Below are 288,358 nucleotides of genomic sequence, written 5' to 3'. Positions count from 1 at the left end.
CATCGACACGAACAGGTTGAAACTTTTAGTACTGTATTCGTGTGGACCAGTGTTACTTTTGTTTCTGACTGTTCAATAACAACTTTTACCAGAACTGTCCTATCATTTAATTATCCTCATCACTAACCTATACAGGGTCCTTTCCACATGTTGTGCAATCCGAGTGTCCCGAAATGAAGATTTAAAATTTATGTTAATAAGAATTACCTGCAGACCTATCTATGCTAGAAGGATGTTTAAAGAACTTTATTGTTAATGAATATACAAGTAAAGAACATAGGTCAGATAAAGTTGGAAGATAATTTTGAAATTGGTTTAGTAATGAAGTTTAGTCAATTTGAGACAAAAATAATGGTAGTTAAATAAGCAAGAAATAAGACAAAAAGAGTAGTAATTCATATATTGGAAACCTTGAGTGCTTAATGAGTTCAATAGTCAAAGAATTTCAATACAGTGACCATAAAAGTTTCAGGGTCCCCCCCTCCCCCCTTTTTTCCTTTCTATTCATTTAAATTCTGAAGTGTACTGAACTGATTTGACCAGCAAAGTTAAAGTCAATATAAAACCAAAATTTATTAGTGTTTTACCTTTTTCAAAATTGATATTGTATGTGTGTTTCGAAAGTGCTATTTCTAGGGTAACCTATGCCCGATTTTAATCAGATCAAGAGACAGTACGAAGTTTGTAGTAAACATTATAGTGTATTGTTGTGTATTTATGGCTTGTCCATATTAGTACAGAAAGTGAAGTCATTAGTTCAGTAAATTTTCTGGTTCTAAAATTTACCATAGTATGCAGTGCTATTACGTGTAGTTTTGTATGAACGTACTTCAACTTGTACTGGGAAGAAACTCAGTTAATGCCTAATTAGGCTGGTGACCGTATTATTAACAATTTGGTAGCATCTGATGTGTTGTTCCTTGTCCGTCCTAACGTGTAGTTGCACTTCAGACTTGCTTGACGTATGATGGTTGTTACTGAGTGGGTGAAAGTCTGATTTTGCTTCCATTCAGGTACACGCGGTCAACATATATACGAAAATCCTTTCTTATAAGGTGAAGCCCGTCAACTTACCATAGTATAAGTTTTAATGACATATTGCATGTGTCACTTGAGGGTTACAGTGTCATATGCCTTTTATAAATCAAAAAAGATGGCAACCAGGTGTTGGAGTCTGGAAAAGGCTGTTCAGATGGCGGACTCTAGGGATACAAGATTATCAGTGGTAGAGCGATCCTGGTGGAAGCAGTCCTGACATGGAGCCGGTAGGCTACTTGATTCCAGGACCCAACCCAACTGCCGACACATCATACGTTCCAGCAGCTTCCATGTCAAGTGGGTTTTTACCAGGTTTGAGTACCAGAATAATGGTGCTTTCCCGCCATTGCGATGGAAAGATGCCAACACACCAGATCTGGTTGAGGATGATGAGGTCGCTTGTAGTCAGATGAGAGATGTGGATCCGATGTGGTCCAGGAGCTGTGTCTGGGCAATGTGCAAGGGCAATGAGGAGATCCCACTCTGTAAATGGAGAGTTATAGGATTCACTGTGGCGTGTAGTGAACGAGAGGACTTTCCCCTCCAGCCGCTGTTTTAGAGTGCGTAAGGCTGGGGGTAATTCTCTGACGCAGAGGACCGAACATAGTGTTCATCAAAGTGCTCCTCAGTTGTGTTTGCGTCGGTAGATATCACGCTATTTATGTTAACACTGGGAACGTCTTTTGGGGTCTGGTACCTGAAGACACGTTTGACCTTTGCTCAGACTTGGGAAGGTGACTTGTCACCCAATGGTCGAAACGTATCTCTCCCAACAATCCTTTTTCCATCTTTTGATAAGCTGGCGAACACGGGCATGGAGCCATTTAAAGGCGATTAGGTGCTCCATGGAAGAGTGCCTCTAATGCCGCTGTAGAGCTCGCCAGCGCTCTTAACTGCTTCAGTGACTTCCAGCGACCACCAAGAGAGATGGTGTTTTCAGCCACAGAAATGATTGTTGTAGTCACTTGCACAACCATCACATCGATGTTCCCATGTGGGGGAGATTCAATGATGACAGAAGAGGTGAAAGTTTCCCAGTCCGCCTTGTCTGAAGCCCATCTGGGCAGACATCTGTGGGCTTGACGCTGGGGCAGTGACAGGAAGATGGGGAAGTGGTCACTATCACACAGGTCGTCATGTGCTTCAAGCGGATAGATGGAAGATGTCCTGGGATGAAAATTGATAAATCAATGACCGAGTAACTACGTCGAACCACACTGAAATGTGTGGCAGCCTCAGTATATAAGAGGCAGAGGTGGAACTGTAAACGTTTCGACATCTCTGCCCCGGCCAGTAAGTATGGGTCCACCACACAAGGGGCGTTAAAAGCTCCTAAAAGTAGGAAAGGTTTAGGGAGTTGATCAATCAGTTCAGTTAATACATGCAGGGATACTACACCATATGGAGGAAGATATACATTGCAGAAAGTTATTTCCTGTGTCATTCCTATTCTGACAGCTACAGCTTCCAGAGAGGTTTGAAGGGGTACAGATTCACTACAGACTGAGTTTAGGACATAAGCACAAACTCCACCTGACACTCGAGTACAGTCGCCACAGTTCCAGTAGTATCCCTTATAGCTGCAGAGGGCAGGGGTCCACATTACCGGGAACCAGGTTTCCTGGAGGGCAATGCAGAAGGCAGGTGTAAAGCTTAACAGTTGCCGTAGCTCAGCCAGGCAGTGGAAAAAACCGCCACAACACTGGAGGATGGCGTCATCTTGAGACTGGGAAGGCATGGAACACTCAATGAGGCAGTTTACACCTCAGGATCACCTGCTGCCACCAACGTTTTGCCTGAGCAGTCTATATCCATTTTGTCTGAGGGTCCGGCGAGATCTAGGCCTTAAGTAGTCGCCAGAATCTCCATCTCATCCACAGACACAGTGGTTGGAGGTAGCGGTGGTGTGGGTGCCTCCACAATTTCCTTGGTCTTTGGAACCTCTTTGGATTTCTCTCGCTGTTCCTTGGGTTTCCATGGCTGGGAGGACTTCACTGATTCAGTTTCAGGGACTGAGGATGAACGTGAAGCCCTGAGACCAGCTGCTTTTGGGGTCTTCAGCCACTGGCAGGTGTCATCTTTTCCACTAGCAAAAACCTGGGAAGGGAGTGAACTGAGGCACCCCTTCCTAGCGAGATCACCCAAAGAAATTGTGCACTTCTCCATCTTATAAGTGGGGATGGACATCCATGATGTTGGGGGGGGGGGGTGTTGATCCCAAAGTGGGTGGTGCAGGAGCAACAGGGGTAGAACTGGCCCCCACCATCTTCTGGCTCTGAGAGGTAGCTGGGGTTGGTGGAGCTGATGGGGCTAGAACTGTTGTAGCAGCAGCATAAGACGATGTCATGTGTATAGAATGTACGCATTCAGATTTCCTCTTATCCTCAGTGTAGGTCAGTTGGTCCAGGGTCTTGATCTCCATGATTTCCCTTTCTTTCTGGAGAATCCTGCAGTCTGGCTAGGAAGGCGAATCGTGCTCTCCACAGTTGACACAGATGGGAGGCGGGGCACATAGAGTATTAGGATGTGATGGGCGTCAGCAATCTCGACATGTTACGCTGGAAGTACAGCGGGAAGACATATGACTCAACTTCCAACATTTAAAGCATCTCTTTGGGAGAGGGATATAGGGTTTTACATCACAGCAGTAGACCATCACCTTGACCTTCTTGGGTAATGTATCACCCCCGAAGGCCAAGATGAAGTCACCAGTGGCAACCTGATTATCCCTTGGACCCCAGGGGCAGCTCCTGCATCCAGTGACCAGCTGGTTGATCAGCTGTCAGCAGTGCATCTCGGCGACACAGAAGAAAGCCAAGAGCGGCTACCGCTGAGTGGTGCTGTAGAAGATACACGCTGTGGCAGAGAAGGAGAGGAACTGTGTTTCTTATGAGCCTTCTTGGAAGCAGGATGTTGAGATGAAGGGGGAGTGGAGGGTTGTGAGGTCTGGGTATGTAAAAAAACTTCATGAGTAAGCTCTTTTTTGGAAGACCAGGCATACGATTTTGGGGCCTGTGATTTAGCAGTAGCTGATGAAGGTTGATCCTTAGAGTGAGTGTGTGATAGTGGGGAGGTTGAACAGGCAATCTTTGGGCTGGCCAAACTGACGAATGTGGCGCTAAAGGTGAGATCACAAGTCTGCGTGGCTACTTCCGTAGTAGGTCGAGGAGAGGTGAGGGCTGTGCTGTATTTACCTGATGCGAGCACAGTGGGCTTTCTACTGGCGAATCAATTACTAGCAGGAAAGGTAGGCACCTTTTCCCTCACTTGGATTTCCTGAATAATTCGTTCATCTTTAAAAGTAGGACAATCTCTAGAGGAAGCAGCGTGGTCAGCCATACAGTTGATACACCAGAGAGATTGGGGTGAACAATCACCATCATGGTCATGCATGCCATAGGTAACGCATTTGGCCGCACTGGAACACGACTGGCTGGTATGATTAAACCTCTGACACTGCTGGCAACATGTAGGATTGGGGATGTAAGTGCGAACTGAAATTTTCTCGTATCTTGCATTAATCTTCGATGGTAGTTGAACTCTGTCAAATGTCAAGAAGAGTGTGTGTCGGTACCAATTCCCTTTCAACCCTTTTCATTACTCGACGTACGGCCGTTACTCCCTGATCAGATAGGTAATTTCGAATGTCCTCATTTGATAATCTGTCGAGCGATCGTGTATAAACCACCCTGTGCGATAAGTATAACGTATGGTGCACTTCCACCTAGAAAGGGAGGGTGTGCAGCACTGTAGTTCGAAGCAATTTGTGTGCCTTGAGGGCACTCTGTTTCTAACAACAAGGTGTCATTTCGTAACTGGGAACAAGACTTTAGAGAACCTGCAATTGCGTTGACACCTTTCTGAATAATGAAAGGTTTTACTGTTGAGAGCTCTTGACCATCAGACTGAGAAACAACTAAGAACTTTGGCACTGAGGGAAGAATTTTCTGTGGCTGAGCCTCATCTAGCTTTCTTTTATGGGCAGAAGTTGAAGAAACGATTGCGGAAGTATCCCTCTTGATTACTCACGTCTCCAATGGCGCGCTCCTTCCTAGTTGGTGCCCTCTCTAAGGGCACTCCCACCTTAGGTGATTGGCCACACCTCAGGTCACACCTCCCGAGAAACGGACAGACGGACCAATCGGTATGTTCGGAAGGTACCAGCTCGGGTAATCTTCCCTCCCTGGGCCTGGCCTTTACCAGAGGGTATGCACATGTCCTACTTGTCTACCCAGGGCAGGGAATTACACATTACCCCGTCACCGGCTACGCATGGCAACGCGTGGGCGGCCTTCAGACATGCACAGGGAGGAAAGAAAAAGAAAGGGAGGAACAAAGTAAAGGACAGAAGAGAAAAATTCTCAAACGCTGCAGCAGAGAAGGTAAAGAGAAGAATCAAGGAAACAAGGAGGACAAATTAATGACAGAGGCTTTCCATTAGAGAGATAAAAGAAGAGAAACCACGTCATACATTCACAAGCGTCCATCTCTGGATGTATGTGCGATACGTACTCCCAAAGAGACAGAGAAACTGAAGGGAGGGGTCGGGGGGGAGAGGGGTAACGGAAAGGATCGGGGACAGGGAGGGACGTGGGAAGGGAAGGTATGCAGCCCAAAAACGAAAGAGCTGCACTAGTTCTGGATCCCATGCTTGCCATGTACGTATCCACAAAAGAGTTGTGGACCCCCTGGGGGGATATCTCGCAAAAGAAGAACAGCTTGACATGTTGTAGTAGGTATAGGCTAGCAGGGCTGCTCTGCACAAAAATTAGGCAGCAGTGTCAAGTGTAGTGCTACAACACTGACGACACTTTTGATAAAAAAGACTCAGACGACCTGGGCGAGCCACTTGCAATATCACTTCTCAAGCAGGTGAGGTGACAGAAGGTATTATTCATAAAGTATTTTGGAGCATTAAGTATCTTTACTAATCATCTTCCTCTATCATAAAATCGATTATCCAGTTACAATTTTGCCGGTTGAAGAACAGCAACTCACTGTTGAGCCTGAACCTCCCACAGCCAAAGACTCCTTACCTAGACCTTCCATTGCCCAAGACCCTCCAACTGGACCCTCTAGTGTCCACGAAACATTGCCTGAGCCACCAACATCAAACGGTAACGAGTAAAAATAATGCGCACATGAGGTGATTTATTGATACATCGACCATTATATAGTTCATATGCCTTTTGTATCCGTATTCTGTCACTAAATGCCTCCTTTCATTTCTAGACAGAGAGTCTACTCGAAGTGATGATCCAATGCTGGGCTCGAAATTTACTCATTCCTTGATGCATGTAAATTACTACGTATAGATTTCATACTCATCTTTTCGTTCAGTGTTATGTACTTAATATGTCGTAAACATAGCTTGTTATCAGTTTTAGCAAACATGCTTCCCGATCAAATCATTCAAGACAACCTTTTTTAAGCATAAGCACGTTCCCTTAGGACGTCTCTTGTAAAAATTTTATTTTCACCTGGTGAAGTGTTCTAGTTGACAACATGTGCATTTCTTTCGTTGTAGTGGGTGGAAGTGGGTGTTCTGACTTCTCCACAGAAGGTCCAAAAAATAAAATCATTGCTTTTCTGCGCAGTCTAGTACCAATACAGCCCGTCAGAAAACAAAACGTGACTAATGATTTTTGAAGGAAAATTTGTCTACTTAAATTTTGTATGAAATGATCATCGTCGAAAAACGCGTAACTTTCGGGATATAAACAAAAAATCGAATGAAGTGCGACAATGATTTTTTTGCGTTTTTCGTTTTGAAGCCGATCTGCTACAATCTAGAAAACACGAAGTTTGAATTCAGCACCCCAAAGAACATTTAGAACCACTGAGAAAAAGTACCTCCGCTATTAGATTTCGCAAATACTGTAACTGCTTTGAGCACCAGATGATTGTCCTGAGAAACCAGTTGACAACTGTATTACTGAAACTGTGTTGTAGGCTATTGCGTTATCGGAAAGTGCTTTCCAAATGTGGATCGCTGCACACGGGCCGTGGACATGTCGTCCACACGTGACAATCACAGTGACGGGGCAACAGATATCGTCGGCATTCAGATGTTCCCTAGATATCACGAATGGGCAGATTACACCGCAGAAACAAACTAACCGGTGATGTCAGCATTACCGCCGTTTCTTCAAACTGTACTTCACTGAATTCCTGGTCTTCTATAGGAGAACATTTACACACAGTGCCGTTCACGAGTTTCATGCAAGATAAGTAAATTCGTTCCTCAAGTCTGGAAAAATAATTTTTGTTCAACGCTGAAAAGCAAAGAAACTGCATTTTGATCCATAAACAGTTGTTTGTTTTTGAACTGGTTTTCAGCATTTAGGTTATCATCAGGTGACAACCGACTAGTATTCACGAGAGATACTACTGCAAAGAGGTAACTAATCAACATAGAAAGGTTGTTCATACGTAAAGACAAAGAGATAAAATAGTGTAGAGAGGCCACGCAAGCGACGACAGCAAAACAAATTGAACTACTCGGCGTCATGTTTTATGTTGTCAAGATACAGGGTGTTTCAAAAATGACCGGTATATTTGAAACGGCAATAAAAACTAAACGAGCAGCGATAGAAATACACCGTTTGTTGCAATATGCTTGGGACAACAGTACATTTTCAGGCAGACAAACTTTCCAAATTACAGTAGTTACAATTTTCAACAACAGATGGCGCTGCGGTCTGGGAAACTCTATAGTACGATATTTTCCACATATCCACCATGCGTAGCAATAATATGGCGTAGTCTCTGAATGAAATTACCAGAAACCTTTGACAACGTGTCTGGCGGAATGGCTTCACATGCAGATGAGATGTACTGCTTCAGCTGTTCAATTGTTTCTGGATTCTGGCGGTACACCTGGTCTTTCAAGTGTCCCCACAGAAAGAAGTCACAGGGGTTCATGTCTGGCGAGTAGGGAGGCCAATCCACGCCGCCTCCTGTATGTTTCGGATAGCCCAAAGCAATCACACGATCATCGAAATATTTATTCAGGAAATTAAAGACGTCGGCCGTGCGATGTGGCCGGGCACCATCTTGCATAAACCACGAGGTGTTCGCAGTGTCGTCTAAGGCAGTTTGTACCGCCACAAATTCACGAAGAATGTCCAGATAGCGTGATGCAGTAATCGTTTCGGATCTGAAAAATGGGCCAATGATTCCTTTGGAAGAAATGGCGGCCCAGACCAGTACTTTTTGAGGATGCAGGGACGATGGGACTGCAACATGGGGCTTTTCGGTTCCCCATATGCGCCAGTTCTGTTTATTGACGAAGCCGTCCAGGTAAAAATAAGCTTCGTCAGTAAACCAAATGCTGCTCACATGCATATCGCCGTCATCAATCCTGTGCACTATATCGTTAGCGAATGTCTCTCGTGCAGCAATGGTAGCGGCGCTGAGGGGTTGCCGCGTTTGAATTTTGTATGGATAGAGGTGTAAACTCTGGCGCATGAGACGATACGTGGACGTTGGCGTCATTTGGACCGCAGCTGCAACACGGCGAACGGAAACCCGAGGCCGCTGTTGGATCACCTGCTGCACTAGCTGCGCGTTGCCCTGTGGTTGCCGTACGTGGTCGCCCTACCTTTCCAGCACGTTCATCCGTCACGTTCCCAGTCCGTTGAAATTTTTCAAACAGATCCTTTATTGTATCGCTTTTCGGTCCTTTGGTTACATTAAACCTCCGTTGAAAACTTCGTCTTGTTGCAACAACACTGTTCTAGGCGGTGGAATTCCAACACCAGAAAAATCCTCTGTTCTAAGGAATAAACCATGTTGTCTACAGCACACTTGCACGTTGTGAACAGGACACGCTTACAGCAGAAAGACGACGTACAGAATGGCGCACCCACAGACGGCGTTGTCTTCTATATCTTTCACATCACTTGCAGCGCCATATGTTGTTGAAAATTGTAACTACTGTAATTTCGAAAGTTTGTCTGCCTGAAAATGTACTGTTGTCCCAAGCATATTGCAACACACGGTGTATTTCTATCGCTGCTCGTTTAGTTTTTATTGCCGTTTCAAATATACCGATCATTTTTGAAACACCCTGTAAATGGACGTGGTGTAGGGTAGTAGATACGATGTCAAGTAACTACAAAATAACATTCGACTGTTTGTGTACGACTGTTTGTTAGGAGCGAAATTACCTGTGGTTATGACGCACTGAGATTTGATATACATGGACTTTCAGCAATGACTGTGACACATACATACAAATACTGAAGTTCTAGACGCTCTATTTCTTGGTATTCAGAACAGAAAGTACGGTTTGGAAAATTCAGTTCACGATTAAACATCGTGCTGATTAGTGCACCCTTTACTACAAATCACGTGCAGTGCAGGAAAAAATAAAAAAATCTGTTGCGGGTGTGTGAAACCCTTAATTTCCGGAGAACATACTGAAGAGGGAAAAATTCTATAAAAAGTTTACATTAACAGAAATTGTATGCAGCGTACTGAAACTAATGACTAAGTTATTCATACTTTATGTTATTCATACCGTGATGCTTTTCTGTTTCGTTTGCCAAGTCTCGCTGACGACTTTCTTGTCATTTGGTTGAGAAGAGGTTAAGTGCTTGGGAAAAGGAAGCAATGGATCGTCTTTCCTCAATTTATATCAAATTCGGTACCATATTTCCTCCTGCCCCATCCCCTGCGTAATTTTTACGAGTAATGGCTGTGTAGATGAACGTTTTTAATGAACCGGTGGAAGTCTGAGATAACTATCCCCTCTAGAAGTAGTACTAACCAACCTTGGTCTCCACCACTGATATTCAGTAGTGAAGCATGCGTCCTTTCAAGGTATCCCTGCTATTTCTGTGTCTGCTACTGCCTAGGTTCAGGAAACGGAAGTTCTTCCCACCATGCGGAAATACTGTTAGAATGCCACGCCCAGGTTCCCGGGTTCGATTCCCGGCGGGGTCAGGGATTTTCTCGGCCTCGTGATGACTGGGTGTTGTGTGATGTCCTTAGGTTAGTTAGGTTTAAGTAGTTCTAAGTTCTAGGGGACTGATGACCATAGATGTTAAGTCCCATAGTGCTCAGAGCCATTTGAACCATTTGAACTGTTAGAATAGCCGGCGCCCAGAAGTTTGCCGGCATTTCCGACACCATCTGTGGGTGCCAACGTGTACCTACAGTTTTTCTCCAGAACATAGGTTGATGTAATCGTGGATGTTCTTTTTAATACACTGTCCCTGATTAGGAAACAAGTTCATTCGTTTCCGTTATGCAGTATGAAATGTTTCCGCTTAATTCCCCGAATAGCTATACTAAAATCTAAGTATACTAGGTGAACTTTTAACTGTGCTTTGTTTCTTGTCAAGGTCTGATCACATGTCTTCAACGCCTCCATTAGTTAACTTTCTTTCCCTATGCTTCAAAGTTGAAGTATCTCATAATACAAATTGTGAAACCGGTGAAATAATTGACTTTTTTATAGTTTCTGAATCTCAGTGAGATACAAGACCAGCGAGTGATGGTCTCCTATGTTCACAGCATTTGAAATTGTGGAAGATCCTGGATATACAGTAGTTCAGTCACCCTCAGCAATTTCCACGTCCTTTTGTTGCGCGATTTATGTTGAACCCGACAGATTTATAGCGATTTGCTTTGTGTGCCACACTTGCACTTCGTGTGAAAGTGCAACCAAGTGTAGGCAGATTAGTAGCTTACCAACAGAGATTACTTCAATTCAACAGAGCACGGTGTTCCGAATAGAACTAATCTTTATACATGTGATGAATTTTCACCCATTCATAATTTCCAGATTTTTATCTATTTTTGTGTAACGCCATTACTGTGTGTGAGCATGTAGGTACCTGTAGTAAAACCAGTAGCATGCAAAATGGACACTAGCTGCATTAAGTAGTACGAAGAACAACGAACAAAACGAAACGCTGTACGTAAGATGAAATTTTCGTAAATAAGAATTGATCAATCTTTACGTACTTTTTTCGAGAGAGATTCAACTGTGAATCCACTCTGAACTAGTAGTTTCATGTAGGGGTGGAATCAAACAGAAATATCCGAGCTTCCCTTGCATGAGTAATTAAACAAGTTTTGAAGCAAAATTACTACATTCTTGGGAATTTTCAAAGTCTGTACTCCAATCCTCTCACGACATGATCACGCTGCCGAAATAGTTTTGATTCTATCCCACACCCATGTATATTAGGTGATTATTAATTAATTTACTAAATATCTGGACTTTTTTGGAATGTCCATTGTGTGATAAACTGTCCCTAAATTTTCATATATAGTAACAAGGACGCTTTCTTACATTCAAATAAATCTCAGATTGATTCCGCAGGCAGATCTATGGAAGAGCATACAACTGAAATTGTTCAGTCATGACTATTGCATGTTAGTCATCAACACTTGGTCGTACGCCAACTAAAATGTTATCCATTGCGTAGTTCAAGGGATGGCTAGAGGACAAATGTAAGGATGTAGAGACTTATCTCATGAGGGGTAAGATAGATACTGCCTACAGGAAAATTAAAGAGACCTTTGGAGAAAGAACCACTTGCATGAATATCAAGAGCTCAGATGGAAACCCTGTTCTAAGCAAAGAAGGGAAAGCAGAAAGGTGGACAGATTATACAGAGGGTCTATACAAGGGCGGTGTACCTGAGGGAAATATTATGGAAATGGAAGAGGATGAAGATGAAATGGGAGATATGATACTGCGTGAAGAATTTGACAGAGCACTGAAAGACCTAAGTCGAAACAAGGCCCCAGGAGTAGACAACATTCCATTAGAACTACTGACAGCCTTGGGAGAGCCAGTCCTGACAAAACTCTACCATCTGGTGAGCAAGATGTATGAGACAGGCGAAATTCCCTCAGACTTCAAGAAGAATATAATAATTCCAATCCCAAAGAAAGCAGGTGTTGACAGATGTGAAAATTACTGAACTATCGGTTTAATAAGTCACAGCTGCAAAATACTAACGCGAATTCTTTACAGATGAATGGAAACACTGGTGGAAGTTGACCTCGGGGAAGATCAGTTTGGATTCCGTAGAGATGTTGGAACACGTGAGGCAATACTGACCCTATGACTTATCTTAGAGGAAAGATTAAGAAAAGGCAAACCTACATTTCTAGCATTTGTAGACTTAGAGACAGCTTTTGACAATGTTGACTGGAATACTCTCTTTCAAATTCTAAAGGTGGCAGGGGTAAAATTCAGGGAGCGAAAGGCTATTTACAATTTTTACTGAAAGCAGATGGCAGTTATAAGAGTCGAAAGACATGAAAGGGAAGCAGTGGTTGGGAAGGGAGTGAGACAGGTTTGTAGCCTCTCCCCGATGTTATTCAATCTGTATATTGAGCAGGCAGTAAAGGAAACGAAAGAAAAGTTCGGAGTAAGTATTAAAAATCCATGGAGAAGAAGTAAAAACTTTGAGGTTCGTCGATGACATTGTAATTCTGTCAGACAGCAAAGGACTTGGAAGAGCAGTAGAACGGAATATACAGTGTCTTGAAAGGAGGGTATAAGATGAACATCAACAAAAGCAAACTGAGGATAGTGGAATGTAGTCAAATTAAATCGGGTGATGCTGAGGGGATTAGATTAGGAAATGAGACAAAGTAGTAAAGGAGTTTTGCTATTTGGGGAGCAAAATAACTGATGATGGTCGAAGTAGAGAGGATATAAAATGTAGACTGGCAATGGCAAGGAAGGTGTTTCTGAAGAAGAGAAATTTGTTAACATCGAGTATTGATTTAAGTGTCAGGAAGTCGTTTCTGAAAGTATTTGTATGGAGTGTAGCCATGTATGGAAGTGAAACATGGACGATAACTAGTTTAGACAAGAAGAGAATAGAAGCTTTCGAAATGTGGTGTTACAGAAGAATGCTGAAGATTAGATGGGTAGATCACATAACTATTGAGGAGGTATTGAATAGAATTGGGGAGAAGAAGAGCTTGTGGCACAACTTGACTAGAAGAAGGGATCGGTTGGTAGTACATGTTCTGAGACATCGAGGGATCACCAATTTAGTATTGGAGGGCAGCGTGGAGGGTAAAAATCGTAGAGGGAGACCAAGAGATGAATACACTAAGCATATTCAGAAGGATGTAAGCTGCAGTAGGTACTGGGAGATGAAGAGGCTTGTACAGGATAGAGTAACATGGAGAGCTGCATCAAACCAGTCTCAGGACTGAAGACCACAACAACAATTCAAAAGTCTTGTTCAATTTTACTGGGCTCAATAAGAAATATTACTTAAGGTTTTCTTAGCATTGCAATTTCAGTGAAAACTGTGAGAAGTCAACTCCGTTGAAAAGATAAGAGCTCGAAATATTCAGATCAGCCAAAAACTGCACAATCAAAAACAAAACACACATCCTTTACCTGGTAAAGTCTGCCTAGGATTCTTGATATCACTGTAATCTCGTGGTAAGTAACTGGATCACGGAGTGAGTACTGTAAATTTTATCTTTTCTTTGGAGGTCATACAACTCTGCAAGTATATTATGCCGTTGACCACTATGTTATTTCCGTAGCGTCGAAAAGATATGTAATTTTGTGATTTTTGAAGGAAAATTTTTTGGTTACTTGTGCATTTGTAATTTTGATGTAAGTCTGCAAAGAAGTTACTTGAGGGAGTGTTAAAATCTTGAGGATCTCAGTTGGAAATGTTTGAAATTAATTCAAATCACATTTTGAGGGAATTAACTTATTTTCAGCATAAGGGATGTTTGTGATGACCCATTCGATTACGATAATTACAATCAGATAAAACGAAGCATTAGAACAAGATTTGCTTGATGGTATCGTCACATTGATGAACGTGAGAGAAATTTACATTCGAGAGAGGTAATTGAGACTGAGTCTGAACTGGTAAGAAACCTGGTTGAAATGAAAACCATTAGTCTGACCGTGAGCAAAGCTGTCACATGCATGTCAGACACACAGCGGTGAGGTCACGACCCCAACCCCTGGACTGACTCAGGCAGACAAGTGTTTATGCAACACAGGCAGTTGAAACGATGTTTGGCGAAACAAGGCCAACTGCTTCCACATTCAATTACAGCGCATTTCAAGCGCTGTTGCTGCAACACAGAAAGCTAGAATTGAGGATAGATTTGCTGAACAGAACAATAAATTCGATGAACAGAAAGTTAGTATTAAGGGTATTACTGATAAATTTGAATTGGGGGGCAAAAGTTAGACACTCAAATTGCAGAAAGTAGAAGCACAACCGAGGAAATTAGGAAGGAAGCACCAAAGGTTAAAACAGGAATAGAAACCGTGTATCAGTGGCGACAAAATATTGCCGAAAGAATGAAGGAGATAAATGAGAAATTGTTTGAATAAGCCGAACGATGTTAAGGCCAAAAAATGGTTTTCGAAAGTGATTTGGCGTTGCGATCAGAAGGAGCACCAACTGACCCCGTGAAATACATGATGTTTTAGGTCAGATGAATAAAGAGCAAACCAAAGTCTTAGAAAGTCTGAGCCAGCATGTGTCAAGGCATGACAAAATTTTATAAAAACGGAAGGAAGAAGTTATTGAAGCCACTGATTTATTTTATTTTACACGTCTAGTTCCGCTGAGGAGCAAATTTACATGGTCATGGTACGTATTAGTACATGAAATTAAAACAGAAACGTAACAAACAATGTGTATGAATCCTAAGACGACAAGCCATAAGTTTTTGTAAACGCAATCAACAGTGTAACACAGGAACTATCTAAATTTTTCAAGTATCTCCTCGACAGAATAGGAGTGACTCACGAGGAAACTCTTCTGTCTGGATTTGAAAGCGTGGATTATTGCTAAGACTTATGAATTGTTGTGGTAGTTTATTGGAAATGGATACAACAAAAGACTGCACGCCTTTCAGTACAACAGTCAAGGGGGTGCGATCCAAATGCAGATTGGATTTCTGCCTAGCGTTAACTGAGTGAAAGCTGCTAATTCTTGGGAATAAGCTGATACTGTTAACAATAAAGAAGACCAATGTCAGTATACCCAGACTAAGGAAGTGAGTCGACGAGATGTTTGCGAACTTACATCACTGACTGCCCGAACCGCCCGTTTCTGATCGAATAGAAGTTTCAACAATGGTAGTTAAACGTTATCTCTCAGAAGTGAAGGTGATTTAAACCACGCATGTCCTATTGCTATTAATGAGTGCGAGGAAGGGCAATTGTTAGTGTGTTTGAAAGAAAACTAAGTTGACACCAATCGCTAGGATCATGGGATATTCAGTTTGCAACAAATAACCACCAATAACTAAGAAACACGATGGCATGAAAATCATGAAACCAAAAGACTTGGCATTGAGCAAAAAAGGAGATAAACTGAATCAAAAGAAGTAAGGGATTTCGAGGAGATATTACGCCACACTCACGGTATGCTGATGTACGTGGACGCAGAGCATTTAATGAACTGGATAACGGTGATAGTAGGAGGCAACTTGTGTCATGGAAGAGGAACACTATGTTTCCTAACTCCACAAGGAAACAACACCCACACATACGTATTTATCAGTTGGAATATGCTTTGCCAATGTTCTGGAGTCCTTTGCTTAAAATATTTGTTTGCATCATCTCCGAGAAAGTGTCAACCCAAAGAAAGACACTGATCTGATAATATGGAAGTTATGCAGAGTTTCGATTTGCTTTCGTAAGTGAATTATGAGCTAAGAGCAGGATGAGGTGAAATTAAGTATCCTAATGTTGGTGGAATATGGTGATTCCCATTACAGTAATCCAATTTTCTGCTAATATAGTGAGCCAGAATCAGTATTTGGGCATGCGATACGACCCTCCTGAGTTTGTGAAAATTTCTCTAACGAAATTATCATTTCGACTGTAGTGGGAGATTGTAAGCACAGGACTTAATATGAATGATATCAGATTCTTTAATTCTTTGCTGCAATAATTAGGGTATGAACACAATGTCGAAGTGTGTGAGGCGAAGTGATAGGTGGGAAGTAACTTTCCATCAGACTGTTGAATTGTGGAACTGAGAAATTAGTGTCCACAATATCTCCCGCGTCAGAATAATTACGAACGGAGCCATAACTTACAGAAAAGCAATTGCATTCTCGAAAGAGCTTTAAAGACAGGCTTGAGATGCTATCAACTCATGATCTGTCACCAAGGATCATAGAAATACAAACAACTGGCCTGAGGAGCAATGAGTGAATTGGAGGAGCGCACGAATATATGAGAAACTGACTATTAAAAAATAAAGACGGTGATGCCAAAATCGATTAATAGGGGTCAGTATGATTGTACATACAGTTTGAGGAAATAATAGACGTTCTCCCAAGAGGATAAAGATGAAACAGCAAGTGTTAACTATTGAGCACTCAATGTGGATATTAACAGTATTTTATTTTATTTACACGTCAAGTTCCGTAGGACCAAATTGAGGAGCAAATCTCCAAGATCATGAAACGTGTCAGTACATGAAATTACAACATAAAAGTAATAACAGACAAAAATAAAATATTATGAACCCGAAAAATGTCAGTCCATTCGTTTAAGAAGACGCAATAAACAATACAATAAGAATCAGCTTAATTTTTGAAGGAACTCCTGGACAGAATAGAAGGAGTAACCCATGAGGAAACTCTTCAGTTTGGATATGAAAGCACGTGGATTACTGCTAAGATTTTTGAATTATAGTGGTAGCTTATTGAAAATGGATGCAGCAGTATACTGCACACCTTTCTGCACAAGAGTTAAGAAAGACCGATCCAAATGCAGGTTTGATTCCTGCCGAGAAATAGTGTACAGGCCTGGAAAGAATTCCAACATGCACTCGGTTTGTCTGCTGGGGGGCCTCATCCAAGATGTGGAACCGGCCTTGCCTGCGGCTATCGAGCGTACGGGGTGCAATCGTCTGCAAGTAGCTGCTCACGTCGGCGCCAGTGATGCCCGTCACTTGGGTTCTGAGGCGGGCGGCTGGCGGATTTGGTGAACACCGCTGGTCTGCAACGCAGGGTGCAAGCAGAGCTCTCTATTTGTAGCATCGTTCCCAGAGTTGATCGGGGTCCTTTGGTTTGGAGCCGAGTGGAGGGTCTCAACCAGAGGCTTCGACGACTCTGTGACGGTCTTGGCTGCACATTTCTAGACTTGCGCAATTGGGTGGGGAATTATAGGACGCCCCTAGATAGGTCAGGGGTGCACTACACAAAGGAAGCGGCTACTCGGGTAGCAGAGTACTTGTGGCGTGCACGTGGGGTTTTTTTAGGCTAGGTAGTAGTGCGAGGCGTCCTGATGAACACTCGCCAGTCGACGTGCAGGCAGAGAAATCAGGAAGCGCTCAGTGTAAAGACACTTCAGCTATCAAGATATTAGCAGTAAATTTTCATAGTGGTCGGAATAAAGTTCCTGAATTTACTGCCCTCCAGGAAGCGTGTGGCGAGCAAATTATTCTCGGGACTGATACCTGGCTGAACCCTGAGGTAGGAAGTTCTGAAATATTTAGTAAGGGTTGGAACGTGTATCGGAAAGACAGATTAGACACCGTACTAGGTGGTGTCTTCATTGCAGTTGACAGAAATATTGTGTCTACTGAGGTCGAAGTAGAGTGTGATTGTGAAGTTATCTGGACACATTTAACAGGGCTAGGAGAAATAAAGTTAATTGTTGGGTGTTATTACCAGCCACCAGGTTCCACCGTGACAGTTCTAGAATTATTCAAAGGGAGTCTACACTCTGTACCGCGGAAGGACCCGGATCATGCTATATTAGCCAAAGGCGACTCCAACCTACCTAGTATAGACTGGGATGTCTATGGATTCATTACAGGTGGTACAGACAAGCCGTCGTGTGAATTACTTTTGAACACATTATCCGAAAACTGTCTTGAGCAGCTAAATCGACAGCCAACGCGTAATGGAAATATTTTAGATCTGGTAGCCACGAACAGACCAGACCTCATCAACAGTGTCAGTGTTGAGACAGGGATTAGTGATCATGATGTCATTACGACTCTGGTTTCGAAAGTTAAAAAGTCGGTCAAGAAGGCTAGGAGAGTATTCTTACTAGAAAGAACAGACAATCAGTTGGTAGCATCCCACTTAGTAAGTGAATCGACTTCTTTTACTTCCCGTACGATGGACGTGGAAGAATAATGGGCAAATTTTAAACACCTTGTAAATCATGCATTGGAGAAGTATGTGCCAAAAAAGTGAGTGTCGGACGGAAAAGACCCACCGTGGTTTAACAGCGCAATTCGGAGAATGCTCAGGAAGCAAAGACAGTTGCACTCGCGGTACAAGAAAGATCGGGAGAATGAGAACAGGCAAAAGTTAGTAGAGATTCGTGCTGCTGTAAAAAGAGCGATGCGCGAAGCATACAACCACTACCACCGTCATACCTTAGCAAAAGATCTTGCTGAAAACACAAGGAAATTCTGGTCTTACGTAAAATCGGTAAGCGGGTCGAAGGCTTCCATCCAGTCACTCACTTATCAGTCTGGCCTGGCAACGGAAGACAGCAAAACGAAATCTGAAATTTTAAATTTAGCATTTGAGAAATCTTTCACGCGGGAGGATCATACAAACATACCTCCGTTTGAGTCTCGTACAGATTCCCGTATGGAGGACATAGTGATAGACATCCCTAGGGTTGTGAAGCAGCTGAATGGGTTGAAAATAAATCGCCAGGCCCTGATGGGATTCCAATTCGGTTTTACAGAGAGTACTCTACTGCACTGGATCCTTACTTAGCTTGCATTTATTGCGAATCTCTTGCCCAACGTAAAGTCCCGAGCGACTGGAAAAAAGCGCAGGTGACGCCTGTATATAAGAAGGATACAAGGACGGATTCTCAAAATTACAGACCAAACATCGGTTTGTTGCAGGATTCTCGAACATATTCTTGGTTCGAATATAACGAATTTCCTTGAGACAGAAGTTGCTGTCCATGTATCAGCATGGCTTTAGAAAGCATCGCTCCTGCTAAACGCAACTCGCCCTTTTTTCACATGCTATCTTGCGAACCATGGATGAAGGGTATCAGGCGGATGCCATATTCCTTGACTTCCGGAAAGCGTTTGACTCGGTGCCCCACTGCAGACTCCTAACTAAGGTACGAGCATATGGGACTGGTTTCCAAATATGTGAGTGGCTCGAAGACTTCTTAAGTAATAGAACCCAGTACGTTGTCCTCGATGGTGAGTGTTCATCAGAGGTGAGGGTATCATCTGGAGTGCCCCAGGGAAGTGTGGTAGGTCCGCTGTTGTTTTCTATCTACATAAATGATCTTTTGAATAGGGTGGATAGCAATGCGCGGCTGTTTGCTGATGATGCTGTGGTGTACGGGAAGGTGTCGTCGTTGAGTGACTGTAGGAGGATACAAGATAACTTGGACAGAATGATAGGTATAATGAATGGCAGCTAACTCTAAATATAGATAAATGTAAATTAATGCAGATGAATAGGAAAAAGAATCCCGTAGTGTTTGAATACTCCATTATTAGTGTAGCGCTTGACACAGTCACGTGGATTAAATATTTGGGCGATATGAAGTGGGACAAGCATGTAATGGCAGTTGTGGGGAAGGCGGATAGTCGTCTACGGTTCATTGGTAGAATTTAGGGAAGATGTGGTTCATCTGTAAAGGAGACCGCACATAAAACACTAATACGACTAATTCTTGAGTACTGCTCGAGTGTTTGGGATCCCTATCAGGTCGGATTGAGGGAGGACATAGAAGCAATTCAGAGGCGGGCTGCTAGATATATTACTGGTAGGTTTTATCATCACGCGAGTGTTACGGAAATGCTTCAGGAACTCGGGTGGGAGTCTCTGGAGGAAAGGAGGCGCTTTTCGTGAATCGCTACTGAGGAAATTTAGAGAACCAGCATTTGAGGCTGACTGCAGTACAATTTTACTACCGCCAATTTATATTTCGCGGAAAGACCACAAAGATAAGATAAGAGAGATTAGGGCTCGTACAGAGGCATATAGGTAGTCATTTTTCCCTCGTTCTGTTTTGGAGTGGAATAGGGAGAGAAGATGCTAGTTGTGGTACGAGGTACCCTCCGCCACGCACCGTATGGTGGATTGCGGAGTATGTATGTAGATGTAGAGTATTAACTGAGAGAAAGCTGCCTGTTCTTGGGAATAAGCTAATACAGTTTACTTTAGACAGAGGTAGTTAGTGTCAGTCATTGGTAGTGGTACCTTTGAAGTTTGCAGGAAGAGGCATGGCCTGTACTTCTCTTTCAGAGAAGTAGATTTAGAGGCTTTATAACAGGAAAAAGCATGGAAGTCAGGAGACGAATGACGACTGAATTTTTATGTCAGTCTCTTATAATGAGATTGATAGACGCGGACGAGTATCCTGTTTCATGTGACCAAATAACCATAGTAAGGACTGGGTCGGTTTTTGTTCATTTGCACATAGTTGGTGGGTAGGTAACAGACTTTATTTACCGTAAAGTTGGCCTTGACAGTACAAGCTCGTGATCTTTAACAATTTATGAGTTATTTGAAAAACACTGGTAACAACTTAGCCAGATAAAATTTTTCACACACAGTGTGAAGGTCTAATATGAAAAACAAACTAAGACGGAAATACAACAATTTCGCAAAGCTAAACGCCAGAAGGGCTGATTTTAAGGAACAGCAAACAACAACCAATAACGCCTGAAGGACTGATTCGAACAACAAATAGCAAACTGCAACCACTAACGCCTGAAGGGCTAATTAAAGAAATGCAATTAGAAGTCAATAACCAGTACTTTAAAAGTAAATTTTGAAACAGGCCTGAAGGGCTATCTTAAAAACATGTCATTTGACAACAAGGTATTTGAATGAATAGTTAACAAGGCACTTTAAACAGAGGCAAAAAGTTTAACAAAGGAATCACCATAATAGATAGGCTTTAAAATTTCCACAAGTGATAATTACAATCGGCGATAAAATAACTGAAGATTTGGTTCTCAACTGTAAATTAGTGCGAGCTGCTTCACATTTCGCTCGTACATGACCGACCCGGTAAGTTAAGCGTGGGAGTGTCCACAAGTCTACAACAGACTAAAAATTTCATTACCAGCCGGTAGTGACAAATACAATAGTAACAGAAATGAGAACTTAAACTGAATGATGCTGGCCCAATTTTAATAAGCTGGCGCCGCAAGGAAACATTTTGTTACTGTAATATAAGTTCGCGGCCCCAGCTGCCAATTAAACACACGTGAGACACCAACAAGCCAGACAAATGGTACGCAACGAACAGTCTCTCCGAGAAGTTGTTAAAGAAAGAGCGTAAAATGTCTTAACATAGGGAGGGGTAGATTGAGCCGACACATATCAGATCAACAGGTACAGTCAGGCAATTCAAACTACTGAACGACTAACTAGAACGGCTAGCGATAGAGGAAGAATCTTGATGAGGTGGCGCAAATTTTCGTAGTAGTCTGCGGGAGGAAATAATAATTATGCTCACCTTAGCAGCAGCCTGCTGATTTCAACGCTGATCTAGCAAATGGATAGCCTCTAAAGAATCCCGCCTGTGCGTCTCACAGCAACACCGAGGCCGTCATTCCATACTTTATTATGGGTTGCAACTAGCACACTGCATCTTGCCAGCAGCCCCTGCTGAAACCTCCATAAGCAGCGGCGTACGGCGTACTCGTTCCTCTCTTCCTCATACAGCCCACTACTTCCCGCTAAAAGCACACACGCCGCAACCTACACGCTATCACGTGCCAGGCCAATCCAGAACTCATTGCATGACCGTTCGCACTGACAGCCAAGGCGCCACTCTCAACTGCACACCCCTCCGAAGACTCTCCCCCTGCGCTCGCTAACCTCTCTGACAAAGATCACTAACCACAAATAGGAAAGATAAACTAGCCTATCGCTCATGGCGATCAGCGATCCGACTCAGAGATCAAACGTCTCGATGGTACCATCCTTGAAAGCAGATGGAATACTAGATTTGGGTTTTTAGCCAGTGTCTAAGTTGAGATTGTGTAACAAAAGGTGGATCATTGGGATTCATAGTCACTTCAGGACCAGAGCTGGTTGACAGTATGATTGAACAAGGTGTAAATTGTAATACTGTCAGGATGGGTACAATGATTAACGATGAAGTGAGCCATTAGAAGCCGGCCGCGGTGGTCTAGCGGTTCTAGGCGCTCAGTCCGGAACCGCGCGACTGCTACGGTCGCAGGTTCGAATCCTGCCTCGGCCATGGATGTGTGTCATGTCCTTAGGTTAGTTAAGTTTAAGTAGTTCTAAGTTCTAGGGGACTGATGACCACAGGTGTTAAGTCCCATAGTGCTCAGAGCCATTTTTTTGAGCCATTACAGGCATCAAAGGAGGAAATTAATTAATAGACAAACTAATACAGAGAGATGTTTTCGGAATTTCGCGTCAAGATTAGGAAGTTTGTTTACCGATTTAGAGGCGTTTAGGAGAATTTAGTAGCACCACAAGCTCTTTGTCAGATCGTATTCAATCCCTTTCATATACGAAAAATCAATAGGAGGCTTTTAGTGGATTCTTACTTAAATCATAATAGAAGCGGCTGTCAGTTCATACAACAGCTTTCTTTTATCGGTGCCCAAGAAGGGGCCGGCCGGAGTGGCCGTGCGGTTCTAGGTGCTACAATCTGGAGCCGAGCGGCCGCTACGGTCGCAGGTTCGAATCCTGCCTCTGGCATGGATGTGTGTGATGTCATTAGATTAGTTAGGTTTAATTAGTTCTAAGTTCTAGGCGACTGGTGACCTCAGAAGTTAAGTCGTATAGTGCTCAGAGCCATTGGAACCATTTGTTACCAAGAAGGGTGCTTCATCCTTATAATTCTTGATTCCAGGAAGATAAACACTATAAACGACATAGAAGCTGATCAGTGAGAAGTGTCTCATGAGCTGTTACAGAGATTTCATGATGTCTTATTACTTACATCAGTCGACCTGAAAGCGAGTTAATAGCAAGTGAGGTTACACCCATAATGGTAAGAACTCACAGCCTACAATACCATGGCAAATGCTGTCAGTTCCAAAAGTTGTCGTTTTGATTATGTGTGCTTGTAGGAATTATGTCACGTTGTACTGGATGATTCGTAATTGTCAAAGACTCAAGGAAGGCCCATAATGTGATATTAGATTGTGCTGTTTAAGACTTTACTAACGTAGAACTGCTTCATTGGATTCGTAATTGTCAAAGACTCAAGGAAGGCCCATAATGTGATATTAGATTGTGCTGTTTAAGACTTTACTAACGTAGAACTGCTTCATTGGATTCGTAATTGTCAAAGACTTAAGGAAGGCCCTTAATGTGATATTAGATTGTGCTGTTTAAGACTTCACTAACGTAGAACTGCTTCATTGGATTCGTAATTGTCAAAGACTCAAGGAAGGCCCATAATGTGATATATAGATTGTGCTGTTTAAGACTTTACTAACGTAGAACTGCTTCATTGGATTCGTAATTGTCAAAGACTCAAGGAAGGCCCATAATGTGATATTAGATTGTGCTGTTTAAGACTTTGCTAACGTAGAACTGCTTCATTGGTTCGGGGTCGTCGCATCAGATAATATTGTGGAAGCTGCACAATATTTGGACGAAACAGCAGCTCATCATCTTCAGGTGCTTACTGAAACGTTGCTGTTTCTCTTCCTTTATGTGATTTCATTCCCGTGCCCGATATGGGCAGGGGAAGGCTGGTAGTGGCACAATCCGTTGCTCTTCAGCTGAGTGATACATTTAACAAAAATATGAAAACCATACATAGTAAATGACGATAAAAGGGGGGACATAAGAACATCATAACAGCGGGGGTTAAAATATACACTTACACAGAGACATTCATGTGGGACAGTTAAAGTCCACATAAGAATAATAAACACAATTGGCGATTTGTGGAGCATGTAATATACACTGAAGTCACACCCACAAGTTAAAAGATGGCCACAGTATTAAAATACTCCAGATCAAAGACACTTTAAAACCACTTCATGGGATGGCGCACACACAACAAACAATAAAACTGCCAGTAGGGACCTGCTGAGGGAGGGGCTGCCTGAGAGGACCAAAAAAGAGGGGAGAGGAAGGAGTAGTGGCTATGGGGGGGGGGAGGGGGCTGGAGGGGGTGGAATGAAAAGAAAGGAGGTCGGAGGGGGGGGGGGGGGCTCACAAAGGGGCAGGAATTGGGCAGGGTGGGGGATGGAGACGGAATGCAAGTCAGGAGGGAGTGCAGAGATGGAGAAGGGCTGCACTGGAAAGGGAGGGGGTGGAGGAGGGAATAAAAAAACGGTCACAGGAAGAGGAGGGGAGAGAGAGCTGTGAGGAGGGGAAGGGGAAAGTGGGGTTAGAGTTGGTAGGAGGTGTAGATATCAGGCTGAAGTTCATTATCTGGGTGGGTTAGGTGTTGGAACTTGCGTTGGGAAAGGAGATGGAGGGTATGCAGATGTAGAGAGGGCAGAACACAACGGTACAGGTGTGACAACAGGCTTGGAGTAGAGAGGATAGAAGATGCCAGGGGGGAGAGGGGGGCATCGACTCTGTGGATGACGTACAGAGTAAGGATGTGTTCGAGGGAAAGGAGAAGATGTGGGAAGGGGATGAGGTCATAGAGTATCCCTGTGGATGACTGGAGGCAGATACAAAAGGTGAGATGGAGTGCATGGGGTTCAAGGATTTGAAGGGCTTTATAGAGTTGGGTGGGGTGGAAATCCAGGTGATGCTGGCATAACAGAGGATGGGGCAGATCAAGGATTTGTAGGTGTGAAGGATGGTGGAAGGATGGAGTCCCCATGTCCAGCTGAACAGGAGTTTCAGGAGGTGGAGTCTATTGTGGGCTTTGTGCTGAATTGTAAGGACATGGCAAGTCCAGGTGAGGTGATGCTCAAGGGCGAGGCCAAGGTATTTCAGGAGATGAGTCAAGTGAATAGCATGTGTTGCTGCAATGGCTTGCCAATATATACACTGACTCCCTAGAAATGCTCAAGTCCCAAGGACTGAGACTAAAACGTCATTGTAGATAAACCATAGAGCACAGCGACATCCAGTGTCCACTGCCATATAAACAGGCCACACGCTTCTCATTCGCGATGCGGGAAAAGCGTGGCCGCAAATAGTGCATGGGAACAAATTGTTGACACCCAGTTTAAGTGTGTGGACTTTGATTCTACGAGTGTGTTGACTCGGAATCGTTCGTCTGCGGCCGACGACGCCATTGTACCGTCAGTGTGGCTTCCCATGCCTTGATGAGTTGAAATCCCATGTCTCTGTTGATCAGGTCTTTACATATATAAATTTCGACTGCTTCTTTAGTGATGGAGTCCCAATACGTAGAAGCAGACGAAAGGATCTTTGTCTCTCCATGGTTCATACTGTGTACTATGTGACGATAGTGCTCAGCCACAGCAGTATTATCTGGCTGACCCAATCTTGTGTGACGTACATGTTCAGCGCATCTATCCTTAGCATTGCAACATGTCTGGCCAATGTACGATTTTCCACACTGGCACGGATTTTATATACCCCTGGTCTCCTTAGACCTTTAACAGAACCCAGCATAGTTTGCACTAGCACTGGAAGGCGGAAGACACATTTTATTTTATATATTTTGAACAGCCTGTCAATCTTAAAGGACATGCCACCAACACAGTTGAAAAACCATCCTCATGGAATTCTCTGTTTGTTCTGGCTGTTCTTGAGCTTTAGTGAATGCAGGTTTAATTGCATTATGGGTCTGTTTATCAAATTAACCGTTTTGTACAAATACCGAGCAAAGATATCTAAGCTCTGCTGATAAGCTCCTCGCATAAAAAATAATTCTAGTCCTATGAACGAGAGTCCACAACACGTCACTGCGTTGAGAGAGGTGATGGCAGCTCGTAGGTCGTAGATATAGGTCAGTGTGAGTCAGTTTGCGAAACCCATTGTGGCCCGAGGAACCGTTATCCTTTCTGCGGACCAAGACACCAAGAAACGGGAGGTATCCTTTTTTCTCCACTTCCATGGTGAATCAAGTGATAGGATGGAAGGAGTTAAGGTGTTCCAGAAATGCAGGAAGCATTGCTGCTCCGTGTGGTCAAACTACAAAAGTGTTGTCCACACATCTCTAGAAATATTTAGGTTTCAACACCACTAACTGAAGTGCTTTTCACTCGAAGTCTTCCATAAAGACAAAGGGCTACCCATAGCAAAACCGTCAGTCTGCTCAAAATATTGTTCGTTAAATAAAAAGTACGTCGAGGTAAGCACATGTTTGAATAGATGTAAGATGTCCTCCTCCAACGTAGTTCCTATAAGTTGTAATGAATCCACCAAGGGTATTCGTGTGAACAAAGAGACCACATCGTTGTGATGTTCACATTTTCCTACAAGTGGGCTTAAAAGAGAAGCCAGATATTTTGCCAGGTAATACGAGGGTTGACTGAAAAGTAATGCCTCCACCTTCGTAACTCTTCAACAGTCGGCAGCATTGGTATGCGGCAGGTATTGGCTTGTTCCGTAGCCTCTTCTCTACAGCTCCAGTTGGCGCGAAGCCTTAGCATTGAACTGTTGTGTTGTTACAGTGTAAAGTATGGAACCCTGCGTAGACGGTCGTTCAATGCGATCTAAGCAACGTGCAGCCATTGAATTCTTGACAGCAGAAGGTGTCACCCCAAAGGAGATTCATCAGAGAATGAAAGCTGTTTATGGTGATTATGTTGATGTCAGTACTGTGCGTCGTTGGGCAAGTAAGTATAAAGATGTTGAGATGGGAACATTCGACCTGCATGACAAACAAAGAGTTGGACAAGAGTCATGTCACTCAGAGAGAAATTGCAAGCACAATTGGCATTTCACAAGAACGTGTGGGTCACATTATTGCTTTGCTTGGCTACCGGAAGATCTGTGCGCGATGAGTACACGGGATGCAGAGTCCCTAAATGAAAGCGCACAAACTTGAAATTTGCCAGGAACTCCTTTCACGTTACGAGAATGAAGGTGATACCTTGATCCATTCAATTGTGAGAGGAGACGAAACGTGGGTACATCATTACGACCTGTGAGGCTGTGGTTGCGGAAACAGAGTGACGGCTTCTTCCGTAACAGCTTCAGAAAACTTATTCATTGTTGGCAGAAATGTATCCAACTGGCTGGTGATTATGTGGAAAAGTGAATATTGGTAATTAAAGATCACATTCTAATGATTATTTCTGTGTTTGATTTATTAAAATATTCCCATCCAAACCCATTTAACGAAGGTGGAGGCATTACTTTTCATTCAAAAAAATGGTTCAAATGGCTCTGAGCACTATGGGACTTAATTTCTGAGGTTATCAGTCCCCTAGAACTTAGAACTACTTAAACATAACTAACCTAAGGACATCACACACATCCATGCCCGAGGCAGGATTCGAACCTGCGACCCTAGCGATCGCGCGGTTCCAGACTGTAACGCCTAGAACCGCTCGGCCACTCCGGCCGGCTTTTCATTCAACCCTCGAATGTTGGGGCTCCTATATTACTACGATGGGGCGAAGATGAACCCCTTCCTTATGGATCTTAGGCAGTCCATGATGTCGTGGTGGAACTGGTGCTTGTAGTCTTCAGCTGGATTTGAGGAGCACGTACGTCTTCCGTCGTACTTCGTCAGTTAGAGACGGCGATACGTTGAGTCCTGCAGTAAATCCGTCGTCTTGCCGAAATAAGATGTTGCAGGCAAAATAACAGTAGCGTTTTCCTTGTCAGCAGGTAAAATCACTATTTCTGTATCTTCTCTTGAGGAACGGAGAGCTTTCCTTTCTTGAGTGTTGATGTTTTACTTCCTGGTTATGGCCCTGCAACTCTCACCTTATTTCTTCAGCAGTCTCACTCCGAAGTTTCAAGACACCTTGCTCAACGGCACTGACAAAATCGTTAATAGGCGAGACCTTTGGAGTTGGTATAAAATTTTTATCCCTTTTCCAACACTGATATCACAGCGTCACTCAGCTGTTTATCTGTGAAATTAAACACACTATGCCTACGTGGTTTACGTTCTTGCGATGATTGGTGTGTAAGGCTATGGAACTTGGAAGTATGACGCACCACGTCCTACTGCCGCGTCGAGTCCGAAAGCGACCACGTAGCAACGTTCACCCACTCCCAGAATGCGCTGACAAACGCGACGAGATATTCAGATGTAGGGAAAGCAAGCTTCTGGAGACTCTCTAATTCTCGCCTGGCATAAAGGATTCTTTTTCTTCCATCAGTGTCATGCTGGCTCGTTGTTTGATCCTCTGGGAGACCACAGAGTCTATGTAATGAGTGAATAATGTAATGGTCCCGACATCTCAGTAAAAAGAGAGAGCACAACAGTCTGCTTTCCTTCTTGAACAGTTTATCGAACTCACGTACTGTGTTGACCATCTCCTCACCGTGGAGGTACCAGATGTTCTGTTTAACAAAAATGTTCAAATGTGTGTGAAATCTTATGGGATTTAACTGCTAAGGTCATCAGTCCCTAATCGTACACACTACTTAACCTAAATTATCCTAAGAACAAACACACACACACATGTCCGAGTAAGGACCCGAACCTCCGCCGGGACCAGCCGTACAGTCCATGACTGCAGCGCCTAAGACCGCTCGTCTAATCCCGCGCGGCGTTCTGTTTAAGGCTTTCCCGTCGTAGTAACTGCTTCTTTGGTTCCACAACATTATCCGAGGAGACGCTCGTGAACCAATGAAACTGATATTAGATTGAAACTTCCTGGCAGATTAAAACTGTGTGCCGGACCGAGACTCGAACTCGGGACCTTTGCCTTTCGCGGGCAAGTGCTCTACCAACTGAGCTACCCAAGCACGACTCACGTCCCGTCCTCACAGCTTTACTTCTGCCAGCACCTCGTCTCCGCGAAAGGCAAAGGTCCCGAGTTCGAGTCTCGGCCCGGCACACAGTTTTAATCTGCCAGGAAGTTTCATATCAGCGCACACTCCGCTGCAGAGTGAAAACCCTCTCTGATATTAGATTGTTTGCTACGAGCATTGAAAACCCATGACAACACAGTAGATTTGGCAAAATCAGAGTGCGGGTGAAAAGGAATAAAATTCTTAGAACATGTGATACCAGTCTATGTAATTCGTCCTGACCTGCATAAACAACAAGTGATCAGAGACTTTCCTGCTGTGCTCACCAGCATGTGACAAGTGTGTGCATTTTTAGGATTAACCAATTTCTGTAAGAGAGTCATTATAGAGACACAAACGAACGCCCGTCTATTTCAGTTGATGGGAAGAGCGTGATTTGAAGCTGTGCAAGGAGTTTTGTCTCTCTTCTGATAGTTAGTGGATTGGCATGGGCGTCCATCTCTTTTCTGAAGTGGCACAAGGTGGTAGAAGAGTTCCCAAAAAGAGTGCTTTTGAGAACGGAATTATGAACAAATCCGACAGAAATTATGCAGTAACTGAGCTGGCAGTCCTTCCTATCGTACAGTGATCATAAAGAGTTACAGTTCTTAATCGACACATAGCCGGTTGAACTGTTGGTTAAATTTATTTTATTGCACATGTCATGCAGAACATTGTAACCAAAGTGCTATCTTGTGTACCTGCTGGACTAACTCAACGAAGTGATCGGGTTTTAAAAGCCATCTCTTGGTATGACTCTGAATGCTGGTCTCTGTCAGGAAGGAAAATATACTACGTGTCCTTCTCGAATATGCCGTCTGGTCTACTGCCTTTAATTGGTGCATGTACCACTTTTAACGTGTAGTAAAAAACTGGTTGAATGTTTACTCTGAGAGAAATAGGCCTATCTAGATGTAGTGGAAACTAACTACTCACTTAAGATTTGCAGTTCATTAGTTCCGTAAGGTACTGAATGCTGAATGGTCACGGCTCATACACACATGAGATTGCCAACCTAGAACCTGCCTCCACTGGATTTAAAAGATACCATACTTTTTAAAGTAATTCTACGGAAAATCAGCAATATAAAAAGGTGCTGAGGTGCCACACTCAAAATTGATAAAGGATTTCTTGGCAGGAAGGACCTAATTGGTATCTTCAATGAAGAATCACTGAAAGAGGTACAGTTAACTACAGGTATGCCCCAGAGCGTTTAAGCCTGTGCTGTTCGTTTTGATTAATAAGGAAAAGGCAGACAGTATTGTTAGTAAACTTTTTCCTGGTGATTTTGGTATCTGTAAGTGAGAAATCTAGGAATGTACTGCATCATTCTGTAACAGGTGGTCAAAAACTGCCTGAGAAGCTTGTAAGGTTGTTGCAGGCTTTTTTGTTGTTGTTGTTTTCATGATTCGAATGTCGTCGTGTAGGGAAACTCACTTTGATTACTTTCACGATACGAATGCCCTTGTATGGAGAAGGTTCCTTGACTGATTCCCGTCCTTTCCCAACATTCACCAAATTATAAATGAACCGGAAGAAAGTAAAGTTCTTTTGTTGCCCACTACACGAGTTGCCGGAGATACTCAGAAGGTTTACTTCGGAACTGAGGAAGTTGTAGATGAAATGAATGCAACAAAGAGCAACCATCACTTTGTTTTTCTCGCCATCCTCTGGATGTAGATCAAGAAAAGTTTCAGTTCCGGTTATTCCACAAGGAAGGAGGTACACAGCTCGTGTTGTCTGTAGTTCAACCACGCCTAGGCAGTTACTACCGCGGTTCGATGGCGTCCGCATTGTTATTTTGTGTCACGAAGGGCTCTCAACAAGAGAAGTATCCAAGCATCTCGGAATGAACCAAAGCGATGTTGTTCGGACGTGGAGGAGATAGAGAGAGACAGGAACTGTCGATGGCATGCGTCGCTCAGGCCACCCAAGGGCTACTACTGCAGCGGATGACAGCTACCTGTGGATTATGGCTCGGAGGAATCCTGACAGCAACGCCACCAATGCTTTTCGTGGAGCCACAGGACGTCGTGGTACGACTCAAACTGTGCGCAATAGGCTGCATGATGCGCAACGTCACTCCCCACGTCCATGGCGAAGTCCATCTTTGCAACCACAACACCATGCAGCGACGTACAGATGGGCCCAACAACATGCTGAATGGACCGCTCAGGATTAGCATCACGTTCTCTTCACCGATGAGTGTCGCATATGCCTTCAACCAGACAATCATCGGAGGCAACCTGGTCAGGCTGAACACCTTAGAGGCACTGTCCAGCGAGTGCAGCAAGGTGGAGGTTCCCTGCTGTTTTGGGGTGGCATTATGTGGGACCTTCTTACGCCGCTACTGGCCATAGAATGCGCCGTAACGGCTGTACGATACGTGATTGCCTTCCTCCGACCGTTAGTGAAACCATATCGGCAGCATATTGGCGAGGCATTCGTCTTCATTGACAATTCGGGCTTCCTTCAGGATAACGACATCGCTGGACTAGAGTGGCTAGCACACCGTATCGAACATACCTCGGATATATTGAAAAGGGTTGTTTATGGACGACGTGACCCACCAACCACTCTGAGAAATCTACGCCGAATCGCCGTTGAGGAGTGGGGCAATCTGGACCAACAGCGCCTTGATGAACCTGTGGATAGTATGCCACGACGAATACACGCAAGTATCAATGCAAAAGGATGTGCTACTGGGTATTAGAGGTACCGGTGTGTACAGCAATCTGGACCACTACCTCTGATGTTCTCGCTGTATGGTGGTACAACATGCAATATGTCGTTTTCATGAGCAATAAAAAGGGCGGAAGTGATGTTTATGTTGATCACTATTTCAATTTTCTGTACAAGTTACGGAACTGAGGTGATGCAAAACATTTTCTGATATGTGTAAATTTGTAAACTGGACTCCACATGGTGATTGAATGCAAATGTTGATACATGACTTTTACAGTAAACGTCGTTAGTAGAGACATTAGGCATTGTGAAATTTTCATCATAATCGAAGCAAATTGCTTCATATTCTCTCAGTTTCCTAGAATAAAATACTCCAGATTTTGTCTTGTGCCAGGTGATGAATAATGTCAGTTTAGTTATCTCACAAACCAATCTTTTAATTTCTTCTTGGGTAAATCTTAATTTCTTCTCTGTTTCTGAGCTTTTCATTTAAGCAATATACTCGTCATACACATTGGAAAACGACCCTGAACTCTCTATAAAATATGCCCCTGTAGGTCTCGTAGCTCACTTTTATGTCAGGATATTTTTCTAGAAACATTTCTGTAAGATTCAGTTCTTCTGACAGATACAGTTTTGAAGAATCAAGCAAGCTGTGGTGGTGTTGAATAACCCTAAAGGGATTTATATGCTGCCGTATATTACTTGTAACCTCAACATTAAGTTTGTGGTGGTGACTGCCATGTTTTCCACACACGTAAACCGGTGCACAGCCTATTCTTTGTAGGCTCTTCAGGAGATATTCAATTTTCTTCGTTTTTATTCCATGAATATTCATACAAGTTTTGCGATGTACCTGAAACTATGTTGCAGGTTCCTCCGTCTTTTTTATTTTGATTTTTTACTGGCACAAGAACGTTGTACAAATAAGATGCACCAAAATGCTGAGAAACTACTTCTTTTGTAGGTCTGTTTAGTGGCAACACAGAAATGAAAGCGGAAGTCAAAATACTGTAGTCGGCCTCTAATTCAAGGCATTGGAACTATTTTAAAATTTTGTGTCTTATTTGTTTTGGTACTGATTCAAAGTACTTCCTCGTACGTTAATAGTCGTCTCCAATTTCATATGACTGTAGATTTCGGTTTTATTCGCTGGAGACAGCTGCACAGTACGTCAGTGCGATTTGCGTTTTCTTTTTTCTTTTGCGCTTCTATGCTGTATTTCATTTACATAAACTATAAAATAATGTAGGCTCTGTAACTCTGGCGAAAGGAATTAGATTAGATTAGTTTTTCGTTCCATAGATCCGTGCTGAGGAGATCCTCATGGATGTGGAACATGTCAATTTTTTTAAGCTGAAATAACAATACTAATAGTATGAGTATATACAATACATCATTTTTTAAAGCTGAAATAACAATACTAATAGAATAAGTATATACATCCTTTGTTTCTATTAAAAAATTCGTCAATGGAGTTGAAGGAGTTGGCCACTAGTAAGTCTTTCAGGCTCCTTTTAAACTGATCTTTATTTGGAACTAAATTTTTTATGTTTACTGGCAAATTATTGAAGATGAGTGTTCCTGAGTAGTGGACCCCTTTTTGAACTAAAGTAAGTGCTTTTAAGTCCTTGTGCGGATCATTTTTGTTCCTGGTATTGTATGTATGAACTGAGCTGTTTGTTGGAAAAAGAGATATATTACTTAGCGCAAATTTCATTAAGGAGTAAATATACTGAGAGGCAGTAGTTGGTATACCCAGTTCTTTGAAGAGGTTTCCACAGGACATCCGTGAATATACTCCACAATTAATACGTATTACACGCCTTTGGACTCTGAAAACTTTTGTTTGACTTCAAGAGTTACCCCAAAATATTATACCATATGACATTATGGAATGAAAGTAAGCAAAGTATGCAAGCTTTTTCATTTTTATGTCGCCCATGTCTGCTAAAACTCGAATTGCAAATATATTTGTTAAGGTGTTTCTGCAGTTCTGTGCTGTGCTCCTCCCAACTGAATTTATTATCAAGTTGTAATCTCAGGAATTTAAGACTGTCAACTTCTTCTATCTGCTCTTCTTCATACTTTATGCATATGCTGGGTGGAAACCTCTTACAGGTTCTGAATTGCATAGAGAGAGTCTTTCCGAAGTTTAATGTCAGTGAGCGGGCTTTAAACCATTTATTAATATCTATGAAAATATCATTAGCAGATCTTTCTAGAGCTACACTCGACATACTATTTATTGCAATACTTGTGTCATCTGCAAACAAAACGAACTCTGCTTCTGGCAGTGTAACTGATGAGAGATCAGTAATGTACACAAGAAAAAGCAGTGGCCCTAAGATGGATACTTGTGGGACACCACATGTAATTTCTTTCCATTCTGATGATGACTGATGACTTAATTTACTAGTCCCTTGCACTGACACCCTTTGTTTCCTGTTAGCGAGGTATGACTTGAACCATTTTGCAGCACTGCCCGTGACACCATAGAATTCTAATTTACTTAGAAGGATGTTGTGGTTCACACAATCAAATGCCTTTGACAAACAACAGAAAATACCTGCCGCTTGTAATTTGTTATTTAATGAATTAAGTACATTTTCACTGTAGGTGTAAATAGCCTTCTCAATATCAGAACCCTTCAGATATCCAAACTGTGTTCTTGATAATATGTTATTTGTGGTCAGATGGTTGAGAAGCTGCCTGTACATTACTTTTTCTAAAATTTTTGAGAATGCTGGCAAAAGTGAAACACTGCACAAAGAACGCAGACAATATCATGTACTGCTAGGAACAGAAACCAACACTGCGCTGTAACCTTACCACATGTTGTAATTTTTAGAAAGAATAATGCAATAATCCAGGTTCATTAAAAAAAAAGTCGATGAGACCCTTCTTTTTCTGTATGGTCCTTTTCCTTACATCATTTTCTCCTCAAGGAACCCCTTTTTTCGCAACAAGGGTAGTAAATGTTGAAATACAGATTGACAGTAACACATAGTATTTAAATTGGAGATTTGTAGAAAACGTCATGAACCGCTTCTTTCCCTGTAACCTTCTTTTGGTTTGTGTTTCTAGTGTTGTCCTTAAATTTCAATGTACTTCCGTATTCGTCTGTGCAGTGAGCTTCGAATTCTCTCAATCACCCACGATTCATCTCCTAAAGATTGGTGGAAGAGTACAGTTTTTCAACCACATTACCGAAAGTGTCCAACTCTCCCACGGCTCTCCTGATGGGGTGACTTTAGACAGAGAAATCCAGAGAACTGAGGTCAGGAGACTAAATCAGGTACAAAACCCGCTCCTTGTATACATCTTCGACACTGTTGGAGCGTTAGATATCACGTTACATCGCCCCATCGGCGTGCTTTTACTATCCACAAGTGAAACAGGTTTCGAGTTGAAACTTACTGGGAGGTTAAAACTGTTTACTGGACCGGGACTCGAACCCAGGATCTTTGCCTTTCTCGGGCAAGTTCTGCGCCAACTGAGCTACACAAGCACGACTCACAACCTGTCCACGAAGCTTTACCTTTGAAAGTTCCTCATCTTCATAATGGAGATTTACAACACGCAGCTTTACTTTTGCAAGGTTCTTATCTTCATTATGGAGATTTAAAATTATTCGCTGCAATTTAATAAAAGAGAATAACATCTATCAGGTAAAGAATTGGTATATTATCGAAGTAGACTGGCATTATTTACACAAAAAACGAGTGAAATAATGTGGAGATGTGTTACAGAGGTAAAATATTTTTTAAAGTGTGTAATCAAATGTTTAAGGGTTTCCCTATTTGCTTAATATGAAGTGACTGTTGTACATTCGTACGGAAAGAAATGAGCATATTTTTGTTGGGTCTGTTTTTCAGGGATTGCGTAATGGAAAAATACATGCGGAATATGGACAGCTGCACACGACACTCCAGTGTGTCTAAGTCGTACACACGACAGAGAGTGACTGTGTAGTATTACTTCAGATAAAGATGCCATTCAGGATTGCACAGATTCTTTGAGATGTCAGATTATGCTTATTTCACAGACTCGCGATGTTATCCTCTGGATCAGTGATAAGCAAGGATCCGGAATAAATCTTTCACTTTCCATCTAGAGTGTTATCACACTGCCTTACAGACTGTTTATTTTATTTGGCCTCCAGAGTTTGTATTCCATGTAGCCATCGAGAACACATGTTTACATAGAGTACACATTTCTATAGGGAAGATACATAAAAGCATATTTACATAATTGAAATATGAATCTCTCAATTATTTTCTTCCACAACAGATGTTTAACAAACAGAATGATGACCAAACCAGACATGTATGTTATCAATTCACACAGCTTCTTAAATTTAATATTAAGTCATACAGATATTTCCCTACAGTCTTGAGAAAATTGACAATCACTTTATACAGGCGAATGTCTTTAGAAACCAAAATACACACACCAAAAAAAGTTTTTCATCACCTCGGTTCCAGGAATTCCGGAACCTATACAGAAAACTGGAATAGAGATCAATATAAAAATCAATTTCAACCTTTTTATTGTTCATGAAAATCACACATTGCATGTTGTACCACCATACAGCGAGAACTTCAGAGGAGGTGTTCCATATTCCTGTACACATCGATACCTCTAATACCCAGTAAGACGTCCTCTTGCATTGATACATACCTGCATTCGTCGTGGCATACTATTCACAGGTTCATCAAGGCACTGTTGGTCCATATTGTCCCTCTCCTCAACGGCGATTCGGCGTAGATTTCTCAGAGTGGTTGGTGGGTCACGCCGTCCATACAATCTATCCCAGGCATGTCCGTTCGCGTTCATGTCTGAAGAACATGCTGGCCACTCTAGTCGAGCGATGTCGTTATCCTGAAGGAAGTGATTCGCATGATGTGCACGATGTGGCCGCGAATTGTCATCCATGAAGACGAATGCCTCGTGTCGTACAGCTGTTATGGTGACTTCCATGACCACCAGCGGCGTACGTCGGCCTCACATAATGTCACCCCGAAACACCAGGGAACCTCCACCTTGCTGCACTCGCTGGACAGTGTGTCTAAGGCGTTCGGCCTGACCGGGTTGCCTCCAAAAACGTCTCCGACGATTGACTAGTTGAAGGCATATGCGACACTCATCGGTGAAGAGAACGTGATGCCAATCCTGAGCGGTCCATTCGGCATTTTGTTGGACCCGTCTGTACAGCGCTGCATGGCGTCGTGGTTGCAAGGATGGATCTCGCCATGGATGTCGGGAGTGAAGTTGAGCATCGTGCAGCCTATTGCGCACTGTTTGAGTCGTAGCCTGACGTCCTGTGGCTGCACGAAAAGCATTATTCAACATGATGGCGTTGCTGTCAGGGTTCCTCCGAGCTATAAAGCGCAGGTAGCGGTCATACGCAGCAGTAGTAGCCCTTTGGTGGCCTGAGCGAGGCATGTCATCGACAGTTCCTGTCTCTCTGCATCTCCTCCTTGTCTGAATAACACCAGTTCTCTCCGAGACGCCTGGACACCTCCCTTGTTGAGAGCCCTTCCTGGCACAAAGTAACAATGCAAACGCTATCGAATTGCGATATTGGCTGTCTACGCATGGTTGAACTACAGACAACACGAGCCGAGTACCTCCTTCCTAGTGGAATGACTGGAACTGATCGGCTGTTGGACCCTCTCCGTCTAATAGGTGTTGCTCATGCATGGTTGTTCGCATCTTTGGGCTCGTTTAGTGACGTCTCTGAACAGTCCAGGGGACTGTGTCAGTGACACAATGTCCATAGTCAAAGTCTGTTCCCAGGAGATCTGGGAACTGTGCTGATGCAAAACTTTATTTCGATGTGTCTAGAAGACGTTACTTTAGGGTGCAGGTAACCCATATACCCGTCAAAGTCTTCAGAAAACCTAACCGTTCATTGCCAGAATTGAAAAAACGAAAACAAGATGTGATTTAAATCAGATTTTGACTCTAAATCACACCCCCAGGCATGGGAATCGTAAACGAGACATGGTTAAAGCGGAGTCGAATGATTGTGGAAATCGTAAATTGGTCTAAATGAGTCTTCATAAAGCATAGTCTTGTAGGAATTTGAGGTTTAAATGCTGTATAATATCCACCTTTCGTTTGCTGGAGCACATTCCATATCTCTCACCATTACTCTTTACCACAGCTCTTGATTTCACACAAGTAGATTGTATACGGTGCTTAAAATTGAGTGACTGAACGGCACTCAGGCACAGCACTTGCCTTTCGCTCTCAAAGCCGTTACCGATGTATTCTGACTATACTGCAGTCCACTTTTTCTGTACTGGTGGGGCAGAACGGTCCAGGTTGGCCCAATTTTTTTCTTGCACTTTTCCAGCCTGTATTTTGTATTTGCACCGATCTTTTTATGTGCAAACATTGGTACATTGTTTTTAAGCACTTTTAAAGTTAAGTAATTATGGCGTCCCACTGATTGTATATTCATAAGAAAATATTTAGTGGCCAACCATCCCACCCACAGGGGTAAGTTGGCCCAGCCGCTGCGGGAAGTTGGCCCTTATGATTTTATCATTTAATCAGTTACGACATAGCTCATTAGATAAATTCCTGCAGCTTTATGACAAAAATTACAATCACAAATGGGGTTACCTTTGTAATAATAACAATCTGACAGGAAAGCATCTCCAGAAATCTTATCTCTCGGGGTCTGATTGCCCGATAGAATCTTCATAGTTCAAAGATTCGTACAAAAGTAATTAAACATGATTTTTTATACATGACAGATGTACCCACCGCTTGCAACTTTTGCACTGAACCCATTCATCACCTGGACTGTTGCGAGAAAATGGCTTAAGACACGGGGAATCCTCATCCTCATCTTCTTCATCTTGAAGAACCTTCTCAAGAGTGCCCTCTTTCTTTCTGAGCTTAATTTGAGGAGCTTTATCGTGATCTCAGTCAGTTTTGCACGGATCATCAGTATTTCTCTTCAAAGTGTTTCTTGTTGCTCACATTGTAACGCATCTTTCCTTGGAGCGTCTGTCTGTACTGCCGAGATTTTCTTTGTTTCTTAGCCGTCTTTTTTCTTAGTTGCAACTTCTCAAACGGCCTGACATCTTCAGACGTTGGTAAACACGATTTTTCACACTATGTGACGTTCAACTTAACAGGCGCTGTTACTGACATGACAGGCCTACCATTGTGTTCTTGAGCAGCTGAAGTACCATTTTCAGCAATCAAACGACAACCAGCAGCACTAGGATCAGGTCTGCCTGTTATGTGCGAAGGCAGAAGACCATCACGTGTGAAAATGTACCTGTTTAAGGAGGAGATGACTGTCACTTTAAATCCAGCCACTATGTTTCGGGACGTAACTACATTTGGTAGCAGAGTTTTCACAATGCTTGGGAGACTGTGTAGGTCACTGGTTATTTGTGTGCTATGATCCATGCATTGCAAGCTGAGTTTACAAACTTCTTGACGGGGCCTTAAACACTTCCATGTAAGGGCTCTAGTTTGTGACTACAGTGGCTTGGGAAAGACAGAATTGTGGCGCCATTTTCATCGGAAAAATCTTAGACTTCAGTTGATAAATGGGAACTGTGGTTGTCTGTTAGTACCAAGTAACGATGATCTTTGGAACATCGAACATGAAATACAAAAAAACAATGTTCAAATGTGTGTGAATTCTAAGGGACCAAACTGCTTAGTTCATCGGTCCCTAGACTTACACACTACTTAAACTAACTTAAGCTAACATACTAAGATCACACCCATGCCCGAGGGAGGACTCGAACCTCCAGCGGGAGGGCCGCGCAGTCCGTGACATGACGCCTAAAACCGCGCGGCCACTCTTCGCGGCATGAAATACAAAATAATGCGCGTATTTCAAGTAAGTAGTTTCTGTCATCCACCCTAAGAGATGGGCATTACCATTGCATCCCACAGGAACGTCTCCGATAAAACTGGTTTTGAAGTTAACGCCAGGGAATATGAAAAATGGAGGCACGCTATTCCTAGCGGCACTAACAGCTAAAACCATAGTGATAAGTGATTTTATTTCAGAAAATATTACGCGCTCTATTTGAAGTCATCTCCTTCGAGTTATTATCCTGTCACGCCTTTTCACTGCAGTGATTCCAGTGACATCTACATTCCAGATGTCACCAGGCGTTACATTCAGTCATGTGAAAGCATTGTTCAGGTTGTCGGTAAACAAGGCTGTGTTGTGCTTGTTGAAGCTACAACATCGTGCCAAACTAGTTATATGTGAAGTTCGAATGAATGTTTGATGTCGTTTCAGCACTCCTAAAAACCAATCAGCTCCCGCCATTCCAAAGCCAGTCCTGATTGGGGTATTTTGTGTTGACTGGCAACTGCATAGGTGTAGACAAACCGCCGAACTCTTTTTCGTGAAAGTCCAAAGTACGCGCCACTAGCGTTAGTAAGACATTTTTCAAGTAAGGTTACCTGTTCAAGTTCAAATACTTAAAAACATGGTTTTTTCTTATGAATGTAGGCCCTATTTAAATAATCGTTGAATAAAAAGTATTTTAGAAAATTATTAGCAAACTCGGTTTTATACATTATTTCATTATACTTAAGGTTATTATTAAAGTAGCTAAAATATTGAGTACTTCACTACAAAACGAAGAAATATGTTGCTGTTTCTTTTTGCAGAGTCAAATCTATACCAGAAGTTTGTTTGCGTTACAAAAGGTTCTAAATCTTTGAATTGGTTACAGAACCTTTCGAAAGTTTTTCTACGTATGTTAGACTCTCTGCTCACTTCCCTAACTGAACTTCCATTTCATTTTATTTTTGTCACTGCTAATCTGTTAGTTGTTGCAGAAACATTGCCTTTTTCTGTTTCTTTTCATAATTTCAAACCACTAAAAGCGAAATGGCAGAATGACGATGAGTAAAAACATGACTACATTCGAAGATACAAGTGGATTTGATACTCCAGAATATATGTCCTGCAATGTCCAATGGGCAATAATTTCAAATTTACATCATTGTATTTGAATACATGAAGACAAGTTATTGGTTTTGGTAGGAAACAAAAGAACAAATGAAATGTCGAATGAAGTTATAAAAGAAAAATCATACATCGAAAAACGTTATCAGTTTAAAATCAGTTCAGGACACAATTTTCTTACTTTCACTACGGTGGGTTTTTAAAGTTAATAAGAGTAAAATGTAGATCAGTCCGAGATCAGACTACTGGAGAATGGAGAAGACGCTTTAACACAGAATTAGAGGAGCTGTACAAGGAGCCTAACATCTTGGGAGTGATGAGAACCAAAAGACTGCCATGGGCTGGACATGTTATAGAATGGAGGCAACAAGGTGTCCCAAAATTGCAATGGTCTGGATCCCGTCGGGGAGGAAACCAGTGGGAAGACCTAGTAAGACGTGGATCGCTGGAGTGACAGAAGACTTGTTGCAGCTGGGAGTCACGGGAAGCTAGAGACAGATAGCAGGAGACAGAAACAGATGGAGAGCTCTAACAGTGGTGGCGAGCGGTCCACTGGGCCTGATCGCATGAATGAATGAATGATTAACAGTAATCACTTAGAGAAAGACAGCGAGGTAGGTTGGCCATGTGGGCCGACGTGCCCTTATTTTAGTGGGCCATTGTGCCCCATCGCCATATCGGAATTATAATAGTTCGCTTACGAAAACGCTTTAAAAATGTATCACCGTACCCAATTTCAAAATAATCCTTAATCTATGGACTTCAATCGTTGTTTCGTGACAGCGTTACCTCGGAGTATACAACATATATCGAGGAAGGAAGATTTACTTTCATTAACAAGAAAACATAAAATGTGTGACCTACCTCGCTCGAGAATCTGTCTGCCCTAGCGCGTTTGTAGAAAGGCGATGGCATTGTTGCCACCAACCTTCTTTATCGGTGGTGCATTGTAACGAGAGTTTAACAAAATAATATCGACTGGCCATCGTGCCTCTATGGCCAACGTGCTCGCGTTTCCCTGAAGTTTGAAAATAGGATAGATAATGGTAATCTGTAATTATGAAAACTGTTCTCACAAATGCATTAGCGCCATTCAAATCATCTTAACTCCACGAAGATGCCTGTCGCAGCGTTTACCGAATCATAGCTGTGGGTGCATTTTTCATCATAAGTAATGAGCTGTCTGGCTCGCCACGTTGTGCAGTTATATGTGACTGTAATCCTGGGAGTTTTCATTGCTGCAACGGCTTAATAGCCTAGAGATTTATTTGACTAATATAGACATCAGCATCAACTCGACGCCCATGCAGCAAAAACGTATTTTTCCAAAATTGCGGAAGTTAGTGTCTCTTGATGACGTCGATTTTATTCATATACTTGTCATCTTATCAGCATTCTGGTTCTAGGAGCATGCCTTAAATCACAGTAGTGGTAGTACAATTGTAGAAAATCATTTTTAATTTGGAAATAAAACGTATCTTTCCCTTACAACTTGAATACTCCATTTCTAAAATTAGATGACAGAAGAAAAAGCTTCGATGACTGCTGTGTATTAGACATCTTTACCAACACATGGTCTAAATGTTTTTTGGGACAGCCTTGTAAAAGGAATGTCTGATACCAGAAAATGGCCGAACAGCGCCAGTGAAGTCGACGACTTGAGCCTCAGCACAGGCTGGGACTCGGCCATTGGGCATCGTGCTGCCGCAAAATCGGGACGAAAGAGTGCCTTTTATGGCTATGGGATGATCACCATTTCAGGAGAACCGCTAACGAGGATGCGTGTGAATGGGACTATCAGTTTATCAGTTCTCTTTTCGCACTTGACATCGATTTGAAGACACGGTGATAGTTCTAGCTAATGGCTGAGTATTACTCACCTGACAGCTCGTAGATGTTTAATCTTTTGATGCGCTGAACGCGAGACATAATGTCCCCTTTCCTTGTTTTATGTAAGAATCGCTCCTGCAGTTATGATTCTAAATTACTTGTCCTTCCAGCATCAGACACTACTGTTTCGTATACACGCTTAACATTGCAGAAACAGGACGACGTAGACTAAAACTATAAAAGAATAATATTATGAGTAAAATTTAATACTCATCTGTATAAAATTTCAAAAGCTCAGACTCAATGTCTTCTTTGTCTAGTGATGGAACAGAGGGCCTGGGTTTTATATTTCGTAGTAAAGAAGCTTTGTCGCTATAACACTGTACTGTGTTTGATGCCATCAGATCAAAAACTTACAGCAATCACTCATTTTATACAACAGAGAGTTTCTCCGTAAGCGCACCTCTTTTGTGAGAATTATATTTTATAGAGTATGTATTTAAAGGCAAAAGAATATTCGCGCAACTACAAATTGAGACAAAGAACGTGCGCTTGGCGCACAAGGTACATGGCAGCTGGCGATTCAATAACCACAACCTAGTGAACTGACATGGATTTAGTTCTATTTATTAGAACATGACCTTCTGTTGTTTTTCAGAAACGGTAATAGTTCAAAGTTGTAATTATATTGTCTTCCTGTTCTCATAGAGAACAATATAAACAAAGCTGCAATTAAAATATATATAATGAAAAAATTAGTTGCATTGATTGTTTCAAGTAATTTTGAAACATAACTTTTGAAATTTAGAAATATGCCAAATGTATAAGACAACAAATAATTAGGTTTTTATACCATATTAATATATTTATGACAAGTTAAGTAGGTTTTAGAAACACGACAACAAATTTTCATTTAGTGAACAAATAAATTTCGTGAACAATTACATAAATAAAATTTTAGAAAATATGTTAAATAGGTAGCGTTTCTTGTAACTCATGTATAATCGAATCTATAGGATAATTAATTATCTTATCACAACATAAATTCTCAGAAACATTCAAGTTTATTATTGCGTTATGGACCAGCTTCGAAAGACACGTATAGCAAGTGCACCAGTGTATAGCGTAACTATTTGGGAAACCTGAAACTCATGATTTGTAGCCAAAAATTAGATTAAATTTTATCGAAATGACAGTGACGCTGCGAATTTCGGTTACCCCAGGAAATTATCGTAAATATTGGTTTGTTATGGAGAGGAACTTTGATTAATATGTTGTTGTGTTAGGCAAGGTAGTAACGTACACCTTGAGCTGTATACAATTCCATCGTAACGGTATGAACCCGCTTCCAAACTTCAACTGATGCTTCATACTGGTGCTTGCATAAAGCACAAAGAGAGTAGAATAACTCAGTGGTTTCATCCTCAAACTATAGTTACTGGGAAGGCCAACCAGAAAATGGCTAAACTGTGCCACTATTCAAATTGAATGATACAACAAGTTTACTATTACCAGTCACTATTTATCCATATCGATAACACAGTTTTAAGGTTTAAACCTCCATCAGCAGGTGGATGTATATGTGTTAGTACGACTTTTGTGTTGTGTTACGACTTTGGGGTAACCTGTGTGCACTGTGTAGTGGAGAAACCAAACACTATTGTATATTATGATTTTGGGGAGGTTTTTGACTCAAAATTAAATGTATATCTAAATGTGAAAACAAACAACTAAAATAGAATACCACAGTGGTCACAGGCTCCTTTCGCTGTCACATATAAACTGTCATACTTTGTAGACAAAGCTGCGGCTCTTGAAGTTTATAAAAATATAAGGATAAAATTAATGACTTAGATTGTTTTAAATAATTATGCAAAATAACTTTTGAAATTTTGAAATGTGCGACGTGTCTGCACATTGGTGTATGAAAACTACTAAGTTCAAGGAATATATAGCAAAACAGAATCATTATATCGAAGTACCAAGTTTATACAGTAAAAAAACAGTGTTATTTCAGAGTAAATTTGAGAGGATTGTGGGGAGCTTCGGCTGAGTTGATGAATACATACGTTACAATAAATATTTTGAGTGGATTTACAAATCATTTTCTGTCAAGTTTATAATTATACATGAATAACGACTTGTTGGGGGTTCAGAAATAGAGGCTGAAAAGATTGCGACAAAGAATTGGATATATATTGGAAAATATCAAAGAAAACCTGCAAACTACTAAATTAATTCATGGAAAGTGTGAAGAGGAGGACAGGCACAGAGTAAATAACTAAATTAATTCATGGAAAACATAAAGGGTAGGACGGAGGCAGAGAGAGAAAGAGAGGGTCGGAAAGAGAGAGAGAGAGAGAGAGAGAGAGAGAGAGAGAGAGAGGGTGGAGGGTGAAAGTAATGATTGGAGGGGAACAAAGTTTTTCAGAGCGGGATGTTCTGAAGACTATATCTGTTACATGTTATAACTAAGTAAAGGTTGGAGTAATGTATTGATTATGCTTTAAAATATGCAGATATATATACAATTTATGTTATTATGCTATTAGTTGATATACATACAGTCTCAAGCAGACACAGGGTACAAGCTGTTGGTCTGCTGGTATTTTTGCAAATGAGGCCATTCCATTGTTCATTTGCGGAATGTCTTGGTATCATAACTAAATATTTATGGTAAATACGAAGGAGAGGGTAGAGGTTGTGTGTGTGTGCGTTCACACTGCAAATTTAATAATGTAGCCCGTTCTTGAAAACAGATTTGATGCTACTGTAAACATTGTCATTTTCGTCTCTTAAGGTGGATATCGTTTGTTTTCTTTAGTGTTTGTATATCTGGACTGTTTCAAGGATGTCCAGTTTATCATTTTTAGGTTAGATACGCAGGATGTTGACACTTGTTTTGTTTCGTGCAGGTGGAAAGCTATTCCTGATATGTGGTATTTTTTGGTTTTAAGTGCTGCCATGCGTTCTTTGAATCTAATTTCAAACGATTTACCTGTCAAGCCTACGTAGAAACAGCCCAAACATTCCATTTTTACACACTCTTATGGTGAAGTGGGTTGTGTTGCTGTTGTGAGGTAACTTCTGCCCAGTCTTGCTGTCCATATATATGTTCATGCCTTCTCCTTTGAAGACATTGGTAATGTGATATGAAATACTACACGGAACTGATTGTGTGGAGGATCGTATTTTCTTTTTGTTTTTTGTGATATGATTGTTCTGGAATTATTGTTGTAGGGTGTATACTATGGTGCTGTTATGGCTATTTGCAATAGCTGTTTGTTTCACTATTTCACTTTCTTGTTTACGTTTATCTTCACAGAGCAGTAGTTTGATAGCCCTGTTAATCATTTTGAATTCTCACAACTCGTGAATAATCAGATCTGAAGATAATCATTAAGTGGTCAAAGTTAGTTTTTATGTTTGATAAATTGCTAATAGGACTGTTACAATAAATTATTTTGAAAATTATACTATTGCAACATCTCTCGTGACGAAGTCTTGAATCTCAGTATCAGAACTGTATGTAAGTGTTATTATGTAGACGAACAGAAATTCAGTGTCGCAAAGATAAAAGAAACATCGGTAATGCTGATACAAGAGATCTGTTTGTTTTTGCAGCGTAATCTGGCCTCTCGCACTATCTGGAGAGCACCTGCAAGGTAGGTGAACGCTGCTGTTATCTTTTGTCCCGTCACTGTGACTGTCACATGTGCACAACATGAGACATATGGGCGACCCACGTGCAGTCATCCACATATGGAAACCACTTCTGCATTACACAATGACTTACAAAATTCGAAAGACATTATTCTCAGTTATCTGTCTGATGGACGAGAAGTCTCGTCAGCCTTATCAAATATGAAGAACAAAAATATACGAGGGCTGTCCAGAAAGTAAGTTACGATCGGTCGCGAAATGGAAACGACTATGAAAATCCGATAAAATTTTGCAAATATATATTGGGCAGTGTCTCTAGTATGACTCTAGGTAGAATTATGTTGCTCTTTTCATTCCTGAACTCTTACTGAACGCGTAAAGATGTTATAGAAAATAGTGTCTCCCGCCAAGTACGAGGGCCTGGTGAGAATTTTCCCCTGAAGCTATGCAACCAACATTACAAAACTGTCGTGCGGTTTCTTCTTCAAGACAATTCTCAGCCTCATTCTGCAGGGGCAAAGAAGATGTTACTGTATCGTTTCAAATGGAAATGTTTGGTTACCCACAATACAGCCCGTAATTGTCTCCCACTGAGTTTCATCTCTGCTCAAACGAACCGCTGGCTATGAAGACAACATTTTGGCACAGACAACGAGCTTTAGGTCAGCGTAGAGAATTGGCGGAATGCACTGGCGGCTGCCATATATGATGAGGGTATTGGAAAGTTGGTACAACGCTACGACGAATGTCTGAGTCAGAACGGTGACTACGTAGAGAAGTAGCTGAAAGGTGTAGCTAACTGTTACAAATGAAACATTTCTGATTGTCACTGTGATTTTCATTTCGCGATCAATCGTAACTTACTTTCTGGACAGCCCCCGTATTTTAAAAACTCAGTTTACTTCTTTCACTAAGTTTCAAACCATTTCACTTATTTTTATGTCCAAGGTGCTTCTGTCGGTAAGAAAACATTTGGTGCGTATGTATGAGTTAGTGACTTGTATTTCATTGAATAAAAAACTGGTATGTCTTTGGATGATAAAAGCAAACTATTACAAATTCAGAGCTAATAACATTGTAAGTTCATTAACTTACTATAGTTTGTTGTGTATGCTGGTGCTTACATTGAGTTTATTATGTTAGGTAGTAGTATTACTTATGCCATAGAGTTGACTGATTAGTATTTTTCTTCACGTTGTTTTCCAAATCGGGAACGGTAGCGGGAGAGCGCTGTTGTCGTTCTATTTTTGCGATGGTAAGAGATCTCTCTCGGTGTCTGGCCTAACAAAAGCCACCGATAGGGTACTATTCTGCTCTTGTGTCATTTCTTTCTTGAAAGGTTCGATAATATAGCTAGCGTAAATGCACCTATATTTTTTTCTTCTTCTAGCTGATTTGTGTTAATTGACGTGAGGAAGGACGAAGATAATATAAAAAATTATCTTCAGTTCTCTAGATCCGGGTGCTGTAACGTTTACAGGACATTTAGGGAACGATAACTCTCAGTGAGCGTATTTGTGTGACCTATTTGATTTTTTTGAGTAGAAGGGAAACGTTTCGCGAGAAACCCCACCTGATATGTACCGAGAATAATATCGAAGTTTCTTGATGAGTATTTTCATGACCACTTTCCTGCGACGAATATTTAATATGCTGTCATGGAGTTACACAGAAAATTATTTAAAGGGGAGTCAAGATTTGTTTTGAGTATGACTTTGATTTCAAATTTACACGTTTGTGTGTTGCAAGCTTATCTTCTACTAAAGTTCAGGTAAATGTGAACCACTGTGGTACATGCAGTTTCTACAGCCTTATACAGTAGCAGAAGACTTTTGTGTCGTAATTTAATACGTCACAATCACTCAAAAATACATGAAATATGCACATTAGCGGTTTTACCAAACAGTTGTTTGTTCCGTACGTGGTGAATACACTAAAATGCTGCGTACAGACGTACAACAAATACAGTTAGGCAGTTTCAACACCATGAAGCCACCTGAAACATTTGAATGAATGTACGCTGATTGACAGTTGCTGAGGAAAAGACACATTATTGGACAGGAATTATCGTAGGCAATGATGGACTACGTGAAACATAATATATATCTAATAGAGGTAGAGTGGTATATTTATAACAGAAAAGGTACAGATTTCACGACATGAGAAAATAGGATAACAGACATAAAAAACGCTCTTGTTTGACACAGTTCAGACTGCCAGTATAACGGTCGACATCGGACTCTCAGTAAGGAATATGCCTTCCTCTGGCATTAATGCGAATTTGGGCATATTACTGAAGGTGACTACTAAATGCTGAGGGGTGTTTGGGGTGCTGTTATCCTACTCCTCTCTCAGAACTGTTTCCAGTTCTTTAATGATTCGGAAAGGAGACGTTCATTCAGAAACATGTCTGCCAAGAGCATCCCAGGCTTGTTCTATAGGGTTTAGGTCTGGGGAGTACGCAGGCTATTCCAAACATTCAATATCTTTGCTTTTCAACGTGTCTGGCATCTAAGCGATCTTGTGTGGGCGGGCACTGTCGTTCGCAAATAAAAAGTCGGGACCTACTGCTCCCCTAAACAGACGTCCATGATCCAGAATACTCTCCCTGCAATACAGTGCAAAGATCTGCAGCGATGTTCGGCCATTGTGGATAATGTCTTCTCACACCATAACACCTATGCCATACAGATGACGTTCATGATCGTTCTGTGGTGTGTAACTGTTCCACCCTCCCTTTACAGTAACTGGAGGCCAGAATTACTTGTCACAGTAAAGCGGGATTCGTCGGAGAACATCATTCTGGACCACATTTGCTGACCCCAACGGACATGCACCCTTCGCCAACGAACTCATTCCTAATGGTGGCGCGGTTAAAGCGGCGCGCATTTCACAGGCTTCTGAGCGTACAAAACAGCCTGATTCAGCTGAAATGGCTCTGAGCCCTATGGGACTTATCATCTGAGGTCATCAGTCTGCTAGAACTTAGAACTACTTAAACATAACTAACCTAAGGACATCACACACATCCATGCCCGAGGCAGGATCGAACTTGCGACAGTAGCGGTCACATGGTTCCATACTGAAGCGCCTAGAACCGCTCGGCCACACCAGCCGGCCCTGATTTAGTTGCCGCGAAGACATCCTGGCAGGGACACGTGTACCGGTAGCAACTGCAAGGTCTACAGCGATCTGCCTAGGCGTGAAATGTCTGTTACTTCCTGCCATTGAGGCTACGTATCGATCCTCATGCGATGTGGTGGTCCATCTACGATCACCGGCAGACATTCGCAAAGAATCTCTACCTTCAGCAGCCTTTCAAATCACGATTTGACGGTTTTGGACATAACCATTAATCTCGCCTCGGCGGTGGCAGTTTGACCGGCTTTCAGCTGTCCAACTCCTCATACACGATCGTAAGTACTAAAATGATGTCTTTCAGACATGTCACCATACCGAATGTCGCATGCATACAGGGTGTTCGTGCACAGTTAACACGTTACACCTTCTACATTTCCTTTTACTATCGTTGGTCCAGTGTTCCGTAACAATTGGCGGTTGTTCCACAGCAATTGGCGGTTGTTTCTTAGCAAGAGTCAGTTCTTCCTTAGCAATTATCAAGTAGTGTACATCGTATAGTCGCAGTGTAAAAGGATCCAGTTGGCAAAATGTTCCCTTTTGAAGAAGAAAGAGCAGAAGGCTCTTTGAGGCAATTCCATGACGTCATAGTCTCTTTCGAATTATCAGATGTCAGAAAATGGTCCATACACACAGGAACTAGTAGCACATTTAAATAAAATTTACATAGCAGCTGATCATGGACACTAATATTTTTTAAAACATTTATCACCTATGGAGCACTAGCTACCAGCAAAAATGCTCTTCTAATCGTAGGGTATGAAAGCAAATAGCTCCCGAATGTGATTTGAATAATTTCATGTAACACCTGAGAGAAAAACAGCGTCAATTCATGAAGACTATCGGCTGCAGGCTGGTGTAAAAGTATACGTTCTCCCGTCACATCTCAGACATGTAATATGTAATATGTAATTATGTACTCTGCTCATGATGATTTTCGTCATATGTAGGCGACTTCTCAGCCTCGCTTCAGCAATTACCAATCTAGCCCCGTTTTCATATCCTATGGCTCCCCACACTATGATTTCAAGAGGTGGAGGGTGTGGGTCTCGCTGTTTTCTGCGTCCTTTTACCTGGCTGTTCACAGACGCATTGGTGCCGATCTGAGCACTACGAACAAAAGCGACATTCATTGCTGACAATCACTCACCTGACGCTCCACTACATCATGCAAGTGTCTATTGCCTGTGCTATGATGTCAGCAGGAAAAACAACGCATTGCAACCCTGCATGCAGCCTGTGCCCAGATTTCACCTATTGTCATCTGTCTCTTAATCAGATTCAGTCTAACAGTCCTACAATCTTCCCTGGCCTAGTTCTTCTGGAACAACTATTACCCACTCTTGGGGCAAGCTTTCCAAGCTCATTGTACGTGACAACACGTCAAGACAAGTCTATCATTCCTCCTACACAGAAATGACAATGAAACAGCAAGAGGAATGCTAGGAAAATTCGACAAGGAAGCACTGAAAACTATTTCAAGGGAATTTAAAAATCCTGTGTGGATACCGTATAACGTGGAATCAACTGATGTTAAAATGGCTGTACTAATGGACAACTTGTCTGGGATTTTACAGCGGCCTTCGTAGAGGACTACTACCTTATGGGCCCGGATATACCACAAGATTTAGATGGAATTTTTAACAAAAATGGAATACGTAATTGCTTAACGTCAGACAATGCCTTCTGTGTGCAAGAACACTAAAAACAATGTGATTGTAAACAACGCTAAGACAGATAAAACTTTCGAGCGTTCAGTAGCCTCAAGTGTTCTAAAATCCGCAAGCTGTCGAACGAATACTGCTCTACCATTGTCAAGTGGTGACTGCCTTTTGGTTGCTGCTACCGTCCTTCTATAGTAGCGCTGCCTTCTGTGACGTCGCTGGTGCTCGCTGTAGCGCCATATAAGGTAATGTTTTCGTTGCGCGCCCGCCGAGCCTGCTTCAACATTCTGAATGCCAGATCCAAGAAGTGATTAGCTGCAGGCCGCCGTCTTCATTGAGAGTGATGTCAAACATTTTCATTTCGATCACTTCTTTTATTACACTACCCCAGTAACTATTAATGCTTGTTTTGCTTTTCGAAAGCAATGCAGTTGGCGTTCTATAGCAAGCTCTGCTACTGATGATTTCTCGGGGTATCGAAACATCTCTCTTGTTCTACCCAGCGCTGTTCAATAGTACGCACAATCTGTCCGACATAAGACTGCCCCCACCCTACACGGTATCTTACATGCTCCATGCGTTCTGAGGGCTACATTGTCTTTCACAGGCCTCGTGAGCTGTCGAACTTTTGTTGGAGCCCTGAAGACCGAATCTATTTCATGCATCTTCAAGAGATGACTAATCCTTCCTGTTATTGAGCCGCAGAACGGCAAAAACGCAAGCTCGCTAGAGTTCTCCTCGGTATCCCTCTGCTTCTGTCTTTTCGGAAAAATGGCTTGTGAAATCTGATGATTGTTGTAGCAGTCTTCCTTGAATGCTTTCTGTAAGTGGCTCAGTTCCTTCGTCAGGTTTTCAGCGTCCGAGACGGCTTCCGTTCGATGCGCCAAGGTCCTCAGAATGGAGTGTTTTGTCGATGGATAGTAATAGCTGTTAGCGGGCAGATATTGGTCCGTGCGGATGGGTTTCTCGGAAATATTGACGTTGAAACACCCATTCGCTTTGCGGCGAACGAGGGCGTCAAGGAGCGGCAAGCTGCCGACTGTCTCTACCCCTGTCGTGACTTTATACGTGAAATACGGCGTGGGTGTGAACAGTTTTATGTCAGACAGACTGCGAGTACTATTGAACACGATTGTGTGGAGATCTTTTCACCTTTGGTATCCTGAGAAATCAGTGGTAGCAGAGAATGCCGTAGAAAGGTGACACCGTATTGCATTCGAAGAGATATCACCTATTAAATTGACTAATTGTTTCTAAGATAGATTAAAAAAAGAAACGTTTGGAGATAAAAACTGGTGACAACACCCTCAATAAAGACGGGAGTGTGCAGCTAAGCACAGCTTGGAACCCGGCCATCGAGAGACTGATGAGGGCGCGGTGTGCCCACGAGGGAAACATTATTTTATATTTCCCTGGAGCGAGAACCAGTGACTCTAGAAACGCAACGCTGCTATATCAGGACGGCAGCAGCAATCAAAAGACTGTCACCAGTTCACAATGGCCGAGGAGTACTCGAACGACAGCTTGTAGATTTTAAACCACTTGGTGCGGTTGGAAGTTAGTGAGAACTTTATCAGTATATATCGCCACTAAACCATGCATTCGTCTACAACGATAACACAGTTGTAATAGACGGTTTTATGCAGACGTGCACCAGTTGTCTAATAGAGATATGTAACAAATATATGTTTCAAATCAAAAGCCCAGGAGTTTATCGATTTTTAAAGTCTCCTATGCGCTATGAGGAACATGAACATGGTATTACCAGCCTGGAACTTACAATTTATGACAACAGATTGGATGATGTGTTTGACAATGTGGGAGACTGTCTGAATGTAGTAAACACTAACGAACAGTATTTACCAAGCGTTCGGCTGTGCTCTGTACCAATAGCTTCTACGTTGTGGCTGTGCTCTGTACCAATAGCTTCTACGTTGTGTTAACTACTGTATAGCTTACTAACAGTGTTCTGCTGTTTTTCTACGACGCCAATAAGAACAGATGAATGCTGACTGGAATACAAGGTAAACCAACTAGATAATCGAGACCGTGCTCATATATTAGTTTCCGTCTGCCTATAAGTTTAATAATTTACCTGTAAACTATGTGGAAACTGTTAACACAGACTCCAACAATGACAAAATAAGTGTTATAGTAAAGCTAGAGGAACACATTTAACGCAAACTAGAACATTGTTCTCCACAATACCATCAGAAAAGCGTTGCTGACTTAGGACTGGTTTCCATAAATAATGCAGTTCCCCAAGTCTTAAGAAAAAGAAATCTATCAAACAGACTTCAACCATTCACAATCACAGAAATTACACGTTTCAATGCACTTAACATGTTATGTGTACACAAACGAAAACTGGGCCTGGAAGAGGTCAAAGTCAACACTGAAAAGCAAACTGAAGTATTTGGTGAAAACATTTCCCATGGAGGAAGACTCTAAACTGCTATTGGAAAAAGAATAAGTCATTTCGGATGTCTAAACATGGCTTACAAACGTCTTTAAATTCACTACATGGAAAACTCAAGACACAACTGATGAATACAAGTTACCAGTGGTCACTGTAAATACTAATTGAAAGCGCCTTACGTTGGAGTAATGGCAGAAAATGATGAAGCCAACGGCGTTTACTACATCTACAACATCAAAAATCTGTTTACAAACCTCAAGTTCCATCTGGGCTGTGACCAATGGTTTCACTTTATCTGAATGTGATGGTTTCGTCATTGCACATCTAGAAATAGAAAAGCCATTTTTAGGGTTTAAAACTGATGGAATAGTACATTTAAAAACCATTCGCTTGTTAAAGTGATAAATGTCAGAAATTCCACTAGAATAAAGTGAAAGAGTGCATAGAGTTTATAAGCTCGTATGACGAAGAAGTGATGTTATCGTGACATCACAAGTCCTTTTCTGTAGCTGGCTCTCAGGAGCAAACAGAGTTGTTAAAATCTTGATGTAAGTGTTTACAAAACTAGTATAACGTATTCGGTGCTTTCTGTACTTATACTTGTGTATTACAAAAATATGGAGTTTAAGTGTTGCACTGAATTAAATAGCTGTCCAAAATGCATAATTTTTAGCATAGTTCATTGTGAAAATGCATCAGCAAATGTAACGTTGGCAGCTACACATGCTATAGATCCTTTCTTAGAGTTAACTCTTGATATCACTTGGTAGTTGTCTATGAAACAAAAAGAAAAAAGAGGAAGAAGAATATACGGTCTGTAAAGTATGTAGTGACGTTTAGCACAATATTTCCACCTGATAAACGTCGCATTCTTCCTCAGCATAGAACAAGCCGCACATGTTCAAACATATAGCTGTGTCGCTACCTTCGCGAACTACAGCAAATATAAAGCAAGTCAATAATGTTAGTAACGTTTTTCTAGTATCGAACATGATGCATTATCTTTTTCCCTCCTAAAATCTTCTTTGGTTACGTCAAGCATTACTTAAAAACTATTAAAAATTGAGAGGTGGATAAAGTCCGTTTATTGAACCACCAGTGGAATATAACATCAGATAGGTCAGAAATCGAAAGGAATAAAAATCTGTATCAGCCAGTTAATAACGTCAATTATATTCTAACTTAGAATACGATGCATTACCTTCTTCCCCCGTAAAACGATGCTTGGTAAAAATATTATTGACGTTGTTGACTGGTTAATATACCTATTTATCATTTTCGATCTTTGACGGTGTAGGAGCATTAAATGAAAAAAGTTCATTTACTGCACCAGTAGTGGAACATAGCGGAATATAACCGCAACTAGGACTAAGAATGAAAGTAATAAAAAGCTATATCATCCAGTCAATAATGTCAAACATATTATTTTTAGTGCCGAACATGGTGCATTATCTCTTTCCCTCCTAAAATCTTTTTTGGTGAGGTGAACCACTACTGAAAAACTTCTAAAACAAGTCAATCGGTGAAAGTTCGTTTATTAAACCACTAGTGGAATATAGCCTCAACTAGGTCAAAGATAGAAAAGGATACAAAGTCTATTAGCCAGTCAACAAAGCCACAGTTACATTTTTCTACTGTAGAACATGATGAATTACCTTCTTTTTCCGTAAAATGATATTTGGTGCCGTGAACAATTACTGTAAAACTTCTAAAAATGTCAGGTGATAACAGTTCATTTATTGTACTTACCGTTCCTTCAACATTATTTGCAATAACACAAGTTGCTCCCATACCACAGCGTTAGCATAAAAAGTAAACTAGTTTTTTCGTCCTATATAGTGACGTAGTATCGAGAAAGTGTGGTATATAGTAAGTAAACAATTTTGTCGACAAATAATTTCAAATAAGGTAAATAAAAAAAGGTTATTAATTTAGCTGTGGAAATGGTAGGAAATTCATTTCTGGTTTTTTTTCGAAAAAAACCTTAAAATACAGAATGAATACATCACTCGTTTGCAACATCTGCAAGGTCAACACACGTGTATTTACGTATATACTATTCGTAGTAGTTATATTGAAAACATAAAATCTAGCAAGGAGGACGATTCAGATCTCCGCATACATTTCTCCTCGGCTAGTGGACTATGACAGATGACGTATTGATTTTAGTCAGTCTGAGACTAGCTAGAAGTGAGCTTGAAAAAAAGACCGAGAATATTACTGCTCCATTTAGCACGTTAGCCTAGATGTTAAATAATGTTGATACATCAAGTTCATAATCAGATCAAACCTACGTACAGATTCCCTATAATGGAATGTAAATTGGCATTATAAGCTAAATACGGTAGACGTTTGAAGCACTTGGAGTCTTGAAGCTTGTAGGGCCGCTACCATGGCAACGGCGTCCATAGTACCTGGACTAGAGGGCTCTGTATATACGATTACAGAAAGGCACACTTAAACTTATTAAGTAACAGAAATAGGATATAAATAAGCACAAAGTAAATAGAATACAGACAGGAAATTGTTTCCTACCCCCATAGTATATTACGAATGAAGATAATGTAACTTACTAACGTTCTTTTAAAAGTTTGACGTTGGAAAGGTTTTTCAAATGCTTTTTATTTTTATTTATATAACAGTGTTTTTCTAAATGAACATGTTTTTTAAAATAGTAATCTTAACACAAATTGTATTTATACTTCAATTTTTAAGCCTAGACGTATACCATTGGTCACCACTGGAGGCGTTGCTTACGCACATGTGCCCATAGCTTGCTATATAAACCCAGGCATAAGGTAAATTCCTTACAGTCTCCTGCCGCACCTTGGTAGACGTGACGCCCCAGCAGTCGACCAGCTTCGTAAAACATTATAGTTACGTAATCCACTTTTATAAGATGGTTGTCATTAGTTTTGTGTGAGATATATATTGTAATATCACAGTATGCTCGCCCTGAAGATGGCTCCTGCGATGGGCTGAAACCGGTCGGCACTAAATAAATAAAAAACGCGATTAAGACCATTTTCTTAATACTACCTTAAATAAATGTCTGACAGGAGATCTTGGGTGGGTACCATCTTTTATTCTGATGAATACTTTTTCTCTTAGTGATGAATTGCCCTAAAATATGACGCCATATGAAAGCTCTGAATGAAAATAGGTATAGTAGGCTAATTTACTGATATGTTTATCACCAAAATTTGCAATAACCCTAATATCATAAGTAGCTGGACGTAACCGTGTCAGCAGATCATCAATGTGTTTCTTCCATTTAAACTTCTCATCAGTGCACTTACCCAGAAATTTTGAAGATTCTGCCTTAGCAACAGACTTCCATCCTTAGTTTATATTTATCAATGGTGTTATGCCATTTATTGTACAGAATTGTATATACTGTGTTTTCTCAAAATTCTGTGAGAGTCGATTTGCCCAGAACCACTTAATAATTTTCTGAAAGACGTTATTTAAAATTTTCTCAGCTGATTCTTGTTTTTTTGGCTGTGATTACTATACTTGTATCATCAGCAAAAAGGACTAGCTTTGCATCTTCTTGAATATAGAGTGGCAAGTCATTAATATATATTAAAAACAATAAGGGATCCAAGACTGAACCCTGTGGGACACCATGAATCCTGTGGTCATTATTTTCCTTCACATTGTTCATAGGTACTTACAGCATACACATACTTGTACAAATGATACATATTTATATCAAACCAAATAATTAAAGAAACGAGAATTTCAAAAATGGCTGTGAGCACAATGGAACTTAACTTCCAAGGTCAGCAGTCCCCTAGAACTTAGAACTACTTAAACCTAACTAACCTAAGGACATCACACTCATCCATGCCCGAGGCAGGATTCGAACCTGCGACAGTAGCGGTCGCGCGGTTCCAGACTGTGGCACCTAGAACCGCTCGGCCACCTCGGCCGGCCGAGAATTTCAGTCAATTATTGGTACACAAAGACCAAATAAGTTTCTCTCAGCAGGAGTCGAAACGCTGTTCAACAAGGAGGCATACCTCAGCAATTGTTCCCCACAGAAATATCCCAAATATTTCCATGACTGATCATCCACTACATCAATCATAACAAGATGATCATGTAAGTCTACTCATAGATGTTCTTCCTCGGAATCATCGCTGTTGAGAAAACTGAAACCTTACGCATTTGCATCTGGGGTGCTTCCAATGCTTTGTGGTAGGTTTGTTAGTTTGAGCACTTGTCGCAGCACAAGCAAATTTTTTAACTGCTCATTGCAAGAACTAAAACTCTCCAACCTCCTCTTTTTGAACTGTTAAATCTCGTTCTGTGTTGGTTCTTGCACTTTTGGTGCTGACCTCACGCCTTGCGATGGAGATCGTATCAGGTAAGGAAGCACGAGAGAGGTCAAAAATTAACACCAAAAGTGAACTAAATCAATTGAAAATATGAAGTGTAAATATCACATTCTTCTTCTGCAAACGCTTATCAGTCAGCAGGACAGCTTGAGTATGAATGTCTGCTCTTATTAAGAACTTGTCTTTCAATAAATTTCACAACATACCGGACGTAAACATTACTACTTTGCTACAATTAACCGGAGAACCATAGACATCCCGATAACAGCTAGATAAGAGTCCAGTGTTTCACAACATACCTTACTGTTACGACGGCATATGACGCTGTACCTCTATACCACACGTAATCAGTACTACTTTGTCCGACGTACCGCAGGTCAATTACGCTAGCGTAAACCAAAGATACGCCGATAACAGCGCGGTAAGGTTCCAGCGAAGTTAAATATAACATTGACGCAAATCGCAGAGATACCGATATCAACTCGACAAGGCCTCGGTGATCGTATTAAAAGCGCAGGTTGCTCACACGTCTGCAGAACAGCAGCAGCCACCATGGTGAAGGCACGCAAAATCGTACTCGTCCGACACTTCCAAGGGCCGCCTCGAACCGAGGACTTCCGCATCGAGGAGGAGGACCTGCCGCCCGTCAAGGAAGGACAGATCTTAGGCGAGGCAGTCTACTTTAGTGTCGACCCCTTCCAGAAGGGTCACACGGCTATGCACAAAGTGGGAGACACCTTCTACGGCGCTCAGGTAAAGTACCTCTCACTTCCCGTCGTTTATAATATGATACAGACGGTTACTCTGTGCCTCGAAGTGGGCATCCACACGCAACGCCACTGGCACCATTCCAGTGACGTCACCGATGTTTCGTGAGCAAAATGGAAACTTTCACTCGTCGCGCTCCAGCGACGTCATTTTTTGACACATCATTGTGAGTTAAATGTTATTTTAACTTTCTGATGCCATTAAGTCTTCCCAAACCACTGATAGCAGTCGTTCACCTGCTACATGGCGATTGCATTTCGAAATAATTTCAATCTCTGTTTAGACTGAGTGTGACAAGAAACGCATGGGAGACTGGTTCATTGAGAACTGATTTGGACACAATCTGAAGCGGTCTGATTTTCTTTTACAACTATGCGCTGATGAACCAAAATATTATGGCCACCTGATTAACAGTTTGTTTGGTCGGTTTTGGAAAAAAAAAAAAAACATTACTGATTCTGCGTATCGGGGTTCAAAACGGTTCAAATGGCTCTGAGCACTATGGGACTTAACATCTGAGGTCATCAGTCCCCTAGAACTTAGAAGTACTTTAACCTAACTAACCTAATGACATCACACACATCCATGCCCGAGGCAGGATTCGAATCTGCGACCGTAGCAGTAGCGCGGTTCCGGACTTCGCGCCTAGAACCGCTCGGCCATCGAGACCGGTGCGTATCGGGGATCCCACCGTTTGTTGTTGGGTTTGTGGAGATATGTGGCATTAGATGTCTACGCACAGGTCATGTAATTCGCATAAATAACAAGCCACTCATTTGCGTACGCGGTGGTGGCGCCTGATAGTGACCCAGCTGAGTTCCGTAGCATTTACATCAGGCGAATTTGGTCGTCGAGACATCACTATATTGCTCCGCAAACCACAGTAGCACGATTCTGGCGTCGAGACATGGACAATTATGCAGCTGGTCCGCAGCCGTCAGCTTGCCTTCGATTACTACCACAAGCCCCATGTGAGAGCAGGAGAATGTCACCCGTGCATAATACGAGGGCCATCCACAAAGTACATTACGTTTTGGAATTAACAATAAATAAATTATTGGAAAAACTTTTTATTATATACAGATGAAAGCCACACTTAAATAGTACTTTTCTACATAGTTGCCATTTAAATTAAGGCACTTATCGTAGCGATGTACGAGCTTGGAAATTCCTTCGTCGTAAAATTCGGCCGCTTGCGCCTTCAACCACGTGGTTACCTCTTCTTGAAGCTGTGCGTCGTCATCCAAACGCTGCACAGCCAACCACTTCTTCATTGCTGGGAATAAGCGGAAGTCGTTCGGTGCCAGGTCGGGACTGTATGGCGGATGAGGAAACAACTCCCACTTAAAAGATTCGAGAACTTCACGAGTGGCATTTGCCCTGTGGGCCCGGGCGTTTTGGTGAATCAGCAAGATCTTTGAGCCCAACTTTTCCTTGCGCTTGTTTTGTATTGCTCTTCTGAGGTTGTGCAGAGTTTGGCAATACCTTTGAGAGTTTATTGTAGTGCCTCGTTCCAGGAAATCCACAAAAATCACACCTTTTCTGTCTCAAAAGACAGTCATTACGTGGTTGAAGGCGCAGGCGACCGAATTTTACGACGAAGGAATTTCCAAGCTCGTCCATCGCTACGATAAGTGCCTTAATTTAAATGGCAACTATGTAGAAAAGTACTATTTAAGTGTGGCTTTCATCTGTATATAATAAAAAATTTCCAATACTTTATTTATTTTAAATTCCAAAACGTAATGTACTTTGTGGACAGCCCTCGTACTACTCCCACCAACTTGCGTCCGTGGCGCGCTGCACGTTTTGAACCGCCGGTCACCCCGATGACGGCGTTTATGAAGACGACCATCGACCTAGTGTAGCAAAGATGTGATTCAGCCGAAGAGCCGACGCGTGACGGCCGAATCCCAATAGTCCCATGCCCACTCCAATCGCAATTGACGATGTCGTAGGGTCAACATATGAACACGTGGGGGTGGTCTGCTGTGAAGCTCCATGTTCTACAATGTACGATGAACGGTATGCTCCGAAACACTTGTGGATGCACCAGCTGTGTGCTCTTTCGAAGAGATGTCACACATCACCACGTATCCTACTTTACAGCGCATACATGCCTCCGAACCCAACGTTCTGTGAAGATTCGTGGACGTCCAACCATTTAGCTCCTAGTGGTAGTTTCACTATCCTTCTACCTCTTTCCGAGGCTTCTCACGAAGGTAGCACGTCCAATTCGACCAACTTCGCCGTTTTCGGGTATTAGTTCACAGGCTCTGCTTAATAATAATCTGCCCTTTGTCAAAGTAGATTATCTCATTGGATTTCCCTGTTTGAACCCAATATACTTTTGTTACCACGTCACGTGTCCTCAATGCCACCAGGCAGTATGCAGCGTCGCGCTGAGAAGTGGTCATAATGTTTTGGCTTATTAGTGTATGCACAGCTGATTACACTATCAGAAATTGTCGTATCACTCCCCGAGATTTTATGATAATTAGCAAATTATCAAACAACAAGTGAGGTAATTTGAGATTTAGATAAACATTTGATTTATTGTCACTTCGTTCTCAGCTAATGCATAATAATGTGAGCTTTTCACATAGTATGGTACGGTCCAGCAATCGCGGCAGTAACTATCAGAATGTACATTAACAAGAGCATTATACTCCCTACCAATATTTAGAAATTTGTTGACAGTTCTATGATGTGTTTTGCCGTTGTGAACACATAATGTGTGTCAGATTAATGTTTTCTGCTGAGTGTGTGTGTGTGTGTGTGTGTGTGTGTGTGTGTGTGTGTGTGTGTGTGTGTGTGTGTCTGTTTGTGTGTCTGTGCGTGTGTGTGTGTGTGGGTGCGTGTTTGATAATTTCAGTGTAGATAAACAATTGATTAGATAATTAATAACTAAGACACTTGTCGGTATCCAACCACTTAGTTCCAAAAGTGGATCAAGTATATCATATACTGCTGCTAACTGGTTCAGATTTTGGTGCCGACACGATAAAAATTAAGTGCTCTTACAGGTTAGAAAATTGGAGTCACGAGAGATATATCTGTAGGCTAGAGTCACAACAGCTCCGACTTGCCATCAGCTCTTATTATAGCGACATAAAATTTTAAATGCCAAATGTTTATACCACATTGTAGTTAACGATATAATTAATAAATGAAGCTCTGTGTTCCTAATTTTGCACGAAGCAAGATTGCTCAAAATTTCGTGCACGATAACGAATGAATTTTCTTCGTGATCAGTGTATTCAGTACCCATATTTTGTTTTTCGACAGCATCCAGTTTTGGGTCCGATATTTGTGTTGTCTATTCGGACGACTTAGTTCCTGTGACAGCTGTCATAACAGCATGATGGTAGCCATACCAGTCCTTCCGATTTCAGTTGAGGCCATCTGACTTATGAATGAAGCAAGTAACATTGCAGCTGACAGTGTCGATACAGTTTGTGATGGCATGTCACTTGCTGTGCCGTCATCGTCGAACTGGGAAAACTGAAATGCACGTAATGACAAGAAAAATACCAACAACAACACATACAAAACATCTTATTTGTCCCTCTCCCTCTCTCTCTCTTTCTCTCTCTCTCTTTCTCTCTCACTTATTTTCTCTTAACTTCAAAATCAGACACTGCTGTATGCTGGGTTGATTTTTTAACATTCAGGGTGACAATTCTTTAACTATATGAAAAAAAACATAAATTAGTTACAAACAACGGCGTGCACACACTTTATTATTGTAAACGTCACTACAGACATTCGAATTTAGGTTATGACATGTTCGCTATGCCTGCCATCATTGGCGGTGATGTGGCGCAGATGAATAGCGAAATTCTGCAAGATCCGCCGAAGCGTCGGAACATCGATGCTGTCGATGACCTCCGGAATGGCTGTTTTAAGCTCAGAAATGGCTTTGCGGTTATTGCTGTACGTCTTGTCTTTAATATACAAAAACGAGTCGCATGTTTTCATACCCGTATAATATGGCGACCAATTGAGGATCATGCCAGTAGCCTGTGGGTACCCGAGAGCCAGAATGCGATCCCCAAAGTGCTCCTCCAGGACATCACTCTGCTGCTTCGATGGGGTCAGCTCCGTCTTGCATGAACCACATTTTATCGAAATCAGGATCACTTTGGATAATGAGGATGAAATCGTCTTCCAAAGACGTTGCGTAGTCACCGTGCCATCAAGGGATATCGCACCGATTATTCCGTGACTGTACATTGCACACCACACAGTCACCCTTTGAGGGTGAAGAGACTTCTCGACTCGAGAATGTAGCTTTTCAGTCCCCCAAGCGCGACAATTTTGCTTATTGACGAAATGAAGCGGGTGGGCAACCACAAGGCGTGTGGGCATGCTTATACTAATCCTCATCACCCCCTGTGGCCAACCGCGGTGTTTAAACGTCCTAACCCAAACCGCGCAGAAGTTATAGCGGTTTTATTTCATATAGTTCAATAACTGTCACCCTGTAGCTAACAAAGGCTGTATGATTGCATGATTTGTAACTTCACTGAATGTTCTTCACTCGTAAGTAATAGTACATCATTAAATTTTGTACGGTCAGTGGTCCTAAGTAGGGACAGTTTAAAAGGAAAAATTAGTCTTAGGCATATCTGTAGTTGTGTGGAAGAATTAGTAGAGGGTGTCGTTCATTCTAATAGAAGGTAAGTCGTCTGCTACAAAAAATGCCGTCAGACAGATTTAACTGATTGATGAACATGTCAACGGAGTTTGAACATGCGACCATAATAACATAAAGAGTTACCGACGAAGTAGGCCTGCCGCGTGACGGCTCTGTTGTGGTGGAATACCGAATGAGCACCTGGATAAGAGTGTAGTGCAGTGGGAATCTGAAAAGTGTGTACACTATTAGTCCAAAAACTTCCGAACCTGGTTTTGTTGTTGGCGTACGAGTGATGTCAGCGCAGTAATTACGGCCGCAAATCCAACTAACAACTGTAAACAACAGATGTGCACTGGACCAGTCAGCTGTGTGCAAGCAATAAGGGGAGATGGAAGGCAATTTTTATCCCTATTCTGCCGATGCTATTATACCCATTGATTAGGTACACTTTTCAAAAGAACTATAAGTGATAAAACAATGAAAGAAGTAAAGCTGTGAGTACCGGGCGTGAGTCGTGCTTCGGTAGCTCAGTTGGTAGAGCACTTTCCCGCGAAAGGCAAAGGTCCCGAGTTCGAGTTTCGGTCGGGCACACAGTTTTAATCTGCCAGGAAGATTCATATCAGCACACACTCCGCTGCAGAGTGAAAATCTCATTAATGAAATTCTTACTGCATATAAATAACATATATGCCTCAATATACAAGTAAAATGAAAATAATACCTCATGGTCTTGAAGAAAAAATTTTTATCTTTCAGTAGTAAAATTTAACTATTTTTGTATATTAATTATTATAAAACAGTTTCTGATTGTTTGGTGGTTCTCACTTTACTTGTCATAACTTATTACCATCTGCAGTACAAATTGACCAAATTTCATGTTTCTAGTCCCATTAGTTTATCAAATAATGGTACCTGAAAATAAAAAAAATGTAGTTTTGAGAAAAATCCATTTAATGTTTAATATTGCAATTCTAGTATAGTCATTGATGAGAATACTTACCATTAACATTTTCTTCCACCATACTGAGCATCATCTGAATCATACTGATCTTCTTTTCTTCTCTTGGTCCCTCTTCTTTTCTGTCTGGCTTCTTTTGTGCATTTAAAATTACCAATATCTGCTTTGCGGATTCTCTCTTTATCTACTTGCAACAAGGATCATGCAGTATTTCCACTATATTTTATGCCCAATAATTCCAATACATCCAGTTTTCTAATTAACCATCAGTGAAGCATAAAATAGCATCATAAACACCAAATTTGAGGGTTGTAAGCTGAATAAATACAGTTTTCGGTAACCGGTTCCAAATGACAGAATTCACACATTTATTTAAATTTTGGGTTTTCCCATGAAGACATTTCTTCAACTAGGTATCTTTACAAAGGTCTATAAATATGGGTTTAATTTAATTTAATTTAATTTAATGCTGTGCATTATCTCTGCATGGCGCAAAAAGGAAGGCGTGGCACAGAGAGTCAGGAAAACCAGAAAACCATCATATCTCACGAAAAAATTGTCCTATTTGTATAAAACAAAAACTGTTTCACGCAGGAAAGACCAGGCATTTCAAATATGCTAAAATCTGAAAATAGAATTTTTGAAGCCTACTTGCCTTCCCTTTCCCCTTTTAGTAGTGGTCGCGCAAACGTCCTGTTTCCAATGTTATTGTGCTAGAAATTGCAGTGGTGCAACAGCTCCAAATGAAGTGTTCCCTGACGTTCTCAACAATGTTTTGAAGAAGATAAGAGGATATACAGAGTCTAAGCCACACTTAGATTCTTAGAGAAGAACAACAATGTGTGGCACCAACTGTGACATGACTGAAATGCAAAACCCAGACAGTCATTTTCTGGAAAAATTCATCACAGGTGATCTATCACAAAACGACAAAGTGCATAAATTCACATCAAGGTTCAATGCTTTGATGATGTAACCGACATTCAAGCCAATGCGTCGATCGAGGTGATATATATATATATATATTCTAACTACTGAAGGCACTGACTACTGATAGGCATAGTTAGCAAATGAAAGATTTTGATAGAGGACAAACAATGAACAATGTATTTACCTTAAGAGTGTTCAAAAATCAATATATACACTACTGGAAATGGAAAAAAGAACACATTGACACCGGTGTGTCAGACCCACCATACTTGCTCCGGACACTGCGAGAGGGCTGTACAAGCAATGATCACACGCACGGCACAGCGGACACACCAGGAACCGCGGTGTTGGCCGTCGAATGGCGCTAGCTGCGCAGCATTTGTGCACCGCCGCCGTCAGTGTCAGCCAGTTTTCCGTGGCATACGGAGCTCCATCGCAGTCTTTAACACTGGTAGCATGCCGCGACAGCGTGGACGTGAACCGTATGTGCAGTTGACGGACTTTGAGCGAGGGCGTATAGTGGGCATGCGGGAGGCCGGGTGGACGTACCGCCGAATTGCTCAACACGTGGGGCGTGAGGTCTCCACAGTACATCGATGTTGTCGCCAGTGGTCGGCGGAAGGCGCACGTGCCCGTCGACCTGGGACCGGACCGCAGCGACGCACGGATGCACGCCAAGACTGTAGGATCCTACGCAGTGCCGTAGGGGACCGCACCGCCACTTCCCAGCAAATTAGGGACACTGTTGCTCCTGGGGTATCGGCGAGGACCATTCGCAACTGTCTCCATGAAGCTGGGCTACGGTCCCGCACACCGTTAGGCCGTCTTCCGCTCACGCCCCAACATCGTGCAGCCCGCCTCCAGTGGTGTCGCGACAGGCGTGAATGGAGGGACGAATGGAGACGTGTCGTCTTCAGCGATGAGAGTCGTTTCTGCCTTGGTGCCAATGATGGTCGTATGCGTGTTTGGCGCCGTGCAGGTGAGCGCCACAATCAGGACTGCATACGTCCGAGGCACACAGGGCCAACACCCGGCATCATGGTGTGGGGAGCGATCTCCTACACTGGCCGTACACCACTGGTGATCGTCGAGGGGACACTGAATAGTGCACGGTACATCCAAACCGTCATCGAACCCATCGTTCTACCATTCCTAGACCGGCTAGGGAACTTGCTGTTCCAACAGGGCAATGCACGTCCGCATGTATCCCGTGCCACCCAACGTGCTCTAGAAGGTGTAAGTCAACTACCCTGGCCAGCAAGATCTCCGGATCTGTCCCCCATTGAGCATGTTTGGGACTGGATGAAGCGTCGTCTCACGCGGTCTGCACGTCCAGCACGAACGCTGGTCCAACTGAGGCGCCAGGTGGAAATGGCATGGCAAGCCGTTCCACAGGACTACATCCAGCATCTCTACGATCGTCTCCATGGGAGAATAGCAGCCTGCATTGCTGCGAAAGGTGGATATACACTGTACTAGTGCCGACATTGTGCATGCTCTGTTGCCTGTGTCTATGTGCCTGTGGTTCTGTCAGTGTGATCATGTGATGTATCTGACCCCAGGAATGTGTCAATAAAGTTTCCCCTTCCTGGGACAATGAATTCACGGTGTTCTTATTTCAATTTCCAGGAGTGTATATATATATATATATATTGATTTTTGAACACTCTTAAGGTAAATACATTGTACATTGTTTGTCCTCTATCAAAATCTTTCATTTGCTAACTATGCCTATCAGTAGTCAGTGCCTTCAGTAGTTAGAATCTTTTATTTAGCTGGCAGTATTGGCGCTGGCTGTATTGCAGTAGTTCGAGTAACGAAGATTTTTGTGAGGTAAGTGATTCATGAAAGGTATAGGTTACTGTTAGTCAGGTCCATTCTTTTGTAGGGATTATTGAAAGTCAGATTGCGTTGCGCTAAAAATATTGTGTGTCAGTTTAGTGTTGATCAGAATAAGTAAAGAGAGAAATGTCTCAGTACGTTCAGTTTTGCTCAGCTGTTGGAAAATCAAATAACATAAGAAGTTTACCACCAGAGTAATTCATAAATTTTTCTAAGGGGATGTTTCAAGTATTTGGGGTTGATTTAACTGTATATTACTGCTACTGTGTGGTAGTGTTGTAAGTGGAAGGGGATTTCAAAATCAGGCAGTCTCTGTAGATGAGATTTCTCTTATTTGTGATGAACTATCTAGAATTGTAGGCCTTACTGTGGCATATTTTGACCCAGGTTCATTTATCGAGAACAAGTGTGTTTGTAAACGCTAACAGTATTACACTGCCAGATGTTGCAGCAAAGGTGCTGAGTATCATGGAGAGATTTACTAACGTATTTCCTGGAAGATCGAAGCACCTTGTTACTTGTACAACTGTCTTGTGTTAGCGCAGCAGTGCGATGGTGTAATGCAGAGGTCTGCCCACAGGTGGCGCGGATCGTGGAGAGCCGTGCTCCCGGCTTTCCAGTGGGGCGGCACGTCGTGGCGTACTGGGGGTGGCGCGACCGCACGGTGGCCGATGTGGGCTCCGGCAGGCCAGAGCCCCCCCTGTACGTAACGCCACCCAGGTTGGTGCCACACCTGGGGGACCTGCCTCTGTCGCTGTCCCTGGGAGTCCTCGGTATGCCAGGCAACAGCGCCTACTTCCCACTGCTGGACATCTGCAAACCCACGCCAGGAGAGGTGGTCGCAGTCACTGGCGCTGCCGGGGCTGTCGGCAGCGTAGTGGGCCAGATAGCGCGCATCAAGGGCTGTACTGTCATCGGCTTCGCCGGATCCGACGCCAAGGTATGTGTTACTTAGCTCTTCAATTGTGTATAGATACAGGTGTTGAGTAGCGAGGACAATATTCCCCATCCTGAAACAGAGGCACCGTTCGCAACTGTCTGACTAGCGGAGAGCTTTAAAGTGGCGCTTTGGAGACACAGGGAGGCGATCTGGCCCAAAATGGAATGTTCCTAATGGATTAACGACGAGGTCCAGTGAGCCAACCAGCCTGGACATGGTTTTCGAGCGAATTCCCCCATTCAACTAGAAGAATACCTGATTGTTAATCACGCCCCGCCTTAGATACACTCTATGCAAACATTTAGGAAACGAGAGAAGAAGAAGAAGAAGTAAAACAAGAAGAAACACGAATGCCGTTTAAATAATCTTATTGATATGTGATTCTAGATTATTCGTGCTGCTAACGTGGTTCAAGTTTCCCTCAGGAGTTATGTCAGGTTGAATCGTTTCTTCTGCACGGTTTTTGGCGACGAGGCTCGCTGCCATCACCTAGCGACAGCTGAGGAATGTTGGGCTGATTTTGGAATATTCTCATCAAGAACCCTTGGCTTTCTCCAGTTATGAGAGGTAGTCCTGTTGATTGTTCTTGAGGACGTTATTGATGATACTACACTAGTTGCTTTTATTTGAAACTAATGGTCACATGGTTTGAATTAATATCTTGGAAGATAGAACGTATTCCAGCAGCAGGTGTGGCCGTATGGTGGCGTTGCAGCCCTGGTTATTGTTCTTCCAGATGCTCTCGATGGTACTGTACTATTGTCTTTTTCCTGGCCCAAAATATACACAAAAGTTACCTTAGTACGCTGGAAGGTAGAACACTAATCCAGCAGCAGGTGTGGGCGTATGGCAGCGTTGTGCAGCAACACCTCAAGTTGCTGATATATCAGTTGCGTGGTGACCTAGAGCTCTTTCAGAAGTCACTGGCCGATCACATGGCCTTCTCTTTGATATAAGGTACTCTTGTTACCAGTTGGAGTTTACCAGATTATAAAGTCTAAACTAGTGGGTGTCTGTGACGTTAACGGATGCGAATTTCCCCACCTACGCTATCAGGTGGAGAGGTATAAGTTTCCCCGTAATAGGTCAGTCAGACAGTAAACGCGGGATGCGGCTACTAAGGTAGCGAAATACATGTGGCCTGCACATGTATCGAAGTTACATCAGCCACGATGAACTCAGAGAATACTCGTCCTTCCAGATCGGATATGGAAAGGGTTAATACATGTTGAGTCAGGAAGTAAGGTACATGCTTTGAGGGATGGTAATATTAGTGATTCTGAACAAAATACTTCATAAGGGCATATGCTCCATTCCGAATGGTTCCCAAGGCAGAACACATTTAATGCACATTGTTATTTATTTTCTGTATTATTCAAAGACTGTCACTGTTTACAACGTGCCATAGTAGCGCAGAGGCAATTGAGACGAACACTTTGATAAAGAACACATGTGGTCTGTCAAGTCGGGAAACTACCTCAAATTGGCCTGCGAGATTTTCAGTATACTCGCGCTAACTATTAGTCCTGGAGAAAAAGCGAATTGGATCTTTTTTGAAGGAAATTTAATGTAATTTAACTTTGTACTGTTACACGTTTTCGCTCGAGGGTATGGTTTTCAAGAACACCGTACAAAAGTGAAACTAAATGTGTTCAGCCTCGGAAACCATTCGGAATATGGCATATGTCCATATGAAGTTTTTGTTCAGAATCACTAGTAAACTGCAGGAGCGCCCAATGAAAGGCTCCAGAATTAGTATCGCTTATTGAAGACTATACTGTCCAGATAGTAGTAGGAACAGAAAGTTCGTTGAAATCGGAAGTGAGCAGACCGAAATCCTAAGTTCAAATTGTAATATTAATCTTAAGGATAGTTGGCAGCTTTTTTATTTCAATAAATAATTCTACAATATCTAGCGATGCTATCACGGAATGTGAATTGATCTTGGTGAAGTTTAGCATCAGTGGTCGGTCTGAAATGGTAATCTAGTGCTTTTATAGACCGCCTGCGTCAGGAGCTGTAGTGATAGAGTGGTTCAGACAGAATTTCTAGAATGTCGTTAGTAATTTTCCTGATCATGCCGTTGTAATAGGGGATGAATTCCATTTGCCAGGTATAGAATGGGAGAGTCGTGCTATCAAACTGGTGCCAGAGACAGGGATTCGTGTGACATTATTCTGAATGTCTTGTCCGAAAATTACTCCTAGCAGATAATAAGAGAACCAACTCGTGAACGTCTAAGACGTCCTACCAACAAACAAACCTGAAACTGAACTTATCGAATCACTTAACGTAGACGAAGGTGTCAGTAATCATAAAGCTGTGATATTAACTATGAACACGAATTTTACAGAGAATGCTAAGAAAAAAGGAAAATATTTTTGCTTAGCGAGAGCGACAGGATACAAGTTGCTAAGTATTTGAGTAGTTAGCATCAAATATTCTTTGCTGAGGACGGAAATCTAGAGCACGAATAGGAAAAATTCAAAAGCTTCGGTCAATATGCCTTAGACAAGTGTGTTCCGAGCAATGTCGTAAGGGATGGGAAAGACCTACCGCGGTTTCATAGCGGTCTTAGAAAACTGCTGTGTGAACAAGATCTTCATCTCAGATTCAAAAGAAGTCAAAACCTAACTGGCAAAATTAAGCCCACGCCCGGGTTCCCGGGTTCGATTCCCGGCGGGGTCAGGGATTTTCTCTGCCTCGTGATGGCTGGGTGTTGTGTGACGTCCTTAGGTTAGTTAGGTTTAAGTAGTTCTAAGTTCTAGGGGACTGATGACCATAGCTGTTAAGTCCCATAGTGCTCAGAGCCATTTGAACCATTTTTAGCAAAATTAAGCTGAACGAAGCGAAAATGAGCGTAAGGAGATCAATGAGCGAAGCGTTCAATGACTTTGAAAGAAACATTTGGTCAACCGATATGAATAAAAACTCTAGGGTTTGGTCTTATGTGAAATCAATAAGAGGTTCAAAATCCTCTTTCCATTCACTCAGTGACCTTTCTGCCACCGAAACGGAAGACAGCAGAGAAAAGGACGACATACTGAATTAGGACGTTTCGGATGTTTCACCGTGGAAGATTGCAACATGGTCTCTCCTTTCAACTATCGTTCGAACGTCTAAATAGCAAATACTGAGGAAACTGATCGCGGAATGGGAAAGAAACTACAATCGTTTGGTAGTGCAAAGGCATCAGGACCAGATGAGATACCTACAAGACTTTAGGAAGATTATGCGGAAGAACTTTCTCACCTTGTAGGAGCTGTTCCGTAGAAGGGTGCCTAGCGATTGGGGTACAGCATTTTCAAGAAGGGTCGTAGGACAGATGCGAGTAATTATAGGCCTACATCGTTGACATCAATGTGCTGTAGAATTATGGAATATATTGTATATTGAAAAATTATTACCTTTTTCGAGAACGAAAATCTCCTTCATAAAAATCAACATGGATTCCGCAAACAGATATCTCGCAAAACTCGGCTTCCTTTGTTCTTCCACGAGATCTATGGCTGTAGACAAGGGTGCTCAGGAAGTCAATCGACAGCGTCCCACACTGCAGTTTAGTGGAAAAAAATAGAAGCTTACCGAGTATCGGACTAGATTTGCGACTGGATTCAACACCTCCGTACAAACAGGGCTCAACACTTCGCTCTTAGCGGAACAAAACCGATGGATATAAAGATAATTTCCGGAGTACCCCAAGCAAGTATGATAGGGCAGTTACTCCTTACAATGATTATAAATGATCTATTAAAAGGCATCGGAAGCTGCTTAAGATTGTTCTCAGATGATATGGTTGTCTACAAGAAAGTAGCAACGCCAGACAACAGTATGGATTTGCAAAAGGGCCTACAGAGGACTAATGAATAGTACGGGTTGTGGCAGTTCACCACGAACGTAAATAAATGTAACATATCGCATATACATAGGAAAAGAAATAGACCGCTGTACAACTACGCTATTGTGGCGAATTGCTGGGAACCGTGTCTATTGTAAAATATTTAGGAGTAATTATCCAGATTGATCTTACGTGGAATGGCCGTATAAAACAAATAGTAGGAGAAGCAGATGCCACACTGAGATTTGTAGGAATAATATTGATGAAATGTGACTCACCCACGAAGCGACCGATTCTTCAGTAGTGTTGGTAAGTAGTGGGGTCCCCACCAGGTAGGACTGATAGAAGAGATAGAGAACATCCACGAAGAGTGGCGGGTTTCGTCACGGGATCGTGTAGTCGGCGCCAGAGCGTCACAGGCGTGCTCAAAAAACTCCAGTGGCACACGCTACAAGAGAGGAGCTGTGCATCACGATGAGGCTTACTATCGAAATTTCGAGAGAGCCTTTCCGGGAAGAGTCAGGCAACATATTACTTCCTTCAACTTACATCTTGCGAAATGACCACGACAAGAAAATTCGAGAAATTAGAACTAATACAGAGTCTTATCGACAACCATTCTTCCCACGCGCCATTCGCGATTGGAACAGAGAAGTGCGGATCTGCCGTGGTACCAGAAGTACCTCCGTCACAAACCGTTAGGTAGCTTACGGAGTATGATGTAAATGTAGATTAAGAAATACTATATGGTAAGTACTAATCTAGCTTCAGAGCTCCATTTAAACTCCCACCCCCCACCCTGCGCGTTAGACAATCAGTACGTGTACTGGCCATGTTTCCCCTGACAACTGTCACATATAAAAACCTGTATGCAGCAGAATTTTATAAAAAACAATCCTAAGGTCCAGTGGGAGTATTGATACCGGATGTACTAGGGGTGGTGCTGGTGTAGCCTTCACATTCTTTGGCCCTCAGTTTGTGATCATCATTGTTGGCGGCGTCATATCTGAATATGTTCCCCACAATGAGTAGTGCGCTTTTTGATTCTTGAAGGTACGAGTTTCCCACCTATCACCCACTGAACTACTACTAAATTAAGAGGTAAGTATGACTGTGTCAACTGGAAACTATCGCCTTTACCCTCTCAAGAAAATTTTTCGTGTGTTTCCGTCTACAGCTCCACAGTCACTTCCTCGTAATAAAAGGTTGACCATGTACCACTACCCACTTTCTCAATAAATATGTCGTTCTTGTGCCTGGCATGCAATCCTCAGTGCTTTATATCTTGAAATCTATTATTCCTTTCTAGTTTTAAAAATTCCCTGGTTAACTTTTCCGATTTTACGAGGGTTGGAACTTAAATAGTGGCAACTAATTATTCACAACAGATACAAAAGAGTTACATGTTTGCACCTGTTACTGTCCTTCAAATTAGTCACCAGTGTTGTGTAGAACCCGTTGCCAGCGATGTGGAAGGCGTACTATACCGTTAGCAGAGCCTGTTCTGTTGATGGGGCGAATGGAGCGGTCAGCTGCCTGTTGAATCTCTGGAACAGTTCTAAAGCGAATGCCACGACATGGTTTCTTCATCTTCGGAATCAAATCAAAGTCACAAGGACTTAATTCCTTGGAGTATGGTGGATGGTACAGTACTTCCCAGTCCCATCGACCAAACAGAGCAGCCACAGCTTTCGCTGCATCAGCCCGCGCATTTTCGCGCAAAATGGTGGGTGGGTTGCGCAGAAAGAGTTGCCTCTTCTTTCGCAAATCTGGTCGCAGCTGATGATCCAAAAACGCACAGTAGTACTGTGAATTGATGGTCTGCCGTGGAGGAACGTAATGCGTTAGGATAACACCATCACAGTCGTACACGAGAATCACCATAACTTTATATCGCCACATTCGCACCATCAACAGAACAGTCTCTGCTAACGGTATATTGCGCCTTCCACATTCTTGGGAACGGGTTCTACATAACGCTGGTGACTACTTTGAGGGACAGTAACAAGTGCAAAAACGTAACTCTTTTGTATCGGTTGTCAATAAATAGTTGCCACTATTTAAGCTCCAAGCCTCGTATATTAATAATTCCTTCGTAGACGTCGGTGTTAAAAAATGCTGGAAGACCATGTAGTGATACATACAACGCTAAAGCTGGAAGTAGAGCACAATCCAATTATTGTTAGTACCAGTTTACTGCTACTGATAAGGTCTCAATGATGTTCTCAATGTTGAACTTTCGGTTTTAAATTACTTTTTCGAAACAGTTACTTAGTTTTCCAACAATACAGTCTAAATAATAAACGAACTATGTGATATGTCTCAAGAAGTATATTAATTATTAAAATGAATCTTTTGTTGGATGTTAATCATAGTTCAAGTACTTAATTTCTGATGGACAACATCATATACACTTCACAATCTTGCATTATTCTTCACGTATGAGCTTTCCAAGTAATTAAGCTTTCACTGACCTGCAACAGTCATTGTCCAGTACACAGTACTCTACGCTTAACTTCTCTCACAATGTTTGAAAATTCTGTAACAGCTGTTAAATTGTAGCTGACTCTAATATCTTTTTGGGAATATTGACAGAAGGGACTGGTTTGTATAAGTATATTTACTGAAACTTTTTAAATCATTAACATGGAAGTAACGGCCAAACAACCTTTTACACTTCTCACAAAACCTCAATGACTATCAACACTCTCTCCACGACTTAAGCGGATTTTGGGCAGATAGACTTCGTGTGATATGGTGCTTTTGGTGGCCATATATGTAGTATTGCGAGGTTATCGGCCCAGTTTCAGTACTTCGATACAGATGTTCATTTGCTTTTGCAAATTCATGGACCTTTTATTAGCCATACCAGAGCAGTAACCACTCATCAAAATAAACCCATATAACGTTAGTTACACACACCTCCATGTATAGTCACTGGCATGTATTATTCATGAACCACCGGGATGGTACTTTCACGCACTGTCGATATAAGTGCCACTGCTGGTATGTAATACAGTAACTTACACTTGTGAGCATCATCGCAGGAAGGAAGGAAAGAAGATTTGACAACATATCATCTTGTTGACAATGACGTCATTAAAAATGGGTGACAGGTACGGGTTGGGGAAGGAAGCCAGCCGTAGCGTTTGATAGCAACTGTACCAGCATTTTCCTTAAGCATTTACGAAAACACGGAAAATATAAATGTGGATGGTCGACGGGGAATTCAGCCGTCATCCCTCTGAAAACGAGTCCAGAGACCTAACACGGTATCAGTCCACTCTATCTGAGCGTCATCCTCACATACATACAACGTTTTAAATTTACTTAAACACTTCTGACGTCGGGAGCAGTTACTCCGTCTCTGACAAAGGGTGCCTACTGTACCCTGCTCAAATGCTTACTGGCTGACAGGTTGTGTTCTAGCCAATGGAAAAAGTTCCAATTGGATGGGTACTTTACCTTCACCTGTTTCAACACGTTTTAAGTAATTCACAATCTCAGGGTTGGTCATGGTCTTATACACGTACATACAGCTGTAGACAGTTGTAAGTGTACTAAACATTTTACAGTATTTTCCTCAATGATGTTTCTGTTGCTTTCAGTACGTCTGATAAAGCAACGCCTGTTATAAATTATCTTCTACTTCCACCGAACTTTCTACCTGCTCTGAAGCTACGTCTGGTTGTGGACTTAGTCTTGCCTCTGTGCATCGTTCCAAGTCCTTACCATACACTGAGGTGACACATCTCATGGGATAGCTCCTAATATCATGTCGCATGTCCTTTCTTCCGACATAGTGCAGCAAAACGCCGTTGAATGGACTCAACAAGTATTGGAAAATCACCTGCAGAAATATTGAGCCCTGTTGCCTCTATAGCCGTCCATATTTACGAAAATGTTGCCTGTTCAGGAGTTTTTGCACCAACTGACCTCTCGATTACCGTCCATAAATGTTCGATGGGATTCTTGTCGGTGATCAGTGTGACCAAATCATTCACTCGAACTGTCCAGAATGTTCTTCAAACCAATCGCGAACAGTTGCGTCCCAGTGACATGGAACATTATCCATAAAAATTTCATCGTTGTTTGGGAAATTGAAGTCCATGAATGACTGCAACTGATCTCCAAGTAGCCGAACGTAACAATTTCCAATCAATAATCGTTTCAGTTGGACTAGACCATAACATGGTAAACACATCCCATATAGTTAAAGCCACCATCAGTTTGGACAGTGTATTTTTTGACGTCCTTGGTCCGTGGCTTCGTGGAATCTGCGCCAGATTCGAACCCTGTCATCAGCTCTTGCCAACTGATATCGGGACTCATCTGACCACTCCGTGGTTTTCCAGTTGTCTAGGGTCTAACCGATATGGTCACGAGCCCAAGAGAGCCGCTGCAGACGAAGTCGTGCTGTTAGCAAAGGCACTTCCGTTGGTCATCTGCTGCCGTAGCCTATTACCACCGAAGTCCTTAATGACACGTTCATCGTACATCCAACATTGATTTTGGCCATTAGTTCATACAGTGTTTTTTGTCTGTTAGCACTGACAACTACACTCCTGGAAATGGAAAAAAGAACACATTGACACCGGTGTGTCAGACCCACCATACTTGCTCCGGACACTGCGAGAGGGCTGTACAAGCAATGATCACACGCACGGCACAGCAGACACACCAGGAACCGCGGTGTTGGCCGTCGAATGGCGCTAGCTGCGCAGCATTTGTGCACCGCCGCCGTCAGTGTCAGCCAGTTTGCCGTGGCATACGGAGCTCCATCGCAGTCTTTAACACTGGTAGCATGCCGCGACAGCGTGGACGTGAACCGTATGTGCAGTTGACGGACTTTGAGCGAGGGCGTATAGTGGGCATGCGGGAGGCCGGGTGGACGTACCGCCGAATTGCTCAACACGTGGGGCGTGAGGTCTCCACAGTACATCGATGTTGTCGCCAGTGGTCGGCGGAAGGTGCACGTGCCCGTCGACCTGGGACCGGACCGCAGCGATGCACGGATGCACGCCAAGACCGTAGGATCCTACGCAGTGCCGTAGGGGACCGCACCGCCACTTCCCAGCAAATTAGGGACACTGTTGCTCCTGGGGTATCGGCGAGGACCATTCGCAACCGTCTCCATGAAGCTGGGCTACGGTCCCGCACACCGTTAGGCCGTCTTCCGCTCACGCCCCAACATCGTGCAGCCCGCCTCCAGTGGTGTCGCGACAGGCGTGAATGGAGGGACGAATGGAGACGTGTCGTCTTCAGCGATGAGAGTCGCTTCTGCCTTGGTGCCAATGATGGTCGTATGCGTGTTTGGCGCCGTGCAGGTGAGCGCCACAATCAGGACTGCATACGACCGAGGCACACAGGGCCAACACCCGGCATCATGGTGTGGGGAGCGATCTCCTACACTGGCCGTACACCACTGGTGATCGTCGAGGGGACACTGAATACTGCACGGTACATCCAAACCGTCATCGAACCCATCGTTCTACCATTCCTAGACCGGCAAGGGAACTTGCTGTTTCAACAGGACAATGCACGTCCGCATGTATCCCGTGCCACCCAACGTGCTCTAGAAGGTGTAAGTCAACTACCCTGGCCAGCAAGATCTCCGGATCTGTCCCCCATTGAGCATGTTTGGGACTGGATGAAGCGTCGTCTCACGCGGTCTGCACGTCCAGCACGAACGCTGGTCCAACTGAGGCGCCAGGTGGAAATGGCATGGCAAGCCGTTCCACAGGACTACATCCAGCATCTCTACGATCGTCTCCATGGGAGAATAGCAGCCTGCATTGCTGCGAAAGGTGGATATACACTGTACTAGTGCCGACATTGTGCATGCTCTGTTGCCTGTGTCTATGTGCCTGTGGTTCTGTCAGTGTGATCATGTGATGTATCTGACCCCAGGAATGTGTCAATAAAGTTTCCCCTTCCTGGGACAACGAATTCACGGTGTTCTTATTTCAATTTCCAGGAGTGTATATGCAAGCGGTGCTATTCTCGGTCGTTAACTAAAGGCAGTCGACCAGTGTTCTCCGTAGCGAGAGGAAGAGCATGAAATCTGGTATTCTCAGCACACTCTTGACACATTGATTTTTGCGGTTTTTTCACGCACTGTTGCTTGTCTGTTAGCACTGACAACTCCACGCAAACGCCGCTGCTCTGGGTTGGTAAGTGAAGGCCTTCGGCACTCCGTTGTTCTAGGTGAAAGGTAATGCCTGAAATTTGGTATTCTCGGCACACTCTTGGCACTGCGGATCTCGGAATATTGAATTCCCTAATGATTTCCGAAATGGGATGTCCCATGCGTCTAGTTCTAACTACCACTCCGCGTTCAAATTCTGTTACCTCCGGTCGTGCGGCCATCATCAAGTCGGAAACATCTTCACGTGAATCACCTGAGTACAAATAACAGCTCTGCCAATGCATTGCCCTTTTATACCTTGTGTAAGCGTTATACGAGGGTAATTCCAAAAGTAAGGTCTCCTATTTTTTCATAAGTACATAGACCTGCTTATTTCTACAATGGTTTACATCTGTTTACAGCTTGAACATTTAGCTATTTTTCGACATAATCACCATTTCTGACGATGCATTTTTGTAGACGCTGTGGCAGTTTTTGTATGCCCATGTCATACAAGCTCGCCGCCATGCTGTTCAGAAAGTTATGAACCTCCTCTTTCACCTCATCGTCGGAGCTGAATCGCTGGGACCACAATTAACGCTTACAGGTACTGCGAGACACTGAAAAAACTCAAACTGGCAATTCAGAACCGGAGAAGATGAATGTTAAGCAAGGGCGTACACATTCTCCATGACAACGCTCGCCCACACATCGCTCGGCAAACCCTTGCTCTCCTGCAACAGTTTCAGCGGAACATAGTCTTGACTTGGCGCCCAGTGACTATCACCTGTTCACTAGGTTAAAAGAACATTTGGCGCCGGCCACAGTGGCCTAGCGGTTCTAGGCACTTCTGTCTGGATCCACGAGACCGTTACGGTCGTAGGTTCGAATCCTGCCTCGGGCATGGATGTGTGTGATTTCCTTAGGCTAGTTAGGTTTAAGTAGTTCTAAGTTCTAGCGGACTGATGACCTCAGATGTTAAGTCCCATAGTGCTCAGAGCCATTTGAACCATTTTTGAACATTTGGCCGGAAACCGATTCAGCTCCGACGCCGAGGTGAAACAAGAGGTTCATAACTTTGTGAACAGCATGGCGGCGACCTGGTATGACATGGGCATACAAAAACTGCAACAGCGTCTACAAAAATGCATCGACAGAAATGGTGATTATGACGAAAAATAGCTACATGTTCAAGCTGTAAACAGATCTAAACCATTGCAGAAATAAACAGGTATATGTACTTATAAAAAAATAGGATACCTTACTTTTGGGATTACCCCTGTATATCCATCTGCATATACGCATATCAGTATCTCACGGTTTTTGTCACCTCAGTGTATTATGGTGACGTTGTGGAGCAGTGGAATTTTCCGCTGCGTGAGTGAGTGGGACGGAGAATAAGCTACGGCGACATGGAACTCTTCCTGGTGTTCTAGTTTGTTTTATCAAAATAGACAGAATTAATTCTTCTTCTTTTATAGTATATGACTGTGCTTTGTAGATAACTAGGCAAATAAGTCGATCCAGCATCTTGTACACCCATGACGAATGTCTCTTATTTTCAGGTGAAATGGCTGAAGGAGGACCTGGGCTTCCATCACGCTTTTAACTACAAGAAGACAGACGTGTCCACCGCCCTGAAGCAGGCTGCCCCAGATGGTGTCGACGTGTACTTCGACAACGTGGGAGGCGACATAAGCACTGCAGTCATGAGCAACATGCGGTACCGCGGCCGCATCGTCGTGATCGGCGCCATCTCTCAGTACAACGACCTCGAGCACCAGAAGTTGGTCAACCTGCCCTTCACATTCCTTGCGCAGCAGCTCCGACTGGAGGGTTGCTCGGTTGCGCGGTATCACGACCGCTGGGAAGAGGGCATCAGCCAGCTAACGAAATGGGTCAGAGAGAGTAAAATCAAGTACAGGGAGACTGTGACCAAAGGCTTTGAAAACACTCCCAGAGCTTTCATCGGTATGCTGCGAGGTGAGAACTTCGGGAAAGCTGTTGTCAAACTGTGAACAATACGGACGTAGCAGACGTGCGTGTCCACAAACAGAGACAAAGACAATTTCTTTCAACGTTTCATACAGGAAGTATGAACTCTACAGTGCATAATTGGGCTCACATATTTCGCTAGAAACTGTCTTCAAAATTTTACTTTCGGAACGTCATCGTTTGTAATTTCGTTAAAATAATTATATGTTGAATATTTTCTACGCTTTTTTGTTTGAATGGAATTGATAAGCCTACACAGAGATGCCTTAAGAGTTTTACTCAACACAACTGAAATTGTTTCAAAAGGACTGTTACGATTTAATGCGACAGGACATCACCTAGTCACTATCAGTAATTGTTTTCAGTCGTACTATTCATAGCTACTTATAACACACACAATATATAACACATATATTTACATCAAATGTATCACTGAAATGTGAATTAAAGCCAGTTACGCAAACAACAATAAATGTTTCTAGCTTTCAGCAGTGTCTGCATTTCAAAATTCACGTTGCCAGTGCAAGCAGGAAGAGTGTGTTACCAATTCCCACCCTCTGTCATTGTCTGAGTACTTTTCGTGCCAAAATACCGAGTTGGTGTTCATTCTCGAGACAATAGCGTCAGTCGAGGAGGAATCTTCGTTGCTGAAGGACTTGGAAAGTAGTCCTAACTAAGACCAGGGTCACCGTCAGAATTCTAGGCGTCTATAATAGACCGCATTTCTTCAGACTAAGTTCTGGGTAATGTTAAAACACATGTATTGAGGTGTAGGAAGAAACTGCATTGCAATAGAGGATACATTTATTAACTACGGCTCCGAAACTTGTCTAATTAGTATCATACATTTCATGCTAATGAAAATTATCTTTACCGTCAGCCCACAATAAGCGAAGTAAAAGATACCATATGAGGACCAAGGCGAAAGGAAAACTAATATAATTCAATAGCAGCACTTTCTTCATTCTAACTTACTTTAACTTCTAAATGTTGTCACAAATATACAGTTTTTGAAATATATTTCAGTAGCTATAAATCAGTAATATCTCGTCTCTCCTCCCTCCGAACACATCCGACCAACCAAAAAAACCGCTGATGTGAGAAATGTGACCAACTGACGGAATGAGTAACACAAAAGTTCCTGGTTCTGATGCGAGTATAACAGATATGTAATTACTAGGTGTCTAATAATGCCTCCTACACCTACATCTTTGTCGATACTCTGCAATCCAGCTTAGGGCGCGTGGCGGAGAATACCTCGTACCACTACCAGTCATTCCCTTTCTTTGTTGTCATTACGCGCAGTGTATATTAGAGGTAACAGAATCGTTCTGGAGTCAGCATCAAAACTCGGTTCTATAAATTTTCTCAGTAGTGTTCCTCGAAAAAAAGTCGCCTTCCGTCCAGAGATTCCGAACTGAGTTCCCGTAGCATCTCCGTAACACTTCCGTATTGTTCGGACCTAACAGTAGCAAATGTAACAGCCCATCTCTGAACTGCTATGGTGTCTTCCTTTAATCCGATCAGGTAGGGATCTCAAACACTCGAGCAGTACTCAAGAATAGGTCGCACTAGCATCCTATATGTGGTCTGCTTTACAGATGAATTATACTTTCTTAGAATTCTCAAAATAAATCAAAGTCAATAATTCGTCTCTCCTACCACAATCCTGACATGCTCTTTCTATTTCACATCTTTTTGTTACGTTACGCCCAGATATTTAAATGATGTGACTGTGTCAAGCAGGACACTACTAACGCTGTATCCGAACATTACGGGTTCATTTCTCCTATCCATCCGCATTAACTTACATCTTTCTACATTGAGAGCTAGCTGCAATTCATCATACCAACAGCAATTTTGTCTAAGTCATCTTATATCCACCTAAAAATCACTCAACTTCAACGCCTTACCGTACACCACAGCGTCATCAGAAAATTACCGCAGGTTCCTGTCCACCCTGTCCTCCATGTTATTTATGTATATAGAGAATAACAGCGGTCCTAACACAGTTTCCTGGGGCACTCCTGAGGATATCCTTGTCTCTGATGAACACTCGCCGTCCAGGGCAACATGCTGGGCTCTATAAGTTAAGACGTCTTCGAGCCACTAACATACCTGTAAATCTACACTACTGGCCATTAAAATTGCTACACCAAGAAGAAATACAGATCATAAACGGGTATTCATTGGACAAACATATTATACTAGAACTGACATGTGATTACATTTTCACGCAATTTGAGTGCATAGGTCCTGAGAAATCAGTACCCAGAACAACCACCTCTGGCCGTAATAGCGGCCTTAAGACGCCTGGGCATTGAGTCAAACAGAGCTTGGATGGCGTGTACAGGTACAGCTGCCCATTCAGCTTCAACACGATACCACTCTTCATCAAGAGTAGTGACTGGCGTATTGTGACGAGCCAGTTGCTCGGCCACCATTGACCAGACGTTTTCAGTTGATGAGAGATCTTGAAAATGTATTGGCCAGGGCAGCAGTCGAACATTTTCTGTGTCCAGAAAGGCCCGTGCAGGATATGCAACATACGGTCGTGCATTATTCTGCTGAAATGTAGGGTTTCGCAGGGATCGAATGAAGGGTAGAGCCACGGGTCGTAACACATCTGATGTGTAACGTCCACTGTTCAAAGTGCCGTCAATGCGAACAAGAGGTGACCGAGACGTGTAACCAATGGCACCCCATACCATCACGCCGGGTGATACGCCAGTATGTCAATGACGAATACACGCTTCCAATGTGCGTTCACCGCGATGTCGCCAAACACGGATGCGACCATCATGACGCTGTAAACAGAACGTGTATTCATCCGAAAAAATAACGTTTTGCCATTCGTGCACCCATGTTCGTCGTTGAGTGCACCATCGCAGGCGCTCCTGTCTGTGATGCAGCGTCAAGGGTAACCGAAGCCGTGGTCTCCGAGCTGATAGTCCATGCTGCTGTAAACGTCGTCGAACTGTTCATGCAGATGGTTGTTGTCTTGAAAACGTCCCCATCTGTTGACTGAGGCATCGAGAGGTGGCTGCACGGTCCGTTACAGCCATGCGGATAAGATGCCTGTAATCTCGGCTGCTAGTGGTACGAGGCCGTTGGGAACCAGCACATCGTTCCGTATTACTCTCCTGAACCCACCGATTCCGTATTCTGCTAACAGTCACTGGATCTCGACCAACGCGAGCAGCAATGTCGCGATACGTAAACCGCAATCGCGATAAGCTACAATCCGACCTTTATCAAAGTCGGAAACGTGATGGTATTCATTTCTCCTCCTTACACGAGGCATCACAACAACGTTTCACCAAGCAACGCCGGTCAACTACTGTTTATGTATGAGAAATCGGTTGGAAATTTTCCTCATGTCAGCACGTTGTAGGTGTCGCCACCGGCGCCAACCTTGTGTGAATGCTCTGAAAAGCTAATCATTTGCATATCACAGCATCATCTTCCTGTCGGTTAAATTTCGCGTCTGTAGCACGTCATCTTCGTGGTTTAGCAATTTTAATGGCCAGTAGTGTAAAACCATGCGCTCAACGGTAGGTTATCAGCCCCTGATTCATGGGCATAAGCTTCTCGGGTGCACCCGTGGTCTACGGGTTGCCAGCATGGTAGCCCAGCGTGTACGGTCAGGGGTTAGCTGCCCTCTGTAATAAAATTTTTTAAAAAAGTGAGTGAATGGATCGACGATGAACTTGAAAGGGTGTAATGTTACGTCTCTCCCGAGCCAATGCAACGAACAGTAATGAACAAAATGAGATAAGAAAGGGGGTAGCGTCCCTGATTATTTATTTATTTAAACGTATGGCTAGGGACCCCGTCGGGCAGACCGTTCGCCGGGTGCCGGTCTTTCAATTTGACGTCACTTCGGCGACCTGCAGTCGATGAGGCTGATAGGATGACGATGAGAACAGCACAACACCCAGTCCCTGGGCGGAGAAAATTCCCCAACCCAGCCGGGAATTTAACCCGGGCCCAGAGGATTGACAATACCCTACGCTGACCATTCAGCTACCGGGGGGCGGACAAGCGTCTCTGATTAGTAATCAAAACGTTTTTGTCCGCGGGCTCGAAACCCGCTTAAATTTTGAACAAAAGTCATCAGCAGAGGCGGCTGAAGACTTCCGGCATAAGAAGTCAGAAGAACAGTTCATTGATAGGGTGGTTCTCATCAGAGTCGACAGCAAACCGACACCATAAGACGAAGATGAAGTGACAGAGAAAGTTTATGAGAATACTGAACGGGTAAGTCAGTACGTAGAGGAAGAAAAAAATCTCATAGTCATGGAGGATTGGAATGCGTTTTCAGAGGAAGGAGTAGAAGAAGGTGTTACGGCAGAATATGGGCTTGGTACTAGGAATGAAGGAGGAGAAAGATTAATTGAATTCTGCAAGAAATTTCAGCTAGTAATAGAGAACACTCTGTTCAAGCAGCATGAAAAAAGGCAGGGAATTACGGGATGATTTCAGTTTGATTACGTCACAGTCCGGTAAATATTCCAATATCAGACACTGGATTGAAAGCCGTTCCCTGGAGCAGATGTAGGCTCAGATCACAATTTAGTAGTGATGAAGAGTAGGCAGAAGTTTAAGAGACAAGTCAGAGAGAATCAATGCGTAAAGAAGTGGGATACGGAAGTACTAAGGAATGAAGAGACACTCTTGAAGTTCTCTGAGGCTGTAGACATTGTGATAAGGAATAGGTTAGTAGGTAGTTTAGTAGAAGAGGAACGGACAACTCTAAAAAGGGCAATTATAGAGGTTGGTACAAAGAAGGTAACTGCGAACAAACCACTGGTAACACAAGAAATACTTCACTTGATCGATGAAAGAAGGAAGTATAAAAATGTTCAAGGAAATGCAGGAACGAAATAAATAGGAAGTGCGGGGAATTTAAGACGAAATGACTACGTGGAAAATGTTAAGAAACCGAAAAAGAAATGATTGTCAGAAGGACCGACTCACCATATAAGAAAGTCAAAACAACTTTTCCTGAAACTTACGCAAGGGCTGAAATATTAATAATGCAGTGGGAATACCACTGTCAAATTTAGAGGATATGGCGGATAGGTGGAAGGAATACGCTGAAGGCCTCTGTGAGGGGGATGACTTGTCTGATGAAGTGATAGAAGGGGAAATAGGAGTCGATATACAAGAGATAGGAGATCCAGTATTAGAATCAGAGCTTAAAAGAGCTCTGGAAGACTTAAAATCAAATAAGGCAGAAGGGATAGACAACATTCCATCAGAATTTCTAAAATCATTGGGGTAAGTGGCAACAAAATGGCTACTCACTTTGGTGTGTAGAATGAATGAGTCTGGGAATATGGCATCTGACTTTTGGATAATACCATCCATACAATTCCGAAGATTGCAAGAGCGGCCAGGTGCGAGAACTATCACACAATTAGTACAACAGTTCATGTACCCAAGTTGCAGACAGGAATAATATACAGAAGAATGGAAAAGAAAGTTGAGGATATGTTAGATGACAATCAGTTTGGCTTTAGGAAAGACAAAGCTACCAGAGAAGCAATTCTGACCTTGCGATTGATAATAGAAGCAAGACTAAAGAAAAATGAAGGCACATTCACAGGATTTGTCGACCTGGAAAAAATGTTCGGCAATGTGAAATGGTGCAAGATGCTTGTAATTCTGAGAAAAATTAGCGGTAAGCTAAAGGGAAAGACGAGTAATATACAATACGTACAAGAACTAAGAGGGAATAATAAGATTGGAACACCAAGTACGAAGACCTCATATTAAAAACGGTGTAAGACAGGGATGTAGCCTTTCGCCCCTACTTTTCAACCTGTTCATCGAAGAAGTAATGACGGAAATAAAAGAATGGTTCAAGAGTGGAATTAAAATGCAAGATGAAAAGGTATAAATGATAAGATTCACTGATGGCATTTCTATTCTCAGTGAAAGTGAGGAAGAATTAGAGGAGCTGCTGAATAGAATGAATAGTTAATGAGTACAAAATATGGATTTAGAGAAAATCGAAGAAAGACGAAAGTAAATAGCGGAAATAAGAACAGTGAAAAACTAACCACCGGGATTGGTACTCATGAAGTAGATTAAGTTGAGGAATTCTGCTACCTAGGCAGCAAAATAATCCAGGACGAACGGGGCAAAGAGGATATAAAAAGCAGACTGGCACCGGTGAAAAGAACATTCCTGGCCAAGAGAAGTCTACTAGAATCAAACGTGCACCTTAAGTTGAGGAAAAAATTTCTCAATGGACTGTGGGAAAACCGGAACAGAAGAGAATACAAGAAACTTGAGATGTCTTGGTACAGAAAAATGTTGAAAATTAGATGGACTGGCAAAGTAAGGAATGAGAAAGTTCTTCGCAGAATCGGTGAGAAAGGAGTACATGGAAAACACTGAAAAGGAGAAGGGACAGGACGGTAGTACATCAGTTAAGACGTCAGGGAATAACTTCCATGATATTAGAGGGAGCTGTAGAGAGTGTAAATTGTAGAGGAAGACAGAAATTGGAACACATCCAGCAAAAAATTGAGGACGTAGACTACAAGTGCTACTGCGAGATAAAATGGTTAAAGATTTGAGGCTTTTCACTCAAAAGTACCACAAAAAAGTTGAAGTTCTCGACATTTGGTGACAGAGAAGATCCCATCCGTGTCACAGTACGGGGGGTACGTTGTCGTTAGGGTAAGGTGGAACAACTTGACGATTTGAAGTGCTTGGCCAAAAATCCAGTGCGTTCTCTGGAGACACAATTGTAGAAAGCGACACAAAACTCAGACTAACCGTCTGTTGTCTTAAGCTTGTTACATCCATCCTTCTTGTGGACTTGGGACAGCGGCTGACAGCATAAGTGATGGAAATGGAACACCGCAGCCAGATTTTCAGACTATGAAAATGACGCAAATGTAGTGACCAAAACTAGTCGTCAGAATAATAATAGTGCTGTGGCGTTCAATTTAAATTACTTATTTGTCATATTGGCCTACCTTCTTGTTTTTGAGTGTCTTAATGTCCAAGAGTTAACGTGACAACGTCTCGCTCTGTGTGCCAATAACCCTGCCAAATGTTTCACCAATCTGTAGGTAAGCACACTGATGATACTAATGATGGACCTAAGGGGTGTGTTTTCGGGAAATTTTGACACCACCTTACCCTTCCAAATAAGTAGCTCACTTTTAGTATTTGTCACAGCAAGATGATTTGTGGCACCTATCATTTGAATTTTCAGGTCTCATCGGGTTGATTAACAACAGAAGCGTTGTGACACAACTAGACTTATTATTTTTATCACTGCATTTTCGTCGCTCGATTCCCTGCCCTGTGCCACCAAACAACTGCTTAAGATCAAAGCGAATTTCCTGCGAATAGTTACAAGAAGCACGTTGCAGAAAGTGATTCTAACATTAAATCGAGGATGTGCGAAGCCAAGACAACAGTTCGCTGAAGTTCACAGAACAGAATGAGAATAGAAGTGCTGCTGACTCACAGTGTCAGAAGCCATCCGTATACTCCCGTCCGATATTACGATTATGAAAATTAAGCTACAGATTTTATAAATTCATAAAAACCAGAGGTGTAGTGGCACGTGGCACTAATTTCATCGTCACTTTATCTGGCATGCGAGAATACTTTGAAAGCTATCTTTCTCACCATGACTTGTGCGGGACCGTAAACAAACCTCCAGTATACATCTACCTCTAATACTGTAACATTTAAGGGTGGTAATCTTCAGTGTTAAGAAGCACAGTAGTATTTCCTTCATTGGCATGAGAGACAACCAGTTTTTCGTTATAATACAACAAGTGTAAGCTCCGTCGTATTTCCTCTCCAGTATTAGATTTCATTGGCTTCACTTTCATCGGATCGGATCAGCAGTTAGCATGACGTCCTCTAACGTGCCATGAGAGAGATCCTATTCCAGCAACGATGTCGCTTATGGCAGACTTCGGAGGGGTGGAGAAAAATTAAGGCCTTTTTTCAGTGCTTCAGCAGAGCCATCGATCACTTCTTAACTGTTGGCGTTACTGGCCTCCATATCTGCTCGTCTCAGAGTAACGTTGTCAGACTCGGTACATTGTTTAGATATCGTCTCCACAAACAAGCCTACTGATGCGCTGCTTATTTCTAATAGAGTGGGAAAAATGCCAGTGACAGCAATAGATTGCATTCAAGCATTTTGGCATCAGCATCAGGTTCATACCCTGACTGTCGTATCCTCTCTCTCACTGTGGCGTGACTAGTTTTCATTAAATTCCTGTTAACAGCAGCACTTAGAAAATGGTGCTTGACTGTAGAAAAGCATAAATACTTACTTGTGCTAGCACCACTGCAAAAATCCTAATGAACTCATCAGATGTCATTGTCTTTTTCGCAATTTTCCCAACACTCTTACACAGCATATACAGGATATTTGTTTCAACTTGAAGACATCTAAATATCTGGAAAATGACGCATCGTTCGAAAAAATGTTTTAGGTGAAAAGTTAACATTAGCAAAGGTGACATCGGTCTGTGCTATACCTGACATCTCTTAACCACCTCTCCTGCTTGGGAAGGTTCAACTTCGTATTTTCAAATGGGAACACCACATTTTTATTGCATATTTCGATTCTATGCCAAAAATACATTCGGTTTACTCAGACCATTGTTTCCAGTTCGGGGTAGATGGTGCTGTAATCGACAAATATCAAGTGTCCCAGTTTCTGCTGTTAAGAATACACATTTGACTGCCCGTTTAATTTACGATGTAAAACTTCTCTGTACTCACGATTGATACTAATGTTCAAACGCTACCTGAGTGTTGCACAATACCAATAATACGGCTAGACGTTGACATTTCTGGCAGATACGTTACTTGTATGGTAACATAGTTTTCTGTTCCCTATGGGTTTGAGTTGCTGAGTCCAAAAATCATAGGAATGCTTCATATCGGTGGCCCCCCTCGAACCACGCCGTCACGGTGACACTTTTGTGTGTGTTTCCATCCACCAACCATAGCTCTCGCAGTGGCCGCTACGTTGCTACCGGCAGAAAACAAACCACAATCGCTGTATTAAAGTAAAATGTCCATGTAGTGCTAATGGCAGCCGCATCCCAATAGTGAGAGGCAAACGAACTAACCGAAATCAAGCATCCCGATGGTATCAGAAAGCTATTAAACCCACGTCGTTCTTCCTGCATCGTGCTAAACGTAGTTTTTCACCACACACTGAAACGGCTAAGCATACTGTTCTGTATAATCAGATTTCCAAAACTAAAGTGAGTTTCGACGAGGAATATCAACCGTTAGAACACAAAGGTTTATATTTTCGTAAATGAATGTAGAATCAAAAGCGTTGCTTCTTAACTTCACAAACAGGAAGAATTGAAATTTGTCGTTTACAGAGCCATCTACCACGAATTGAAAACAATGGTTTGAGTCAATCGTAGGTATTTTTTGAAGTAGGAACCAAATATGGAATAAAATGACGTGTGCCCATTTAAAAGTACTAAGCTGACCACACCGAGTGTCGCAGGAACCTCTTGCGGCGGCATGGCTCAATGAAAACTTCTAAAATTAGTTTTATCCATATTTTGCAGTTGTGGATGTGATTGTACTCAATACACAGGAAGTATGAATAATAACACCTTCAGTCACGCTGCTTTCGTGTCTGAACCTTTGCGTCCATCATCAGTTGCAAATTGTTTTAATACTCTTTACTTTGAGTTGACGCAAAACTTGTCTTACAAGGTTGCATGCTAGGGTTTGCAATTGTCGAATGAAAAAAAAAGAAAATAAACGCGAAACATGATGAGAAACAATGAAAACACTTACTGAAAATCCAGGAGAAACGATTTATTGCTTTTTAATGTTGACAGGTGTTCATTTATCCAGATTGTGACCACACATAACGTCACTTCATGTGCACACATTGAAAGGGTACAGTAGCGCCCGACATTGAAAATAGGTACAACATTCTTCGTTATTCTTGTCAGAACAACATATTTTTTCTAATAATAACTCAATTTCAATTAATACAGCGAAGCCGGATACCAGTGTGGGAAAGAATGAAAATTTATTTATTTAATTGATCGCATGTGCACTCCCACAAAATAAATCCCGACATCCAGTTTGGTGAGATCTGTGAAATGAATGAATGTATGGTCGTCTGCTAACCGCAGATAGTGAATGTGAATATATGATCATGTTTGAGACGATCCTTTGGCCACCTTTGGTGGAACCAAAGAGATGAAACTTACCGGAGCTTTCAGCGCCTGAAAGGTGGCTGACCAATACGGTAGCATGGTCTTCCCCCACCTCGACAGAGGTGCGAGATGACCTGAAGAACGGCCATGTTTCAGCACTCTGCCGCTGGATCTTGTGTTGTTAAGACCTGTCTTAGGTGTGCTCCGTAAAGACAAAAAAGTGGAGACATGGTATGCATGTGGAATATTTAAGAGTAGTTTGAGATAATAATTTCTCTATTTCAGGAACTTTTGTGGGGAGAATTAAATGTTAGGCAGGTAATATTAATGGGATCGTAGTAATGTTCGGAAGTGACCAATGGTCACAATGAAACCACATGTAGCAATAAGTTGAAATACTTCCGTGTGCTTAAGTTAAGCTGAATTACTAGCGTGTGTACTATAAGTTGAAATATTTAAGAAATAGCGTGTGCAGGACTTGAAATTAGAGGCGAGTACTTCCACGTGGTGAGTACTGTGAGAGTCTCAATCTGTGTATGAGACAAAGGAAAAAGAGAAGTACTCGTCCATGGTATCAGTTGAGGACTCGTGTGTGTGATGAATATGTTCTTAATATTACTTTGCGAGATATGTTTCCGTGTGACGCTTGATTCAAACTATAATACTCTGAGAGAGAAACAAGGTGAGTCAGGCGTCTATCCAGCAACGCCACTTGGCTTGAAATGCACAGGAAGACGGGCATATATCTCCAGAGTTCATAGTAGGAAAGTAGAATTACAAAGTGGGGCAGTGTCGTGTGAAACTGGGATAAATATTAACCCTAGCATTACCAACGGGGGGGGGGGGGGGGGGGGGGGCTCGTAGGCCCACTGACTCAGTTTTTCTATGTTGTATCCACACCCTTTGATATATGAACTTGAAAGCAAAGGTAATTGTTCGTTATTGAATGTACTATTGAGTCATTACAGAATTTCGGAATAAAAATGTAATTAAAATTCATTTACTTGATTTAATTCTCTGTGGGCCTTAGAAGCCCACCCGTTGGTAATAGCAAGGAAAGATTTACGAGGTTGAGTCTCTCGTTTCAAATTCTTACCATGAAACGAATTTTGGCATTGTTGCCTTCAGACATATTATTATGAAGCGGACCATTGTTATTTTCAGTGTTTCTGCTGCTGTTGAACCAGCAACATGAGTAGACATCGTTTACGTGATAGTTCCATTGAAAGAGTGCTAGAAGAAGTTTTGAACGAATCAGATTTAGAGGAAAGTGAAGTGGATGATGATGTGGAAGAAATTAGAACTGATTCATCGTCTGAGAATGAAGATGAGGTTGAAGCCAATCCACCAGATGATAATGATACGGAATGTGATAAATTCATTGCAAAAAGTGGACGAGAGTATATTACGAAGCCATCTCGACAATATCGGCGTTCTGTACAAAATATAGTGCGAGAAAGAATGGGGCTAGGACTACAAGGAAGAATTACGTCTCCGAAAGAGGCTATAGAGCCCTTTTTTACACCTCAAATTATGAATCTAATAAAACTACACTCAAATGAAGATGCTTCTCGACTAGGTATTCAGCACACAGATGAAGATGAATTATTTTGTTATATAGGACTCTTGCTAATCATGGGTTCAAATCATGACAATAAGATACCTGTCCAAGATTTATGGTCTTTGCTTCAGGGCCGACAAGTGTACTATGGATCAATGAGTCGGACCCGATTTTTCGAATTGACTAAAATATTGAGGTTTGATGATAAGAACACAAGAGAAATTCGTCGCCAGACTGACAAGTTTGCTCCAATGAGGGAAATTTTTGAAAGCTTCAATTCTTCACTTCCATTGTATTTCATTCCTGGTCTACATACAACAGTGGATGAGATGTTGTCTTTGTTCCGTGGTCGCTGTCCATTCAAGGTGTTTCTAAAAGAAAAACCTGGAAAATACGGCATTCTAATTCGAATGCTGTCTAATTCTGAGACTAGATATGTGATCAGCATGGACATCTATACAGGCAAGTCAGGAAATACACAGCATTCAAATGGACCGATGGAAATTGTAAAGAGACTAATAAAACCTATTGAAAAATCAGGCCGTAATGTTACCACAGATCGGTACTATACTTCAGTGGAGCTTGCTGAGACTCTATGGAATGATTTTCACCTCACACTTGTTGGCACCCTACAGTCTAACAGACGACACATACCTGAAGAGCTGAAGACTACAACTGGCCGCAGTTTACACTCTTCCATCTTTGCTTATACTGACCCTCAGACACAGAGGCCACCAGTTACTCTTGCATCAACGCTAGTCCGCGAGAAGCCTAAACGACTGCTGTTGATGCTTTCAACTTATCACTCAGAAGGGGTGTTGAATGAAGACTCAAAAAAGACTAACATAAATCTTTTTTATAATTCTACAAAGGGAGGCGTGGACACCATAGACCAGATGGCAAGACACTACAGCACAAAGAGAAGAACAAGAAGATGGCCTTTGTCCCTCTTCTACACACTCATTGACATAGCAGCAATAAATGCATATTCACTCTTCCTCCTCAACTTTCCGAATTGGAAAAAGAATTTGCTAAACCGCAGAAGAGTTTTTATCACTAACTTAGGTCTCGAACTAATAAGATCTCAAGTAGATAAACGGGCACAAAATTTGTATGGACTTCAGAAGCCAGTAATAATGGCAATGGAAAGCATCACACAACGGAAGCTCAGCTGCTCTGTAGAACCATCATCCTCAACGGCAGAACCAGGAACACGTGGACGGTGCCACCTATGCTGCCAAGAAGCTGCTTCTAAAAAGATCAAGTACAACAAGCTGGGAAAGTCAACTGTTACCTTCTCTCAGTGCCACAAACACGTCTGTGGGAAACACTGCAGGAAGACAGTGTTGTGTGAAAAATGCGTTGCAGAATGAGACAGTAAATTTTGTTTGCTTCATGTAGTGTATCGAATTAAAAAAGTCGTTTTTATAAGAAAACACTATTTTGAAACATTATTCCAAAAAATATATAAACTGAATCTCGTGATTTGTTCATTTTATTCCTATTATAATAACATCTTTTATTATCCAGTATACAAAAACAATGTCTAAGCATTTTGAATTGTTATTAGAGGTATCAGAAGTAAATGAACTTGATTTATGATAAAATAAATTGTGGTATTCTTTATGGGCCTTTGAGGCCCCCCCGTTGGTATTACATGTAACAAAAAATACGTTGGTAATGCTAGGGTTAATTGAAGTGGGAAAGCTGAAAGTGGTAATGTTGTGACTATTCTCTATGTTGTATTTCATGTTGTGGTGTGGTGTATGTCATGTAATTTGAGTATGTGTGGTTTGCATGGGAGAGTAGCAAGGTAGTTTCAGAGGTAGTGGGTTATGTGTGTTCCTTTTGTACCGCTCGGTCTGGAGGAAAGTTTCGTGGTGATTGTTGTGAGAGTCGAAGTGTGAGATATAGCAAAAGATCCACCATCCTATCCAGAAAGTGCACTGTAGCGTTAAGTAATTACGAGACCATAAGGTAGAGAATCACCAATGTAAAGCTATGCCCACTGGGCGGAATTTCTCATGTGTTATTGTTGTAGGTTAAAGAATTTGTGTGTTTAGGTTATAGAATTTATCGGAATAAATAAGATAGTGAAAAGAAAAAGATTGGCGGCCTTTTCCTTCGAATTGTATGTTGTCATGATATCCAGAATTTATAATGTGTGCGCCACTCATATTCAGTGCGATGACCATGTGTTGATAAAAGCCGTTAAATAAAAAAAAGAAAATGTGGTATTGCCAGTGCGTAGTGAACAGTCAGAGTTCTGTAAATTACTGATAGTCAGATGTGCGTTTCCGTTGTGTATTATTAATACAGGAGGATAATTTCTAAGTTAATTGTGAGTACGAGAGTTCATGTTACTTGATAAATAAGAATGAATCCGCTCGCTTGGCAGACCACTCATCTTGCAGGCCTGACTGCTTGATGCCACAGTATGAGCAAGGCATGAGGGTGCCTCTCATATTTTCGACCCTGCCAGGATATTTTTCCAAGATATTTTTGCTGTTAGGGCTTGCTGTTAAGATTTTTTTATTTGATGGAATATATTGTGATAGCGCTAAGAAGTAAAAATTTTTTTTGTTCGCAATTTCTTTCTGGATTGGTGAGGATCTTCTATTTTTTTTTTTTTGGTAATTAATTGCTATATCGTCCAAGGCTGGAAGATCATTGCATAATTTTTTTTGCGTAATGTCCGTAGTAACTAGGTCACAGTCGAAAAGTGTAGTCACCATGGAGAGTAGTGATTCTGGGGTGAACGTAGAAGTGCAGCAGGAAGTGGGTGTCGACCTTGGGTTAATGAGCGAGAATGGCAAACACTCAGAAGGGGCTGAATTGTTCAGCGGACTGCGGTTAGGTGATCCTTTAAGCGGCGGGCTTTGTCCACAACCGGGGGCTTTTCCCGACGATGCGGGCGAGCCGGGACTTGGTCAGGTATGCAGTGAAAGTGAAGTTACCCTTAGCGAAGCTACGGTTTCTCAGGCGAACGAGGTGAGCGCACCGAAAGTAGCAAATGACAATGTGCTACTGCAGTTTTTACAGAGGATGGATAGAGATAATAAGGAGAGAGATAGGGAGAATAAGGAAAGATTGGAAGTGATGGATAGTGATAATAAGGAAAGATTGGAAGCGATGGATAAAGATAATAAGGAAAGATGGGAAGCGTATGAGGAAAGATTGGAAGCGATGGATAAAGATAATAAGGAAAGATTGGAAGCGATGGGTAAAGATAATAAGGAAAGATTGGCGGCGATGGATAAAGATAGTAAGGAAAGATTGAAGGCAATGGATAAGGGAAATAAAGAGGCAATGAGGAAGCTACTCTCAGTTATCGATGAGCGTCTGTCCGCAGTTAATAATCAGTTAGACGAGGGGGAGAAGAATCTGGGTGTGTTGAAGCAAGTATGTGACGCCGTGAAAGAAAAAGCCAATAATTTGGAGGTACGAATAATTGCAATAGAGAGGGATATCACAAAACGTAGGGACGTGTTGCCAGATGAGCGAATCAAAGAGGTAGTGGAGGACTTACTTGCAGATAAAGAAGGGGCATTAGACAGCGTGGAAGCTCAAGTCACCTGGCAGGAAGTGGCGCTAAATAAATACAGGGATGAAGTTGCGGAGGTAGTGGTCAGAATGAATACAATTAATGCAGATGTAGAAAAGATCAGTATGAGACGCGAGACAGGCTCTGACAGCACGCAGCGAGAGGTTTATGCCGAGCTGGAAGAGATACAATCACTATTATAGTTTAAAGAGGCGCAATTAGAAATAAATAGGAAACATAGGGAAGAACTAGCACAGTTGCAATTAGCATGCAGTAGTGAAGGTGACACACCACCAGGTAGATTGCAGAGGGAGAGTGAGTTAAATTCAAAAAAAGAAAATAGGCAGAAAGACGAAGACGAACTCAGAGAGTTAGAAGAACGGTTGTGTCGGATAAAACAGGTGACAAACCCAACTGGCTATAGCCCAAGGTCGGAAAATATAAATGCGGAAGAAGAATGTAGGAGGCACTTCGTGTCGATACAAAAGTTCACTTGTTTTCCGGATCCTGATAACTACCAACATCCATGTCTGTGGCTGTCTCAATTTCAAGATTCATTACCTGCATCGTGGGGACCGCTCCTCAAAATGAAGTTTGTGTGTAACCATTTGAGGGACGAGGCTAGAGAAAAAATGCAGGAAGTTATTAAAGACTGTAGTAGCTACAAGATATTTTGTGACAACTTTTTAAATGACATCTGGACGAAAAGTAAGCAGGACCAGGTTAAGCAAAGCATACTGATGATGCCAAATTGTAACGAAGGTAGTATAAGAGATCCAGTGGCGTGCTATCAGGAAATGCTGAGACGAAATATATATTTGGATGTGCCATACGAACCTGGAGAGCTCATTAGGATCTGTATAACGAAGTTGCCAGTGAGATTGCGCAGAGATATAGCGATAGCAGGCAGAGGCTTAGACGATTCTGCGTCATTTCAGCTCTTGTTACTGGAACTGGGTAATGAGAGGAACATTGTGAACGGAGACACGACTCATAGGTCAGACAGAGTCGAGGATAGGAATGGCAGAAACTATCAGAATGGCAGGAGAGCATGGAATCAGAGGAATGACGGGAATGGAAGATGGCGAGGAAATAGGGGGCAGAATTCATGGGAATATCGACCGTCAAACCGGGAAAATAGAAGATGGGACAGAGATGGAAGAAGAAGGGAAAATCAAAATGATGGGCGAAGAGAGGATAGGCAGTCATTGCGTTCACGACAGGACAATCATTGTCACAATTGAGACGATCAAGGGAAAACAATCGTGTGGGCTTCGTCACATTTCTAACATCAAATTATGGAAAAGTTAAGGATAGATCGAAAGTAGGCAAGTTATGGTAGATAGTCAGTGTACTTATTTGTGGTGTGTAAAGTTGTGCAGGGTCAAATCGAACATAACAATTTTCAGGCGGGATGTCAGGAAGTATGACGGATTAGACTGGTCATGAGTCATCAACAGGAGTCGACAGAGTGGTGTATGTACGTATTTTTTGTCATATGAATAAGGATCAAGCAGAAACGACGTGATGATTAATGAGTGGATAAAGATGGTAGATAGAGAGAGAAGCGACGTGATAAATAGTAGTGGATAAAGGTGATATTTAAAGAGGGAAGCGACGTGAAGCAGTGTGATTAATAAAGAGAGATTCGACGTGATGAAACAGTGGTAAATAAAGGTGAGTAAAATTAATAATGTGGAGATGTCTTAGATGTATGTTACAGAGAGGCCTGTGTATACTGCAATCGAGATTGATGCCAATGGCGAAGGAAGACCAGGAAATGATGGGGTAATGGACGGACGGAGAGCCGAAATACGAATAAAGAGAGGAGGACAACTGCACAACGTGAAAGGACATAAAGGGAGTATGAGATCCAGATGGTGAACGTTGTGGAATACTGACGTAAAATGTAATATGAGTGTAAATCTAATTCTTACCATAACATTTGCAATATTGCAAAAATAATATTTTTGTTGTTGTTGAAGCCTGGTGCCAGTATAACTATTCAAAACGGTACCAAGAATGTGTACAGTTATTTTGCAGGATGAATAATTTGTGTATTTTTTGTTCTTAGATGAAATGTCGCAATTCTAAGTTGATATTTAGCAGGATGAATAATAGGTAAAGTGAATGCATAGGTAAGCCGATGGAGAGAGGTGCCAGAGTGAAAGGACGAATTCGGAGACTGGAATGCTATCTCCGAAACAGCTTCATGTGTTATGTGGTTGAGTATAAGGGAGCAAAGGTATGGTATGTTGTCGTGAGTGTGGTGGTGTTAAGGTTAGCTGACTTCTAGACCTATTCTGTTAGTGTATTGATGGATTGAATGAGAAGGAAAATGTGATGTCTGGTGAGTGAGAGTTGTAGAGTAATGTGATGAATGCGCACACTCCTGTAAAGGGGATGCTACCGATCCATAACTAAAACATTATTGCTTTATTGTTTAATTTGGAAGAACCTCGATGGCAGGTCAGGATCTGACATCATGTGGATGGTTCATACATGTCCTAGAAATACTGTTTTATATAATAAAAAGGTAAAATATATAAAGAGATACTAATTTCAGTCTGTCACATGCACAAAGGTGCATTGTATGTTGTAGATTTAGAGTCATCAGTTTCTGAAATGTTTATTGTGTTAGGATGTTAAAGTAGTTTACTATTTAATAACATGTGATAGGTAATTGTGAGATGTGTAGATTATTTCTTATTTTTTTTGTTAGAACACTTTCTAGGGGTATTAATTTCAGTCTGTCACAAGCACAAAGGTTCACTGTATATTGTAGTTTTAGAATCAACAGTTTCTAATCTTTTCACTGTGATAGGATGTTAGAGTAGTCTACTATTTGATATTGTAATTATGAGCTGTATAGATTGTTTCTTATTCCTTTTGTTTTTTTTTTACACTTTCATGTTTTGTATGAGGGACGACAGGTACAATCAATAGCACAAGTGTGGGCTGTATATAGAAAAGGGATAAATGTTGATGTTGTATGTGTAGAAAACAAGGGTGTATGATTTTACGTTTTTTGGAACAAAGATTCTTTTATTACCAATGTATCTAATAGATCATACATGTAATCAATGAGTATTTAAATACTGTAAGAATATCCTTTTATCTGTAATGTTGCGAGATGCACGGAAGGGTCTGACTGATTGGGTGTCGTAGCGCTGAGGTGCTCATGCACAACGCGCCTGTACCTGCATAAGAAGGCGGGAGGCCAAGCTGACGTCGCCATGGGAGAAGCGACAGAGCCGCGGCAATCCCCACTCCACTGCCGGTCAGGGTACACTCCACGCGCCCGCTACAGCTGGTCAAAGGCCTGGGGCGACACGCACGTACCACTGGCCATTCATAAGTTCCGCCACCCTTACGACTGGGGAAAGTATCCCGCGGAGGCAACAGCGGGTGGTTTCTTCTGCTCAACAGCTCGCGTGGCGGCGCCACGGCAGAATGAACGACGCGCGGCAGAGTCCGGCGGGCATTTTTTACCAGCAACTATTAACTAGTACTGGACTGTGGAGCCGTGAAACAAGATGACTGCTCGTATGTCTCCATAAGGTGGAAAGTGAAGGACTGGTGTTCCCATGTTGTGAGTGGTGGAAAAGATTTTGTCTTCCGCAGACAGGACGATTGTTTTGTTTTGTCTTGACCACTGAACGGTGGAATCCATAAACTTTTGACAGTGACTTGTTAAGTGTGCTTTGTGAATTGCATGTGGGACGCTTGGTATTCTTAAAGAGGACAGTTGTCGTTTGGTGACTAATTATTGTATGAACGCAAGAGACTAAAGTGGGACATTGACATTTGCATTTGTAGTAGGAGGCAATTCTTTAATTGGTGCCAGAATAAGTGCTGTTTGTTGGAACTTACGACTTTTAATTACACCATGAACTGAAAGGACAGAACCGTGGGTAATGGTAGTTGTAGGGCCATTTCTGGACGACCAGATTCATGTGGATGGTACTCTGTGAGTGACTATGACATTTGTGTTTAATGTGTTCAAAATGCCGATTTGAGTGACTTAAAGACTTTCGTCCGGGTAACCATGGGAGAGCTTTGACACCGAGACAGCGTTTCTAGGGAACCTGTCAGCAACTTTTTTGACCGCAAGAAAATCACAGAATGAAATGATTCCGTGTGACTCGCGAGATAGGGAATAACGTATTTGTACTTGTAATTGTGTAAATTTTTTTATATGTTTCATTCCAGAAGGGACAGCAAGTGTAATTGTATTTCATTAACATTTGTGTTTAGAATAGTTAGTGTTTTTTTGTTTGTTCTGGGTTATCAAGTTCACGTAGCATGTTTATTAGAATATTTGGTACAATGATGCTTTAATTATTAGCCAGTGGCGTAATACTAACGTAGCGGCTCTTGTTGCATTGGTCAGTAAGGTTGTCACAGGGGACAAGAGTTTGCATTGCACGACAAATATCGGAATTAACTGATGCATTTTGATGTTGTGGACAGTAATGATCTTGTTGGTGTGTTGATTGAAGCCACTTATTTTCATTATCACAGTGGTGATATTTCACATTAAATCGTAACGAAGGCTAGTCGAAATGCAAGTTCTTGTCGTCTAAATGTGTAGCAATAGAGAAATGAGCAGTAGAGTAAGATACGAGAGCTACTGGTGGATTCAAGCACTTATTGCAAAACTATTTACTGCATGTATTGATCAAAGTTGATAGACTGACTAGCTCAGCAGCAGGTATTTGCACTGGTGGACAAGGATAAGGTTAAACTCACAGTCGAGTAGTGGTGGCAATTGCTTAAGTGATGATAGTTAATTAGGTATGACATGATGTCTTAGATGAACTATATTATGTAACCAGTATGTAACTTGTGGTATATATCATTGTTTTTCTTCTCAGTTTTATTTCTCTGTAGGTTTGATGTATATTTTAGAGCAATGGTATGGAGCCTGACATTATACATGGAACTAGTGTACGCAATTTTTTTCTTTTGTTGATTTATTTTGTATTTAGACATTGCCGTGTAAAGATTATTACAACGCAATTTATGAATCTCAGATTACTTGTTCTGTGTTTGGACGGTGAGCTATTTCAAATTAGTATTTTTTATTTGTTTTAGGATTATTGAAGTTTGGATTACTCCTAAAAATAACGGAGTTCCCGGTAACTAAGCAAATTTTTATCTCACCATTATTTTTATTTGTATGATGTAACGTTTTATTTGTCATTTGGATTGTTGTAAATTTGTCTGTGTACGTTACTCCGGATTGTGGAGAGTACAATAATACAATAACTGTGTCAATAATTTGGTAAAGTAACAGCATTTGGTCTTTTATTTGAGGTCACCAGGGGCTAAGGTCTCCTCCTGGTTATTTTGATGACTTGCTACGTTTGTTCTAATACAGTTTTCTTGAAAAAAAAATTTTCGGAACTACCCTCATATTGCATGGATAGTAACGTGCCATTTTTTTCTGCATGGGTAGCAGGTGGTGAAAGGGTACAGTACCGCCCCACATTGAAAATAGGTACAACATTCTTCGTTATTCTTGTCAGAACAACATATTTTTTCTAATAATAACTCAATTTCAATTAATACAGCGAAGTCGGGTACCAGCGTGGGAAAGAATGAAAATTTATTAATTTAATTGATCGCATGTGCACTCCCACAAAATAAATCCCGACATCCAGTTTGGTGAGATCTGTGAAATGAATGAATGTATGGTCGTCTGCTAACCGCAGATAGTGAATGTGAATATATGATCATCTTTGAGACGATCCTTTGGCCACCTTTGGTGGAACCAAAGAGATGAAACTTACCGGAGCTTTCAGCGCCTAAAATGTGGCTGACCAATACGGTAGCATGGTCTTCCCCCACCTCGACAGAGGTGCGAGATGACCTGAAGAACGGCCATGTTTCAGCACTCTGCCGCTGGATCTTGTGCTGTTAAGACCTGTCTTAGGTGTGCTCCGTAAAGACAAAAGAGTGGAGACATGGTATGCATGTGGAATATTTAAGAGTGGTTTGAAATAATAATTTCTCTATTTCAGGAGGTTTTGTGGGGAGAATTAAATGTCAGGCAGGTAATATTAATGGGATCGTAGTAATGTTTGGAAGTGACCAATGGTCACAATGAAACCACGTGTAGCAATAAGTTGAAATACTTCCGTGTGCTTAAGTTAAGCTGAATTACTAGCGTGTGTACTATAAGTTGAAATATTTAAGAAATAGCGTGTGCAGGACTTGAAATTAGAGGCGAGTACTTCCACGTGGTGAGTACTGTGTGAGTCCAATCTGTGTATGAGACAAAGGATAAAGAGAAGTACTCGTCCATGGTATCAGTTGAGGACTCGTGTGTGTGATGAATATGTTCTTAATATTACTTTGCGAGATATGTTTCCGTATGACGCTTGATTCAAACTATAATACACTGAGAGAGAAACAAGGTGAGTCAGGCGTCTATCCAGCAACGTCACTTGGCTTGCATTGCACAGGAAGACGGGCATATATCTCCAGAGTTCATAGTAGGAAAGTAGAATTACGAAGTGAGGCAGTGTCGTGTGAAACTGGGATAAATATTAATTGAAGTGGGAAAGCTGAAAGTGATAATGTTGTGACTATTCCCTGTGTTGTATTTCATGTTGTGGTGTGGTGTATGTCATGTAATTCGAGTATGTGTGGTTTGCATGGGAGAGTAGCAAGGTAGTTTCAGAGGTAGTGGGTTATGTGTGTTCCTTTTGTACCGCTCGGTCTGGAGGAAAGTTTCGTGATGATGGTTGTGAGAGTCGAAGTGTGAGATATAGCAAAAGATCCACCATCCTATCCAGAAAGTGCACTGTAGCGTTAAATAATTACGAGACCATAAGGTAGAGAATCACCAATGTAAAGCTATGCCCACTGGGCGGAATTTCTCATGTGTTATTGTTGTAGGTTAAAGAATTTGTGTGTTTAGGTTATAGAATTTATCGGAATAAATAAGATAGTGAAAAGAAAAAGATTGGTGGCCTTTTCCTTCGAACTGTATGTTGTCGTGATATCCAGAATTTATAATGTGTGCGCCACTCATATTCAGTGCGATGGCCATGTGTTGATAAAAGCTGTTAAATAAAAAAAAGAAAATGTGGTATTGCCTGTGCGTAGTGAACAGTCAGAGTTCTGTAAATTACTGATAGTCAGATGTGCGTTTCCGTTGCGTATTATTAATACAGGAGGATAATTTCTAACTTAATTGTGAGTACAAGAGTTCATGTTACTCGATAAATAAGAATGAATCCGCTCGCTTGGCAGACCACTCATCTTGCAGGCCTGACTGCTTGATGCCACAGTATGAGCAAGGCATGTGGGTGCCTCTCAACATGTTTATATATTTCAAACAACTTCTCAGATGCAGTTTGACATGAGACGACCAAAGATGTAAGTTTGCTATTTAGTGTCATACATCGGAGCTATAATGTGACATTTCAAGGAAATAAATGTAAAATAAGTCTTTAAAATGGCTAATGTAACAGTGGCCGGTTGAATCTGTTCATTTAACTTGGTTTCAGGCTTTTTGATTTTGTGGACGTATGTTTACAGTAGTTTCAAACAGGTTTAGGGTCTTACAGTTGGATTGCTTTCTTTAGTACTAAAAAGTTCTTTTCAAATCTGTTCTTGACGTGTTTCATTTGTATCATTCGATGTGTAATAACCGATTTTTTAAGTGGTTAAGTGGTTAAGCATTCAGGTGTGCCAGAAAATGGATTTTGAAATTTATGGCTGTTCTCTTTACATCATAGGCAGAACAGCTGGAGCATGATACTTTGTCTGTTCCACTCTTATTGAATATTTGATACCTGGTCAAGTAAGTGTCCTAACTTATTATTAGTTCGGAAAGCAACTGCTATATTATTTTTAATAGGTGAGCAGTGTTTTGTGAAATGGGACCTGGGTATGGCATCCTGACAATATTTTTTCTTTCTTAGTGTGACAATTTGTTGCCTTTTCGTGAATATATGTGTCTAAATTATCATATTTATTGGCTAGGTAGCCAACGCTTATGACAATACTGTTTATTGTGTCCAGTAATCCTGTAAGATCGATTTCTGCTAAGTGAGTGTGTTCTGTGTAGCATGCCCCTAAATGCTACATGTTTGTATGTTGTTGGATGGCATGGTGAGTTGTCTGTTTTTATGTCTGTGTATTGGTGTTATCTGTGTATATTGGACTTACGTTTTTATTGTAGGTTGGTGACACTAATATCCAAGATTGCAATCGCGGCGGATTCTTTATATTTATTAAATACCCAAGAAATTTTTATATTTTCCTCATGCTCTACTGTGAAATTTACATTTTTGTGAAAAGAATTGAATAATGAATATAGCTTGCAATATCCTCTTTTGCACCATCATAAGAGGAAGCTAGTTTAAAAACTTCACAAGTCGAAAAACAATCGAAGTCAAGGTATCACACATTCCAGAATCATTGTAGCATTATTTGTAATGTTATGAAAGAGTCTTTCCGTAACTTCTCACATCCCGTGGACTTTAAGCATTGAACTTTGCATTCTGTTCCAAAAACTTGTATGTCCTCTGCATGTTGTGTTCCGAAAATTTGCACATCCAATGTGAATTTCAATTACAAAGTTTCTGAAACAATCGTTTATCTGTTATATTTGTCATAATGTATTGAAACCAAATATGCCCAAGTTGTCATATCACATATTGTTAAATGATTCATCATTTTGTTTTAACTCCGAGAAGACTGAAAAGACACATGTTCATTTGAGAGTGTGCTGAAGGACGAAACAGTTTATTGACCACATACCTTTGTGTGTTGCAACTAAGTCTTCAAAACTCAAACACGTTTTGAGCCTGTTAAATACGAAATTTGGTTCCAACTGGGAAACTAATCCAGAGCTTAAGTTTTACAAAGAACTGCTGGAGAATTGAAAGTTTAATTTTAGGCAAAGAGAAGAGGAAGAAGATGATGATGAACCCATGAATGACAAAGTGCTACTTTTTCTCACTCTTCAATGAAGCAATGTTTTGTGTGCAATAATTTGAAATTTTTAAGCTATTTTCAGCCATGGATTATGTTTGTGCTCAATGTATGATACATGAATAATGCACAGTAGACAACATGGGTAACCATGAAGCCATAAAGTTTTCTGAAATTTGGTTCAAAAAAGAAAGCACAAATGCAGCTTTAACCACCTCATTCTCAAATCTGTCACAGCCTGCTCCCTCCCCCCCCCTCCCCCCACCCTCACCCTTCCCCTGTAGTATATTTTTCCATTCATTAAGTAAAGATCTTCTGGAAATACTAAAAGCATTCCAGAATTATGCCAATATGTCACCACTTTCCCACAGCAGAATAAGAGTTCTCTGAATGTCTCACACCCATGGTAATTGTCTCATGCTACTGAAGCCAACTGTCATATCTTATTCACCATATGTTATTGTTGTTTATGAAAACCACTATACTATCTTACTGAAAGAACTGGCAATCCCTCTCCTGAAAAGTCTATGTCCAGCTTACTGAAATGTTGTGGTGACAGTAACTTTTAGTAATTTATTCAGTAACTTCAGATGCTTTCGATGCTAGTTTCATTTGTAAACAGTCAACTTGTTAATGTTTATTAGCCTCATCTTTAATTGCTCGAGATACTTTTGAAATATCTGAACCAAGGTATGAATTTTTTTTAAAGTAACTACAGTCAAATACTCACCACTACACTTCATGCTATGATGTGACGAAGGTAACAGTATGTTTCCTCAGATGCATCTTATGACCAAGTGCCTGTCGGTTTGTATTCGATGAGTGCACGTGAAGGCAACTGAGAGAACTTCCAGCCGAATAAAGCCAGCCCCCGTGAAACTCGACCTTTGGGTAATGAGTGCCACTCAAGTGGCTTCAAGATTTAGATGCAGTGCTCTAAGACACTTAGCTCCAAGTGGTGATCAAAGATGGACATGCTTGCACTTTATTGGGTGGTGGCCTAGAGTAGGTATATTGGTGCTGCTCCATGGGCTCTTCATGACATCACAGCTAATACCAAAGTATTTACATACTGTTTAAGTGAGAGACGTCTTGGTTGTAACCACAGGGTTGGAGGAACCACCTGTTGCTATTTAACAACATTGGAAATGTTGACTAGTCAGCACTCTCTTCTGTACCTTCAATAAAGGTTAGTGTGTTTGTGAACTTCAACTTTATCAATTCTTTCAGTGTGTAGAAACAAAATGCAGGTGACATTTGTATAAAACAATGTCAATCTAAGAACTGTGTTCGTTTTCTATAGTGAATTAGTTAAGAACTGGCAGGGTGTGTCACTTATACAAGCTGTGAAAGTGACGTCTGGAACCATCCAGAGGAGAGCCATAGTGACACAAGGGCATATAGGAAAGTTCAGCAGGTCCTGTCAGGTCTGGCCCACAACGGAACCACAGAGTAACATTAGGAGATGCAAGAGTCTGGCACTGTATTTGAAGCTGCTACTCCCGCCTCCATACATCTACATCTACATCTACATCCATACTCCGCAAGCCACCAGACGGTGTGTAGCGGAGGGTACCTTCAGTACCTCTATCGGTTCTCCCTTCTATTCCAGTCTCGTATTGTTCGTGGAAAGAAGGATTGTCGGTATGCCTCTGTGTGGGCTCTAATCTCTCTGATTTTATCCTCATGGTCTCTTCGCGAGATATACGTAGGAGGGAGCAGTATACTGCTTGACTCTTCGGTGAAGGTATGTTCTCGAAACTTTGACAAAAGCCCGTACCGAGCTACTGAGCGTCTCTCCTGCAGAGTCTTCCACTGGAGTTTATCTATCATCTCCGTAACGCTTTCGCGATTACTAAATGATCCTGTAACGAAGCGCGCTGCTCTCCGTTGGATCTTCTCTATGTCTTGTATCAACCCTATCTGGTATGGATCCCACACTGCTGAGCAGTATTCAAGCAGTGGACGATCAAGCGTACTGTAACCTACTTCCTTTGTTTTCGGATTGCATTTCCTTAGGATTCTTCCAATGAATCTCAGTCTGGCATCTGCTTTACCGACGATCAACATTATATGATCATTCCATTTTAAATCACTCCTAATGCGTACTCCCAGATAATTTATGGTATTAACTGCTTCCAGTTGCTGACCTGCTATTTTGTAGCTAAATGATAAAGGATCTATCTTTCTGTGTATTCGCAGCACATTACACTTGTCTACATTGAGATTCAATTGCCATTCCCTGCACCATGCGTCAATTCGCTGCAGATCCTCCTGCATTTCAGTACAATTTTCCATTGTTACAACCTCTCGATACACCACAGCATCATCTGCAAAAAGCCTCAGTGAACTTCCGATGTCATCCACCAGGTCATTTATGTATATTGTGAATAGCAACGGGCCTATGACACTCCCCTGCGGCACACCTGAAATCACTCTTACTTCGGAAGACTTCTCTCCATTGAGAATAACATGCTGCGTCCTGTTATCTAGGAACTCCTCAATCCAATCACACAATTGGTCTGATAGTCCATATGCTCTTACTTTGTTCATTAAACGACTGTCGTCGATCATCCGCAGTTGTTTCCACTTGGTGTCTAGATCCCGCCCCCCAAGTAAGTGTGTACCTCTGATTTCGTTTGAACTTGTGGCAGTTAGACAGTAGAAATAATGTGCATGGAAACTGAGAAGCAGGAATTATGAAAAATACCGCCATCACTCGCAACTTTTTCGTGTTTTTATAAATCACATGATGCATTGATTGTTTAAATATTTATTGAATTCTGCTCTTAAGTATAATCTGCTGAAAAGTATGTCGATAGTACTGTAAATAAATGCAAACTGAAATCACACACAGACATCAGGAGAAGCTGGAAACTATAAAACATTGTCAGAAACAGTCCAATAAAACACAGTTTTATGAACGAGGTATTAATCAAACTGACACCATCGTTAACGAAAAAGAACATGCATTACTCAGGAAAGGGCCGAAACGCAATGTAAAAGTCAAATTGAGCAATAGTAACCTAAAAACCTTCTCACACAAACTAAGAAAGCAGCTGACTTATCTGATCTAAATAATACAGAATAGACTATCGTAGAACACAATACGAATAAAATAATTCAGAAGGACACAATTAACGATAAAGATACTCGAAAAGCAGTTTATGAAGAGAGGAAACTTGTAAAGAGAATGAACATGAAACTCATCAGAAATAATGCTGTAATCTTCAAAACTGAGAAAGGGTGCTCTGTAGTAATTATGAAAAAAGATGAGTATGTCACTAACATATTGACTTCCTTTTCTGAAAATAAAGTAACTGAGATTAAACAAAAGCCATCAGTAAAATTCCAGAGCAGAATCAGAAACATAGCGAATACAGAACATAAAGCAAGGACATACATTATTATGAACATCACTGTTCTAAGATTGAGAGCTCAATCCAAAATCCATAAATCTCATGTTCAGATAAGATGGATCGTTAATTATAAAAATTCACCTTCCTTTAAAGTCTCTTAATCGCTGAGTGAAATTCTGAAGTAGTACCATACTTTTGATAAGTCATTGCAAAGAACAAAAATAGTTTAGTAACAAAAATTCAATATATATATTTCCGCAGGTGATAGGTTTGCTTCTTTTGATAGAGCTAACCTATTTACATACGTAACAACTGAATAAACAGTAGATACAATTTTTAAAACTTAGTAAAATATAAAAGTCGGTCAATTTTTAAAATATCAGACGTCATTGTCATGTTTCAACTAATATTGTCACATAAGTACTTTATCATTAATGCGAAAGTTTACCAACGGAAACCGGGTGTGACTGTGACCAGCAGTACACCAACTGTCCTCTCAGATATATTTCTGAGTCACTTTCAAAGTAATTCTTTAATATAAAATAAAACAGTGGACTCAAAAGTAAAACAAAATGTTTCTGGAGGAACGTAGATGACTCATTGCTGCTACATACGACGATCAGTTCTAAAACTGAACAAGCCCATGTGAATTGGAACAGAGAGGACCAGAATAGAAACTACTAGATCACTTTATACTGAAATTAAAAATCGGCAAAAAGTAAATTAAATGCAAAATATTATTTCAAAGAGATATGTCGTAATTCACATAACTTATAAAATTTGAAGGTTTCTGGAGATCATGAAATGTTCACAAAAAGTCTAAGACACTTTCTCATTTTTAATATAATTACAAATTAAATAAAGGAAGTGACTACCATATACAATACATGTAACTAAAATCATTTTTATCTTAATGCATTAACGGTTTTGCTTTATTAAAGAACATAATTAACAAGTATGTATTTCATGAGTGGAAATCGTAATTTATTACAACTGGAATGAAAAACAAATTGCCTTTTCTAACAAAATTCAATAAAGTTTTAGCTAGTGACGTGAAATGTTTGGGCTATTAATGGGACATGCTGTTTCAGATATACTTGTTATGAAAATTAATTGTAATTTATAATATAATCTGAAACAAAGAAGAACTTAAAGTAATCTTTACATGGTTGCCCGAAATATCTATACCTCTGTCTTTTATTTCATCCTGTATTTCTTTTTTTCTCATGGCGAGTCATCAGCATAGTCTGCAGTGATCTATAGCGTTTTCTGTTCAACAGTAAATAGCACTCTAGAATTCACTGGTGTATGATCGGCTGGCATTCATACGATGATGGTGGTGACACTGAAAAAACAACCCGCCATGGAATGGAATAAAATTGGGAGAATTACAAGAAAATATCCACTAGTACACGCTTCCAATAAATTACGTCCACCTAGTCACATCCTTGCTGACATATTGACCATCCTGTGTTGCAACAAACAATACCTACTTCCACATTCACCACCGAACTGCACATGTTCTCCCTGAATTTGTATATCACCGTTCTTTTATCTCTTACATACAGTTGATGTCCCAAAGTATTCTCCTCCTGCGTTTGAACTCTATTATTCCGATTGCACTGGCATCCTTTCTGCCTAGCCCAGCCTCCACTCATCCCATAACTGCACCTAAACAGTTTCATATTTAGAAGTAAATGTTAAGAAACTTTCAATTAACCTACACAATAGTTACCATAAGAACCACCAGTAGTCATGAAACCTTAACATACAGATTTTGTACTGCCACACCTGTGCTAAAACATTCAAACCATATATGTTTGAACGAGGGTTTAAGTGGGATGAAGTGGGATTCAAATTAATATATTTGATGTAAATTTTTGAAGTTTTTGATCTTATACTTTCATTTGCGTAATTCTTTAAGTATTATTTTTATGGAACATGCTAATACTATGGCTCCTTTGTGGACACTGAAAAAATTTAATACATTATAGCTTTCGAAATGTGGTGTTACAGAAGAATGCTGAAGATAAGGTGGGTAGATCACGTAACTAATGAGGAGGTATTGAATAGGATTGGTGAGAAGAGAAGTTTGTGGCACAACTTGACTAGAAGAAGGGATCGGTTGGTAGGACATGTTTTGACGCATCAAGGGATCACAAATTTAGCATTGGAGGGCAGCGTGGAGGGTAAAAATCGTAGAGGAAGACCAAGAGATGAATACACTAAGCAGATTCAGAAGGATGTAGGTTGCAGTAGGTACTGGGAGATGAAGAAGCTTGCACAGGATAGAGTAGCATGGAGAGCTGCATCAAACCAGTCTCAGGACTGAAGACCACAACAACAACAACAGCAGCTTATAGACAGTGTGATCAATTGTCAATGCAACCCCTTTCGCAGCGTGTGACCAGCCAGCAGGGCCGGCTGCTGTGCACTCGGTGCATGTGGTAGGAGAACCACAGAAAAAAATAGTACGGTTTGTCGCATAACATATTTCTAACACTCATAACACAAACACTTAGAAAGAAGAGTAAACAGCTTTCGTTGTTCAATCATTTGTGACACCTCCTTAGTAAACTGACCATTACACTCTGCATTTATTCCTGAGGAACGGCCGCAGTTTCTCGAAGAATGTTACTTTTAAGTTCACCTGAAGTGTGTGGATTTGATTTGTGTACTTTTTTGTACAGAGCCCCAGAGATAAAAATCGTAGCAGGGTGAATCCGGGGAATGAGGGGGCAACATGTTGTTAGTGATAACTCTATCTTGAAACAGGTCATGAATTTCCTGTAATGAGACATTGGCTGTACGTGCCATTGTAGAGTCCTGCTGAAAGATTACGAAAGCATATTCTCTCTCTTTGTTAATTGGTCAAATAAAGGCTGCAAAATGTTTCTCATGTATCTATCAATCTTAATTATATCCTGGAAAAAATAGTGCATATCATTCTCTAACGTCTAAGAGTGTACGACACTCCCATTTTTTTATCATACAGTAGTTCCTTGTGTATTACGTTAGGCTTTTCAGAACTCCAAAAAAAGTTATTTTGTGAATTAATATATCCATTTAGATTGAACTATGGTTTGTTCGAAAAGAAATTTCCGTTAGGGTCTGTTTCTCTGCCATACACCCTCTTTAAAAACCGTTCAGAAAACTGCAACCTTTTTTCAGTGTCATAAAGTTTAAGTTCTTGCACTGCAGTTATTTTATAGGGCTGTAATTACAGTAACTTCGTAGCTGTTTGAACAGAACCATAGAAATTCCCACTTGCTGAGAAACAGATCAAACTGATTTTCTAGGAGATCTTTCCAGTATGTGTCCATTGTTATCCGGAGTTTCTTCTGTACTGTACATGCTGTCTATATTTTCTGTCAAGAAGACTGCCCGTTTCATGAGATGTATTTGCTAACCGATAAATCTTACTCTGATTAGGAACTTGAATTTTAGGAAATTCTTATTGTAATAATGTCATTGTTGCACACACTGACTCCCAACACATGTATGAATCATACATTAATACTCTTTTGATGAATAGGATAATTGTGTTATCCTATTGCACTTAAGAAACTTTCATTGCATACTCTGCATTGCGTCCCGTCGCCTAACACAAACGTGCCATACGCGCAGTATCTGAACACAAACAAAGGCTTCGCAGCGGAGGGGAAACGTACTCCCCACCAATGCCGCCGCCGTCCGGCTGCTAGCAGAAGAAAAAATCTCCGCTAGGCACTTACGTTGAGAAATGTCTATTTCTAAGGATGAGTGTTTTATAAGAAAAGGATAGTTTTAGCTCCTTATTGTAATATGCGGTAGAGCTACATTCATTAAACTTGTGCTGCTTTAGTAACAGTGACATATTTATTCACAAGATACAATAAAAACTTTTTATGGATATGTCAGGTGAATTATCAATGATGAATTCTAAATTTTTCACTGCATTTCATATATCACTTTCCAAGACGTGATAGTCTACAGTAATAGATTTAGATCTTATGGGATGCCTTTGCCGTTTGACTGGTAACCCCTTTTCCTTAGCAACTGCAGGGTAATGCTTTCTCCTCTCCTTGAGACATTCAGCTTGTTTTTCACAAATATTCAACTCTGGAGAAAATGTTTTGTTCTTTATTTATCACCAGATAAGTGTGGTGCAGATAATCCCTGATCTTCTAGGTTGGTGTGTCTCACAATTGTAGTAGCACGATCCATATTCTGAGCAGCTTGTAGCTTAATTCTTCTGCCATGCAACTTGTTTTTCGTATTGAGTCATAATTTTGGTCGCTTTTTGTTTTGTTGAATACCAATTCGTGACCTGCAAGGATGAAGAAATCTTGCTGTATTTTCTTCATACAACCTTCCACGTAATTTGGTCCCTCCCTCCCCCCCCCCCCCCCCCCCCCCCCGTGGTGTCAGCGTCTTTATGTGTAATTTCCCTTTAAATTTTAAACAACTGTGTTCTCTCTCTGGTTTACCTGAATTGTGTGGATCATAAATAACATACAATGATTTGTTATATTCAAACCTCACTTACATTTCAAAATCCCTCTACCGTTATAGCTTTTCCATGGCTAGGTGACCTAAAAATAATAAATATAACGTGTAGTATAGTTAAGCTTTTTGTCCTCACTATGAGAGTGTTCTCATTGTGCAAAATGATCAAACAGAAACCAAAACTGTTTGAAGTCAAAGAGAGAGCCATAGACTTTCAACATTTAACCGAAATCAAACCTGCAATAATTTCCGTTTATAAATACTAAGCAGTACGATGCTAACACTTTTAGACGAAACAAAAAAGTAAACAAATAAAGTAAGGCGTAGTTTATCCCATATTCATGGTAAAAAAAATTAATTTTAGCGCGTGGCTTCCATTCTTAGAAACTTTTCACTTTTGAACAGGCAATGCCGCTGAAAACGTGAAACGTATGTAATACGAAATGAACAAGCAGTAATACATTTACTCACTACATAAAGTGAGTACAATTAACTGATAAAACCCGATTACTAACTTGACTTTACGACAGTACTAAATAACTACATCTGACCACTGTACTTCCATTTTGACCTTGTTACATTGAGCCATCGAGCTCAGCATGGACGCAATACTGCATATAAACTCTGGCTACCGTAAAACAGTAAAACAAGAAATTTTCTATAACAGAAAAGAAAATTAAAGGTGATCCGTGTGTGTCAAAAAGCACAATTAATAGAGTGATTCAACATGCGTTGTATAACATACTCATTTTATTACAACATTTCCACAAAAGTGACTATATTGAGCTCAAATGGCTACCACTGTTTGGCTTATTAACAACGATGGCCTCTTTGTGATAAATGAACACCTAATTATCGGTGGGAATAATGCTGATGACGGTATCAGTTACAGAGTTTGCCAACATCCCGTGATTGGCGGTCCAGACGCAGCGGCCACTGGCAGACGCATGCACGTTACGCGTTCTCTAGATGCATGGCATGGCATGGCCGACTCCTCTGCACCGACCTCGCGGTCTGGATGCTAAACGTCTGCTTATACTGACAAGTGGAGGCTACGAAGTTCGGATCACACATTTACTTCACACTTTGTACAACTTTAGTAGTCCATCAGGACAATATAATTTTTTTTTTTTTGTCATCAGTCTACTGACTGGTTTGATGCGGCCCGCCACGAATTCCTGTGCTAACCTCTTCATCTCAGAGTAGCACTTGCAACCTACGTCCTCAATTATTTGCTTGACGTATTCAATCTCTGTCTTCCTCTACAGTTTTTACCCTCTACAGCTCCCTCTAGTACCATGGAAGTCATTCCCTCATGTCTTAGCAGATATCCTATCATCCTGTCCCTTCTGCTTATCAGTGTTTTCCACATATTCCTTTCCTCTCCGGTTCTGCGTAGAACCTCCTCATTCCTTACCTTATCAGTCCTCCTAATTTTCAACATTCGTCTATAGCACCACATCTCAAATGCTTCGATTCTCTTCTGTTCCGGTTTTCCCACAGTCCATGTTTCACTACCATACAATGCTGTACTCCAGACGTACATCCTCAGAAATTTCTTCCTCAAATTAAGGCCGGTATTTGATATTAGTAGACTTCTCTTGGCCAGAAATGCCTTTTTTGCCATAGCGAGTCTGCTTTTGATGCCCTCCTTGCTCCGTCCGTCATTGGTTATTTTACTGCCTAGGTAGCAGAATTCCTTAACTTCATTGACTTCGTGACCATCAATCCTGATGTTAAGTTTCTCACTGTTCTCATTTCTATTACTTCTCATTAACTTGGTCTTTCTCCGATTTACTCTCAAACCATACTGTGTACTCATTAGACTGTTCATTCCGTTCAGCAGATCATTTAATTCTTCTTCACTTTCACTCAGGATAGCAATGTCATCAGCGAATCGTATCATTGATATCCTTTCACCTTGTATTTTAATTCCACTCCTGAACCTTTCTTTTATTTCCATCATTGCTTCCTCGATGTACAGATTGAAGAGTAGGGGCGAAAGGCTACAGCCTTGTCTTACACCCTTCTTAATACGAGCACTTCGTTCTTGATCGTCCACTCTTATTATTCCCTCTTGGTTGTTGTACATATTGTATATGACCCGTCTCTCCCTATAGCTTACCCCTACCTTTTTCAGAATCTCGAACAGCTTGCACCATTTTATATTGTCGAACGCTTTTTCCAGGTCAAATTCTATGAATGTGTCTTCATTTTTCTTTAGCCTTGCTTCCATTATTAGCCGTAACGTCAGAATTGCCTCTCTCGTCCCTTTACTTTTCCTAAAGCCAAACTGATCGTCACCTAGCGCATTCTCAATTTTCTTTTCCATTCTTCTGTATATTATTGTTGTAAGCAGCTTCCATGCATGAGCTGTTAAGCTGATTGTGCGATAATTCTCGCACTTGTCAGCTCTTGCCGTCTTCGGAATTGTGTGGATGATGCTTTTCCGAAAGTCAGATGGTATATCGCCAGACTCATATATTCTACACACCAACGTGAATAGTCGTTTTGTTGCCACTTCCCCCAATGATTTTAGGAATTTTGATGGAATGTTATCTATCCCTTCTGCCTTATTTGACCGTAAGTCCTCTAAAGCTCTTCTAAATTCCGATTCTAATACTGGATCCCCTATCTCTTCTAAATCGACTCCTGTTTATTCTTCTATAACATCAGACAAATCTTCACCCTCATAGAGGCATTCAATGTATTCTTTCCACCTATCTGCTCTCTCCTCTGCATTTAACAGTGGAATTCCCGTTGCACTCTTAATGTTACCACCGTTGCTTTTAATGTCACCAAAGGTTGTTTTGACTGTCTTGTATGCTGAGTCTGTCCTTCCGACAATCATATCTTTATCGATGTCTTCACATTTTTCCTGCAGCCATTTCGTCTTAGCTTCCCTGCACTTCCTATTTATTTCATTTCTCAGCGACTTGTATTTCTGTATTCCTGATTTTCCCGAACATGTTTGTACTTCCTCCTTTCATCAATCAACTGAAGTATTTCTTCTGTTACCCATGGTTTCTTCGCAGCTACCTTCTTTGTACCTATGTTTTCCTTCCCAACTTCTGTGATGGCCCTTTTTAGAGATGTCCATTCCTCTTCAACTGTACTGCCTATTGCGTTATTCCTTATTGCTGTATCTATAGCGTTAGAGAACTTCAAACGTATCTCGTTATTCCTTAGTACTTCCGTATCCCACTTCTTTGCGTATTGATTCTTCCTGACTAAGACTAATGTCTTGAACTTCAGCCTACTCTTCATCACTACTATATTGTGATCTGAGTCTATATCTGCTCCTGGGTACGCCTTGCAATCCAGTATCCGATTTCGGTATCTCTGTCTGACCATTATGTAATCTAATTGAAATCTTCCCGTATCTCCCGGCCTTTTCCAAGTATACCTCCTCCTCTTGTGATTCTTGAACAGGGTATTCGCTATTACTAGCTGAAACTTGTTACAGAACTCAATTAGTCTTTCTCCTCTTTCATTCCTTGTCCCAAGCCCATATTCTCCTGTAACCTTTTCTTCTACGTTTTGATTATGAATCAAAGACGCTACCCATAGACCACGGGTACAATAAAATATAAAATAGTAAGGCCCTACAACTGCATTCCAGTCGCCCATGACTATTAGATTTTCGTCCCCCTTTACATGCTGCATTACCCTTTCAATATCCTCATACACTTTCTCTATCTGTTCATCTTCAGCTTACGACGTCGGCATGTATACCTGAACTATCGTTGTCGGTGTTGGTCTGCTGTCGATTCTGATTAGAACAACCCGGTCACTGAACTGTTCACAGTAACACACCCTCTGCCCTACCTTCCTATTCATAACGATTCCTACACCTGTTATACCATTTTCTGCTGCTGTTGATATTACCCGATACTCATCTGACCAGAAATCCTTGTCTTCCTTCCACTTCACTTCACTGACCCCTACTATATCCAGATTGAGCCTTTGCATTTCCCTTTTCAGATTTTCGAGTTTCCCTACCACGTTCAAGCTTCTGACATTCGACGCCCCGACTCGTAGAACGTTATCCTTTCGTAGATTATTCAATCTTTTTCTCATGGTAACCTCCCCCTTGGCAGTCCCCTCCCGGAGATCCGAATGGGGGACTATTCCGGATTCTTTTGCCAATGGAGAGATCATCATGACACTTCTTCAATTACAGGCCACATGTCCTGTGGATACACGTTACGTGTCTTTAATGCAGTGGTTTCCATTGCCTTCTGCATCCTCATGTCGTTGATCATTGCTGATTCCTCCGCCTTTAGGGGCAATTTCCCACCCCTAGGACAAGAGAGTGCCCTGAACCTCTATCCGCTCCTCCGCCCTCTTTTGACAAGGCCGTTGGCAGAATGAGGCTGACTTCTTATGCCGGAAGTCTTCGGCCGCCAATGCTGATTATTTATCAAAATTTAGGCAGTGGCGGGGATCGAACCCGGGACCGAAGACGTTTTGATTATGAATCAAAGACGCTACCCATAGACCACGGGTACAACAAAATATAAAATAGTAAGGCCTACTACTAAGGAATTTTTAAGAAAATCACTAAAGATTTTTAAGAGTCGAATGTCTTCGTAGCAGCTCTGAGCACGAGATGGAGGCGGCCGAGTGTTGAGCTTTCGAGTTCCATAACCGGTGAATCAATGGATTGAGTCCCGCTCACCTTTACTAATCCTATTTTTAGATGTATAATTTTTTCAACGTTGATCGTATTCTTCATATACATATGGCATTTGAAAGGTAATATAATAAAAAAACACATATACTTGCCTGAACTTTTATTGAATTTCCTGTGGTTTTTGGTTGCTTATTAATTTTAATTATTACGACAAATATTATTGCTGTTGTGGTCTTCAGTCCGAAGACTGGTTTCATGCGGCTCTCCATGATACTCTATCCTCTGCAAGTCCTTCATCTCCCAATAACTACTGCAAGCTACATCCTACTTAATGTGCCTACTCTATTCATCGCTTGGTCTCTCTCTACATTTTTTACTCCACAGAATTCTCACCAGTACTAAACTGCTGATCCGTTGATGTCTCATAGTGTGTTCCACTAACCGATCCCTTCTTTTAGTAAGGTTGTGCCGCAAATTTCTTTTCTGCCTGGCTCTTTTCAGTACATCCTCATTAGTTATGTGATCTAGCTACATAGTCTTCAGCATCCTACTTAAACACAGCATTTCGAAAACTTCTATTCCCTTCTTGTCGCAAGCCAGGGTAGCAGCGCGGTCTAGGCCCCTTGCCACGTTTCACGCGGCTCCTCCCGTCGGAGGTTCGAGTCCTTCCTCGGGCATAGGTGTGTGTGTTGTCCTTAGCGTAAGTTAGTTTAAGATAGATCAGCGTAAGCCTAGGGACCGATGACCTCAGCAGTTTGTCCAACAGGAACTTACCACAAATTTCCAATTTTCTCTTCTTGTCTAAAACTGTTTATCGTCCATGTTTCACTTCCATACACGCCTACGTTCCAGACAAATACCTTCAGAAAAGATTTCCTAACACTTAAGTCTATATTCCATGTCAACAAATTTCTCTTCTTCAAAAACGCTTTTCTTGGCATTGCCATTCTACATTTTATACCCTCTCTTCTTCAGCCATTATCAGCTGCTTTGCTACCCAAATACCAAAACATATCTAATAAATTAAGTATTTCCTAATGTACTTCCCTCAGCAATGCCTGACTTAATTCGACTACATTCCATTATCCTTATTTTGCTTTTGTTGATGTTCATCCTACTTGCTCCTTTCAAGACACTGTCCAATCCGTTCAACAGGTCTTCCAAGTCCTTTGCTGTCTCTGGCAAAGTTACAATGTCGTTGGGAGACGTCAAAGTTTTTATTACTTCTCCTTGAACTTAAATTCTTAATCCAAATTTTTCTTTGGTTTCCATTACTCCTTGCCCAATGTTCAAATCGAATAACATAGCAAAAGGCTACAGCCCTGTTTCACTCTCTTCTCAACCACTGATTCCCTTTGGTCAAATTTACAATAATCGGCAAGTAAACGACCAAACGTATCAAGTTTTTCTGAAACTGTGTACCTATCGTGATTTGCGAAATCCCTTATACATGCAGCCAGGTAAGATATCATAAACTGCTTTGCACCTGGATGCTTCAACCTGCAGATACGGAGGCCGGCCCCATTTTTTAACTTGTGTATCAGTGAGACATTTCTACTGTAGCAAGAACGCATAACACAGGTGCGATGTTTTAAATCAAAAAATTTCCGTTTGTATTGCAAAAATGGATGTGAATCCCTGTTATTCGACTACTGCGGATTATGAATGTCATGATGATTGAATGCACAGTCTAATGCAGTTGACAAAAGTCGGTTAAAATATGCGTTCGTGTACTGCGATATTCTTCTTGAAGAAGCGGACCTCATTGATAGAGAATCATCAGCAACGATTTCTTCAGACGCAGTGGTGATTCCAGAAAAACCTTATACGTCTGTCGTCGAAATATCAGGACGAGAGATAGTTATTACTGACGAGGACCTCATTCATTCCAGGAAGTAGATGAAGGCCTATTCCGAGAAGCCGAAGATCTTTCTGATGAGGAGCATAATGAGCCAACCGAAAAGAAGGCCACAATCTGGATACATTCCGATGGAGACAAAAACTGAAATAGTGGGACTGTCTGAATAACACGGCATGTGGTATCTACGAGCTCCACAGATTTCGTGCAAATGCACGTGCTTGTTTCATTCTTATACCTTTCAGATGTCGTATATGTGAAATAATGTGATCAGTATTGAAAACAAATATGCATTTGAAAAAAACCTAAGTAGGACTCGATCCACCGACCAACGGGTTAGAGAGCGTGAACACTAAAAGCCGCCAGCTCGTGCTGAGTCGTAACGCACCGGTACATATTCTACTTGTAAAACTTCTCTTTCGATTTTCTCGAAATTGCCTAAGTAGTACGTCTTACTACTGTAAGTAGGCTGTTTAGGTTTTTATACTGGTAACGCCACGTAGCGCTCTGTATGAAAATCACTGACTGTGCTGTGTGCAGTGTGTCTGGTTTGCATTGTTGAAAAATTCTCTATTGTAGTGGGCAGTTAGATGTGAACAGCGCGTAGCGTTGCACAGTTGGTGAGCCGCCAGCAGTGGTGGATATGGGGAGAGAGATGGCGGACTTTTGAGAGCGGATGATCTGGACGTGTGTCCATCAGAGACAGTAAATTTGTAAGACTGGATGTCACGAACTAATATATATATTATGACTTTTGAACACTATTAAGGTAATTACATTGTTTGCTTTTTATCAAAATCTTTCATTTGCTAACTATGCCTATTAGTAGTTAGTGACTTCAGTAGTTAGAATCTTTTATTTAGCTGGCAGTATTGGCGTTCGCTGTATTGCAGTAGTTCGAGTAATGAAGATTTTTGTGAGGTAAGTGATTCATGAAAAGTATAGGTTATTGTTAGTCAGGGCCATTCTTTTGTAGGGATTATTAAAAGTCAGATTGCGTTGCGCTGAAAATATTATGTGTCAGTTTAGAGATGATCAGAATAAGTAAAGAGAGAAATGTCTGAGTACGTTTGGTTTTGCTCAGCTATTTGAAAATCAAATAACGTAAGTGGTTTATCAGTACAGTCATTCATAAATTTTTCTAAGGGGATGTTTCACTACTTCCACATTACATTCCTTAAATGGACAACCAAATGTACTCAAAGTTTGAAGTCAATCCGTGATTCGAACGTCGTGACCTCCCTTTGTGAGTCAACAGCGGAACACTTAGTAGACGTTTGCCGTTCGCTGGTGCAGCCGGTCACAAGCCGGCCATCATGCCCAGTATGCGGTCGTAGATGAGTCGCGGCGCCTGCGTGTTCGCGACGTAGTCGAAGTGGTCCCAGTCTTCCGGCGGCATGACGAAGACGCCGAGGTTGAGCGAACTCTTACGGCTCAGCAGTTGCGCGTCCTGTTGACAACAGAGGCGTGTTAGTAGCAGGTCGTCTCAGACCTGCATGGCAGTGTTAAACCTGTCTGTGGGAATCGTAAGCAAACTTCCTTCGTACATGTAAAGAGGGCATGGTTGATGGCGTTTAGAAATACTGGGTGAGCACAAAGTCTTGCCCTGATTATAAAAATTTGTAACAGAATAACCGTTTGACATAATAAGTTACATTTGATGCCGTTACATAGGTTAGTGTTACTAGTTTTTTTAAGACCACCTACGTTAGCACACCTCAGCGTGTGTTCCCTTGGTAGCTCAGAGAATGTCGAGGCGGTATTCTAGTTCCCGCTAGGTGTTTCGTAAAATGTGTTCTGTGGCCGTGAAACGTCACAGGTATACACTTCATTTAACTAACTGATTAATTTCTACATGTGTAATTATTCATTTTACGCCGAGAGCGTTCTTTCAATGTTTCGTCTAGCTAATTAACCTCTGGATTCAAGAATGCTTCCGTGTATATTTTTTCTTCTGTTGGTGTCACACCTCCTCTCTCATCCTTTGATCCCATTATGTATATGGATGGATAAACGTAATTATGCATGGAATATATAATAATCTGGGTTAGTCAAAGATGGTAGCAGTAGGGTAGTTTAGCACCAACATAACAACGTGAGCAGATTCGGCAGAGTGTTCGTGATTCCAAAGATAGTGAGGATGAGCAGGGCAGAGTTTGTGAGGTTGGTTCTCACTGAGGTCCTTCCCCCACCACCAGTTTTTTTGAACGGTTGGCGGTTGGTCCTGGAACGCGCCATGTTAGGACACTTTGGGGCCGCCGATTGAACGAGACGGACGCAGGGATGCGGCGCTCGTCATGGATGGTGAGAAAAATTATTCATAATGTAGGTTTTTTGGGGTAACATTGATTATGAAACATGTTCGGGTGTGAATTAATACCGGGAAACGTTCAGCGATATTTTATTTGTAGAAATTTTTCAGATTAATGTGTTTCAACTAGCGGATTTGGCCGCGAGGTGATTGAGGGCATGAACCATCGGTTCTTGTTCTTAGGTCAATAGCGCATGGGTTCATTAACGTTTCATTTGTTGCATAGTTTAGTTCTGGATACAAGCAATATAAATTTTTCATGATTCAACGGTTTATTTTATTCGTTTCTTTGTTGTCGAACTTGGCCACGTGTTGCTGGCATTCATAACGGTAGTCACTGGATTTGCCTTTCGTTAATCATAGCATGAATAATGTGGAGTCATGAAGCCTGGGCTGGTTTGCATTGCGGTTGCATAATACGCGGTTTCAACATGAACTTATCCGCATGGTACTGCATGTGTAGTAACCCAAGTAATGTGTGAAAGAGTGAAAGGTGATATCCTTCCCTACTCCGTGCGTTAAATAGGTGTGACAAAAAAAATGGCTCTGAGCACTATGGGACTCAACTGCTGAGGTCATTAGTCCCCTAGAACTTAGAACTAGTTAAACCTAACTAACCTAAGGACATCACAAACATCCATGCCGGAGGCAGGATTCGAACCTGCGACCGTAGCGGTCTTGCGGTTCCAGACTGCAGCGCCTTTAACCGCACGGCCACTTCGGCCGGCTAGGTGTGACAATAACTAAATGGTGTTAAATGGCCACCATTCAGTAACATTCATTTTTAAACATTTTAATCATTAGTAGATGTAACTGGCGACGAAGTGTTGTCTATGTTTCCGGTACGACGAGATGCAAGAGGTAGTGAATAGATTTCATGTGTGTACTCCTTACATGAAAATTAATCAGCTTAACAAACAAGGGGTAGACATTCAACAGTACCCGCAGCAGCTTGTATCCTAACCTGCAGTTCGTCGACGTCAGCAACAGGTGTGACGAAGACTCTGTCCTTGATACAGCCCCAGAAAAAAAAGTCAGAGGTGTAATGTCTGGAGAGCGGGGTGGCCAGGGTGTTTGGCCGTTCCTTCCAATCCACCGATCCCGCCATTACGCCCCTTGACTTTTTTTTCTGGGGCTATATCAAGGATAGAGTCTTCGTCGTACCAGTTGCTGAAGTCGATGAACTGAAGGCTAGGATACAAGCTGCTGTGGGTACTGTCACAGAACACATGTTACGAAACACCTGGCGGGAACTGGAATACCGCCTCGACAGTCTCCGAGCTACCAAGGGAGCTCTCGTTGAGGTTCACTAACGTAAGTGGTCTTAAAAAAAGCTAGTAAAACTAACCTATGTAACGGCATCAAATGTAAATTATTATGTCAAACGGTTTTTCTGTTTACTTATTTAATCGTATGGCTAGGGCCCCCCGTCAGGCAGACCGTTGGCCGGGTGCCGGTCTTTCAATTTGACGCCACTTCGGCGACCTGCAGTCGATGAAGATGATAGGATGATGATGAGGACAGCACAACACCCAGTCCCTGGGTGGAGAAAATTCTCCGACGCAGTCGAGAATCGAAGCCGGGGCCAGAGGATTGATAATCCGTCACGTTGACCATTCTGCTACCGGGGGCGAACGGTTATTTTGTAATAAATTGTTATAATCAGGGCAAGACTTTGTGCTCACCCTGTATTGCCGGCCAAACCTAAAGGCAGACGGACGTCACGACAGCCCAGAATCTTCTTCCACGAATTTATTTAATTCACAGACGATGTTGCGTATTCCGGGGGTAGAGCCTTTGACTAATAATCAGACCATTCTTTCTCTCTTGTTGCAACCAGGCATTGCATAAATCCGTACTAATAAAAATGTAAATGTTCGTTTGTCCATAATCATAAATCTCTCAGAGTTCTTCACCGATTGCTTTGAAATTTTGACACAGTGCTGCATTCGATTACGTCACATGGTGTACAAATATATATATTACGTGTATGATAACTGACGCTCCAGCAGGTACACAAAAAGCGCGCGTGAATTCGAATACAGCGTTGATACAAAATTTCAAAGCAATCAGTGAAGAATTTTGGAGATTTAAGATACTGAACAAAGAACACGACATTTTCGCTACTGATGGCAATTCAGTAGGTACATAAGAACACGCGTGTATTCGAATGCAATGTTGTGTCAAAATTTCAAAGGTATCGATTAGGAACTTCAAGAAAATTATGGTTTTGTACAAGCATTTACAGCTACGAGAGGGGAACCAAAAGGGGAAATTCGTCATAACGTCTTTATTTCTTATTATTTCTACACCAAATTTTGATCACCTTCAAAGTATTCTCCATTGACCACAACGCACGTCTTCAAACGATCCTTCAATTGTGATTCTACAGTTTCTCCCGTCGTATTTCTTGCTCGAACAGTCCACGGGTGTACTGCCGGTCCATAGTGTCCAACGGGCACAATATTTCGACGATGACGACATGTCTGATCGCCGAAATATTGTGCCCGTTTGACACTGTGGACCGGCAGTACACCCGTGGACTGTTCGATATCCTTCCATTGTTCAAAACAGTTTTTAAATTCACTTATAGGGATGTTCTTTATGGCTTCCAGCGACTTTTGTTTTACCTCCTCCACAGTGGCAAAACGCTTTCCTTTCATGTCCCTTTTGAGTCTGGGGAACAAAAAGAAATCACAGGGGGCTAGATCCGGTGAATAGGGGAGAGTGGGAGGTGGACAATCGGTGTCACGCTGTTTTTAGTCAAAAACTGCTTTACGGAGACGGCGGTGACGGCCGGCGCATTGTCATGATGGAAGAACCAGTCGCCTGTGCGACAATGATCTGCCTTTTTCTTCCTAATACTCTCTCTCAATCTTTTCAAAACCTTCAAGTAAAACTCCTGGATGACACTTTGACCTGGGGGAACAACACCTCTGCGTGCACAAAACCTCTGTAAGTGAAGAAACATATGAGGATTATCTTGCTGTTTCACTTCATTTGGCGAGCTTTTCTGGGACGAGGAGAGCCACTTGTGTTCCCCTGGCTTCATTGCTGCTTTGTCTCGGGGTCGCATCACCAGTAATCACCTTGGAAAAATATTCAGGGTCCTCTTTGAGCTGATTCTGAAGCTCAAAACATGCCTGAAGTCGACTCCTCGTTTGCTTGTCTGTGAGAAGGCGAGGGACAAATTTGGGTACAGCCCTTCTCATGTGCAAATCTTCGGATAAATTCCTCCCAATTGAACTCCATGATATTCCAGACATCTCATAGAGTTGATCAATGGTTGGGCGACGGTCTTGACGAATGAGGGTCCTGAATGGTGTTGGTCTTCAACTGACATTTCTCCATTTTTAAAACGTGAAAACCACTCGTAGACTCTGGTTTTACTTAGGGTAGCATCCCCATAAGCAATCTTAAGCCTTACAGTAGTTTCCGCGGCCGATTTCCCGAACAGGAAACAAAATTTCACTGCCGCAAGTTGCTCTCGACAATCTACCATCACATTTTCGCCGAAATGGAAAAAGTTGTTCTACAAAAAAAACTCTCACGGGCGAACCGATGCACTCACAGCGACACAACTTCGCGCACTGACTCAGGTGGTTTGACCGTAACGGGCACCTGGTCTAACAATAGATTCCCCCACTCTCCCTTCCCACCGCAGTCTAATTCCCGTTACTTTTGGGTCCCCCCTCGTATTTTAATGAAAATGTAATTGTTCGTATGTTTCAAATCTTCAAATCTCCGAAAATTCTTCATCAACTGCTTTGAAATTTTGACGCGATGCTGTATTCGAATACGCGCACGTTTTTATATATATACCTATTACAGCGTGACAATAATCATAGGGAAAAATCTATACAAAACCGTAATCGTACGTTTGTTCAAAACAGATAAACACAGGTACAGGGAAGATAACTGCGGAAAAGGCTTGGATATCGGTAGAAGCTCTTCAGTTTATGGTCGAAAGAAAGATAAACAAAAATGTTCAGTTAGAGACAAGTATACAACAATAGATGTTACTTAGGAATGTAACAAATAGGAAGTGCAGGGAAGGCAAAATGAAATGGCTACAGGAAAATTATAAAGAAACAGAAAAAGAAATGGTCGTTGGGAGAACTGATTCAACATACACAAAAGTCTTGCGGTCAGCCAGCCACATCCATCTGCTATATTGTTACAGCTCCTTATGCCACTTTTTTCCTGTGTCGTTAATATTTTGCTACTGGCGCAATACTTCGTTCCGTGCTTCTGTGCTGGTACGCAAATAGTTTTCCAGCTTTTGTTACCTGTGTTTTACGTGCTGTTCTATCTTTCTGTTTTGTATATTTTGCTGACACTCGTCTCAGTCTGTTTTCGCGCAGGTGCTAAGGACCTCGCTGTCGTGCGCACATACAAACACCCCCATCCATCCATCACATTTGTTGAAATTAAAAGCAAGGGTGGCAACACTAAACGAGCAATGGGAATTCTACTGTTAAACGTAGATGAGATAGCAGACAGCTGGGTATAGAACACTGAAGGTCTCCGCGAGGAGGAGAGGAGGAAGAGGGGAGGAGGCGGAACACTGTCCGCTGACGTGACAGAATATCAAACCGAAGTCGATGTGTATAAATTGGGGCTGCACTATTACATTCAGGGTTTTTGCAGTGCTCCTGAAGACTTACGATCACATAAAGCGGAGGACATAGATGACAATCTTTCGGAATTTGTAAAATATTTAGGGAAAAACCAACCAAACGACAATTCAGATTGGTTTGTAGAATCTATATCACTAGATATATGTAATCAGACTTCGGGAAAAATGTAATCCACCCAATTCCGAAGATACAGGCTGAAATTATTGAACTATATGAAAAGAAACGTAAATTAGTTACAAACTACCTCGTGCACATACTTTATTCAAGATGTAAACGTCACTGCAGATATTCGGATTCAGGTTATGACATATTCGATATGCCTGCCATCATTGGCGATGATATGGCGCGGACGAATAACGAAATTCTGCTTGACCCGCTGAAGTGTCTTAACATCGATGCTGTCGAAGACCTTCTGAATTGCTGTTTTCAGCTCAGAAATGGTTTTGTTGTTATTTCTGTACACGTTGTCTGTAATATAGTCCCACAAAAGGAGTCGCATGTGTTCAGATCCGGAGAATATGGCGGCCAATCGAGGCCAATGCCAGATGCTTCTCGGCACCCCCAAGACGAAATGTGCACCCCAAAGTGCTCCTCCAGGACATCAAACACTCTCCTGCTTCGATGGGGTCTAGCTCCTTCTTGCATGAGCTATATATTGTCAAAATCAGTGTCACTTCGGATAATGTGGATGAAATAATCTTCAGAAACCTGTATGCACCGTTCGGTAGTCACCGTGAATGGCTCTGAGCACTATGGGACTCAACTGCTGTGGTCATTAGTCCCCTAGAACTACTTAAACCTAACTAACCTAAGGACATCACACACATCCATGCCCGAGGCAGGATTCGAACCTGCGACCGTAGCAGTCGCACGGTTCCGGACTGCGCGCCTAGAACCGCGAGACCACCGCGGCCGGCCGGTAGTCACCGTGGCATATCGCACCAATTATTTCGTGACTGGACATTGCACATCACAGAGTCATCTGTTGAGGATGAAGAGACATCCTGATCGCGAAATGTTGGGTCTCAGTCCCCCATATGCGCCAATTTCGCTTATTAACGAACCCATCCAAATGAAAGACGGCTTCGTCGCTAAATCAAACCATGCAAGCACATACTAATTCCCACCATGCCCCGCGGCCAACCGTGCAGTTTGAACGTCCCAACGCAAACCGTTCAGAATTTACGACGATTTTATTTCATATAGTTCAATAACTGTCACCCTGCAGCAAGGGCAGATAAATACGAGAACTGTCGCACAGTCAGCTTAACGGCTCATGCATTGTAATTGACAACATTACAGAAGAATGGAATAGAAAACTGAGGTCTTCTTAGGTAACGATCAGTTTGCCTTTAGAAAAGGTAAAATCACCAGAGAGGCAGTTCTAGCGTTGCGTTTGATATTGGAAGCAAGATTTTAAAGAAAAGACACTTTAATAGGGTAGTATGGAAGTGAATCATGGGCTCTGGCGAGTTAATCTTTGGCTGTGGGGAGACCGAAAAAGAAAAGAATCGAAGCATTTGAGACGTGGTGCAGTGAAAGAATACTGAAAATTAGATGGAAAGGCAAGGTATGAAATAAGACGCTTTTCTAAAGACGTGGTGAGGAAAGAAATATGTAGAAAACTCTGCCAAGAAGAAGGAACAGCATAGTAGGACATCTGTTAAGACGTCATAGTACACGAGGGACCAGCAGAGCGTAAGAACGGCATGGGAAGACAGAGATTTGAATATACACTCCTGGAAATTGAAATAAGAACACCGTGAATTCATTGTCCCAGGAAGGGGAAACTTTATTGACACATTCCTGGGGTCAGATACATCACATGATCACACTGACAGAACCACAGGCACATAGACACAGGCAACAGAGCATGCACAATGTCGGCACCAGTACAGTGTATATCCACCTTTCCCAGCAATGCAGGCTGCTATTCTCCCATGGAGACGATCGTAGAGATGCAGGATGTAGTCCTGTGGAACGGCTTGCCATGCCATTTCCACCTGGCGCCTCAGTTGGACCAGCGTTCGTGCTGGACGTGCAGACCGCGTGAGACGACGCTTCATCCAGTCCCAAACATGCTCAATGGGGGACAGATCCGGAGATCTTGCTGGCCAGGGTAGTTGACTTACACCTTCTAGAGTACGTTGGGTGGCACGGGATACATGCGGACGTGCATTGTCCTGTTGGAACAGCAAGTTCCCTTGCCGGTCTAGGAATGGTAGAACGATGGGTTCGATGACGGTTTGGATGTACCGTGCACTATTCAGTGTCCCGTCGACGATCACCGGTGGTGTACGGCCAGTGTAGGAGATCGCTCCCCACACCATGATGCCGGGTGTTGGCCCTGTGTGCCTCGGTCGTATGCAGTCCTGATTGTGGCGCTCACCTGCACGGCGCCAAACACGCATACGACCATCATTGGCACCAAGGCAGAAGCGACTCTCATCGCTGAAGACGACACGTCTTCATTCGTCCCTCCATTCACGCCTGTCGCGACACCACTGGAGGCGGGCTGCACGATGTTGGGGCGTGAGCGGAAGACGGCCTAACGGTGTGCGGGACCGTAGCCCAGCTTCATGGAGACGGTTGCGAATGGTCCTCGCCGATACCCCAGGAGCAACAGTGTCCCTAATTTGCTGGGAAGTGGCGGTGCGGTCCCCTACGGCACTGCATAGGATCCTACGGTCTTGGCGTGCATCCGTGCGTCGCTGGGGTCCGGTCCCAGATCGACGGGCACGTGCACCTTCCGCCGACCACTGGCGACAACATCGATGTACTGTGGAGACCTCACGCCCCACGTGTTGAGCAATTCGGCGGTACGTCCACCCGGCCTCCCGCATGCCCACTATACGCCCTCGCTCAAAGTCGGTCAACTGCACATACGGTTCACGTCCACGCTGTCGCGGCATGCTACCAGTGTTGAAGACTGCGATGGAGCTCCGTATGCCACGGCAAACTGGCTGACACTGACGGCGGCGGTGCACAAATGCTGCGCAGCTAGCGCCATTCGACGGCCAACACCGCGGTTCCTGGTGTGTCCGCTGTGCCGTGCGTGTGATCATTGCTTGTACAGCCCTCTCGCAGTGTCCGGAGCAAGTATGGTGGGTCTGACACACCGGTGTCAATGTGTTCTTTTTTCCATTTCCAGGAGTGTATTCAATAAATAATGAAGGACGTTGGGTCCAAGTGCAACTCTGAACTAAAAATGTCACCTCAGTCGAAGGACTGATGGAAAATACATGTTTGCATAAGAAGCGCAATGATTACATAGGTTCAGATGTACTTAAAACAAATTGCAGACTACGTTTCACGTACCAGAATCATCCTAGAATGTAAGTGAAGTCTGTGGGTGACTGACCGAAAAGGACGTAATGGGGGTTGAAACGTTATTCGTATGGAGGCGAGCTATTTGGTCGCCTAGAATTAATATGAAGTAAGGGAAATTTGCCTATATGGCTGAACACTCAGGGCTAAAGGTGTGGCGTGACCAACCGAGCCAAAGCGCTGCGGAGAGGTAATCCTCAATGACCACTCCAGGCGAGCCCAGGGGCAAAGGCGTCAGTGAAGGGCCGGATGTGGGTCAATCCCGGTGTGGAGAATTTGGACAGCAGTCGCACTCTCAGAAGAGATGAGGCATCAGCAATGCCGGAGCGTCAGACAAGCTGAATCATGGCTTCTTACAGTGTTCAGAAATTCAAAATAAATCGCAGTCAAATAATAAAGAAATTCTGAATACATCTGCGATCTCAGAAAAATCAGGTACATCCAGTGACACAGCAATATTTTCAACACCTTTAAAATTACAGAATCTAATATCTTGCAGCGTTAAATATTTTCACAATGAACCTTTGGATTAACTACTTTTAAACGCTTCATGCGATTTCACCAAGAGGATATCTCAGATGATAGCATAGCAGTAAAACTATCATCCTTGAAAGCTACATACCTGTATCAATTTTATTTATTGATTTACAGTGTCTTTCATAATTTTTTCATTATGCGAATACTTAAGTACTATTTTACTATTTTTGCTAGATATTAATGTAACTATTGATTACAATGACTGCAAATACAAAATCATGGTAAGTGGTCTGTTGCTTGTGTTAGCTGGAAACCACTATTGTAAAGAGTACTAAAAATGCTAATATCAAACAGACATAAATAACTCTTTAAATAATATTTAACAATAATTTGCTATCATTGATTGGGTTATTGGTTTGTTTATTTGGGGGAGGGGACCAAACAGTAAGGTCTTTGGTCCATGTTATCACTGGATGTGAGTGCATAGGTGCAAGAATACTGGTTTATTTATTTAGAAGAAACTATTATTCATATTTATTGTAACTTATCTCAGTGTCACCGAATGGCCGGCCGGGTGGCCGAGCGGTTCTAGGCGTTACAGTCTGGAACCGCGCGACCGCTACGGTCACAGGTTCGAATCCTGCCTCGGGCATGGATGTGTGTGATGTCCTTAGGTTAGTTAGGTTTAAGTAGTTCTAAGTTCTAGGGGACTGATGACCTCAGATGTTAAGTCCCATAGTGCTCAGAGCCAATTGAACCATTTTGTGACCGAATGTTTATAACTTTTCTCTTATTTAAATATTGTTGCAGTATATCAATTTAGCCCGGCAAGTGGTCAAGTTGAGTCTAACCATGTCTATAGAACTTAAGAACGATGTATTTTTGGTTGTAATGGCCTTCAGCCAATGGAAAAGCAGTCAGTGGAGCGGAACACTGCTAAAGTTAAGTGGAAAAGGTCACTTTTCGAGTGATGCAGTCAAGGTAACGATTCTAGACACTTTGATGTTCGTTTCGGAAGAAGGCAGACCTGCCTGTGGTGACGTGCATGATCCTCGGTGGTGAACGGTCGCTACAACTTTCTAGCTCAAATGAGCACTATGGGACTTAACATCTGAGGTCATCAGTCCACTAGAACTTAGAACTGCTTAAACCTATCTAACCTAAGGACATCACACACATCCATACCCGAGGAAGGATTCGAACCTGCGACCGTAGCAGTCGTGCGGTTCCGGAAATTCTCTAGCTTTTGCGACAGTTTATGTCGGCTTTCTGAAGAAGGCAGAGCTGCCTAAGGTAATGTGAGATACGCAGTTGTGTGGGTGATTGATACTAGACAGTACTCTAATTTCCCGACTGCGTTATGTAATTGAGAATAGACAGAGTATGAGTTTCTACTCATTACCTCATCTGTATTAATTTGTAAGTCATCGTGATGAACTCTGAAGTATTTTGAGCCGGCCAGTATATCGCGTATTATGATAACGAATTGGACTTAGTTTAGTGCGTCTTGGATGACTGTTGAGCTTTTGGGTTCTGCTACCATTCTCGTAACGGTCTCAACGTAACTTTATTGCTTTTGATAAGTTTATTTTCTGTCTGTATTTTAATTGGATATCGTAGGACTACTTTCCCTTTAATTGATACATACTTTTCTGGTTAAATATTATTCAGTATACTTCTCTGTCATCTACATCAATTCCAGGCGTTAGAATAGAACCCTTTTTATTAAATTATTCATTTACCTTCAGTTTATATTTTTGTGTGTTTTATTACAACAAATTTTTAGCCAGTGCATAGGCTATTTGACTGCAGGATCACAGCTTCCGGTTATTATTTGCAGCTGGTTGGCTACTGGCCATGAATGCAGACGTGCGTGGCTCGAGCCTAAAACAATATCGAGCTCTCCATTTTTAGAAACAGCTGTGCGGAGGCCGATTATCCAAAGCACGAGAACCATCAGGCAAATTCGTAATTGGTCTGCTCCTATGGACCGCTTGTTAGGGAGAGATTACTCAGCAGGCAGCCAATACGTAATGTTGCGGGGCAATGGGCACATACCAAGAAGGTCAGTAAATAAGATCACAGGCTTGTCTCACCCTCAGGAGAACGTCGCAGAAACTGTAAGTGAAACGGATACAGCCGTCCTTATGGTCTTATTTCTTGTGTAGCTGACAGTTTCGGTGTTTCAGTACGCCGCCTTAAGGCATCAATTGATGCTGAAGGGGTTATCACGATTCATATATACGCTGCATCAGCGGTCAACATAACTGGTTTGCGTAAACCAGTTATGTTGGCCACTGATGCAGCGTATATATGGATCGTGGTAACTCCTTCAGCATCAACTAAGGCCTGGAAATGGCGCACTGTAGAGCCAAAACTGGTAGCTACCATTATATAAAATCATAAGGATGACTGAAGGAGTTTCATTTTCTTACAATAGTGAACGGTCGTAGTCCCCAAGACCTCCACTCAAAAGGATGGACATACAAAAAGTCAAGTAAATGGTGGAAACTTGCAACAGCAACCGTTCGAAGATATGTTACTTATAATCCATCTTGATCGCAAGATATTTATATATGACCGGTTTCGGTTCTTCTAGAACCATCTTCAGATCTGCAAATTTCGGTTACAGGAGCAACCGTCCACACTCAGCAACCTTCACATGCTGCGTCAATGAATGTGACGCAGCATGTGAAAGTTTGCTGAGTGTGGACGGGTTACTCCTGTAACTGAAATTTGCAGATCTGAAGATGGTTCTAGAAGAACCTAAACTGGTCATATGAATAATATTTTGCAATCAAGACGGATTATAAGTAACATTGCGTAAAAAGTGATTGCGGTATCCCTGCAGGCATTGAATCTGTTTTTGCAACGTTCGAAGATAGTTAATTGTCACTAACGCTGACTTAAAAAGTTTCAAGAATCAATGTTACGTGGAGAATCTAGGAATATATTTCATCCCCTAAATGTCACTACAGTGTTGATGACGAAGACAAGTTGAGACTAATTACAGCGACCATAGTGGCATTTAAGCATACTGTACTGAGTCACTCCAGTGCCTTCTTACCTCAAGTGAGACGTATCTGTCACTACGGCCGACGAACGATGCTATTGGCAAAGTGATATTCTGCAGCTGGTATTCGGGCGGCTTCTCCGAGCCGTACCTACGAATATTCTCCTTGGGACCCCAATCGAAACCCTCCAACTTTCCTGGAAAACAAACAAAATCAAGCCACTAAGTACACACCGCTACCAGCAGCACTAAACATTCCACTTTTTATCAAATTAAGGAATTGGTTAGTACTGTCAGCCGCTCTTGAATCATATAGTTATGCATGTTATAAATTACACTACTTTCTTATCTTTGAGTCAGGTTCAGTGGTGAAATACACTGTCTGTCTCGCTCATTGTATATCTGCACTATGCTATCTGGGAACGTCTACCGTCAGTATGAATCACTTGGAGATCTCGCATCGAGAGGTGAGTACGGCATTACCTGGCTCGGGGCTCGATCTACATTACAGGTCTCAAGTCAGAAGTTATACAGTAACTCGGGTTTTTGTACGGCCGTGTGAATCATTGGTGTATAACCGGTTGCTTTCTGTATTTATCTACATATATTTTGCTGGTAACCCTCAAACGTTGAACATAAGCATAGCGCAACACGCAGATTGTGGTTCCTTCAACTGCGGAACGGTCGCTTCGGAACTGCCCTATTAACGCACGTGAAAATCGACTGAATGTACAAGGGCGGTAAGCGACCAACACCTGTTGACTGGAATACTTTTGGTGTTTGTCGTGCATTCTCCTGGAATTTGTACTCTGTGCCAGTAATATAGAATTTGAGTCACTTGATATGATGTATGGGTATTGACAACTGAAACTAAATTGTGTTTTTAGATCTCTCTTTCACATTCAAGTCGCTTTTTAATCAATAACTGAAAGACACATTGATGTAATAACCATTGTAACGTACTGAGCTTACTGTTGGAGGGGGGGGGGGGTCGTTTCATTGCATTAAGATGCTTCGTAAGTCCAGAATGCGGCGATGTGCATACAGCTCATTAATTCATTCGTGCTACATCTTACATCAGAGAGAAATGCACGGGTGCGTGCTCTGGGACCCCAAAATATCTAGGACTGACATTTGACAGATCTCTTACTTCCACGAATCACTGCACAAACTGCTAGCGAAAAGTTTCCTCCAGGAACAATCTTCTACGGAAACTGACCGGATCACAATGAGGCAGTAACATGAAACTATACGAACCTCTGCAATGGCAGTATGCTATTGTGTGGCAGTGTATGCGCGTCCTGTTTTGTATAATTCAACACATGGCAAACGGCTGGACGTATCTCTCAATGACTTCTTCAGAATCATAACTTGTTGCCTGAAATCCAGTCAAGTCGAATTGCGCAACCATCTCGCAGGAATGACATCACGTGCTGTACGAACAGAAATAGCTGCCAATGAGGAAGGAAAGAAAGTGGAGTTGAAGAAATCGCATCCTCTGTAAGTGCACAAACTGCTCCCGCAACAACTGAAGTCAAGTAGGCGTTTCCGTGCAACATGACGGCACTTAGATACACTCCTGAAAAAGCTATGGAGGGCTATGACCTACCTTCCACCTCGCTGAAAAGTGTTTCATAAAACATATCTTCTGGCTATGATGAGAAATGGAAGACTTGGGAGTCACTGAATAGACTGAGATCTGGAGTTGGCATGTCAAAGTTTAATTTGGCAAGGTGTGGCTACACTGATCAAGGTGAGTTCAGTGTGACTGTGGAAAAGACCAAACTGTTCATCAAATTCTTCAATTCTGCCTGTGTCCAGCCTCCTGCACAGAATATTATCTTGATAAGGGAACAAAAAATGCGTTGGAAGTGGCCGAGTTTTGGGCAAAATTGATATAGCCATAACATGTGTAATATGTATATATGTATGTGTATGAAGGTAGGAAATGAGGTACTGGCGGAAATAACGCTCTGAGGACCAGTCGTGAGCCGTGCTCGGGTAGCTCAGTTAGCAAAGCACTTGACCGCAATTGGAAAAGGTCCTATGTTCAACTTCTGATCCGAGACACAGTTTTCTTGTGTCAGGATGCTCCGTTCACATTTTGTTCTCTCACGGTACAGTGTGAAGGTAATTCTGAAAAATGCGAACTGGCAGACACTTGAAAGTAAACGGCAATCGTATCTCCAAGATCAGCGTTAAGCGAAATACCGGTACGCATGGGACAGCATCCACTGCGTAATATGTATCAAAACGCCACGCATAAAAACGGTATTTTTACGGGGCTTGTACCTCAGGTTCCACTGATGACGGAAAAGTAAGGTCAAGTGTTGCGTATAGCCCCTGGACTATGACCATTTGTATACACAACGAAAGGATCCTCTTACTGTAACTCTCGTACAGCACAGGGTCAGAGATTCAGTATTACACACTTCCTTCAGCTCAAGCAAATGGAGCAGAGCGGTTGGTTCTTTCTCCATTAGATGTCGGCTAACTGTTTGTCTTAAGGGGAACCACTTATTTCATGAACGGTTTCAGAGAAAACTAGAAAAACATGGTTTTTGGGTACCAAAAACCGAGCCGCGGATTCCAAGGCGACTATGATCAGCAAATGGCCATAATTTTTGCTCTGTGTTGCTAAATCCTGATCTCGAACAACCTTTAAACTTTCTTGATATCCTTATTCGTTTCCGAGTTACCGAAGCTCAAAGTTACCCTATTTCTACATGTAAAATACGCACGTGAAATACGGTGTGACGCGAAAATTTAGTTTATCAAGCGACATAGCACGGAAAAACATGCTGTAAAATACCTCCGTTATTATCAGAAGGGTTCTGGGAACCACATGATGTTCGAGGGCAATTCAAAAAGTAACAGCAAACTACCAGTATCAAATGCAGTTAACATGTCAGGTATTTCAAACCCGCGGAAGTGAAGATGCATGCGTTGAGAAAATTACCGCATATGTCAAAAGATGGAATGACAAGTTGAAGAGGAAAGCCAGTTGAAACAAAATGGCCGCATCTCTAGCTGTGTGCACCGTAGAAGAACAGTGAGCAGTTATACGATTTTTGTGGCCCTAGACCGTAAAACATCGAAAACTCCATAGAAGACGCTCTGGTCGTCCCCGCACGGCCGTTACTGACGAGAGAGTGGGACACGCGGGCGCCGTGATTCGTGAGGACAGGTGTATTTCTGTAGAAGCTTTAGCCAGCGAACTATCAATGTGGGATCAGCGCATACCAATGTTAGTGAGGTCATCAAGTACCATTTCTCGTGTGCACGACGGCTGCCTAGGATGCTCACTGATTAAAACAAGATGATGCGTGTTCAGGCTGCCACGTCATTTCTAGCGTGATATAACGCTGAAGGACACGACTTTCTCACACGTTTCATCACAGGAGACGAAACCTGTGTGCATCACTATGAACGAGAAAGCAAAAGACAATCTTCACAATGGCGACACACATCTTCTCCAGTCTTCAAGTCTCAGCCATCTGTCAGAAAGTTCCTTTTCACCCTCTTCTGAGATATGAGTGGGCGATTTTGGAACACTATCAGCAAAGGGCTGAAAGAGTGAACAGTGCCCGGTACAGCGCCATGTTGGAGAATGAGCTAAAGCAAGGAATACGGAGCCATCGCAGAGGATTTCTGTCCATAGGCGGTCTTACCTTTCACAACAACGCGTGCCCCCACACCACCGCTGCAACTCTTGCCGCCATTCGGAGACTGATTTCTCGTCGTACTGCATTCGCCATACAGCCCTGAGCCCGTTCCTTCGGACTGCCATTTGTTTGAACCCTGAAGGACATTCCACAGGACGACGATATGAAAGTGAGGTTAACACACAACCGAAAATGGCACAACCGAAAATGGCACAGGAAAGTTGGTGCAACGGTATGAGAAGTGTATCGAAAAGGAGGGTAGTTATGTTGGAAAATGACATATTGTTTGTATCTGTAAGTGATATAATGCTTCACAAAAAATAGTTTACTGTTACTTTTGAATCATCCTCGTAGGACTGAATCACACGCAAAATATTTTTGCACATGAAATGTGGTCGGAGACGTAAAATTACATAGTTTTGGTTTATTTCAGTGTCTCATAAGTAACTATCAAAATTTTAGTGACCCATAAAGTTCTTTTAATATGAGTGACATGTACTGCTGTAACAGGGAAGAGGAGGGAATCGGCGGAAAAGTGCTCCGATATGAGCAGCAAAAAGGCGGATATGCTCCTGTTTAAAAGACTGACTGGAAAGTGGGGTGTCAGTAGCCTCATTTTATCTTCGTCGGCACGTTTAAAAATTTTCCCGTAAGTTTTATCTTGGGGACATATTTTCGCTTTTGTGTGCCGAGAGGGAAGGAGGCAGTGGCCTCAGAAAAGACACGGAAAAATAACAAATACTGAAAAATAATTGACAGTGTTGTGATATAGAAAGAGTGAAGGAGACAATGGCAGCGTGAGAGAAATAAAGGGAAACAGAGGCAGTGGAACATAGTTGACAGAGACAGAATAGTGTTGGAAAAGGAATGAAGGAGACAGTGCCAATGGGACAGGCATAAAGAGAATGAGATATTGGAAGTTGGTGAGAACCAGTGATAATGAGAGACAGAGTCTATGACAATGACAACGAAGAAGAGAGAGAGTTAGACAATGAGAAGAGACAGCAGCAGTGGGAAGGAATGAATTAGAGAGTAACAGTAAGAGAGAGCAAGAGGGAGACAGCGACAGTGACGGGACAGTGTAGTAGCAGGACGAAACGAAGGGAACTGTGGCTGTGAGATGGGAGACACGGACAGTTAGTGAGACACATAGAGATAATGACAATGAGGTGGGCCGAATGAGTGGTTAAGAATGGGTAACTGTTAATGGATGGGTATGATTGACGTATAGCGATGGACTAGTGGGTGTCAGCGGGTCACAGTAGGGGGAAATTGTGTGAGTGAGAGGGGGTTGCATATTAAAAAAGGCGCGAATATATTCGCTTGTCAAAATGTTAGGGTAAAAGGTGCTGAGGAAGGCAGAATGAGGCAGCTGGTATCCCACATTTCACTCAGGATCTTTTAACAAACAGAAACATTTTAGTATTATTTGTGCTCCGATAGGACCAATTTTCCTCTCTTCTAGGAATATACTACAGTCCTCTACGAACAGTTCTCATAGTAAAGCTAACAAAAGATCACACTAATTTCAGCGGGCATGGAAGCATTTAAGCAGACGTTCTTACCACGCTATACACGGAAATGGAAAGGGAAGAGTATGTTTTGTAATGGGAAATGTCCGATGCCTTAAACTCCACTGTGTCTAACGAAGTATGGGTGCAAATGTGGATGCAGATTCCAAGCGGTACGGGAAGACTGAGATGCTGATTTAATGGAAGATGGTTCGATAACATATGAAAAAGCCATAATGTAGGCGCCCCGGTGGTCCCGGTCGCCTACGGTGGACTGGATGGCCGAGCGGTGACCTCTTCAGTTGTCAGGATGCTAGGAAATGGCTGTAGAAGCGTCAGAAACGCCAAAGAAACATTATTAATTCATAACAACTTTATTCCTGTCGAGTACAATGTGGCTTGGTCATATCAATGACCTTCCCCGAGTCCTCGCTGACTCGTAGCGATGACACCAGATCCGGGCTGCACAGTCTTGCTAACGCAGCGACGCGTGCTGTGACGTAACGGAGGAATGCCCTTACTTCGGCCGCGCATGGCTGGCGGCGCCCGGCTCGGCTGCGGACAGCAAGCTGCTGCGCGTGGAGGCTCTGGGTTGGAGTCCCGACGCTGTCGGCACGAGAGGCGTTCTCGTACTGCGGAGTGTACTCTATCCCACCCCGTCTTCTTCCCTGCTCCTCCTGATGGCTCGTCCGCGGTGGACGGGCGAAACGGGCTGCAATCTCCCAGCGTCGTCGGCTCACCCAGTTGTCACGGTGGATGCACAGGGCCTAGGCCCCGCACGATCTCGAAGACGGTTCACTGATGTAGTCAGCATTGGCGGCGAGCGAGTCTGCCGCGATGTCTGCTAATCCTGTGTTGATCATTGACAGCGGCAGCAGAGAGGACCAGAGCTGGTACTGTCCCCTCACGCCTGCTGCTGGATGGGCCGCCCTTACTGCAACATCTCCTTAATAAAGATTACCATGTCGATCACCGAGCTGTGCGCTACGCAGCGACCCAGTACACATCTAACTGCAAGTCTAACTGCGAGTGCGAGTGTCTTGTTGCTATCAAAGCTGGCGTATTTATAGGAAGCACGAGCGACGTCCTGACGTCATGCTCGTTTGTAATGAACGCATTCGTTCCAATTTTACTGCTGATTCCCCTGTCGTACTCGCCCCTTAGGCGTTCTTGCAACGTAGGTACGTGTTGTTACGACAGACTTACGCGAAATTGTGAAATGCAGTACAGCTGACGCTATACCTCTGTCTTGCACTCAACGAAAGTCTCCGTCTAACACAAACCCGCGTGCTAAGCAATTCCCTCTCGCCTGTTGTGTGTAACCAGGCCATTGCCCCTGCGTGACGACACATTCCATACATGTGCAATCCTCTTACCTCTTGGCTAACCTACTGCCTCTGACTCTCGGCACAGGCAACGAAACTTTGACAATATTCCACGTTTCCAACTCTTTACTATTCCGCGACACTACAATAAGAGTACACGGAAAACTGTACTGCATAGAAAAGTGTAGACCAATACTTTACCCACCAGTTGTGTGTCAAATAAGTGATGATGTAAATACTCTGACATCTTCAGATGCTGACAATTATTTGTAGTGGCACCATTAGTTTTTGGCGATTCTGGAGAACCATAGCAGCTGGCAGGTGAAGGATATTAGAATTCCATTTACAGCAAAGAGGCTGTTTGCACATTGCAGCACAGACCACGCCTGGCACTGTCAAGCTACCAGCCCGGCAGGAAGACAGGCGTGTAACTGAACGAGCCAGACCGTTTCCCCGCTGGTGGAATGTATAAATATTGTCTGGAACGTGATCAGGAGCGTCACCTAAGAATAACAAATGAGCCGGTATACAAGATACAGGGTGTTGCTAAAACGAGATAGGTGGAGGAGTGGGTCATAACAAGCAACTTTCACATAGCAAAAAAAATGGTTCAAATGGCTATGAGCACTGTGGTCATCAGTCCCCTAGAACTTAGAACTACTTAAACCTAACTAACCTAAGGACATCACACACATCCATGCCCAAGGCAGGATTCGAACCTGCGACCATAGCGGTCGCGCGGTTCCAGACTGTAGCGCCTAGAACCGCTCGGCCACCAAGGCTTGCTTCACATAGCAGCCCATGTCCCCATCCCTTAGCATTCGGCACCAGGCGTCATTTAACAGCGCCGCGCAGCGCCACAAAGTTATGCATACTACTAGCCATCCGAGTCGAAATGGCGGCAGGGATAATGGGCAGGACAATGCCACAGAGTTTCTTCCGACATTTCTTGGGATGCAAACGTGTTGTGTCTGGCAGTGCAAGTGCTTGTTTGACAAATGCCACACCTAGGGTGGCACCAGTGCACACTGCAGATTCTAGATCACCCTACATCATTGTATCAACAAATGGCGACACACTTGTAGTTGGCGGCGTGTGGATCGGACAGGAAATGGATCACTTTTCTTGAGAGGAAAGGGCAGACATGTACTGCACTTATGGGGTAGCGGATGGAAGTGCTCTCGCTTCTCAACGGTCTTCGAATCATCGAGTACCAGATCCATGTGTGTTCACTCACATTTACAGGTCCCTAAGAGAGACCGATGCATCTGAGATGAGTTGTCCAATACCATCTTAATAGCGCATGTGTATTTCCGGCCTACATCGAAACCCGATACGAACATTTTGTGATACAGGTGCGAAGGCCAGACAGATGCAGTCATCAACAGACAACGCGTACACCAGGTTCGAAGAGGAGGCATTAACATTGCTGTAAAATATGCCCTCAACATGCTAGTGGAGTTTTGATCGAAAAATAGATGTAAGCTATTCCATGGCCTGGTGTGTATGGAATGAAGATGAACTGCACCTTCACCGTCTTCAGAAAGTTGAAGCCCTTAACCTAGAAGATTTTCCACATCGCTTTGACATCTACTAGTGGTTTTTGCAGAAGTGTGCCATTCAACCCGAATTCCCACGTTTTGTACTTTTTACGGATGAGGCAGTCCTTACAAGGGAAGATGCGTTTAACAGCCACAATCAACACGTGTGGGCATGTGGAAATCTGCCCTCTCCTTTCTTTGTGATCACCAAGAATGCTTTGCCGGCAACGTCTGAGCTGATTTCGTAGGTGATAATTTGACTACACCATACATCATCCCCTGACGACTGAACATAAACAAATATTTAATCTTCTAAAGGGATCTCCTAAAGGGAAACACTGCCAGTGTCATTGGAACATGACGTAGCCAACGTCTGACAGCACGTGTGTTACTAACGATACGGTGCATCTGCGCACGTCGATCATGTGGTGCTAAATTATTTGGACGAGACCATTGGTGAGAAATGGATAGGACGCAGTGAGCTGGTGGCACGGCCTACACGTGCTCCCGACTTCATACCACTTGCTTTATTAGTCTGGGCACCAGAAGTCTGTTGTTGATGAAACACCTGAGACGAATAAAGAGCTGATAGTGCAGCCTCTGATACAATCCCCACTTCGCCAGAGATTTTAGAAATTTTTATCCTGATGTCACAAAGAAATCGAAAACGTTTCCCTGTAGACCTGCTTCCATGTCGATTCGCGTGGTTTGCTGTATGCCTACCTCACTGGCAGTCCACAATGCCGTTATACAGGGTGTTTCAAAAATGACCGGTATATTTGAAACGGCAATACAAACTAAACGAGCAGCGATAGAAATAAACCGTTTGTTGCAATATGCTTGGGACAACAGTACATTTTCAGGCAGACAAACGTTCGAAATTACAGTAGTTACAATTGTCAACAACAGATGGCGCTGCGGTCTGGGAAACTCTATAGTACGATATTTTCCACATATCCACCATGCGTAGCAATAATATGGCGTAGTCTCTGAATGAAATTACCCGAAACCTTTGACAACGTGTCTGGCGGAATGGCTTCACATGCAGATGAGATGTACTGCTTCAGCTGTTCAATTGTTTCTGGATTCTGGCGGTACACCTGGTCTTTCAAGTGTCCCCACAGAAAGAAGTCACAGGGGTTCATGTCTGGCGAATAGGGAGGCCAATCCACGCCGCCTCCTGTATGTTTCGGATAGCCCAAAGCAACCACACGATCATCGAAATATTCATTCAGGAAATTAAAGACGTCGGCCGTGCGATGTGGCCGGGCACCATCTTGCATAAATCACGAGGTGTTCGCAGTGTCGTCTAAGGCAGTTTGTACCGCCACAAATTCACGAAGAATGTCCAGATAGCGTGATGCAGTAATCGTTTCGGATTTGAAAAATGGGCCAATGATTCCTTTGGAAGAAATGGCGGCCCAGACCAGTACTTTTTGAGGATGCAGGGACGATGGGACTGCAACATGGGGCTTTTCGGTTCCCCATATGCGCCAGTTCTGTTTATTGACGAAGCCGTCCAGGTAAAAATAAGCTTCGTCAGTAAACCAAATGCTGCCCACATGCATATCGCCGTCATCAATCCTGTGCACTATATCGTTAGCGAATGTCTCTCGTGCAGCAATGGTAGCGGCGCTGAGGGGTTGCCGCGTTTGAATTTTGTATGGATAGAGGTGTAAACTCTGGCGCATGAGACGATACGTGGACGTTGGCGTCATTTGGACCGCAGCTGCAACACGGCGAACGGAAACCCGAGGCCGCTGTTGGATCACCTGCTGCACTAGCTGCGCGTTGCCCTCTATGGTTGCCGTACGCGGTCGCCCTACCTTTCCAGCACGTTCATCCGTCACGTTCCCAGTCCGTTGAAATTTTGCAAACAGATCCTTTATTGTATCGCTTTTCGGTCCTTTGGTTACATTAAACCTCCGTTGAAAACTTCGTCTTGTTGCAACAACACTGTGTTCTAGGCGGTGGAATTCCAACACCAGAAAAATCCTCTGTTCTAAGGAATAAACCATGTTGTCCACAGCACACTTGCACGTTGTGAACAGCACACGCTTACAGCAGAAAGACGACGTACAGAATGGCGCACCCACAGACTGCGTTATCTTTCACATCACTTACAGCGCCATCTGTTGTTGAAAATTGTAACTACTGTAATTTCGAAAGTTTGTCCGCCTGTAAATGTACTGTTGTCCCAAGCATATTGCAACAAACGGTGTATTTCTATCGCTGCTCGTTTAGTTTTTATTGCCGTTTGAAATATACCGGTCATTTTTGAAACACCCTGTATGACGCCTAGCACCAAAAGCTAAGGATGAAGACATGGGTTGCTATGTAAAAGTTGCTTGTTATGACCCATTACCCCAGCACTCATTTTTTCATTCATTTTAGAAACACTCTGTATATAGCTGTGACTTTTTAGCAGAATTATACAATTGAGGCGACTACAACAGTCGTCACTGCACCACGGATTGGTCAGCAACCACCAAGTCCTGGCCAGTAGCCGCCATAGCAACATCTACTACCACTAATCGCACCTTCTGGGACTTGGTGCCACTACAGTCGTGTGGACCACTACAGGCTCTTCCTGCAACAGCTAGACACCTGCCCATATGGCAGTGGATCATGCCCGGGGCAATGGAGTTGCCCTCTCTTCTACGACGGTATGGGTGCTCTGGGAACATTTGCGGCCACTCACAAAGGCAGGGCTTCCCTCTAGAAGGGTGGTATCCTCTGCAGATGTTCCAGTCGTCTAATGCGGCACTGACACCACTTTCACAACACGGCAAGCCTACCTCGCCATGTGCCACGAGATATGTAGCCAACATGAATTGTAATAAAGAGGTCTACTTATTGGTACTGTTCTAATGAGCTGCCACCAGCCTGCATCTTTGGTATGATCGACCACTGCCGCCCAATCCTGTGTAGAAGTGACCCGCCATCCCTGAATCAGTGGGATTGACAACATGTGCAGCCGCCATTCGTGGATGAAGATGATAACTCGACTACTCCTTAGTTTCATTTTCTTCAGCATATAGTGGGGCGAGTGCAGAATGCTTTTTTTTTTTTTACTGCAGAGACACAATCAATTTTTCCAAGAGTGTAATTACATTAATAACCTCAATATATGGCCAATAGGCTCAGTCAGGCTGTGTAAATTAATGTTAGTTTGCAACATGTATTAACATGAGCATAGGGTGCCTAGGAGTATATAAGGTGATAACGACAAGTAGCGATTCAGTAATGGCGCGTGTGTGGTGTCAAAAAGTAGTCACTGTTCTCAGTGTGTGAGTAGTAGGTACGAACAGCCGCTCATACAGATTACTTAAGTAACAGGGGAGGGTATTGTGATACTATTACAGTTAAATGTCTTTTTCACAATTTGCTCTTTTTCATGAATGAGAATTGTAGGAAATGTGGGTAGGTTAATGCCATTTACAACGGGCATTGGTGTTGAGGAATATTGCTCGACAGATAAGCATGTAGATGGAAGTGAGGTTTTCAAAGCCACAAGGGACTATCATGGAAGAGGAGAAAAAATAATAACAGCTGCAGTTGGTAAGTGGACAATGCAGTGCTGTCTAAGACACTAGAAGCACTTCAAGGTAGATAGCCTTTTACAGATCTCCAGAGTATGCAGAGAAATTGCAGAGAAGACTCGACGAATAGTGGATTATAAACGGTCTCAGGACGTGAAGAATAAGTAGATTTTGGGACTGACGGAAAGAAGGGAAAGACAGGAAGTCTAGTGGCTAGCGTTGCTGCCTCTGGGTCATAGGGCCCCAGGTTTGGTTCCTGGCCAGGTCTGGGATTTTCTCTGCCCAAGGACTGGGTGTTTCTGTTGTCCTCATCATTTCATTGTCATCCTTGAAAGTTGCAAGTCTGGGGTGTGTAGAGATTAGGAATTTGTAAGGGCACTACAAACCACATATCATCATCATCACTAGCTCCAAAATCACTTGTAATGATTAAGTCTGGGGTAGTTGTGTGTGTGTGTGTGTGTGTGTGTGTGTGTGTGTGTGTGTATTTGTATGTGTTTACAGTTTACAGGCACTCAACAGCAAGGTTATCAGTCCATCAGACAGTCAATAGGAATGAATAGGGTTTAAATGCTAAAAAAGTCAGCAAACAAGAGCGAGTATACCTACAGAATTACACTAACTCATTCCCAACCTCACATCCCCTGCGGTGACTTAAAATCTCTGACATGTGCTAAAACCATAATTAAAACTGCCAGTAACACAAGAGAAGAACTAAAATAGCTTTGTATGGAAATATGACTGGCTGTCTACTTGAAAGAACATCTGTGAGGCAGGCACCCTGGGAGCACATTAAAAACTTCTCTCTGAAAGTTTACAGAATAATATGAACAATTCACAAAAACTTGAAAATTGTACCACACTCGTTTGATGGTCAAGTAAAATACATCATAAATCTGTTAGAAAATGAGTTGCTGCACTCTGGTTTGAAAATAAAACACAGTCTAGTAAAGTGTGACGTACTGTGATCCGTACGCCTGGGGCACCACACGTTGGAGGGTCCTCTAGCCCGTACAAGAAGCCGTACGTCACTGGACTGCGGACTATGCAAATAGAAATAAGGAGAACCTCGCCCGCGCGGTTAGCCGAACGGTCTAACGCACGGCTTTCCGGAGTGGGAAGGAGCGCGCGGTCCCTGGCACGAATCCGCCCGGCGGACTTGTGTCGAGGTCCGGTGAGCCGGACAGTCTGTCGATGGTTTTTAGGCGCTTTTCCATCTGCCTCGGTGAGTGCGGGCTGGTTCCCCTTATTCCGACTCAGCTACACTATGTCGGCGATCGCTGTGCAAACAAGTTCTCCACGTACGCATACACCACCGTTATTCTACCACACAAATATAGGGGTTACAGTCGTCTGTTGTGAGACGTTCCGTGGGGGAGAGGGTCCACCAGGGGCCGAACCGCACAATAACCCTAGGTTCGGTGTGGGACGGTGGAGGGGTTGAAGTAGACTGCGGTAGTCGTGGGGTTGTGGACCACTGCGGTTGCGGCGGGTATGGAGCCTCTCCGTCGTTTCTAGGTCCCTGGTTAACATACAACATACAAGGAGAACCTCATACCACGCGGGTGGCAGGAGGGAGGTACGCCACGGCTGTGTTGTGGGCTTTACTAGACATGGATATTGTCTGTCACTTCCAGCCATTCTTCTTCCCACCAAAGTATGACTTTGTACGTCAACAGCATGTGTGCTGATGGTATGCGGAATTATTTGACGATCACAGCATGCCTCCTAAACTGCTACCTCCATCATTTCGTTCCCCCTAATACCCAAGAGCCCTGGTACTGAGCAGAGAAAACCTCCTTGTCCTGCCTTTGTGGGTGGAGGTTGGTGTGCTGGATATTCTGGTCTACTTTCCTGCTGGGTACAAGTGTTGCAGAGAGTGAAGGGCACTCAGGGAGTTGGAACAGACGAGGAATTTACTATCTTTAGTGCCAGAAATTTACTATCTTTAGTGCCAGATGGAGTAAGTGGGGATGTACCAAAGTGAATAAGTTAGCAGATATCAAAATGGGCAGTTTCTGCACTACTGCGTGACAATGGGTGTTGCTTAGAGGCCATGGAGTCTGGGATCCTACATACAGAGAAGTGCATATGCCACTGATTTAGGGGTCATGCAATGCAGAGATGGACTGCAGGCGAAGATGTTGTAGATAACGTGGAATTCCTCAGGAAACAGTTGATAGTTGTGTTTCATATGTTGTGGAAGTCGTGGTACAGGTGCACCTATTTCCTCGGAAGTTGGGTGAACGTAAGATAAGGAGATGTATTCATAAAGTTAGTGATGGAGGTAAACAGACAGAATTGTCGAGGAATGTATGCCTCAGTTTTTGGACTGTAACAGTAACATCTGCAATCTGTTTACAATGCAGCCATAGTCTGATGTGTGCAAACTTGAGAATAAACATTCTGTCCCAACTTCATGCCAGAATTAACCTTAAGCTGACACTGTGGAACATAGAACAAAATTCCAGCTAGGGGAGACTGTAGCCAATGGATTGTTTTCGCAAAATTCATTTCCGTTGAGCAGCAAGCCACTTAAACTGAACAATCTCACTACAGCTTAATTCGTATGATACAATGTCACAAGGCACCAGGAAGTTGCTTTGGATGTGTGGGCTACTAGGAGGGCAAGTACACTCCTGGAAATGGAAAAAAGAACACATTGACACCGGTGTGTCAGACCCACCATACTTGCTCCGGACACTGCGAGAGGGCTGTACAAGCAATGATCACACGCACGGCACAGCGGACACACCAGGAACCGCGGTGTTGGCCGTCGAATGGCGCTAGCTGCGCAGCATTTGTGCACCGCCGCCGTCAGTGTCAGCCAGTTTGCCGTGGCATACGGAGCTCCATCGCAGTCTTTAACACTGGTAGCATGCCGCGACAGCGTGGACGTGAACCGTATGTGCAGTTGACGGACTTTGAGCGAGGGCGTATAGTGAGCATGCGGGCGGCCGGGTGGACGTACCGCCGAATTGCTCAACACGTGGGGCGTGAGGTCTCCACAGTACATCGATGTTGTCGCCAGTGGTCGGCGGAAGGTGCACGTGCCCGTCGACCTGGGACCGGACCGCAGCGACGCACGGATGCACGCCAAGACCGTAGGATCCTATGCAGTGCCGTAGGGGACCGCACCGCCACTTCCCAGCAAATTAGGGACACTGTTGCTCCTGGGATATCGGCGAGGACCATTCGCAACCGTCTCCATGAAGCTGGGCTACGGTCCCGCACACCGTTAGGCCGTCTTCCGCTCACGCCCCAACATCGTGCAGCCCGCCTCCAGTGGTGTCGCGACAGGCGTGAATGGAGTGACGAATGGAGACGTGTCGTCTTCAGCGATGAGAGTCGCTTCTGCCTTGGTGCCAATGATGGTCGTATGCGTGTTTGGCGCCGTGCAGGTGAGCGCCACAATCAGGACTGCATACGACCGAGGCACACAGGGCCAACACCCGGCATCATGGTGTGGGGAGCGATCTCCTACACTGGCCGTACACCACTAGTCATCGTCGAGGGGACACTGAATAGTGCACGGAACATCCAAACCGTCATCGAACCCATCGTTCTACCATTCCTAGACCGGCAAGGGAACATGCTGTTCCAACAGGACAATGCACGTCCGCATGTATCTCGTGCCACCCAACGTGCTCTAGAAGGTGTAAGTCAACTACCCTGGCCAGCAAGATCTCCGGATCTGTCCCCCATTGAGCATGTTTGGGACTGGATGAAGCGTCGTCTCACGCGGTCTGCACGTCCAGCACGAACGCTGGTCCAACTGAGGCGCCAGGTGGAAATGGCATGGCAAGCCGTTCCACAGGACTACTTCCAGCATCTCTACGATCGTCTCCATGGGAGACACTGTACTAGTGCCGACATTGTGCATGCTCTGTTGCCTGTGTCTATGTGCCTGTGGTTCTGTCAGTGTGATCATGTGATGTATCTGACCCCAGGAATGTGTCAATAAAGTTTCCCCTTCCTGGGACAATGAATTCACGGTGTTCTTATTTCAATTTCCAGGAGTGTATTTCTGAAGAATTCATTATATGATTCTGTGATTAACACAACTGTGAAAGAGATAAGTGGCACTACCTGTCGATGATTTGTGAGTGGTAGTAATGTATACGGTTCTAAGGTGAGTATAGATTTTGGAATATGTTGTCTAGGGAAACAAAAGGGGAACTGTTATTGCAGGAACAAAGTTTCGAATGATGGTCCAAAACAATGGGTTACAAAAAGAGATCCTGACTGTAAGAGTTTAATAGAGCCAGACCATGTGCTATTGAAAACGTTTGATCAGGATAATTTACCGAGAGGGAAAGAGCTACCCAGTATAATTATTAGTGCAAAAATGACAATTAAGAGATAATTGTTTTGAATGTGACATTGCAATATAGGTGTAGTAAGAATTCTGTTTCCTAGCACAACATTATCATCGTTGATAAAGAACGACCGTCCTCAGAGACCAAAAACAGGAAAAGTTAACGTAATATTGGTAAACTGCAGGAGTATCCAGGGCAAGGTTCCTGAATTAGTATCTCTTATTGAAGGAAATAGTGCGCATATAGTATTAGGAACGGAAAGTTGGTTAAAACCGGAAGTGAACAGTAACGAAATCCTAGACACAGAATGGAATATATACCGCAAGGATAGGATAAACGCCAATGGTGGAGGAGTATTTATAGCAGTAAAGAATTCAATAATATCCAGTGAAGTTATTAGCGAATGCGAATGTGAAATAATCTGGGTTAAGTTAAGTATCAAAGGTGGGTCAGATATGATAGTCGGATGCTTCTATAGGCCACCTGCATCAGCAACCGTAGTAGTTGAGCGCCTCAGAGAGAACCTGCAGAACGTCGTGAAGAAGTTTCGTGATCATACTATTGTAATAGGGGGAGACTTCAATCTACCAGGTATAGAATGGGATAGTCACACAATCAGAACTGGAGCCAGGGACAGAGACTCTTGTGACATTATCCTGACTGCCTTGTCCGAGAATTACTTCGAGCAGATAGTTAGAGAACCAACTCGTGAAGCTAACGTTTTAGACCTCATAGCAACAAATAGACCGGAACTTTTCGACTCCGTGAATGTAGAAGAGGGTATCAGTGATCATAAGTCAGTGGTTGCATCAATGACTACAAGTGTAATAAGAAATGCCAAGAAAGGAAGGAAAATCTATTTGCTTAACAAGAGTGATAGGGCACAAATCGCAGAATATCTGAGTGACCACCATCAAACGTTCATTTCTGAGGAAGAGGATGTGGAACAAAAATGGAAAAAATTCAGAAACATCGTCCAGTACGCCTTAGATAAGTTCGTACCGACTAAGGTCCAAAGCGAGGGGAAAGATCCACCGTGGTATAACAATCATGTACGAAAGGTACTACGGAAACAAAGAAAGCTTCACCATAGGTTTAAGAGTAGTCGAATCATAGCTGATAAGGAAAAGCTGAACGAAGCGAAAAAGAGCGTAAAGAGAGCAATGAGAGAAGCATTCAACGAATTCGAACATAAAACATTGGCAAATAATCTAAACAAGAACCCTAAAAAGTTTTGGTCATATGTAAAATCGGTAAGCGGATCTAAATCCCCTATTCAGTCACTCGTTGACCACGATGGCACCGAAACAGAGGACGACCGAAGAAAGGCAGAAATACTGAATTCAGTGTTCCGAAACTGTTTCACTGCGGAAAATCGTAACACGGTCCCTGACTTCAGCCGTCGCACGGACGCCAAAATGGAAAATATTGAAATAAACGATATCGGAATTGAAAAACAACTGCTATCACTTAGTAGCGGAAAAGCATCCGGACCAGACGAGATACCCTTAAGATTCTACAGTGATTATGCTAAAGAACTTGCCCCCTTTCTATCAGCAATTTATCGTAGATCTCTGGAAGAACGTAAAGTACCTAGCGACTGGAAGAAAGCACAGGTCGTTCCCATTTTCAAGAAGGGTCATAAATCAGATGCGAATAATTATAGGCCTATTTCACTTACGTCAATCTGTTGTAGAATAATGGAACATGTTTTGTGTTCTCGTATTATGACGTTCTTAGATAATACAAATCTCCTTCATCATAACCAACATGGATTCCGCAAACAGAGATCATGTGAAACCCAGCTCGCCCTATTTGCCCAAGAAATTCACAGTGCCGTAGACACTGGCGAGCAGATTGATGCCGTATTCCTGGACTTCAGGAAGGCATTTGATACGGTTCCGCACTTACGTTTAGTGAAAAAAATACGTGCTTACGGAATATCGGACCAGGTTTGTGATTGGATTCAGGATTTCCTAGAAGAAAGAACACAACATGTCATTCTTAACGGTTCAAAATCTGCAGATGTAGAGGTAATTTCGGGAGTACCGCAAGGAAGCGTGATAGGACCTTTATTGTTTACAATATACATAAATGACTTAGTTGACAACATCGGTAGCTCCGTGAGGCTATTTGCAGATGACACGGTTGTCTACAAGAAAGTAGCAACATCAGAAGACTCGTACGTACTCCAGGAAGACCTGCAGAGGATTAATGAATGGTGCGACAGCTGGCAGCTTTCCCTAAATGTAGATAAATGTAATATAATGCGCATACATAGGGGCAGAAATCCATTCCAGTACGATTATGCCATAGGTGGTAAATCATTGGAAGCGGTAACGACCGTAAAATACTTAGGAGTTACTATCCGGAGCGATCTGAAGTGGAATGATCACATAAAACAAATAGTGGGAAAAGCAGGCGCCAGGTTGAGATTCATAGGAAGAATTCTAAGAAAATGTGACTCATCGACGAAAGAAGTAGCTTACAAAACGCTTGTTCGTCCGATTCTTGAGTATTGCTCATCAGTATGGGACCCTTACCAGGTTGGATTAATAGAAGAGATAGACATGATCCAGCGAAAAGCAGCGCGATTCGTCATGGGGACATTTAGTCAGCGCGAGAGCGTTACGGAGATGCTGAACAAGCTCCAGTGGCAGACACTTCAAGAAAGGCGTTACGCAATACGGAGAGGTTTATTATCGAAATTACGAGAGAGCACATTCCGGGAAGAGATGGGCAACATATTACTACCGCCCACATATATCTCGCGTAATGATCACAACGAAAAGATCCGAGAAATTAGAGCAAATACGGAGACTTACAAGCAGTCGTTCTTCCCACGCACAATTCGTGAATGGAACAGGGAAGGGGGGATCAGATAGTGGTACAATAAGTACCCTCCGCCACACACCGTAAGGTGGCTCGCGGAGTATAGATGTAGATGTAGATGTTAAGAAGTATAAGACTACTGAGCAGGCGATGAGGAGCTTGAAAGTGTGATGAGGAGTTAAGTGGTGTACAGAGAGTTATCAAGATAGCACAGCAATTGGAATACTAGTAGTTGTACATTCCATTGTACAGTATTACGAGAACTAATGGAGTATTAATTAGTGTGAGGAAGATGTAATCTTGTAGTTGTAAAATGTTAACTTCCATGGTCTGAAATATCACAAGTAATAAACTTTTCGAGATGCTATGACCAGGTAAAATGGGTTTTACATTAGAACCTTACGTTTCATCTCTATATGCAGAGGATTTTTTTCAAGTGGGATCCTACCTTCTTTGAGTGTCCGATTCACACTTTGGTTCACTACTGACCACAGCAAAATTCCGTTTATGGGTGCTTCCAAGGAGTGGCATAACGTCACATGCTTTGAACACCTGTGCCCAATTGGTGACTGCCCGTCGAAATACAGGCAGCTACAAGTAGATACCATGAAAGGCTATATAGGTAGGCCATAGAAATTATTCAGAACTCCAAGAATTTCAGTAGGAAGGAGAAGGGTGTGAAACTGAATGTCATCTGCATCATGGTGCTGAAGAAGATGTGTATAAGTTTTCCACCATGGAGTAAAATCAGCGGCAGACTACGATAGCCAAGAACGTCCAATTGTTCTCGCATATTCAATACATGTGACGTCATGCCACAGCCGTATACTTATGCCGATTCTGGCGCAAAGAACATTTTGGATTAAAAAGCCCAGGATACAAACCAAGATTCTAATTTCATGGTATCCCCCAACCAAAAATTTAACTATACCCACAAATGGAAATTTTCATTTAATTAAAAAATAGAAAAGTATAAAAAAATTTACAATTTATTCAAACTGAGTAACATGAATTGGACGATCTTTATTTCTTTCTTAACCACAATAAATCCAATAATTTTCTTTAACTTATCATCATCTTGTAAAAAGATTTTAGTATAAAGCTCTGTAAGAGTAATTTTACATTTATCATCTAAAAGTAATAAAACTTTTTCACCAAAATTAGTTAGAAAAATTTCAGCTTTTGAAATGAAATAAGATTTACGTTTTTTGAGCTCAGATAATTTAGTGAACACTTCTGCACAACCATTACTATGAATGTTAAGTTCAGTTAACAGATTTTCAATGCTGTGTTTCCTGTTTTCTGTATTCATACAGAAAAAATTAAGTTTTAAAAATTTTAAACGTTTTTCCAAATTAGAAATTTTCAGTAAGCATACTACGTTGCAAATAATAAGTCAAATTCTTTTAACATATGTAATAACAGTTGCAACTATATTATTTGGGATATTTTGATTAAAGAATGCACATAATTTCATTGTTGTTTTTTGAGTAGTTACAACATTCTTTCTTCTGGATGTATTAATTACATATATTGCTATAATTTTGAACAAAACTGAAAGGACTTACATTTACATTGCTAGTTAATTAGTTTTTAAAAAAGGTTTCTTAAAGCATTTTAAGCTTTTAAGAAGTTATTTTGTGAATCAAGATTACATAATTCTTGAGGAGAAACTTCATTTCTTCCATTTTTAACACAGATATTTTGTAATTTACATGGTCAAATACAGAAGAATCATTTAACTGATTATTTTTCAATTAGTTTGGAAAACAATGAAAATAAAATAAGTCATATCAAATTCAGTAGAGTTATAATAATTTGTGATACCTAGTTCAAAATTTCCCTGTCCATGTAATCCAGCAAATTCAGTTGTTTGAAGTTCAAAGAAGGATTTTTAAGTTTTTCTTGTTCTAGTTCAAGTGAATATTTTGATTCTATTTAACAACAGAACACGAATTTCCATACTTTTAACAACAATTTTACCTTCTTTAGGAAGAGTACTATTATTATTATCAGTAGTCCAATGAAGAGTAGAATCTTCTCGACCTTTTCTTGAACTAAAAATAAGAACTACAGTTGAATCTCCTCCTCACACAATTTATTTATAATCTTTGAGAAATCCACCAAACAATTCTAGTCTATAAAGAACTTAATTTTTGTTTAGTTTTAATTTTACCATTGTTAAGAATATGTCATACAATACTTAATTCATTTGATAGGGTTGGTTGGTTTAAAATGGGGGGGGGAAGGGACCAAACTGCAAGGTCGTTCGTCCTTTTTATATGGATGGGGTTAATGAAATAGGATTAGAAGAGGAAATAAAAGATGTTCGATTGTGGATAAAATATTGTTTCCTTTTTTAATTGTGATAACATCAAACAATTTTAAAACATAGTTATCAATTAGTTTAATATTCGATTTATGATCATAAGATGAAAAATCTCTTCCATCAGTGTGAATAACATCAAAAGTTATGTAAAGTTGAAAACAATTAGGCTGAATTCAACCATCACCTATATTAATACTAATTTCTGGTTCTGTGTTAGAAACATTTCAATTATTTTTAGTTTTCTTATTAACAGGAAATGAGAGAAAATGATAACTCTTGTTTTGGTTCATGGTTTTGTTATAGGAGTAATCTATTAATTCATTTTAGAAAATCAATTGTTACATAAACACCGTTAAAGTCAATCAAATTATAGTCATTTCTAAATTCTGATTAGTATCAAAAATTGAAATATTTATAGAATGATTTGGTTCATAAATTATTGGACCACCAAGTACAGCATTAGGTTAAATGAAGCAATAATATTAGTTTCTCAAAGAAAATGATCATTATGTTTAACAAACATTCCATCAGCTAGATTAAAGTTTATATATATATTAATTGAAATGGAATAATTTTAGGAACATCTTTAACAACAGTTTTATATTAGCTGCAATAATTTGATTATTAAATCCAAGCACACTTGCAACATTATCTTCTTTTATATCCATGCATAATTTTTTATCACTTTGAATAACAACGAAATTTAAAATTTTATCTGCCTTAATATGAATATTTGGATTTTTTGAATGAACAATTTTTTCTGAATTTTTCGAACTATATTGACCAACAGGAGTTTCTACTGTTTCTCCATCACAGTTAAATTTATTATTTTTCGATGTTTTATTTGGAGTAAAAAAAAGGTAGAATAAAAAACAAGTAGTGAAACTGTTTTATAAGTTTCTATTATCGAAACAGTTAATCTCTTTTTTCAGAACCGATGAATTATCACTCAATCGAAATAACCTACTCTTTTGTATTAATAGAATTTTAGGTAAATAATGAGAGATTGGGAATCAAAAATAAGAATTCCAGAAAAGAAATTAAAAAGCAAACATTGTAAACTTTAACCAAATTCTATTCGATGTGCAATAATGGGATCAATTGGGTGTGGAAATACCAACGATTCCACAATACAAATTATTTGATTATATCCCATTAAGTATGACTACACATTTAGAGAATAAGGAATAAATAATTTATCACAAAGTTTTGAGGAAGTAATAATATTAAAAGAAAAGTTGTTAAAAGAATAACTGTAAGTCAAACAATGTTAGAGTTTGTCAGTCTTAGTGAAGATTTGGTTTAAAATCTATTGACCAATTTAAATATGTTGGTAATTTACCATTAGAATTCGATGATGATAAATTAAAAATCTGTGAGAGAGAATAAGAAGGAACATATGGATTAATGAAACCTGTAACTGGAAAACAAATAACTACAAATGATTTAGGTAGAGAATTTTATTCTCTCGCTTTACAAATTGTGCTACATATTTATCTGACTCAAAAGCTGTATATAATAATAGTAATCCAAACAAAATAAAATCAAGTAAAGTAAATAAACACAATAGTTTCATAAAAACCATTTTTGAAGAATATTTTTCTAGTTTTTTCAAAAAGAAATCTTAATGATTCACTTGAAAAAGTTGGTGAAGATTTAATTAAAACATATTGAGAAAAACCAATCGAATACATTTGGATGGATGATGTTTGTCGATTAACTGATAGTTTTGGAATAATCCATGGAGAAGAATTAGCTATAAATAAAAGTTATCACAATGGAAAAGTTGGAATAAGTCAAATGTTAACTAATAAATTTAGTGGTTTTGCTATTAATGATCAAAAACGATTTCCTTATTTAATTAGTTTTTTGAATAATTTACCATATACATTTTGAAAGAGCGAAAAAGGATTAGTTAATACTTTGATTAACAAACTTCCATTCGAAATGCATCTTCCAGGATATCAGTTTTGTGGTCCAGGAACAAAATTAGAAGAAGGATTAGCTATAGGACATAAAGCAATTAATCGATTAGAGGAAGCTTGTTACGAATGTGATATTTCTTATAGAGATAACAAAGATTTAGAAAAAAGACATGAAGCTGATGAACAACTTCAATTATTTGCAAAAGAGAGAATGTATTCATGTGATTCCTCATTAGGAGAAAAAATTGCTGCAACTGCAATCAGAGGAATAATATATGGAAACCGAAAATTAGGAATGGGTTTAGATGTTGTTAAAATGGATGGGGGCTATAAAAAATTATTTATTAATTTTTAATCTTCATAAATGAATAACATTACAACTGATTTTACTTTGCTGTGTAGTGGAAAAATTAAACCCAAATCAGTTAAACTCAATAATGAACACTAAAACAGTTTTGCACCATCTTTAACTGATGCACAAAAAGGAAAGGTAGAGAAAAAACTGGTAAAAATTTAGTTGTTGTATTAACTATTACTGTTGTGGAAAAGACTGTTGAATATCTAACAAAAGAGAACGATGGTAAGGGATTAACACAACATGAAGGTGGGTTTTTACCAATATTATTGGCTGTATTACGATATTTAACTACTCTTGGTTCACTAGCTGGTGAATCTGCAGCGATTGAAGATGCAGTTATCAATAAGAAAAAGGTGATAATGAATATAAGAAAATAATCTAGCAATGGAAAAGAAAGTAACTGAAAAAAATTCATGGAGATAATCACCCAATTTAATAGTCCTTTATCTAGTAGAATTAGTTAAAAATTAAAATTCGTTTCGTTTTTATGATTGATGAATCACCTAATGAACCAAAAAAATTATAATGTGGAATAATAAATTTAAATAATTCCCCATAAAGGGGAAAAGGTGGCATTTTAGTTGTTTTAGTGTTTATAATGATGCAGCCTAGCGATCAAAATGATTTGATTCAAATTGACATTGGTCATAGAAGCCTTCAAACTTATAACATGTTGTTGGTTCATAATCCGGTTTTCAAAAGAAATACTTTTGAATCCGTAGGTAGAGTGGGCTTTCCATGTAATGACCTATTGGAGAACCAGTGATTTCCCATCAAGTACGAGAACAGCTGCTGTTGGGGGGGACAGTGAATCCCAATTGGGAATATTTGGAGATATTCTGGACAACCCCTCTTTAATGATTTCCAAAAGGAGTTATGAGCTCCACTATATTCATCACATGTGTTTGTTCGCTGAGTCAGAGATTCTTTGAAACATACGAGGATTCGTTTATATTTTAAGTTACCTTTATGTGGTCTTCACCTCAGAGTAGTCTGGGAACCTCCGGGTAATTAAATATTTTTCTTATCTGCAGAATAACTTAGATTTTACTAAAAACGAGGACTTGCTAATTCCGATCTTTTAAGGCTTTTATTGCGTCTTCAAATACTATGCCTATTAGATGATAAGTATCCTATTCCAGGAGACCTACTGTGTAACAAATAACAAACTTTTTTTTGCAATACATACATATGTACTTTATTGATATAAACTTCTTGTCATTGGTATTCCTTGACAGTGTGGTTGATGCAGAAGACTCTTTGCTGTGTTTGACTAATTTGCCTATCAAGACTCCAAAAACATCCTCAACTCACTTATAACAGCACGGACATAAGGCAGAATACGTCATAAAAGTAGTAAAATTCACACTTTCTTAGATAATAATTAAAATTTCATATTCTGAACGATTATCCTGGAAAACAAAAATGCTTCGAATTCTACTAATAAATCTTGTTCATTTATACTCAAAATTAGTACGATATCTCACTTCCACTCAACGAAATTATATATTTCTAAACTTTGGCTACAAAATACCCTTGCAAATACCACAAGGTAGGTGGACCACTGTGCTTAATATTCAGTGTATGATCTCACTGAAATTGCTTTAAAGACTGGTGCCTTGTTTCCTCTTCTGTGTCATTTGTATGCATGTGCCAGTGAACATGGAATGATTCATACTGTAACACAAGGCATTCAGTGTAGCTAATGAACGCACGTGGACGGGGAAAATCAGATGCTAAATAATCGTTGAAATTGACAGTGAAATCCTTCAGCTGTCTTATTTCGCACAATGCAACTAGCTTTTGTTAGTTTATTTTTTATTGACTTTAGATGTGAAAAAGACCTCTGGTGGCAACTGCTGTGTACAATAATTATGCTGCTGACAATTTTATTGGCAATCATTTGATTGCGATAGCATCTTGTAACCGTTTTCATGAAGGTATAGCACGCCTACCATTTATGCCTGCTAAGGTTGAAAATGGTCTATGGCCGAAACTAGTAGCACTGCACAAAATAAAAGTCAGCTGAAGGTTTTCACCATGAATTTCAACGTTCAGTGTAGTCTCTTGTTAATGGAGTGTGGTACTCACTGCTTTTTATCATTTGGATGTAGTGAGCACTTGCCATCGTTGACGTTCCACAGAAGCTGTGGGCCATCGTAAAGGGCACATTTACCTGAAACATGAAGAATCGTAATTAATGTGACGGCCGTTGATCAGACACGTGGATGCTCTTGGAGCATGTTGTAGTAAAACAAGGTTACTATACAGCCTATACAGGACACAATGACGATAGAAAGTCAGGAGAGAAGTGTCCGCTTTCAAAAAAGTGAAAGGAAGGATTCTTTATTCCTCTACTGCACAAAGTGAATACTGAAATAGTGAATAAGGTTCAGAAGTAGCACTAAAATGATAAGCCTCGATGATGACATTGCTATTGTCAATGACAATGAGGAAGAATTAGAGGATCTGCTGAATGGAACAATCTACTGAGCACAGATCACAGATTGAGAGTTAATAAATGAAAGACAAAAGCACTGAATGGCGGTAGAAATTAATCAGTCAACAAACATGACAGCAAAAATAGACACCTCGTGGTAGATGAAGCGAATGAGTGCTGCTACGCCGGCTGTTATGGCCGAGCGGTTCTAGGCGCTTCAGTCCGGAACCACGCGGCTGCTACGGTCGCAGGTCCGAATCCTGCCTCGGGCATGGATGTGTGTGATGTCCTTAGGTTAAGTTATGTATAAGTTGTTCTACGTCTAGCGGACTGATGACCTCCGATGTTAAGTCCCATAGTGCTCAGAGCCATTTGAACCAGTCCTGATACCTTGGAGGTAGAATAACGTAAACGAAAGAAACAAGGAAGACGCAATAAAGAGATTAGCCCAAGCAAAGAGAGATTTACTCGCACCAAAAAGTCTTCTGTATTAAATATAAACCTATGAAACAAATTCCTGCGACTATATGTCTGGAACACAAGGTGGAGTCGCATTAATGTAACGACTGCCTATGTTCGACGACATCATGCATTAACCACTCACGAACGGCAAGTGGCAGCACCAGCAGTGGAGGGTATATAACGAGTGTCGAGAGGAACACGGAAAACAATGCAATCGTTATGGTAAAGAGGAAACTGAGCGATTTATCTGACGTTTAAAGGGCATCATCATTGGCTTTCAGACAGAGGTGGAAGCATTGACGAAACAGCTAAGTTGGTAAAATGCTCGCATGCTGCCGTAGCTTAAGTATAATGTGCATGTGAAAATGGCGCTATCCAAAACCGGTGCCGGCACACTATGTTGTACTATAGGCCATAGAAGACTAGAAGACTGTGGAGATGTTGTGAGCGTGGGGTTGATCTGCTATTCTGTTATTCTGCGCAACGGATTAATGTGAGATGTACCCTTTACCCTGTGGCTCCTGCAAGATGCAATATCCACCCCCACACTACTACAGAAGTCAGACAGACGCTCCTAACGTTCTAAAGAGAAATGCCTGAAAAACTTTCAGCAATAAATATCTTCTGGAGTCGTCCGCTGTAAGGAAATTACGCAAAAATTCACAAAATTTCTTATGTAACTAGTGAGATACTTGGGTACTGGAGTAGTGCTAGTTAGTGTAAGAAAAACATGAAACTAACGAAAACTATTATTTATTTTGCAAAAATTCTGAGAAATCACAATGGCACTTTTAGTTATGAATTGAGCAAGTTATATCCTGGTTCTTTTCGGAATGTGAAGTTACCTCTCAAGGATAGGAGTCGCTAATGAAATTTCTATACAAAGTTTAAGATTGATATTGACTTGGCAGAATGGCTGAGAGGCGCGCCTACTCAACTTGAATAATTATCCTTTAGAATATTGATAGGTACGGTCGAGGCTGTCACTTGTGAAATGCAGTGAAGCGTACTGTTGTGGAGGAAATATGGGGCTCGCATCAGCTGTAGTGCACAATACCGTAAGCTGCGATGACTGCTGTCTGCGCCGGTCGCTGCTGACCAATAAGATAACTCTCGTTCTATCTGGATTGACCTTCGCCAATCAAACTCTCCCTACACCTTGATGAAGTCAAGGATTCCTATTCGCCCCTAGTCTAACTATTGGCGTGGTACATCAGTCAGATAACCAGTCCACCGCGATGCCACTCAAAATTCGCTCGCAGGCGTTTAACTATAAATCTGTCCGTTCACACCACATAATAAGTGTGTCGGCCAACATAGCGAACAACGCTTAATCGCAAGGACTCAATATAGAGTTGCGCTTCGATTCGCTCTCGACAGAGGTGCTCTCCCAGCGAAGTACTGAGGAGAGACTTGTTCCTCGCTCCAAGAGTGACAACGGAATGGGGCCTCTCCACGCCAGATGTGAAGGGGTATATCTTTCGGTCTCTTCCATTACTCCTTCAGCTCAAGGCGTCAGAAATATCGTCTGCCAATCAGCATTGCTCTTCTAAAACGGGAGAATGACGTTTCGTTTAAGGTGACCAATCCGGAAATCTGAAGTATCAGCATTTGGCGTTTGCTGTCTCCCTGTGGAAATCTCTGAAACTGCGTGCTATGTGTAAAGAATGCATAGGTTGGATACTCCCACACAATGTAGCGGAATTTGCTTTTAAGCCAAACACGGGGTCGTTCTCCCTTTCACTCGGGCACACGCTGTCTGCTCCACAGGCGGCCAAGGTTGACTCATCCTCTGAAGGGACCGGACTCCCGGTGTGTGGTCTGCCTCTCTCGAACTATAAGCTCCTGTGACCATCGTGTCTGGAATGTATGTGTGTACGCCAGCCTCGAGAATTTCAACTACGGTGCGCACTTGTTATTTGCATATCGTTTACATGAATTCATACAACATTGACTTTATATTATCGAGTTTGGGTTCGAATGAACCGTCTTGATGTGCGGAATATGATTGTGAGGGTGGAGTATGTAAGCAATGAATGTCAGGAGACAATGACGTCTTAAAATGTGTACAGGCGAATAGACGTGCAACTGGTAAGCAACTGACCACCCAAATAAAACAAGAAGCTACCAACAGAGTCCCTCAACTACCGGGGTTCAGCACACGTTATGCATACTGGCCTCCGCAGCAGGCACCTGGTCCGTGCACCATATTGGCTGCTTTCACCAGCGACAAAGGCTGCAATTTGCACGCCAATGCCGCAACTGGACATCCACTGAGTGGCGATACGTGGCGTTTTCAGATGAATCACGTTTTATGCTACATCGACGTGAAAACACCTGAATGCAGACTCCCTGCAACAGTCGTCGGAAGGGTACGGCCTGATGATTTTGAGCTTTACGGTTTGGAGAACGTTTTCGTGACATTCTCTGAGTGATCTCGTCGTCCTGGAAGGCACCATAGATCAGCATAAGTATGCATCTATCGTTGGGGAACATGTTCAGTTTGTTTTTCCTGGGAAAGATTGCATCTACCAGCAGGACAATGCAATGTGCCACGCAGCTCACATTCAGTGTGCGTGGTTCAAAGAGCATACTTGCGTGTTTCGAACAACACCAGGATGAGTTTATGGTACTCTTCTGGCCACCAAACTCCCCGGATTTAAATTCAATGGAGACTCTGTGGGACCACCTCAGTCGAGCTCTACGCTCCGTGGATCCTCAACCGAGAATCCTAGCGTAGCTGGCAGTGGCCCAACAGTCGGCCTGGCTCCACATCCTTGTCAGTACCGGCCAGAACCTGACTGACTCTCTTCCTGCACGTCTCGCAGCTGTCTGCACTGCAAAAGATGGTTATTCAGGCTTTTGAGAGGTGGGCACATTATTATAACTTGACAGAGTACTGATTTTAAGGGAGTAATTCACTGACAACGAGAAAACTGAAAAATGTTTATAGTAGTAGAATTGGTGAAGTAAGGAAAATGTGGAGTAAAATAAATGGAAGAAGGCGTTAAGGGGGGGGGGGGGTGGTTAGTGTTTAACGTCCCGTCGACAACGAGGTCATTAGAGACGGAGCGCAAGCTCGGGTTAGGGAAGGATTGGGAAGGAAATCGGCCGTGCCCTTTCAAAGGCACCATCCCGGCATTTGCCTGAAACGAAGGCGTTAAGCATCAGGGAATTACTTTATTGTACGAGAAGTGGCCATAGAGGAAGAAATTGTAGCTGAAGATAGATTTAATACATACAGCTGATAATTGGAGGCACTGGGTATAAATGCCATCCTGAGATAATTAGATCAGCGTAGAAAAGAAAATCGTCTCGTGACGGGGAGCGTCAGATCAGTCAAAAAAAAAAAACAAAAAAAAGCGCTGTATAATGATAGATACATATTAACTTATTAGTTCTATAGGTGCTGCGAGCCTCATTTGAGTAATTACAGACGATTTAAGAGTTAGTTATTTTTATTACATCACATTACTGACATTATTTTTCTGTTTTAGATGCAAACCTAAAAACAAAGGAAATACATTTAAGTCTTCACGTATGCCAGTTCATGAGTATGTTTCGGAAATCCGACTCCGATGCACAACAGAGCAATAGCTCCTTTCCCTCTACACTTGATAACGATTTACGAGTCTTTGTGCTTTCGTGATGAGCTTCACTTGCTCACAAAAACATTTAACCTAATCACAGCCCATAAAGACAATTTTTAAATAATAAGGGGATACCTGCTAGTGTGTCTCATCGATTACCACGAAATTACGTACCGGTACAACTATTCGGCAGTGAAAATGTTCAACGTTTAACCTCGGCTGTTGCCACAGAAATTCCCCTTTTTGCCGAAGTCATTAATCGCTGTGACCACATTGCCAGTTGGTCCGCTGGACGAACAGTGAAAGTACCTTATTCCCACCGAGGGAGGTGACGCAGTGGTAGCACACTGGACTCGCATTCGGGAGGACGACGGTTCAATCCCGCGTCCGACTATCCTGATTTAGGTTTTCCGTGATTTCCCTAAATCGCTCCAGGCAAATGCTGGGATGGTTCCTTTCAAAGGGCACGGCCGACTTTCTTCCTCATCCTTCCCTAATCCGATGAGAACGATGACCTCCCTGTTTGGTCTCTTCCCCCAAAACAACCCACACAACCCAACCTTATTCCGGATATGCCGAATCAGCTTCAAATCCGTTCCAGTATCTAACAATTTCTTGTTGCAAGAAATTACTCATACTTAATTTATGTAGCCACGCTCAACAGTTGTGAAGCTAATTAAACGCTGCTCTCACTCCTCGGTAATAAAAGCTCGACTGCAACTTAGATACAATACGCAAGAGAGTGTTTTTGCTCTTGTGGAAAATAGACCACTTTAGAATCCGACAAAATAGGAAGTTACAATTCCTATACATAACATCCTCCGAAGGATAGACAGTTAAATTCTTTTCGTTATACCGACACATTTAAGGCAGATTGATTTTTAACAAAAAACTACTCCACGCTCGGAAATAAAAATTTAGACACGCGAGTCAACAAGTTAAGAATGACAACTTTAGAAAAAGAGACTTTGCGTGCCAAGAAACATTTAAAATTTCAAAAAACTCTGAGACGGTAACATCTGACATACAGCCAGAGTAACAACGACAAAATTCTTCCTTAAAATGAAAGCGTCAAAGATGTCTATTAACATTCAGAATCCACATCTATGGTTAAAAACATTAACAGCAGTTAACACAGTTATTAGTAAGCATAACCCAACCACGGTGTAAGACTAAAGAAAAAACTTAACTCCGTCCGAAGAGATCTTGGAAGATCCAACGGTACCGACCGACCGCCGTGTCATCCTCATGAACAGGCGTCACTGGATGCGGATATGGAGAGGCATGTGGTCAGCACTGACGAACGAGCTCCTGAGGGTGGGCGGCCGTCTTAAATCCACGAGGCAGTTACACCGACGTCACCACAGACGCCAACGCCAGCGTCTCAGCGACCGCCGACGCGCGACCACGGGCGCAGATCCCGGAGAGAGCGCCTCGCAGGGTGAGGGGACTTAAGACGGCCGACCGCCCTCAGGAGTTCAAATGGTTCTAAGCACTATGGGACTTAACATCTGAGGTAATCATTTCCCTAGACTTAGAACTACCTAGATCCACTCGGCCACAGCGGCCGGCTCAGGAGCTCAGTTCGTCATCGCACCTGACGATGGTGACATGTTTGAGCACCGAAATATTGTACCCGTTGGACACTATGGACCAGCAGTACACCCGTGGACGTTATTAGGTGAAGTAAGTGTGCAGTGCTTTTGGGTGACATAGTGTGCCTGATTTTCGACTTTGTTTAGCCAGTTGGTCTGTCTGTTAGTCGGCGGAAATGCGACTGCGGCATTTGACTCAGTTTAGTACGATTTCTTTCTGCTGATTTTTCATAATGACTACTGTTCGAGCACGAAATTCGCAAAAAGAAACTGAAGAATCACAAAACTTAACCTGTTTCTAGAAAAGTGACAAATGGTTGAATACTACAAAATGTCACTCGTATTCCCCTACTGATTCCAATTTTCTGAAACTCTGCCCAAAAATCATGTTGTAATCGAGGATCATACCACTATTTGGGCATTGCGAATGATCAGTGCTTAAGAGTGCAAATCGATGTTGAAGAACTCAAGCTACATTTTTCGCGTTAATTTATCCGTTTTCAAGAGCTAAAAGCAGATAAGGGCATATTGTATAGACACAGCAGCACATCACCTACTTTTGTTTTTATCATAAAGTATGAATGAATTGTAAAGTTTTAAGTTTCCTCCTTATACACTCCTGGAAATTGAAATAAGAACACCGTGAATTCATTGTCCCAGGAAGGGGAAACTTTATTGACACATTCCTGGGGTCAGATACATCACATGATCACACTGACAGAACCACAGGCACATAGACACAGGCAACAGAGCATGCACAATGTCGGCACTAGTACAGTGTATATCCACCTTTCGCAGCAATGCAGGCTGCTATTCTCCCATGGAGACGATCGTAGAGATGCTGGATGTAGTCCTGTGGAACGGCTTGCCATGCCATTTCCACCTGGCGCCTCAGTTGGACCAGCGTTCGTGCTGGACGTGCAGACCGCGTGAGACGACGCTTCATCCAGTCCCAAACATGCTCAATGGGGGACAGATCCGGAGATCTTGCTGGCCAGCGTAGTTGACTTACACCTTTTAGAGCACGTTAGGTGACACGGGATACATGCGGACGTGCATTGTCCTGTTGGAACAGCAAGTTCCCTTGCCGGTCTAGGAATGGTAGAACGATGGGTTCGATGACGGTTTGGATGTACCGTGCACTACTCAGTGTCCCCTCGACGATCACCAGTGGTGTACGGCCAGTGTAGGAGATCGCTCCCCACACCATGATGCCGGGTGTTGGCCCTGTGTGCCTCGGTCGTATGCAGTCCTGATTGTGGCGCTCACCTGCACGGCGCCAAACACGCATACGACCATCATTGGCACCAAGGCAGAAGCGACTCTCATCGCTGAAGACGACACGTCTCCATTCGTCCCTCCATTCACGCCTGTCGCGACACCACTGGAGGCGGGCTGCACGATGTTGGGGCGTGAGCGGAAGACGGCCTAACGGTGTGCGGGACCGTAGCCCAGCTTCATGGAGACGGTTGCGAATGGTCCTCGCCGATACCCCAGGAGCAACAGTGTCCCTAATTTGCTGGGAAGTGGCGGTGCGGTCCCCTACGGCACTGCGTAGGATCCTACGGTCTTGGCGTGCATCCGTGCGTCGCTGCGGTCCGGTCCCAGGTCGACGGGCACGTGCACCTTCCCCCGACCACTGGCGACAACATCGATGTACTGTGGAGACCTCACGCCCCACGTGTTGAGCAATTCGGCGGTACGTCCACCCGGCCTCCCGCGTGCCCACTATACGCCCTCGCTCAAAGTCCGTCAACTGCACATACGGTTCACGTCCACGCTGTCGCGGCATGCTACCAGTGTTAAAGACTGCGATGGAGCTCCGTATGCCACGGCAAACTGGCTGACACTGACGGCGGCGGTGCACAAATGCTGCGCAGCTAGCGCCATTCGACGGCCAACACAGCGGTTCCTGGTGTGTCCGCTGTGCCGTGCGTGTGATCATTGCTTGTACAGCCCTCTCGCAGTGTCCGGAGCAAGTATGGTGGGTCTAACACACCGGTGTCAATGTGTTCTTTTTTCCATTTCCAGGAGTGTATGATAGACGCAAGTTTGTTGTGGCTGCTCCCGCTCTTAATCTTCTAAAACAAATGGAGCATTGTACTTCATTAATACCATACTTTGTAAAATACTTCCAGACTAGGGACGGTGCCATTCTTTTATACAAATGACGTCCGATGACGACAGCGAAAAACTACCATACAGACCAGATGGGGCACGTTTTGCACACTGCATGTATACGAGAATCATCTAACAGGCCACGCCACATTTTAACAGGTCATTTGGTGTCTCAGAAATATTGTACCAGTTCTTACGCCATACGTTTGGATGTGAACAGCACGTAGCGTTGCGCAGTTGCAGATGAACCGCCAGCAGTGGTGAATGTGGGGAGAGATATGGCAGATTTTTAAGGTAAATAAATTGTTTGTTCTCTATCAAAATCTTTCATTTGCTAACTATGCCTATCAGTAGTTAGTGCCTTCAGTAGTTATAATCTTTTATTCAGCTGGCAGTATTGGCGGTCGCTGTATTGCAGTAGTTCGTGTAACGAAGATTTTTGTGAGGTAAGTGATTCGTAAAAGCTATACGTTATTGTTAGTCAGGGCCATTCTTTTGTAGGGATTGTTGAAAGTCAGACCGATTTGCGCTAAAAAAAAAAAAAAAATGTCGGTTTACTGTTGATCAGAAAAAGTAAAGAGAGAAATGTCTGAGTACCTTCACTTTTTCACAGCTGTTTGAAAATCAAAGAACGTAGAGGTTTCCCAGACTTTGCTAATAAACCTCTTACGTTATTTGATTTTCGAACAAAAAAATGGTCCAAATGCCTCTGAGCATTATGGGACTTCTGAGGTCATCACTCCCGTAGAACTCAGAACTACTTAAAGCTAACTAACCTAAGGACATCACACACATCCATGCCCGAGGCAGAATTCGAACCTGCGACCGTAGAAGTAGCGTGGCTCCAGACTGAAGCGCCTAGAACCGCTCGGCCACACCGGCCGGCGATTTTCGAACAGCTCAGCAAAAAGAGCGTACGCAGACAGTTCTCTCTTTACTTATTCTGACCATCACTAAACTGACACACAATATTTTTTTTTAGCGCAACGCAATCTGACTTTCAATAATCCCTACAAAAGAATGGCCCTGACTAGCAATAACCTATACATTTCATGAATCATTTACCTCACAAAAATCTTCGTTACTCGAACTACTGCAATACAGCGAGCGCCAATACTGCCAGCTAAATAAAAGATTCTAACTACTAAAGGGACTAACTACTGAGAGGCATAATTAGCAAATGAAAGATTTTGATGGAGAACAAGCTATGTATTTACCTTAATAGCGTTACGACATCCAGTCTTACAAATTTCCTATTTCTGACGGACACATGTCCAGATCGTCCGCTCTCAAAACTCTGCCATCGCTCTCCCCACATCCACCACTGCTGGCGGCTCACCTCCAACTGCGCAACGCTAAGCGCTGTTAACATCCAACTGCGCAACACTACACAAGCGAATATTCCAACAATGCCAACCAGCCACAGACTGCACACAGCAGTCAGTGATTTTCATGCAGAGCGCTACGTGGCGTTACCAACATAAAAACTTAATCGGCCTACTTACAAAATAGCACTCCACGATTTTTCGATTTTCTATAATAATGCAATATTTCAAAGCCATGGAAATTTTACGAATAAAAATTATTTGTTTTTAAAAAAGTTTAACATGGAAACGAAAAATTTTAACACTGCTGCTACGTATAATTGTATTTCGGTTCTTTTATCTGGTTATTAGTAAAAAATAAACAACCGTTAAATCCAAGAACAAACAAATAGTGAAAATACTGGTTATTCAGAACTAAAATACCGGCATCGGTTTTAATCGGTCGGTTTTTCCCATCCCTAGTAGACAGCGAGATCCTTAAGGGGCTCCGGAAAGGCTCAAAATCATGAAAAGTTCAATTTTTTACTTTTTTGCGTTTTCTGAATCTGCAGACTATTACCTTTTAATAGATATATAATTTATTCAATTCCGAAGACTACAACTATTTTTAATTTTTTTTTTTGAAATGTGTTCTACATGGGCGTGACCCACTGTGGCGCTGTTAAACTGCTGTCAAATGGTGTTATTATTAACGTCCGTGTTCATCAGGTACATTTTAGTGATGTGAGATAAAGTATGTGTTGTGGCTAACCTGTGATGGTTCAATATATATCGCTGGTGTGATTGTCGATTGTTTCATGTTTATTTACTCTGTCGTAATCTCGAAAATATTCGTAATTAATTCTGTTTCTTGAGTCTCTGTTTTGTTGAAATATAATAATGAGTAAAAGTAAAGTTATTAGAAATCCTCTGAAGGCTTTTAAGAAAAGGAGAAATGTTGGAAAGCCAAAGGTATGTGTTATTACTGTAAACAATAAAGACGATAACCAAGTGAGTGAACCTAACCTCTCAAGTACACCTGCCCATATCAGTCAAAGTGGGAAAGAAAATACTTCACAGAAGAAGCTTGGTTCAATGAGTGAAAACTATGAATGTTTTATGGGCGAATTGGATGTGAATGAAATATTTGATATGTCGGTTCTCAAAGGAATTTTTTCAAACTGTGTAAGATGTATTCATTGTAGTGAAGTTGGTCTGGAACTCTCCATAATAAAGCACGTAGGACTTGCTAGTGAAATACAACTGAAATGTGATAAGTGATCATACATGACCACCTTTTGGAACAGTGTTGCAGTAACTGCAACTGAAGAAAATGGGAGCAAAATCTACGAACACAACATTAGATTTGTTTATTCCTTGCGTTCAGTTGGTAAGGGTGCTACTGCAGGTGCAATTTTCTGTGGCATCATGAATCTTCCAAATCCCCCAACCAAGTTTACGACCTATAATAAATTAATAGGGTCTAAAGTAGAAGATGTCTGTATAGAATCTATGAAGAACGCTGTGGAAGAGGCAGTAATGGAAAATAATGGTAACAGAGATTTGACTGCAGCGTTCGATGGTACCTGGCATAAACGGGGACACACATCTCTTCATGGTGTAGTATCTGCCACCAGTATGTATACAGGGAAAGTTTTGGATGTAGCAGTAATATCAAAGTATTGTAGATGTCCACAAAAATATAAAGGTACACATGAAAATAATTGTAAAGCTAACTATAATGGCAGTAGTGGAGGAATGGAAGTGGCTGGTGTTGCCAGTATATTCCAGCGTTCTGAGGCGTGTGATAAAGTGCGATTGTTAATTACCTTGGTGACGGTGATTCTAAAAGTTTCAAACATGTTCAAGGACTGAAGCCCTATGGTGATGATGTTGTAGTGCAGAAATTTGAGTGTATTGGACACGTACAGAAGCGAATGGGAACAAGACTTCGGCGACTGAAAGCTTCGTACAAAAAACAAAAACTCATTGATGGTAAAGGGTTGGATGGGAAGGGAAGGTTAACTGACAGTGTAATTGACAAAATACAGAACTATTATGGAATGGCTATTAGGCAAAATACACAAAGTGTCGACGAAATGAAGAAGGCTGTTTGGGGTCTTTTTTTTCATACTTCTTCAACCGATGAAAATCCCCAACATAGCTTGTGTCCCAAAGAAGAAGACAGTTGGTGTAAATATAACAAAGGATTGCTAACTGGTGAAGTGTACACTCATAAGCATAGTCTGCCTCATGCAATAATGGAGGTGATAAAACCTATTTTCAGAGACTTAGCAGCACCTGAACTGTTGAAAAAGTGTATTCACGGAAAAACTCAAAACCCCAATGAAAGTGTAAATAGTGTTATATGGTCGAGAATCCCCAAGACTGTATTTTTTTGGAATAGAAACACTTCACTTTGGTGTGTGTGATGCTTTTGCGACTTTCAATGATGGCAACATTGTAAGGTGCAAAGTATTTAGAAATATGGGAATGAAGATAGGTTCTAACATGGTACGAGCGATGCTTGCTTTAGACAAGGAACGCCTTCGGGCTGCAGACAGGGCTGTAAAGAGTCTAGAAATACAAGCAAGAGTAAACAGGAGGAGGAACAAGAGGAAGCTGGAGGAGGAGTTTGCAGAGGATGAAGATAATCCATCCTATGGACCTGGAATGCACTAAAAAGTTAATCCGATCTTTGTCGCTCGATTCCCAAAACTTTTATTTTCTCATACTAATTACATGTTTTCTAAGGATCTTCCAAACATATTTGTTTCAAACTTTCAGTAAATGTTACACAGCACCTTCTGCATAATTTAACACAGCCTTTTTCCAAAAAACTGTATATTTTTGAATATATAAATAAAAAATTGCAAAAAAATGTTGTGAATTTTCATTACAATTGAAAAAAATCATCTTTAATAACTGAACTAAAATTTTGTAAAATCCCTGTGTTACGTTGTAGCCCATATTCCAATAAATAATCTGTAAAAATTTCAACTTCCTACCTCAAATACTTTGTGAGGAAAGATGTAATTTATAAGCGTTATTTTAACATTGCAAGTATAGGGCGTTCCGGAGCCCCTTAAACATAACAACTCCTAGCACACTGGACTCGCATTCGGGAGAACGACGGTTCAATCCCGCGTCCGACCATCCTGATTTAGGTTTTCCGTGATTTCCCTAAATCACTCCAGGCAAATGCCGGGATGGTTCCTTTAAAAGGGCACGGCCGACTTCCTTCCCCTTCCTTCCCTAATCCGATGAGACCGATGACCTCGCTGTCTGGTCTCCTCTCCCCCAAAAACAACCAACCAACCATAAGAACTCATAACTGTCAACCTATCCGGCCACTGTGACCGAGCCGTTCTAGGCGCTTCAGTCCGGAACAGCGCTATTGCTACGGTCGCAGGTTCGAATCCTGCCTCGGGCATGGATGTGTGTGGTGTCCTTAGGTTAGTTAGGTTTAAGTAGTTCTCAGTCTACGGGACTGGTGACCTCAGATGTTAAGTCCCATAGTGCTTGTATCCGTTTCAATCTGTCAACTTAAACATCGCTGGCTACAGCACATTCCTAAGACAATGTTATCTTCTTCCTTACTACGCAAGTTGAGTTCCTGAGAACAACTAATTTCATTGCATTACAATTAGCAAGCACATAAGTAGTGACAAAAAAAGTACCACATGCATTTATTAAGTTGTTAGATGAACAGATATCTGTCTTGCAACATGTTAACCCCTGGGAATTCGTTTACTGTCGAGCAGATGCGGCAACGTTTTGTTCAAAACAGCTCAGTCCAGTAATGGGTGGCTATAATTAAAGTTCAGTTACTCACAGAGGTCCAGTGTGGCCTGTAATTATCTTATGGCAGCGCTACTTGGTAGATGTTCTAACCTGTTAACGTGGAACCGATTTACGCTAGAAAAAAAAGGTTCCAGTTTTGGCCAATAGGTGCAAATCTGGCGCAGTGAATTCAAGGAAGATTCATAGAAATGAGAAAGGCATAACGTTTATTTTATTATTAACCGCCGCTTACACAATTTGTTCAATATGAGCACCGGAGACGTCCAGAGATGCTGAATCCGTAAAACAACATGGTAGACACTTGCCTGCAGCAGTTCCCGTGGAATCTGAGCGACTTGTTGCTGTACGCTGGCATTCAGATCAAGTACAGACCGAACGTGTCTCTGGAAGACAGGTTCCTTTAGGTATCCCCAGAGCCAAAAGTCACATGTATCCAGATCAAGCTATCTGTACGCCATGCGTCTGAGAAACCTCGGCAAATAACATGTTCATGGAAGGTTGCGTTAAGCAGACCTTCCACTGGGCGAGCGACTTGAGGTGTTGCCCCGTCCTGCACGAAACAGTGGTCTCCATACAGTTGGGCTCTTCCAAAGAAACCGAGCGAGGTGGCGCAGTGGTTAGCACACTGGACTCGCATTCGGGAGGACGACGGTTCAATCCCGTCTCCGGCCATCCTGATTTAGGTTTTCCGTGATTTCCCTAAATCGTTTCAGGCAAATGCCGGGATGGTTCCTTTGAAAAAGGGCACGGCCGATTTCCTTCCCAATCCTTCCCTAACCCGAGCTTGCGCTCCGTCTCTAATGACCTCGTTGTCGACGGGACGTTAAACACTAACCACCACCACCACCACCTCTTCCAAAGAAGGAATCACGTGGTGTACACGGAGGCCTCGATAGCATTCAGACGTCACGGTACATCTGACAGGCCCTCTGGCTGTATTCTCTTCAAAGAAGAATGGATCCAGAATTAAGGTGCTTGTGAATCCACACCACACAGTCACATGCGGCTAGTGAATACCGGAAATTCAAAAGCTTTATGTATTCATTGCACCCTGTAGTGTAAAATGTACCGCTTCACTCCATAGAATATTTCACGGCTGCATGTCGTCGATTTCTGCCAGAAACCGAAGGGAAAATTCAGATGCTCTGAACACTGATCCATCTTTCTTCCGGCCTGGCTTCAATGCCATTTGCATAAGCTGTGATACGTTGATGGTTGTTAGTAACATAAATAATAAGTCTCTCTTCTTGTTCTGTCTAACCCAGAAGACCAAATTTGCACATGAACTATCTCAGCTGAGAGACGGCGTCGAAGTTCGTCTTCTTGCCGGTTTGTTTTCCAGTTTATTTCGCAGTATCTTGTAAGTCATCCAGTACATCAGATTCTCGAAGTTTCTTTGCTAGGTTGGTATTCTCTTAACTCAGAGCACTCCGCTTGCCGGAAGATCCGTGCTGCTATTTTGGATGTTTCAGGTGGCGATGAGTGTATCGCAGAACAGAAGCAATAAGGATAACCACTTCATCTGGTTAAAAGTAGTTTAGACACATGGAATAAAAAAAATGATAAAAAGTCCGACGTCTTCTGTCGTGAAGATAAAGTTTTCCTCCGAGATTGCTTCAACAATAAATTAGGTTCTATCGAGCTATGCCTTTCAGAGTAGATTCCTGTTTCCTTAAATAAATAAATAAATATATAAGAGAAAAACCGCCGCATGAGGAAAAACAGAGTTTAACGAGAATTCATTCCTTCATTTTTGTGTTTAATTCTTTTTTTATTCACTTTTGACACTATGTTTCACATAATTATGTTAACTGAAAAATTTGTTCAGCTTTTCTTATATTCTTTGGTCTTCGTTAAGTTATGATGCTGAAGGAGAAGGTTCATGCGGAAATCATTTTTCGTTTTATTTTTATCATTTCAGTCAGGAGGTAATTTATTGGTTGGCCTTTTAGCCAGTTGAAGTCATTTCTTTTTTTAAATGGATCTGGCACCTCACAAAGACTCACAAAATCGGCAGGCAAGATAGTGCGGGATACTGTTGGTATTATCAATGCTAACATTTGTCTGATAACTTACAAGACATCCTTCACTTGAGTGCACACGAACCTATGTTCTTCAGTGTTTATTAGGTCGCAATTCTCGCACGCTGGCGAATAACGAGGATGGATGGCATGAAGTTTCACTTTGGCTGCTACTTTTCTGTTTACTGCCATGTAGCAAATAGCTTTTACATTTGTTGGTAGGTTAGAGGTGCTGATATTTTTTAAAATGACCTTCCAGTTGGAGTTCGGGAATTTTTGTTCAGTAACATTCCTGCTTTCGTTTTCTATTTATTTAACGTATATGTTCTTAACTTTGACCACATTTGACGGTCGCACTCTGGTTTACATATAACTGAGTTCGAATAAAAATTGTTGAAAATGATAAAAGCCATTGAGGACATGCCATACATCAATGTGTGGACTCAAGACAGTGAAAATAATTTCGTCCAGTAAGTGGGAGGTGTGGCTCGTAAGTGTCTTCTTCCACAACTTGTATGTGGAACACACAAATGAAGCTTGTGACTTTCCCCCACTGACAGTGAGTTTTTAATGTGTACAGGTTGTCTGGGCAGAGCGGCTCAGACAAGTCGTATTATGTTTAGGTACTCCGAGATGGACAGACGAACTGTGACAGTGCAAACCAATTAGTATCACACGAATATACTCTTTATTGCCCTGCAGTACTTCACTTAATGTATACAGTAACTTGTTGGATGTGTTTGCGGACAGATACAAATGGTTCAAATGGCTCTAAGCACTATGGGACTTAACATCTGAGGTCATCAGTCCCCTAGACTTATAACTACTTAAAACTAACTAATCTAAGGACATCACACACATGCATGCCCGAGGAAGGATTCGAACCTGCGACCGTAGCAGCAGCGCGGTTCCGGACAGATACAAAAAGCAGTGGTCTGTTGAGGAGTGTGTTACTGAATACAGAGTCAATAACACTATGTCCATCCTGGGCGCCACACTGACAATCACTGTAGTAAAAACATGCCCCTGTGTGAATACTATAGGCGACTTCACTTGTAGACTAAGTTTCGTTGGCTGATTTGCTCTACGAACTGTAGCTACGACGTACAACCCTATAACTTCGTACTAGAACTGTCGTACGCCAACACCGAACATGAACCGTTACTGCCTGTGGCTGCCACTTATCACAATGCGGAAGTCCATGCCAATGGCAGCGGTGCAGAGCTGGGCCGCACTTGTTACTGGTAGACACTTCAAAGCGTCGCCCGTGGCGCCTGTCGAAAACTGTCCAATCGCGACAGCTCCGGTGCGTCCATTGGCGAAGAGACAACAGATCTAATACCCCCTTTTCGGCTGAGAGAGTCAACGTGTCAAACTTGACTTCGAAAATGTTACCAAGAGTTACAAAATGGGTTAAAGCTGAGAGACTTCTTGCTGCTGTTTCACACGGTATGTGTAAAACCTGTGCCACACAGTTGATTTTAAAGACCATGTACATAATTGCAAAGGCTGCCTTTGAATGTCGTCAAGTCTTCCCACGCTATACTCTTTGACGCTGGCTCGCACACTGGCAAGGATTTTCCTATAGTTTGCAGCTATTGTATGCTTTATATTAGACCCGCGGTCGATACCTAGAATTCGCGTATGGGTGACCATATTGAGATCTCCCGTGTTTCGTAAAGGTGATGTATGCCCTACGTTGATGATGCCTAATATAGTTCTGCTTAGCTCTGCACCTGATGCAAACTGGTATTTTCCGATGACCTGCAATGCCTTCTCCACATCACTGTCACAGGTCGTCACGAGACTCAAATCATCTGCGTATGTCTTACATACGATATTTGCATCCCTTGGAGTTGCTTTTAAGCCGGCCGCGGTGGCCGAGCGGTTCTAGGCGCTTCAGTCCGAAACCGCGCTGCTGCTACGGTCGCAGGTTCGAATCCTGCCTCGAGCATGGATGTGTGTGATGTCCTTACGTTGGATAGGTTTAAGTAGTTCTAAGTTCTAGGGGATTGATGACCTCAGATATTAAGTCCCCTAGTGCTCAGAGCCATTTGAATCATTTTTTGTAGTTGCTTTTCCATGCGGCTAGCAGGGAATCAATGGCAATGGCAAACAAGGCCGAACTCGTGAACGCAAGCTGCCGTGTTAGCTGACCATTAATCATGATTTTAGCTGTGCTGTTCTTCAAAATTCTACCAATGATGATGACAAAACACGGGGGAAAATTCAATGTGGTCAGCCCGCATCTCGTGGTCGTGCGGTAGCGTTCTCGCTTCCCACGCTCGGGTTCCCGGGTTCGATTCCCGGCGGGGTCAGGGATTTTCTCTGCCTCGTGATGGCTGGTTGTTGTGTGCTGTCCTTAGGTTAGTTAGGTTTAAGTAGTTCTAAGTTCTAGGGGACTGATGACCATAGATGGTAAGTCCCATAGTGCTCAGAGCCATTTGAACCATTTTTTTTCAATGTGGTCATTATTTTGAGAAGGTACTGGTGGCTCACCCTGTCGAAATCAAGCGACATTATAGCGTACTGAAGCCTGGGAACATCTGCCTCCGCTATGACGTCCCTATATTCGCAAACATTTTGGATTATTTATCTGCCTTTACCCACATTAATTTAATGGGGCTGGTTAATCAGAATGTGTGTGAAATCTTGTGGGACTTAACTGCTAAGGTCATCAGTCCCTAAGCTTACACACTACTTAACCTAAAGTATCCTAAGGACAAACACACACACACACCCATGCCCGAGGGAGGACTCGAACCTCCGCCGGGACCAGCAGCACAGTCCATGACTGCACCACCTTAGACCGTTCGGCTAATCCCGTGCGGCTGTGTGCTGGTTACCACATGCGTTATCATGCGGTCAAGAATGCGCACCACAATTTGCAGTCACTATTCAGCAGAGTAATTGGTAGTAGGTTTTTATTGACACGCTTTGTGGGTGTTTCGGAACTAGCACCACAATACCCTCCAAAAATTCCTCTGAGATTTCGCTGTCAGAATTCATTAAGTCATTACATACTAGGACCAATTTACATTTCATTTCAGTATGGACTGTGCGGCTGGTCCCGGCGGAGGTTCGAGTCCTCCCTTGGGCATGGGTGTGTGTGTTTGTCCTTATCATAATTTATGTTAAGTAGTGTGTAAGCTTAGCGATTGATGACCTTAGCAGTTAAGTCCCATAAAATTTCACACACATACACATACACATTTCATTTGCGCCTGAAAATTTGGTAAAAATCTGCTGGAGTGCCTTCAGGTCCCGGCGCTTTGCTTTTAGGACTCTGTGCAATTGCAGTTACCACTTCTTCATCACCAGTATCTACTAGAAGGATTCGAGATTCCACAGCGCTAAGTCTGCTCTGAAGATTTTGTAATAGATCTTTTTGTTCTTCGTAATTAATAGCATTGTTGGACATGAGGTTTGCAAGATGGCCATAGATTTCCTTCCTAATGTCGTTCTGTGTTATGAGAACAGTCCCCTCAGTTTTAAGTTTTGTGGAAACGCTCACGGCATTCGGCGTCTTGCAAGAGTACAACGTTTAGCTACCAGTAACTTCTAGAGCGGTAGGTGCCCTATTTTTTCCGTTTTAACTGTGCATACAAATACAGCGTGGTAAGGCTGGTGGGCCACACTTCTATGTGCAGGATATTAGTCTTTAAGTTATCGGATGCGTATATCCTATCCAAGCGATTTGCCGAGCAATTAGAGATGAAGGTAAAACCAGGCGCGTCACCGTCTTTGTGCTCCGACTTGTCAGTTAAACTGAGCTCTTTAATTATGTATTCTAATTCAGCAGACGAGTTAAAATTAGTGACTTGAACTTTGGCGCGTAGGACACAGTTAAATCGCCCGCTAAAATTATAGTATCACAATGAACTCCAAAGAGGGGGACAGTTTCATATTTATAAAAGCTCTGCTCTGCAACGTCATTTTCTGCTACCATGTGGAGCACAGATATGAGCTGTCCGGGTGTTGTAAATGGTACAAGCGGTCTCTCTATTATTTATGAGTTTTTCAACTTGGTTCTCTATTATACCCTCTTTCGAGAGTATCGCTGTCCGCAGTTCACTTCCAGTTCCATTATTAATTACAACGCTCTATGCAAAGACATTTAGTACAATGTCCGTTACTTCTTGAAGTAGAATAATATCAATATCTGCCGCAAACAGAAAATCTTTCAAGCTATTTAATTTCAGGGGACTGCGTATGTTGTCGATGTTCAAAGTTGCAATCCTGTAGGTTTCAGACGGGTTCATAATGTACTACGTTTTATAGATTCAGCTCTTTCATCACACGCAGTCAGTATGAAAGCTGTCAATAAGTGTCAAGGACATATCTGATTCCTATTACTTGGTCTGGGTGGGGTAACCGCTCATGAGCGGAGACTGACAGTGTTCCTCTGAAAGTTAAAGGAGTTTCCCTCATTTCCTCATCTTCCGCTGTTGTGTGAACAGGATCAAACAGAGTACGATTAGAACATTCCCCCGAACTTTCAATTAATTTCTGGGCTAGTTCAATTATTGGAAAAATTTTCTCAGCAGCTTGACGTGCAATCCTTCGTTTCTTATTTTTTATGGGGGAAGCGGCTTTTCGGTGAGCTTGCAGAATCTTCTGCCGCTATATCCTGTTCACGTCCAGTGACAATTCCGTTAATAGACGGTGCATCCGATTTCGGAATACTATTCGGGAGTGGCTCGGTGAGGACTTCCTCGAAATGTTAGGTCGGCGGCGGTGCGGCTGGAATGACCTCCGCTACTCCAGTGACTTCCACTGGAGTACCGTTAGCAGTAGCGTTATTAGTTTGAGGAGTGACCAGAAGAGGGCAGCGGGTGAGGGTCCAGTGACAGCCACCCATTATGTTATCAGCGTGGAGGACATAGCTGCAGGTCTAACAAACTTCGCCGGCCGGCAGCTGGGCCACGTGCCGTTGTATACCATACATTGGGCCCACACGTGACCCTTCGAGTAACCCGTACATGATGATAGCTCGGTAGCCACAGAAATTAATATAAGACTGGATATGCTTCTGTATTTCCATTTGAAGCTGTCTGATAGCATTCAACACCGGAAACTTACGTGAATTCCAATATTTTTCTGGAACGTTTCTCTTGCATTTATTTGCTCGCCCGGAACTTCGAATGGTTATTCGAAAATGTTTTCTGTTTGTATTCTGAAATTGGCATGATGAACACTAACTTCACTAATTTCTTCATTTGTGCACCCATATTTTCGGTAGTTGCTTTATAATTCTTGAGAGTACTTTCGTTTTGTCGTTGTAACTACAAATAATGTGTGTTTTTTCACAATACGCCTTTCACTTTAATGAGATAAAGCATCATCAGTGCTCTGTAATTAAGTTAGTTACATTTTTATTTGCGAGAAATCAAGCGGAAACCACCGTAAATAAAAACCATTATTCACGAAATGTTTTTTCGATCTTAAAGCAAATCAAAATGTTAATAACTTGATTCAAGACCACTGATGATGCTTTATCTCAAAAAAGCGTGACGTGTCTGTTGAAAGAAACACGCATTTTTTGTAGTTGCAAAGACAGAACTAAAATACCCTCAAGAATATCACTAATGAAATAATGAGTGCTATCCACAGAGGGTATCATTTGATTCCGTATTTTTAGATTTCCGGAAGGCTTTCGACACCGTTCCTCACAAGCGTCTTCTAACCAAACTGCGTGCCTATAGAATATCGCCTCAGTTGCGCAGCTGGATTCGTGATTTCCTGTCAGAAAGGGCCGGCCGGTGTGGCCGAGCGGTTCTACGCGCTTCAGTCTGGAACAGCGCGATCGCTAAGATCGCTGGTTCGAATCCTGCCTCGGGCATGAATGTGTGTGATGTCCTTACGTTAGTTAGGTTTAAGTAGTTCTAAGTTCTAGGGGACTGATGACCTCAGAATTTAAGTCCCATAGTGCTCAGAGCCATTTTTTTGAACTTTTATTGGTTTGGACGTTTTATTGTCATGCCAGTGTGATTCTGCATTCAGATTATGATGGCCTATTTCATACGTTACATAATGTATGTGCTGCATTCTATACGTCTGTGATGTGACTGGAGGAGTAGTGAACAAAACGTCATGTAGTTGAGTAGATATACGACGCCTTTCTGCAAAATATGAGGTCTTATGCTGTTTACTAGCTATATTTTCGTTCTTAAAAGAAAAACGACATATCCGTATGTTAAAAGAGAAAATTAAATAAGCTGTCCTGTAATGTACCGTTTTATATCTCCCAGGGTCCATAAGATACTAAAGAAAAACAAATGGAGTATCACGTTTTAGGTAGTACATATTTTTATGGTATTGCATACGTTCCCTATTATGAAAATTATGTTACAGGTTAATTTAAACGACAGTATTCATAATCATCCAGTGCTGTATTCAGTAGTGTGGCTTTCTGTCCGCTGGCTGCCCTGCTGTTGTAGTGTACAGGGGCAGTCGTGCAGTGTCGGCAGGTTTCCAGTACCGGCCACTACTGTGATTTGCCGTTCCGCCTACAAGTGACAGAAGTGTACACTAAGCAGAAGCAAGCTTGTGTATCCATGTGCACTAGAGTCGGATATCTTCTTCCTCTCTTCAGTGCTTTCTCTATTCTGATTGCATCATGATGGTTGCTGTAGCTCTTAGGGCGCAGGAGATATTATAACGGTTGTGGTACTCTTTTTTAAGATAAGTAATTAATTTCGTTGCCATATTTCGATTGTCTACAACATGTGAGGAATGACATCTAACAAACGTTTCATGGCGATTTATATATATATATATATATATATATATATATATATATATATATATATATATATATATATAAAACAAAGAACAACGTGACTAGATGTTACTGCATGTTGATCGTGCAATACCATTCACCTGATTGTCTCAGTATTGGCCAGAAGTAAACTCAGTCTAAAAAAGTATGTTTTCTTTTTCATAATTCTTTTCAGATTGAAACGGTGAAAACTGAGGAAAAAATAAGAAGAAAATGGAATGAAGAGTGCATAAAATGGCTGTGAACAAGTTTATATTTAACAAGATGACCGTGAAGAAGGCAGCTGAAATGTTTTCAACAATTAGAAAAGAAAAAATATCGTCACCGAAGAGAAGAGATTTAAATCAGAAGCAATGAAGTCTGAAAGAGAGTTGAAGAAAGCCGAACTGAAGTGGAGTATTTCAGAATAAAATAAACACTCGAAGGGTGGTCACGGAAAGTCAGTTATAAAGCGGTGAAGAAAACTGATATTACTGGAAATGATGAGACTGAAAACTGTATTATTTGTCTAGAGACATTTTAAGAAGACTGGATTCTGAACACATATTGGATGTGAATGTGGATCAGGAAAATATTTTGTATGTCAATTTGAGATCTCTGCAAAACAGTGAGCTGAACATTGATGAACTGAAATATAACAGTAACAATAAGTTTCCATGTTTGTGTGTTCTATTATTAGCCAATAACTATCAGTGCAACGTATCATTGACTATCGATATTATCACAGAAAATACGATGGCGGATACTGCAAGATACTTTTGACGAGCTTTCTAATTGTAAATGTTTCACTTTCGATGTAACAGAATACTTTAGATAACAAATTACGACCATAACCGTGCGCTATTCATAGAACATATCTTGAGGTAAGAGAATAGTATATTACTATTTTGATCAACCGCCACAGTAAAGTTAAAAATACCTAAACTGGTCCATACTGCATGACTCTCCTATAACAGAATTGAGCAAGAGGGTCGTGATTGTCCGTCTCAGACTGTGATCGTAGGCTATGAACTGTAGAATATGTGTTGACAACAGAACGTTTGAAAGGATTTTTTTCTAGCGAAATGATAGAGAGCCCTGCTCCACTCACCCGCCATCAGCTTATGCTTTCCCGAAGCCAATCTGAGAGATTATGAGTGCAGCGTAGGGGACAGCCCTGCATTATTGGTCGCCTTAAATTTTTTTTACTTTTCTGTATAACTGTGGTGATTAATCGGAGTATTCACATACTATTCTCTTTCCTCGACGCGGGTTTTATGAATAGCACCGAGTAATGATTTGTATCTTTCATACATAGCACTTAATTACATCGAAAGCAAAAGCGCTACAATTACAAAGCTTGTAGAAACTGTCTTGCAGTATCGGCCATTGTCTTCCCTGCGATAATATCCTTTGCTAACGATACACTGCACTGGTACTTATTGAATAGTAACAAAACACATCGGCATGCAAACTCATTGTTACTGTTTCAGCTCAGTTCACCAACGTTTAGCTCGCTGTTTTGCAGAGGTCGCAAATAACATACAAAATATTGTCGTCTTCCAAACATCCAACATGCGCTCAGCATTCAGTCTTCTTAAAATAGCTCCAAACACATAACATGCTTTTCAGTCTCTCCTACTGACTCATCATTTCCAGTAATACTTTTCTTCGCCGCTTCGTAATTAGCTTCCCATGGCCACCCTCTGGTCGTTTAAGGGGGGACGATGACGAAAAGCACACTTTATTTCAAAAATGCACCAAATCCACAGTTTTGGAGATATGGCAATGAAATTTTGTACGACGCTTTACATGAAACTAACACATTTACATGCAAAATCCTTTGATTATATACATTCAACTTTTTTAAAATCAAATTTGAAATTTTATTTTCAAAAAATAATGTATGTTCCTTTTTCTCAGAAAGTATTCAAGAGATCTCTACAAAAATGTCTCTGTTTCATCTCTTTATAAGTTGTAAGCTTTTCTCACCAGATTTTGGAATAGGTCAAATAGGAGAATTTTCATAATTTTTTAATTATAATTCCACAAGTAAAATTTTAAGTTCATGCAAAATTCCAAGCATTTCGGCCCATATCTCAGCTTCCAATTAGAATTTCAAAATTTTTTCTTTGGAAAACATTTATTAGGTTTACAGAAATATGTGTACAAAATATCATAATTCTAGAATTGATAGAACCTGAGGAAAAGGTACATAAACTTTAAAAAAGAAACTTTTCAGGAAACGCAATTTAAAGTTCCACCTAACGTTTTTCCTTATGTCACATCTTCAGAAGGCACCACATTTGTACCCTGGGTCGTCTTTCCCTTCAAGGCTTTTCTTGTGGTTTCTTTTTGTCTGTCTTCTTTCCTTTACCAGGTCTTCAACTGACTTCTCAGCTGCAGAGACGCGCAGTAAATCTGTTTTTCTCAGGATGTCTTGAGTAAAATTTCCTATCTTAAAGCCCATTCTTTCTAATACCTTCATCCTCCCGACGTTACCATCATTAAATATAATAACTGCATCATAGGTTGCAATTCTGATAACTCTAGCAGATGCAAACGTGTTTTTAGGGCATCGTTTCCATATGAGTGAATTTAGAGGCAAATTTGGATCCTGGGTTTTGCCATGATCACACTTTTTGAGAAGTGCAGGATCGGCCAGAAACCTGTAAGTGAGCTTGAAAAGATCCAGGATACAATTTGGAAGCCTCTCCTTGTGAATGTAGGGGTTGTTACCCCTCTGAGCTAGTAGATATTTACACTAGCTAATGCGCTGCTTCAAAACGTGGGCGTGGCGGGGAGGCCGCGTCACACGTTTAATTAATTTTCAGGCACTTCGGATGCGATTGCAAAATTGAAACTTTGGGAACTTATTGTCAATGAATTGTAATAACAAATAAAAAATAAATCGAAAACTGATTTGGTCAATTTCATCACCATCCCCCCTTAAATTATTTTGGTACCCTCCACTTCAGTTCAAATTTCTTCAATCTCCTTCAGACTTTATTGCTTCTGTTTTCAACCTCTCCTACTCGGTGGTCATCTTTTTCTTTTGTAATTGTTGAAAATTCTTCAGCTGCCTTTCTCGCGGCCAATTTGTTACACATAACTCTGTTCGCAGCCATTATCATGCACTGTTCAATCCATTATCGTCTTATTTTTTGACACTTTACGCCGTTTCAATCTGAAAAGAATTAAGAAGAAGTAAACATAACTTAAGAACTGAGTTTACTTCTTTCTGATACTGAAAGAGATGCGGGTGGCCGTTACTGCACGACAGACACGCAGTAAGGTATATTCATGTACGTTCTTTTACAGAAATCATCATGAATCGCTTGTTAGATGTCATTCCTTACATGACGTAGAGAATCGAAATATGGCTACGAAATTAATCACTTATCTTAAAAACGGGCACCACAACCGTCAAAATATCTTCCACTCACTAAGAGCTACAGCTACATCATCTAGCACTCAGAGTAGACAAAGTACTGAAGAGAGAAAGAGGATATCCGGCTCCAGAGCACATAGATACAAAAGTTTTCCTCTGCTTGCTATACACTTCTGCCACACGGAAGCAGAAAGGGAAATCACAGTATTGGTCAATACAGTAAGCCGGCCGATACTGCACGGCCCTCCCGTGAGTCTGTATCACACAAAGCCTGTATTAATCTGTTGCTGGGAAGTCGTAAGTGGTGGTAACAAACACAGTTGGAAATGTGTGACTCACAAAATCGTTAAACAATCTCCGATTTCTGCTACCGAAGACACAAAACACGAGTTAGGTATAACAATGCCATTGATCTAGGTGTTTCCGGCGGACGTACTTACACCTTTTGTTTTGTTCGCAGTCAGGCCGAAGAACATCTTGGTGAAAGACCGGCAGCCTCTCTTGAGGAGTGGTGGAGAGTCATCCCTACAGGTCTGCCAAACCAGCTGCACGAAACTGCGCGTCCGGCCCATCAGCTCGCCCGCATTCTTCTCCATCTCCCTCTACGGACACAAAGAGAAACCACATGCCTAAATGAAAGCTTCTTTCAGTACGTATAAAAAAAAAAACACAATGTCATTGCCTCATCGCCACGGAGATACTGCTGAAAATTTAATACGGCGAGGAGGTATCAGGTAGGTGCATAACAGAGACTTTAGTCATCACTAATGTATTGTTCTTCACTGTTTATACCAGTGTTCCAAAGTGGAGATAGCTTTTCGATGCCGCGACTGTAGAAATCACGTAGTTTTGAGGCGAAGAACTCGTCGAACAATGTTCGGATCACATTTTCTTCTGGAAAAGAAGTTCATTGTAGATTGTTCGATAGAGAACGGAGAAGGTGAAAATCTGAGGGCGCTAGATCAGATGAATGAGGTGGGTGCGGAATGTCTTCCCAACTTAGCTTTTGTACATTGTTTTTCTATCAGTCTAGCGGAATACGGACGGGCATTATCGTGTAGCAGCATCACTTCATGCTTGTTCTTGGATTGAGTCCGCAAGGATTGTTGACAATAAATGTCATAAGTGATGGTTACACCTCGGGGTAGCAATTCGTAGTACACCACACCGTCACTGTTCCACCAGATGCTTAACGCTACCTTTCTCGGATGCGCACAGGTCTTCGTACGGAGAGTTGCTGGTTTGTTTAGGTCTACAATTCCTTTCTTTTCCTTATGTTAGCGTAAAAACACCGTTTCTCATCACCAGTAAAGTTACAGGCTGGGAACGTTCGGTGTTGTTTACGAGGCAACTGGCGGCGAGCAAGCATAGATGTACATATGCCCACCGCTGATTTTTGTGATTTTGCCTTGGAGCACGCATTACCTATACATCTGATTTATGAACCTGTCCCATTGTATGCAAATGATCACGTTTCATCACATATTTTGCCAGCTCTTCAACACTGACGTGGATCGTTGTGGATCGTTGCGTTACCACTGCCTTAGTGTCTCGTGACGACTAACATGACAAAATATACAGTTAAATGAGTGATAGCACACGCCGTAAGATCAGTAAAGACCCCACCAAACAGGTGGTAAGGAAGGCTCCTTCGCTACTGAATGCCTCCCCCTTTCCATTAGAAGTTATCCGAAGATTGAAACCGAGCGGACTTCCAAAGATCCGCAAGAATGACGTTTCTACGCATCCGACTGTGAATAACATTGGCTCTCCAACCTACGACCTTGCCACACACTAAGCGTCGTTATTAATGCCTATTGTGTGGAAATTTGCTCATCACATCACTCTGCGGATTTCACTGAGAAACTAAAATCGCCGAAACTGAACAGTTCTGATATTATAGTCAGTTTCGATCTAGTGTTGCTATTCACACAGAGTTCCCCTTTCATAATCCTTATATCTTCTTGGCAAAATCTTTGATAAAAAGATTTCAGCTTTATTTAGACATGTCATGACCTCAACATACGTTTTATTTAATAACGAATTTTTTGAACAGACTTACGGTATCGTCATGGTTAGTCCCTTGTCGCCCTTGGCAGCCAACTTGTTTATGGAGGACTTCGAGAAAAAAGCGCTAGAATCTGCTCTCTTCAAACCCACAGTATTTTGGAGGTATGTTGATGCCACATTTGTAGTGTGACCACACGGTGAAGACAAATTACAAGACTTTTTAAACCATCTGAATTTCATCCATACAAAAGTCCATTTTACAGTGGAAATAGAAAAGAGGGATTTCTATTTTTTGGATATACTGGTACGACGTAAATATGATGACACTTCAGAACACGCATTACGTTGGAAACCGACGCGTAAGGACGTTTACTGACGTGCAAATAGGTGCCGTCATCCATCCTAGACGATGAGTGCTGTCAGAACTCTGGTACACAGAACACACACAATTACTGACGAGGGAAATCTTGAGGACTATTTTCTACATTTGGAGAGAGGTTTTGGTGACAACGGGTATTCTCCACAGCAGATGCGTAAGGCGCTACGAATGAAACCAACGGCGGACATAAGGAACGCAGAACAAAACACGGAAAGTTCTAAATCTATGACCTTCCTGCCCAATGTGGGAGGCCCTTTGTCAAAAAGAGGACGGATCCTCAGCAAACAAAAACTAAAAGTCATTCTTCGCCCTCCGCCTTCCGGTACCATGAAAGTCATTCAAAAAGTAAAAGTCATTTTTCGCCCTCCGCCTTCCAGTACCATGAAAGTCATTCCCAGATTCCTTAACAGATGTCCTATCACCCTTTCCCTTCTTCTTGTCAGCGTTTTTCATATTTTCCTTTCCTCTCCAATTCTGCGCAGAACATTCTCATTCCTTACCTTTCCAGTCCACCTAATTTTCAACACTCTTCTGTAGCACCACGCCTCAAAGGCTTCGATTCTCTTCTATTCCGAACTGCCCATGATCCATGTCTCACTACCATAGAATTCTGTGCTCCAAACGTGCATTCTCAGACTTTTCTTCCCGAAATTAACACCTATATTTAATACTATCAAACTTCATTTGGCCAGGAATGCCCTTTTTGCAATGTTAATCTGCTTTTTACGTCCCCCTTCCTCCGACTCTTGCTGCTTTGGTAGCAAGATTCCTTAACTTTGTTTACTTCGTCATCCCCAATTCTGACTCTGAGGTCCTCGCTGTTCTCATTTCTGCTATGTGCCATTATATTATGTTATGTTACGTTAACCGGGGGCCTAGAAAGGCCGCAGTCGCAGTGGTCCACAACCCCACGACGTCTACCGCAGTCCACTTAACCCCTCCACCGCCCCACACCGAACCCAGGGTTATTGTGCGGTTCGGCCCCCCCGGAGGACCCCCCAGGGAACGTCTCACACCAGACGAGTGTAACCCCTATGTTTGCGTGGTAGAGTAATGATGGTGTACGCGTACGTGGAGAACTTGTTGGCGCAGCAATCGCCGACATGTTGTAGCTGAGGCGGAATAAGAGGAACAAGCCCGCATTCGCCGAGGCAGATGGAAAACCTCCTAAAAACCATCCACAAACTGGCCGGTTCACCGGACCTCGACACAAATCCGCCGGGCGGATTCGTGCCGGGGACAGGTGCTCCTTAGCCGGCCGGGGTGGCCGAGCGGTTCTAGGCGCTACAGTCTGAAACCGCGCGACCGCTACGGTCGCAGGTTCGAATCCTGCCTCGAGCATGGATGTGTGTGATGTCCTTAGGTTAGTTAGGTTTAAGTAGTTCTACGTTCTAGGGGACTGATGACCTCAGAAGCTAAGTCCCATAGTGCTCAGAGCGATCTGAACCAACAGGCGCTCCTTCCCGCCCGGAAGCTATGTACCATTACTTTCACCTTTCTCCGATTTACTCTGAATTCATTTTCTGCACTCGATAGGCTGGTCATACTATTCAGCACGTACTGTAAATCTTCTCCACTTTCACTGAGAACAGCAGTGTCATCTATGAATCTTATCATTCATGTTCTTTCACCTTGAATTTTAATCTCACTGTTGAATCTTTCATTTATTTCCCTCATTGCTACTTCAGTGTGTGGATTGAACAGCAGGGGCGAAAGATTACATTCCTGACTTACACTATTTTTAATTCGGTCGCTTTGTTCTTGGTCTTCCAGTCTTATTGTGTATTATCTGTTTCTTCATATATGTCACTCCTTATTTGCTCAGAATTTCGAACATCTTGCACCATTTGACAGTGTCGAACGCTTTTTTCAGGTCGATAAATCCTAGAAACATGTCTCGATTTTTCTGTAGTCTTGCTTCTGTTATCAGCTGCAACGTGAGAACTACCCATCCGCAGCAGCTACTTTTCCCAAAGCCAAACTGGTCGTCATCTAACACTTTCTTAATTTTGCTTTCCATTCTTCTCTGTATTATTCCTGTCAGTAACATGTATGAATGAAATGTTATTCTGATTGTACAATAATTCTTGCAGCTGTTGGCTCTTGCAATCTTCAGAATTCCGTGGATGATGTTTTTCCGAAGGTCAGTTAATATGTCGCTAGTCTCATACATTCTATACACCAACGTAAATAGTCGTTTTGTGCCCATTTCCCACAGTGATCATGGAAATTAAGATGGAATTTTACGTATCTCTTCTGCCTTATCAGCTCTTAAGTCGTCAAAGCTCTTTTAAATTCTGATTCTACTACTGGGTCCCCTGTCTCTTCTATATGGACTCCTATTTCTTGTTCTATCACGTCATCAGGAAAGTCTTCCCCTCGCAGAGGACTTCAGTGTGCTCGTTCCACCTATCCGCTCTCCCCTCTGCATTTAACAATGGAATCCCCATTGGACTCTTAAGGTTACCGTCCTTGTTTTTAATTTCACAGAAAGCGTTTCTGACTATCCTACATGCTGAGTCAATCCTGCTGACAATTATATCTTTTTTGATTTCTTCACATTTTTCATACAGGCCATTTCGTCTTACCTTCCCTGCACTTTTTGTACTTTCTTCTTTCATCGGTCAGCTGAAGTATTTCTTCTGTATCCATGGTTTCTTCTCAGTTACCTTCTTTAAACCTACTTTTTTTTCTTTCCAACCTGTGTGACTGCCCTTTTTAGAGATGTCCTTTCCTCTTCAACTGTACTGCCTACTGAGCTATTCCTTATTGTTGTATCTATATCCTCCGAGACCTTCAAGCGTATCTCATCAGCCTTAATACTTCCGTATTCCACTTCTTTGCGCACTGATTCTTCCTGACTGAACTCTCAAACTTCAGCCTACTCTTCATCACAACTACGTTGTGATCTCAATCTATACCTGCTCCTGGGTATGCCTTACAATCCAGTATCAGATGTCGGAATCTCTGCCTGACCGTGATGTAATGTAATTTAACTGAAATCTCCCCGTATCACCCGGACTTTCCCAAGTATACCTCCCTCTTTTGTGATTCTTGCACAGACTATATGCTATTACTAACTGATATTTGTTGCTGAATTAAGTTAGTCTTTCTCCTCTCTCGTTCCTACTGTTCCTACTGCCAAGCCCATATTCTCCCGCAACTCTTTCTTCCACTCCCTCCACTACAACCACATTCCAGTCCCACATGGTTATTAGATTTTCATCTCCGTTTACGTACTGAATTTACCGTTCAATATCCTTATCTAATTTCTGTGTCTCTTGATCCTCTACTAGCGAAGTCAGCATGTATACCTGAACTATTGTTGTCGGTGTTCGTTTACTGTCGATTTTCATGAGAACAACCCTACCGTTGAACTGCTCTTACAACCTAATAAATCGGCTGTGGCGAGGCATGGTATTGACACTGGGCACTCTATGGTGTACGAAAGCATCGATATTGGTCTCGACATTACCTTCCTGGGACTCAGTAATGAAAGAAGAAGTTGGTGACGACTTTAATTAATAGAGATAGCGGTTTCACCTTGCATAAATCACGGAATCTGGCATTTTCTGTTATAACGATACAAAAACGGTGCCACAGTAAAGCTCATAGTGATACATCGATACCCCAGCTTGAATAGATAGTGCAGCCACATTTCTAATTTATGCATACACTATGTGATTAAAAGTATCCGGACACCCCCAAAACATACGTTTTTCATATTAGGTGCATTGTGCTGCCACCTACTGACAAATACTCCATATCAGCGGCCTCAGTAGTCATTAGACATCGTGAGAGAGCAGAATGGGACGCTCCACGAAACTCACGGACTTCGAACGTGGTCAGGTGCTTGGGTGTCACTTCTGTCATACGTCTAAACGCGAGATTTTCACACTCCTAAACATCCCTAGGTCCACTGTTTCCGATGTGATAGTGAAGTGGAAACGTGAATGACACGTACAGCACAAAAGCGTACAGGTCGAACTCGTCTGTCGACTGACAGAGACGGCCGACAGTTAAAGAGGGTCGTAATGTGTAATAAGCAGACATCTATCCAGACCATCACACAGGAATTCCGAACTGCATCAGGATCCACTGCAAGTACTATGACAGTTAGGTGTGAGGTGATAAAACTTGGATTTCATGGTCGAGCGGCTGCTCATAAGCCAAATATCAGGCCGTTAAATTCCAAACGACACCTCGCTTGTTGTACGGAAATGGTTCAAATGGCTCTGAGTACTATGGTACATTAACATCTGAGATCATCAGTCCCCTACACTTAGAACTACTTAAACCTAACTAACCTAAGGAAAGCAAACACATCCATACCCAAGGCAGGATTCGAACCTGCGACCGTAGCAGCAGCGCGGTTCCGGACTGTACCGCCTAGAACAGCTCGGCCACAACGGCCGGTCAAGGAGCGTAAACATTGGACGATTGAACAGTGGAAAAACACATCTGCCAGGGTGTGTAGTGCCAACAGTAAAATTCAGAGGCGGTGGTGTTATGGTGTGGTCGTGTTTTTCATAGAGAGGGCTTGAAACGCTTGTTATTTTGTGTGGCACTATCACAGCACAGGCCTACATTGACGTTTTAAGCACATTCTTGCTTCTCACTGTTGAAAAGCAATTCATGGATGACGATTGAATCTTACAACACGATCTAGCACCTGTTCATAATGCACGGCGTGTGGCGGAGATGTTAAACGACAATATAGTCCTTGTAATAGACTGGCCTGCACAGAGTCCTGACCTGAATACTATAGAACACCTTTGGGATATTTTGGATCGCTGACTTCGTGAAAGGCCTCACCTTCCGACATCGATACCTCTCCTCAGTGTAGCACTTCGTAAAGAATGGGCTGCCATTCCCCAAGAAACTTTCCAGCACCTGATTGAACGTATGCCTGCGAGTGTGGAAGCTGTCATCACGGCTAATGGTGGGTCAACACCTTACTGAATTCCAGCATTACCGATGGAAGGCACCACGAACTTGGTAGTCATTTTCAGCCAGGTGTCCGGATACTTTTGATCACACAGTGTATGTTGTACCTCTTGTCCGCTTATCAGCGTCTCTGACGTCTGTGGCCTCATGCTCAGTGGTGTGGTCCGTGAGTTTGAAAGAACAAAGCCAATGCTGGAGCACCAGTCACTCGGCTCATTCTGAAGATGCTTGAACGATACACAGCCGAAATACAAGAAGAAAAAGTGGAATGGAAGCGGCTGCACGCCCGAAATTTACGGACCAGTCGTTGCACCACGAAAACACTAAGATGCACATCTGGTATGGTTATGTTACACATCTGTTTGTTATTGTTTTACTTGCCTGTAAGATCAGTAAGTTATTGGCTACACTGATTTGGTCGTGAGTGCGTGTTTTGTCAGGTGCTTGGGAAACCTGAAATGGCTGTTTTGATAATTCCACCTTCTTATATGTCCTTTATACCTATTTTTGAAATTTCTGCCTGTCACTCCCGTATACACCGATTCACTGTCTTGACATTTTAACTGGTATATACTTGACATCTTGGGTTGTCGGGTGTTCTGCCGGATATCAGCGTCGTACTTGCACGATAATTCGGTCACGTAGCTCGTAACCTTCATCAGGTGCGACCTGAGACTGCTCCTCGAGTGGACCTGGTCCAGTATTTATGCCTATGGCCTTCCCCCTCCACCAACGGCTGCAGGCGCTTCCTCTGTGGTCCGCGCCCATTCCCTGCGACATGCTGGAGCGTTGCTGCTCCGTTTTCCGTCCGCTGCGGTTCTAGGTGTTCCCTCTGCGGTCCGCGCCCACCAACCCCGCTCCTGGGGGTTTCATCTACGGTCTGGGGTACCAAGCGTTCCCCCTGCGGTCCGCGCCCGCTCATCACGACCTGTTGGAGCGTTGCCGCTCCGTTTTTCGTCCACTGCGGCTCTGGATGTTCCCTCTGCGGTCCGCGCCCACCAGTCCCACTTCTGGGTGTTCCATCTTCGGTCTGGTGCTCCTGGCAGTCCGTCAGGGGCTCGTTTTCCATCTCCATGTCTCTGGTTCTTCTGTTTGTGCAGTGTTGCAGCTAGCCCCGTTGCTCCTTTAACAATTCCAGAGCCGGATCCCAGGCTCTGCTTAGCTGGTACCCTGTGTCACGGTTCATAAGATCGTCAGCCATTTTAATTTCTATCGATTCTCTTATAACATTGTCCCAAAATCTGGGTGTTTGTGCTAGAATCCTGGTATCCTCATACTTCATGGCATGATCTAGTTCTAGACAGTGTTCAGCAATGGCTGACTTAGTCACCTGTCTTAATCTAGTGTGCCTCTGATGTTCTTTGCACCTGATCTCCACAGTACTTGCTCCCTGGTATTTATATGATTTGTCTGTTGCTGTTTGCGGCTGGTCCCGGCGGAGGTTCGAGTCCATGGGAGTGTGTGTTTGTCCTTAGCATAATTTATGTTAGGTAGTGTGTAATCTTAGGGACTGATGACCTTAGCAGTTAAGGCCCATAAGATTTCACACACATTTGAGAATTTTTTGTTGTTGCTGTTTGTAAATGTCACTGGAGTGCGTTTCTTGTTCTGTAAGCAATGTGTAATCCTGTTTCTTTAGCAAACACACTAAAGACGAAGCATAACTCCACAACGACAGTTGGCAACACTACAAAATGCAAACACGCAAATTCCACACACAGTAAAAAGTGAAAGTGAAGTGCTGAACTAAATGTGGTAGGACAAACGTCGGAAATCGGCCATTTTGTGTATGCGGACCGAGTAAATACATCTCTGGGACGACACACATGGATTAGAAATGTCAGAAGTCGTAAGGAACACCAAATTATAATCTAACATCACGAAACTTGTGCGGTAAAAAGTTGTTTCTAACCTCAAAAGCAAGAAAATAACAAGAGCAAACGTAATATAGCAATATAATACAGCCTCACAATTGGAGCTACTCTATAACTAATTTATTATATTCGAGAAACAAACATGTATTAGAGACCACTGAAAACGCTTCACAAATATAAGAAGCGAAATGCCCATGGCAAAAAAAGAATAAAAAAATAAAAACTGCCTTTCATTCAGTTGCAAAGATGGAATATACCTCCACGAATTTTGAAGTAACTAAGGAACGATCGAAAACGGAAAAAATAATCTTTGGTGTGACGTCATAAGCGAGTGACTGCGTGTGAGATCGCTCTCTAAGTTTTTATATATTTTTAGGTTTCAGATACATATTTTAACGGTTTTTGTGATAATATTTACTATATAAGTGACTTATTAGTGGTTTCTTCATTCACCTCTGCCTTTCTTGTGTTGTGACCTGATATTTGTGAGTGGTTCGTATCGAGCAACGTAACCTCTTACCTATGTTTACATACCGCGCTGACCAGTTGCAGTTGTAGCGGCGCATCGAAAGCTAAGTACTAATTAATTGTTTGTGTATAGTGGTTTATTTAGGAACTTTAGTAGTCTTCAACCGGTGTTTTTTGTCATTTCTGGTGAAATAATTTCAGAAGAACCTTTTGGGAACTGTTTTCAGCTTCGTTACTGTGTCATTAGACGTTTGATTCTCTTTCTGTATTAGTCTTTTGTTATATTCACATTTGTTCTTTATTAATACTGTTAATAATAGTAGTTACTTCCCTTGTAGAGTAAGTTCGTGATTATTGTAGTCAGATTTTTAACATCTTGTTATTGTAGTAGCGGAACTTAGAAAAAGTAAAATTTCACCATGTGTGAGAAGTGTGGGCTTTGCTGTGGATAGTGGATTGTGGTGTGAGACTTGTTCGAAGTATTTTCACTGGGGGGAATGCAGTGGGGAAGCCAGTGGGCATTCTGGTGAGATCCTCTCCTGGAACTGCAGGTTATGTAGCAAGATTAAGTTGATAGAGGAGCAGGAGCGTAAGATGTGTGCCCTTCAGGTGCAGTTGAAAAACGCACAGAAGGAGCTAGATAGGATGAGGAGGGAGAAGGGGGTTGGGGAATGGGAGCTGGCTGTTGGCATGAGATCTGCTAGGAGAAGAAGATTTTCAGATACTTTTACTATTGGTGTTTACAATAGATATGACCAACTGTCTGAGTCTAGTGAAGAGGAATCTCTAGTAGCTGTAGATGTAGGAAGTATGCAGCAGACCAGTAGTTACGGTGGCTAGAACAGTTGCAAAGTCGAAGAGGAAGAAGAAGGTTCTGCTGTTAGGTAGTTCTCATGGCAGAGGTGTAGGCCAGCAGTTGCAGTAAGTGCTGGGGAGTGAGTACCAGGTCACCAGCACTGTGAAGCTTAATGCAGGATTGGCTCAGGTGACTGTTGAAATAGGGGGGTTATGTAGGGATTTTACTAAAGAGGATAAGGTAGTGATTGTGGGTGGGGCTGGTAATAGTATTGATATGGGTGGGGAATATGACATAGATGGTGACCTGGAAAAGATAGCCACTCAGACTGGCAACACGAATGTGCATTTCGTGGAACTGTTTCAGCGTCACGATCGACCTCATCATAATACAGCCGTCAGACGTAATAACATGAGACTTCGGGGTGCGCTGATGACAGAAAGCAGGGGTCACATTTTAGTGGTGTCGGTGGAGTCTATCAGCAGGACGGGTTTCACTAGACATGGCCTGCACCTCAACAGGTATGGGAAAGGGAGGTTGGCAAAGCTTATAGGTGACAGCATAGGTGGGGTTGGTGGGATCGCTCATGGGAAAATTCTTCCTGCAGTAGTGGGTGTTAAAGCTGCACCTTTTTTAGATTGAAGTCAGCTGATAGGTATTCCTGATTAAGGGAAGTATCTCTAACAAAGGAACCACTTTTGACAAAGCTTAGGTATCCGATTAATGAGGGAATTAGTATATTTCATCAAAATATACAAGGTATTAGACATAAAGTTACTGAACTGCTTATAGATGTTGACTCTGAAATTATTGGTATATCTGAACACTTCTTAAATAAGGAGATAATTCAGAGGCTTCCTTTACCTGGATACAGGTTGGCTGGCAGCTTTTCTAGGAGCTCTTTGCGGTGTGGGGAATAGCCATGTATGTGAAAAACGGCATCCCATTTGAGTCAATTGATGTTTCAAAGTACTGCACTGAAAAGGTGTTTGAATGTTGTGCAGGTGTGGTTAAATTTAATGGAGCTAAACTTCTAACTGTTGTTATTTATAGATCCCCAGACTCCGATTTCACAACATTTTTGCTAAAGCTAGAGGAGATCCTTGGTTCACTTTATAGGAAATACAAAAAGGTTGTTATTTGTGGTGACTTCAACATTAATTGTATAAGTGATTGTGCAAGGAAAAGGATGCTGGTAGACCTTCTTTAATTCATATAATCGTATGAAAACCGTATTCTTTCCAACGAGAGTGCAAGGGAACAGTAGAACAACCATAGACAACATTTTTGTTCATTCCTCATTACTAGAAGGGCATTCTGTTAGCAAAAAGGTGAATGGCCTTTCAGATCATGATGCATAAATTTTAACTCTAAAAGATTTTTGTGCTGCAACACATGTTTTATATAGTTATCAACTGTTTAGGAAAGCTGATCCAGTTTCTGTAGAGACCTTTGTAAACCTTATCAAGGAACAAGAGTGGCAAGATGTTTATAGCGCTGATACAGTAGACGATAAATATAATGCCTTTCTCAAGACTTTTCACGTGCTCTTTGAAAGTTGCTTTCCGTTAGAACGTTCAAAACAGGGCACTAGCGCAAACAGGCAGCCTGGGTGGCTGACTACAGGGATAAGAATATCTTGTAGAACAAAGTGGCAATTATATCAAAACGTTAGAAACAGGCAAAATCTAAATGCAGCAGCCCATTACAAACAGTATTGTAAGGTGCTTAAAATGTTGTTAGGAAGGCAAAAAGTATGTGGTATGCATATAGAATAGCTAAGTCTCAGGATAAAATTAAAACCATATGGTCAGTCGTAAAGGAAGTGGCTGGTCTGCAGAGACAGGTCGAGGATATAGAATCGGTATTTAATAATCACTTTCTGAATATAGGAGGTGAACTAAATAGAAACCTAGTCCCAACAGGGAATCATATAGCGCTCTTAGAAAAAAGTGTTCCGAGACTGTTACCTGAAATGCTCCTCCATGATGCTGACAAGAGGGAGATTGAGTTAATAAATCACTAAAGACCAAGAACTCTCATGACGGGGTATCTAGCAGAATACTGAAGTATTGTTCAATGTATGTTAGCCCAGTACTTAGCCATATCTGTAACTTTTCCATTAGGAGTGGTCGGTTTCCTGACCGATTAAAGTACTCGGTAGTGAAGCCACTTTATAAAAAGGGAGACATTGATAATGTTGACAATTTTAGACCTATTTCTATGCCATCGGTGTTTTCTAAAGTTATCGAGAAGGTTGTATATACAAGGTTACTGGAGCATTTAAATTCACATTATTTGGTGTCAAATGTTCAGTTTGGTTTTAGAAATGGTTTAACAACTGAAAATGCTATATTCTCTTTTCTCTGTGAGGTTTTGGACGTATTAAATAAAAGGTTGCGAACACTAGGTGTTTTCTTTGATTTAACGATGGCTTTTGACTGTGTTGACCACAAAATATTACTGCAGAAGTTGGACCATTATCGAGTAAGGGGAGTGGCTTACAATTGGTTCGCCTCTTACTTTAAGAACAGAAAGCAGAAGGTAATTCTCCGCAATATTGAGAGTGGTAGTGATGCTCAGTCCCAATGGGGCATTGTTAAGTGGAGCGTTCCCCAAGGGTCAGTGCTAGGGCCACTGCTGTTTCTTATTTATATAAATGACATGCCTTCTAGTATTACAGGTGATTCAAAAATATTTATGTTTGCTGATGACACCAGCTTGGTAGTGAAGGATCTTGTGTGTAATATTGAAACAGTATCAAATAATGTAATTCATGAAATAAGTTCATGGCTTGTGGAAAATAATTTGATGCTAAATCACAGGAAGACTCAGTTTTTACAGTTTCTAACTCACAATTCGACAAGAGCCGATATTTTGATCAGACGGAATGAGCATATTATAAGCGAGACGGAACAGTTCAAATTCCTAGGCGTCGGATAGATAGTAAGCTGTTGTGGAAAGCCCATGTCCAGGATCTGGTTCAGAAACTAAATGCTACTTTATTTACCATTAGAACAGTATCTGAAATAAGTGACACTTCAACACGAAAAGTAGTCTACTTCGCATATTTTCATACGCTTATGTCATATGGTATTATTTTTTGGGGTAATTCTTCTGATTCAAAAAGGGTATTTTTGGCTCAAAAACGGGACTGTTCGAGCTATATGTGGTGTAAGTTCGAGAACCTCTTGTCGACCACTGTTCAATAGTCTGGGAATTCTGAGATTGCCCTCACAGTATATATTTTATTTAATGTCGTTTGTTGTTAGCAATATTACCCTATTCCCAAGAGTTAGCTGCTTTCACTCAGTTAATACTAGCCAGAAATCCAATCTGCATGTAAAATGCACTTCCTTGACTCTTGTGCAGAAAGGAGTGCAGTATTCTGCTGCATCCATTTTCAATAAGCTACCTCAAGAGCTCAAAAATCTTAGCAGTAGCCCAAACTCTTTTAAGTCTAAACTGAAGAGTTTCCTCATGGCTCACTCCTATTCTGTCGAGGAGCTCCTGGAAGAGCTAAAAAACTAAGCAAATTCCAGTGTTAAATTGTTGATTTCCTTTATTTTAACTTACGACTTGTCACCTGAATATGTTTTTTTATATTTCATTTTATCTGTTTCTAATATCGTGTTATAATTTCATGTATTGACTGGTTCCATGACCATGGAGACTTCTCCTTAATTTGGTCCCACGGAACAATAAATAAATAAATAAAATAATTATTTAATAAGACGTATATCGAAAGTAAATATCGATGGACTTGAAAGAGAAGTTGGCAGCAGTGATTACACTGACTAACTGTTCCGCCGATTCTTGACAGAATATTATGCACATTACTAATGAAAACACACACGACACTGGTGTGACATCGTATTATTATCATCATCACTTTTTTACAAGCCAGTTTTCGGGCTATACGCCTTCTTCACACAAAGTTAAATAAGTGTGGCTGTGAAATTTTTGTGGTTAGCAAGATTTTAAACCAGTAGGTCTACAGAGTATCTCATTTCACAGTGCAGTTTGAGGGTAAACGTATAAATTACCTAAATCTAACCATAGCTATTAATTATCACTTTCAAACTTCCAAGATTTTTATGAAACGTACCAGCAAAGACATTGTAACAGCTGTCAATTCTAAACACCCAGACACACTTAAACATATTGTCTTTCAATCAATGATACACCCCTAATATCCCTCCATGAGTGATGGCAACTTCCACACGGAATTAGAGGTACAATGAGCCAAATAGCAACGCATAGTGGACACACTCCTACCTTGATGGACTCTATAATCCATACAAATCGGAAACAGGTCTCTTCTTTTCTTTACCCCGTTTTCGACCCACCTTATCAAGACCTCAATAAATGCTGCACGATTTCATTTTTAGGGAAAATCTCTCTCAATATGGCAGGAAAGCTCATATCCAGGAACTTTAAATCATCATTTCATGTGCACAACATTAGTTATCATTTTTTCCCAATTTTAAAGACAGCACGTCAGACTTGGAAAAGACTAGTGCATACAAAATTATTGGTAATTTTGGCGAATCCTGTGTAGTCTGGAAAGCATTATCCACTTACTTGAAGGAAAACTGTAGAAGTTGGGAACTTAGAAGAGATGACTATATTCTTGCACACAATCTGCCTAAAGAAGGCCATAGTTGTTAGGTGCAGCATGAAGTCCTACATCAAATCCTCAAAGGGAGGAAATGATCTATCTTGAAATAATGGAATGCCAATTTGCACAAGCTTAGCATTGAATGAGCAGATACAGCTCCCTTCCTCGCCACTTCAAGCTGCAGTTACCACTCATAATCCCTGTCAAACCATGCAGTAAATAACCCCTTCTACTGATAAGCCTCATCTTTTGCTTTATTTCAGCTACTACAGTTTCATGTGGTACATTAAATTTTTGCACTTTGTGTAATCCCAGCCGCTTCACTTACCTGTTTCATCTCACTTGCATATCTTAACTGTTTGTAATGTTGGACCTTTTAAAGAAATATTATTTTGTTCAGTCACCACTCATTTAAGTCTCATCCTCTTCTTTCTCCACCTACTCACAACAGCTGTACACCTTCCACCTGCCTTATTCATCTCGTCCTCCACTCCTCTCTCTGTCCATTTCTTCCTCCCATTCGCTCTGTCCATACCCTCCTTTATCCATCTCATCATCATATGTCGTTCCAGTAGTACAAAGTAAAGGTAGCCAATACTATTTCCACAACATGCCTGTTATGCAGGGCAGGTTACACATCAGGAGCATGAAAATCATTTATTTGCCCTTGACGCACAGGCTGCCATAGAAAGCACTTCGATAAAGCAGGCCATTAATACTCCAACACAACATGCCTATAATGCAGGACAACCTTCATGTTGGAGTCAGAAAACTGTTTCTTGCCCTGACATGTATGTAGACTGCCCCCCAAAGCAGATTGATTTGTCAGGTAGGTACTATTTCCACACAATATCCCTGTCATGTAGGGCTGCCTACATGACAGAGGCTGTTCATACATCTCAGCTCCTATTGGAACTAGTAGGTTATAAAGCACACAGTGCTGATACTTACGAAGGGCTTGCTGTTTCTCCTAAATTTGCTTGAAATCGATGCGCCGGTTTGGGAGAAGTTCCCAGACATACACATATACACATTTCCTTACACATGTCAGATAATATCGAATGTTTTCTAGGACTGCCATGGCGTGGTACTAACAAATTATACTCGTAAGAAGCAATCTGCTGACAAGGTTACAAGAGGCTGTCAAGGCAAAGCGTGGTGGGAAGGTATCCAAAGCAGTTTTTTTGCTGTATGACAACTCCCCAGCTCAAGCTGTACAAGACAGTCAGACATGCTGCTTCTTTGGGTTATCAAATGTTTATTAACGTATCCCCCTCCCCATTTTTTCTTCACAATGCACCTAGTGATTGCTTTCTGTTTTCTGGGATTAAGAGACCGTTGCATCAGAGGAATTTCTAGACTGATGCTGAGGTGATATTGCAAACATGTCCTTAGCAGCCAACTATTGGTTTCTATATCAGAGTCGAGAATGTCATCTGTTGTCAGGTTGAAGTGTCGCATTGAATGGTGAATATGTAGGCAGTGAAACCTTCACCAAGTTTCACAGCCACAACTTGATTTTTCGATTTAATAAATAAAATCTTATAGCACCTCTCCTACATCTACACTGCCTGACAAAAGAAGTGGAGTACCCAAAAGACGTGGTTGGATGCTATTCACATACACTTCGTCAGGAGGTATGTGACCTGTCGGAGCTGCAATTCTCTGCGACAGATAGAAAGACCACCTGAGCGCATTCGTGTTTTGTTAATGTTTACTGCTACTACCAGACCTGATAAAGTATAGACATAGCGCGAGCAGCGTTCGATAACGAGTGATCACAGTGATGAATACGGAAGTGCCACATACTCATATGAGCCAGCGTTATCAGCATTGCTGGAGTTCGAAAGAGGTATCATTGTGGGACTTCTTTTGGGTGGCTGGTAAAATAGTGCAACATACAGATCTGTGAGGCATTCGGATGTAACCGTGTCTTTATGTAGGAATGCAGGGGGTCGTGAGGGCAGCCATGCTCGTCTGACCACACGACAGTGGTTTACAGTATTGTGCACCAAGCACATCGTAAACATTTCACATTTGTGCATCTCATCTGGGAACAAGTAATATACTGCCCATAACTTTCCGAGTCATCTCAGACTGCAGCACTATATACGCATGGCGAATCCGTATGAGTAGCGTTCTTCTACGTCACTAATTTGCACCTTCACGCGGAAGCACGCATTTGGCAGTTCATTCACTCGGTATCACGCGGCGCTCACTCACTGGGTGATGTGCAACAACCGCTTGGCCAGGAATATGCGGCTATGAAACATGGAGCCTACACAGCTTAGACACAACGTAGTGGTAGTAATGGACTCGGAAAGCGTTTGAGTGTATTTAAAGTTAGATTTTTTTTATTTTTTTCGCTGTTGATTTTCCATGTTTCCTATGGAGGAAGTGTGAGCAGTAAACTGAGATTCACAAAGTGCTAGCCCAGCGACTGAGTATGATCATGTACAATGAAAGTTAAAGTGATAATCGAATATTAAAAGTTATTGAAGGTCATTGTTTTACCTGTGAAATTGTAAATTTGAGTGAAAGAATAGCATCGGTGCAGTATAAAAACGGTATTCTTCCGTAACTCATACCTTGGGTTCTATTGGTGATAGAAAGTGTTTTCGGTAGCCCTTGGGCTAGGGACCATTTGTATACCCAACAGAAGTATCGTCTTACGTCACTATCCTGCAGAACAGAGTCCAAGTGTCAATATTACACTCTTCCTCCTGTTAAGGTAAATGTAGAAAATCGATTAGTTATTTTTGCACTTATCTAGTTGACGCTGGGCTTTAAGAGGCTCATAGACGCATCGTTAGTCCATGGATGGTTCCTTAGAAGACGCCAGAAAAAGGTTTTTGCTATTTTTTCGTACCAAAACCGAGCCGCTGATCTCCAGATGGCTATGCAAAGCAAATGGCAGAACATCTTAAGATATCTTCCAAAGATCGTTATCTCGAATAACCTCAAGAGTTCTCTTTGATATCTTTGTCTATTTGGGAGATACAGAGGTTCAAAGTTACCCTATTTGTACGCGTAAAATACTCAGGTAAAATCGAGTGAGAACGTACTTTATAAAATGACGTACCACGGAGCAATGTTCTATAAAATGTCTCCCTTACCATCATATGGGTTCCGGAAACCCCATGTTTAAGTGCTGAAGCACATGTACAACTTTTGTACACATAAAATCTGGTCTGGTATACAAAATTAGTGTTGCGTTACTTCCGAATCGAGGATTAGTTCACCATGAAGTTTTCTTCATTCTTGTTGAATCTGTTGTCCTGTTTGTATATTTCTATAGCTCCCCTGAACAAACACTTGTGTCAACTCTTTTCTACAAGAACTTCCGCGTCGGCCAATTTTGCTATGCGGTCCATCTCATATAGCACACTCTCCGTCACGTCTGACTCCTCTACCTGCACCTATCTACAATTCCGCTTGTGTTCGGTGTTCTTGGTGCTGGTTGATCGTCCACTCATTCCAACATATACTTTTCCTCACACAAACAAATCAAGGTTCACTCATTGTTTCTCTGGACTATATCTGTTCCGTTTCCCCGCCAGACATCACCAGGCTCTTTCATGCATGTCTCACCACGAGCTATTTCATGCGGAATGGCAACTGCTATGAACAGCTGGAAGGCATCGCCATGGGTAATCCACTTAACCTAGTGGTGGCCATCGTCTTCATGGAACATTTCCAAGTACAGGGGCTCGACTTGGACCTTGTAAACGTAAGATGTGGTACAGATACATCGACGATATCTTCATTGTCTGCAGCCATGGTGAGGTACAATTCGGTGACTTACTCAGACACCTGAACAGTTTCCATGCCAACATAAAATTTACTACGGAGGTAGAAGAGGATCATCAATACCCGTTCTAGAAGTGCTAGTCGCAAGAAATGGTGAAAACCTGGGACACAGCGTGTATCTAAACCAAACAGACAAATGGCCAATACCTGCACAAATTGTCAAATCACCATTGGAGCCAGAAAAGAAGCATGATTAATAAGCTAGAGCCGCATCACCTAAAAGCGTTCTGATGAACAATGGGTACGCCACAACCTACAGTCTTAGACATAAAAACAGACCGCCAGCCGGACGCCACGGAGACTAAGTCTGAGTCGTTCACTTAAGATGGCCAATAAAACCGACCACCTCTGACAACGTAAAGTCCGGTCACAATCTGGCAACGCTGTAAGATGAGGAATCGTCAGGAGGAAGTGTTGTGTACTTACGAGATATTGTGGGGTTGCGTTAGCCCGTGGTCTAGTGGTCGAACTGAGCTACGTTACCGAGGATCTACCGACGACAAGAGCGCCGAGCACGAGAGTTTACTACTGCACCTATCAGACACGACAGCCCCGTAACAACGTCGAACAACAACACCCAACCATCCGCTGTACCAGGGTGTGGCGAGCCGTCCACACCCCATACCTGCCCACGTACTCTCGTTCCTTGTGGTATGTAGTGGTGAACGGCAAATTAGCCACACGCCAGCGCCTCCATTCCATCCATCTCACCGATGACCCTTGGTGTCCACACTGTGCAGTCGTCGATTCGGAAGCGCACCGCCTGACATGCGCTGTGACAGGCAGCTGCTGGGATTTTGTTCAACGTATGCTGGCGCTCCTGTTGCGACAACAGCCAGAGTCTATCACGCCGGACAAACTCCTACACCCAGATACCCCCTACTTTCCCACAACCAGAAGGAATGCCGTCAACTGCCTGAAGGGCATTGTGCTATATTACATTTTGCAAAAAAAATGTTCAAATGTGTGCGAAATCTTATAGGACTTAACTGCTAAGGTCATCAGTCCCTAAGCTTACACACTACTTAACCTAAACTATCCTAAGGACAAACACACACACCCATGCCCGAGGGAGGACTCGAACCTCCGGCGGGACCAACCGCACAGTCCGTGACTGCAGCGCCTCTGACCGCCCGGCTAATCCTGTGCGGCTACGTTTTTCCAGCCGCGCCCGAAAACGCTCTGGCCTTGTGGGTCCACCTGCCGACGACGCATGAGGCGTTACGCTACCATGTATTGTACCGCACACGACTATCGAATTATTTAGGCGCATTATTCAAGGATCCTCCTGCCCATTGAGGCGTTCCGAGTACCAGAAGGCACAGTTGAATATATATATATATATATATATATATATATATATATATATATATATATATATATATATATATATATATAAAACCACTCGCTCCACACACAGTTAAAATCTTTCGAGCTGCCTCCTCTGCATTCACCCCTCTGTTATATCAAACGTAAATACTGTGTTGCAGATGTTACACCTTTTTCCATTTGCGACCCAATTATACGACGCTTAACCATAGTTCATGATTTTCAAGTATGCAAAATCCAATGCTTGACTGCAAGATGATAACTAGAACTTCAAATTCGAAAATGACAGTTGATACATACACTGACAGCGTCGTGCCGCGTTCACCTGGGTGGCGCCCGATTTCAGGCGGCGGGTGGCGTCTGGCCGGTGGCCGGTAGACGCTGCATAGCGAGGAAACGGTCGAGCGTATACTGCACTGTTCGCGACTCTACCGAGAGCTGTCCTGCGGAATTGTTTCTGAAAGTATTTGTTATTAGCAGTGGGTAGAACGTGAAGCGAATTATCTTCGATGTTCAATCAGACTCATAACTTTAGACGACGATGAAAATGTGGTAAAGAGAGAGATACTGTTGGACGCGAACACGCGACTAAAGTTTAGAATGCACGACGATTACCACTTTTTTTTAGCACCTGAGAGATCGGTCGGGGGCAAAGATAGCAGGGGTCGTCTTCAATGTCCCATTCCCGCCCTCCCAGAGACAAGGAAGCAAAGGGGTTCGACAGGATCAAGAGAACTTTATTGGATAAATTCAATTATATATATATATATATATATATATATATATATATATATATATATATATATATAGTGTGTGTGTGTGTGTGTGTACTTATAAATAATTGAATTTATCCAATAAACTTCTCTTGATCCTGTCGAATACCTTTCCTTCCTTGTCTCTGGGTGGGCGGGAATGAGACATTGAGGCCGGGCCTCGGGAGACGACCCCTGCTATCTTTGCCCCCGACCGATCTCTCAGGTGCTAAAAAAAAGTATTCTAAACTTTAGTCGCGTGTTCGCGTCCAACAGTATCTCTCTCTTTACCACATTTTCATCGTCGTCTAAAGTTATGAGTCTGATTGAACATCGAAGATAATTCGCTTCACGTTCTACCCACTGCTAATAACAAATACTTTCAGAAACAATTCCGCAGGACAGCTCTCGGTAGAGTCGCGAACAGTGCAGTATACGCTCGACCGTTTCCTCGCTATGCAGCGTCTACCGGCCACCGGCCAGACGCCACCCGCCGCCTGAAATCGGGCGCCACCCAGGTGAACGCAGCACGACGCTGTCAGTGTATGTATCAACTGTCATTTTCGAATTTGAAGTTCTAGTTATCATCTTGCAGTCAAGCATTGGATTTTGCATACTTGAAAATCATGAACTATGGTTAAGCGTCGTATAATTGGGTCGCAAGTGGAAAAAGGTGTAACATCTGCAACACAGTATTTACGTTTGATATAACAGAGGGGTGAATGCGGAGGAGGCAGCTCGAAAGATTTTAACTGTGTGTGGAGCGAGGGGTTTTGGGAAATCTACGTCACAAAAAGATACTCTTGTTTCAACAAAGATCTATCATTAATGATTTTCCACATTAAGAAAGTCTCGACAACGGAAATAAGTGATAGATTACAATTTAACCATCATGCGACATTTGCATTCAATAGGCAAGGTTCAGAAGTCTGGTGTGGGAGCCCTGCATGCTCTAATTCGGAACAACAAAAACCAAAGGAGTGACTATTATTGCAGTTTTGCTTGAACGTCATCAGGTAGCTCATTGAGCATTCCTATACAATACTATTACTGGTGACGAGTTATGGTGCCTTTAACGTTAACTTCCTAACAAGAAATGAAAGGCTGAGCCCCACAAAAGAAGTAACCTCAAGAAAAGAGTAGTGTGAACATTATGTTTTCCATCTGATAGCTCCAAAAGTGTGTTTTGCACTACGAATTCTTCCCCAAGGGTGAGTCCACCACAGCGAATTTGTTGCCAACAACTGAGACACATTTAGGTCGCAGTGTAAGTAAATCGACCGACAAAACTACATCACGTATGCTAATGCATGAAACGCAGTTTGTTGATTTGAGAATCAAAACTATCAAGGAGATTGATAGGGAAGTCATCTCTCGGGCACTTAGATTGATTGGGAATTCATCTCTCAGGCACTTGTCTCTTATATCGTATACTCGGAAAATTTTAGCTTTCCCGTTCGTGATCGATCAACCGTCAAGGTAATTCATTTCTAGACGAAAATTCTCTTTAAACTAAACTTGTTTAATAACTTTCTTAGAACCAGTAGGTTTCTACAGGCGTAGAATTTGTAAACTGCTTTAGCGTTGCCAGATTGTTTTAGATATTGTGAAAGAATATACTGTTCTGATATAATTGCGTTTCCCCTTAGTTTATTGAACACAACTGTAATCATCAAAGATAAATTAAATATTCACTTTAGTAATACAAATTAAATTCGATTTGCTACGGAAACATCACGACGGCAGTCTATCTTAATAAAGCATTAAGTGTCTGTAAGACGACTGTACGTATTTTAACACGAATTAATAGGATATTACCGACTTCTGACGTCGAAAAAGACTATGTACTTCATGTCCTGTATAATACTCAAGTATAATGAAAATGTGGCAGTTCATAGATAAAATTACGTTTCACAGCACAAAAAATAGGTCAGCAGAAAACAAAAGAGCCATTATGAATTTTGCATCATAAGGTTATCGCTCTGACACTAAGAGGTACTGAAAGTAGCAAGACGAATTTTCTCGAGCGTTGTCTTACGATTTCCTTATTGAGTTTCTATTTGCCTGCTTATAGCTGTGCTACAAAAGAATTAAAAATACGGCTTTCAGCGAGTCTCGAAAGGCGAACGAAAGCAACTTGTAACCGGCAGGCAAGCACGTTACCTTTTTTCTTTTTTAATCTCATTTTGTTCGCTTTTGTTCGTTGCATCTGCTCGGGGCGGACGTCGTAAGACATCCGTTTAAGATCGTTGTTGATCGATTAACTTAGTTTTTTATTACAGAGGTCCAGCTAACCCTCTGACCGAACACGCTGAGTTACCGTGCCGGCTTACCTCGAAGCTAGCGAAAAGGTGGGAGGTCTGCGAGTTACTTATCGGCACAGTAGCCACTATGACAGATAAATCGCTGCAAAAGAGACGAGAGTAGTTGTAATATCCCGTGTGGAACGACTTTCGTGAACTCAAAAACATTAACTGATATCCTTATATCACTTCTTAAGAGATAATCACATTATTCAATTGAAATGACACCATAATACCAAGTGAATTTAGCAGGATAGTTCTGTGCCATCAGGGAAGTAATTTAACGTTCACAGAGTTGCCAAATATATTCTGTGTTGTTGAAAAGTTTCAGTTTTACTGCCAGGAAGGATAGCAGCTGATGTGTTCTGTGAGTGACATCGGAAGTGACTATAGCTTCGGCTGGCAAGGGCCGCAATATCGCCATTATATTTCAATGAGTCTTATTCGCATTTCTCTAGCTAGGTTTAGGGGCTAGAGTGTAATTACTTGTAATACATCGATGCACTGAGTGCAAACGGAACGTCATAAATTAATAACTGTGACGAATATTAGTGTTTTACTGTCTTAATCCGACAGAAACCTTGAAAGCGATTCACCAGACGCGATTCACAATTTTGGAGCTTCTCCAATGGTTGAGTTGGTAACGCATCTTTGCTGTGCAATATTGTTATTGAGATCACTGTCATTGGCACACCTGCCAGAAGTCAGGCATGACCTGGCTTCTTCTTGTCAGCTTTTCTGACGGATATTCTGCCCTTGCTCGAAACTTGAAGACTTAAGGTGAATTCGAATATTCCATATCGCGAAAATCTTATGTTTCTATTCTTCCAGCTCTAACATTAAAAAGCAGTTGCAATAATCAGCAGGAAAGCGCCTGTGAACCAACAATTAATAATGCTGTCGTAATTAGTGGAATCTGACAAACTCCATCTATCACATGATAATTGTGAAAAACTAATTTTTTCATCTGTACAGCACCGCAGTATGAACTCACGGTTTTCGTAGGATTCCTATACTTAATTTCGTTGTGATCGTTTTCAACGACAGTAGAGGAGGAGCCAAACCATGTGACTTGAAATATACTTTCCAGCGGCATTGGAATATTGGGCTACAGTTGCAGTAGTACATCCAGAGAACTATCAAGAATGTTAGCAATCACTCATTGCTGTAATGTAGGTTAGGATAGAAAGGAGCAAGTGTTCCACAAAGTAAACGATGAGAGACACTGTCGCTGTCACTTATGAAACACGAATGGTTCAGAAAATTACAGCAAAATCTAGTGAAATGAGTAGGTTGATGCAGCTCCAGTCCGGCGCTATCACTGAGTTGCCAAACATTTTCCGAATAGCACTTGAGATAGAAATGTGTGTGTGTGTGTGTGTGTGTGTGTGTGTGTGTGTGTGTGTGTGTGTGTGTGTGTGTGTGTGGTGTCTATTCTTTCGGACATGTCTGAAAAAACACACACCACACATATATGCATATACAGGGTGTTTCATGAGGAATAGTAGATATTATAACAGGTGGTAATATAGACGAGTGGCATAAAAAATTCCATATAAGTACAGAGATACAGCTGTCAGTACGTAACCTTAACAAACTCAAAGCAAAGGCAAGTGAGGACATTCAAAGTTGATTTTCAAAAATTCCCCCACCAACTTCAATCCACTTTTGAATTCTCTTGATAACATCACCTGTACCTCTTCTGACGTCGTCTTTGCGTTCTTTTATGAGGGCTACACTGTTCATAATCCGAACGATTAAATCGGCTCTTGAGTTTACTTGTTGCTTGTAGATTTCACCTTTCACATCCTCCCAGGCAAAAATCCAAAGTGATAAGGTCCGGGGACCTCGGTGGCCAAAAAAAGTGCCCATATCTCTTGATCCATCACCCAGGAAATGTTAGGTTTGGACGATGTGTCTCCTGACAACTAGAATGTGCAGGAGCCCCGTCATTCTGGATGAACATATGCATTCTTGTAGCAAAAGGAAACTCTTCCAATAATGCTGGAGTCTCGTTTTCAAGGAAGTGTAGACAACAGGGTCCTGAAGAACCATCAAACGAAACGTAAATACATTGAACCCAGCTGTATGTACTCACTAAATATTGGACACATGTTATATGGCATTTTTCTGCAGTTTATTTGTACTACCACCCACTCACAATATTTACTATTCTCCTGAAACATCCTGTATAATTATTCAGATCTCGACGTGCCATCGGAAGTTTTCAGTGCTAGACGCACGTCATCGTCCGAACCCTCACCGGAATACAGTGTGACTATGGGCGGGGGGAGGGGGGTGGGTTCCGCGTATGTGGTATGCGGCAAAGATGGGAATTTTCGTCTGACGAGGAGCGTGTATACAGTAGATAGGTCCTGCAGGCAGTTTGGACGTTGTGTCCTGATAGTCCAATGGTCAGCGTGCCTGCCTCGTCAGCAGGAGGTCCAGTTTCCAACCCCGGGCGGTCACGAATTTTCATCTGCCATCGTTGCTGTATTCCAACGCCCTGTGACAGTGTGGACATCTGTCCTTCGATATTTAAGATGCATTTTTTTAGGCAATATAGGTGATTTGCAAACATTTGTCTTGCCATCAATGTAACGGGACTCCAACGGTATCCATTCCTTAGTCATTGCTTTGTCATGGCGCTAACCCATGTCATATACATGTGAATCAGATTGTAGCGCATATTTAGTCAAGTAATGAATGGTCAGTAGACAAGCATTTATGAACGGTAGAAGCAGGATTGCAGCGAGCTGATCACTTAACCAAGTGCAACATAGAGTACCTGTGTAGTGAGTCGTTTCAGCTGCATAGCTGATGGTAATATTTGTCAAGCAATTCACTGTAGAATTAATGTAATACCTGCACGATTATCTCTGCAGCCATACTGTATCATTAGCAGCTCGTGAATGGCGAACCCTGTTCATTAAATCAGATTACTCAAGCTGACGCCAAATAAAGAGAAGCGACGACGCCACCACACTATCTTTATTTACGTACGTAGTCAGCTCTAGATTATGTACGCCACCATTAACCATACTGTAAGCAGTTTGACAACATAACACCACCACATCCACTGCAACCTGGACCATTATCATCATGTAGTTGTTACTCGCAGTGATTACAAGCTGCTGATGTTTGCCAAGAATAGAGGAAACCGCCTCATAAATGTGAAATTCTATTTGTATTACACCTAGGACAGAGAGACTCCTAAATAACAGTAAGAGGTTACCCAGAGAAGGGAAGAGTCCACGTATTGTCTCACGTTGTTGCACTTTGATATTAAAGTAGTTCCCGATGGTTTCACATTAACCGGTTCTTTTCGCTATCGGAATACTCATATGAGAATTATCAAAGTGTAATTCCTAGAACGCTCAACTACCTTAACAACAACTCATTTTGGATTAAATATGACTAGGAAAGCGACGTAAATTTGACGTTTCCATCCGTCTCCTGACGACTTACGAATTAAGTCTGAAGTGCACTCACAATTTTGTTGTCTGCCTCATGAATACTGTAAAGTATTGTGGCAGCTGGAAGTCATTGCTGAATACAGACATCTGCAAATATCTGCACTGCTCTAGGGGAACTAGTCTTTGTTGCATTTTTTCCATACCGTACCATAAGGCTCATTCTACTGAAGAACTTGATGCCCGCAAGTCCTTATATAATAATCTGCGAGCGGTAGTAATGCATGGAAGAAAACAGACTGTTGGACAAAAGAATGGAGAGCTCCCTGCTTTTACGCTTCCGATAGGGCCTACGATAAGAATCCGTTGTCATATTATGCTTCAGAACCCTTCATTCTAAAACAAAACCTATGATATAAGAAGAGGAAATGACTTATAAGCTTCTCAGAAACTCGAGTTTTTTGTGTTTATTATCTCACTTCATACTAAAACATGGGTCCGCTAGTACTACGTGCATGAAAGCTCTGCAGTTAATTTTTGTATGTTGGGTAAACTTTGATATCACCCCACATTACTTTGTGAGAAGGTTCCTATTTTCTTGGGATCCAGATAGAGTGGATATTTCCTCACTGGTTAATATTATGATAACGACATAATACCCGTTCTAATTGCTCCATGGCACCCGTGAGTAGAGTCCCACGTTGGTTACTGTAAGAACATGCAGACAGTGATGTCCGCTAACTACAGTCAGAGTCAAGGTGATTTCTTTCTGTTTATGGCGAACCGTCTGCTGCAGTGTCCACGCTCAGCAAACATAAACAAATCGCTGTGGCATTGGGCACTGCTAATCGTTGCACTTGTCTCGAGCCGCGACAAGAGCGCACTGTCTCTACTAACGATATTATGGAGTTAATACATCTTACATACTTAATGTAATATGCAAGACATCGGTTGGCTAAAAATTCAGTTTGCAGTAACTAGCCACTGCATTAAAATACTTTACAGTTATATTTGACGCAATTTTTATTGCTGATTGTCTCTCTAATTTTAATAGTATTGATTCAGATTGTGCGTGAACCCGAAAACACACACGCACGCACACACAGTCATTGATTCCAGTGAGAGTGACGACTGCTGTCTGTTGAACAACACATGCGCCAATCAATTCCTCAGTTGGCGTCGAGTGAATGAGATTTTTCAGTTACCTTGCATTGCAAGAATTGTGAGGAGGAGACTGAAAGTAAATGGACTTGTACGCTAAAGAGCTGCGACAAAGCAATGCTTGCCCGATTGTCAGATAATTATCCACATGGGTTTTGTGGACGAGTATACTTTTAGTAAGCAACCCACACACCATCATTACGTAAGATTTCTCGAAAGCGTTGGGACACTGATTTCACTACTAAGGTCCTTGACAGTGTGGCGTGATGGTTTATTTCCCGCCAAAGGTTTTCTATATTCGTCCAAAGGTCGCTTGCATTTGTAGGTCTACATGGCAATGACCTCATTACCTCTGCCCACATATTCCCTATCGGGTTGATCGTGGAACAAATGGCAACAATCCTCTCCGGGCCCTGAAATCAATCTTGCACTGCGCTGCCCTTGATGGATGGGGCTGTGGTCCTGTAAATTAACTTTTATCTTGTTACTTCATACATTTATATTTAAATAAGGTATTTACAATAAGAACATTGTATTAGTATTTTCCACAGTGCTTAAGAATTCAGGCCCTATCATAGATAAGTGATCTAGATTCAACAGTCCGATTAGGAATATGGATTACCGAGTCTATCATATAATGAGAGCCATAATCGGAAATCCACGTTAAGACTGACTGGCTGAATCTGATTAGAACGATCTGGTATCGAACTGAGATTACAGAAATCGGATAATTTGAACGTCTGTATTGCAACAATACTGCGTACATAAATTCCTTTCATGAAGTAACAGGTAGAAAACGTCTAAGAAAAACTGAGGAATATGTCTTCTAGCACCAATGCAACGTAATCATAACCTACATTTATGTGATGCAAATATTGAATAGAACAATACACATCCATTTCAGTGGTAGAAAGATACACCATATCGAATTTGCTGATGACATAATAATAATAATAATCCCGTGTGATGTTGTTAGACCCTCCATCAGGCGCCTCCCAGGTGGCGGATAGGGGAAAAGTCTTCCAGATACGGGTGGTACCGAAGAGATGAAGTACTTGGGGTGCACCAAATACTAACAAAATCCTCAATGGCCATTCAACCCCTTGAACCCAAAATCCAGACATGTCTGAGTGAAAATCACCGGTACTCTGGTCACCGTCTGTTAGCTCAGTGAGTTCGGCTGAAAAAATTTGGTTGCAAAGGCCTCGACACAAGCAAACGTAAACTGTACAAGTAAATTCAACTTTACCCCAGGTGGCGCACAACCTGCCCATCGACAGACAGCAACTGAACTTTCGGATTCTAGGAAGTCCAGGCTAGCACGGCAGAGAATATCGGAGATCTCTGGTAAACTTCCCTACAAGCAGAAAACATTCAGTGGAACACTAGATATCAATACATTGATCCAAACAGGAAAACAAAATAATCTCACATAAGAATCCGACCGACAAAAAAATCTCATCCTTGCTCTTCAAGCAACATGTCTAACTGATAATGAAACCTTGCATTACGGAAACGATCGCATCTTCAAGAGCAACACACAGCAAAAGGTAACAAAAGGCGCACCAACCTTCGGCATGGCATTTCTCGTACACAGATCCATCAGCAACTCTGTCAAAGAAATCACACCCATCAATAATCGACTTATCACTTTGCGCATCCAGAGAGCCAATAACAAATATACACTCATCAATGCACATGCCAGCACCAACATCGAAAATAATAAAAATCCCGAAAATGTAGAAAAATTCTGGAACACACTCGAAAAAACCATGAGCAAAATTCACGAAGAACAACGTGGAAATGCTAATGGGAGACTTCAACTGTCAATTTGAGACACAAAAAACCTATAGAAAAATCATTGGTAAAAGTTCTACACACCGAAGCACTAAAACCAACGGCACACGTATGACTGACATTTACCAACAATTCAAACTCAAAATGATGTCTACCCACTTTAGGAAAAAAACCAGCTCCGAGGTAACATGCTTGCCTACCACTTGCAAGTTGCTTTCGTTCGCATTTCGAGACTTGCTGAAAGTCATATTTTTAATTCTTTTGTACCAGAGTTACAAGCAGCAGTTAGAAACTCAATAAAAGAAGGGGAAAGACAACGCTCCAGCAAAATGTCATTAAACCAGTGTAGTTCAAAGAGCATTTTCGTCTAGAAATGAATTGCCTTGACGGTTGATCGATCAAGAGCGGGAAAGGTAAAATTTTACGACTATACGATGAGAGTGGCGAGTGCCTGAGAGATGACTTCCCTATCAATACAAGTGCCCGAGAGATGACTTCCCTATCAATCTCCTCGATAGTTTTGTTTCTCAAAATGCATTAGCACTCGTAGTTTCGTCGGTCTATTTTCTTAAACTGCGATCGAAAGGTGTCTCAATTTTTGGCAACAAATTCCAGCTGTGATGGACTCACCCTTGGGGGAGAATCAGTAGTGCAAAACACACTTTTTGAGCTATTAGATGGAAAATATTATGTTCACACTATTCTTGTCTCGAGGTTACGTCTTTTTGGGGGCTCAGCGTTTCATTCCTTGCTGGGGAGTTAACGACAAAGGCATCATAACTCGTCGCCAGTATTAGTATCGCATAGGAATGCTCAATTAGCGACCTGATGATGTTCAAGCAAAACTGAAATAATAGTCACTCCGTTGACTTTTGTTGTTTCGAATTAGTGCATGCAGCCGGCCGAAGTGGCCGCGCGGTTCTAGGCGCTTCAGTCTGGAATTGCGCAACCGCTACGGTCGCAGGTTCGAATCCTGCCTCGGGCATGGATGTGTGTGATGTCCTTAGGTTAGTTCGGTTTAAGTAGTTCTAAGTTCTAGGGGACTGATGACCTCAGATGTTAAGTCCCTTAGTGCTCTGAGCCATTTTAAATTAGTGCATGCAGGACTCCTACACCAAACTTCTGAATCTTTCCTGTTGAATGCAAATGTCGCATGATGTTTAAATGGTAATCCATCACTTATATCAGTAGTCGAAACTTTCTTAATGTGGAAAATCATTCATGCCGGAAAGGTCTTGAACCAAGAATATCTTTTTGTATCGTATATTTTCCAAAAGCACTCGTTCCACACACAGTTCAGATCTTTCGAGCTGCCTCCTCTGCATTCAATCAAACTCATAACTTTAGACGAGGGCCGAAATGTGGTAAAAAAAGGAAAGAAGAATACGGTTGGACGTGAACACGCGACTATAAGTTTAGAATGCACACCCGTTACCACTGTTTTCCTTATGTTGTTCTATTTTTTCGCTGTATTTGTTCGTGGCGGACGTACCTTGACACCCGTTCAGGTTCTTCGTTGATACGTCTGACCGAACACACTGAGCCCCCGCCGGCTCCACTAGACCACGGGCTAACACAACACCAGAATATCTCGTAAGTACACAACACTTCCTCCTGACACTTCCGCAACTTACAGCGTCGACATATTGTGTAGATGGCCGGGTTTAGCATTGTCAGAGGCGGTCGGTTTTATTGGCCACATTGAGTGAATGACTCAGACTTAGGCTCTGTGGCGGCCGGCCGGCGATCGGTTTTTAGGTCTAAGACGGTATGTCAGAAGTATTACAGAATCAAGCACTCGGCGAAGTGGCACATTGGGAATAGAAATATCGGGTTTATCCTTTCTGCCACACATTCCCAGAGTTATGTGCAAATTGGAGGCATATTCCGCAAACACGGCGTAAGGACTATTTATAAACCGACAAAGAAGATCAAAGACTGTCCCAGATTGGCAAAGAAGAAAAGGGAGCCACTTGCAGCGTCAGGAATATCCCGCATACTATGTACATGTTCACAAGTCTTTGTTCGAATGATTGGATAATCCAACGGTTCAAATGGCTTTGAGCACTATGGGACTTAACTTCTGAGGTCATCAGTCCCCTAGAACTTAGAACTACTTAAACCTAACAAACCGAACGACATCACACACATCCATGCCCGAGGCAGGATTCGAACCTGCGACCGTAGCGGTAGCGTGGTTCTGGACTGAAGCGCCTAGAACCGCTCGGCCACAGTGGCCGGCTACAATACACTTCAGAGATGACCGTTGAACCCTGAGGGAGGACTTCAAGCAGAAGAAATCCTTCAGGGTCTCAGAACACCGTCACCATGGCTTTATGGGGTGAGGGTATGGCTTCGAACTTTTTTTAGGACGTGTAGTGGTGCAGCGCCACTCCATGGAATGCCCTTTTGTTTCCCATAGTGCTCAGAGCCACTTGAACCATTTGAACCTTGGTTGCGGTATAGAAAGAGTGGAGGAGAAAATGCCGTGTGAGACAAATAGAGGGACGCAGTGGCAGTGGAACATAGTTGACAGTGACAAATCATTTCTTGGAAAAGAGTGGTGAGTGCAGTGGGACAGCAATAAAGAGAAGGAGAAAGGGGAAGTGAGCAAGAGCCAGTGATAGTAAGGGTCAGAATATATGACTATGACAATGAGTAGGAGAGATACAACGACAGCGAGAAGAGGCAGCAGTGGCGGGAAGGAACAAATGAGATAGTAGCAGTAAGGGAGAGCAATATTGAGACAGTGACCGTGAGAGGTGACTGTAGTGGTAGAACAGAACGAGGGAGACTATGCCTGTGAGACAGGAGACATTGACAGAGAGGCTCAAAGGGACAATGACATTGAGTTGGGCTGAATGAGTAAGTGAGGAAGAACAACTGGGGGGACTTGCAGCAATGGACTAAATGGAGTGAGCGAAATACAGTTAGAGGAGCAGTGGGAGTGACAGGTGAGTTGCATGTTAAAAAGAGCGCCAATATATTTCCGTGCCAAATTTTTGGGAAAATTTTTAAAGATGCTGAGGTAGGTAGAATTAATCAGATGTTACCCCATTTTTCTGACAGATTCTTTTAAACAGGAGCATATTGGCCTTCTTTGTGCTCCGATTAAAGCATTTTTCCGCTGCTGAAATAATGCTCGTTTTTAGTGTGTTGCCAAAGTCGCACGGACTCTGAGACGTATTTTGGACGGAACAAATTAAAAATATTTACACCGAGGAGCGTTGCGACTGACTATGACTGTCAAATGTTTTGTGATTAGCAAATAAACTACAATCCAACTACACCGTAGGCTTTCGTGAGTAAATCGAGCAAATGATTTAATAGGATTCGTATAGTTGATAATATGAACTACAATGAATGGAACCATTATTCGATTAAATTTCTATCGGGATAATTGTTTCAATAAGTAGATCATTGAAATACATTTATTTGCCAACAAAAATTTTATAGCTTAAATAACATGTAATGGCACCGTAGTTTCGTTGTTTACTTCTTGTACAGCATTCTGTAACTCGTATTTGTTCCCGTGGCTCGGTGCCGTTTCTGTTTGATAAATAACTTATTAACGCGAAAAAACCATATTTGTGCCATCAGCTATATAATTTTATGTTTATTCTCTACTGGTTTTAATTGTCAGAGTCATATTCAGGGAGAAAAAATAAGTGCATCAATGGATGAAACGTACATTTCCGTCACATATTAACCATATAAATGTAGAACATATACAACTTGCTGTGTTGGCAGAATAGCCAACACCGTGTTGCTAGAGGAGGCCGAAATGCACGCGTTTAATTACACGCAGACTGGCGTGAGGTCTGGAACAGTTAAATGTAATTAATATAGCCAATAAGGTACGCTGTTGCTGGAATACTTAACTTTAATCCAGAATTGGTGTACATCGCTCTTGACTGTACATGCTTCACAATATAAATATCAATTGAATACGGCGCCTTGCTAGGTCGTAGCAAATGACGTAGCTGAAGGCTGTGCTAACTATCGTCTCGGCAAATGAGAGCGTAATTTGTCAGTGTAGCATCGCTAGCGAAGTCGGCTGTACAACTGGGGCGAGTGCTAGGACGTCTCTCTAGACCTGCCGTGTGGCGGCGCTCGGTCTGCAATCACTGACAGTGGCGACACGCGGGTCCGACGTATACTAATGGACCGCGGCCGATTTAAAGGCTACCACCTAGCAAGTGTGGTGTCTGGCGGTGACACCACACAACTCTCATAACAGTCTATCTTAACGCAATCCATGTAACTCCGCTGTACCTTGGCACAATTATACTAGTGCACATCTGGTGATAACTGTACGCTGCAGCCGGCCGAAGTGGCCGTGCGGTTAAAGGCGCTGCAGTCTGGAACCGCAAGACCGCTACGGTCGCAGGTTCGAATCCTGCCTCGGGCATGGATGTTTGTGATGTCCTTAGGTTAGTTAGGTTTAACTAGTTCTAAGTTCTAGGGGACTAATGACCTCAGCAGTTGAGTCCCATAGTGCTCAGAGCCATTTGAACCATTTTTTGTACGCTGCACAACTTTTTCCTCCTTTAAGATGATTGTAACACTCGAAACCGGCAGTGGATAAACATAAATTTGTACAGCTGACAGGAAAAAAACGCTTTTTTTCTTCAAATTATTTAACAGCTCTAGACAACCAATACCCGCCAGGGTAGCCGAGAGCGGTAATGCGCTGCTTCCTGGACTCGGGTAGGCGCGCCGGCCCCGGGTCGAATCCGTCCGGCGGATTAACGACGAGGGCCGGTCTGCCGGCCAGCCTGGATGTGGTTTCTAGGCGGTTTTCCACATCCTGCTAGGTGAATACCGGGATGGTCCCCACGTTCCGCCTCAGTTAGACGACTCACAGACATTTGAAAACGTTCACACTATTTCATGGCTTACAGTAGATGCAGACAGCTGGGGTACACTACTTCCGTCCCGGGGGGTTTGGGGTGGCGTCAGGAAGGGCATCCGGCCGCCCTCTGCAATTAACACTGCCAAATCCGTACTAAAAAGCCGACCCCGCGTTGGAGCGGGACAAAGGCCCGAGAAAGAAAGAAAAGACAACTACTGCGAAAATCTCTGTTTACTTATTTATTTATTTATTTATTTACATGTCAAGTTCCGTAGCACCAAATTGAGGAGCAAATCTCCAAGGTCATGGAACGTGTCAGTACATGAACTTACAACATAAAAGTAATAACAGATAAAAATAAATGTTCATGAACCTGAAAGAAAATCAGTCCATAAGTTTAAGCAAACGCTATCAGCATTACAATGAGAATTAGCTTAATTTTTCAAGGAACTCCTCGACAGAATAGAAGGAGTGACCCATGAGGAAACTCTTCACTTTCGATTTGAAAGCGCGTGGATTACTGCTAAGATTTTTGAATTCGAGTGGCAGCTTATTGAAAATGGATGCAGCAGTATACTGCACACCTTTTTGCACAAGAGTTAAGGAAGTCCGACCCAAATGGAGGTTTGATTTCTGCATAGTATTAACCGAGTGAAAGCTGCTTATTGTGGGAAATAAACTAATATTGGTAACAAGAAACGACAATAAGGAATATACATATTGAGAGGCCAATGTCAAAATACCCAGACTCGTGAACAGAGGCCGACAAGAGGTTCGTGAACTCACACCACTTATTGCCCGAACCGCCCGTTTCTGAGCCAAAAATATCCCTCTAGTATGGGAAGAGTTACCCCAAAACATAGTACCATAAGACATAAGTGAATGAAAATAAGCAAAGTAGACTAATTTACGTATCGAAGTATCGCTCACTTTCGATACTGTTCGAATAGTGAAAATGGTAGTATTAAGTCTTTGAACAAGATCCTGAACGTGGGCTTTCCATGACAGCTTACTATCTATCTGAACACCTAGGAATTTGAACTGTTCAGTTTCACTAATCATATGCCCGTTCTGTGAGATTAAAACGTCAGGTTTTGTTGAATTGTGTGTTAGAAACTGTAAAAATTGAGTCTTACTGTGATTTAACGTTAGTTTATTTTCTACAAGCCATGAACTGAGGTCATGTACTGCACTACTTGAAACCGAGTCAATGTTGCACACAACATCCTTTACTACCAAGCTAGTGTCATCAGCAAACAGAAATATTTTAGAGTCACCCATAATACTAGAGGGCATATCATTTATATAAATAAGGAACAGGAGCGGCCCCAACACTGATCCCTGGGGCACCCCCCACTTGACAGTACCCCACTCAGATCCCACTTCACAGCCGTTATCAACATTGTGTATAATGATCTTTTGCTGCGATAAGAGGTGAACCAATTGTGAGCTACTCCCCTTATTCCGTAATGGTCCAACTTCTGGGGCAATATTGTGAGATCAACACAGTCAAATGCCTTAGTTAAATCAAAAAATATGCCAAGCCTTCGAAACTTTTTGTTTAGCCCATCCAGTACCTCACAGAGAAAAGAGAATATAGCATTTTCAGTTGTCAAACGACTTCTAAAGCCGAACTGTACATTTGACAGCAAATCGTGTGATATAAAATGATCAATTAAACTTACATACACAGCCTTTTCGATAACTTTTGCAAACACTTATGGCATAGAAATAGGTCTAAAATTATCTACATTATACCTTTCTCCCTTTTTATAAAGCGGCTTTACTACTGAGTACTTTAATCCCTCAGGAAACTGACCATTCCTAAAGGAAAAATTACAAATATGGCTAAATACAGGGCTAACATGTGCAGCACAGTACTTTAATATTCTACTAGACACTCCATCATAACCATGAGAGTCCTTAGTCTTCAGTGATTTAATTACTGACTCAATCACCCTCTTTTCTGTATCACAGACGTCAATCTCGGAATGGCATTTGCTAAGAAATTTATGTGATTTCCTGTAGAAACTGAATTTTTTATTTAATTCACCAGCAATGCTAAGAAAATTGTTGTTAAATACTGTAAAAATATCTGATTTATCAGTAACAGAAATATTATTACTGCGAACTGACTTTATATCATCAACCTTGTGCTGCTGACCAGACACTTCCTTCACAACTGACCATATGGCTTTAATTTTATACTGTGAATTGGCTATTCTATTTGCATACCACATACTTTTTGCCTTGCTAATAACATTTTTAACCATCTTACAATACTGTTTGTAATGGGCTACTGTAGCTTGATTGTGACTGCTTCTAACATTTTGATATAATTCCCGCTTTGTTCTACATGATATCCTTATCCCACTAGTCAGCCAACCGGGCTGTCCATTACTGCTAACACCCCGTTTAGAATGTTCTGATGGAAAGCAACTCTCAAAGAGTATGAGAAATGTGTTATGGAAAGCACTGTATTTATCACCTATATTATTCGCACTATAAACATCTTGCCACTCTTGTTCCTTGACAGGTTTTGAAAAACTCTCTATTGCTGTTGGATTAACTTTCCTACGTAGTTTGTAATTAAATACGACGTTGGTTTGAGTACAAAAACCTTTTAATGTTAAAATTTGTGCATCATGATCTGAAAGGCCATTGACCCTTTTACTAACAGAATGCCCATCTAGTAATGAAGAATGAATAAAAATATTGTCTATGACTGTGCTACTGTTCCCCTGCACCCTAGTTGGAAAAAACACAGTTTACATCAGATCCGGTAGTTGTGGGTGTTAGAGCTGTACCTTTTTTAGATTGAAGTCAGCTGATAGGTATTCATGATTAAGGGAAGTCTCTCTAACAAAGGAACCACTTTTGACAAAGCTTAGGTATCCGAGTAATGAGGGAATTAGTATATTTCATCAAAATATACAAGGTATTAGAGATAAAGTTACTGAACTGCTTATAGATGTTGACTCTGAAATTCTTGGTATATCTGAACACTTCTTAAATAAGAAGATACGAGGTGTGGCTAGAAAAAAACCAGACTAGTACTGGTGAAACAATAAAACGAATGCAATAAGGCTGAATGTCGCGTGGCCTGTCACGTGACTCTCGCTCCGCCTACTGCTCGAGTTTCATCTGCCTCCTGCACTCAGTCTGCGCGTGGCGTCTGTTTTAAGTAGTTGACGTTTTGTCTGTGCGTCGGAAAATGTTGAGTGTACAGAAAGAACAGCGTGTTAACATCAAATTTTGTTTCAAACTAGGAAAATCTGCAAGTGAAACGTTTGTAATGTTACAACAAGTGTACGGCGATGATTGTTTATCGCGAACACAAGTGTTTGAGTGGTTTAAACGATTTAAAGATGGCCGCGAAGACACCAGTGATGACACTCGCACTGGCAGACCATTGTCAGCAAAAACTGACATCAAAGGGATTGTGCACATTGATTGGGTACCAGAGGGACAAACAGTGAATCAGCATTACTACATTAGCGTCCTGGCTACCCTACGTGAGCGAGTACGGAGAAAACGGAACGATTTGTGGAGAAAAAAGTCATGGATCCTTCACCAAGACAATGCCCCAGCTCACAGTGCGTTGTCAGTGAAGACGTTTTTGGCAAAACACAACATTCCCATCTTAGATCATCCACCCTTGATTTGGCCCCCTGTGACTTTTTTCTTTTCCCTAAAGTCAAGTCAGCTTTGAAAGGAACTAGATTTGAGACTGTTGAAGCAGTAAAAGAAAAAGCGACGGAAGTAATGTATGGACTTACCGAAAATGACCTGCAGCATTGCTATGAACAGTGGAAAATTCGTATGGAGCGGTGTAGAGACCGAGGAGGAGAGTACATTGAAGGAGATAACATGAAATTGTAAATAATTGTAAATAAATGTTTTTTCCAGCATCAGTCCGGTTTTTTTCTAGCCGCACCTCGTAATTCAGAGGCTTCCTTTACCAGGATACAGGTTGGCTGGCAGCTTTTCTAGGAGCTCTTTGCGGTGTGGGGAATAGCCATGTATGTGAAAAACGGCATCCCATTTGAGTCAATTGATGTTTCAAAGTACTGCACTGAAAAGGTGTTTGAATGTTGTACAGGTGTGGTTAAATTTAATGGAGCTAAACTTCTAACTGTTGTTATTTATAGATCCCCAGACTCCGATTTCACAACATTTTTGCTAAAGCTAGAGGAGATCCTTGGTTCACTTTATAGGAAATACAAAAAGTTTGTTATTTGTGGTGACTTCAACATTAATTGTATAAGTGATTGTGCAAGGAAAAGGATGCTGGTAGACCTTCTTTAATTCATATAATCGTATGCAAACCGTATTCTTTCCAACGAGAGTGCAAGGGAACAGTAGAACAACCATAGACAACATTTTTGTTCATTCCTCATTACTAGAAGGGCATTCTGTTAGCAAAAAGGTGAATGGCCTTTCAGATCATGATGCACAAATTTTAACTCTAAAAGATTTTTGTGCTGCAACACATGTTTTATATAGTTATCAACTGTTTAGGACAGCTGATCCAGTTTCTGTAGAGACCTTTGTAAACCTTATCAAGGAACAAGAGTGGCAAGATGTTTATAGCGCTGATACAGTAGATGATAAATATAATGCCTTTCTCAAGACTTTTCTCGTGCTCTTTGAAAGTTGCTTTCCGTTAGAACGTTCAAAACAGGGTACTTGCACAAACAGGCAGCCTGGGTGGCTGACTAGAGGGATAAGAATATCTTGTAGAACAAAGTGGCAATTATATCAAAACGTTAGAAACAGGCAAAATCTAAATGCAGCAGCCCATTACAAATAGTATTGTAAGGTGCTTAAATATGTTATTAGGAAGGCAAAAAGTATGTGGTATGCAGATAGAATAGCTAAGTCTCAGGATAAAATTAAAACCATATGGTCAGTCGTAAAGGAAGCGGCCGGTCTGCAGAGACAGGTCGAGGATATAGAATCAGTGCGTAGTGGGAATGTCCGTGTTACTCATAAGTCGCATATATGTACGGTATTTAATAATCACTTTCTGAATATAGCAGGCGAACTAAATAGAAACCTAGTCCCAACAGGGAATCATATAGCGCTCTTAGAAGAAAGTGTTCCGAGACTGTTACCTGAAATGCTCCTCCATGATACTGACAAGAGGGAGATTGAGTTAATAATCAAATGACTAAAGACCAAGAACTCTCATGGATATGACGGGGTATCTAGCAGAATACTGAAGTCTTGTTCAATGTATGTTAGCCCAGTACTTAGCCATATCTGTAACTTTTCCTTTAGGAGTGGTCGGTTTCCTGACCGATTGAAGTACTCGGTAGTGAAGCCACTTCATAAAAAGGGAGCCAACGTCTTGCTGCATCAATCCCACGGAGTGCATCCTCCATTGGAGCGAACAGAGATAAGTCGGAAAGTGTAAGATTCGGGCTGTAGCGTGGATGAAACACAACAGTCCATCGAAGTTCTGTGAGCTCCTTTCGCGTGCGCGGACTTATGCGAGGCGCTGCGTTGTCATGATTAAGGAAAACTTCGTTTGCATTTTTTTGTGGCGACAGACACCCTGAGGTCGTTTCTTCAATTTCCTGAGCGTAGCACAATACACTTCAAAACGGTTCAGATGGCTATAAGCACTATGGGACTTAACATCTGAGGTCATTAGTCCCCTAGACTTAGAACTACTTAAACCTACCTAACGTAAGGACATCACACACATCCATGCCCGAGGCAGGATTCGAACCTGCAACCGTAGCAGCAGCGTGGTTCTGGACTGAAGCGCCTAGAACCGCTCGACCACAGTGGCCGGCTACAATACACTTCAGAGATGATCGTTGAACTCTGAGGGAGGACTTCAAACAGAAGAAATCCTTCAGGGTCTCAGAACACCGTCACCATGGCTTTATGGGGTGAGGGTATGGCTTCGAACTTTTTTTTAGGACGTGTAGTGGTGCAGCGCCACTCCATGGAATGCCCTTTTGTTTCTGGTTTCTAACTGATGAACCCATGTTTCACCACCTGTGACGATGTTCGACAAAGAATGGCATGATCTGCCTCATAACGAGCAAGCAGTCCACCCAGATAGTCCTTCATTGCTCTTTATGGTCTTCTGCTAGGCTGCTAGGAACCCAGCAGGCACACATCTTTGAGTACCGCAACTGGTGGATGAGTGTGTCAGCACTACAAACAGAGACGTCCAGTTTAGCAGAAAAGTGGTTGATTGTGATTCGTCGATCACTTCGAATGAGAGTGTCCTGACGTTCCAACACTGCAGAAGTCGCAGCTGTGTGTGGCACACAGTAAATCGGTAAGATTTGCGCGACCTTGTTACGATGCTGAGAGGCGCTTCTCCCTATGAGCCAAGGTGCTTTTGTTCACTGCAGGGTCTCCGCTGACATTCTCCAAGAGCCTATGAGGATCTGCGACGCTCAATGTCAGCTCTGCTTAGAACGCACCTCCGTTGCAGACCCCAATTGGAAAACTACGTACAGCGTCGACTCCTATCGGAACACCATGGAACTACAGGGCTTGAAGCGGGAGTATTCCATGACGTGTACAAACAAATTCCGCATTTCATCAAGTGAAATTGGCCGAGAAAATATGGGGGGGGGGGGGGGAGGGGTGCATTAGTTTCCGAACGCCCTTCATAGGTTCTCGGTGAAAGGTAACTGAACGATAGGTGTGCCACTTACGAGCGTGCGGTCGGGGAATGAGGCGAGCGCCCTGATGAGTGGGTTGTGGTGCCTGGTGAAGAGGACGGCGGGCGCCAGCAGGAAGGCGGCCCTGAGGCTGGGGCGCAGGTCGGGCCGCAGCTGCAGGAAGGCGTACAGCGAGTGCGTGCCGGCGCTGTAGCCCACGTAGAAGAGCCGCCGCTCGCCCGACAGCCGCTGCGCCAGCGACACCAGCGCCGGCATGTCGTACAGCGCCACGTCGTCCAGCCTGCGGCAGGCCGCGGAACAAGCGCTACTTCGTAAACACACCGGCCCACAATGCAAAACGAAAGTGCACTCTGAGGATTCCGTACAGACTTAATTATGTACACTACTGGCCACTAAAATTGCTACACCACCAAGATGACGTGCTACAGACGCGAAATTTAACCGACAGGAAGGAGATGCTGTGATATGCAAATGATTAGCTTTTCAGAGCATTCACACAAGGTTGGTGCCGGTGGCGACACCTACAACGTGCTGACATGAGGAAAGTTTCCAACCGATTTCTCATACACAAACAGCAGTTGACCTGCATTGCCTGGTGAAACGTTGTTGTGATGCCTCGTGTAAGGAGGAGAAATGCGTACCATCACATTTCCGACTTTGATAAAGGTCGTATGGTAGCCTATCGCGATTGCTGTTTATCGTATCGCGACATTGCTGCTCGCGTTGGTCGCGAACCAATGACTGTTATCAGAATATGGAATCGGTTGGTTCAGGAGGGTCTGGATCCCAACGGCCTCGTATCACTAGCAGTCGAGATGACAGGTATATTTTTCGCATGGCTGTAACAGATCGTGCAGCCACGTCTCGATCCCTGAGTCAACAGATGGGGACGTTTGCAAGACAACAACCATCTGCACAAAGAGTTCGACGACGTTTGCAGCAGCATGGACTATCAGCTCGGAGACCATGGTTGTGGTTACCCTTGACGCTGCATCACAGACAGGAGCGCCTGCGATTGTGTACTCAACGACGAACCTGGGTGCACGAATGGCAAAACGTCATTTTTTCGGATGAATCCAGGTTCTGTTTACAGCACCATGATGGTCGCATCCGTGTTTGGCGACATCGCGGTCAACGCACATTTGAAGTGTGTAATCGTCATCGCCATAGTGGCGTATCACCCCGCGTGATGGTATGGGGTGCCATTGGTTACACGTCTCGGTCACCTCTTGTTCGCACTGACGGCACTTTGAACAGTGGACGTTACATTTCAGACGTGTTACGACCCGTGGCTCTACCCTTAATTCGATCCCTGCGAAACCCTACATTTCAGCAGGATAATGCACGACCGAATGTTGCAGGTCCTGTACGGGCCTTTCTGGATACAGAAAATGTTCGAACACTGCCCTGACCAGCACATTCTCCAGACCTCTCACCAACTGAAAACGTCTGGCCAATGGTGGCCGAGGAACTGGCTGCATGGGCAGCTGTACTTGTACACGCCATCCAAGCTCTGTTTGACTCAATGCCCAGGCGTATCAAGGCCGTTATTACGGCCAGAGGTGGTTGTTCTGGGTACTGATTTCTCAGGATCTATGCACCCAAACTGCTTGAAAATGTGATCAGATGTCAGTTCTAGTATAATATATTGGTCCAATGAATACCCGCTCATCATCTGCTTTTCTTCTTTGTGTAGCAATTTTAATGGCCAATAGTGTATATGGATGGTAATAGCAATAATTTCGTGTGGCTCAGTGACTTTGCAACGTGGCCATTTATCGCTGAAATTTTTCAGTAACATGTTTCGGAGGATGACACCCAAATTGCCTTGATCGAGAAGTCCTCAGTGCAATGTTCCTGATAACAGATCTGGATTAGCATGGGTAATGGCTGTTTTCCCTTTCACTGCCTGTTCTTCTGCCTTATTTCTACAGTTTGAGCTGGTTCCAGAGACTGGAAAGCGTACAAGACGGATGAGCAAGATGTGAGTGTCTCTTAAGAGGGATTTTACGCTATAAAACTGTAGCACCTTTGGCAGCGGGCCGTCGGCAGGTAGCGAGCCTGGCGTTCTCATCCCCCTCCGCGCTTTCCAGATGAGATGGGGAGAACACATTCCGTCATGAAAGGAATTCTTTGCAGGTGACCTTTAGCCAGATAAGAAGTGTCTGGACAAGTGTGCTGCTCTTCATGGGTATGAATGTTCGTTACGGTGCCTTGGAGTAATGTCAAGTTTTAACTTCCAGAATACAGCATTCTGATTGGCTCACGCTGTCATTTTTGGCAGTGTCCGCGCTTTTGCGCTGTGCCTACGTGCAGAGCTTCTCATTCCTCCACCTCAGAATCTCGTCGTGGAGTGGGAGGAATCTGGGTCTAATGGCGCGCCTCCGCGGTACAATGTGACAGGAAAGAGTAGGAGATTGTTTAACGCTGATAGGCGTTTTTCATTTGTCGGAACATGAAACCACCTCGCTCGCTGGGCAGCGGTTTCCAGTTCTGGCGGCAAGAGAGCCGGGTTTCAGATGACTATTCGAGAAAACGCTTCAGTTTAGGTCTTCGTTCAGTGATGACTTTGCTTTAGGTGTTGTCGAGGAGAGAGAACTCATGAGACGAGCCTTGCTGCCGCCGGGAAGATGTCGGTACTTCAGCTCTAGCAAGCAGACGTCCACAACGCTGGGATTGTCTTTTTGAAATCATCTATACGTTGAAATCGGTTAAGATCCCAGGTATCACAGTGTGCAGTCATTCACCCTGGTGGGCCCGCGTTTGCGAGTAAATAACGAAAAAAAATTTCGCGATTTTGCGTGACCATTAATGGAGCTTAAAAGAGAGAAATTTGTAGATTGGTTGTGGTATGAGTAGCGAAAGGGAAAGTCGTGGGTTTGATTCTCGCTTTCAATTTTTGTTTTTAAATCTTCACTGAAATGATTTTGCACGTTTGTTTTTTTTTATCAGTGATCTGGCTGAAAAGCAATTTTATATTTCTGTCCCTTTGTCACATCATTTTAATCAACATACGAACAGAATGAGATTTTCACTCTGAAGCGGAGGGCGCGCTGATATGAAACTTCCTGGCAGATTAAAACTGTGTGTCGGACCGAGACTCGAGCTCGTGACCTTTGCCTTTGGGGGGGGGGGGGGGGGGGGGGACCAATCTACCATCTGAGCTACCCAAGCACGACTCACGCCCTGTCCTCACAGCTGTACTTCTGCAGTACCTCGTCTCCTACTTTCCAAACTTTACACAAGCTCTCCTGAAAACCTTGCAGAACTAGCACTCCTGAAAGAAAAGATATTGCGGAGACATGCTTAGCCACAGCCTGGAGGATGTTTCCAGAATGAGATTTTCACTCTGCAGCAGGAGAGCTTCTATGAAGTTTGGAACGTAGGAGACAAGGTACTGGCAGAAGTAAAGCTGTGAGGACGGGGCGTGAGTCGTGCTTGAATAGCCGGCACGGTAGCTTAGCGTGTTCGGTCAGAGAGCTGGTTGGCCTCTGTAATAAAAAACTGAGTGGAAGGATCAACAAAGGAACTTAAACGGATGTAGCTTAGGTGTAATCTGCCAGAAAGTTTAACTTACGAACATTTTTAATTGTTCTCATATTTTCTTTAAATCGTTCTTTTTCTATTAGAATTTTTTGTAAACATGAATTTAATTATATTTATCTATTTTAACATTGACATATTTTAAAATGTCGACCTATCGGTTACAAAACAGACTACGAAATAATCTATTTATATTAAGTGTGCAATGGTATCAAAAATGTATGTTTCCTTATAAGCTTTGCATTTTTCTGGATGGTAATCGTCATGCGAACACTTCAACTCTAGCCTACATTCCTGCTGCACTATGGACAAAATAACGCATCTGAGGACTGAAACGAAAGAAAGGATTACAATTAAAGCTAAATTCAAGCAAAATGACGAATAGAATTAATAAAAAAAATAACATGGACGAAAAGTACGATGATAAAATGAAACAAATTAAATCAAAATAACATATAAAACTGATTAAAAATACATGAACAAATATTCCAAGTGGACAAAGAATGGTAGGAAGAAAAGTGAGAGCAATTTAAAAGATGATATAATGATTAAAATCATATGATAACGGAATAGAAATTAAAAAAACATTTCAACAGATTAATTGAACACAAAGAAATGATCAAAATTATTTCCATAAAGGTTTAAAAATAAAATGCTGACAAGCTTCAAATCAGCGATCTTCTCCATGCGAAGTCCTTACCCTATCCCTTGCACCACACAACTAGTCAGTTCAATGCTAATCATTTAACGCTACTGTCACACAAAGTGCCGATTTTTTTTTCGTCGATTGTCCATAAACGAAGCCCCTCCATGGTGAATGACTGCACTCTGTGATACCTGGGATATTAACCTACATCACCGTATAGATGATTTCAAAAAGTCGATCCCACCCCTGGGGACCTCTCCTCGTAAGTACTAAAGGAGAGCTGAAATCACGTACGCACGGACTGATTAATAAGATGGCAAAGAATCGGTTTAGAAATGAGTCTAACTGGTTCCCTTCAAGAGCCGAGCACTCGATCTTTAAGTCACGCATCCTGATTGTTGGTTTTAACGCTCATTTTTAGGCACTCTCATGGCGGTCATTCCAATCTTTCCGTGTACTTTCTGCATCTAATTAACAACTTCAGTCGCTGGCTGTGTCCCCGAAGTGCTAACGTATCCATGTTTTATCCTCCTAAGGCTATGCTTGAGTTATATTACCTTCTACTATTATTAATGATTCTTTTTAAGACGTCACTGAGTTATTTTCATATTCAAAGCCAATAAATCTACACTATGTGATCAAAAGTATCCGGACATACCCCAAATACATACATTCTTCACATTAGGTGCATTGCGCTGCCACCTACTACTAGGTACTCCATATCAGCGACCTTAGTAGGCATTAGACATAGTGAGAGAGTAGAATGGGACGCTCCGCGAAAGTCGAGGACTTCGAGCATGGTCGGGTGATTGGGTGTCACTTGTGTCATACGAGAGTACGCGAGATTTCCACGATCCTAAACATATCTAGGCCCACTGTTTCCGATGTGATAGTGAAGTGGAAACATGGAAGGACACGTACAACACAAAAGCGTACAGGACGACCTCTTCTGTTGACTGACAGAGACTGCCGACAATTGAAGAGGGTCGTAATGTGTAATAGGCAGACATCTATCCAGACCATCACACACGAATTCCAAACCGCATCAGGATCCACTGCAAGTACTATGACAGTTAGGCAGGAGGTGAAAAAACCTCGATTTTATGGTCGAGCGGCTGCTCATAAACCACACATCACGCCGGTGAACGCCAAATGACGCCTCGCTTGATGTAAGGAGCGTAAACATTGGACTATTGGACAGTGGGAAAACGTTGTGTGGAGTGGCTTATCACGGTACACAATGTGGCGATCTGATGTTAGGGTGTGGGTATGGTGAATGCTCGGTGAACGTCAGCTGCTATGTGTAGTGCCAACAATAAAATTAGGAGGCGGTAGTATTATAGTGTGGTCGTGTTTTCCAAGGAGGGGGTTTGCACCCCTTGTTGTTTTGCGTGGCACTATCACAGCACAGACCTACATTGATGTTTTAAGCACCTTCTTGCTTCCCACTGTTGAAAAGCAATTGGCGGATGCATCTTTCAACACGATCGGCCTGTGGCGGAGTGGTTACACGACAATAACGTTACTGTAATGGACTGGCCTGCACAGAGTCCTGACCTGAATCCTATAGAACACCTTTGGGATGTTTTGGATCGCCGACTTCGTGAAAGGCCTCACCGACCGACACCCATACCTCTTCTCAGTGCAGCACTTCGTAAAGAATGGGCTGCCATTCCCCAAGAAATCTTCCAGCACCTGATTGTACGTATGTCTGCGAGAGTGGAAGCTGTCGTCAATGCAAAGGGTGGGCCAACACCATACTGATTTTCAGCATTACTGATCGAGGGCCCGAAGAACTTGTAAGTCATTTTCAGCCATCCGTCCGGATAGTTTTGATCACATAGTGTATTTGTTATAGTGTCTTTTTGTTTCCATCCATAACTAAAAGATTCCTCCTCCCATTAGCATATCTATGTGAGTGGTGTGGTGCCTATTGGTTTCATGTTTAATTGGGTGTCCTCTATTAATATTTATTTAAATTAGACTTTTTCTGTTGCGAGACAGTATGGTTGTTTTCAATTAATTTGCACGAACATTTGGGATGGTTCCTCGTTCTGGTGGGCACCCGAATATAGTTTTGTGTATGCTCCTACCACAGGCGACACCCCACACTTGGCGCAAGTCCCTCTATTGGACGCAACTTTGCTACTTCACCAGTTATCCAACCTGGGAGACAGCACCTACAGTTTAACGTGGAATTCGGACCAGGCGTTGTTTCTGGTGACGTCTCACGTCGTTCATAGGTGAACGCCAAGGGGTCGTAGATTCAAGTATTTGATGTAAATTTCAGCTTGAAACCTCTACCAGTTCCTGACAAAATGTGGTATTAAACCGGCGGACAGACGGACAACAAATCGCAAAAAAGTAATATATTTTTTATGGGACGTAATCACAACTTTTTAATCACAACTTAACAGTTCTCGGCTTTTTTTCTTTACTTGTACTTGTGAAACCCCGTTTTTTTGGCAAATATCACGATTCTAGGTCAACGGGAAGTACGCTGTAGATTTTCATGATTGAGTTCGCGAGAGTAAAAACATGTGAGATAAATGGCAGCGTCTTTTGATACCACTGACTTATAAGCTTAAATGTTCAACATCGCCAAACGACCACAGACGTTAGTATGTCATATAAATTTCTACTTGATTCCTTCTACTCGTTTCTGTTCTTGAGAAAAAGGAGTCTTAACAGTCAGAGAGACAGACTCACAGACGGGCAACATAGTGATCCTCTAGCGGTTCCATTTTTACCTACTGAGGTGCCGGAACCCTAAAAAACATTGCTGTGCAGTTCTGAAAGTCATCTGACTGACGGAGGAACGCATAGGGTGTTTATAAATTGGTTATCCACTGAAGTACCAAATAAACTGGTACACCTTCCTAATATCGTTTAGGGCTCCGAAAGCATGCAAAAGTGACGCAACACGACGTGGCATGGACTCGACTAATGTCTGAAGTAGTGCTGGAGGAAACTGACGCCATGAATCCTGCAGGACTGTCCATAAATCAGCTAGAATACGAGAGGGAGGAGATCTCTTCTGTACAGCGTGTTGCAAGGCATCGCAGATATGCTCAATAATGTTCATATCTGGGGAGTCTGTTGACCTTCGAAAGTGTTTAAGCTTAGTTCCTGGAGCCGCTCTGTAGCAATTCTGGACGTGTGGGATGTCACATTGCCCTGCTGAAATTGCCCAAGTCTGTCGAAATGAACAATGGGCATGAATGGCTACAGGTGATCAGGCAGGATGCTTACGTACCCGTCACCTGTAAGAGTCGTATCTAGACGTATCAGGTCTCACTCACTCCAACTGCACACGCCCCACCCCTCGCACACGCCACACACCATTACGCCGGCCGGGTGGCCGAGCTGTTCTAGGCGCTGCAGTCTGGAACCGCGCGACCGCTACGGTCACAGGTTAGAATCCTGCCTCGGGCATGTCTGTGTGTGATGCCCTTAGGTTCGCTAGGTTTAAGTAGTTCTAAGTTCTCGGGGCTGATGAGCTCAGAACTTAAGTCCCATTGTGCTCAGAGCCATTTGAACCACTCCCACACCTATACAGAGCCTCCACCAACGTGAATCGTCCCCTGCTGACATGCAGGTTCCATTGATTCATGAAGTTGTCTCCATACCTGTACAAGTCCATCCGCTCGACAGAATTTGAAACGAGACTCGTCTGACCAGGCAACATGTTTCCAGTGATCAACATTCAAATGTCGGTGTTAACGGGCCCAGGTGAGGCGTCAAGCTTTGTGTCGTGCAGTCATCAAGGGTACACGAGTGGGCCTTCTGCTGCGAAAACCCATATCGACGGTGTTTCGTTGAATGGTTCTTACGCTGACACTTACAGAAGACCCAGCATTGAAATCTGCGGCAGTTTTCGGAAGGGTCGCAATTCTGTCACAATGAATGATTCTCGTCAGTAGTCGTTGGTTCCATTCTTGCAGAATCTTTTTCCGCCCGCAGCGATATCGGAGACTTGGTGTTTCACCGGATTTCTGATATTCACGCTACACTCGCGAAATGGTCGTGCGGGAAAATCCCCACTTCATCGCTACCTCGGAGATGCTGTGTCCCATCGCTCGTGCGGCGGCTGTAACACCACGTTCAAACTCTCTTAAATCTTGATAACCTGCCATTGTGGCAGCAGTAACCGATCTAACAGCTGCGCCAGACACTTGTTGTCTATATAGGCGTTGTCGACCGCAGCGCCGTATTCTGCCTGTTTACATATCTCTGTATTTGAATACGCATGCCTATACCAGTTTCTGTGGCGCTTCAGTATAGAAAAGTAACCTCTAATTGTGAAAAAGGTAAATAACTTACTGCAATATTTTATTTATAAATATTTAATGTGGGTACCTTTCATAACACAACAAAAGTACCATCTGTAATCAGTTTCCTGTTATATCCTATGAAGCAAGTTTTGATGTGTGGTGGCAACTGTTCGTGTTATATCTTTAAGGTAACCCCATACACAGAAGTTCATTTGGGTTAAATCACATGATGATGATGACCAGGATATTGTTCCACCATGTGCAATTCAAGTCTACACATTCCTAAGGGCATAAGTGACAACTTCATGTTGATAATGTGGGGGCGCGCCATGTTGCTGGAAAATGAATTATGTCCTGTTGTAATTGAGGCATTAAATAATGTTCAGGCATGTCCAGGTACGAAATTTCACTTACAGTTAACTCGGCAAAATGAAAGGACCGTAAATCCTGCTACAGCTTGGAGCGCTTAAAACACTTACACTGGGCGAGTGCCGTACATATTTGATTACGTGATTCGGTTTCTGCGTGCCCCGTATCCGAACATTATGACGATTCACTTTACCGCAGGTATCGAATGTGGTTTCATCTCTGATCAAAAGTCCATTAAGAAAATCATCTTCAGTCTGTTAAACATTTCTACTCGAAACTCAGCTCGTTTTTCTTTGTCACTTTCTCTTAAATCTTCCGAAAGTTCCAATTTGTAGGATTTGAATGACAGGCGTTTCCGTTATACCTTCTGCACTATAACACTAAATATATTCAATTCCAAGCCGATTTAACCGTACTACGAATGTAAGACTGCCGAACTTTTTCAATCGCTGTGTCAGAGACTGCTGACCGAACCTGACATGGCGACCTATGTGATACACAGCCATTTTCCATGAAACGATTATACCGATTAATAATAGTTTGACGTGGTGGCTTGGGATAATTAGACCTGAATTGTCTCTGAACTGTAGCAGCGCATCTGTATTCATGAAACCACAAACAGCCGTGCGAACGCTCTGCACTGTTATCCGACTCCATAGCGAGTGCTGGAATAACTCATTTTCTCACACCACCACGCGTTATAGTCGGCAACTAACGCTGTTAGGAGGGAATAAAACTTGAAAATATGCTGCATCCAGTGCTGTATCAACATTTCTGTAATTTATTTACCCTTTTCGAAATTAAAAGTTACTTGTATAACTAAGCAGTTGGTGTAACGTTGACTTGGGATGCTTGAGACATCTGATAAAGAGGCACAGAAGTTTGGATAAATGTTTCTGTCTTCTTGCTGTATCAGTTTTGCTGGCGAACTCAGGCATTCAACGATTTCCTCTTGTCGTGACTGCGAGGAGTTCACTGTCGTTCTAATAGGCAGTGAGTGCCTTTCCTATGCGGTATGGCCGAATTACGTGGTCGAGACGTCATGAAATCACAGAACTGCCATTTGCTTCGGGATACTTGTGGTGGAGGGACATTTGCAGCGAAGCTGGTTCCGTTAGATGGAAGGTAACTGCGCTTGTTTCTCTGTAGCTTCTCTGTAACGAGCACGCTTTTTCATCCTTAACTAACAGAGAGACCGCACCTATTCGTCACCACTGGTTTCGTCCTGATTTGTGCTACATACAGGGCTTGCCCAGAAATGAAAGCGACCGAAGTGGGAGATCCAGACGGCCACGCGTTGAAAAAAAAATAGCATTTTCGGCGCGGATCGGGCGATGCATGATGCATTTGTGTTAGCGTAGTTTCCAGGCGCCGGTTTGCGCAGCGCAAAGACTTCACAACGGTAATCCGAGTGCCGCGGGGTCCAGACCCTCTTGGGAGACTTCCTTTTATTTCCAATTTTGACGTTACTTACACTGCAAATGTACCGAGGTAATGGTCAGAATACTGTATTAATTAATATTTTCATAAACGCTGTAAAAAGAAAAGGCAAGTCCACAAAACTCATTCGTCGACGGCAATCGAAATAGTCTTTTTAACGTTATGTGTAGCAAAATATTTAAATTCGTGTATTCTATTTTCAGGTTGCCAGTACCAAAAGACTTATAAACGAACACAGAACCACCGATGGGCAAAAGTAGATCTCATGAACAAAGTAAGCCACTTGTATACAGCGCAATATGTTATGACCCTTTCTGGAAAATTATTACCAACAGTCAACGTACGTCTGCAAAAAATATTCAAAAATGAGGGATGAGTAGGTGAAAAAAAAAGAGGAATATCTTCATCACTTCATCAACCTTATACAAAAACTTTTTGGTTGATATGATAAAGCTCTACTTGCAATAGAATAAATTTCTTCTGTTAATTGAGTCGTAGTGAATACAAACAAATCCGTAATTGTATAACAAGATTTTTCAAGAAGAAGGAATTCCTAATTCCGTCTAAATTATGTTAAAGTGATCCCCCCCCCGACCACCAGTAGTGGAACCCTGCGATGTCTGTCTTTACAGTCAGGTGAAAAATTTGTATACATAGCATGGTAACTGCTCTTATCTCATCGAGAGAGAAAGAGAAATCACATCCTTGGAAGACTGCATCAAAATACATTTCTTATATAGAATGAAGCAGAGCGTGAAAATTTGTACGAAGGTGAGTCAAATGAAAACCTTAAATTTGTAATAACAAATCGGAATTTCGCGCCGTTATCCTGTAAGTTGGTAAGCGTGCTACAAACAGCGTGCAGAATGGCCTATAGGTGGCAGCATAGTGCAGATGCACATATACTGTCGCAGTATCAGTATAAAGATGGCCGCCCCACTTGCGACTTCCACCAGGGAAGAACAGCGTTCTGTTATTCGGTTTTTGCGTAGTGAAGGTGTAAAACCTACTGAAATTCATCGTCGACTGAAGGTTCAGTACGGTGATGCATGTTTGTCACAGCAGCAAGTCTACGAATGGAGTAGAAACTTCGTAAATGGTGTGACTTCAGTGGAACATGCTCCTCGTCCGGTTCAGGCACAACGAGTTGTGACTCCACAGAACATTGCAGCAGTTGAAACCATAGTGAAGGAAAGTCGCCGAGTGAAACTGAATAACATTGCAGCATGTTTACAGATTAGTCATGGGTCAGCAAACCACATTGTGCATGATGTGCTCCAGTTTCACAAAGTGCCTGCAAGGTGGCTGCCACTGCAGCTGACTCCTGAAATGAGAGAACACCGTGTTGATGCTTGTAAAGAACTTCTTCGGCGCTTTCAACGAGAAGGTGATGGCTTCCTTGCAAGAATAGTTACTGGGGACGAAACCTGGGTTCACTTCCACCAACCAGAAACGAAGAGAGCGAGCAAGGAATGCCACCATTCCTCATCACCAAAACCAAAGAAGTTTTGAACAGAACCATCAGCGGGGAAGGTTATGCTGACTCTCTTTTGGGACGAAAAAGGCGTCATTTTGGAGCATTACATGCCTATAGGGACCACTGCCACCAGTGCATCATACACAGATCTCCTAAAAAATCATCTGCGGCCTGCAATCAAATCAAAGCGACGTGGATTGCTGTCAGGAGGTGTCCTTTTGCAACATGACAATGCAAGGCCCCACACTGCTCGTACAACAGTTGCAACAATCACAGATCTGCATTTTGAGTGTCTTCCTCATCCACCATACTGACGAGACCTTGCCCCAAGTGATTTCCATATGTTTGGACCACTCAAAGACGCAATGGGAGGAAAGAAGTTCCGTTCTGATGAAGAGGTACGCCACGCGGACTACCAAAATAATTTTTTTTCTAAAGGAAATTATGACTTTGTAAGCGCGCTGGGGGACTTGCATTGAGCGTGGGAGAGATTATGTTGAAAAGTGATGCACCTTTGTACCACTTCTGCGCAATAAATAATATTTAAAAAAATATTTGAGGTTTTCATTTGACTCACCCTCGTACCAAGACCGGGACTCTAACCCTGGTCTCCTGCTTACTAGGCAGGCGCACTAGCCACTAAGCCATCATGGCACAGCTGTTCGCACAACTGCACGCATTACCCTGGTATGTCTCACTCCTCGATCTCACTGTTGACTGAGAATTTGGATCGAGGAATAGACTGACAATTAGGATCGAGGAGGGAGACGAGCCATGGTAATTCGTACAGCGCTGCGAACCTCAGTGGAAAAAAAAGTGGCTAGTGCAACTGCCTAATAAGCAGGAGACCAGGGTTCGATTCCCGGTCTTGGTACAAATTTTCACTCACCGCTTCAGTCCATGTACACAAAATCATATCTGTATGAGATTAGTAGAGTGTCTGAAATCGTGTCATTTCATTTGTAAAACTACATTGCATCGAACATCACCTATCCTCGACAATATTTGACGAAATAATGCGTTAAGCGTGGTTTTCTGTCAAACTGTGCGACGAGAGAGAGCTTCTATCAATGTAAACCAAATTTCTTTTTGTATAGAAACTTTAAAACAACGATGCAACTGTAAAAATGTGGCATGGTCGACTGTGCAAGAGGCCGATAAAATTGTTGCTCCCCTGTTTTTACGATGAATATCACCCTAGCAGGTGTATATCATCAACTGTAAAATAATAACAATATCTGATTTAAATACGAAGTTCTCCTGAATGCCTTACAATGCCTTCCTGAAACTTTATTTGAAATTGCAGATTACACCTTACCTGTCCTTCTCGTACTTTTTACTAAAATATTAATAAACTCATTATCCTTAACATTATTTCAGTTTGTTTGCAGGGTAAGTTATGTAAAAATTGAAAACAAGAAAAGAAAAAAAGAAAGGTTTTCACACAAGTACTCGGACACACGACGCTACGATTACTGCTCTGAATCTTTCTATGCCAGCCTTTGCCTGCTAGCTAGGATAACATAAACGGCACATGCCTCGCCCGACTCACGCCAAAAATTCCATTTTGTCTAAACACTTGCCCATCTGGAGCTCACACTGCTGTCACATTCATGCTTGTAGCATAAATCTGAACGAAGTTTGTGATTACGAGTTGCAGCGGTAGTCTGGCAAGTGTATAGCCGAAGCCTGACGTTTCCACATTTACGACGCCCAGGGATAAATTTCTCTCGTTTCCACAGAGGTGGCATCTATATCGCAATTTACACTCTGCAAACTATTGTAAAGTGCATGGCAGAGGGTACGTCCCATTGTACCAGACATTTGGGATTCTTTCCGTTTCATTCACGTATGGAACACGGGGTAAAATGCTTAGACGCCTCTAAGGGAACTGTAATGTAATCTTTTCTTCCCGATCCCCATTATAATGATACGAGCATCATCACTTAAAGTTGCAGGATAATGCACGACTGCATGTTGCAGGTCCTGTACGGGCCTTTCTGGATACAGAAAATGTTTGACTGCTGCCCTGGCCAGCACATTCTACAGATCTCTCACCAATTGAAAAAGTCTGGTCAATGGTGGCCGATCAAATGGATCGTCACAATACGCCAGTCACTACTCTTGATGAACTGTCGTATCGTGTTGAAGCTGCATGGGCAGCTGTACCTGTACATGCCATCCAAGCTCTGTTTAACTCAATGCCCAGGCGTATCAAGGCCGTTATTACGGCCAGAGGTGGTTGTTCTGGGTACTGATTTCTTAGGATCTATGCACCCAAATTGCGTGAAAATGTAATCACATGTCAGTTCTAGTATAATATATTTGTCCAATGAATACCCGTTTATCATCTGCATTCCTTCTTGTTGTAGCAATTTTAATGGCCAGTAGTGTATATTGCGTCGAAGCATCTTCCAGTTCAGCTCTTTTAGCATCTTCGTAATACTCTCCTGTGGATCTAACAAACCTGTGACTAATCGTCCTGGCCTTCTTTACATCCTTTCAACGTTCCCTGTTCGTCCTATCCTATTCAGTCATATCGATGTAAATGATGTTTTGATCTGGTTGATCAATACCATGTCATTGTATATAAGCAGTTATATAATATGAAACAAGTGAACATAATTCTAACATAAAGCGAGGATAGTCCCTGTCGTTGACGCTATTCAACATATAGAGGCTGTGTCAGATAAATACGCTGGAAACGATCACTATGTTTTGTGGGACGACAAATCGGTAGTTGTTCATGGCGGAATTCCATTCCGGAAATCCATTTTAATGATGGGTAGACTCAACGTTTATCTGGATGCTGTTCAGTAAGGTAATTAGCTGCGCAGCCCATTAGCCATCAGCCTAAGGCGGACGCTCGGACTGCTTTTAAGGAGCACTTAGTACGTTCAGTAGGATGGCAAACTCATTTCTCATGACGGAGCCCATGTGTGAAAATATTAGATTCAGGAGCTTGGAAACTGTGATGGTTCAGTTTTCGACACATCACTAGGAAACACGCCTGTCGTCACAGAAGGTTTTTTTTTTTTTATTTTGACTAACAATTTCATTTCAGACGCTGTACTATGCCACTGTATACTCTGCAATCACAGTAGAGGTCACAACTAATGACCCTATGGTATCCTAAAACTCTCAACAATTAAAAAATTGTTATTTGGAAAACGCCCTTCCTGATGAATGATTACCTGGCTGATCTAACACAAAAACTTATTATGCGCTGTGATTGTTCCCGCTGTATTTGTCTTATTTTATCTAATTAGACCATTCATGTGGCAAACAAATAGCAGACTAAATACATATCGGACGTTCTGCAAGAGTAAGTAAGGATTTTTCTATCAGCAGCATATAAAGTTGCGTGTCTTTAGTTAGCCAAACAACGGAGATACTGAACTGTGGATGACTACAGCCGCATAGTGTGATCCTATGCGTCACTATTTTACCTCGCTAATGCCCTGTAACACCACCACCTGTAGCCTCAATATGGCGAGGAAATCAGTCCACCAGAGTCTAATGGTATGCCTTATCCCGTACCAAGACAAGCTGAGGCTACTCGCTGATGTTTGGATCACGTGGAGCTAACTGTTGCAGGCAGTCCAAGTCATGGCAAGAGAAACAACCCAGTCCCTCCCCCTCAAAAAAAAAAAAAAAAAAAAAAAAAAAAAAAAAAAAAAAAAAAAAAAACATCTGCTTAAAACCCTCATTGAGCCGTCGCTGCACTCGACACCTTGATTCATTTGGAAAGAGGGAAAATAGTGACTCATAGGGTCACACTATACAGCTGTAGTCATCTACAGTACAGTATCTCTGCTCTTTGGCTAACAGAAGACCCGCAGCTTTATGTGCTGCAGATACAAATGGTCTTTTACAAAGTACCCGATTCCATCTGTCCATGTAGTTCCTTTCACAACGCTTGCCCGGAAACTGGTCGAGACAATCATATTGGGGATTAAGAAGCCGCTTCAGCTGTGTTTGAACTTTTTATTATCAAATCACAGCCGGTTTCGTGGCACTCAAAATCATATCATCAGGTGACATCTACATAACAATGAATCATGAAATATTAACACATCCTAAAATAGCCACTAATATGAAAAAATTTTGAAGAACTTTTAAAAACATATAAAACAGAGAAAATTGTACTCACGTAACTAACTCATAAAAGCTACGTAGCCAGGAACATGGAAAACAACATTCATTGTGTGACCAAATTTATAAACCACTAAATGAATCAAAATCAGCCGACAGTAGAGACTCAAGTCGAAAATGATCGGTGGAGCCTAAACAGATTACATGATGGTAATTCCCTGGTAACACGAAGGTATTTAAAAAAGTATGTAAAATACGATGAGTTACCAGTTTAGGCTCCCCATCCATTCTTTAAATTAGGCTCCCCTTCTGTTCTTTAAATTGGCCGCTCATATTTTATATGCTTTCTTAAGTACCTTCATGTTACCAGGGGATTATCATCATGTAATCTGTTGAGGTTCCACCGACTACTTTGGACTTGAGTCCCTATGTCCTACTGATTTTGATTCATTGACTTACCGCCATTTAGCAATTTGAGTTTGGTCACACAATGAATGTTGGATTCTATGTTCCGGGCTATCTAGCTCTTATGACGTAGTTATTTGAGCATAATTTTCTCTATTTTACATGCTTTTTAAAAAATTTTCATGTTAGTGGGTATTTTAGCATGTGTTACTATCTCATGATACACTGTTATGCAGATGTCACCTGAAGATGTGGTTTTCCAGTGCCACGAAACCGGTTGCGATGTACGACAGTGGTGGCTTCTTAATCCTCAGTATGATTACTCTCAGCTGTGGCCGCCCTGTCTACAAGGTTTTCTGGTTGCGACGAAACTGCATTCACCGACAGCAAAAATTCTCGTACCGGTTGAAGCAACAGTCATTGGCTAAGCGTAACAGTCGTCTGCTGGTCTCTGGTCACGATTACGATCGTATTACGTCTATTGCTTTTACACCGTCTCCTCTAGACGGTTTGGACAGTTCTTGCTTATTTATCAACAAATATGGATACTTCATTCACTGTGGCCATGGGCAGCTCCGTACAAGATAGCTCATTCTGCATTATTGTCCTCCACGTCTGACCAGCTTACTCTACTGACTCCATACAACCGGTTAGGACCACTTCATTGCCACTACTTACTCCACAATTGAGAACGTTTAGAGCACGAAGGAAAGGGTCCTCCTGCCAGCTCGGGATTTTTACGATCTAAGCCCCAATTGGAAATAATTGGCCACGATATCCCTCAGGATGGCATCCCACAACTCGATCGATCAATAACTGATTGCATAAGAGCCAAAGGTGGACCATTGCGTTTTGACTTGTGCAATTTGTGAAATTTTTCTCTTGAGTAATTCATCTAATTTATTTGAAACTGTAAACATTTGTTTTTCTATACATGTACGTCACATTTACCGATTTCCGACCCATTTGGAAAGTTCCTTCGTGGTGCCTCTTCTTCTTCTGCTTGACAGTGAGTTGAGTTGAGTCCCACGGGATACGTGTACAGACAACTAATCAAGCCGACAGAACATTTGAGGACTTTTTCAATAGGGATTCGTTCAGGAAATACCCGATGGCGAATTAACAGCACTCAAGTGATGTACGGCGCACTCACGTGTATCGCCAGTACTGTGGCTCCTGCCGCGTCCACTTCTTGTGCCTCCTGGAGTAAGCGCAGCCCCGCTGGTTTCCGAGGAACACGTCGTATCCGGCGTCGGCGAGCATGAACGCTGTTTTCAGAGAACAAACTTACTGTGACATCTACACGCACATAGCATCTGCAGCATCACATACTATCGACAAAAGAGTTAAATGATAGACAATGACATACGAGGTTACCTTTTAGCGTAGCTCATCAGGCTAAGCCGGCCGGAGTGGCCGAGCGGTTCTACGCGCTACAGTCTGGAACCGCGCGACCGCTACAGTCGCAGGTTCAAATCCTGCCTCGGGCATGGATGTGTGTGATGTCCTTAGGTTTAAGCAGTTCTACGTTCTAGGGGGACTGATCACCTCAGATGTTAAGACCCATAGTGCTCAGAGACATTTGAACCATCATCAGACTAAGCTAAAGTTTTCTGGGTCCAAATACATGCAATAACAATTATTTGTGGTGTGAATTCAAGAACAACCTGCAGAGGCTTAATTAAGGAACAACGAAGGCCAACTACTGCTTCTCAGTATTTATTACTTAATATAATTAGACATTAAAATACACTCCTGGAAATTGAAATAAGAACACCGTGAATTCATTGTCCCAGGAAGGGGAAACTTTATTGACACATTACTGGGGTCAGATACATCACATGATCACACTGACAGAACCACAGGCACATAGACACAGGCAACAGAGCATGCACAATGTCGGCACTAGTACAGTGTATATCCACCTCTCGCAGCAATGCAGGCTGCTATTCTCCCATGGAGACGATCGTAGAGATGCTGGATGTAGTCCTGTGGAACGGCTTGCCATGCCATTTCCACCTGGCGCCTCAGTTGGACCAGCGTTCGTGCTGGACGTGCAGACCGCGTGAGACGACGCTTTATCCAGTCCCAAACATGCTCAATGGGGGACAGATCCGGAGATCTTGCTGGCCAGGGTAGTTGACTTACACCTTCTAGAGCACGTTGGGTGGCACGGGATACATGCGGACGGGCATTGTCCTGTTGGAACAGCAAGTTCCCTTGCCGGTATAGGAATTGTAGAACGATGGGTTCGATGACGGTTTGGATGTACCGTGCACTATTCAGTGTCCCCTCGACGATAACCAGTGGTGTACGGCCAGTGTAGGAGACCGCTCCCCACACCATGATGCCGGGTGTTGGCCCTGTGTGCCTCGGTCGTATGCAGTCCTGATTGTGGCGCTCACCTGCACGGCGCCAAACACGCATACGACCATCATTGGCACCAAGGCAGAAGCGACTCTCATCGCTGAAGACGACACGTCTCCATTCGTCCCTCCATTCACGCCTGTCGCGAAACCACTGGAGGCGGGCTGCACGATGTTGGGGCGTGAGCGGAAGACGGCCTAACGGTGTGCGGGACCGTAGCCCAGCTTCATGGAGACGGTTGCGAATGGTCCTCGCCGATACCCCAGGAGCAACAGTGTCCCTAATTTGCTGGGAAGTGGCGGTGCGGTCCCCTACGGCACTGCGTAGGATCCTACGGTCTTGGTGTGCATCCGTACGTCGCTGCGGTCCGGTCCCAGGTCGACGGGCACGTGCACCTTCCGCCGACCACTGGCGACAACATCGATGTACTGTGGAGACCTCACGCCCCACGTGTTGAGCAATTCGGCGGTACGTCCACCCGGCCTCCCGCATGCCCACTATACGCCCTCGCTCAAAATCCGTCAACTGCACATACGGTTCACGTCCACGCTGTCGCGGCATGCTACCAGTGTTAAAGACTGCGATGGAGCTCCGTATGCCACGGCAAACTGGCTGACACTGACGGCGGCGGTGCACAAATGCTGCGCAGCTAGCGCCATTCGACGGCCAACACCGCGGTTCCTGGTGTGTCCGCTGTGCCGTGCGTGTGATCATTGCTTGTACAGCCCTCTCGCAGTGTCCGGAGCAAGTATGGTGGGTCTGACACACCGGGGTCAATGTGTTCTTTTTTCCATTTCCAGGAGTGTATATAACTATTTTTCAAACCAACAGCTCAGTTTATGCAATCAGTACTAGAATTAAGAATAATCTTTTCAAAGATTTAAAGTCACCTACCTTGGTCCAGAAAGATGCCTGTTATTCAGGAACACACATTTTCAATAACTTTCAAGCAGCCATAAAAATTTAACCACTGATTAATTTCATAGTAGAATCAATTGATATGCTTATGTTACTATTGATATCAAATAATCCATTTAGTATTTTATCACTTTTCAGTAACTGTATTTCTATTTGTTAAAATAATCAGCAACCAATTGCAAAAAAGAAATTTTGTCCTTTACCTGTTTCAGGGACATAGGGCCCTTCGAAAGATTTTAACTATCGTATTGTTAGCGAGCGTCAAAAATTAGTAGGAGTATGCAGTATACTACTGTGTTTATCATAATATCTGTAGAAATATCATTAGCTGATTAGCTCCAGTCCCGGCATTATGTCTGTACTTGTTGCTCTGTTTCCTTATACCATATTTGTGCAGGCATTTTGATGCACATAACTACAGTAATATGCTGCATACACTTGTTTATTTTTGACGATCGCTAATAATATGACGATTAAAATCTTCTGAAGAAGAGCACTAGGTGTCGTAAAATTTCTTTTGTACAACTGGTTGCTGATTATTTCAACAAATGCGACTTCTGTACAAATTCAGTGAAGTAATGGAATCGTAAATAGGTACCGTAAAATTATTTTTTTACTTTTTGATGGATGGCAACAAAAGCCTAACAATTATCAGTTTATTTAACATTTACTTGGTTTGTGACAAGTTATTTATTATCTTTCAAATAAAAGTATGTTTAATATTTCTTTTCTACTTATTCCACATATATGAGGACCATTTCGCTTGGGATCTGTGGAAGGTACGTTAGTATATTTGCTTTTTTGTATACGTGGTGTCTCTTTTTCGGACATTTACGAAAGAACAGACACCACATATGTATAACTAGGGCGAGACGGGCAATGATCTCTTCAGTGCATGTTTTCTTATATGTTCTACATCCTGGAGGATCTCCTCACTATGTATCTATTGGAACGAAAAGTAGAACTACTCTTATCTAATCTAATCATAGATAATACAGCTGGACATACTTCCTTTCTAAGAACTGCTTTGAGTTTACAGGACGGATACCAAAGTATTGTACTACGACTGAGCCATGGATGCTAACAGCACCAGATCCGCAGTAATAGTTCAGACTGCACAAGCTGTAATTGCTGCAATTTATTATTGTAAATTATCTGTGTGTGTATGTGTGTGTGTGTGTGTGTGTGTGTGTGTGTGTGTGTGTGTGTGTGTGTGTGCTTTGACGGTGGAGCTACTAGCTATTTTAGATGAGTTTACGTACGCTGCAAACTCTAGTGACAGTAAAATTACTATCTTAAACGACTCCCAGGCTGCAGACTTGGCAAGGGGAAATTATGTTGCACAACTAGATACGAACTCTGTCGTCTATGAAGTTTTCCAGGTAGTCACTATGAAAAATGAGCATAAGGAAATCGTACTAAACTGAGCCAAATGGCGTAGTGGCATTTGCGCCGACGAACTGACAGACCAAACTGGCTAACCAAAGTCGAACTTCATGGACACTATGTCACCCAAAAGCACTGCACACGTTTCGTGTGAGATGGGATGAGCAATGGAGGAAAAGAACTAATAACGTAGGGAAACACTATACAGATATATAGTGAACATATTGAAAACAATGTTTCTTTAATTTGTATTTTTAATCCTGACGTCACACAAATATTACCATAATCAGTTTCGATTTCGTTGTAATTCACCGTCAGATAATGTGCTTAAAAAATGAGACAAAGGACAATATTGAAATGCTAGAGAGCTAGATTACAAAATCAAAGCACTTTCTATACATAACTGCACCCACTTGAATAAGTTACATAGTGCTGCGATGTGCTCTCTACTACCGATGACCTGTGTCACTATTAATGACTGCGCCACTGTAGCCTTCTAGAACTGCTACACAGCATATCAGTTCCAGCAGTAAATATCCTCTAGAAACTAAGTCCGTTTTTTCGATGTAGCTCTATGGCGATGTTGTTTCCAGTAACAAGTCTGTTTACTACTATGGCATCTCACAGTATGGTGTATCCCAAAAGTCTACGGCACACTTGTTGGTAACATCGTGGCTATGACACCAACTCAGTCCGCAGTAGAATCAGCCTGCAGGTTATAACACTGCATGGATTGCTGCATCAGATGTGAGCGATTGGCTGCAGATGTCGGTGATAACGATTTCCTCACCCGCGGGTCTCCTGGCAGCATGAAGTCATCGAAACCTCTGAATGGCGTCCGTGGTGGCTGTGACAAAGGAGCCCTTTCTTTGTAGGAGACCACTGTGAAGTGTCGCCGACGCTTGTGCAACTCACGGTCTTACCTGGGTGTTAGGCAACCCGAAACACAGAGATAATAAATGGGATGTCTACCCAGCAGGGGTAGGCCGAGGACAGGACAGCTGATTAGGCCGGAAGATGTGCTCACAATCTAAACATATCTGCGCTCTAATAGTGGGTACCGAAGGTTTCACCTTCAGAAATGCATATCTTCCTATCCGTTTTATATTGTGAATATTTTAATGTTATATCTGCGGATTTTTTGTTTTTCTTTTTTTTTATGTAGCCTTCATTTCCAACAGTCAGAACACAGATACGTTTACATGATGAGTGGTTCTCCTGGCCTGTTAGGTGGTACTTTGACGATTTACTGTATAATGTATTCAAATTGTGCAACTGTATATAAAAGTCAGTCTGATTTGTAGTTGACTTTCATTTCCCCCTCTTGTAAGAGTTTTTACACAGATCATTTGATGGTGACTTGACAAGAAATCTGAAGTAGTTATGAATGATTGTATGACCTCAGGTTAAAAAACATAACCAAAAGGACATCTCGATTATAAATAAATAAATAGTGCGAACATTACAACTCATTTTTGTGTCACGCAAACGGTGTCGAGAGAATCCCATACATCCATAGCATTAACACGTAAATAACTTAATTATGATTGGTTCATAAAATATCTACACCTGCTGGGACTGGTTGGTGACCCTCTGCGTGCACTTGGAGACGAAGAAGACAGGATCCACATAAGATTAGAATGCCCCGCAAGGAGAGCCACAGCAGATGGCACACTTAATCAATTGATTTGTGAGCTACAAAGGCCCCTACTGCGCTGTCACGCTGTTGAAGACGTAAAACGCTAGTAAAAATCACTCCAAAATAATCAAGTACTGGAAATAAAGATCGTGCAAGTAGCAAACGATATGTTTCTCTGTTGTAGATATCGCTAGAAAGATATTCTGGACGAGAAATGGGCTAGAGGGGATCTCCAGGACGAGACCATATGCGAATACGGACACTCAGAGGTGTATACATCAGAAACGCGTATAACGTATCTGTATTCTCCGGTGTATAGAAAGATTTTTGTGACTCGTGTACCTAATGTTCCGTAATTAACGGAAACAGGGCATCGAATTCGAAGAGCAATGCTTACTGGAAGAATATATTTAGTTATAAACTGATAAATTGAAATATAAAGAAAAAGATAATAAATTAAAGTTTCACTGTAGATAGTTGTAATTTTTATATCATAATGGTTCAAAATGGTTCAAATGGCTCTGAGCACTATGGGACTTAACATCTGTGGTCATCAGTCCCTTAAAACCTAGAACTACTTAAACCTAACTAACCTAAGGTCATCACACACATCCATGCCCGAGGCAGGATTCGAACCTGCGACCGTAGCAGTCGCACGGTTCCGGACTGTAGCGCCTAGAACCGTTCGGCCACTGCGGCCGTCGTGAACATCAAAATTGTCTAAATGAATTTAGATTTCAGAACAAATATGTTCACCAGTTTCAAAAAGAGCAAAAGTTAAATTTGGCAAATGAAAATAATGACTTTGAAATTACACAAATACTGGGCAAGAAAGTGTAACAGCTAAACAAAGTGCACTCGCGCGAGCTTTGACGTAGGAAACACATGCAACATGAATACAAAAGACATTAATTTGGAACGTAATGTTAATAATTATAATTACTGCCATCAACAACGTGCAATACTAGCAGCAATTCAAGGAGACTGTGCTGTGTTACGTAAGGCACAATAATGCAGTCTGTTTGAAAATATGCTTTATTGGGACCAAAATTTATTATTATTCTTCACTATTTATTTGCAAATGATTACTTCTCCAATTAATGCAGAAAAAACTTTCATTCGTGGTAATAACTATTTGTCAATACTAATGTTACATAATATTACGAAACACAACGTAAAATCGTAAGATTATTTTAAATACAAGGGAGCCATCGTGCATTTGTCACAGAAATATGAATTGCATTTAATTCACTTTTAGTTTGGACTGACATCTTGTGTGTATAAAGTTTCACTCGAAAAGTTTATGTTTTCGCTAAACACACTCTCGTACGTAGTGTGATCATGAAAACGGCAATGTCCGATGGTTTTACACATATTCATGTTCGCAGCAGCCCGATTTACATTTGGACCAGAGACTAGATGAACTTTATAATGGCAGTACGAATTATATCTGTCTCTGCCTGTGACTTTTGTAAAACTTTGGGAACCTGTTGTAATTGAGATGGCACATATCATTATTACGAATTTGAGAAATTAGCAGATGCACTTCTCTGCGTTTCGTAACAAATTTGTAACAAAGTCACCAAGTCACCTCCCTGTACGCAAACAAATACTTTGTTAGCAGATAGCCTCATACTGCGACAAACGTTGTCTTCAACGGCAAAGATGATTATTTATTTATTTATTTACTAGCTGAATATCCGACGATGTCTCTTTATTTATTTATTCCGGCATTTTACTGGATGACAGAAGGTCATTTTGTTTACAGTGTAAAAGTATGTAAAGGTGCAGTAGCCTTACACGCCAACAACTCCAACGACGCTTCGTAGCAGGCTCGGCAAACAAAGGAGACATACGCCCAGATTTCGTTGTGTGTCACGAGTGAGTTAGGTGAAAAGACTGTTTCGCGTTTATAGAGTTAGTTTTCGCCCCATAATACTAGCAAAAGTGTGCATTTTGAAGTGTTTGTACGACGGAGAGATGATTTCTGTTAGTAAATAGTGTTCAAGCTTTTAGTAATTTAATAGTGCAGGAACCCTCTTTAACATTACGAGTAAATATGGGATCAGTGACGCTCACTAAATAACAGAAGGAGAAAATTCGCTATTAGTCTTCGAAGAAAACACGCTAAACATGGTGACCGTGAAAGGGTGCTCACTGCAACAAAGTCGTTGGATGGATCTGAGAATACAACGTATCATTACATGACTGCTACAACTATTTCTAATAGTCATGCTTCTTATATAACTGAGTGCAGTGCTGTTTAGGAGTAAATAGGAAAGAAACTGCGAACAGTGTTAAAATTAATTTTTGAAGGAAATTTTAAATTATATATAGATATCAATTGTAAAGGATGGTCGTTGTACTGAAATTTATTGCAATGGCTGATTGAAATTTATTTCTCAATTAAATTTGTATGAAAAGTTTCAGTTTCTGTGAGGATATGCAGTGGAATAATGCACTTACACATAATCGCTGAAGCCAACAATGCTTCGAAGCAGACTTGGCAAACAAAAGGGTTATACGCCACAGAATTTAGGCAAGTGTGATGCTACATCTAAATTACTCTGGTATTCCCCCCGATTCGATCCGATGTAAAGCAATTATGTGATCTAATATCGTCATACGTCAACCTTCATGAGTGCCTACATTGGGTTAGTATTTTTCCCAATCCAACGCAGAGCGATTATGTGTCCCGTGTTCGTTTTTGTGTCGGCTTCTGCTGTAGAAAAGCGTTCTCCTTAGTAAGATACTTAGAAAAACGTTATGGATGTACAGTTTTAACGAAGACAGATCTGCATGGAGTTTTTTGAAACATCACAACCTTTACGAAATTACCCAGATAAATTCAAGAACTACCACCATATGACTATAGATACTTGTTTTGGAAATAAAACCGCCTTTCCCTGCTGCAGCTGTGGCAATAGGAAAAGGCGGTTTTATTTCAAAAATGGCTCCAAGCACTGTGAGGCTTAACATCTGAGGTCATCAGTCCCCTAGGCTTAGAACTATTTAAACCTAACTAACCTAAGGACATCACACACATCTATGCCCGAGGCAGCATTCGAACCTGCGAGTGTAGCAGCAACGCGGTTCCGGACTGAAGCACCTAGAACCGCTCGGTCACGGCGTCCTGTGGTTTTATTTACAAAACAAGTATTTCTATGCTTGTTGTGGTTGATGGCCACGCAACAAACTTATGACTATAGATACGTTTGACCGAATTTCTTAAGGCATAAGAAACTGACTGGTAAACATGGCAGATTTAAGGCCCAAACAACACAGGCGGCCGTTTGGGGTGCCAAGCTGAGGTGTGGACCAAGGGCACCGAAGTGCAAAATTTGTACATAGATAGAAAATATTTAGTAGAGAAAGCTGAGACAGGTGAGAGTATATGATAATATTCGTAGAAGCAAAAATGTTTAAGTAAACGACCCATCCCCGAGATCATTGGAAATATGGGGCTACACACCGACACTGTGTATTGGAAAAGTAAACTTTTCAATGAAGTCTGCATGTAACTGGGCGCAAATTTCACCCAATGGCTATCTTAACTGGAGATACAATACTACTTCAGCGTGTCATTTGACACAAATTACTGTAACTCCTGCCTGTCAAAAGATGTATTCTAGGTGTCATCCTCACATTTTGTAGCAATAATCCACCCATCTATGCACCGAGTTACGAAATCTTTAAGACACATTAGGATCATCTCGTAAATCTTGACATCCCGGTAAATTCGCTAATCCATTGCTACAGCCGTATCAGCGGGAGTGCTGTACGTTTCACTTCTGAGATGACCCTGTGCAGAAAAATCCGAAGATATGAGGACAGGTGATCTTAGAGGCCAAGATAGAAGCTTTGTTTCAGACATGTATCTTGGACCAGCATCTTGGACGCATCATGTAGAACAGTCAAAACAACCTTCAGTGGAAATAAAAGCAAGAACGTTAACATTAAGATTGCAGTGGTAATTCCGTTGTTAAATGTAGAGGAGAGAGTGGATAGGGGAAAGAGTACATTGAAGGCCTCTATAAGGGGCAAGACTTGCCTGAAGAAGTGATAAACGAAGAAACAGAGGTCGATGTAGAAGAGACAGGCGATCCAGCGTTAGAATCAGAATTTAAAAGAGCATTGTAAGAAGTAACTAAGTAGATAACATTCCATCAGAATTTCTAAAATTAATTTGGGTAGTGGCAACTGTATGGTATTCTGGTATGTAGAATGTATGAGTGTGACGATAGGCCATCTGACTTTCGGAAGAACACCATGGACACAATTCCCAAGATTGCAAGAGCCAAAAGTAGGAGAATTAACGCAAAATCAGTTTAACAGCTTGTGTATCCAATTTTCTAACAAGAATAATATGCAGAAGAATGGATAAGAAAATTTAGGATACGTTAGTTGACGATCAGTTTGGCTTTAGGGAAGGTAAAGGCACTACAATCCTGACGTGGTTGATAATGGAAGCAAGACTAGAGAAATAAACGAGACACGATGACAGGATTTGTCCACCTAGACAAAGCGTTCGACAATGTAGTTTGCTGCAAGATCTAGAAATTCTGAAAAAATAGGGATAATCTATAGGGAAAGACGGGTAATATACAATATGTACCAGGATAAAGATGGAACAATAAGAGTGGAAGTCGAAGAATGGAGTGTTCGGATTAAGAAGGGTATAAGACGGGGACGTAGTCTTTCGCCCCTACTGTTCAATCTATGCGTCGAAGAAGCAATGAGGGAAATGAAAGAAAGGTTCAAGAGCGGGCTTAAAATTCACAGTGAAAGGATATCAATGATAAGATTCGCCGATGACATTGCTATCCTCAGGGAAAGTGAAGAGTTACGGATGTGTTAAACGGAATGAACCTCTGATCAATACAGAATATGGACTAAGAGTAAGTCGAAGGAAGACAAAAGTACTGAGAAGTAACATAAATGAGAACAGCGAGAAAATTAACATGAGGATTGATGATCACGAAGTAGATGATGTTAAGGAATTCTGCCTCCAAGACAGCAAAATAACTCATGTCCACGTGGTGCGCACGCATTTTCCACACTCCCCTACGTCGCAATTGCGCTGCTCGGAGCAAGTGCTCACGTGAAATTTCTGCTAATTTTTAAGCCCAGGATTACAGAGTCAGTCGTTTCCAAACAACATTTTTACACGTCAGTAGAGAACATCAGATAAGTATTAGATTAATTGGAATAGATTATAAAGATCGTCTGGTGTAGCAGGTGTTTAGAGACGCAAAGTTTAAAACGGTGATAGACTGTACGAAGCTTTGAAATACGTCTAACTTAAAAAAAAAAACAATAACTGTACTCACGCAGTGAATTGTTCTTGCCGAATGCGAAGAAGTTGTCGGAGCATCCAATGAGTCCGGACATCACCAAGATGGCAGCTCTGAAAGGCGCTGCCGGCAGTATACGGTGCATGGTCAGCTCGTAGCCGTCTTCCGTCGTGACCGGGTGGACTTCACAGCGGTAGCCGTTGCTCCGGCATATGTCATCCTGCACACACGAGCATTCTGTTTTAAGCGTCTTAATACAAGGAGTGAGACAAGGTTGTAGCCTATCCCCGATGTTATTCAATCTGTATATTGAGCAAGCAGTAAAGGAAACAAAACAAAAACTCGGAGTAGGTATCAAAATCCATGGAGAAGAAATAAAAACTTTGACGTTCGCCAATGACATTGTAATTGTCAGAGACAGCAAAGGACTTGGAAGAGCAGTTGAACAGAATGGACAGTGTCTTGAAAGGAGGATACAAGATGAACATCAACAAAAGCAAAACGAGGATAATGGAATGTAGTCGAATAAAGTCGGGTGATGCTGAGGGAATTAAATTAGGAAATGAAACACTTAAAGTAGTAAAGGAGGTTTGCTATTTGGAGAGGAAAATAACTGATGATGGTTGAAGTAGAGAGGATATAAAATGTAGACTGGCAATGGCAAGGAAAGCGTTTCTGAAGAATAGAAATTTGTTAATATCGAGTATAGAATTGAGGGTCACGAAGTCGTTTCTGAAAGTATTTGTATGGAGTGTAGCCGTGTGTGGAAGTGAAACATGGACGATAAATACTTTGGACAAGACGAGAATAGATGCTTTCGAAAAGTGGTGCTACAGAAGAATGCTGAAGATTAGATGGGTAGATCACATAACTATTGAGGAGGTATTGAATAGAATTGGGGAGAAGAGGAGTTTGTGTCACAACTTGACTAGAAGAAGGGACCGATTGGTAGGACATGTTCTGAGGCATCAAGAGATCACCGATTTAGTATTGGAGGGCAGCGTGGAGGGTAAAAATCGTAGAGGGAGACCAAGAGATGAATACACTAAGCAGATTCAGAAGGATGTAGGTTGCAGTAGGTACTGGGAGATGAAGAAGCTTGCACAGGATAGAGTGGCATGGAGAGCTGCATCAAAACAGTCTCTGGACTGAAGACCACAACAACAATACAAGGAGAGCAGCACTACTTTGGTATTAGATCAGGGAGTATCTACTGTCAGCGACACTACCCTCGGTGACGTTGATATTTCAAAATGAAAACATGAAAGGGTTTAGTCTATCATCTGAAGACTGTAACCCACAAACTTCGGTGGCAACCACGAAACGTTAGAGACCAGGATGATTAAAGGGTTACACATGTATATTTGCTTACGAGGTAATCCTGGTTCACCCGAGTGAGGTTCACAATTAAAGCAGCTTTTAATATTGTCTCTCCACATGTGAATTATTTTTTCGGCATTGCTTAGTCTTAAAGCTATATTCTTGTGACTTAGCGCTATTTGACTTGTCTGTTGTGTTATCTGTCGCTAAACAGTGCAAATATTCGTATGTTTTTATTTAATAACAGAGAGCATGCAAGTTGTCTAACTTTGGAATGGCGAAAAAAAGTTGATATCTAAATAAATGCTGTGCGAGGACCATATATTTTATTGAATGGTCAAGCAGGTATTGGCAAGGTTTGAAACTGCTCATTCATTTCCGAATAAGGTAAGACAGCAGATAGAACGTTCCCAATTGGCCTTAGAATCGAAAATATGTTGTTTTAAAAGCTGCTTGTAACGATTAGTGGACAGAATCGAGAGTCCACTTGTTTAGTACTTGACCTCTTGTTGCTAGGGTATTTGAATTGTTCACTACAGGAACCAGTAACTATGACAGTAAGCTGACACTGGCCCCACCTTATTGGTCACGAACGTTTTTTTGTCCTACAACTTTGTCATGAACTATATTCCTGACACTGCGATTTTTTTGTGTCTTAACACTATTTTATTTAAACAGTATGATCCAATCGTTATTGATCTGTTCTTGTAATGAAAGAAAATATATCTCAATCAAACATTGATTCAAATACTACAAGAAGTTCTGTATAGCTTCGTCCTCATTGCATCCACGTCAGACTTCATCAAGGATTAGAGCAATTAAACAGTGCAGTTGACAGAAATAAGGTAACAAAAGTGTGCGGACCCCACCAGCGGTTCAGGAACGAGGTGACATGTCAGGAACTTTATTATTGCAATGTAACCATTAAAAATTACGAATTTGAAAAACGTCAAATCATGTTCACATTTTTAGCAATGGCAACGCTAGTATAATGCAGCTAATAAATAAGAAGGAAGATCGTGAACAATAAATTGTATTACTCATCTGTTTCTCGTGGCTGCTAGAAGAAAATCTGACTCGCTGAAAATACAAGAGCTGTAGCAAGAATAATTTGCTTCTGTGATATATGATACAGGTTCTTGCTTCCATTGTCAGGTAAGAGCGTTGATTGGTTAAATTATATTCATCCTTTGATTTTTTCCTTCGTTTCGCATTCGATATTTTTATATTTCCACAATGATGACATTACAGACGTTCAACACGGCAGTATGCTTAAACAACAACATCACTCTCCCGTCAAGTACGTATGGCAATTTCAAATTACAATACAACAGAACAGAACAGACTCCAGACCACCATTATCACACACCAAAATATGTTACTCGAAGAGGACCTGAGATACAAAAACTCGCATCACAGTGATCCTAAGGAGTTCAAAATGGTTCAAATGGCACTATGGGACTTAACATCTGAGGTCATCAGTCCCCTAGAACTTAGAACTACTTAAACCTAACTAACCTAAGGACATCACACACATTCATGCCCGAGGCAGGATTCGAACCTGCGACCGTAGCGGTCGTGCGGTTCCAGACTGAAACTTCTAGAACCGCTTGGCCACAACGGCCGCCCCCTAAGGAGTATCAATTTTCTTACATACAGACGAATGTACACATACTTAATAATTACTTTTACTAATGCTTTCGATTTCTCACGCAGAATAAATGATTGTAAATTGGAAATTTGTGGTAAAATCTTATGGGACCAAACTGCTGAGATCGTCGGTTCCTAAGCTTACACGCTACTTAATCTAATTTAAACTAACCTACATTATGGACAACACACACACCCATGCCCGAGGGAGGATTCGAACCTCCGACGGGTGGAGCTGCGCGAACCGTGACTAGACGCCTAAGACCACGTGGCTACCCCGCGTGGCAATAAATTATAAGAATACCAATAATGATAATAATTTCAAATTTAATTGTAATTTTGAGTGTAATCGAAAATATGAAAAATTGTTATTCCCTGTGGAAAATAAATAAATCAATATTTATGTTAAATTCATCGTTTGAACATATTTTTTTATTCTAATGTAAACAGAATAATAATTTATCATTTTTTACTCAAATTTATGTGATTTCAGAAAAAAATTGTTTATCATGTGATCTCGTTGTATTAGTGTATCAGTTATTCTGGCTATTTCTATGTATCGTGTACTCCTATTCTTCGTGTGTATTGTCATGTACAAAACATAACGGAAATGGGCTACTGATCAGTTACATTACAAGGAAAATCTCGAAACTAGTACGGAGTTCTCTGTCCAGTGAATGCCAAGTAATTGGTATTTGGACCCAAATGCTCGTCTGAGCGATGTCAACTGCGATTTAGATTCCTTAGGGAAAGACGTTGCTACAGAAAATCATTCAGTGCTTACTGGGGACTGGGGCGACGTAACAATTTTTCAATTTTTCCCATAACCTCAATTTTGGGTATGAGGATGACATCAGGTCCATCACAGGTAATACTCCCCACACTAATGCGAAGATTGTGACACTCTTGCATCGTCGTGGCATGTTCTGAATGAAGTGTTCTTTCACACATCAGGAGAGACTTAAGGATTAGATAGTGATATCTAGGTGTGACAGATGCTCCTTGCCTCACTCGGTCACTCTACGAATGGCATGACTGTATCTGGAAGCTTTAGGTAAGAGATTTCTTGAACCATTCATTTTGAAAAACATTTGATGTCCTACCCCTATATTTTCCAATGTTTTCAGCTGGCTGGTTTCAGTGTGTTTTCGGAAAACGGATATGTTCCATAACTGTAGAGACAGTTGGCGGAAAAACAAAAAAATCTGCAACTCGGACAGTACAAGTAGATAAACTCAAGTACTTTATCACCAAAATATAAGAAACATGTTCAATATGAAACATCGGTTCCTTATAACAACAAAAAACCAACGTGATATGCCTAACAGGACAACAATTAGAAGTAATAGCGATGGCTCAGTGCATCTTGGGGCGTATTTGATCTCACCATAGAAACATTAGTGGTGCACTTAACAGAGGACTCTGCTCGGTTTGAAGTGCTTCAGATGGTGCATAGGGGCAGTCGAATGAAAACTAACCCCCCCCCCCCCCCCCCACAAGGGTCCATAGAATGGTTCCATTCAAAAGTAATCACCACACTCGTTAAGACATTTCTCCCACTAGGAGACGAGACGATCAATTTCTGTCTCGCAGAACGCGGTCGGCACCTGGCGAATCCTCAACTGCGCCCTCTCTTGCACTTCGTCGTTCACGGAAACCGACGTCCACGAGTGTAATGCAGGCTGTTTGGAGGATGTTGTAGTGTTTCCCTAACAAATCGCTGAAGCGTAGCCTTCATCTGATGGGCAGTCTGCAGGTGGGCGATACCCTGCAACAGGATCATTCCTCTTCCGGTCGAGTTCCTCGAGCGTAGAACCACAATCAGTGCGCAGTGCTATGAAGACGTATTAGAGAAACGGACGGAATCACCCAGTTGCATGGTAACGCCCGCAACCAAACTGCCAATCGGATTAAGGCTGCCCTTCGGCGATTGGATTGGGAAGTACTGCAACATCCTCCACACGGCCCTAGTCTTTCATCGGGTGTGTTTGACATCTCTGGCGACCTGAAGAAAGACGTGTGTGGACCTCTATCTCAGTCGGGCGAGGAAGCGCAAAGATGAGGGCGGTTGAGGGTCCGTCAGCGGCTGACCGCTTTCGGCGAAACAGTAAATAATCGTTCCATCCCCAGTGAGATAAATGTCTTAACACTTGTGGTCATTACTTTTGAGTGGAACCATTCCATAGTCCTGTTGTGGCGCATGTTCGGTTTTCATTTGGCTGTCCATAGAATTGATACAAGGCTGTCATGTTGCATAAGTTACAACAGTGACGTGGTGTGTATGTTCTAGACATTTGTATAGAATCAGTACAACAAAATGGATCAATGTGGAAATTTGACAGAACGCTGGAAAGGAGCTTTCCCATGGTCACACCGTAAATGGATTTCCCCGATTTGTTGAAATCAGTGCGAAATAGCCGTTGCTATCGACCCTTGTATCGACCCTCGTATCGTACACGCTTTTGTTTGTTTTGGTTAGAACAGCCCAAAAAGGGAGATAGGAATAATCCGCTGAATTACAGGTCCATATCACTAACTTCGATTTTCAGAAGGGCTTTGGAAAATTAACTGTATTCAAACATTATGAATTACCTCGAAGAAAACGATTTATTGTCACATAGTCAGCACAGATTCAGGAAACATCGTTCTTGTGAAACACACCTAGCTCCTTATACTCATGAAGTAATGAGTGCTATCGACAGGGGATGTCAAATTGATTCCATATATTTATATTTCCAGAAGGCTTTCGACACCGTTCCTCAAAAGCTTCTTCTAACCATACTGCGTACCTTTGGAGTATTGCCTCAGTTGTGCGGCTGGATTCGTGATTCCCTGTCAGAAAGATCACAGTTCGTAGTATTTGACGGAAAGTCTTCGAGTAAAACAAAAGTAATATCCTGCGTTCCCCAAGGAACTGTTATAGGCCCTCTATTGTTCCTGATCTGTATTAACGACATGGGAGACAATCTCATTAGCCCTCTTAGATTATTTGCAGATGATGCTGTCATTTACCGTCTTGTAAAGTCATCAGATGACCAGAACGAATTGCAAAATGATTTAAGTAAGATACCTGGCAACTGACCCAGAATAAAAAAAAGTGTGAAGTTACCCGCTAAATTTCGATTACGCTATAAGTCACACAAATGTGAAGGCTGTAAATTCAACTAAATACTTAGGGATTACTGACGGATGACATCGAAAAAGTACAAAGAAGGACAGCTCGTTTTGTATTATCGCGAGGGGAGATAGTGCCATAGACATGATACGTGAATTGGAGTGGCAATCATTAAAACAAAGGCTGTTTTCGTTGCGACGGGATCTTCTCACAAAATTTCAATCACCAGTTTTCTCCTCCGATTGCGAAAACATTCTGTTGGCACCCACCTACTTGGGGAGAAATGATCATCACGATAAAATATGAGAAATCAGGGCTCGCACAGAAAAATTTAAGTGGTCGTTTTTCCCGTTCGCCGTTCGAGAGTGGAACGGTAGAGACAGCTCGAAGGTGGTTCACTGAACCCTCTGCCAGGCACTTAATTGTGAATAGCAGAGTAATCACGTAGATGTAGATGCAGATGTAGAAATGTACGAGGTGTCTACAAGGAATGGTGTACAACTCCCATCTACAAGGAATGGTTTACAACTCCCAGCCACGTAACACGACGCAATAACATTGGTCATAAAATGATCCCATCCGATAAGAACTGGAGAAGAGTGTCATGTCTTGTCAATTACATCGGCTTCAAACCCGATAGCAGTCCCTGTAGTCAGTAAACGAAGGTCCATCTCAACTACTGTAGTTACCGAGCGAACTGCTTGCAATGCATATTTTAGTCGGACATCTCTCAGAAGGCCTCTGCTCAAAACGGTACACAAAACTTCACGTCTTCAATGGGCTAAGCAGTCCGGTAACTGGACAACAGCTGACTGGACACGTGTAGCGTTGTCCGAAGGTGTGAAGCGTGTATTTCAGTCCAGAGGTGCTTCCGTGATTCATGGCGGTATTTTCCTTACCCTGAAGTCTTCGTCTGATTGGGAATTAATTACATGTGGTGTTCTTCAAGATTCCATCTTGAATCTGTTGCTCGTTCTTGTGTACATTGACAACCCCTCGTCTCTTACATTGCCAGATGCTAAGTTTGTTTTGCTTTCGGGTTATACAAACACTGCAATAAATAGAGAGTCGGGTACAGACTTATAAATGGCTGCTAATCAGATATTCACTGACATTTATAAATTGTTTAAAACTAATCCACCGTCATTAAACTTTGAAATGACCCACTATATGCAGTTCAGATCCTGTAAGAGATTTCCTTCCAGCAAGTGTATAACGTATGAAGACATAGAGGGAGAAGAGGTTGACTGTTTTAAATTTCTGTGATTACAACTCCATGATAAATTCAGTTCGGAAGGGCATAGTACAGAACTACTGAAGCGCCTAAACAAGTCTCTATTTGCAATGCGAATAATGTCCGATATAGGAGACACAAATACAAAAAAAACTTGCATTCTTTGCTTACTTGCATTCTATTGCATCATACGAGATTATATTCTGAGCGAGCTCGTCAAACCGGGCAAGTTTTTAAACTGCAAAAGCGTATAATAAGACTCATTTGTGTTACAAATTCAAGAACATCATGTAGAAATCTGTTCAAGGAACTGAGTATTCTAATCATCACTTATCACTATATTTATTTCTTAATGAAATTTGTTGCAAAAAAAAAATATCTCTTCTTCGAGCCAATAGCTCAGTACATAGTATCAGTACTAGGAATGAGAACAATCATCATCTACCTTGATCCAAAAAACTTGGTTTCTGATGAAGCACAGTTTATACGGAATTTGACGATTTTTTGTAGGCAACTCCTTCTAGTCTACAGATTGTAGCGATTGTACGACTAGCGTAAGTAAAAACGTCCAATACATTTCGGATTTGACAGCATTAGGTACTTTGCGTATGATAAATATATTAACAGTATGTTAATATGCTTCATTCTGATAATGTATTAATTCTGTAAAAATTAGCAGTTCCAGTTTACTGTAATGTATTGACATATCTTCACAATCTTATGACAAATGCTCACGGAAGAGAGTATTATGCTTAAATTTTCTATGTTTTTTATGTTATACTTTCTGACATTTTCGACCCCTACAAGAATCATCTCATTTTCGGGTGTACAGAACGAAAATTGAATCTAATCTAATCCAAACTAAGGACCTGGGTCCACTTATTCAGGATAGAATAAAAACCTTTATTTCAAGACCAAGCTTATTAAATGTTGCCCCTTCTTCAACATCTTCATGATGACTGTGCTATAGACATTACCGTTTTCCAAGGCGACAAAATCCGTGTTCATAGGGCTGCAAGCGTACGATCCTGCTCTAACGAACACACAGGCCGCCTATAGAACCTCGAGTAGCTGGCTAAGCCACCCAGTGTCAAGCTCATAGAAAAAGTCTGGGACTGTGCAGTGCAGCGGGTGGAAAGTGACACATCCGCGCAATTTGGTTGCTGTATGAGATCCATTCATCAATCGCTGGCTTCGGGCTGGACATGGCACACCTGAAGAAACATTCTTCGTCGCCCAACTGAAACCATGAAACTGGAGGTGATGTGACTTGGCATTAGCGCGGTAACTCCCAGGGGGTGACTAACTTATACAGTGCGCTTATAATGAAATATACACTACTGGCTATGAAAATTGCTACACCACGAAGATGACGTGCTGCAGACGCGAAATTTAACCGATGCTGTGATATACAAATGATTAGCTTTTCAGAGCATTCACACAAGGTCGGTGAAGGTGGCGACACCTACAACGTGCTGACATGAGGAAAGCTTCCAACTGATTTCTCATTCACAAACTGCAGTTGTCCGGCGTTGCCTGGTGAAACGTTGTTGCAATGCCTCGTGTAGGGAGGAGAAAAGCGTACCATCACGTTTCCGACTTTGATAAAGGTCGGATTGTAGCCTATCGCCATTGCGGTTTATCGTATCGCGACATTTCTGCTCGCGTTGGTCGAGATTCAATGACTGTTAGCAGAATATGGAATCGGTGGGTTCAGGAGGGTAATACGGAACGCCGTGCTGGATCCCAACGGCCTCGTATCACTAGCAGTCGAGATGACAGGTATCTTATCCGCATGGCTGTAATGGATCGTGCAGCCACGTCTCGATCCCTGAGTCAACCGATGGGGACGTTTGCAAGATAACAACCATCTGCACGAACAGTTTGACGACGTTTGCAGCAGCATGGACTATCAGCTCGGAGAACATGGCTGCGGTAACCCTCGACGCTGCATCACAGATAGGGGCCCTTTGATGGTGTACTCAACGACGAACCTGGGTGCACGAATGGCAAAACGTCATTTTTCCGGATGAATCCAGGTTCTGTTTACAGCATCATGATGGTCGCATCCGTGTTTGGCGACATCGCGGTGAACGCACATTGGAAGCGTGTATTCTTCATCGCCATACTGGCGTATCACCCGGCATGAAGGTATGAGATGCCATTGGTTACACGTCTCGGTCACCTCTTGTTCGCACTGACGGCACTTTGAACAGTGGACGTTACATTTCACATGTGTTACGACCCGTGGATCTACCCTTTATTCGATCCTTGCGAAACCCTACATTTCAGCAGGACAATGCACGACCGCTTGTTGCAGGTCCTGTACGGGCCTTTCTGGATACAGAAAATGTTCGACTGCTGCCCTGGCCAGCACATTATACAGATCTCTCACCAACTGAAAACGTCTGGTCAATGGTGGCTGAGCAACTGGCTTGTCACAATACGCCAGTCACTACTCTTGACGAACTGTGGTATCGTGCACGCCATCCAAGCTCTGTTTGACTCAATGCCCAGGCGTATCAAGACCGTTATTACGGTCAGGGGTGGTTGTCCTGGGTACTGATTTCTCAGGATCTATGCACCAAAATTGTGTGAAAATGTAATCACATTTCAGTTCTAGTATAATATATTTGTCCAATGAATACCCGTTTATCATCTGCATTTCTTCTTCGTGTAGCAATTTTAATGGCCAGTAGTATATATATATATATATATATATATATATATATATATATATATATATATATATATATATATATATATATACAGGGTGTTACAAAAAGGTACGGCCAAACTTTCAGGAAACATTCCTCACACACAAATAAAGAAAACATGTTATGTGGACATGTGTCCGGAAACGCTTAATTTCCATGTTAGAGCTCATTTTAGTTTCGTCAGTATGTACTGTACTTCCTCGATTCACCGCCAGTTGGCCCAATTGAAGGAAGGTAATGTTGACTTCGGTGCTTGTGCTGACATGCGACTCATTGCTCTACAGTATTGCTCTACACATCAGTACGTAGCATCAACAGGTTAGTGTTCATCACGAACGTGGTTTTGCAGTCAGTGCAATGTTTACAAATGCGGAGTTGGCAGATGCCCATTTGTTGTATGGATTAACTCGGGGCAATAGCCGTGGCGCGGTACGTTTGTATCGAGACAGATTTCCAGAACGAAGGTGTCCCGACAGGAAGACGTTCGAAGCAATTGATCGACGTCTTAGGGAGCACGGAACATTCCAGCCTATGACTCGCGACTGGGGAAGATCTAGAACGACGAGGACACCTGCAATAGACGAGGCAATTCTTCGTGCAGTTGACGATAACCCAAATGTCAGCGTCAGAGAAATTGCTGCTGTACAAGGTAACGTTGACCACGTCACTGTATGGAGAGTGCTACGGGAGAACCAGTTGTTTCCGTACCACGTACAGCGTGTGCAGGCACTATCAGCAGCTGATTGGCCTCCACGGCTACACTTCTAAGAATGGTTCATCCAACAATGTGTCAATCCTCATTTCAGTGCAAATGTTCTCTTTACGGATGAGGCTTCATTCCAACGTGATCAAATTGTAAATTTTCACAATCAACGTGTGTGGGCTGACGAGAATCCGCACGCAATTGTGCAATCACGTCATCAACACAGATTTTCTGTGAACGTATGGGCAGGTATTGTTGGTGATGTCTTGATTGGGCCCCATGTTCTTCCACCTACGCTCAATGGAGCACATTATCATGATTTAATACGGGATACTCTACCTGTGCTGCTAGAACATGTGCCTTTACAAGTACGACACAACATGTGGTTCATGCACGATGGAGCTCCTGCACATTTCAGTCGAAGTGTTCGTATACTTCTCAACATCAGATTCGGTGACCGATGGATTGGTAGAGGCGGACCAATTCCATGGCCTCCACGCTCTCCTGACCTCAACCCTCTTGACTTTCATTTATGGGGGCATTTGAAAGCTCTTGTCTACGCAACCCCGGTACCAAATGTAGAGACTCTTCGTGCTCGTATTGTGGACGGCTGTGATACAATACGCCATTCTCCAGGGCTGCATCAGCGCATCAGGGATTCCATGCGACGGAGGGTGGATGCATGTATCGTCGCTAACGGAGGACATTTTGAACATTTCCTGTAACAAAGTGTTTGAAGTCAAGCTGGTAAGTTCTGTTGCTGTGTGTTTCCATTCCATGATTAATGTGATTTGAAGAGAAGTAATAAAATGATATCTAACATGGAAAGTAAGCGTTTCCGGACACATGTTCACATAACATATTTTCTTTCTTTGTGTGTGAGGAATGTTTCCTGAAAGTTTGGCCGTACATACATATATATCAAAAAGTTTCCGTTTGAGGGCATTACTGCAGCGTGTGTGTGTGTGTGTGTGTGTGTGTGTGTGTGTGTGTGTGTGTGTGTGAGAGAGAGAGAGAGAGAGAGGGGGGGGGGGGAGAGGAATCGGTTGCGTTATTACTTATCGTACATTTAACGTGTTTTTTCGATTGTTCTCTCCCGTGGTATCGGTTGTGAAAGAGTTACTGCTTTCGACATAATATAACTGAGCGCTTTGGAGGAGAGTGAGCCTCTTGAGATGATGTAGGTGTTGGCTGCGGACCTACTCTTCGCTAGGACGCTGTGCGGTAGATCAGGACTATTAGCCGGCTGACTCGTCACGGTGGACCAGATAGTTAACCTGCTTGCCTGTCTGCGACCTTCGGTAGCCTTCCGCTGTTGCGCATTTTACCGTCATACGGTATTATTTATTACTTAGCCCGCCGGATTAGGCGTGCGGTCTAACGCACTGCTTTCCAGGCGAGAAGGCGTGCTGGTTCCCAGCACGAATCCGCCGACGGATTAGTGTCGAGGTCCGGAGTGACGGCCAGTCTGCGAATGGTTTTTAAGGCGGTTTTCCATCTGCCTCGGCGAATGCGGGCTGGTTCCCCTTATTCCGCCTCAGTTACACTATGCCGGCGATTGCTGCGCCAACAAGTTCTCCACGTACGCGTACACCATCATTACTCTACCACGCAAACATAGAGGTTACACTCGTCTGGTGTGAGACGTTCTCTGGGGGGTCCACCGGGGGCCGAACCGCACAATAACCCTGCGTTCGGTGTGGGGCGGCGGAGGGGTGGAGTGGACTGCGGTAGTCGTCGTGGGGTTGTGGACCACTGCGGCTGCGGCGGGGACAGAGCCTCTCCGTCGTTTCTAGGTTCCCGGTTATCATACAATACAATGCGGCCATCACTGCAGGGTACGTTGAAGCGGGACTCATCCGAAAAGACTACATGTTGCCACTCAGCACCCCAGTGACGGTGTTCACGTGCCCATTGCAGTCGGAGGAGATTGTGGTTTCTGGACAATGGAAGCCGACGTAACGGCATACGTGCAAACAGTCCAACCTGCAGCAGAAGGCGACGAACCGTCGATTCAGGCAAGTTCACGCCTGTTGCAGTGCTCCAGCGACGAGCCAACACTGTGGATGACGCTGCACGGTCCGTAATGGCCATGCGGACAAGATTACGGTCATCCCGTGCTGTGGCCATGTTCCGCCGTCCAGTTCTCACTCGTCACTGCGTACGACCTTCATCTGTCCACTGCTTCCACACACACACATCACTGTAGTTGCAACATACTCTGTGCGAGGCGAAATGTCACGGTATTACAACCCTGTTTCCCGGAGACCGATCTTTCTGCCCCTTTCGAACTCGCTCACATGCCGGTATGGCTCCCTATGACGTCGAAGAGGCATTCTGGAACTCACTGTATTGTTTCCGCCTTGTGTGACAGCTCTGCACCGACTACACTAGGAGAAACACCCAGCCTGTCTGACCGACACGAGAGGACTCTTCTCGACCTACGTGTACCCTATCCCACTGCAAAATGTATTACGTATTGCTTGCACACCCGTCGCCACTTCCACCAAGTGTGGCGCTATTTGGGTAATTCCTTCTTGGTGTTGCACCTTTCACAAACGGAAGTGTATATATTCTGATCTGTTTACTACGACTAGAGAGGTTGCATACGCACTCTTCTGAAACCTAAGATCCGATAATGCGTATTATTTTATCAAAATACACGTCTTAGTTCTACTTAAAACGATATCAGAATATCTATATGTTATGACGACCCTCCCATGTCAGAGTAGCATTACCACATTCTTCCATATGGTTGTCGGGCTTGAGAGATGAATCTCGCCGTTTCTTAAAGACAGCAGGGCTAATTACTATACTCCAACAAGTATGTGTGCTGAGTAGCACTACACATGTTGCTCATCGATGCTAGACATCACGCTCCGACTCTGAGATATCCACGTCACAGCGCACTCATTATAGCGTGAGATCAGTCACATGTAGAAGATCAAGTGACTGGAAGTGTAGCCATAATGACCAATACCGGTGATTTTTTGCTACTAGAGTTAGTAAAAATAAATTTCTGTTGGTGGTCATATTCTGTTGCCAAGACGCATTCCAGTGCTTGTACTACACTTTTTTACGAATACTAATGCAGACTAACGTGAAGTCTAATCTGGCCTCTTCCGCAAAATTAAATACTGTTGGCATCTCTGACTGTGCATACACTCCACATAATCAGAGTCGATAATTGGTTATAATTGTCTGCTTTATTTGTCTATAGTTTAATTATTTAACCTGGAAACTTATGACATGAGCTGCCAAACATCTATGCTGACAGTACTACTGTGGACCATATGTAGTTTGGATGACTATTCATCGTAAGTAAACCCATATGGGCTACACAACCTTTTCAGTGGCTTTTTTGATAGTTTAAGAATATAGGATCCTAATAACCTTAAATATGAGAATGTACTGAACAATTATACGTCTCTAGAGAGTCTGGCTGTCTTGCTGGCCGAAATATAGAACAAATTATATCCTCTTGATACATAAAGGAGGCTACGTAATAGCTGCATGTTAATATACGGCTTGGCTCTTTCCACAGTGCTCAAGGTCATTCTTCGTGGTAGAGCAACGAATGAACGAATGCAGAACAGCGATAACGTTAGAATCTTACGTAGCAGTTGATGAATCGAGTGGATATTCACCTTGGTGAAGACCCTGAATGTGCACCCAGAAGGGTTTTCTTTCAAATCACTGTTTTGCCTTTTGAATCTTAGGTTTCCGTGATCTCCTCGACTCAGCAAAGGAGCAAAGAGGAATGCCAAAGAGGAACGACGAGAAGGACACGGATAATTTCCTTAGCTTTTATCGTTCAGTTTCAGTTTATGCTTTATATTTAATGACCAGCAACTAAATTCTAATAAAGTTTCCTTCTTTTTTACGTCTGAAAAATGTAGATAAATCAAATCAAGGGCGGTTCGAGTTGTCTGAGAATGTAGTACCGTGCCGTAGATGTTACATGACTTGGTATTGCTTTCCGTAATGCGTTACATGTTACTGGTACGAATCAAGATTACTACCAAGAAAAAGGTATATCGTCACAGCTTGACTGCATAATAGTGCAGTGCACAGCTGCATCGAGGTTCCAGTCTCTCAGCGTATGTAATACCTGCAAAAAATTCGTCTGTTTTGCACTGCTCTGTTACAGTAATTACACTTAAAAAAGAAGTAGATAAATAAAGCTCAATAGCATCTACCGGGGCGACCAGTCATGTAATAATGACGTATAGAGCAAGTTAAAGTATTAGAGCCGGCCGCGGTGGTCTAGCGGTTCTAGGCGTTCATTCCGGAGCCGCGCGACTGTTACGGTCGCAGGTTCGAATCCTGCCTCGGGCATGGATGTGTGTGATGTCCTTAGGTTAGTTAGGTTTAAGTAGTTCTCAGTTCTAGGGGACTTATGACCACAGATGTTGAGTCCCATAGTGCTCAGAGCCACTTTTGAAAGTATTAGACTACAACATTAGTTGCAGAGAAACTTAGGTGGTACCAGTGGGAAAGATTACAAATAATTACAATAGTTGACAAATGTACTCTTCGTTGCTCCCTACGCCACAACTTAATGGCGTCGAAAACTGAATGCTGTAAAACTCCCATGCCCAAAGTATAACCCCTCTTTTAATAGGAACAAGATTATCGGGCTTATTCTCATATAGGCGAGAGGTCATCGATAACATCGGAAACAGTTAATAGCATAGAAAAGTTTTAATTAAAATTATCGATATATAATCTCTCATCAGAATAACGCTCAAGGTAAAGTAGCGCTTCAGGGAAATCAAAGAGGGTTTAACTCGGCTACTTTTGTTTCTAAATTCTACTATATAAACCACGCGCGGGTATTGTTAGTTCTTTTGTCTTGTTTTCGATAATAGGATCTGTGGACTATACGACGGGACGTTAAACTGAATATAAGAACGGAATTGGACCCTTACCTTTGTGAAAGTAAAAGCGTACGAAGTTTGAATGACTGCATAGAAGTATAGTAATGGACCATAGTCCTTGCTATAATATCTTTGAGTGACGAACTATAAAAATCAAGGACATTTTAGTTGCCGTAATTGCTGAGAGTAATTGTGGGATCAACCCTCCTTTTCCCTATACACAAAACGCAATAGTTCATGATCATTAGTTATTATTAAATGTTGTTAATAATAAACTAAAGTGATTTCCACAATATCGTGTGTATTAGTCAATGATAATAATAGGCAAGCTGCAAACTGTATCTCTGGATGACGGAAGGTTCCAGTATGAAATATTACGAATCGCAAATTGTGACTTAAAAACTATTTAACATTTCATTTCAAATCGGACAGAAATAATACAAAATAAGAAAGAGTGCGAATAAGTAGTAACATCGCAAATAGGAAGTTGAAATAATAACTAACGTCCAAAGACGTTATTAACTATCTTGTCTTCGGTAAGGCAGCAAAAAATGAAGAGTGATCGCTTATGCAAAAAGTCTACATTAATTATTATTTTAAAATCCGAAATTTAGCTGCCGCTTCAGTGAAGATGTCTGTGGCTGCTCCATCCGATACGTAGATATAACGAAAAGTTGGGCATATACAGTAGATCAGAACATCAATACCTTACGTCCGAGAAGTCGATGACAACAGACCGACGGAGGGCGGCTACAACTGGAGCCAAACACGTGGCTCCAAAAAAGGTATGAAAACAATTATTCCTTAATAAACAGTGGTGAAGTATAATTGCTGTGACTGCGTAATGAACAGTGACTGAAAACTTCCAATTATATGTTTCATATTCTCCACTACGACAATCCACGACGCTGATTGCGGGCGGAAGATCGCATCTGCGTGTGCAGGCGACAACGTGGCGCCTACCTACGGGAACTACGAGACGTCAGAAGTTGTACGGAAGGTAGGAAATAGCTGACTTGCGTTACTGCGGCTCGGGCTTCTATGTGTAAAGAGACTTTATTACTGGCTGAACAGTAACTCATTGTGCTTCCTTTTAATTTTAATTGCGTCGATAAATGAGGCAAGTCCGTGACGTGGATACTGTATAAGTAGTTACAGTTATATTTTATTTATTGTGTATTATTATTTTGGTGATATTCTGAGAGTGTATATTGCTAACAATGAAACGGGGATATCATTTAAGATCGAATATAGATACAAGTAGACGGACTTTGGGGACAGAAGATATGAGAGAGAATGAAAACCATAGATGTTAAAAGGAGCCGGCCGGTGTGGCCGTGCGGTACTAGGCTCTTCAGTCTGGAACCGCGTGACCGCTACGGTCGCAGGTTCGAATCCTGCCTCGGGCATGGATGGGTGTGATGTCCTTAGGTTAGTTAGGTTTAAGTAGCTCTAAGTTCTAGGGGACTGATGACCATAGATGTTAAGTCCCATAGTGCTCAGAGCCATTTCAACCATTTGTTAATAGGACAGAGGATTGGTGGGAGGCCGAAATGTCTGATATGAGTAGCACTAGTTCGGTGAGGAGTAATGACCATAGCGAAAGTGACGAGGTTAAAACTGTAGGTACTTGTGAGGAAAATAATCCTATCAGTGGGGTCAATATGCCATCTGGGGATATCAGTATCAACAGGCCGTTTGAAATTTCTAATGAAAAGCTAGGAAAACATCACAGAAAATATCAGTTGATGGTATTTAGTTATTTAAGGCTTTTAATATTTAATGGATGAATGTGTAAGTAGCATTCTCAGTTGAGTAAATTTTCTCGAATCCAAACTGTGATATGATAATTGTCCCTACTTAAATGTGAGACTGCTTTCAAGTACATTAGTTTTCTTGTGACCTTTCTTGTATAGAGTCTTAACAAAATACAATGCATTACATATGTATTACGAAGGACATTACATCTTAAGTTAGAACAACTTTTTAGAATTCTGTTTGAGATTCCATCAATACCACATGAGATTTAGTTTTTCAGAATTTTTATAATTCTGTTACCTTTTGTCATGAATGTAGGTGCTATTACTCGTTGTTTGTAGTTTTCTGGAATCACATTTTTAGTATGTTCTCTAGCCACTTCAACTGAACCACTTAATCGTACTTTTACTGCAACATTTTTGAAGTGTTTGTTGAAAGTACTTACAACGTGAGAATTGTGAGTCACAACACTGTCATTTAGTTTAATTGTTATGGGATCTTTTTAATCATTGGTTGTCCTGTCTCCTATTTGACAATATTCAGTTTAATCTTAATTTCATTATCTAAATTATTAATTTCTGTCAGGATGTCCATATTTCAGAACATTTTAATGCAGAATTTTTGTGGTATACAAGTAATACCGGCTCTTGATTCATTCTGGCGTTTTTCCCTTACTCTAGATTTTAATTCATTTAGTTGTCCATGACTTACTTCTTTTTTAATGGATTTTTGGGATACATTTTTAGGAAAGTTAGTTTCAAATATGGACACAAATGTACTAAGAAACAGAATTTGACATTATCATCTCTTGCAATATATATCTCATACCATACTATCTCATTCAACTTACTGTTAAGTTGTCATTAATAAGCCTCACTACTTTGAATGAACCTGCTCCCTGGGTGTAAAGAGTACAGTTTATTTCTATTACTTGTGCATCATGATCTCATAGTCCTGTAAATACTGAGTGCAAATTAATTGTTTCATCACGAGCAATGTCTATAAAAATTTATTAATCAGGGTCCTACTATCTTGAAACACATGGGTTGCAAATTAACCACTGAAATTAGACTAAAACACCCAAATAACTATCCAAATACGTTTTTCCCATCTGCATCTTTTAAAAAATCTACGCTGAACTCTCCACAAACTATTAACTTTTTCTCCTTATCTGACAGGCAGGTCAACAATGCTCCCAGATTTCTCATAAATAGGTGATACAGTGCATTCTGACTGCCCTGACACCCGTGAATGGTTCAGATAACAGAAAAAAATATCTGTACGATTCGCAGTGAAGATATTACTATCCACTGATAGATGAGGGTGAGCACTCTACTCTTAAAAGTCTATATGAATTCTTGAGAGCCCTGTACGGGTGAGGATTCACTAAACTACACTACTGGCCATTAAAATTGCTGCACCAAGAAGATATGCACATGATAAACTGGTATTCATTGGACAAATATATTATACTACAACTGACATGTGATTACATTTTCACGCAATTTGGGTGCATAGATCCTGGGAAATCAGTACCAGAACAACCACCTCTGGCCGTAATAACGGCAAACAGAGCTTGGATGGCGTGTACAGGTACAGCTGCCCATGCAGCTTCAACACGATACCACAGTTCATCAAGAGAAGTGACTGGCGTATTGTGACATGCCAGTTGCTCGGCCACCATTGACCAGACGCTTTCAATTGGTGAGAGATCTAGAGAATGTGCTGGCCAGGGCAGCAGTCGAACATTTTCTGTATCCAGAAAGGCCCGTACAGAACCTGCAACATGCAGTCGTGCATTATCCTGCTCAAATGTAGGGTTTCGTAGATATCGAATGAAGGGTAGAGTCAAGGGTCGTAACAAATCTGGAATGTAACGTCCACTCTTCAAAGTGCCGTCAATGCGAACAAGAAGTGAGCAAGACGTGTAACCAATGGCATCCCATACCATCACTCCGGGTGATACGCCAGTATGGCGATGACGAATACACGCTTCCAATGTGCATTCACCGCGATGTCGCCAAACACGGATGCGACCATCATGATGCTGTAAACAGAGCCTGGATCCATCCGAAAAATGGCGTTTTGCCATTCCTGCACCCATGTTCGTCGTTGAGTACACCATCGCAAGCACTCCTGTCTGTGATGCAGCGTCGAGGGTAACCGCAGCCATGGTCTCCGAGCTGATAGTCCATGCTGCTGCAAACGTCGCCGAACTGTCCGTGCAGATGGTTGTTGTCTTGCAAACGTCCCCATCTGTTGACTCAGGGTTCGAGACGTTGCTGCACCATCCATTACAGCCATGCGGATAAGATGCCTGTCACCTCGACTGCTAGTGATACGAGGCCGTTGGGATCCAGCACGGCGTTCCGTATTACCCCCCTGAACCCACCGATTCCACATTCTGCTAACAGTCATTAAATCTCGACTTACGCGAGCAGCAATGCCGCGATACGTTAAACCACAATCGCGATAGGCTGCAATCCGACCTTTATCAAAGTCGGAAACGGGATGGTACGCATTTCTCCTCCTTACACGAAGCATCACAACAACGTTTCACAAGGCGACACCGGTCAACTGCTGGTTTTGTATAAGAAATCGGTTGGAAACTTTCCTCATGTCAGCACGTTGTAGGTGTCGCCACCGGCGCCAACCTTGTGTGAATACTCTGAAAAGCTAATCATTTGCATATCACAGCATATTCTTCTTGTCGGTGAAATTTCGCGTCTGTAGCACGTCATCTTCGTGGTGTTGCAATTTTAATAGCCAGTAGTGTATTTTGGTACACATAAGTTCGCGCACTACTGTAGTCAACGTTATACTTCTGCCGAATATGGCACATGGAGCACCACAGTTTCTATGATGGCTGTTTGCAATGGTGTTATAAGTGCAATTACAAAGATTTCTACCACATAAACTTGCCTTGCAATCTGTGGATAAAGTGAAGGTCTTCCCACACACCTTATCCCTTTCTCCGGCACTGCAGTAATTCAGCTTTCTAGCACTTGTGTCTTCCTTTTTCAAAGATGTAGAAGCTGTGGAACGTCATTCACAGAAAGTCTTTTAAAATTTTTGGCTTTGCTTGGTTGATTGGTTCGTTGATGGGTGGTTGCTTGATTGTCTGTAGGTGACGTCATTGATCCGATCGGGTTAGGGATGGATGGGAAGGAAGTCGTCTATGCCCTTTCACACGAATCATACCGGCATTTACCTGAAGCAATATAGGGAAATCAGAGAAAACCTAAATACGATGCCTGGATGCAAGTTTGAACCGTCATCCTTCCGAATGCGAACCCAGGGTGCTAACCACTGAGCCACCTCACTCAATTTTATGGCTTTAATTGCGCAATCAGTAAGTCGTTCACTTCACTCGTAATGGATAGAAAGTAAAGGATCATTTTAGATAGGTAATGCAGTTTTCATGACAAATCTTCTTCTCAGAAGGGCAAATTACTAATGGTGTTCCACAGGGTTCGATAATGATACCATTCCTTGTTTTGCGACATATAAATGACCTTCATCTCACACTGACAAAGCAAAAGCACCGCTCTTTGTTGGTGATGTAAGCATCATAGTCAAGTGCTGTAGATGCGCAACAGGAGAAGAAACGATAAATGAAATACTGAAATAGATTATGGACTGATTCTTGGAAAACAGCTTACCACTTTATATAGAAAAACCCCATTTCATTAAATTCTTGATAATATAGATTATATGATCACCAATAACCATAAAAGACAAGGGGAAGGGAACATGTAACGGCGCACTTTGAATTGGAGTTCACATGTCCTAAATCTCACACTTTTGAGTTCAGCAACATTTCTACTTCTGTGTGTGTGGTTGGTGACGAAAGCATATGAAATCTCACTTTGCTGCCTGATTACATTCGTTAATGAGATAATTTCCTGGACCAGTTCCATAATTAGACACAAATAATTGACTGCACAGAAATCTGTTGTGAGTGCAGTATGTGAATAGCTACTACAAACCTCATATAGGTAACTATTACAAAAATTAGGGATACTAACAACATCATCAAAAATTTTTTGTGAAGTAGTTGAAAAGAAATAATCATAGCATGAAAACTACTATCATTCATTTAGATAAGATTAAGAATAAAAATGGCTACCACTAAGCATAACTTTGCATTACTCTACCATAGTCCAGGCCAAAGTATGCATCTACAAAATTATTTTATCACCTTTCTTGTAAATTAAGGATAACAGTACATAATAAAAGTTTTAAAAACAAATAAACCAGTTCTTCTTGACATCACCTGTTACTACACAAATGAATTTCTGGTTAGATGATATCCTCATGTGGTTCGTCTGCAGTTCTACATTTGAGTAAAAATAGAAGTCTTAAAAAATGCAAGTGGCTGGCATATAACTATAGTTTCACAGAGAATGTATATTTTATTTGTAAACCTACCGACACATTCAACAGCAAAACAAGTTAACAAAAATGTGATCGATGGAACAAGCATTAAACTAAATACATAACTACGTTTTTGCAACTACAACACATTACTGTCTGTACAAATGGCTGCAATAGTTACCAAAATATGTACTTCTCCATTCCACACAGCATGTCATACATGCCCTATAGGCTATAGATGTTCCATTTAGGACGTATATCAAATGACGTTAATTGACAGTGTATTTGCATACTGGATGACTTGTGTAAAATCATGCTCATAATCTATTAAAGCATTAATTTTATAAAAATTGTCTGTACCGTCTACCAAATTCTTCAGTTACTATATCATATGTAGTTCTGCATGTCTGTAGAAAAACGCAACATTATTCCAAATAAAGTGCTAACCATTTATGTTGGGACACCTGGTGGGACAGCAAACAGTGAACTGTTACTTATGGTGCACAAACGGTAGGTCCATAGCAGATAGAATAAACGATTGCATTTACAGGTGAAATTCAGCACACAGTGCTGATACGCGTTGCAGGAATGTCAGCTCAAACTGGCTGGCCCTTTGAAATGGCATAGCCGGTTTCCTTCACCACTTCTGCTCCGCCTCTAATGAGCTCGTTGTCGATGGGCTGTTGAGCATTAATCTTCCTTCCTTCCAGCCTGGGAATTGTGTCAAACTGAGCTATAATAACACAGGCTGGTAAGTCATCCCATTATGGTTCAACTCTAAGACAGTTCGTCAATCATAGCAGCAATCATAGCATGCCAGACTATTGGCAGCCTATGGCATGATGTCTCCAGTGAGCGAAATATCTGGAGAACATGCAGACAACAGTCGAACACCCTCTCTGTCGATGTCGATTACGGGCAACATGCGGATTTACATTATCTTGTCGAAAGATGACGTCATGGAGATTTAGGAGATAGAGTAGAGCCACTTCCGGTTGAAAGATCGGAGACCTCGAAGAGTCACCTGGGATTACATGGCTGCTGTCTGAATTACCAGCTGGGTGAACTGGATAGGATTGTGATGTGTACCCTTTGGTACCCCTTACCACTACACCAGGTTCTAGGCCTGTATGACGATAACGAATGCAGCCTGGCGACGTTCAGTCTTCTTAGACCTTCCATACATGTATTCATCCATAGTGATGCTGTACGTGGAACTGATAAGCAAAGACGAAATTGTGCCACTGGTGTGTCCAATGCCGTCGTTTGGCGCACTATTGCCGGAGCACGTCACTCTGCAGGCACATCAAGCCACAACAAGGGTCTCTGCACTGCCTGTCCATTGAGCTCCACTGTCTTTATGGACATTACCTTGACACAGACAACCTATATCGTGACTCTTCATGTGGCTGAACAATCCTGCATGGAAGAGTGAACTACATCTGTCCTCTCAGGCGCTAGGCTCGTGGGACCGTTGAGCTCATCCATAGCGTCGAGTGTGGCTCTCCTGAACTCCAAAATGGTTCAAATGGCTCTGAGCACTAAGGGACTTAACTTCTGAGGTCATCAGTCCCCTATGACTTAGAACTACTTAAACCTAACTGGCCTAAGGACATCACACACATCCATGCCAGAAGCAGGATTCGAACTTGCGACCGTAGCGATCACGCGGTTCCAGACAGTAGCGCCTAGAACCGCACGGCCACGCTGGCCGCCTCCTGAACTCAATTCACATGAGCACAACAGTCGTGGAACGTCGACCAGTGCGAGCAACAGTGTTGTGGGACAAGTTTTATCCTCACGCATTACGACGTTTTGGAGAACGAAAATCTCATCCATAAAAACCAACATGTATTCCGCAAACAGAGATCTTGAAGCCTCAGCTCACTCTGTTCATCCATTGACATCCACAGTACTGTAGACAACAGCTCTCAGATTGATGTTGTGTTCGTAGACTTTAGGAAGGTATTTTACACCGTCTTGCACTCCCGCTTAGTACAAAAAATACAAGATTACCGAGTACCGGACCAGATTGGCGACTGCATTCAACACTGCCTTGGAGAGAGAATTCAACGTATCTCTGTTAAGGGAACAAAATCGACAGGCGCTAAGGTAATTTCAAGAGTAATCTAAGGGAGTGTGAGGGCGCCTTTACTGTTTACAATAGACGAGTGCATGCTGAAAAGTAAGACCTCCGAATTTTTTGTCCCATTCTCATTATCAGTTGAGGTATTATACGTCATGGATATCACTCGGTCGACCTTTTCGCTTCGCTGGCGCAAGTTGAAAGCCTCTGCCGCTAGAGGACTCTGAATTATAGCGCGTGACATGGCGGCGTGTAACGTAACTATGGCGATGCTTTAGAAACAGTGTGCTGTAATTGAGTTTCGAATACTATGAGTTCGTCCGCACATGGAATACGATCTACATCAGTATGACAATGTCAGTCCACACGCGAGCGCTGCAACATCTGCAACAATCCAAAGCCTTGTGTTTACTCTCTAGGATGACTTCCACACAGTCCCGACTTCGCCCCATCTGATTTTGATCTGTTTCCAAAACTCAAACAACGCCTTCGAGGAATTCATTTGAAAAGTGATGAAGCGGTGCAAGCAGAGATCAGGTAATGGCTCTGAAAACAAAGTCAAACATTGTACAGTGACGGTATCAACAAACTAGTTTCTCATTGGGAGAAGTGTGTTCGTCACCAGGGTGACTATGTTGAGAAGTAAATATGTAGACATGAATAATAAAGATACAGAATGTTAATAAAGTCTGTTTTAACAAAAAAAGCTTTAAGACTTTTCACATGAAAGATCCTGTGCCATTACCTTTCAACACGCCCTTGCATGTAAATGATTTAGTAGACAATGCCGGAAGGTTCATAAGGCTATTTGCAGGTCATGCGCTCCTCTAGAAGAAGTTTTCAACGCCAAAAGATTGTAGCGATTTGCAAAATAACCTGCAGCGGATTGATGAACGGTGCAGAGATTGGCAATTGGCCAGGAAAGTAAATAATTGTAACATATAGCAGAAGAAATCCACTACCGTACAACTACACCACTCATGACAAATTGCTGGAAGCAGTATCTACTGTAAAATATCTATTAGTAACCATCCAGAGGAACCTTTAGTGGAATGACCACATAAATCAAACATTAGGAAAATCAGATGCTGGACTAAGATTTTTAGGAAGAATCTTAAGGAAATGTAACTGATCCACGAAAGAAGAGGCTTACAAAATACTTGTTCGACCGATTCTCAAATATTGCTCATCATTCTTGGACCCTTACCAGGTAGGCCTAATGGAATATCCAACGAAGATCATTTCGTCACGGGATCCCCTAGTCTGTGTGGGAGCGATATAGAAGTGCTCAACAAACTCCAGCAGCAGAGCTACAAGAGAGGCGTGTATATCTTGGAGTGGGTCACTTTTGAAATTCAGAGAGAGTACGTTCCGGGAACATTCGGACAACACTTACTTCCTCCTACATACGTCTCGCGAAATGACCACAACGACAAAATTCGAAACGTTCGAGCTAATACAAAGGTTTACTGACAATCATTCTTCCCACGTGCCCTTTGCAAATGGAGCGACTGAAGTGGGAATGAATTAGTGGTACCAGAAATATCCTCCGCTCCACAGTCAGGTGGCTTGCGGAGTACTGACGTAGACGCAGATAAATCGAAATCTTAACAAGCCTCAATACTGCCAACGTCTATTTCTGACGTATACTGGTACATGTTTATCCATCTTACACGAGGTATAACATGATCTTGCAACAGACAACAAGAAGTGCTATTTCTGAGCTGCAGTCACCCCTACCCACTCGGCACAGTTGTGATAACGTGCTAATCATTTCCATATACAAGCACACAGTACACTTCACTCTCATTTGATATTCATAGCTAAAGGGAAATTTGTATATCAGTCACAAATTTTCAAATGTAGTTGTTGAATTATTTTCAACGACCAAATCAGCTACATCACACACACTTCCTTTTTGTTGTGAATGCAAGACTGCGTAAGTCGATCGTTGGTGTCTGTTCTTTTGGACAAGTCCGAAACAACAGGCCCCATACTGTAATTTGACGTTTGTTGCAAGCCACATTCGTTATGTTGCAGATTTACAAGCTGAAACAGGTCTATTGGGTGTTGGTTATTTGCGTTTCTGGAATTTGTACGTATTATGTATGTCTCACAATCTAAGCGACAGTGTTGAGTCGCTTATTATTCGCGCACAGTCTTTGTCAGAGTAGCTGTGTCGCTGGAAGATGTGCTTGTTTTTGCCATTGCTGTTTGGTAGCGAGGAGTGTGAGAGTTCTATCGTTAGAGTAATAGTGAGACAGACGACCAGCGGAAGACTTGTGGTAATGTAGAAGTTTGAGCAAAATGATTTGTGTTTGAATGTTGTGAAACAGAGGAGGAGGATTTGATTAATCGTTTACAATGAATGGAGTATGAAGAGGAATGAAGGCAATATTTCAATCTGTTGGCACCGCAGTCGCGAGTAGTCAGAATTCATTGTTGAACAAGACATCCACATCAGGTAACTTTAGATTTTTCATTAAAGATTGAGTAATTTTCATTATAAGGTATTTTTTATATTTATCAGTTATTTGTCTGAGATTTGTGATAGTAAGAGTTTGATATCAAATGTTACACTTTGTCAGTGTTAATGACTGTTGTAACATGAATTGCATACAAGTAGTAATATATTATATAATTTAAAAACTGTGTGTTAAAGGAATATTTCACCTAACAGCATTGTCCACGTACTCGATCCAAGTCATTTTTATTTAAAGGAATGTCTCGCTCAGTGATGGTTACAAAATAGTTTTCTTGTTGTCTGGAGCCTTGCATTAAACTCTCAGCAACTGTAGTTAGCAATGTGCTGCTGGCGCACAGAGAGCAGCAAGCACCACGTTTCGAAACATTTACATTATGAGGTAAGATATTTTCATTTCAGGATCAGTTTGCTACGCAAATTATCAATCACACGAACCATTTCATGAACAGCATGATTAGGCAGATCATTAAAGCACAGGGGCCACTTTCTTTATTTAGAGAAATTAATAGAAAAATTCAGGATTTAATCAGTTTGTACATTTTTAGAAAGATTATAAAACAGGGCCCAGTTCATGTTGTATTTTCTCAGGCAGATATATTGGGTTTCTCTCGCTGTTGGAAATGCACGTAGTCACTTTAGCTAAACAACAGCAAAGTTACAACCAACCAACCTAGCCAGTACGATATCTCAAATCAAATGAAGACGATTGTTTTTTAAAGGAAACTTTCACTCGCCAAACTTTCAAAGCTAGCAGTGTATGCTTTATTCCCACTTGCAAGTAATCCTTCTACCTGTGAAATAACACAAAAAAAAGGGGGGGGATAACTGTCTTAGCACACATTGGTTTAGGAGAGAGATGTAGTGTGAGCTCACCGTCGTCATGAGCAGCTGCGGGTCTATGGGAGGCGTGTAGCCACTTGTGAGGTTAATTCCAGGGGCCGCCACTGGCAGCGCTGTTCCCAGGATTGCGGCTGCGTCCATCTTCCTCACACCTGAAACAGCGTGATGGATATTTGAAAACTCTGTGGATTTCATAAACGTTACACAAAAGGTACAAATCCCCTACAAGAAGTCGTTCATTAATTGATGAAATTTCCAAACTTATTTGTTTTTGTCAGAAGCACTAAATGACCAAGTACAGCAAGTGCATATAGTCACAGGTATGGAAATGGTAAATGCAGGTGGATATAACTTTTCTGTAAGTAGAGACACTGTGGAGAGAGGAGGAGTTGCCTTGTATGTTAAAATCTGTCATAGTATGAAAAATTTGGAAACTAAAACATTTTGCATAGAGCAACATATACACTCCTGGAAATGGAAAAAAGAACACATTGACACCGGTGTGTCAGACCCACCATACTTGCTCCGGACACTGCGAGAGGGCTGTACAAGCAATGATCACACGCACGGCACAGCGGACACACCAGGAACCGCGGTGTTGGCCGTCGAATGGCGCTAGCTGCGCAGCATTTGTGCACCGCCGCCGTCAGTGTCAGCCAGTTTGCCGTGGCATACGGAGCTCCATCGCAGTCTTTAACACTGGTAGCATGCCGCGACAGCGTGGACGTGAACCGTATGTGCAGTTGACGGACTTTGAGCGAGGGCGTATAGTTGGCATGCGGGAGGCCGGGTGGACGTACTGCCGAATTGCTCAACACGTGGGGCGTGAGGTCTCCACAGTACATCGATGTTGTCGCCAGTGGTCGGCGGAAGGTGCACGTGCCCGTCGACCTGGGACCGGACCGCAGCGACGCACGGATGCACGCCAAGACCGTAGGATCCTACGCAGTGCCGTAGGGGACCGCACCGCCACTTCCCAGCAAATTAGGGACACTGTTGCTCCTGGGGTATCGGCGAGGACCATTCGCAACCGTCTCCATGAAGCTGGGCTACGGTCCCGCACACCGTTAGGCCGTCTTCCGCTCACGCCCCAACATCGTGCAGCCCGCCTCCAGTGGTGTCGCGACAGGCGTGAATGGAGGGACGAATGGAGACGTGTCGTCTTCAGCGATGAGAGTCGCTTCTGCCTTGGTGCCAATGATGGTCGTATGCGTGTTTGGCGCCGTGCAGGTGAGCGCCACAATCAGGACTGCATACGACCGAGGCACACAGGGCCAACACCCGGCATCATGGTGTGGGGAGCGATCTCCTACACTGGCCGTACACCACTGGTGATCGTCGAGGGGACACTGAATAGTGCACGGTGCATCCAAACCGTCATCGAACCCATCGTTCTACCATTCCTAGACCGGCAAGGGAACTTGCTGTTCCAACAGGACAATGCACGTCCGCATGTATCCCGTGCCACCCAACGTGCTCTAGAAGGTGTAAGTCAACTACCCTGGCCAGCAAGATCTCCGGATCTGTCCCCCATTGAGCATGTTTGGGACTGGATGAAGCGTCGTCTCACGCGGTCTGTACGTCCAGCACGAACGCTGGTCCAACTGAGGCGCCAGGTGGAAATGGCATGGCAAGCCGTTCCACAGGACTACATCCAGCATCTCTACGATCGTCTCCATGGGAGAATAGCAGCCTGCATTGCTGCGAATGGTGGATATACACTGTACTAGTGCCGACATTGTGCATGCTCTGTTGCCTGTGTCTATGTGCCTGTGGTTCTGTCAGTGTGATCATGTGATGTATCTGACCCCAGGAATGTGTCAATAAAGTTTCCCCTTCCTGGGACAATGAATTCACGGTGTTCTTATTTAAATTTCCAGGAGTGTAGAAGCATAAGTGTGTCTTCTTAAACTAAATAATGGCACTTTTATAACTGTAGTCATGTACAGATACCCACTGGGAAATTTTCAACTATTTTTGGATAACTTGGATTCTTTGTTGTGCTATCTGTCAGACAGAGAAAGCAAATTATTGCCTGTGGGGATTTCAGTGTAGATTTTCTGAAAGTGTCCGATAGAAAGCTTGCCCTTGAAGTATTACTTGCTTCTCTCAATTTGGCAGCAGTTATTGATTTTCCAACTTGGGTGGTACAGGAAAGCAGAACACTGATAGATAATATTCATAGACCAAGATAAATTTGTTCAAATAAAAACTTTTCCTGTTAAGAATGGTCTGTGTGATCATTATGTACAGCTAGTTACAGTATACGATATACCTCCATACAGTAATGCAAAACAGTCTTCCAAAGTAGTGGGTTCAATAAACGATTTAACAATTCAAAATTTTAGGGTAAGCTTGCAACAGTTCGACTGGGATAAGGTATACAGGAAACATGATGCTAATTTAAAGTTTTACCTATTTCATGATACCTTTGTGAGTACATTTTAGAACAGTTTCCTTAATAAAACAGTGAAATATAATTGTTAGAAACCATGTAAAAAGCCATGGCTTACTAAAAGGATAAAAATACCTTGTAAACAAAAAAGGGAAATGTGTCTTATTGCTAGGAAGCTAGGAAGAGTAATGATACCAAAACAGTGAAACATTATAAAAACTACTGCACTGTATTAACATAATTAATTTAAATGTCCAGAAGTACATGCATTATATCTGAGATTAGCACATCTGATAATAAAATTAAAACAATTTGGGATATTGTTAAAAGGGAAACAGGGCAACCAAGACCACAGGAGACTGTATTTCCATCAAACTCAATGAAAAATTTCTTAGCAAGAAGTCAGAAGAAATAGAAAACATTTTTAATAATCATTTTTAAGTGTTGTAGAGAAAATAGGATCCAGCTATTCATTATAAAATGCAGGGCAGTATATGGAAGAGGCAGTACCTATGAAATTTGATAAAACTGAAATTCAACCCACCTCTCCTACTGAAGTTAGGAAAATGATAAATTCACTCAAAAGTAGCTCACATGGAATCGATGGCATTTCCAACAGAGTACTAAAACCTTGTTCCCAACAGATAAGTAGGATTCTCAGCCATATATGTGGTAGCTCACTCAAACAGGGCATATTTCCATATAGACTGAAATACACTATTCTTAAACCATTGCATAAAAAAGGGGATAGGTCTGATGCTAACAACTACCACCCAGTCTCCCTTCTGACAGTTTTATCCAAAATTCTTGTAAAAGTAATGTATTCAAAAGTAGTATCAGATATTTGTAAAAATGGAGTACTAAGAAAATGTCAATTTGGTTTCCAGAAAGGCTTTTCAAAATAAAAAAAATGCTGTACATGTTTCCACTGATCAAATATTAAATGCACTGAATAACTGAACATCACCCATTGGGATATTTTGTGTTTGTGTGAATCAAGAAATTTTTCTAGATAAGCTTGAGTATTGTGGTATGAGTGGAACAGTTCACAAATGGTTTAATTCATACTTAACTGGAAGAATGTAGAAGGTTGAAATTAACAGTAGAGATAATCTGCAAAATCCAGCAGAGTCCTATTACTGTGGAGGTATCAAGAATGGTGCCCCACAGGGTTCAGTCTTGGGCCCCTTATTGTTCTTGATATATACTAAGGACTTGTCACCCTATTTTAATGAAGATGAAAAGCTAGTTCTTTTTGCTGAAGAAAAAAGTGTAGTAATCACACCCAACAAGCAAGAATCATCTGAGAAAATTGTAAATAATGCCTATCAGAAAATTAAGTGGTTCTCTGCAAGTCGACTCTCAATAATTCTGAGAAAACAAAGTTTATACAATTCTTTACAGTAAATGGCATAACACCATTGATAAATATACACTATGAACAGAAGTCTGTTGCTAAAGCGGAATACTCAAAATTTCTGGGTGTGTGTGTTGATGAGAAATTGAATTGGAAGAACACATCGCTGATTTGCTGAAATGGGTAAGTTCAGCTACTTATCCTATTACGGTTATTGCAAAAATTGGTGATAACATCAGTTAATTAGCCTACTACGCCTATTTTCATTCAGTGCTTCCATATGGCATCATATTTGGGGCAATTTGTCATTAAGAGAGAAAGTATTCGTTGCACAAAAGTGTGTAATCAGAATAATAGCTGGAGCCCACCCAAGATCACCTTGTGTACATTTATTTAAGGAACTTGGGGTATTCACAGTACCTACACAATACTTGTATTCATTTATGACATTTATCATTAATAACCTATCCCAATTCAAAAATAACAGTGAAGTGCAAAGCTATAAAACTAGAAGAAAGGATGATCTTCACTATTCTAAATTAAATCTCGCTTTGGCACAGAAAGTGATGAATTATGCTGCCTCAAAATTTTTTGTTGTTTGCCAAATAGTATTAAAAGTATGACAGATAGCCTACCAACATTTAAAAGCAAATTAAAAGAATTTCTGAATGACAACTCATTCTACTCAATAGATGAATTCATAGATATGAAGTAGTAACTAAAAAAAACATAAATAAATAAAAAATAAAAAACAGAAAAATTAATTAATTATTTTGTGTATAGAAAACTCATGTTGAAGTGACACTTTCCACATCATTACGAAATGTCGGATTCATGATTTACGGAACAAGGATTAATGTATGTATGTATGTACGTAGGTCTCATCAGACAGTGGAACACGAAGCGCTTAACATTTTAGTTATAGATTACGAGTAGAATGTTAACTAAAGAAAGCACAGATAAATTTTTGTAAAATAAATACGGATAATATTTCCTTGTCGAATTTCATCACCCATCTCTACCCCTGAGCACATGCAAAAGTACTCACAATATCATCTTAAAACCAAAAAATATATTCTTCTGATAACGGCTTTAAAAACAAAATTATTGTTACATTTATTTTTTTTTCCTTAACAGACAAGGTGCCACTGAATGGGCTGTTGCTGTTGTGGTCTTCTGCCCAAAGACTGTTTTGATGCAGCTCTCCATGCTACTCTGTCTTGTGCGAGCCTCTTCATCTCCAGATAACTACTGCAACCTACACCTTTCAGACTCTGCTTATTGTACTCACCTCTTGGTCTCCCTCTATGATATTTACCGCCCACACTTCCCTCCAATACTAAATTGGTGATCCCTTGATGTCTCAGAATGTGTCTATTCAACCAATCCCTTCTTTTGATCAAGTTTTGCCACAAACTCCTTATCAACCCAATTCTCTTCAGTACCTTATCGTTAGTTACATCATCAATCGATCTGATCTTCAGCATTCTTATGTAGCCCTACATTTCGAATGCTTCTGTTATCTTTGTATATAACCTGTTTATCGTACATGTTTCACTTCCATACCTGGCCACACTCCAGACTAATACTTTCAGAAAAGAATTCCTAACACTTAAATCTATGTTCGATGTTAACGAATTCCCTTTCTTCAGAATTGCTTTTCTAGCAATTGCCCTTCTACATTTTATATCCTCTCTACTTTGCCATCATCAGTTATTTTGGTGCCCAAACAGCAAATCTCATCTGCTACTTTAAGTGTTTAGTTTCCTAATCTAATTCCTTTAGCATCACCTGATTTAATCCGACTACATTCCATTGTATTTGATTTGCTTTTATTGATGTTCATCTTATATCCTCCTTACAAGACCTGGCCATTCAGTTCAACTGCTCTTCCAAGTCCTGTCCTGACAGAAAAACAATTCGGAAGGACGATGGTTCAAACCCGCGTTCGACCATCCTGATTTAGATTATCCGTGATTTCCTTAAATCACTATGGGCAAATGCTGGGATGGTTCTTTGAAAGGGCACAGTCGTCTTCCTGCCCCATCCTTCCTTAATCCGGTGGGACCGATGGCCTCACTGTTTGGTCCCCTCCCCCAAATCAACCAATAATAACCAACCAGAAAAACAACGTCATCGGCAAACCTCAAACCTTTTATTTCTTCTTCCTGAACTTTAATTCCCACTCCAAATTTTTCTTTGGTTTCCTTTACTACTTGTTCAATAACGTCTAGGATACTCTATAACCGAATCTCACTCCCTTCTCAACCACTGCATCCCTTCCATGCCCCTCGACTCTTACAACTGCCATCTGGTTGCTGTACAAATTGTAAATAGCGTTTTCCTCCTGTATTTTACCTCTGCTACCTTCGGAATTCTAAAGAGAGTATTCCAGTCAACAGTGTCAGAAGCTTTCTCTAAGTCCACAAATGCTATACGTCTATCTTCGAAGACAAGTCGTAGTGTCAGTATTGCCTCGCGTTTGCCTACATTTTTCCAGAATCCAAAGTGACATTCCGCGAGGTTGGCTTCTACCAGGTTTTCCATTCCTCTGTAAAGAATTCATGTTAGTGTTTTACATCCACGACTTTCTGAACTGATTGTTCGGTAATTCCACACCTGTCAGCAACTGCTTTCTTCCGAACTGGAATTACTACATTCTTGTTGGTGTTTGAGGGTTTTTAATGTTTCTCATACATCTTGCGCACCAGAAGGAAGAGTTACCGACACCTTAATTATGCTGTTCAGAAATGTAAAAGTGGGTGTCAACCCTGAAAGTCAGTAAAGCGACTTATATAATGTAACAGGAAGCTGGTTGTAAAGGCGCTATGCAATTGGTTAAGCGTGAGTTGGGATCCAGTTCTGAAATATATTTACTAAAATATACCAAGTAGAGACGATCTTAACAAAGCAGCAATAAAATATCACATTTTGTAAGTACAGACTAGACTCGAACAAACTGAAAATACTCAGGCCGATATAAAAACACGTAAGCTAATAACCACTGACACAGCAGATCCAAAGGATCTGTCAACATATCAGTCATAAGCTTTTTCGGAAACGAACAAATAATTGTAAAAACACACATTTAGCTGAAAATTAATCATTAACTGACATTAACAATAATATAGACAACAGGTTAGAAAATTACTCATTGCTCATATGATCATTAATCTCATAAGCATGAGAAATGGATTTAACGAAATCTTTGAAATGTAGCAATTCTGAAACTGGAAAAACCAATAATTAACATCAATGCGTTAGAACGACTGTTAGGAAAATCATCACGTCAAGCACTCAGCAAATCAGATTTAGCTAAATACAGAGGTGTCTAAAATTAAAGCAACAAACAGCTATTTCCCCAACCTGTCTCTAATTCACGATATAGTCATACAAATTGTCGATCAGATGTCGGTTTCTGCATGAAAGACGGCATTCCAGTCAACGGAAAACATGATAAAGATGACGTTAGGGCCCTTATGAAACGAAGTAGTGTTTACCGGGTAGCCCCACATCTACAGTCGCTGTATATACAGTCACAGACGATGAAGTATGGTGCAGAGAAGGCGCCTACCAGACACTCTGCGGTTGAGGGCCATAGAAAGAAAAGAAGCAGGGTCGTCACAAACTGATGTGGCCCGATGGCGCAATGTGAATCGTTCTGTTGTTTCTCGGTTGTGGCGACAGTTTATAGAAATCGAACCTGTATCCCCAGGAACAGGGCAGAGCCGACCACATGTGACATAAGAAAGGACCGATATTTGGCTGTAAGGGTACGACAGTACTGCCTTAGTACTGGACAGCAACTGGTATCTGAGCTCGCAGCATCTACTATACGTGTTGTATCGAGGCAAACGATGTACAGAAAGATTCGGCAGAGAGGCCTTTATTGTCGGAGACCTATTGTAGGTGTACCCCAGACGCGTCTTCACAGAAGGGAACGCTTAGAGTGCAGTAATCAACATGTCGCCTGGACGGTCGAACAGTGGGCCAATGTTTTCTTCACAGGTGAGTCCCGATTTAGTCTGGAGAGCGATTATCGATGGATTCGCATGTGGAAGGAACGTGGAACACGATTTCGGGGTCCAAACATTGCAGAAAGAGACCGATATCGAGGAGGGTCGCTAATGGTGTGGCCAGGGATTATGTTGACCATTCCCAACTCTCTTTATGAAATTGCACCGGCGAATCGGCAAGGTCTAACTGCTGTCAGGTATCGTGACGAGATCTTGGGACCTCATTTGGGTTGTTGCGAGATCGATAATGCTCTACCTCATAGAGCAAGGGTGGTTGACGTTTTCATGGAAACAGAAGATATTACATGCATGGCCTGGCTTGTTCGCTCTCCCGATTTCAATTCCATGGAGCATGTATGGGATGCACGAGGGAACCGGGTCGCATCTGTCGGCATCCACCAACCACTCCTCAAGACTTGTGAGCAGCTCTACAGGGAGAATGGGTGTTATTGCCTCAACGTGAAACTGATGATGTCATTCACAGCATGCTCCGTTGTTGTTAGGCCTATATTGCTGCCAGAGATGGTCACACCCCATACTGAGCACATTAACCATTCGTCGCAATGTGTGTACAAATCCGTTAAGTTTGAAAAAACGAAGAACAAAATTGTCTACCGTCATGGATGTTGCAGTCGTTTACGTTCTGTATTCTTTACATTGTTTCTACTTTACTATACATGTTTATATTGTTTTATGGAAAAATAAACGCAACCTTGCAAAATTTCCGTTCGTTGTTTTAATTTTGGACACCAGTGTAACTGTACATTACAACGAACACTTTGAAATGCACTGTCTTTAAGAATCCATGACAGGAAAATAACACGAGTGCATTAGAATGATTCTTCCAAACGTTGTACGTCGTCAACTTCACTACTGCATGAATTAGACTTTCCAGAACAAGCATACACTAAAACAGTACCCTAATGTTTGAAAGGCAAAACGTATCTTCCCTTATTCTCTGCGTGGTGACAAGAGGACAAGTTTCTCTCACAATCACAACAGGTCAACGCCAGTGGGGTCTCACGGAAGCTACACGATTTATGACATATCCTACTTCTCCAATATGATGTGCGTCCATCACTTGCAAGTCTGAAGGGCGATAGGGCGCCCCACCGGATAAACGATACCAATTCAGGGAGGGTTAATGCACGCCTCCGAGTACAGCCGTCACACAAAGTTCTCGAAGCCGTTCTACAAAACCACCAGGAATTATAGACAGCTTGGGCATGTGATTCAACAGACCAGCACAATCCGCAGCCCGCCCAAGTTCCCTGTGACTTCGTCACTGTCCACCTTTGTCCTGGCTGTCACTCCATGCTCCACCAACCAAAGCGCCCTCTAGTGTGCGCCAGCGCCACAAGACCGCATCGGGCCATCGGGGGGCGCAGACCACGAACGCCATCCTTACAGGAGGATAGAAAATAGGCGACAGCACTGCCGACACGGCACAATAGAGATGCTTCGGTGTTCCATATTTAATTGGGGTTTAGAGTGACACCTCGTGGAAATGAGGGAAGCTACGAGCTGATAAACTGCAGAGAAGGCAATAACTGGAGGGAAAGCATTAAACAACCACTGCAAC

At 42.2% G+C, this 288,358-nt stretch overlaps 2 protein-coding genes across 2 annotated transcripts; one reads left to right on the top strand and one right to left on the bottom strand.

The window, feature by feature from the left end:
- Positions 1-58,113: 58,113 nt before the first annotated feature.
- LOC126195090 (prostaglandin reductase 1-like) lies at positions 58,114-80,089 on the top strand. The gene is made up of 3 exons (XM_049933553.1): positions 58,114-58,344; positions 67,312-67,671; positions 79,202-80,089. The coding sequence occupies exons 1-3, from the start codon at positions 58,144-58,146 to the stop codon at positions 79,652-79,654; spliced, it is 1,014 nt and encodes a 337-aa protein (XP_049789510.1). The 5' UTR covers positions 58,114-58,143; the 3' UTR covers positions 79,655-80,089.
- Positions 80,090-119,466: 39,377 nt separating this feature from the next.
- LOC126195542 (lipase member M-like) lies at positions 119,467-279,149 on the bottom strand. The gene is made up of 7 exons (XM_049934166.1): positions 279,042-279,149; positions 251,880-252,063; positions 241,393-241,507; positions 224,024-224,270; positions 183,259-183,424; positions 132,045-132,187; positions 119,467-119,672 (listed from the first exon to the last, which is right to left on the bottom strand). The coding sequence occupies exons 1-7, from the start codon at positions 279,147-279,149 to the stop codon at positions 119,523-119,525; spliced, it is 1,113 nt and encodes a 370-aa protein (XP_049790123.1). The 3' UTR covers positions 119,467-119,522.
- Positions 279,150-288,358: the final 9,209 nt, after the last annotated feature.

Source organism: Schistocerca nitens, chromosome 7, assembly GCF_023898315.1.
Source record: "Schistocerca nitens isolate TAMUIC-IGC-003100 chromosome 7, iqSchNite1.1, whole genome shotgun sequence".
Classification (NCBI taxonomy): domain Eukaryota; kingdom Metazoa; phylum Arthropoda; class Insecta; order Orthoptera; family Acrididae; genus Schistocerca; species Schistocerca nitens.
Note: the sequence above shows the minus strand (reverse complement) of the source record. Positions and strands in the feature narration are given on the sequence as shown.

What these genes read in the sequence shown, in the direction of transcription:
- LOC126195090 (XM_049933553.1), top strand. Translation starts at nt 58,144, where the DNA reads ATGGTGAAGGCACGCAAAATCGTACTCGTCCGACACTTCCAAGGGCCG. An exon ending in ACACCTTCTACGGCGCTCAG is followed by an intron (nt 58,345 to 67,311) that starts GTAAAGTACCTC and finishes GTCTGCCCACAG; the next exon opens with GTGGCGCGGATCGTGGAGAG. An exon ending in TCGCCGGATCCGACGCCAAG is followed by an intron (nt 67,672 to 79,201) that starts GTATGTGTTACT and finishes TCTTATTTTCAG; the next exon opens with GTGAAATGGCTGAAGGAGGA.
- LOC126195542 (XM_049934166.1), bottom strand. Translation starts at nt 279,149, where the DNA reads ATGGACGCAGCCGCAATCCTGGGAACAGCGCTGCCAGTGGCGGCCCCT. An exon ending in CCACAGTACTGGCGATACAC is followed by an intron (nt 224,271 to 241,392) that starts GTGAGTGCGCCG and finishes GGCCTGCCGCAG; the next exon opens with GCTGGACGACGTGGCGCTGT. An exon ending in GAACAAAACAAAAGGTGTAA is followed by an intron (nt 132,188 to 183,258) that starts GTACGTCCGCCG and finishes TTTGTTTTCCAG; the next exon opens with GAAAGTTGGAGGGTTTCGAT.